General features: G+C 44.6%; 1 protein-coding gene across 1 annotated transcript; it reads left to right on the top strand.

Annotated features, from left to right (window-relative positions):
* The first annotated feature begins 1,353 nt into the window (after window positions 1–1,353).
* LOC144784683 (pituitary tumor-transforming gene 1 protein-interacting protein-like) lies at window positions 1,354–144,010 on the top strand. The gene is made up of 7 exons (XM_078663633.1): window positions 1,354–1,673; window positions 23,597–23,649; window positions 35,979–36,087; window positions 48,684–48,795; window positions 56,876–56,944; window positions 104,759–104,805; window positions 140,957–144,010. Exons 1-7 carry the CDS (start codon window positions 1,550–1,552, stop codon window positions 141,004–141,006), a joined length of 564 nt encoding a protein of 187 aa, XP_078519759.1. The 5' UTR covers window positions 1,354–1,549; the 3' UTR covers window positions 141,007–144,010.
* The last annotated feature ends 144,348 nt before the right edge of the window (window positions 144,011–288,358 follow it).

Genomic DNA, 288,358 nt, shown 5'->3' on the forward strand with positions numbered 1-288,358 from the left:
TGTAGAATCTTTATACATGTGTGCAGCAGGACCTAAGAGCAAAACGTTTATCACGAGAGTGCCATGAACTAGCCATATATTTTTTTTTAAAGAAAAAACACTCAACTTTGCATCAGTGGCCATGAACACTCTATTCCTGGCTGTAACAGCAGAGAAGGAAGGGTTTTAAACGAATGCTTTATTCTCCAAAATGTGCGATTTCGACTCATCCTCTCTGTTCCTCTTTCTGGACAGGGCTGCTATTTTGCCCTTACAATTTTGAAGATGAGGGTAAAGCTCCATTGAGAACGTTAAATGAAACCCTTTAGAACATATTTACTTTACTTTGTAGTGAGTTTGAAAAATATGCAGAAGCTGCTAATACTGGGCAGGAACCCACGCAGCAGCTTTATCAGCCTTCAACAGCTAATCACTGTATACATGTTACATTTAGAGCCTGAACTGTGCCAACCACGAATCCTATGCCGTGCGCTTTCAGATCACCATCAGGTGATCATACTTTCCGAGGCGAGATTATTTTTCAACACTGAGGGTAAAAATATAGGGCTCGATACGGACCCGTCTCGGCAGCTGGTTTTTAAAACTGCGAGTGGGGAACACAAGACCCGGCCCACTTAAAGCCCTGCCAACCTCGCTTTTCCCTTCCTGCTGTACTGCTCCACTCGCTCTGCACCTCTAGGCCCACATGCAGCATTGTGACATTTTGCACTTCCTAATTTGCGAAAAATAAGGAATCGCAAATTAAGAAGTGCAAAATGCTATGCATCATTATTTTCGGTATTCATTTGTGATTCGGTAAAAATCGCAATTTTTACCGAATCCCAAATGAATACCGAATTCTTAAGTTAATTTTCGCAATTCCCATTGATTCCTATGGGCCAAAAGGCCCATAGGAGTCAATGGGAATTGCGAGTGGCACTTTGAAAATTTCATGGGTGCAGAGGGGGGTCCAAAGGACCCCCCCATGCACCCCTGAAATGTATTTTTCGCATCATGTTTCACACACACATGTCCTAAGGACATGTGTGTGTGAAACATGAATGTTGAAAAAAAACCATTTTAAGCATTTTAAACACTTTTTCCAAATTTACCGAGTGGTTCAACCACTCGGTAAATTTGGCACCCTAATTGCAAATTTACAGTTTTAAATTTAATGATGCATTGCTTTTAAGAAATCGCACATCTGCGACTTCTTAAAAGCACCCGCAATTTTAGAACTCGCAAACATGTTACGAATTCTAAAATTGCTTCATGCATCCCAAAAAGCACTTTTGCATTCGCAAACGGCCGATTTTAAGGAATCGCACCGTTTGCGACTACAAAAATGCTTGCTGCATGTGGGCCCTAGTTCCTTCTTTCTAATTCCTTAGCCCCGCCTCCTCGCCTGCCTGTCATCTCTGCTAGGCTGCTGCTTTCCTCTGCGCCTGACACAAGACAGGAAGCAGTACTGTTCTGTCGCTACCGCTTCCGGGGGGAATTTGTTGTCCTTAGCTGCCCGTCTTTACAGGCAGGGGGATCCAGCCCAGTGCGAGTGCTGCCTGCCTCGGAGATGCGGGGACTCTCCGGCCCACGGGCTCTGCTGCTGCCCCGCAGCCCAGGCCTCCTTCTGCTTCTCTGCTACCATCTATGCTTGGGCTCTGGCAGCACCACTACAAGACCGCCCGCATCACAGCGTAAGGACAGGGGTGGGCAGGGCACCGGGTAAACAAAGGGATGGGCACAGCTGTAGTGCTTTGGAGTAGGGCGTGTGGGTTGTTCAGGCACTTGTTTTATTCCCGCACACTGCCAGTGTTACAGCGGCATTAATTGTGGTGCGTGTACGACTTTAGAAAGTGGCATGCGGACAGTAAACTGTTCCCGGCTGCCAGTGGCTTCATCACTGTATAATTTATGTACTGCTTCACCCTTCTGTCGAAGCCACGAAGCGCTTCTTTGCATGGCTGACAGCAAGTATGCAGTTAACTTCCTGTGACTGTAGCTGTGGATAGCATTGATGAGCTAGCTCGCTGTTTTGAGTTCTGTACAAAGCCTCTAATCTAAACCGCGTAATTCAGTGACTTTCGATGGGGTTTTGGCGACTTCTGCTACTTTAGCAGGCAATCAGTCGCTAACAATACTGTGGGTCTGTGCTCTTAAATCCAAGAGGTCCATCCAGCATACTTTCTTGAATACGAGATTAAACGCATCGTCAGGGTTAGTAAACACTCACTGTAATTACAATAAAAACATTCTTCCCTTACATCAGACGTTTCCATATTCTTAAACTCCCCACAACTACTGGGTTTGTCCTGAGATGCCCAGGCTACAGAGCCGTGTATAACACTCTATCACGTGACGTTCTGTGCCCTTTATTAGTTGTTAGACTGATATTGACATGACATTTGACATACTACCTCAATAATGGAATGATTAATGAAACTCAAAGGTTACTGTTTAGCAAGGAATACCAAGCCTGCTTCACAGTCCTTCTAAATTGTCAGCAAGCATCCCCTTGCCCAAGTTATACAAACATAGTATAAAAGAAAACCCTCCAGGTACTTTGTATACCCCCCTTGTCCCTTAACTTCACAGCGTGGCGGACACCTCCCCTTTATTTAATATTCATTCATACGCAACCACATAGCATAATACATTTCATTCTCCTCTTTAACAGGTGCTGCATATATATATATCTATATCTATATCCGGAAACTCCGTGTATTCGTCAAAGCAGCCAGCTGGTATCGCCTGCCCCAAACAACACAGACACGGACCTGGACTCCAGTGCAAATTTATTTGATAATTAAATGCGTGCTAGTGCCATAACATTTCGGCTCGAAAAGATATATATATTTTTTTATGCTAAACTACAAATTTTTCTGGATGCAAAAGGTCTATCTGGACATTCATCACGTATTTTTGCTTCCTTGCCTCTTCCGGTCTTGTTGGAAATAGTGTGAATTAGATATTTGGAAAGGCCAAGACGTTCTGTACATTCCCTATTATTGCTTTAGTATTCTAAGCGGTGTATCTTTTCAGGTAATTTAATCTGCTTGATTGACCAATGGCTGGGTAGATCTTTGTCCATAGATTATGTATACATTTCTTATCAGAGGGTGTCAAGCATTTATGAATAATATAAATACTCTCCGATGCACTTCACGAATATGTAAATAAATCATCAACTCATATAGTACAATCCAACTAATGCTACTTGAGATATAATGTAGTGTTTCATTTGACGTGTTACTGAGTCTTCAGAACATAATATTCTGAGAACATCTTGCAAAGTCTAATAAACAGCAACCTAAGGTAAAATATAGTGTCTTCAGGGTGCAATACTTCTAAAATATATTTGTTAAGATAGACAATTTTTTTTTAATCCTCTGGGAGCACCAACCCAATAATTTACTGAACCCCAATATCTTGATAACCCCAAAATAATCTCTAGTGATTGACCTCCAGCACCCTTGATCTAGCATTAAGGCACACTCCCCCTCTACAACATTGGGTCCAAAAGTAGATGAGTAAAATCACAATAGTGTCTGGGACCTCTCTAGAACTGAGTTCTAGAACCATGGGAAGTTAAACAAGTTTTATTACAAAAATGTAAAATAGGCAATATGAAGTAAATAAATGGATGCCATGAATGCACAGTTACAGAAATAAAAAGTAAGTTTCAAAAACAAAATGCCAACAGCATTTCTAGAAGTGAAGGTTTACAGAGTTGTGAAAAAATGTATGCCTTGCCCCATGGACATAGTTTCATGAGGAAAGGTAAAGTCGCCCCAAACGGGGAGAGTTCTGTGAGTAAAAATTATTAATTGCCCCTATCCGCATAAAGCCAGGTGTTTTAAACAGTTTTCCTACATAAACATTGAGGAAAAACTGCAAATTCACCTTAGCATGGTTATCAACAGTACATCTTAGACAAACCAGAAAATGTACTATCACAATAAAATCTATAGTACTAGGCTACTTTTAGGAATAATCAAGAATCTTCCGCGACCTCCCACAGCTACAGACATTCAAGAGATGCAAAACATAAATATAACTTTCTCCAAATGTTATGTTATGTTATTTTTTTGTCTTTTATAGCGCACGGCTACTCCATAGAGTGCCCCGGCGCTTTTATTAAAACCAATCACAGAGTAACACAACACATTGGAGCAAAGTGAAACTGGAAACAGAAACGGACTACTGGGCAAAAAGCCAGGTTTTAAGGCCCTTCCTAAAAATCAGCAAGTTAGAGGTGCTGCGAAGTGCCAAAGGCAACCTATTCCACATCTGTGATGCCAACAGCCCGAAAGAGAGGCCCCCAATGCGGGCCCTCTTTACTCGAGGGACCACCGCAAGGAACAGAGATTCAGACCTCAAGGTTCGGGTCGGATGGTAAAAGGCAAGCCTCATTTGGAGATATTTTGCCCCCGAAGCATGGAGAGCCTTATGGGCCAGGGTCAAGGCCTTGAACACTATCCGTTTCCGGACAGGCAGTCAATGGAGCGACTGCAGGAGTCCCGAAACTCTGGCACGCCTATATAGGCCAAAAATGGCCCGCGCTGCCGCGTTCTGGACCACCTGGAGCCGTTGCAGAAGATAGTCCGGCAGGCCAAGATACAGGACGTTGGAATAGTCCAATCTTGAGCCAATTAAGGTCTGCACCGTCAACTTCCTATGATCTACTGATAACAAAGGAAGAAACTTGCGCAGCATCCTAAGCAGGCCAAAACAAGTTTCCGTAAGACCAAGGATTTGAGATCTTAACGCCAGGCCATTATCCATCTTAATTCCCAGATTCTTAGCTAACTGGGACGAGTGTGCTGGAGGAAACATATTAACCGGCCACCATTCCTGCCAATCTGGATCGTGAGGGCAGCCGAAGAAAAGTACCTCAGATTTATCTGAGTTGCATTTGAGGCTGTTCAGCTGGAACCATTTGAAAACCGCCCCAAGCGGATACTCTCTCCATCAAACTCTTCTCCTTTCCTGCACGTAAAGAGGAGCTGGGTATCGTCGGCATAGGATACGATCTGGGCCCCATAAGACTCCACCAATGCCGCGAGAGGGGTCATAAAGATGTTAAAGAGCGTCGGGCTCAACACAGAACCCTGCGGAACTCCGACTCCCAAAGGCGGCATCACGGCGGAGCTGGGTGAGGCCCAGACCGTTTGTCGGCAGCCGGCCAGAAATGATCTAAACCAGCTAAGCACCGTCCCCCTCAGACCGATCTCATGAAGTCTGATGAGGAGACCCTCATGGGGGACGGTATCAAAGGCCGCAGACAAGTCCAGCATGACGAGCATGACTTTGCCCCCCGAATCCCGCGCCTCTTTAATGGCCTCAGACACCTCCAAAAGCGCCGTCTCGGTGCTTAAATTGGGGCGGAAGCCAGATTGGGTAGAGTGCAGCAAATTTTGAGATTCCAGGAAATTGGAGAGTACGATATGAACATGCTTCTCCAGGATCTTAGCCAGCGCCGGGAGGAGAGAGATTGGCCTATAATTGGCCAAGACCTCCGTGTCAAGACCAGGCTTCTTAAGAAGGGGAATGACCATCGCCTGTTTCCAAGCCTGCGGGACCACCCCCCGACTCAAGGAGAGATTCAAGAGCGGATTCGCCAGCGGGTTTATAGCATCGGCCACTTTCGCAAGGAATTTGGCCGGACATGGGTCAAGAGGCGACCCAGACTTAAGATTAGCCATAAGTGCCAGCGACGAAGGAATTGAAATAGGTGGAAAATCCGCCAAGACTGAGCCCGAAAGGGGCCACGGACCTGACCCGTCTTCGAGGCTCCAAGGAACTTCAACTACCCTCAGAGGGAAAGAGTCCTGAATCAGTTTGATCTTGGTGGTAAAAAAATTAGCGAGAGCCGAGACCCATTAGTCAGAAGGAGCAGCCTGAGTTGAATTAATTTGCGCGGCTGTGAATTCCCTCACAATTGTAAAGATCTCCTTGCAGGAATTAGAGGCCGCCTCTATCCTTCTTGCAAAGTAACCTTTTTTCTCCAGGAGGATGTCCCGATGATAGGCCTTAACCGCAGTCCTATATACAAGCCTGGCCGCTGGATCGTACTGAGAGCGCCAAGCCCTTTCAGCCACCTTGCACTGCCTACGGGAAACCAACAGTGCTTCAGTGAACCAGGGGGCAGAAACCCGTTTCGGTGTTAATCGGGGGGCCGTCACGGGGGCCAGATCGTTCAGCCTATCCGTAAGCCACGCCTGCAGGGCCTCTAAATCCCTCTCCAGGTCTCCCGAGAAAGGTCAGGGATGATCGCGAGATGCCTGGACCAGCATCGCTGGAGTCACCCGATGAAAGGCCCTGGGGGCTCGCCCCGGCTGTCTAGGAGCGGTACTAGATGGCTTATTAGTACCTAGTACATGAAATTTCGCCAGGCTATGGTCAGACCAAAGCACCGGCAGAAGTGGCATGACCTCAATGGGGGACGTGGAGAAAACCTGATCTAAGGTATGACCCCTTACATGCGTTGGTCCAAAAAGGTAAGGGGCCAAGCCTAGGGGAGCCATAATCTCCATCAGCTTGATCGTATCAGGGTCCAATCCCTCATCCATATGGAAATTAAAATATCCAGCCAGGATGCAATGCTTCGCTCTCAGAGCCAGCGCCGAAATGGCCGACTGAAGCTCATCGAAGAAAGAGCCTGCCGGTCCAGGGGGCCTATAAACTAAAAGCCCTTTGAGGGATTGGTGCGGCGACAGAACTATAGAGAAAGCAAGGGCTTCAGATCCTGAAATGGTATCCATGGGAATGATGGTGCAAGTGGCAAGCTTATTCACCACAAGTGTCACACCCCCACCCCTCCCGTCCAGTCTATCTTGTCTGAAGATATTATAATCGGGGTGAATTGCTATAGCTATATCGGGATTAGACGAATCCTCAAACCAGGTCTCTGTCAACATCAGACATAGCGGCTTTTCAGCGGTCAGCAGATTGTAGATCTACTGCGCATGCCTGCGTGCAGATCTAGTATTTAGAAGCAGACAGAGATGTTTCACACTGTCCAACTCCCTACTAGGCAAAGTGACCGGGGCATAGTGTGGTACCCAGTCACAGCCAGGGCAACGTCTCTTACCCTTATATCGACCCGGGAAGACTTTATAGCAGCCACAGGGTATTTTACGCAGAGCCCAAAGCTCAGATGACGTATAGATAACCCTAATAACAGTAGGAAAAAATGATCCCGGTGACAGAGCCCCACCCGCTGCTCCGCTCGCCTCCGGGACGCTGACGGGCGCAGACGGGCTGGACTCTGGCGTGACTCCGGCGGTGATCCGGCGTTCCCGCTGCGCGTAACCTACTACGAAACAACAAATGAAACCTACTACATTAATGTGCTAGCTAACTGGTATTGGTTCTTCCAGCGGCAGTGTTCTTCAAAAAATGTTACATCTGGTACACAATGAAAAGTTTTATTCACAATACAGGCTCTGTAAAGAAACAGTCAATCACATCACGCTGCACTGTGCTCCACAGAACTGTGGAGAGAGAAGGCTCACAAGGGGACACTGATTAGGAGTGAGGAATAAGCAGGAGCAAGATGGACAAACCACTAGAAACTAGATCCATTTTAGTAAAATGTTGTCTTTTCAAAAATGTGGCACAGCTAAGTTACTTTATAATCACACTTCTAAACGTTTCTATTAATTTGTTTAAACGCAGCATCACAAATTCGTCGGTTACAACTGTTATTCATCATAAAATTATAAATTTGCACACTTTATTTGTTCTCAAAATTGCACATATTAAATACTCTTAACAACCCCACTGTCACAACTTTCTAATGCAAGGTTGAAGATCACAAAACTGAATTTAGTTATAAGAGGAAATAACCTTTAAAATACAGCACTGTGTGACTTACAGTGGTACATAAATACGTGATCTATATAATTACATTTCCATGTAAATTATTCTTCATTAGGCTTGCCACCTGTTTACTGAACACACGCAAAGAACACTACTGAGACATTCGCAAGATAGATCCAAATTTGCACAGCTGAACACCAATTGCACATAGAAACATGGGCGTGAAGACTTCAATTTCTGCCCATTACACCAACACCAAATTGTAATGAACTACTCGAGAAAAAGAGAAAGTAAATGAATCTTCCAATTGAATATATTCAAATCTGGCCTGTCAAAAGATGCAGAGATGCACAACTGGTTAATTTCACTAGGATTTAGGTAACCACAATGCGAACTTTCTTTAGGAGTGTTTAAGTATGGACGTTTAAAATGGTCATATCTGACCTTCATTAGGAACGCTTTTCCAAACAGTAAGATTTCTGGGGCACCGCAGTAGAGCAGTGAGGGATAGATTAGTGTGTCAGACGTAGGATGGTGCTTGCTTTTGGAGTATTTCTTTCATGGCATGCACAGTTCTAAGCGTTTTTTTCTAGAGTACACACAAAGCTTTCCACCTCTCCAATGGTGGAATGTTTTGGTGATGGTGGGGACCGCATAGTTCTGCATACTCTGCAATTTGTGATTGTTAAACTGTAACTTATCTTTTCGGAAGTGTGAGGGTGTACATGACCACAAAATCTTGTCCATTTATAAGCATTTTCATCTCCTGATGTTGTTAGCAAATACAAACAGTTATCTGGAGTGGCCATCCATGATTACTAGTATATATTGTCCACCTTTGAGTTCCGTAAAGTCTACATTAACATGTTTCCAGGGTGCTTTTAATTTTGGCACCATGATCATTGGAACCATGGGCTGGGCTGAGGCTGTGTTTTGGCATCTCGTGCACTTCCCCTCTAATTGCTTCACTATAAAGTCGTTTCTGGAAGCAGTATTTTCTGTCTTAGTAATGCCTTCATCTTCGCTTTCCCACAAGCTTGTGTGAGTCGCGTCTATGGCCAGTTTCAAGTAACTGTCCTTTGGTGTTTCTTGTGCCATTCTTTTTGTTTTGATTACCTTCAGAAATTTGTGTGTTGACGCAGTCAACAAGCTAATCAGTATCGCTTTAATCCATTTATCTTGTGAATTTTGTGGTCTGGATGTCTTGACAGATAATAAATATGCTGGGGTGGCGATCTGTTTCTGTGTGTGACTTGATAGTTGTGGTTTTGCAGCTGAAGCATCCACTGCTCTATTCATACCAGTAGTCTTGAGTTGGTTGGCTTGAAATTAAACTTGAGTGTCTTACGGTCTGTACCTGTTGTTACTCTTTGTCCAGTGAGGTAGAGTCCTATACTGCGAGCAAAACCTGAGACCCTGGATTTCTCCTTTTATAGCGTGAATTGCAGGTCCCTACCGCAGCACAAACTAGATATATTTAATCTTCTACTCGATAACCAACCCAGCGCCCTCTTTCTCACAGAAACATGGCTGCATGAGAGCGCTGGCCCTGACATAGCAACTGCCCTCCCCCCTGACTATGCTATAGTCAGGAGAGATAGAGAAGGTCACATTGGAGGAGGAATTGCTATCATTTTCAATCGAGAATTTACTTGCACACTAGAACCCGTCCACATCCCTGACTGTGAAGCAGCCTCGTTTAAAATCACCCTTAACCCTAATTTTACGGCCTCGGGCATCCTAATGTACAGGCCCCCCGGGTATGCCAACTCCTGGGCCGCTAATCTGGCGAACCACATCTCTCCCTTCCACCTCGCCTCTAAAAACTTCTCCCTCCTGGGAGACCTCAATCTGCACTTTGACGACCCCACAAATACGGCCTGCACAGATTTGCTCGATGATCTAGCAGCTCTGAATTTAACACTACTTAACTCTGGACCTACTCACAAGGCGGGGCATCTGCTAGATCCCATTTTCACAAATATTCCTGAACTCAGCTGGAGCGATACTATCCCAATCTGTTGGTCAGACCACCATCTTGTCCGCTTCTGTCTGCAATTACCAACACCTCCTAAAACAAATGCCGCCTGGCCTATATCCACAATAAGAAACTGGAAACTTCTTGACATTGGGAAACTAAACGACATTTTAGAAATGCATTCGCCAAGCAAAGGCACTGACATGGAAAGTATTGCTCGGGCCACACACTCCTGGATAGAAAACGCCGTTGAAAAATGTCTCCCCCTTTCTCGAGTAAAAAGTAATATTCATCGCCCCCCAGCTCCTTGGTTTAATGAGTCCCTGAAAACGATTAAATCAAAATGCAAAAACCTCGAGAGGAAATGGCGGAAAGACTACGCCTACGACAAAAAAGCCATATACCACAAAGCCAGAAACGAATATCATTCAGCTTGTATTAAAGCCTGAGCCCTTTTTGTAGCTAACACCATCAATACCGCGTCAAACAAAGCAAAAATGCTATTTAACACTGTAAAAGACCTTGCTGGGGAGAAAACGGTTGCACCAGCTTGCCCACTTAATAAAAAACAATGCCAAGATCTCGCTTCCTTTTTCAATGAGAAAATTGAAAACATCATCTCAGGTATCAGGAACAATTTCCCTACCCCAGACTCCGCTGATTCAGTCCCCTTCTAGTCGAATGACATCAACATCATTGAATCCTGGCCCTCCTTTACCCTGGAATCACTCATCTCCACCCTCAAAACTGTTAAATCGGGTTCCCCAAGGGACCCAGCTCCGGTCCATGCTCTTAAAAAAACTGGATGTTCCTTCCCTGACCATTATTGCAGAAACTATAAATTCCTCCCTCCAGCTCTCCACAGTGCCTGCAATGTGGAAACACGCTATGGTCAGTCCACTCCTAAAAAAACCCACTGCCGACCCGAAACTCCTTGAGAATTACCGACCCATCTCACTCCTCCCCATCTTTTCTAAACTACTGGAAAGACATATTCACTCTGCCCTCACCACCTTTACTGAAGCGAATTGCCTTCTCCACCCATCACAGTCGGGTTTCAGAGCTGGTTTCTCCACGGAAACAGCCCTGCTAGAAGTCACCGAAAACATCAGGAAACTCCTAGATGATGGTCAGACAGTCGCACTCATCCTATTAGACCTGAGTGCGGCGTTCGACACCATCTCCCATTCCACACTTCTGACCAGACTGGGGAAATATGGCATCAGGGGGGATGCGCTAAAATGGATCGAGTCTTTCTTGTCACAGAGAACTTTTCAAATTACATCCTCAGTAGCCTGCTCTGACACGGTTAGCGCCCCCCACGGAGTACCACAAGGCTCCATCCTGAGCCCTCTGCTCTTTAACCTCTATCTCCGGCCCTTGGCCGACATAGCGGATGAATCAGGGCTCACCCTCATGACATACGCTGATGACTCTCAAATCATCTTCTCCTTGTCAGAGTCTAACCCACTGTGCCCATCCCGTCTTAAACAAGGTCTCCACAACATCTTCAGCTGGATGTCCACAAACCAGCTAAAGCTGAACGGAAACAAGACGGAAATCCTCCTCCTGGGGAAAAATAAAGATCTTTGGAACACAACTCACTGGCCACCTGAGCTTGGTTCCATCCCCACACCCACAACCCAAGTAAGAAATCTGGGGGTTACCATTGACAACACCCTGTCCATGAAGCAACAGGCTAACAAAGTGGTTGGACTCTGTTTCACGATCCTGAAATGGTTAAAAAAGATCCTTTGGATGCTACCCCCAGACACGCAAAAGACCGTAGTCAATGCACTTATTACATCTCGTCTTGACAACGGCAATATCCTACACTTGGGTTCAAATAAAGCTGTCATAAACCGCTTACAACTGGTCCAGAACTCAGCGGCAAGACTACTTTGCAACATCCCAAAAACCTCCAGTGTGTCCAATCACCTGAAAGACCTACATTGGCTCAGGGTGGAGAGCCGCATACGGTTCAAGGCCATGAGCTATATGTTTAGGATCAAAGCCGGTACCGCCCCTAAATATGTACAAACCCTGGCAACCCCTTACATCCCGACAAGAGTACTACGTTCTCAACATACTGCAAATTGTTCCATCCCGAAGTTCAGGCTAGCGAGAATGGGAGGAAGATCTTTCGCTGTCCTAGGGCCCACACTCTGGAACAAACTCCCTATCCACATCCGCAAAGAAACCAGTTATGTCACTTTCAGGAAGCATTTAAAGACCTGGCTTTTCCAGAAATAATCCATCAGTCACAAATCCCACACAACCTTATTCGCTTCTTTCCTGTCATCGGCGCCGGGAAACCCTTGTTGGGTAGCTGCGAGCCATACAAATGTAAAAAATAAAATAAAATAAATGTCTACAGACTAACACTATTGCACCTTTTGTGTATTTTTGTTCCATCTGTGTTAGTGCTCACCTTGAATTTTCAAATGGTACACATTCTACTATTTCCTCTGTTTACATGAGAATTGATTCAGACCCCTCCAGATTTGCATCTTCCAGTAATTATCTTGTCTTATGTGGTATAAAATGTGCAAGTTGGTTATGCCCTATGCAAGTTAAGTTTAGATGCTCTTCTGTCCACTTCCAGGCTATCTTCATGTTTGTCAATTCTCCAAGTGAAATGTGTTATGGTGACAAAATCTTCACTGTGTCTACTAGAAAGTTCAGCAGCCTGAAAAAGCTACTCACCTCTCCAACTCTGTTTGGGTCAACTGCTTTGCGGCTGTTTTGTACTTTGCGTAGAGCACATGATAGTCCTTCAGGTGACAAAATGCAGTTGAAGAACTCTTCTTGAGTAATTGTTATTTGCTGAGTGTGAAATCTGTTTCCTATATTCACCTTAGTGCTGCTCTAAAACGCAATTGATATTCTGGAATTTCCATTGTCTATACTAAAATGTGGTTACTCACCTTTAGTACTCCTCAAAGTAAACCTGGGAGTTGACCATTGGTGTTTTGAAGAACTCCTGACACTAACAGCACACAGAAGATTAAATGTTTACATCAGCGTAGAGAGATTTAGCTTTGATAGTACTATTGCACCATTTACATCTGCCATGATGTTACCTTTGGGAGGAGAGTTGTGCTGGTCCCTTTAATGGGCCTTGTTAGATTTGCAACATCACAAAGAAAAATGATGGACAGTGTTGATACTTTTCAAACACTCACCCCAAGTTACAGATCTACGTTTAGTCCCTCGTTATTTTGCTCGCCACGTCAGCCCAGTTTGGACCTAGCCAAATGCAAATCAGTCTTGACCCTGCGCCCCATGGGAACAATCCATCCCGAACTGCCAGGCCAGATCCTCCCTGTACCGGAAACAAGCATCATGGGATTGGTTTTGGAGTATACCAGCTCATCAGCCAGGCTAGCTTGAATCCAGTGCTGTAACAAGCTAGGGACCCACGCCTGGGCATACCCTTAGCCACTAAGGGCGCATATAGCAACAACACAAAATAAAATGATGGCCGGAGTGTTGATACTTTTCAAACACTCATCCCAGTCACAGATCTGGTTTAATCCTTTGCTATTTTGCTCACTATGTCACCCCAGTTTGGACCCAGCCATATGCAAATCAGTCTTGACCCTGCTCCCCATGGGACCAGTCCAGCCCTAACTGCCGGGCCAGGTCTTCCCTGGACCAAAACAAGCATCCTTGGACTGGTTTCGGAGTATAACCCCTCATCAGCCAGGCTAGCTTGAATCCAGTGGTGCAGCAAGCAAGGGACCCATGTCTGGGAATACCTTTAGCTAGCCGGATGCTTGTTTCCGGTCCAGGGAGGACCTGGCCTGGCAGTTCGGGCTGGGCGGTTTCCATAAGGAGCAAGATCAAGACTTGTTTGCCTATTGCTTGGTCCAAACTGGGTTGTAGTGTGATCAAAAGAATGATGGAATAATCCCAGAGCTCTGGACTGGGCGTTAGTGGTTGAAAAGTTTCTGCACTCCATCCGTCGTCTTGTTGTATTTGCCTTGTTAGATATGCACATGTCAATAAAGATGCAGATTTCTTCAAGATATTTTGGTTCAGTTCCGATGACAATCTGTGAGATTTACAGTGTATTTGTCTTTTCTGTCTAGTTTTTCCAAACACTGTAGGTCACCTCCTACCTTTCTGACTAGATGTGGCATGGCAGTTGGCTGAATAGAGTTGTTTATGTAAATAGCAATCATCTGAAGTTTTGTTTTTTCTAGGTTTTCAAATAAACTTGTGGACTGTGTCATGACGTCTTCAAATCTGGTCTTTTGCTGTGTGGTAGCTTAGCATCACAGCAGCTCACTGCAGTGCCATGTAAATAGTTTGCTTGTTCCTTTATGCTTTCAGGTTGGGGCTGTAAAACTTCCCTTTAAAGGCAGTGCAATGCGGTTTACGTAGGTGCATAATCTTGGCACTTCTAGATCCAGTGTTGGTCTAGATATGAGGAAATGCATACAATGAGCATTCCATAGCAATCAATGAAACCTCTGTCACTAATGTTGTGAAAGGTTCGACATTCACCTGCTACATTGCAGCGTGATAAGGCGTCTGGCTAAGCCATGGAATTACTGAGGTGTTTTATCTAAAGAATTGTTGTAGTAATAATCACATCTTTATATAGAAGTTCATAGGCCGCATGAGGTTGCAATGCTGTTTCAAAATGCGGTATGGCAGAAACACTGAATGCACTACCTTGATGCTTAGCTGGTCAGGTCTCTTTTGTTATGCTATATTATGTTATGGGTATCAGTAGAGCGCATAACTCAGCCAGGAAGGTAACCTGGCACTGACTAGGTCACATGACTAGGTGTATTCAGAAGCTTCCCCAATTTCAAAGCTAGCAACAGGTATAAGAATGGGATCCACTCTTTGGATCACTTCTAGACCTGTGGAAGACTCGGAAGAAGGACTGGCCTTTTGCTGCAAGGAATTCCCTGCTGTATGCTGTAGGAAGACTGGTTCTGCTTCTTGAAGACAGGACCAGAATGAGTCCAAGGACTAGCTGACTGGCCTCCTGTTCTGAGCTACTGGGACATAATCTCCAGAAACCTGCCCTGCAGCTGCCCAACTGAACCTTCCTGTGCCCTGCTGCTGGCCTCTGTTTGAGTGAGTCCTAATCCCCAGGAGGTGACCCCGCCAGGTCCTAGACCAACCTTTTCTGTAGGGAGAGCTACTTCTGATCAATGAAAATCATCATGAGCTTCTCAAGGCTAAGCAACTTGTGCATTGTTACCAGACTCCCTCACACCCAGCTTAAATGACTTTGGGCCTAATGTCCATAGAGCCAGATGCTAAGGTTGGAACAAAATACTTTGACCAGTGGCACTATGACAGGGCTGCCATTTTGTCAGTGCGAACATGTGCTTTAGGGATGTATGAACATGTGTGCGTATGGATGGAATATATGTGTAAAGGTGACTGGGAGACTGTGTCATATGTTCTTGTGGCACAGGACATACCTTCCACCATATGTGGTACAATTACATGTATAACACAAATCAGAGACATTTAGAGTGCAGAAAAATGTTCTGCAAAAGTGAATGGAACATTTTCCTTCACTTTAAATTTCTCTAACTTAAAATAATGGCTGTATTTATCACTTACAAATATGGCACTGTATCGAGAAAATTAAACTTAAGAGTTTACATTGTTTGTATGGATTCCATAAAACTCCCCATTTAGATTTTCTCCCATTTCCAAGTGTCACATTTGCAAACACCAAGCTTCTTGTTCCTAGTGGCCTGTAGACATGGAGCCATATTTATATCTGAAAAATACATTTGTTTAAATGGGAAGAATTTTAAATGAATAAACATACTTCATAAAGTATTAAGGGCCTTTTTATGAGTTTGGCGTTGCGGAACTGGACCCACCCTACTCCCGCACCATCAACCCCACGTTTGCACTGCCCGCCAGATTAGTAGTTTTCTTCTGTTTGGTGGACTGCTCTTTGGTATTCCCAGGGCAGTGTCTATGAAATAGGCACTGCAATGGGAATGTCAAAGATAGTACCTGCACGGCAAGGACTGCTGTTGTCCATGCTGTGCATCCACATGGTGTGAGGCACTGGGGCCCTGTAGAGCCCCCTTTGTTTCCTCACCAACATACTTTACATGACGGTCTCACCGCCATGTAAAGTGTGGCTGTGAGGAAACTCGTAATATGCTTGGTGAGGCTGCAGCAGCCCTTCCAAGCATATTGCTGCCTCCAGACTGCGACGCCACCGCCAGGGATCTCTGATCCCTGGCGATTCGTAGTCCCAGGGCAGCCCGAACTCCCTGGTCGTGATAGGATTGTCGGAAGACTCGTAATAACCCCATAAGACATATTTGGCTTGCAAAAGGAGAGAGACATTAACACTTAGAGCCTTATTACGAGATGAATCACCCTTCTGTCGACCCGTGATCACCGCCCCTATAGGAGGACCACCAAGCCCGTAGCATGCCCGTCCGCTGGATTGCAAGTGTAATCAATGGTGGGCAGGTGATGCTGAGGTGGTCTCATGCCGCCGTGACTGCTTCTGCAGCATGTTCCTGCATGGTGTGGCATGGATGCCACACCTTGTAGTAATGGGGGTGCAATTATAGGGCGCACAATATGTGCCCGCACGCCCAGACCCAGATTTGCCTCTCTGCCATCCTTTTAACAGCGGGTTCACCACCATGAAAAGGCCAGTGAAAAGGCAACTCTTAATTTGCTCTGCGGTGATGGCAGTGGCACTGCCAGCATATTCATGCCAATTTCAGAATGCTAGTTCAGCGGGATCTTTGATCCCGGTAGAGTCGGAAGTCTTGACCGCCACACTCAGAATACCACCGTGAGTATGGTGGTCCTGAGGACCACCGTATTTGTAATAAGGCCTTTAATGTTTCATAGAAAAAGTTTTCTTCACTTAAAATGTCTTCCATTTGAAAAAATTAGTATTATTCAGTTATAAATATGGCACAGATTCTAGTGGCCACTGGTAGCAAAAACCCTGCTGCTTGTAAATTTGACACTTTGAAATGGGAGAAAATAAAAATCAAGTGTTATTCTTTAAGGTAACTTTTTTAATTTACATTTTCTCCCATTTAAAAGCATTCAGAAACATCATTTTATTCACATGCTCCAATATAGTCAACCAGGACTTTTATTTTAAAGTTAAATACTTCAGTTCTTCACCTCTGTGACCCAGCCTTGCCCATAAATCTAACCGAGCACTGCTCATTATCAGGCTCTATCCTCTGCAGCCTGAGGCTAGTGATGCAAAGTAAGCACTGGCTTCGTTTAATGTTAAAAGAAAAATGTGACCCTCTGCTTATTTAAAAATGAACTCAAGGCTGTGAGCTACTTTGAAGGTGTCTGGGAGCTACTGGGAGCTTGCGATTGAGTGGTTGAGACACCTGGACTACACCCTTAGCTGGCATCAAAATGTACTCCTCCTGGCTCAGCTGTGGGTTTCCTCCGAAATGCCCCCAGCGTGACGCAACTCAACACAGCATGATGCAGGACCTCGCATCCTAGAACCTTGCAGCTCCTGATCAGCCGCCTCATTGGAAACAACGCAGCATGACACCACTCATCGCAGGACCTTGTATCGCATCCCTTGCAGCTTCACATCGGAACAGACGCTGCATGCTGTAAATTGACACAAGACCTCACATTGCAGCCCACGCAGCTCATCATCAGAACTGACTCAATGCAATGTTTACATCAAGAACATAAGTTACAATTCTTAGTGGGACTGACCTGGTCCCTGTTTCCAGCCTACACTCCATCGTGGTCGACCTGAACTTGTGACTTTGTCCCAGTCTGGCACGACCAGATAATCACAGTTGATGCTTTGTGCTTTTTAGCACCATACTTACCGTAAAACTTTGAAACTGCATAGTTCTGCTGATTAGATTTTGTCGTTTTGGTGACAATTTATGACATTTTACTCTATTTTTCTAAATTGGTGTGGGATTTTTCTAGTGATGTGTTTTATTTTATTTCTGTTTGTGTTCCGCATACATACTTTACACATTGCCTCTAAATTAATCCTGTCTGCTTTTGTGTCAAGCTACTAGAGGGTTGAGCATAGGTTAATTTATTGACTTTTTGTGGTTCACCCTAAAAATTATGTTGGCTGTTGCTTGAGTAGGGTTTCCACCCCCCTCTCAACCAACAACCCAATTTCTCACAAGAGCCATGTCTTCAATTTCTTGCAAAATTCAAGACCGGAGTTTGCGGCTCTGATGTGCAGGAGTAGTTTATTCCAGAGTTTGGGAGCGAGGTAGGAGAAGGCCCAGCCACCACATCTGGTTCTGTGTATACGGGGGATGTGTGCTCGTAGGAGTCGGCTAGCGGGCGATGTCTGGTAGGTATGTGAAAGTTAATAAGATTGTTGAGGTGGGGTGGGCAATGTTGTGCAATGCTTTGTATGTGTGCGTGAGGAGTTTGAAATTTGCCTGTTTTTGGATTGGCACCCAGGTCTTTGAGGTGCAGTGTGATGTGAATGCTGGGGGAAGTTTGCAAGTCAGGCTGGTCTCGTAGCTGAGCTCGGTATGGTGTGGTGTCTCCTGGTCAGTTGCTCGCTGATTCCTACATAGTGTGTTGCCATAGTCCAACTTGCTGCTGATGAGCGCTTTAGTGGTAGTTCGGCAGGTGATGAAGGGAAGCCACTTGAAAATCCTTTTGAGCATCTTGAGTGTGAGCAAACAAAAGGCAGAGACTACATTCAATTGGTCTGTCATAGCGAGCTGATTGCCAACTATTGTTCCAAGATTCTTCACATGGGTGGTTGGGTTGGGTGTGGGACTGAGATCAGCAGCAGACCAGGTGGAGTCCCATAGCGAGGAGTCTCTACTGAAGATGATTACTTCTGACTTGTCTGTGTTGAGCTTAAGGCAGTTGAGAGAGGATAAGCTGGGTGTGAGCTGCGCAAGACATAGTGTTGATTCTATGTGTACAAATGATGCCGGCGAGTGCGGCACGTAGGCTTTGAACAGTGTGGGGCTGAGTGAGGATCCTTGTGGTACTCTGCTGATGGGGTTTTGCAGTAGCTGAAGTGAGAGGAGTGAGGCTGGCCGTTTGAGTGTGGCCTGTGAGGAAAGAGCAGATCCAGCAAAGCGCTGGTCCCTGAATGCTGGCATCTTGTATGCATTGAATGAGGATGGATGGACGATGCTATTGAAAGCGCAAATAGATCCAGAAAGAGAAGGGCAGCTTGTCTCCTCTGTCCTAGATCAATCAGATGTTGTCTGTGGTGGCAATGAGGGCGGTTTCAATGATGTGGTTGGGTCTAAAGTCAGATTGTGTTGCGTCAAGGAGGTTGCTGTCTTTGAGGTGGGAAGCTGGATGTTTGTTCATGATCCTCTCCATTTCCTTTGCAGGGAATGGTGTATTGGAGATGGGCCAGTAGTTTGCTAGTGTTTTAGGGTTCTCTGAGGGTTTCTTCAGGATAGTGAGAACTGTGGCATGTTTCCAGGCATCTGGGAGGTGGCAGTGTCAATAGTCATTCAGGATTGGGGATGAGGGCTGAGCTGATGGGGTCCAGTCTATTAGTTAAAACTTGATGAGGGCAAGGTTCATATGTTTCTTCAGAGTGTATGGTGCACATGGTCGTTAAGGTTTGTGGTTACTGTTCCAGTGTCAGAGATTGTCATGCCTGTCTGCTTCTCATTGTCTCCTCAACTTAACATACTGCTTAGTGTCTTTCTGCTTTTGCTGAGGTTTACTACGCTTCTCTAATTTCCTTTTTTGTTTCTTCTGCTTCTCTACTTTATTTTTTTCTGCATTGTTTCAGAATGTTCCTTCTTTTATTTTATTTTTGACTTGTCATGGTTTTTCCTATAATTTCTTCTCTTTTAGTTTCTTTCATTTTTTTGCCGCTGATACTCTTGCAAATATGTAAATTTACAGATAACTGACAGTGATCTCCCTCTTCATAGTCCTGTATCTTGGAGGTCTTGTCAATATGGTACTGTTCCATTGTTCTGCTATTAGCTGGTACTGTTACTGCAGTATCTCTATTCAGTGAGAATTCTGCGATTTCAGATTTAGGTAATTACTCATTGCTACATGGCCTGCTACTTTTTTATATATTTACATTTGACTAAAGTTAATGGGTCTCAGCAGTCACCTATCCCCCCCCCCCATCTTTCCACTGGCAATGAAGACATTATGAGTTTGTTAGACCTGGCATCTTTGGCGTGGTTTCCCCCTATCCTTTTGCCTCTACCTCCTGTATTTTTGATGCTGTGCTGGATTTTGTTTTTGCTGGTTTAGATGCTTTGGGCACTTTGCCACTGCTGTTCAGTGTCAAAGTGCAAGTGCTCCCTGTGTAAATTGTTATTATGATTGGTTATCCATGATTGGCATATTTGTGTCACCAAGAAGTCCCTAGTAAAGTGCACTGCGTGTGCCAGGGCTGGTGATAACAAATGCTACTAGTGGGCCTGCAGCACTGATTGTGCCACCCACATGAGTAACCCTAAAAGGGTGTCTCAGGCCTGCCACCGCAGTGCCTGTGTGCAGTCTGCAAACTGCCATGTCCTCCTGGTCAGTGTCCCCACTGGCCAGGCCTGACCCATCCCTTTCTGTAAACATCGGTCACCCCTATAGAAGGCCCAAGGTACCCCCTTGGGCAGGGTGCAGTGTATGTGAAAGGTAGAGCATGCACTTGTGCAGGTGACATGCTCTGGTAGTGAATTACAGCCATTTTCATTTTTCACTATTGTAAGGCTGTCTTGCGCCATAGGCTATCATGGGGAATGCTGGCTACAGTGGCTACCAGCATATCTTCCCATAGGAGCAAGATAGGACATACAAGTTTGGTATCCCTGAACTCAGAATTTAATAACACATCTTTTAGGAAAGGTTGTTTTTAAATCCTGTGTTTGAGAACAGCGCTTTTAGAAAGTCGCTGCTCTCTTGTCTGACCTTCCTGTGTGCCTTGGCCTGCTTGTGAATTGGCTGTCTGGTTTGAGAGTGACAGAGGCTGGGAGCCCCCAGGAGGCTGGCTGAGTCAGCCCTAGGCTGAATTACTTCATCTGCATCTTGAGTGGTGGGAGGGGATAGCACCTGGACCCGAATAGGGCTGTGCCTGCCTTCCACAATGCTGGCTCCAACCTCCTGCTGGGTGGCTGACGACCCTGCCCCTCTCCCTGAAAGGAAAGGAGAGGCCAGGAAAACACAGTGCTCAAGGAACACCCAGAACTTGTTCAGACTGGGCTCAGAGCCCTCCTGCATAAAGGGATCAAAGACTTTTAGGGGTAAAAGTACAGGGCCCCTGACTACAGAAAATTAGATCATCCTGGAATCAAGAAGGAACCTCTGCCAAAGAGAAAGCTGAAACTGAAGAAGGAAGACTGACCTGCTGTTGCTCTGCTGGACTGACCTGTTGTTGCTTTGCTGCCAAGGAGAGGGGAAGGACTTTGCTTTTGGGGCTGTGTCCCCTTGCTTGAAGGAATCTCCAAGGGCTTGAGAAGAGCTGGCTCCCTGTTATGAAGTCCCAGGAATAAAGGACCCCCCCCAGCTTCTCTGAATTCTGCTGAGAGAGTTCTGTCCTTCCTAGAGTGCCTGGGCCAGTTGTGGTGCCTCTGGAAGTTGTACCTGTGTTGGGAAGCTGGAAACCAAGCTTTTAAAGACTTTCTGCAAGTTTTGTCGCATCGCTCGTTTGCGGAGCCCATCCCCGTCAGTGCGAGGAAATTCCTGCCGCTACGAAGGCCGAGATCGTCCCAGCGCCTATTGCCGCTGCCAGAGTCGTCGCATCCTTTGTTTGCGGGACGCACCAGTCCGGTGCGGGAAGATTACCATTGTTGCGAGTATCGTCGCAGAGCCTGTCGTCGCTGGGTGAGATCGTCGCACCGCTTGCTTGCGGACCACATCACGTCGCTGCGAGTGTCGTCGCAGAAGCCATCGCATTGAGGAACTGCGAGAGGAAGATCACCCCTGATCCGTGCATCATTGCCCCGGAGATCGTCGCAACTCCAAAGATCATCGCATCGTGCCTTTGCAAGCTTCTTCACTACGGAACCTCCGCCCCGGAATCCATACAAGGTATCGCATCCCTCCCCATACAGACCGGAGCCACCACATCACGCCCGCTACAACCAGCGGGGCTGTCACATCGCCTCCCCAGGGTCTCAGGAGTGACACATCGCTTGTTTTCCACCGCACCAGTTTCGGTTTTGGAAATTTGTCTCATTTAAAGGTACTGTTGTCTAAATGTGACGCAACTGTGAACTTTTCACGCAACTGTGGATTTTTCTACCGCAACTTTAAGAACTCTTTTGCAACCATAATCTTGAACTGTGTATGTTAGATTTTTGTCGTTTTGGTCTTGTGTAGAATAGATTAAATACCTTTATTTTTCTAAACTGTTGTGGAGTCAGTTTGTGGTGCTTTCACTGTGTTACTGTGAGTGTTGGTACAAATACTTTACACATTGCCTTTGATAAGCCTTGACTGCTCGTGCCAAGCTACCAAGGGGGTGAGCAGGGGTTATCTCAGAGGGTTTCCTCCTTACCCTGACTAGAAGCAAAGGTCCCTATTTGGACAGTGGTACCTACCTCTGCCAACTAGAGACCCCCAGTTCTAACAGAGTTGTAAACTAAATTGCTACTAGCATGTTCTCTTTGTTAGAATGCGTTTGGGTGTTTTACACTCGCAAAACCTGCAATTTTGAACACTACTGCCATTGTGAGTGCAAAGAACTTCAGCACGTCTGTGTCCCTGGTTCATGATAACACACCCAACACACACATTCTGCAAGGTCTCCTGAGTGCAATAGAACTGTTTAATAGAAATTTGGATTATCCACCCAGTCCCACAACTCTGTTTAGGAAATATCCACGTAAACAATGCAGATCCACTTCTAAAGACAAATTATAGCAATATTCAATTGTAAGAATAATTTTTCACAAAAAGAAAACAGCCTATCCCAGCGCTTCATGGCCTTCTGTGGACCTCCAGTAAATCACTACTGGATTCCAGGGATCCTCACCAAGCAAATTCTATGATGCAAATTGCAAAACAATACCAACAAATCGATTTTTTTTACATAATGTTTTTACACATTCTGAAATATTATATTTCATTCACTGACAAAACAAATACAAATTGTTAACGAAAAGGACGGAGCTTTTTCAAAATATGTTTTTATTTGTAAAAGACAAAACAATACTATTACCATTTCCAATCCCTCTACATTTACAGAACGTTTTAAAACTTTCAGTTTTCCTTTATGTATACGTCCTTAATTGAACCTGATATTAAAATTCTTAAATAGTTGCCTCCCGACTGAGTAGGCATCATGGAACCCCAGGGGTGTGCCCTGTTGGTTTAGCTTCAATTATCTCCTATGTTATTAACTTACAATTCCCAGAAATGATAAGCATTAAACTGCTGTAAACAGTGCTTATAGTATCCACATTAAGCCTTTATATCCTGTCTCTGCTTTGGTGATTACCTTTCACTGTGAAATGAACTCCAGTGGTTCTATTACTGTCCCTGACATTAAGATAGTTTAAAAGGGGAAGTCTACATTTCTGTGGTTCTGAGTGGAAAACCTTCCTTCCTCTCTGTCGTCAAACATGACAAATGTATAATGGGGAACTCAGTGGGGTCAAGGCATGTTCAACCCACAGAGGTCTCTCTGGTGCGTTGCCCTGTACATTTATTCTTTCTGCTGCGTTTACGTTGGTTGTGCCATTCGTTACGTGCTGCTCACATTGGCTAAAAAGTCCTTTTGTATCCCATCACCCCTGTCCTATTTTCATTTAAAAAATGGTGATGAATGTAAATGTACATCTGACAAATTGGTCCAACATATTTCAGTTCTGTTTTTTTTGTTTTATCTTTTAGCGTGTTCCCAATTCTCTGGAACATCCTGTGAACAGTGTCTAAAAAATGTCACAGTAAGTTGTGTTTTTTTTCTACCTGAATTCTTTGGTTTTTTTCTGCATTTGTACTTAATAGTGTCTGAATTACAACTTACTTTTATCTATTGGGCATGTATATGTGAATACATGTTTGTTATTGGCATTTTCTCCCTGTAAAGTGAATTCAATAGTTAGATGGCACTAATGAATCAGTCGGCAGCCCATTATTACAATTACTTTTCTCTGTATAATGCCATATATAGAAAAGGCTAGGCTGTGTACTAACCATTTGAAGGCTTTAGGTAAGCAAGACAGTGGACATTTGTGTGCCGCTGTATTCGCTGGCGGTCATATGACTCCCTATTTCCGCAATTGAGGCTACATATATATAAAAACATTTTTACTGGAAAGGTTGTGCATTTCTTTCTCTCATCTGCCTAGTTCTGTAAATCCAAGATCCTTTTTGAGCTCGGGTAGATGATCCTCCTAATCTTTTTAGGTTATGTTTCTGCTCATTCTGGTGCTAGGCCTGACCTTCCTGCTCCTGTAACTGATGGGTACTTTACATGGTTCTAGGTTTCCCTGCATTAGCTTTGAGAAGAGTGATGAGTCTCTGCTGCCCACAACTGGGCCTCTTGCCATAGATTAGGTTGGATTCGCAAATAATTTTCTTTTCCAAGTGACCCCTCTGCTAAGAGTGCAAACTGTTGCCATCTTGCAGCATCTCACCCATTACACCTTCCTCAACTGGACACACACTGAGTGCTCCGAGTGCCTCCCTTTTATGTTTCATGCTGATTCTTGAAAGCACATAGAAATCTCAGGCCAGATAGATGTAATCCCTCCAGCACTGTCTTTTAGATCATGTTGAATCTCACTCTTAGCATTGTCTCATACTAAGCGTTCTGCACATGCATTTTATAGGGGCCCCCAGCTAACCTCCAGCTTGTACGTAGAAGTCAGCCATGCAGACTCTCCTAGTTTATAAAATTCGAGCTTGTCAAACTCTGGAGGTTTGGATACACAGCACTAAATGGCGTAAGACACTGTTAGCTTTTCTTGCTGAGTCCGCTATGGTTGCATAGTTTGATGGTGTTTGTAAGCCTTCTGTACACATCTACATTATAAAGTCATCTGCTAAATTAAGCTTTGATAGTCAGCAAATGGAGTCAAAAATGATTTTCCAAATTTTGCATCACTAGATGACAGAGTACCTTCAACAATCCACCTCAATTTCAAACTCTGTTTTTGTACAGACTATCTCCGTATAAATTGATTCTCCGGTTTGCAGGGTCTACCTACTACCACATTTTATGTCTTTGCAAATGTTTGAGAAGGCAAAGAACAAATGATTTCCACTCTTGAATGTGGAGTTTATCTTAATCTATCCAGCCTCTGATGAAATTCTTTTAACGACTTTTTGCCACTAGTTTCATTTGTCCCTGAAACATGCTTCCTCACTAAAGTTTTCTAGCATTTTTCATTGAGCTTAATGCAAAATGTAACTTGAAGTGCTTTTCACTGTTTACGATAGAGCTTGCATTTTTGGCTACCGAGTTTGCATGACCTACATACAGCTTTGTACCTTAAAACTTGTTGAAATGTACACAAAGAGTGCTCTGGGGTTCATGGCCTGTGGTGTTGGTTTTCTTAAATATTTTTTGCACCAACTGCCGGTTAGACTAGTACATCGGCATCAGTAAATCCACTAGTAACACTGCCGCTTCAGACATTCTCAGGTACCATGACTTGTCTCTTGGCTGTGGTACAAAGTGGCCCTATTTGTTGCCCTGGTCCCCCGGTGTTGGCCTGTCTGGTTTTGCTGGCGTTGGACTCTGTGCACCTTACCTCTACTAAAACAAGTGTTATTCATTGGAATTCCCTGTATGACATTGTTAACATCCCTATAAGGCCATTTTAAATAGTGCCCGAAGTGTGCCAAAGGAATGAAAAGGCCAATGTCATGTGTGGGCATCAGTGTGTATTTATAGCATATGCATATTATACAGAATATATTTCTGCAAGGACTCCCAATGTGATGTGGCTGGGCTACAATTGAAATGCTTTGCAGTGACACATGATAGGGAAAATGCCTTTGCTGTGTAGGAAAACTCAATTTTGTATATATTCAGAAGTACCCCCTAAAGAGTGCCTTGTAGTTTAAAAGTAAGGCACACTGGATGTTTCGGTTACTTTGCACTCACAGTTAAAAAAAAAAAAGCCTAATGCTATTTCATTAATCATGTTAATGGGGTTAAAATGTTATTTGCCTATTGCTGCTTAGGAAACAGTTAGGACATGGTTCAAAGTCTCTTCCTTCTTGGTTTATAACGCCTAATTTAATAGTGAAATGAGTTTTAGATGACTTGAACAGAAAAGTAACTATTAAAATGTACATTTGGCCTGCTGAGCATAACTGGCTTAAAACTAGTTCTGCAGCTTTATCACACTCCAGAACTGGATTACATATCCTTGGCTGGTAGGATTGTGGGTCCAATTAGTATTCATTGTTGACTACTTATTGATAATTCGCTATATCAAAATGGATGGGAACAGCTTGCAGAACAAAGGACAGTTTTAGCACTACCTCTTTCATCTTGAAAATGTCAAGGGTGATTCAACTATTCATTGCCACCAAAACCATCCTTGATAGACAGGCTCCATGCACTGCAAGAGGGGACACCAGGTTATTTTTTTTGGAATGTATATGTTTGCCTTTTTCCAATTACATTACAAAAACACTTCAAATAGTCAGAGCAACTCATGTCCTTGTTCATTACATGTAGAGCGTAGTTCGACAATACTGTCACACAATCAATCAACATTATCTAAATAATGCATGTCAATGTGATCCCTTGTTCCCCCCTCTCCCTCCCCACATCCCCTCTCTCCCTCAATTCACTGTGAGTCAGTGAGTGCAAGTCTGTAGTAAGTCAACCAAGGTTTCCATTTTTTCCTGATTTTTTTCGGGCACCCCCTTGCTTTATATGTTGTTTTTTCCCCCAGCATATACATGTCCATACTCCTCTGCCATTCTTCTAGCGTAGGATTAGATACAGAACCCCACGCTCTTGCCAAGTCCCTTTTGGCCACTACTAGTCCCAGCTGGAGCAATGTTAAATTCGCCTTGGGGAGATCAATGTCCGTAGGTATGCCCAACAAAATAAACAGAGGATCTGGGGGTATTGAGTCTTGCAATATATGCTCCAGCTCCTTCAACAGTTTTACCCAATATACTTGCACTTGTGGGCACCCCCAAACAGTGTGGAAGAAGGTGCCTTCCATGTTTTTACATTTCAGGCAATTGGGAGATTCCGCTCTTCCAATCCTAAGGAGTCGGGCTCTGTCATAGTACATTCCGTGTAGTTACTTGAATTGAATCAATCGAAGTCTGGACCTAATAGCTACTTCCCTAGGATGCATCAGAGCCATTTCCCAGTCCAAGTTATCTATGTCCCCCAGATCGGCCTCCCAGTGTGACCTCAATTTCTGCAATGGGTCCGGTGTATTATTCATGATTGTTCTATAGGTCCAGGACACTGCCTTTTCCACAATGTTTCCATCAAAAGCCTACCCTCCAGTGGGGAATATTCCGGGAGGCCCTCCATATAAACACGCTGCACCCTCCATGCAGAGTTATCAAAAAAAGGGGGTGGTCGATTACAAAACAGTTATACATTCCATTATTCAATTATAAAGGTACACACACCAGTTAAGTATCACTTGAACTGAATTTAATTCAGCTTTCTGCAGTCTCACACATATTATATTTCATATTCATACAATATATGGCAATTACGTACAGTTCTTTAATCAGTGCTCGGTGATTGTCAGAGAAGAAGGGAGGTTTTAGTAGGATAGGGTGTGATTGGAAAAGAATAAGGGACAAAGAAAAGGAATTGTGTCCTGTAAACAATTCTGTCTTATGCAGATAACATTTCTAGTCCATGACAGATCAAAGTTGTTCCCTGGAGACACACTATGCACGGGGGCCCAGTATGGCAAATTTCAATAAGGCGTGTATGTGTTGATGGTGTTGTCGACGTTTCGACCCCCAATGTAAGGGCGGGTAAATCCTCAGTTTGGGGTCTTCTTCAGGACGTTTAAAAACAGTGACATGGAGCACATGTACAGGCGTTTGGGTGGCGTCCCTTCTGAATTGAGACTTGCGCCTGTCGGGTTATTTAGGTTCTTCAGTTTATAAAGACCAAAGTCAATGATGGGCGTCCCAGATGACGGGGTGTTAGAATTTGAACAACCATCCGATTGTATCATTAGAGTGGACTGGCAAGCGTCCTAGATCCACCGGGCGATTCAATCAAGTCTTACACCATCTGTGTTACCGCTGACTTGTGTCCAGAGTAACTCTGGACACAAGTCAGCGGTAACACAGATGGTGTAAGACTTCTACACCCTTGATTGAACCTAAATAACCCGACAGGCGCAAGTCTCAATTCAGAAGGGACGCCACCCAAACGCCTGTACATGTGCTCCATGTCACTGTTTTTAAACGTCCTGAAGAAGACCCCAAACTGAGGATTTACCCGCCCTTACATTGGGGGTCGAAACGTCGACAACACCATCACGCCTTATTGAAATTTGCCATACTGGGCCCCCGTGCATAGTGTGTCTCCAGGGAACAACTTTGATCTGTCATGGACTAGAAATGTTATCTGCATAAGACAGAATTGTTTACAGGACACAATTCCTTTTCTTTGTCCCTTATTCTTTTCCAATCACACCCTATCCTACTAAAACCTCCCTTCTTCTCTGACAATCACCGAGCACTGATTAAAGAACTGTACGTAATTGCCATATATTGTATGAATATGAAATATAATATGTGTGAGACTGCAGAAAGCTGAATTAAATTCAGTTCAAGTGATACTTAACTGGTGTGTGTACCTTTATAATTGAATAATGGAATGTATAACTGTTTTGTAATCGACCACCCCCTTTTTTTGATAACTCTGTACTGACCCAGGTCGATGAGGTAAGGGTTTACCCCATTATTACCTACCGCACCCTCCATGCATGCCTCAGTTGTAAATATTTAAAATGATGCGTCCTGTTCATGTCATACTCAGTCTGGAGGCGCGAAAACATCACCAGCTTCTTACGATATAGTATATCTTTAAGCTGGGGAATGCCCACAGAGTCCTATTTCTGGAAACCTGTCAGCTTGGCAAATTCCGTGAGTTGTGTTCCCACCCACAGCGGAGTTTCCTTGGTCACCCGGCTGTCCCATTTCCTCTGCCTCTCCACTTTCTTCTAAACCATTATTACAGCCTGTGTAGCTGGCAACAATCTTGCGACCCCTTTACCTCCATAAAGATAGTGCATAAATTGTTTTTCGAAACATTGTGTGTGATCAAGCGCGTATGTAGGATAGTCCCTCTCCCCGAATGCCCAGTCGTTGATACCTATCAAGTAGGCAGCCCAGTAATAGGAGCGAAGGTCCGGCAGGGAAATGCCACCACTGTATTGGTTGCATTATAGCTTCCCCAGTGCTACCCTAGGGGGTTTCACTCCCCAAATAAACTTTCTTAGGATATCATCAGTCTTACTAAACACCTCTTCTGGGACTGGATGGTAAGTATTTAGCAGCACGTATAAACATTTTGGTAGGGTTATCATTTTAAAGAGTTCCGCTCTTCCAAGCAGCGTCAGGGGTAATGAGGCCCATCGCTCCGCGTCTAAGCGAAATTCTCCTAATAACTTGTACAGGTTTCGCTCCAATGCCAGCGGCTTGTCCAGTGTGACATGAAGACCCAAGTATTTTATCCCTGTGGGTGCAACCTGGAGTTGGCTGGGATACAGTACGGTGTCTGCCATATTCCTCGCAGCTCGTCATAATGTTAGGGAGTGTCTTGCCTGGGTTTGTGACATATGGAAGTATATAATCGGCATACAATGAAATACTCTCATCGAGATTGTCTGTATCATTCACTCGGAAACCCGGAGGGGACACCAGTTTTGACCTTATCAAATGGAAGGAGATCTTATTTGAATTGGGGAGTGACGTAGGAGCTGATGAAGGTCTGCATCTTGGCATCTGGGTTTTGCTATCCTTAAACAGGGATTTTTCAATAATTTCACAGTGAGGCAAAGAGGAAGTGCTCCAAAAGGAGGTGGGTGATTGCAAGAACATACTTAGGAGTGGGTAATAGAATTTCTTCAGTCACTAGATAGTGTACAAGATAAATCTGGCACCTTCACCACCTCTTCCTCAGAACATTTCTGGACCTGAGAAAACTCTTATCTGAAGAAGGCCCTACTGAAATAAGACTTTAGACTGTTGCTAGAAGAAGAGAACTCACACAAGGACTCCTGCCTCCTGCTGGATCCCAGTACTGACCAGGAAGAATTTCACTAGAACTCTAAAATGGGTGGGACCGGGACAAGGTGCTGAGGCTTACCGAGGAAGAATGCACGGAAGGAGGGCACAAAATCCATGTTTGTCCCGCTCTGAGCTTTTTTTTGCACTGATCTGGTTTAGCAGGTCCCCATGTCTAAGGTATCCAGTCTCTTGGAGCTGCCTAGCTGCAGTCCTCTATAGCAATATTACCTCCCAAAAAGTTACTTAGTCCATAGGTAAAACTTTGAACCAGGGCGAGGCGGCAAATCTGTCCGACTGGCAAAACACTCTCGGCAGCTACAAAATCCAAGTGTGTCCTACTCAGCACATTTGGCGCCATTACAAACCACTTCAGGGGGAGCTTAGCATCTAAGCATCTAAGGTCGAGGGACCCTAGCCGCCACAGGTTTGGTCTTTGCCACACTGGAAGATTTGGCCTTCTATTTTAGAGACCAGGTCAGATGTTATTCTTTGGTTGAAAAGCCCACTCAGTGTACCCGAGCTCTGCTTTTTTGTGTTCGGCCTGAAATCACTCCTAAGTCCCGGCAAACTGTGAACATTGAATTCTGATTGGTGCTTTACTGTCTCTTGTAGGTTTATAACCTAAAACGTTAAACATTCAAATCTCCAGTTTCCCTTAACCTATCTTGGTGTCTTTTTGCTGATCTTAATTTTCTCTGATTTTTCAAAGCTGGGGTAGTGATTTTATAGTGTTTTTTCTATTAAAATTGTTGGTACTTCTTTCATTTACTGTCACTTCTCTCGTTGTTTGCCTGCTGCTCGTGGCCTAACTACCAGATGCTAAGAAGAGATGCTTTCAGAACTGTGGTTTGCCCTAACCAGAGTGGGTTTATTCAGTTGGTAGGTGTAGCCTAGTACCAAATGAATAATCCCATTTCTGACAGATCTCTTCAAACACTGCCTTTTGCACACCATTCCCCCCTACGCTGATCGCCCCAGTCTTCTTCCTTGGTTCCACCTCTTTTCACTTTGTTCCTACAATCCTACAATTCGTGCATCTTGTACTACATATGCCCTACCCCATCCTTTATGCTTCTGACACCCTTTGCTCCTAATATTTTACTTTTTTCTTTTTGTTCCATTTGCCTTTTTCAGTCCTGTGCTTCACCTTTGTATTGCAGTTCCTGCCCATACATCTGTACCTCATGCTACTGGGATTATCCTTCCTTGTGCACCATGATTTTATTTTTATGTTCTGGGTGAATAGTCTGCAACCATAAAATAAACCTGTTGACCAACTTATGTTAGTACTATGCATTTTAAAATAGAGCTACATTCTGTGTTCTATGAATAGTTAGTGGATGAATTGGAGCACCAGGTTTCTGTGGTTAGATTTCCTCCCGACTTGGGGGCCGATTAGGACGGCGGACGGACTTTGTCCGTTCGCCATCCTGTCGTGGCAAGGGACCGTCCGCCATAATGGCTGAGGTCCCGTGCGTCGGATTAGGATGCACCCGCCACAGTGGCAATGCTAAAAATGCATGTTGTGCGTTTCAAAGCACAACATGACAGGCACTGCGCGGTGCCTGCCATGTTGTACTTTGAAACGCAGGGGGGTACCATATGTACCCCCCATGTGCACCCCCCACCTCCCCTTCAACCTGGGGGCCCGCAACAGGCCCCCAAAGCAAATACCATATGACTTTCCGTGAGGGCATTGCCGCCACTGAAAGGCATTCCCCAAAGCCCATCCTAATGTGGCTGGCGGTGTCTGATAGACACCGCCACCATATTAGACCTTTTCCGCCACGGTCGCAAGGCGACTGCGGCGGAAAAGCGTTGAATCCCCAGCCATCCTAATGTGGCGGGGGTCATTTCAGTGAGGATGGCGGACGAATTGCCCCCGCCAGGCCGGCGGTGGCTACTGCCAGCCCGGCGGGGGCAATCCGTCCGCCATCCTAATCGGCTCCTACGTTTGGTTATTCTGTGTTTGATTGCTTGCAGGTAAATTTGTTTTTAGGGAGTCCTATGTAAACATTGTGGCAATGCTCTTGCTTCGGCATATTATGTTAACTTTCTAATCGAGTTGGAGCAACTGAAATATTTGATTTGGTTGGTGGAGTTAAAGGTGGCAATGTTAATTTGAGTCTGTAAAAAGAGGATTAGTTGAACAGTAGTCTTAGAATGCTGACATCAATTACCAGGCTTAATTCACGACATAGAATATTGGGTAAAGAGGTGAAAGAAATTTGTGGAGCCAGCATTTGTGACTCGTTCGGACACTAAAAGATCTCCTACTTCTGTGCCATTATGTCTATTCTGAAACCACCCCAGTACATCACATTTTAGCCTGGTTTTCTTTTGATTATGTTGCCTACATCGATTACATAATTATTAGCTGGGGACAGCGCTGTTCCCTTAGAATTGACATATTTGGATGCAAGTCTCCTTGGGTTGCTTCACCCTTTTCAGACGATCACTTGAGAAATTTATCTTATTACTTGAAGTTTCTACGTTGAAAGGCATATTCGTACTCACTTTACCGTAGGATTCATGAGGCTCTATAAGTTTCAGTGGTTTGTCTCGAACTCCTCTATTTATGGGAAATGGAAACATTTACTGTTAAGTAATATTAAATGTTATTCATAAATGCCACTGATTTGGATGACATGTTTCTAATAAACCCCCTAAGCAAGAAGACTTGCTGTTGTTCGGGAGTGCATAATGGAGCCCTGTATCAACCAGATATTTGAAGGTAGGCCTAACTTTGTAAACTTGATGTTAGTATTCAACAGTATTCAAACCACATGTACTGTTCTATTTCTAACTAGGTGAGGTTTTGTCTAGGGTCTCCAAGTCACCGGAGCTAAATTTCAATGCTGAATTAATGTATGTTTCTTAGGTTGTGACACCCTTCCTTGCTGTGTTCTCTGTTGGTAATGAACAACTTTACCCAGGATAATCTATAGACGGACAGAAGTCTTTGGGCATTCGGTCTCGGTGTTAAGAAAAGTCATCCTGTTGGGATTTATTTTGTTTGCATTTTTATCTGTAACCTGATCATTGTGGTAGCACACTCTAGGCCAATGTTGGTTTACTGACACTCAGTTTAGCATTCCAGAGGGAAGTTCTGAGCATCAATACATCAATCAATCATTCAGGGAATTGTGCGCTACTCACCCATGAGTGTCTCAAGGCGCTAAGGGTGGGTCCGTAGATCTGTTTAACCAGAGAGCCAGGCCATGAGGGTCTTCCTGAAGGTGTTCATGGCGAGGGCGCGTCTGATGTCTGCCGGTAGCTCGTTCCAAGTCTTGGCTACAATGTGAGAGCAGGATCTTCAGCCTGCTCTGGCTCTGTGGATGCGCGGGGTTTCAGCCAGTGGTTGGAAGATCGGAGGTTTCTTTTGGGAACGTTGAAGTTGATTCTGTCACAGAGGTATTTGGGTCCGTTGTTGTGTAGGCATTTGTAGGCTTGAGTGAGGATTTTTGAAAGTGACTCTTTTCTCCATGGGGAGCCAGTGGAGACTTCGTAGGTGTTGGCTGATGTGTTTGTGTCGGGGGGATGCTGAGGACGAGTCTGGCGGCAGTGATCTGTATTGTCAGGAGTTTGCAGAGTAGGGACTTGTTTATGCCGGCGTAGAGTGCGTTTCCATAGTCCAGTCTGCTGGTGATGAGTGCATGGGTGACTGTCTTCCTTGACTCGGGGGGGGGGGGGGATCCACTTGGAGGTCTTGTGGAAGATGCGGAGGGTGTTGAAGCAGCTGGCAGTGACGGCATTGACCTTTCGGTTCATGGCGAGTGATGAGTCGAGTATGATGCCGAGGTTCTTGCCGTGGTCTGAGGGGTAGGTGAGCTTCCGAGGGCGGTCGGCCACCAGGTGCTGTCCCATGCAGGAGGGCTTGTACCAAGGACGAGGACATCTGTCTTCTCAGCGTTGAGCTTCAGGCAACTGTTGGTCATCCAGACTGCGACATCTTGCATTCCTTTCTGGAAGTTGAGTTTGGCAGTGGTGGGGTCTTTGGTGAGGGAGAGGATGAGCTGGGTGTCGTTGGCGTAGGATACAATGTTGAGGCCGTGTTGTCGGACGATGGCTGCGAGGGGAGCCATGTAGATGTTGGAGAGGGTGGGGCTCGGTGATGAACCCTGTGATACTCTGCAGGTGATTTTTGTGGGGTCGGAGAGGAAGAGTGGGAGTCTGATCCTTTGGCTTCTTCCGGTGAGGAATGATCGGATTGAGTCCAGGGCTTTTCCTTGTATGCCTGCGTCGTGTTCTCTGGCGACTAGTGTGCTGTGGGAGACGGTGTCATAGGCCGCTGAGTTGGATGAGGGCTGCGGAGAAGCCTTGGTCCAGGAGGGTGCCAATGTCGTCTGTGGCGGCGAGTAGGGCGGTCTCTGTGGTGTGGTTGCTTCGGAATCTGGATTGGGACGGGTCGAGGACGTCGTTCTCTTCAGTGAATCTTGTCAGTTTCCTGTTGATTATTTTCTCTGCGAGATGGGCCGATAGTTCTTGAGGTCTGTGGTGTCAGCTGTGGGCTTCTTGAGCGGCGCTGGAGTTCTGGGCGCTTCCAGTCGTCTGGGAAGGTGCCAGTTTTGAAGGTGGTGGTGATGGTGCGTTGTAGTTCGGGTGCGATGGCAGCCGCGGCTCTGTGGTAGATGTGAGGGGAGCAGGGGTCGGTGGGGGCCCGAGTGGATCCTTTCCATGGTCGAGGCGGTGTGTTCGGCCAAGATCGGTGTCCAGTTGGAGATGGTGGGCTATCTGGTGTTTCTGGGGGGCGGGGGGCCATCTGTGGCGCCTGGTGGAGGGTCGATGAAGTTGTCGTAGAGGTTTTTTAACTTGAGGTGGAAATAGGTTCCAAGCTTGTCGCAGAGGTGTTGGGATAGGGTGATGTCTGTGGCTTCGCTGCATGGGTTGGTGAACTCTTGAATGACACTGAAAAGTTCCTTGGAGTTGGCCAGGATTTTGTTGTGGAAGAAGTTCCTCTTGGTGCCTCTGATATGGTTGTCGTCGTCTGTCATAGCGTCCTTGTAGGTAGTGTGGTTTTCGGTTGTCTTGGTGTTTCTCCTGTTTTTCTCCAGGCGTCTGCAGGTGCGTCTGTCTTCTTGGAGAGCAGTAGTGAACCAGGCGGCTTTCCAGGGGCGTTGTCTGTTGGGGTTGCGTAGAGGGGCGAGCTCGTCCGCACAGTTGGAGATCCAGGTGTGGAGTTCTATGGCTACGTCGTTTGCGTTGGATGCCCAGGTGTGGTTGTCTCGGGTGATGGTGGAGTTAAGTTGCTCGCCGGTAACCTTGCTCCAATTCCTTTATGGTGTGCGTGGGGCTGGTTTGGGTGCCTTGGGTTTGTTGATGGCGAAGTGTAAACAGTGGTGGTCGGTCCATGGCGGCTGCGTTGTGTGGCTGAATTGGACGCTGTTTCCTGCCGCGAAGATGGGGTCGAGGGTGTGTCCTGCTGTGTGGGTTGGTGTGTTGACGAGTTGTTTAAGTCCGATGATGGCGAGGTTGTCAAGAAGGATAGTGGAGTTGGGGTCGCTGAGGTTGTGGAGGTGGAAGTTCAGGTCTCCAATGAGTATGTAGTTTGTTGATGGCGATGGCATGGGCTTCGATGAAGTCGGTGGTGGCGAATGGTGTTCGAGAGCTGGGGGCTCTGTAGACTAGGGTTTCTCTGAGTGTGGTTTTGGGGGTGGTCTGGATCTGGAAGTGCAGGTGCTCGGCGGAGGGGAAGGTCTCGCTGGAGGTGGTGATGCAGAGGGTGCTCTTGTGGGCGGTGGTGAGGCCCCCTTCTGGGTGGTTGGGGTGGTCTTTCCTCTGGATCTTGTATCCGCCTGGGATGTCGGTGCTGATGTCAGGGCAGAGGATGCATTGGTCCAGGTCTCCGTGAAGAAGGCGCCAAAGAACATTAGTCATCCAGTGCAGCCTGGTAGTGTCTGAGAAGACTGTTTCTCCAGACATCCATTTAAAAGGGACTGAGCACTAATTCTGCAGAGTTTTAGGGGTCACATGAATTGATATGTTGTTCTTGAATGTGATATGTTTTACTTTGTCTTTTGTGCAGTGCCTTTGGTGTTATACAAATAAGACCTGTATGGACTATCCTTCTCGAAACATTCTTCCACCCTCATCTATGTGCTCCCTGTCAGATGCTCGCTGGTGTGTTTGCTGGTGTAAGTACCAAAACATATCATGATTTGCTTGAACGAAGTATTCCTCACACGTGTTGCCACTGAAATGCTGCTATAATACCAAAAACGTTGTTGTATCTTTATTGTAATGTATGCCTGATCTGCTTAATTGTTAAGAAAGGGGAACCACTTGTTAAAAAACTAGTATTTTGAATGTTACTCTTTATACATATAGGATTGTATCCGGTATGTGTCAATGACACATATCCACTTCAATCTCCACAGTATGTTAGTGACAGAAAAGTGGGGATTGTGTGCCTTGGGAAGGTGTATCTCTGATTCAGGACAATGGTTGTGACTTCATTGCAATAAATCTCACGTCCTGCTCCTGTGATGTGCTCAGTTAAACAATTTCCTTTCTAGTGGCCTGAAGAACTTGTTGATAATCCTAGCAATGGGCGAAAGTGAGGTTTCTGGGAGTTGGTTTATCTTCAAACTCTATTTTCAAGTTTTTAAGAAAATAGCTTTTTTTTATCACATTTGTAAAAGTGCTATTTCATTAAACATTGAGCAGCACATATCCCTCTAGGTTTAATTGAACAATATAAATATTAAAGTGTTTACGATTGTCGGAGATAAATGAATATCGATGAAGACCTGTATCCAGTACAAGAGTCATATATCGCCCATGATTAGACATTGTACAAGAGTGATCTACATTATACAACTCGTACTTTGTGTTGTGATTAAACCGGGCTAGTGAGTATAGTGATAGAAAATCATAAAAGTGATTATAAGTAAGCAGTTTTGTGCTCTATTTAAAGGGTAGATACAATCAATGAATAGAATTGTAATTAGAAAAAGTACAATTCATTTCTTAATGTCCCCTGGTAGAACAACTTCTTTATGCCCTTTAGTGTCTGGCATAACGACCCTGAAGGTATTTGTTTGGGCATCATTAAAACAGCACAATAACTCAGTTGAAGAGTGTGGGTAGATACTAAATTTGTATGTGGACAATCCTATTATGCCCAACAAGGTCCTAGATAGCGATTACACTTTCAAAATTCAACGATTGAACTGGGACAAGTACGCAATGCATGAATAATGTGGTGTAAATTATATTGGAGTTGGGCTTCAAGGAGACGAAATCCAATGCAACCTGGTCACAAATAGTGGGTGCGTTCTGCAAATATCAGGAATGCCGGCCCCACGTGTCCGGATACATGAGTACAAAAGCCTTAATCTCGGAAGCTGGCATAGAGCACAAGTCTCAAGAGTTTCCTCTGAAACACTACAATCATTTCTGACACTAGGAAGTTGGTGCACCAGGAGGCATCAAGAAAATTGTTGGACTTGTGCTAATTGCAATTCTATTCATTGATTGTATCTACCCTGTGAACGGACCACAATACTGCCTATTGACAATCACTTTTTATGATTTTCTATCGCCATACTCACTTGCACTGTGTGATCACTTCATTTCACAGAGAACCATTGTTGTTTAATGTAGATCACTCTTGTGATAAATAATGGACTTTTGTACTGGATACAGATCTTTGATGATATTCAATTATCTCTGATTGTATGTGTTAGACCTGACAGCCTTAAAGTGGTCTTCTCCCCCCAACCTCTTGCCTACTTCCTCCATTTTTCTAACCTCTTTGTTGCCGGCTTTAGGACTCTGTGCCCTTTACTACTGCTACCTAGTGCAAAAGTGCTTCTGCTCTCTCATCTAAACATGGTAATATTGGCTCATCCCCAACTGGATATTTAATTTACTTATAGGTCCCTAGTGAAGTGCATTACATGTCCATGTAAATTAAATGCCACTAGAGGGTCTGCATCATTCATTGTGCCACCCACTTAAGTAGCCCTCTAACTCTGGCCTGCCATTGCAGAGTCTGTTTGTGCAGTTTACACTGCCATGCCAACCTGGCAAGATACACCTCTTGCCAGGCCCAAACATTCCCTTCTTATACACATCACCCCTAAGGTAGGCCTTGAACAACCCACGAGGCTGAGTGCAGTGTATTTAAAAGGTAGGGTATGTACTTTTAAGATTTACATGCCCTGGTAGTGAAAAACTCTCACACTTGTTTTTTTTCTACTGCAAGGCCTGCCTCTACTATAGGATAACATTGGGATTACCTTATTACATACTTAAAGTGTAATTCCCAATTGTGAAGCGATCGACTTTTCAAGTTTGGTCTCTCTGGACCACAACTTATGGTGAAGCCGGATTTTAAATTGCAGTTCTTAAACGGCACTTTTAGGAAGTTGGCACTTTCTTACTCTTGCCTCCCGTCCAAGGCGTGGCGAGTTTGGTGTCGGCATTTCAGAATTAAGTATTGAGATCCCTCTTTTCCTTGCGCGCCATGCCTGGGTCGGTTGAGGTGTGACACCTAACTACAGCGGGTACCTCCATGAAATTCTTCACCTTTTGATGTTCTTTGGGATCTCTGGATGGTTTAGTATAACCTGTCAATTTAACTTTATCTTTACATTTTTTGTTGATCACCACCAGCAGCCACACTAAGCTGGTCTAATCTCCCCTGCAGTACTACCTAGCACAGAGTTGCTGTATTAAAGCATTGTTTTGCGAACCCTGGAGTTAGTTTTATATAACTCTTTGTTACCTTGCTCTGCGGCCCTCCACATCCTTGGCTTCTCATTTGGGTACTTGGAATATACCTCTTAGCTTGAAAACATCCCTGAGCTCCTTCCTCCTAGGGAGAGGGTTGTAGCCCGTATCATGACTAGGCATCACGATATGAGGAGGTTGCCCAATGATGAAGCATACTACCCTCGGGTGGGTGAGGGAAACCGTCCTGATTGACCAACACCATAGACCCAAAGGTGACAACAAAAAAGGAAGACAGTTGACTAATATTTCTGCACCTCACACCAGTTTCAAAATCTACAAAAGTCCTGCGCAACAAGCCTAGGCATCAACCGTCCAGTGATGCCTCTGTGGTCCAGATCCTTGTAAAGCAAATAGTGGGCGTGCGCAGAGTGACAAAGTCCAGAGAGCGTAAGTAAGATTTTCAAAAATCTTTATTGATCATTTCTTATGAAGTTTCAAGACATTAGATTCCAGCCAACGCGTTTCGTTCTCCCTAGGAGAACTTAATCAGGGCTCCTAAGGGCAGTCACCCTTACGAAGGGGAAAACGAGTTATTTATGAAATAACAATGTAGATATATAAAAATCCTGGACTGTAAGGAAGTTTGGACATGCCCACTATTCGCTTTACATAGACCCAAAGGTTCCTTTTTTGTTTTTCTAATTTTCTTACTTTAGCCATTAGGTGCCTGCTGCCTATTTACTGATATACATCTGGGGGGGGGGGGCTGCTGGCCTTTGTGTATTCCGCTTAGATAGTCACACTTAATGGGAGCTTGGGTGTGACTTAATGGGCCATCTGGGAGGATTGAAGGGAGTAGCTGGGCATAGACTCTTACTTGCACCTGAATAGACTGTGTCCTGTTCCCACATAAAGGGCTGCATACCCACTTAAATGAGCCTGGAACTAGGGCAGTAAGGGAGGGCCTTTGTGCACTTCAAAATCCATATCTCTGAAGTCTACTCTACTTCAGATGCACAACTGGGTATACATACTTGACCTCTGACACCACCACTTCAGTACACTGCTGGACCTGTGAAGACTCTACCAGGAAGAAGAACTGCGGTGCTGCGGAAGGATTGCCACTCTGCTGGACTCCTGCCTTGCTGTGCTGCCCTTCTGCCTGCTGTTCCCCTGCCCGGGTGAGAAGGATTGCATCTGCATCACTTGAACCCAGAGTGACCGCAGGGCTTGCTGGCTTGCCTCCTGATTGAAGTCTCAAGGGTACAAAAGACTCCCAACTCACCTGCATCTGTACCTGGATTCTGCCCTCTGTGAGTCTGCCCTGCCAAGTGATGCCACCCTAGTCCTGGACCTTGGAAGTGAGGCCTCAGGTGCGTGGGTTTGCTGAATAAGTATTCAGCAAACCCACACATCCTCATTGGAACCGACGCATCTTCGCTTTTGCAGGGATCAGAAGTGACACAACTTTGCCATTGTGCGAATCGGAACCATCACACCTTCACTGTTAGGTGGATCAAATCCGGTGCATCGCCTTCGGAAACCAGCGCACCACCCTCGGAATAAATGCAGCCTCTGCTGCAGGAGCAGAACCGGTGCCTCTCATTCGGAGCCAGCGCATCTCCCTGGTAACCAATGCATAGCTGCCTTTGAGTGAAGAAAATAACACATCTCCCTCTGCTGCAGGTTTGACATCGACGCATCGCTTCGGCTGCACTCGTCGACTCAACCAGGATCAAGGTACTTTTGCTCAGCGGGCCTAAGTGGGTCCCTGTATCTGACCCATGCTCCATTGCGGTCTGGCTGAACTTTTGACTTTGCATAGCGCGACTAGATGTCCAAAATAGGCACTTATTGCTTGTAGGCACTATTTTTCAGTTTATTCTTTAAAAATTCATATTTCATGTTTTACTTATTGGATTTTTGTGTGTTGGTATTGTTTTATTCATTAAATTAAGTACTTCTTTCCTAACCTGGGGTGGAATCATTTTGTGTGGTTTTCTTAGTTTTACTGTTTGAAGTGTTGCACAAATACTTTAAACATTACCTCTTAAGAGAAGCCTGACTGTTATGTTATGTTAAAAATGTTTATACCGCGCTCGGTCACCAAACGGTTTCATGGCGCTCATAATAAATACGGAGAGCAGGAACGGGTATTACTGACTGCTGTCTTCCAAGCTACCAGAGGGTGAGCACAGGTTAATTTAGGATTTGCCTGCCTCATACCCTGACTGATTGTGGTTCCTGCTTGGACAGAGTGCATACCTCTGCCAACCAGAAATCCAATTTCTAACAGTACGTATTGACAATTGTAAATACTTAAAATAATTATATTGTTAAATTAAACCTAGGGAGATATTTGTTGGTCAATAACTATTGTATGCCCTAATCCTTCTGGTATATGGGTAGAGAACCACTTAAAAAAGACTTGTCTTTTTCATCAGGTCAGAAAAGTGTACTCTCCATTAGGAATATAGTAGAATTATTTTGAAATGACTACTATAAAAGACAATGAATCACATTTGCAAGCATTCAAGATTTTCAGGTATAAACCTATGTTTCTTCCAAATTTATTTTGTAGATAGACACACAGAAAGTCACTCAAAGATATATCTAGATATTAAATAATATAAAACATGGGAAAACATTCTAGAGAGCTCGAAGAAGAAGCGAATTCTTTGTGCCCTTCGTGTACCGCCTCATTGGCTGACGTAGGGCTTGAATTAGAGTTTAGCAGAGGAGTTATTCCATTGCCAGGTAATGGATATCATTTACGCCCTTCTTACATGTGCATTGTATCCTGTGGCACTTGTAATAAGGCAGATGGGATATATGTCTCGTGAAAGAGTAGCCGTCTGCCAAGCTATAATCCAGGCCACTAGTCTGCTTCCGACATTGCCCATCCTAAAGTCATTCTGTGGAACACTGAGCAGTACCATCGTGGTTTACTCTTTTGAGCGCCACCAAAATCTTTTTGGATCATGTCCTGATGAAATCCCGTTTTAAAAGTATTGCAGAGCACTGAAGGATGTTGACACTTTCTAATTACAATGAAGCGATCTAAATAAATGGTGTTGTAATGAGCATCGAAGTGAGACATTTACCTATGGAACTTAAGAATGAATTGCTCTGTTTTGCTGCTTGGCAGTATCTACTATCGAGTTACGAGTTGGGATAAGTCAAAATGTCCTAGCTGTCATGAAAGAAAGTTACAGTTCTATTGTTGGCACAGAAACAGAGGATTGTGGTTCACTACTCCTTATCACTATTAGCCCACAGCACACTACAGTACCCATGGAGCCGTAGGGAAAAAACTACAAAATACATGGAGATGTAACCACAAATCATACATCATGATGTTCATGAAAACCCTGTGGCACTGTCACACAATCCTCTCTCTTAGTGGTGCTACATCTGGTGCATCATCCTTTCATCTTTGCGTGTACACACACCCAATAGGTCTGTTTGTTTTCTGTCATTGTGAACACAAAGGCATAAACTGACTTTTTACGTTTATGAAAATTTAAAGACCTAGAGTCTCTAGTTGCCATTGGTTTGCAGCCTGTCCAAGTAGGGAACCTCACTATAGTCCGGGTAAGGGGATTACATAGCCAAGATAACCCCAGCTAACCACCTTGGTAACTTTACTGCTTCACAGGGGAGGTGATATGGCGTTTGCGGCGAGTTGTCGATTGCTTGTGACAGTGTGGGGTTGATGATGTCACCCACTTAGGGTATTGACTCCACGATGATGGATTTGAGGTGTTGGCGTCGACAGGCGTCCGGGCTGTGGTATAGGTCTGGTGGTGTTCTAGTGCAGGCAGCAGCAGGGCGTCTGTACAAAGCACTGTATTCAGAGAGGTTGGGGTGCAGTGCAAGTCGGAGCAGTGCATTGTGCACTTCACGAATGGTGCCCTCGGCTCTGGTGCAGGTAGCGGTGCCACTGACCGCGTCAATGTTGATTTTCTTGTGTTGCAGCACCAACCACGTGCTTCCAAGGTGCCAGGAACTGGATTTGGCACCACTTGGCAATCGGAAGTCTTTGATGGCCCTGAGACTGCTTAACAAGAGGCAAGAACATGCAAGCCCTTGGAGAACCTGGAAGCAGAATGTAGAAATCAAAGTCCAGTACTTTCACTCCCAAGACAGAAGCAGCAAGCCAGCACAGGGATGCACCTGGCAAAGTGCAGTATCTCCTGATGGCAATCCATCTCTTCTTCATGACAGAATGTCCTCAGTCCAGAAGTGTTCTGATTTTGGTGTGTCAGCTGTCCAATATTAATACCCCTTTCTGCCTTTGAAGTAGGCAGACTTCAAAGTAAAGTCTTTGTCGTGCACAAGACACTACAAGGGGGTGGAGACAGCTCCCACCATTCTAGCTCAGGAAGGCCCATCAGCCTGGTGGTGGCAATCAGGATGGGCAGAGTGCACCTAAGCTCTGTTTTCGTGACTGTTTAGAGTAAATGCACAAGAGCCCAACTGTCACCCAACCCAGATGTTGATTCTAGAGAGAGGTAGAGGCATAGAAAGGTTAAGCAAGAAAATGCACACTTTTCAAACACGCAATTTAATTCCACCAAAAGATGTATTTTTAAATTATGAGTTCAGAGACCTCAAACTCCAATCTCTATCTGTTTCAATGAGAAATTACACTTAAATAGTATTTCAAGGGAATCTGCATGTTACCCTATGGAAGAGATAGTCCCTGCAATACTGAAAAATGAAATTCGCAGTATTTCACTATAAGACAGTTAAAGCACACCAATACATGTCCTACCGTTTAAATACACTGCACCCTGCTCATGGGGCTGCCTTTGGCCTACCTAAGGAGTGACTTTCATGCAGTAAAACTGAAGGTTTTGGCCTGTCAAGTGGGTGAACTTTCCAGGTCGAAATGGCAGATTAAAACTGCACTCACAGACACTGCAGTGACAGGTCTGAGACATGTTTGCAGGGCTACTCAGGTGGGTGGCACAATCAATGCTGCAGGCCCACTAGTAGCATTTAATTTTCAGGCCCTTTATTAGGGACTTGCTAAAAAATCAAATATGCCAATCATGGATTAACCAATCACCACTACAATTTACGCAGGAAGGACTTGCACGTTAGCACTGGTCAGCAGTAGTAACGTGCCCAGATTCCTAAAGCCAGCAAAAACAAAATGCAGCACGCAGTTAAAAAAAAAAAAACAGAAGTACAGAAGCAAAAAGACTGGGGAAATCACACCAAAGATACCAGGTCTAACAGGCATCACTTGCATATTTGCCTTTTAAAACATTATTCATGAAATAGTCAAGAATATTCATGTTATGTTATGTTATGTTATGTTATGCGTTTTTATTAGGCGCACAGATGCTCCAGCCAAGGAGTGTCCTGGCGCCCGACAAGGCAGCTGCACAACACAACGAAACAATAATCAGACAAAATTAAACTAAGGGAATAAAACAGTTTTCACCGCACGGCGAAAGGAAAGCAGATCCCCAAGGGCACGAATCGCCGGGGGAAGGGAGTTCCAGAGCACCGCTGCCCGAACTCTAAAGGAGCGCCCGCCAGCTCTGCTCCGCTTAAAGCGCGGGACCACAGCCAATTCTAGATCAGCAGATCTTAAAGCACGGGCTGGAATGTAGTGGGCCAAGAGTGTCAACAGAATCACAGCTGGGGACCCCTTCAGAATCTTATAGGCGACGCATAAGACCTTAAACTGGATCCGCTGGGCCACCGGGAGCCAGTGCAATGAGCGCAGAGTACTGGAAGTGGGGCAAGATCTAGGTAATCCTACTACCGATCTTGCAGCGGCGTTCTGGATCCGTTGCAGACGTCCAATCTCAGCCTGGTTCAGACCTACCAACAGGGAGCTCGCATAATCCAGCCTAGAGATGACGGTAGCTTGGATCATGAGCTGCCTAGTGGAGGCGTCAAAGAACTTGAGCACTGGACGTAGCCCGCGCAGGATACCAAAGCAGCAGGCCGCCGTACGCTTGGTATGGCAAGCGAACGAAAGGGACGGGTCCAACCAGACCCCGAGGTTTTTAAGCTCGGCAACTGGGATGGGAACCGGACCCAGATCCCCTGGCCACCATCTCTCCCCCCAGAGTTCCGGTTGTTTGCCAAAAATCATGACCTCGGTCTTGCTAGCGTTCAACTGGAGACAGTTGGACGTCATCCAGCCAGCGACCGCCCGCAGTCCTTGTTGGAATCTGGGGGCATCAACATCGGCATCCCCGCTGATCGTGACCGCTAGCTGGGTGTCATCGGCGTATGACACCATTGTCATACCCCATTGCCTGACAACCTCAGCTAGCGGCCTTACGTAGAGATTGAACAACGTAGGACTCAGCGAGGAGCCTTGAGGAACCCCCAGGTCCAAAGGATGGTATTTGGACTGGTATGGCGGGATGGTCACGCTAAAGGCCCGATTGGCTAGAAAAGACCGGAACCACTGGAGGGCGATGCCGGTGACACCGACTTCCTCTAAGCGACGCAGAAGGATCGGGTGCGATACGGTGTCAAAGGCGGCGCTCAGATCTAATAGCACCAGCGCCGCCGTTTGACCCGCATCGAGCACGGAGCGAAGATGCTCCACCATATACAGCAGAGCCGTCTCCGTGCTGTGACCAGCCCTGAATCCATTCTGCATCACATCGAGGATGTCAGCATGACGTAGGTGTTCCGAGAGGACCGTGTTGACATGCGCCTCAGTCACCTTAGCAGGCCATGGTAAGAGTGAGATTGGCCGATAACTCTCGGGCTTGCTGCCATCCAGATTAGGTTTCTTAAGGATAGGACGAACCACAGCTTGTTTCCACTTTAGTGGGACTACGCCGGAAGAGAGCGACGTGTTAATCAAAGAACATAGCGGCGAGGTGTTGTGTACCGCTAGGTCTTTAAACACCGCTGAGCAAAGCGGATCCACAGAGGACCCCGACTTCACTTGGTGAGCCAATTTGTCGAGGCTTTCAGGTGTTAACATGGGAAAAGAATGTAACCCCTCCGATGTTAGTGGCTTAAGAGGTGGATTAGCCGAGGGAGTCACCAACGGAAAGGCCCGATAAATGGCGTTGACCTTCTCCAGGAAGAAACCAGCTAGTTTTTCACAGTGCTCAACGGAGCTCTGGTGGCTCGTCGTTACCTTTTTGGCAGTGAGATCTTTCAGCACCTTAAAGATAGCCTTAGACGGGTTAGAACTCGTCCTGAATTGAGCGGCATAAAAGGCGGCGCGGGTTCTGCACACTGCCCGGTGATACAATTTCACCGTAGACAGGTACAAGATTTTCTTCCCGCTATTGCAGACTAATCATGCAGACTAATCAAAACTCAAATATGGTACAGATTGCACGCACTTAAGGTAATAATGGCTGGAAAATGAAACTCTTTCTGGCTGAATAATAGCTTGCTTTTGTGACTTTTGCGTAGAACTGTATCTGTCCTTCATGATAGCCAAGGAATATTACTTTCTATACAGGGATAGAAGCGAGTATTATGTTTGTTGACAGCTCACTTAAATCTAGAGAAGAAAAATCTGAGACTACTTTAAAACAAAACTTTTCAAAAGTGAATTCAGATGACCAGTCTGCGCCCCTAAAATCACCTCAAGGTTAGCTCTAACGAAGAAAGCTTTTTGAGTTATTGCTCCCCTATACAAATGAGTCCTAAGACAAAATTGTTCTTCCCCCAGCTTCACAAAAGACCGGGTCTCCAGTGGAGTTACTTGCATCTAATTTGAATGTATTTACTGTGACATCAAAGCGACAATAAGTACATCTTTCATTGATCCATTAAAAAAAACTGAAATGTACCTTTTAACTTTTGGGTTTTTTCTTGCGATACGTTTTTTTTTTTTTGATCCACGCTACGTTTTTCCTCATGCAACATATGACTTGTGCTTTGTATCGTTGTTGCATTTGCAAGTTAATAAGTGCTTATTAAGCCCTTATTCAGGGGTTGGTTTCTTGCATAATTGTCAGAGTTATAAAATTGCGCAATACCTCAAGAACTCTGTATTTGGGCAGTGAAAACCAGTCCAGGCAGCTATGTTGGATTGTATCACAGCAACGGATGCAGCTATATAGGGAACGGAACGGCCTCTCTCATACAAGACAATCTCCCAGTAGCCAAAAAAGATAATGTATTCTTCAAGCAGTAGTTGGCAGCATGTGCTACTGCTTCAACTCAGCCACCCTGTCACACCTTCAGATTCACAAGTCTAAGATAAGAGTCCAGCCATGGGTCACCACTAGGGTTTCATCATGTTGAGCCCATTCAGCATTTTAATCCTCAGACCTACATCTCCTTCTCGACCACTGGCGCTTTCAAGAATGTGTTGTATCTCTTTTGCCTTCCCCCTGGTTGTACAGTGATGTATTTTATTCAATTCATTTTCATTCCCCCCCAAAAAAAAGTGTTTCTATACTATCGCCCGTCCTGCCTCAGTTTGTTTATTTACATTTCTAAAGTCAAAGCACTGTGGGAGATTCAGGACTCTGATGCCTTCAAACAAAGTACATGTTTGGACCTGAAAAGGTACCACAAAGGTTCTTGAACAGCTGCCGAAACCTCTTCCTTGTCCTTGTAATAATGGAATCTGGCAAGGACATCTCTTGGCTTTTACGGTCCTAGCCATTCCTTGTCCAACCCTGAGGATACTATCCAGATTCACCTCCGCGTGCTCACCTTTCAACCGGGATTAGGAAAGCCCCACTGTAAATGCTTTGAGTACCAGGACAGTCTTCAATGGCTTCAAAGGAATACTGCATAATAGACTTTTCATTATGTGCTTGGCGAGTTGATGAATTCTGTTTTTCATACTTTTACATAGTCTTTTAGAATACTTTGCAAATAATATTATCTAAGTTTGTTCTAAAATAAATCTGAATCTGTGCGGTGTCTTCCCATTCCAGATCTTTTACTTTATCCCCATACACCAACTGTCTATAAATCTGGTTAACATTGTTCGTTTCTAGGTCTTCGAGCTGGAGCATGGCCCTATTTGTTGTCTTGAACACAAAAACAGTCTTGTAGCTAATGGATGTTTAAGTTTTTGAAAGAAAAATTTACTTGGTGAGACACCTGGAGGATGAATACGCCTCTCCACGTGCTTGAGGGACTACTGAGATACTACTGAGAGAGTTTGTTGTCCTGTCATCAGGGTCGCAGAATTTTCCCTAAAGAATTAGTAAGGGAAGTGGCCGACTGTTGTATGAGGAGCCAACCAGTTCCTATATCAGGAGTACGAATAAACAGTATTTTCGTTTGCTATTCATCATCTCTAAACCTTTTCTAAGTTTTGTTTTTCTTATCATTTCTTTATGGTCTTTGTCTCCAACAGGTTGTTAATTGCAGTACACGTTGTGCCAGACTCTCGATAATTATTTATCTAAGAAACATAATGGGCTGTTTCACCATAGGAGCATCTGCGGCATCTCATTGCCTATTTTAAATTCGTAATGGCTTCAACCGTGGCACAATCAAACCGGCGCTCCCACCCCCCCCCGAACCCACCCCATTACCAATGCCTTCTCCAGATGACAAAATCTGCTAAACCGCAGGTGCCACTTCCAGTTTTTCTAGAGCAGTCTTTGCACAATGTTTTGTGTGAAGCCTCTCGCGTTACAATACTCACCGTTGTATTCTGCTGTTTTATCAAGTGGATACTTCAGTGGTCCTCTTCCGCTTTGTGATTTACAACTTATCATTTGTGGACTCTCAGCAGAAACAGTGGCTATAAAAGGACACCTTGGGTGGGAAGAGGGTCCTGAGCAAGATGGAGTGATGTGTTATTCTAAAGGAAAATGTTGTTCTAATCCTCATTGAAGTCGAAACTTTTAAAAGGTATTGTGTGACTAGAGTGAGGAAGTAGAGTCTTGTATACTCAGTACAATAAAAGTAAATACATGTTTTTAAATTACCCTGCTGGGAATTTGCCTGCATGTTTTAAGGAATGAGCCACTTTGTAGCTGCATCCTACCAGGAACCTTCCTTGTATCTTATTTACAAAGTGAACGGTTGTGATCTGAAACCTATCTATTTGTTTTTCTTTTTCTTTACTTTTCAGTGAACTTCGAAGCATTTATCATCACCATTGCTGTATTAGCAGGATTGATACTCCTGTGCATAACTGTATGCTGCTGTTATTGCTGCGCGTGCTGCAAAAAGCGGTCCATGGGGTAAGAATTCATTTTGTTTCATTTGAAATGCGCACACCGCCATAGTCCTACTATTAACGTCAGAATGTAGGAAACTGTTCACAATTGGCTGCTCATAATTTTGTGAGCTGTGTTGCTGGAGATCAGCGCACAGCGACAAGCAGACTGGAAAATGAGAGAGTTGAGGACCACTTAGGAGCAACTCTCCTTACTCCCTCTACAAATTTCCACTCTTGTTAACTCTCTTAGTAGATACGCAGTAGAACAAAAGAAACACTTTGGGATTTACGGCCACCACCACGTGGTATTAGCCTTACAGTATGTTGCATCTTACAAATGGCAGGGCTCCATGAGACCTACGTTGTTAGTATGGTGTTAGCAGTTTTAAGAAGGGATGAAACAAGGGAACCCTGCTAGTATTATGTGATATCTTTGTTCGTGTAATTAGTAAATGAGAATTTCTTTCTGCTCTCGAGGCTCACTTTATTAATTGATATTTTATACTGCATTTGATAGTTTGTTAAACCTTTCTGTGGCATTTGGTCAATTCTCCAGAGGGTTGCTTAGGGAAAACATCTGAAGAGTATATATTCCATTAGGATTGCAAAGGGCAGTTGCTCTGCATGGACATCTAGATGTCAGTTAATATTTCAAAGAGAGTGGAACTAATTTTTCCCTCTGGGGGCTTCCTTGTCATGTCTGTCCTGGCAAGTCCCACGTTTGGCCATATTCGAATATGACCCCCTCCCCCCCTTTCCCTTTCACTGTTTGTGGACCTAGAGCTTTCTCTTTACATTGCCCAGTGCAGAAAAGTCATTTTCTCTACTTTTCTATTGCCTTCATTTGTACCACAATGCGGTGTGTAGAAACATAGGAGGGGTGCAAATAAGAAAGGGTGTGAATGCATTTGAATACAGTATTACACATGTGGGTTTATTCAAATATAGTAGTGAGAAACTTCAAAACAGGCTACTGAAAGGAGCGCACCCTGCTGCCCAACAGCAAAAACATTGCCAAAAGCCAATGGATCTCGTTTAAGACTAGACCTTTTGGCTTTGCCAGTGCTTGTTGACCCTAAGCCAGACCTCGGGAATTCTTTCTGCTCATTGAATACTGCCCAGCCGTGCATACATCCCAGTAAAGTAGTAGTCAGGAGGAGTTACCATGCCTAAGTTGTATACCATTGTCACAAGAACTATACAATGTTGAGCATTCAGACCAGAGCGCGTCATAGCGTCTGCAGTCGTGTCTCCACCTCTCACGCTTCACTGTGCAGCACCCCGGGCTGAGAGGACGCTGCCAGAATACAAATATTGTCTGTAAAGCACTGTGTCGCTCACTGGCGTTAAGTCCTCGTAATGACGACGCGTCGCGTCTAGCGACAGAGGCACAGTATTTACACTAGAAGTGACACTGCTTCTTTCTTCCCAAGCATAGGCAGCCTCCGGAAACCGCGAAATAATTTCAGAATTCATTCCACTACCACCCGATATGCTGTGAAGCGATACTAATGGCCGCTATATTAGTGCCAACCAACAGCATGATGTACGCCTGTCTGCATGTTACAAAACGGCTGAAAAAGGTTTGAGGATTTGAGTAAGGGTTGTTGTTATTATTATGTTTTTAGTAAAGAGGGAGCATGATCTGTTTTGCATTTAGCCGCGTAATGTCATTTTTGATTTGAACACTTTATTGAATACTTTATTTCAACGCCAGAACCCCTTTGTAGTGCAAAAGAACGAAGGGATAACGCTATCAGTATTATAGTAACCTAAGGAGGAAGATATATTTTTCAGAAAATAAGTTTTCAAATACCAGACAGTTCATATCCGTATGGCCACTAGATGGCACCAGTTATCCTATAAAAGACACCTGATAATCCAGCGCTGAAGATGATGCACCAGAACCACGATTGAGAGAGAACGAAATGCTTTTTTTTTTTTACGTTTCTCCCTTTTTTTTTAGCAGAATCAAAATTTGCAGTCTTGACAAGGCACATCTGCGAATTAATTTGAAGGATTTAAGCACGGTTACCCTTGAATATAATGAAGAAAAATCCGTTCATGATCTTTTATGATTGATGCGTTCGACCTTTCATGCGAGCATACATTTTAAAATATCTCTTAATTCTGGCAGACTATCAGTGATTTGAGATGAAACTCTGTTTACCAAGTGGTCCTCCTTCAATGCAATACAACTTTCAAAAAACAGTATTCCTTCAAAAGACGTGAAAATAAAACCCAACACTTCCATTCTTAACAATAACTTTTGATTGGTACTTATATCCGTAGATTCCTCACCTGAGTATTCCCAGGCAACAAATTAGATCTCAATAGCTGGGCAATTGGGAGAGGATTTGGCCTAACGGCTAGAGCGGTCGACCTAGGAGTTGGGGAACCGGGTTCGAATCTTCTCAGGGACGCTCAACACATCCTGTGATTCTGGACAACACAATCTCCTGCTGCCTGAAAAAATTAATGTGTCCGTCTATAGCTACTGGTGCTCATGTAAAGAGCTCTGATACATTCCGATCCAGTTCGCGTTATATAAAACTACGGGGAATAAAAAAAATGGTGCCATCGGCCTCCATCTCAACTTTGGCCCTTCCTTGTGCCCTGACCTCTCAGTTAAACAAATGTTCCCACCTTCGACGCTAATCTACCGGTCCACTCCTAGCTAATGTGGAACTTACTGAAGTCTTTTTTAACTCTTGACATTTCTTGGCAGTGTCCAAGGATGCCACCTCTGAAGATGGATTTCGTGCTTCTGCTGGAAGCAGGTGTCGGTCATGAATCTGCACAGCGTCCGCCCGCGGCCCATCAGCACCCGACATGGCTCCATGGCTTTGAAGACATGCTTCCTAATACACCCCAATGGCAATGCCACCAGGCAGCGGGAAGCCAGGCTTTACCTTGCTGAGCACCAACGGCTGGGTCCGCCCAATCCAAGTCACAAAGTTAGTCCAAGTACAGCTCGTCAAAGGTGAAACTGAAGGGCAAGTCTAAAAAGAAGCATAGGGAAAGTAAGCCAGGCTCTTCAGCGTCCAGACGCTCTAGATCTAGGGAGAAATCTCACAGACAGTGTTCCAGAGACCTGACCCCAGAGATATTTTAAAGCCTGGGCAACTCACTAGGGCCCCCGCTTTCCAAGCCCCCACAACCCCCGTCCCCCTCGGAAAAGTGGCCTTTCTCTACAGCTCACTTTTGTGTATTTTTGTATCTTAAACTTTTAACTACAGTTCAATATTGTTAGACAACATAGAGCTTGAATTAGCAAAAAATGGGTTATAAAACACAAAGTTGTTCCAAATAGAGGACTCCAAAATATTTCCCAAAATCATTAAGATGATACTGCTTGACACCGGCTTCACCTTACCCTTCAGATCCCATTACGAACCTGCATTTGATGCAGCTCGAGTTTCCCAGGACTCTGCAACATTTTAAGCCGTTTATAAGACCGCTAACGGTATTCACGATGATTCTAGCTCACTCCGTTATGCATTCTGGTCCCCTGGACCCAGCCAGGGAGTCCAGTCGTATTGTTGCCAGCTGGCCCTTCCCCAGCATCAATCGCCCCTGAAGGAAGACAGGCCGCCCCTCTTGGTGTGCAGGCTGTGTATCCTACCTGCTGCAGTCCTCGCAGGGGATTCCCTGCAACGCTAGTTCCAGATCCAGCTTCCCGAGATCTAGATCCTTCTTTAGCTATGGTTTGACCTATATCCTGCCATGCAATCACAGACAACCAATTGTGGAGGATATGTCTCCTTCAGCTCCTGTACCATGGCAGCTGCATCAAGAGGATGGAGGCTACTGTTTAGTCTGACTCTGATACAAAATATGTTCTTCCATCTGTCATGATAACAATAATGGTGAGGATGCCGATAAATTATACTTTCCCCCTCATTATTTTGATGCTGGTTTAGATCTCGATTTTTAGAATGCCAGTATCTTGGATACCACTTCAGCGTCCGTCCTTGATTCTTCTGGGGGCCCTCCGAACAAAGAAAGAGAATACTTTGCTGTAGTGGTCAAGAGCACGGTGAAAAGTGCAAGAACTGTCCGGCAGACCTTCTTACTCAAATTTTGCAACCTGGAATTTCAAACTCAGAACCTAAGTAATCCTTCAGTGAGATTCTAGTTGACAGCCATATACCAGACAGCCTTGAATGAACATGTCCTCTATAGCCTGCATGACAGGACGGAGACCTTTCTCCTCACCTGGGCGCCCTTTATACAGGATGGTGGGCATTGTGCTCCCGAAGATCAACTGCCCGATGACTAGAACCTCTGGGTTATCGCAGCCCCACAAACCTGATTTGTCCCCTGCAACCCCAGCTCTGCAGCTGTTGCCCTAAGACTACCTCTCCTCCCGCCCCTTGCTTTCTTCTCCTTGGCTCTTCTTGTCTCTCCCTCCACCCGTCCTCCTGCTCTCCCTATACTTCCTTAATTTTCCCTCCTTCTCTTACCTGACCTCCCTCCGCCACCCCTCCCTGTTCTCCTCTCTCCTCTCTTCCCACTCTTCTTTTCTCATCTCTTTCCCCCGTTTCCCTTCCCCCGGGCCCGCATGTTTACTCCTCTGCCCCCACCACAACCCACCACCCCTATGTCCTCGGCTGCCTGCCTGTTGACTGTAAATCCAGGCTGTGGTCTTGCCGTATTGCTGTGCCCCAACTGTCTTTTTATTGTGCCCATATGTGTAATGGTTCCAATGGGCTGTCACGTTTTTGTTATGTTTGAATCACCCTGTTTTTTACCTCATTTACTTTATTTCCGGGTAAAAATTGGAATAAGGAAATACAAAACAAAAAAAAGAGATTCTAGTTGACTCGATTATGTCGGCCTGGTCAAAACCACGTTTGTGCGAGCGATGGATTGCCCCATCATTAGACACCATAGACTGGCTGCTGGTGAACCTCAGTTTTTTGACGCAGCATCCCACTCCAGAGAACCGTCTGGCATGGGCTTCCACTTACCAGGTGAATTCTAACTCCTACCGGCAGCTAATTGGTTTTTTTTCTTTTCTTCTTAAGTGAGTACTGGTCTGTGTTCTTTAAATGCCATTTGCCTGTTGATTCTATACGGCCCTGCCCCTGGGTCAAGGTGCATGATGTTCTTCCTGTGCAACCTGCAGACCTTCATAACGTCTTTAAACAAATGTTCCAAGATGAACAAGGCGCAGCTCAACAGATTTTACATTACCGCCATGTCTAGCAACCTACACAGACTTTTTTGCTTCAAGTCTGTTTTATTGTAAAGAACAACACCCATGATAGGGTCTCAGAAACACAGCGTTAAGCCAACAACCCCAGGGCGGGGCCGGCCGCGACAGATAGCAGTAATCAAATCATAGGTGCCATACAGAATGAACTATCGAACACAGCGCCTTGCCTACAACCCCAGTGGGGCCGGCCGCGTGGCTTAATACAAGCTGTCATAACAACATGGTATGCATACAACCCAAATCTCGTGGCCCTTGGTGACGATGCATCTGAAGATTGATCTAATATACTTAAGACGGCCCAACAGGGCGCCAGGATCACAGAAAAGGTCCGAGAGCAGAATAGGAAGAAGAAAGAGGTAGGGGGAAAGCGTAGAAATGAGGAGAAAGAGAGATCTTTGTGAGGACTGGATAACCTCGCGCCGCGTGGGGGTCAGCCTGGGGGGGCAACCTAGATAGCTTCTATGGTGTACAAGTGGGCTAGGGGAGCAGTTTGTTGGGGACTATAGGGGCAACAGCATCATCAAAGAGGTGCAGGGTTCTCTACACAGACTTTTGATGGCACTAGAGGCTGAGGCAGTGTCAGGGGGCAATGATCGAAGATGTGTCAATTCTCTCCTTCTTCTTCTCCAGACAATCCTGCCAAACCTTCTTGAATGGGCATTAGGGGCCAGTAGGGGAGTAGAGGAGACATTGCCTACCCTATTGGCACTCCATCACTTTGGATCTATGGGTCCTCCTGATTGTTCAAGAGGTTTATGCCTTTCGTTTCTGGGCACTCCCTTCTCAATCCCACTGTGTTCACTCAAACATGGCTAGCCACTCCAATATCCTTTCCATGCAAATGTGTTAGTTGCTCACTAAGGAGGCTGTTGAGCTTGTACTTGAGTTGGGCGACGAATGGGTGATTACTTGCATTGGCTCTTTGTCCCCAAGAAGAACGGAGGCCTGAGAACAGTCTTAGACTGCAGTTTTGATCTTGTTCCTCAAGAAGTGGGAAACAAGTATTCCCCTAGTTCGACCACTGGCTGATGAAGGTAGGTTTGCCTCAGATAATCTTAAATCCTGTGCAGAGAATCTTGCTCTTGTTCCCCAACCAAGGGTTTTCCATTAGTGAGTCCAAATCTCACCCTCCACATTCACAGAGGCTGCCCTTTATCAGGGCTGTCTTGGACACTGTCACCTTGAAGTCTTTTGCATGTCTGCATTGAGTCTGGGACATTCAGGTTGTGGTCCCAATTTTTCAGGCAAGATCCAGTGTTCTAGCTTTCAGGCGTCTGGGGCTCTTGGATGAGTTAGTATTTTATATGTTGCTGGTACCTCACACTTGGTGAAACGTGCAGGCCCTTCAATGGAACTTGTTTCTGCACTGGGTCCAATACTGTTGGCCAAGAACAAATGTCTCTGATGGGGTGTCTCAGGACCTCAATGGTGACACTGATTTGTGGTTGACTGTTCTAAGTACTCTCTCAGGACTTAACAGTGGTGGCGGATGAATTGTCTCATTTTGGGTGGTCACCTGTAACAGATGGAGCTCAGAGGCTTCTGATGTATGGTGGAGCAGCGTCATCCCATAAATCTTCTGGATCTATATGCCACTGCAGAGCACATAACAGCCATGTGGTACTGTAACAAGCAGGAGGTGTGGGGTGACGTGATCTATGTGATCATTGAGGTTGTGGGGCTGGCTGGCATTTATCAGGATCTCCTCTACAGTTAATCATCCAGCAGGATTACTCAACTTCAGGGCAGAGAAATTCAGTAGGTGTTATCATCCCAACCATCAGTGTTTGTGCTGTCAGAGATGGCATAGGCCATCTGAGCACATGGGACCTGCTGTTAGTAGACCTTTTACCTTCTCCGAAAACACTTGGTGCCCAGTGTTTTCTTCTCTAATGTGTTCCTCTCAATGTTCTCTGGAAGATGTATTCTGCGTTTGGTGGGACTTTAGCCTCCTTTGCTCCTTTCTCCACAGCCTAGTTAAATCTGATAGCCTGGACTTAGCTTAACACCTTAGCTGCTATGGAACGTCCAGCTCCAGTGCTGGATGTTCCATTGCGCAGGTGCAGTTCGAATGTTCAACGGCCGACGGCAGCACTACGGAGGTAGTGGTGCCGTCGGCCGTTGATCGTGCGCAGCACCTAAGGTGTTAACGAGTCTGGTACTCTGAACGAAAGCCCTCCACTTTGGTTTCCTTTTCAGGAAGACCTGCTATTCCAACATCTGGGCAGAGTTTTACACTCAAACATCCAAAATCTACACCTCCATGCTTAGATGTTCAGAGGGACCAACTAAGAGGTCTAAATATTCAAATGGCAAGTTAGGTGTTCTTTGTGGGTTGAAGATTGCAAACATTTTTAAAAAGCTGCAGATTGGTCTAATGCAGTATTTTTTAGCAGGTTTTTTATTAAGTCTGTGGAGCATGTGGAGAAGTGGCACTGAATGGCTTTCAACATGCATAATGGTAGCCTACTGCTTTGACATAAAATGGCAATTCTCCAAGCTATTGTAACCGGAAAATCACAAATTCATTAAAGACAAGGACGCTAGCAATATACCTCCCTGATGCTCCCCTGGGGATGTATAATATATGTTTAATATTTTTAGTTTTGAAAGTAGAGGAAAGAGCGGTCTGAAGATGTATATTATCTAATTATGGTATATAAAATGAGGCAACAGCTGTTGGCTAGATTTTAAAGTTTGTGTATTTTATTTAATATTTATATCTTTCTATCTCCATATTGTTTAAATGCATTGTATGTTACCTCTGACATTGTACTATTGTGATAATAAAGCTAAACGAACTGCATTCACGAGCAGAATATGAAACTAATGTTCTTAAGAGGTGTTATAAATGACTATTTTGAATGTGAATTTTTTTCAGGAGGTTGAGTGCAGAGGAAGAGAGGCTGGCCAGTGAGAGAGAGGAGAGACGAGTGCAGGCTCTTAAAAGGTAAGGTTTGCGTCTCCAGCTTAGTGTAATTGCTGAAGCTGATGTTTTGTGAAGGGCATGAAGCACCAAATCATGATAAGCACATTTGTAGTAATGCTAGGTTAGCAAGGATAGAATTGTTCCTGGGACGGAAGCTCTGAAGTGCAAGACATTCTTTTTATAGAATTAGATGAGTGAACTTAACAACTGCATTATTTACTGGTTTGTTGTCGTCCAGGGACTTAAACCGATTCACTTAAAGCTACCACGATCCCTACTAAATTGCATCCTCCATTATAGCATTGAAAATGTTTAAACTTAAACTGATTTATTCATATTACCTACTGGCGATCACCAGTAGGTAGTTGTAGTTTGGACCTTGTTTCTATTTAAAAAGCCTTTTTTCTTTTGCCAATATCTTTGGCGCCGTTTAACGAATCTTCGCAAAATTTTCAAAACGAATGGCCCACTCACTAGCTGCTGTCTTGAAAATTTCGGGGTGATCCATCAAGCGGGGACCGAGAATAAGGGGGCGGTCCCAAAAGTTTTTCTCCATGCTAACTGTTGACGCAGCTACAGCCCAAACTGCTGAATGGAATTACAAATATGTCCTCGGAGGATCCGCGAACCCTCCTGATCTTGAGCCTGGGATCTGATTGGCTGCTTGCATTTCAAACCAGGAAGTGTTGGGTGCCATCTTGTGACTTGGCCACCACCACCCAGGGCCGACTACAGCAATGTCCCGTGGTGCCCACCCCCGGGACATTGCAGTTTGCTATGGCATGGAGAGAGGACTGCTCTCGCCATGCCAACGTAAAGTCTGCTTCACTTCATGGAAGCAAGAGCATGGAAAATGCTTCCATGAAGCGAAGTAGAATTGCTTTTGGACAGAGGGAGCTGCATGTTAGCAGACAAGGACAGCTGGTGCCATGAGGCTCCCTCAGCGGGACCCAACGATGTGGCCATACCCCAGGGGATGGGATCTCTGGGGCACTATCAGCCCGAGTAGGGGGGTTGAGCAAGTCCCACTACCTATTTTTTAAAAAAAAGTTACGTCCTGGGCCCAGGATTGGCCTCCGGAGTGGGGCCGCGTGGCCCTCTCCTTTAAACATATTTTTATTTCAAATAGAAATGGTAAAAAATGGTCTCTCCCCTTTCCTATACAAAAATAATGATGGAGAAGCACTCCCTTTATCTATATTAGACCAATTTTCCTGTTCTCTGGCGTGCTGATGAGGTTTGCACACTGTCCCTAATGTGCTTAAAATGAACTGACAATCCAAGTGTTCCCACTTGGCCTCTACGCACTTTTGCCTATACCATTTGGTTATTAGCATAAATGAAAACTATACACATCAATCACAATGAACAGAATTACAATTTCCACAATGTTCTTTGATTGTTGTCAGAAACAAACTTTCATTTTTAATTAGTCATACTTTAAATATAATAATCAATGAATTCAATAATTCAGTAACCATAAATTTCAAGCTTTCTTCATGAAGCTGCCCAATGCATTTTGGGCCTGCGGCCCTTCTCCAGGGGCTTGATCTGTAGCACAATGAATAAAAAAACAAAAAAAATACTAATTTACATAGAACAAGCGTTCAGGCGAAGCAGTCATTATTTACAATTTCTATATTGATGCTCATTGTATTTATGATCCAAAAAATGCTTGTGGGTTAGTATAAAGCAACCATTGCTTGTGCACTTAGATACTTCAGATCAATGCCGACACAACTAAATACCAAGTAGATTCAACGAACTCTAAGTGATCTGTGATCAACCAAATTATTAAAAAAATGGTGCATCCACTTGATGTGAACAATGCTTGGTCAAAAGTGCCCCTTAGTTAAACTGTGACAAAATAACAATGTCAACTCACTGTTTGTCTATTTCCATATACTTATTTCCATAATGGTCACGTAATCTAAATAAGCAAGTGAATAACCGAATGCTCATCTGCTTTTAATTGCAAAGCTTCATGTTTGCAAATATTCAAACAATTATCTTAAAATTAACCTTGAGTCCGTTCACATACTCATATTTTCTCAACCGGTATAAAAAGTTGTACCGGTTGAGAAAATATGAGTACGTGAACGGTCTCAAGGTTAGTTTTAAGATAATTGTTTGAATATTGGCAAACATGAAGCTTTGCAATTAAGAGCAGATGAGCATTCGGTTATTCACTTGTTTATTTAGATTACGTGACCATAACGAAAATAAGTATATGGACACAGACAAACAGTGAGTTGACATCGATATTATGTCACGGTTTAACTAAGGGACACTTTTGACCAAGCATTGTTCACATCAAGTGGATGCACCATTTTTTTATAATTTGCTTGATCACAGGTCACTTAGATTTCGTTGAATCTACTTGGTATTTAGTTGTGTCGGCATCAATCTGAAGTATCTAAGTGCTCAAGCAATGGTTGCTTTATACTAACCCACAAGCATTTTTTTGATCATAAATACAATGAGCATCGATATAGAAATTGTAAATAATGACTGCTTCGTCTGAACGCTTGTTCTATGTAAATGACAGTATGTTTTTTTGTTTTTTTATTCATTGTACTACAGATCAAGCCCCTGAAGAAGGGCCGCAGGCCCGAAATGCATTGGGCAGCTTCATCAAGAAAGCTTGAAATGTATTGTTACTGAATTATTGAATTCATTGCTTATTATTTTTAAAGTATGACTAATTAAAATGAAAGTTGGTTTCTGACAACAATCAAAGAACATTGTGGCCATTTTAATTCTATTCATTGTGATTGATGTGTATAGTTTTCATTTATGCTAATTACCAAATGGTATAGGCAAAAGTGCGTAGAGGCCAAGTGGGAACACTTGGATTGTCAGTTCTCTCCCCTTTCCTCTCTAAAAAAAGATAGGCATCGCCCCAGGGGTTGGGGTCCCCAGGACCGAAATGGGCCTCAGGAGGGGGGCCTCGCGGCACCTCTCCTTTTCTTTTCCTTTTTTAAATTTTTTTTTTTTTTAATGGATCAGGCTCTAGGTGATGGGGTCCCTAGGGCCCAAAAAGGATCAAGGAAGGGGGGGCCACACAGCCCCCTTCTTAAAATAGGGAAAAAAACAAAGCTGGCAACATGCCAATCCCAGCTCCCTTCTCTGCACTTCTCTGCAAATGTGCCTCCTGGCGCACTCTTCGCTGCTGAGGGTCCTAAGGGGCCAACTAGCCCACCTGTAACGTCCAGTAAGCCCCACACAGTGGGATTGATGAGAGGTGGTCGGAGGCCATGCCCCTTTTTCCACCACTCTGCAAATGCACCTCTTAGCTGACTGCTGGTGAGGGGATGAGGTCCCTTTACGCCCTCAGGGGCTCAGGACTAAAGTGGACTTCATGCCCCAAGCGGCAGTGTGCTAGGAGGTGCCTCTCAGCAAACCAGCTGTGTGGGGCTTGCTGGGGTTAACAGGAGTGTGTGAGAACAAAGGAGTTAGGTCCTGACGGGACTGAGGGAGGGGCTGGACCATTTAAACTATAGGAAACAGAGAAGATGCCCGGACCCTCGTATCTTAGTGTAGAATTTATCAGATGAAGACCAAGTGCAACTTTATGAAACCTGGTATGGTACTTTTATTTATACCTATTACTCTTGTTTTTTGAATTATTTTTGAAGAAATTTTATCTTTTGGCAGAAATAGATACACATTTACACAATATCTTACAAGTTTGACAAAAACAACCAAATCAAAACAATATCGCAGTAACACAGAACAATACACATTAAAAATGCATTTCATCCATATTTGCAAATGAATTCATATTATAGACAAACAAAGCGATGTGAAACCAAGAGCAGAACCAAAATACAAAATATTTCAATCAATCACTCAATGATATAACTGGCTCTTGTAGATGTGCCGACGCGTTTCAGGTTCGAATAGCAAGTTTTCGAACCCTCATCAGGGCTTTATTTGTCTGTGTGTTTCTGGCAGGACGTATTTTCATTCATAAACTTGGGGGACTATGCTTCAAGCTTTAATTCTCACTGTACACCGTCCGGTGCCTCGTGAAGGGAGGATATTGCAATCACTGGGACAAAAACCTTGTGTCTGTATCCGAATTCCAAAAACTATTTCCGATCTCTTAGTGGCACTCCGCTTTTGTGGGGTGACCTGAAACACCAACTGGATTCAGGTATTAATTTCGTGCAGCCCACAGGGTGTCCATGTATTTCTCTTAGCTCGTTGCACACTTAATGTGCACGCATTTGGAGTTCACTTGCTGTCTTCACCATCCGGCTCTCACTTGGACGCTTGGCGGAAAAAGGTGGCCATCTTGGTTATTATAAAGGTCACGAGTTCCTTGTCATGTGATAAATTCTACACTAAGATACGAGGGTCTGGGCATCTTCTCTGTTTCCTATAGGGGTTAACAGGAGGGCAAGTTGGCCCCCATGGGCCCTCAAGAGGCAAGGGGACTTCATTCAAGCTACATGCAGTCATTTCTCAACAAGATCACTAGCACACTCTATTGTTGATAAGGTAAGTTTAGACTGAACTGAGTCAAGAAATCAGTATAAAGGTTAGGTTTGCATGGTTCAGGTCCAGATAAAGACAATGGAAAGGGTGGAGACCTGGCTCTCTTATGCTACCTTTCCCTATCTAACAGAACCTGTTGAACAGTTGTGAAACAGAACTGATATTCTGGTATGTATGCCATGCAGTAAATGAAGCGTGGGACTCTCCATTCCCACCAAATTTGAAATCTGAAAGTACATATAAGGACCTCTATATCAGAAAATGCTCATTTATTGATAACAAAATGGTAACACCACCTTTCTAGAGTGTCACTTCCAACAAGGACGCACTCCGGTACTGTGGAAATCACACGATGCCTATTCAACTTGGTAAAATTATTTGAAAATACTGAGCTACTGCACGGGGTTTACTTTTGCTAATAGTAAAGAGAAAAATGTGACCAGATGGCTAATTGCAAGGAAAAATATGAAGTAGGACCTAAAATGCAAGGTTTTAAGTCCTTTATGAATGTGATGGTGGATTGAAGACAGCCTGGGAGCAAGACAAAAGGCATGCTGGAATTTGGGTTCCTAATTTGAAAAGGTCGATCTCTAGCTCCCAGCTGTTCGGCACAGTCAAAGTACCAAGGGACCAACACAGTGTACAGTTTGTCATTATTCAGAGTTCCACAACGGGGCCCGATTGGCAGACTTGTCGATGTGATGAGGCTATTGTTCATACTAAGTTGGGCACTGTGATACTAGGAGTAAAAAGAAGTGACCTGGTGTTGAGGGTTTTATCAAGAAGACTCAAATAAAAACAACGTTTATATATTATCAAACACATTCTGAAATGAAGATAGTGGTTGGTGATGGTGTATTATTTTTTCTTTGTTAAGTTTCAGGTACTAAGTCGAGTGCAAGTGACAGAGGATACTTGGGTGTCAGTTCAGACATCAGGCAAAATACATATTTACTTTTGTTTTTTTGAATTGATGAAGCTATTGCAGGGGCTTGCAGAATGCCACTGCACCTCGTGTTTTTTTCTTTTGTAGCATACAGTTGTATTATGTTTTATAAGGAACTACATGCAGTTCTGGGAAAGATACCCGGGCACTGACAGTACACATGATATCCAGGTCTACAGCCACGGTCCAGTGAACAGTACAGTAATTTAGTAGCATGGTCCACAGGGAAACATGACATCTCAGATAGGTATAAACAAACGGCCAATGCCCTCAGGTAGACCACTCTAACTTAGCAGCTGAGGGAGTCCCTCCCATCACTAGAACACCCCATTTCTAGTAACCTCCCCCTGGAGAGCCTGTCTTAAAGTGTGCAAAATGGAAAAAGGTATTTTGCCACTATGCCAGGGTATGTGGCATGTTGTTAAGTGCAGAGAGAAATACATAACTGCTCATGCATTGCATGGGGCCTGAGCGACAAGAGGTATTTGATCATCTTCCTGAATTGCCAAGTGAGGAAGCCTCAAACCTCAACAAATAGGAAATATTTATCAAGATGCTTAGTATTCATTACCTTCCAAAGGTGAGCATGAACCTTGAGCTGTACCATATTGGGAGGTGAATTAAGAGAGCTGTGAAACCAGTAGAAAGTTATGTAACTGATTTACACAAATTGTCACCCATCTGTAAATATCCGAACACTCTAGATAAGACACTAATTCATGCTAAGAGCTGCAGCATTGAAAACGTGAAGGACGAGTTGTGGTAAAAAGATGGCCCAGTTAAGTTGAGGTTCTAGCTGTTGCTAAGAAGATTGAGCAGTGCGTGGCTTTTGTTGCTGTGATGAGAAAGGACAGTTTCAAACTGTAAAGTGTACAAAGGAATGTTCAGAAGTGGGATTGACAAAGACAAAGCAAAATGTTAGTTTTTGGGGGAATGTTTTAGGTGTGAAACACAGTGCAGATTGCAAATAATAAAAGCTTCCCGGGGTGGAAGATAACTTGGAATAAATCCTAAAGGAAAGGGACACATGAGTGGCAATATGTGCAGGAGCAAGAATAGCCAGGAAAATATTAATGAAGTTGAGATTGAGATGAATGACCTTTCCCCGGAGTTGGAGTGTTGAGAATTCTGTGTGGAAGTTTGTTTGTTGTCAGAACAGACCATAAGTCTCTCAAGGTGGTGTTTTATGAATAAGGGAACTGATACTGTCAATCCAGGGGGTCAATTGCGGAGTAGAGTGTGTTCCAAGTGCCAAGAATACATTTGTGAACTATTTATCTAGACTGGTGTTGTGGGTGCAGAGGAGAGTTAACACCTTCCGTGCTCATAACGAGCTCAGCTCGTCATGTGGCACAGTGGCGCTGTGATCATGATGAGCTGAGCTCGTCATGACTGCTGCGGCGCTCCCACGCGGGGATAATTCTCCCGCTGTGCTGAGTATTCTATTAAAACGGGCGTGGTCATGACGAGCTCAGCTCGTCATGGAGCACAGCGCCACCATGACCGCGGTGCCGTGCGTGACCCCCCGCACTGCGCGGGAATTAGCCCCGCGGTGAAGGGGTTAAGATCTAGTGCAGGTAACAATAGTGAAGATGAACTGGATGGTTGTGGTGTGTGTGACATAGCTGATAGTGCTTTCAGTGACGAGGAATGGAATAGCAATTTAGTAGAAGATGTGTTCCCAAAAGATTTGAAGTGGTGTACCTAAAATGGATGGTGTGTGAGAATAGGATTTGACAAAGACTGTAGGAAGTATTGAATTGTGAAAGAGTAGTTATCTGTTAAGGAGGACTCGATTTTCAGAGGAAGTGGGCTGATTACCCCAGTGGGGGGGGGGACTCAACTATTAGAGCCAGCACATCAGGGACTGTTGCGCATATCCAAGACCAACCAAAGAAAGGCTGAGGGCATGTTATTTGTGGCTGGGGTGGACATACACGTAAAATGTGTGGTGAGGTGGTGATTGGATTGTCTAAAATTTGACAAAGTGCTTAAACCTTCTGTTCAACCCATGGTGTTGAGGGATCCCTCGAGTAAACCTTGGGCTGATGTCGCATTGGATACTTTAGATCCTGTTTATGATGAGGGAGTACTTGCTGTGTGTCCGTTCTTATGGACATTTACTCATGGTGGCCAGAAATTAAGACCCCTAATGCTATTGGGACTAAGCATGTGACAACATGTTTCAATAATCTCTTTAGCTGGGAAGACATTCCTAATACTCTGCTGACAGACAACGCTATTTAGCTTGTGTTAAGAGAAATGGAAGAACGTCTGAGACAGGGGAATATTAAGTATAAAAGGTGTGTTCTTTACCATCCCAAGACAAATGGAATGATCGAGAGGTTCAATAAGGTCTTGATATACCGTTCATGTGGTGAAGAGTAATAAGAGGTGTTGGAGGGAAGAGGAGTTAAGAATGTCAAACTGTATAGTCTGTCAGCGCATACCATGACAGGGAAACCCCCATCTGAACTATTTAGAGGGAAAAAACAACTCTCTTGGTTTCCTGCTTGGGTAAGTGGAGGAAGGATGAAGGGGGTGGAGACAAGTGGAGAAAGAGTGAGTTTAGGAAGTTGACAGAAAGAAAGGAGTGGTTTGACACCAGAAAAGGTACTAAAAGAACATCATTAAGTGTGAATCACATAGTCAAGATTCGAAGTCCAGAATTTTGTGGCCATTTGAATGGTTCCAAGTTTTCAAAACCTTCAAGGACGATTAAGTTGTTTACCTATACAATCAAGACTGGGGATTTTAGGATCTGAATTCTCAAGAGAGCGGTAGTAATGAGACTATGTGAAGAAGGGTACCATTTTGGTGCGGTGGCCTTTTGTCATACAGTAGTTGATGATGGAATTTATCAAGGAGAGGCTAATGCTTCTGAAGACAAACCAGTTATAACAGTTGCACCACAAGAGCATGCCCAAATTATGAGAAGAGGGAGCTTGGTGAGGACACAAATGTACCTTAAGGATTACAGGAAATAATCTTGAAGGTACTTTCTATGAGTTTGTTATATTACTCTCCTCACAATCTATGTAACACAATTTGTTATTGATTAGTAAGTCTTGTGTACTGTTCTTAGCTTTACTAATACTCGAAAAGGCAGCAGGATTGTAGTGGATTGCACTGTCTGGACTAGTCACAAAGGTAACAAAATATTTCCCACCTCAGATGGTCAGCTGCCACTTGACCACAAAATTAAACATTCATTCTAAGGGTATGAGGGGCAATATATATATATATATATATATATATATATACAAGGTAAATCATATAGTATGCACAAAAAGCGAAAAAAGAAGTCCACGTTGCTGTATATGGGGCCATAGGGTGAAAGAGGAATTAACCTCCGGTGGCGTCTCGTCCTGGCGGGAGGATGTCAATTACATCCTCCCGCCAGGAAGAGACTCCACCAGATACGGCCCGCACATGGAGTTTTTTACACAAATACGTATTGCCTCTAACACGGATCATCATAACTCAGACGGAGACTTGAAGCCTCTCACTAATTGGACTATTAGTGCTTCATTCAAAAGAGGTTAATACCTCTTTCACCCTATGTCCCGACGCGGATTTGAATAAGATGCGGACCTAACTAAACTCCGCATGCGAGATTACTGCATTTTTTAATCGCCCTGAAGAAGCCCATGTCTGGGCGAAACGCTTTGGCTGTCCACTTATGAAAACAAAGCGCATCTATAATAAAGACACCTTAACCCCTTCGCTGCGGGGGTTATTCCCCCGCTGTGCTGGGGGGAGGGGGGAGCGCACGGCGCTCCTGTGCTCATGACGAGCTCAGCTCATCACAGGTGCATTGGCTCCCGTGGAACGTTCAGCACAGCAGGGGAATTATCCCCGCACCTGAACGTTCCACAGGCCTTTGGTCGACCTATGATTTTTTTTGTTTAATTACTACTTAAATTAACACTATTTTATCTTCCCTATTATTCTTTCTAACTACACACAGGCAGGTGTGCATGCACAACAGCTTATTATGATAGGAATTTTGAACTGGAGTCTGGAACCATAATCCTATTTTTAGTGATAAACTCTCTTTTTAGCGATAAACTCTTCTGCAGTTAGAGAAGCTTATCAATTGAGTGCGAATGGTGCCACCTTGTGGCCATTTTTGGAAAATAAGCCTTTAATCAACCAGTCAGATTTGAACTATAATACGCTGTGTGCTTGGAGGTTATGCCCTTATAAAGTAAGCTCTAGAAAAGCAGTGCCAGTGCTAACTACACTGGCAAGAAAACGCTTGGTTCACATCCATGAAACCAGGACACTCCATGCTCTACATTCGGAAAAACACTATAGCAGGAAGCGAGGAGCAGTTTAGGCTAAAATGGAGTCGGGCAAAACAGATTGTAGTGCTGCCTTTATGACATTAAAGAAAACAAAACAGTGATGGGTGGTTCACTTATAATTTCCCTGAACCACAATCCACAGCATCGTTTTTCCCCAAAGGCAGGAAGCAGCCATATGTAAATATCGCTGCTCCTCCTCCCATAGGACTAGTCCTGCCAGCCAGTTGACCTCTCAATAGGAACATAAGCAACCCCAGCTTGGTGTCATCCTATTTGGACCTCAACAGTAGGTGCAGCTTGAGTCCTAGGGCAGAGTGAGTACAGGACCCACGTCTGGGTAGCTTCAGGCCAATAGCTCAGTGAGCATGTGACCCAAGTCAAGGCATATGGTGGCGCCTGAATGGATTCATGTGGTAATCTCAGCCACTGGTAGTAACTTTGGGCCGCAATCTAGTCCATCGTTTTTTTACCACCATGAGGCCTCAGGCTGAAACTTGCCATATGTAAATCTGATTTGGTTCAAAGCCAATGCTGGTATTTTGAGTCTGACTACCTGGACTGATGCATTAAAAAAATCCATCTGAAGATGCAACACCCAAACCTTGTGAGGTACACAAGTCCCTCTCGGAGGGGACAACACATGACCCTCATCCAGAGTTTATCTGCGGCTAGTGTGCCCCACCCAACCCTTGTGATGTACACGAGATGATGTGCATGAGCTCATTTTAAGACTACTCTTACCTACCTTCATGACATATATAGCACTCCATCTAAGACCACAATGCCCAGTTCTCATGATGCGTGATGTGCACAGCGCCCCACCCGTCCGTATAGCATTCCGCCGCACAGTTCGCGTCTACCTCAAACCGAGGCTTCAACAGCTCGCTGTAATGTAAGATCTCATCTCATGTTATAGTAAATGTTCTTATTTTTCAGCATTAAAAATGCAATGGGTCTCGCCTTTCATTAAGTTGAAGCCATTTGCTTTGCTATACAATACCATTAGCAAATCAAATGGCTTTGGCTTGGGGGCGAGACCTATTGCATTTTCAATGCTTGTCTTTCAAGCTACACAGCTTTGGGGATGCAGTGCAGTATAGTTTCCTAGACATTTGTCTATGCTTGCTTTTGTTAACTGTAAAATTTGGTACTATGTACAAGTGAACCATCTGTTTTGCAGAACACTAATTAATACACGTTTTAATAAGCTATATATTGCTTCATATGCCTTAAATAACAGTGCATTCAGAAAAGAAAATGTTGACTCCCTGTGGCTGCTGGTTGACAGATAAAATGTGGGACTAGAAAATACGACTCTCCCATTCCACCTTACATTGTTGATATCACTGCCGGCTACGTGCAGGGTCATCTTAATGTATGACTTTCCAGCTACAAAGAAAGCTATGGACCCATGAAACAAATTCCCAGAACTCAAAGTAATACATTGTGTTTACTGTCTTTTAAACTCTGGAGTCAAACTAACAAATGCTAATATATATCTTTTTGTCCTGTAATTTTGTTTTTGCTCTTTTCCTCGGTTGGTGATGGAAAGTAGGGAGGTTGTATACAGCAGTTAGGTTCTCTGGGCTGAGCCTTTTAAATTAAGAATATTTAAATTATGGTTTCCTATATGTATTCCCGTACCAATCTTACTCCTCGTTCTCTTGCCTTTTTGTTGTTTGCTAAGCACTAAATCTGGCTAGTTTGTGGCAATGCTCGTTCGAGCCCTCTCCCTCCCCAGCTCCCTCCCCACTCTCACTCACCACCTCCCCACCGTCCCTATTAGACCCACAGAACATACCACCTCCCTTACTTTAGCATCCCCCCTCTTTCCCCGCCCATTCTCAGCCCCCACTACTCTCCTGCCACCCCCATTGTCTTCAGCCTTCACTCTCTCTTCAATTCACCAGCACCGTCTCCCACCGACGTCTCTACCTATGCCTCCCACCCTCCCCCTATGTCACCCACACCCCGCGCCAACAAATTCTCCCACACAACGAATGCCATCCCACTTAATATCACCGCAGAACACCACAACAACGCTAGCATATCCCCCCCTCGGTACCCTGCTCGCTTTCCAGCCCTCTACTCAACCACTCGCCAACGGCTCTCATCACCAACCCCATCCCCAATCCACATCTGGACTTGACTTTACCCACCCTCCAACAAGTTAGAGAGGATCTCCTACAAGTCAAAAAAGATCTCCACGCAATCACTTCTCTTCTCACAGCCCAGTCAACCTCCCGTCCCACTACCCTACAAACCACGCACCCTCCCCACATACCTTCGCCTTCAACGATCCCCGCGTTGGCCGACTATCCCCGCTCGCAATAACTCCCACCGCCCCTGTCGTGTCCTCAACTCCCTGTCGGACCGCGACTTACGCTCCCTCCTTCGCTCTTATGGCCCAGGTCCGATAAAACACATATCGATCTCGCACATCCCCATACCCACAATTCTCACAAATCCCCTGAGGCTCCCAACCCAAAGCAACAGAGGTTCCGTCCCTAACAACCTCAGAAAAATTCCCCTCTCTCTAGAAGGTTCGACCACCCTTCTCATTCCCAAACTCAAATGCATCCTACTCAATTGCAGATCGGCCCAGAGACACTCCTCTGACATCGCTGATCTCGTCTCAACAATGGATCTGGACCTAGCCATTCTGACTGAAACGTGGCTAACTGAAGCCTCTACACCGATAATGGACATACTAGTCCCCCCCCCAATTATCACATCATTAGACTGGACAGGCCTGGCAAGACGGGCGGGGGAACTGCATGCATTTTCAGGAGCAACCTCTCCGTTACTAAAGCCACCTCCCCCTCCCTTTCTTCCTGTGAACTCCTCTGCCTCGATATCACCAGCGAGGGCAAACAAGTTTGTGCCTTACATCTCATCTATCACCCGCCTGGTGACAACCTCACATTCACTCAGCAACTCATGGACACGATCACATCCAATGCCGGTCGGCAGACCAACCAAGTCTACCTGGGTGACTTTAATCTCCACTGGAACGATCAGAAAGACGCAGTGGTGAATAGCCTCAAAACTTTCCTTAATGCGCCTGACCTCACCCAATTATGCGATAGACCAACACACGACAAAGGCTCGATACTCGATCTCATCATCGCCAAAGAGGACTTTATCCAACTGGAGGCGGTCCAACCCTGTGACTGGTCAGACCACCACATCATCACATTCTTTATCAACGAAAAAGTTAAACTTAACGCGGCTCAACCTACCAAATCCAAGACCTGGAAAAGGGACATGAAGAATCTTAACCCCAATTCCCTGCCTCCCCACATCGGCAGTCTCCTCCTTCCCCCTTCAGGTACCTCGGATGTTCAATCACTGACCGATCACTACCTTGACTCTATGAATTCAATAGTCAATGAAGCCGCCCCATTGCAACTGAAGAGAGTCTCCACCAAGATCTCTAACCCTTGGTATGACGGCAGACTTAATGATGACAGGCGTGCTATGCGAATGGCAGAGCGCACCTGGAGATCTGACCCCTCATCACTGCATCTCAAAACGCTTAAGAACAAGAGAAATGCCTACTTTAGGAAAATAAAGCGCGCAAAGTCTGGCTTCTTTAGCCGCCAGCTGGACCAAGCAAAAAACAGGCCAAAAAAGCTGTTCGAACTAATCAAAACTCAAACAAAGACACAACCCTTACAATCAAACAGCACAACAGTCGATACCCCACACTGTGAAGCCTTTTCTGCTTTCTTTAAGCTGAAGACGGACAACATAAGAAATGACCTCATCATGGATGTAAGCCGATTCCCCAGTCACACCAGAATGACTAACACTCAACCTAAAAATAATGCATCATGGTTGTCCTTCGACACATACTCGGAAGAAGCAATACGCAAACTGCTCGGCACCCTGAAGCCCTCTAATCACCTCATAGACCCCCTACCTGCTAATGCTGTAAAAGACTTCATCCCCCTGCTCCTCCCACTTTGGACCAAAATCATCAACAGCTCTCTTCAACAAGGTCTCATCCCAGACGCCCTCAAGGTGGGGCAAGTCACGCCTATACTCAAGAAACCTACAGCTGACCCGTCTGACCTGAACAACTACCGCCCTATCACCAATATCCCCACCCTGGCCAAATTGCTGGAAAAATGTGTCCAACTCCAACTAACAAAACACATTGACCAATTTAACCTCCTCAACCCTCATCAATCAGGCTTCCGAGCGAAACATAGCACGGAAACGGCTATGACGCACATAATTGATGACGCCCTCCAAATTCTAGATCGGAATGAGTCTTGCCTCCTCATCCTTCTTGACCTCTCTTCAGCATTTGACACAGTCAAACACGAGAACTTACTGGAGCTGCTAAGCACTAGAATGGGTCTATCGGGAACTGTTCTCAAATGGTTTACTTCCTTCCTTCATAACCGGTCTCAGAAGTTCAAGATCGACAATGTGCTATCTACACCTGTGCCAGCAGATCTAGGTGTCCCACAAGGATCTTCCCTCTCCCCCACACTGTTCAACCTCGTCATGGAACCGCTCGCCACCTTGCTCCAAGCATCCAATGTTCAATTCCATATGTATGCTGATGACACACAACTTTACCTAAAGCTACGATCCCCGGAAGATATCAAACTTTTGAACTCCACACTTAGTAGCACTCAATCTTGGTTGGCCGTTAATCACCTCAAACTAAATGCTCTGAAAACTGAGTTCCTACTCATCTCACCTCCGGCGAAAATTACCACCACCCAAACCTGGCTCAATAACCTAACAGCACTCAATGTCCAACCTACCATAGTGGATTCTGCGAAATCCCTAGGCATCACACTCGACACCAAGCTCAACATGCAACAGCACGTTAGCAAAGCAACAAAAGGAGCTAATTTCCAAATCAACACACTGAGGAAACTTAAACCCTTACTCCCAGCCAAGGACTTCAAAGCTGCTGTACAAGCGTTAGTCATCCCTCGCATAGACTATGGAATTGTGGCCCTCAGCGGACTCCCGCTATCCACAACAGCACCCTTAAGAGCCTCCCTGAACGCTGCCGCGAGACTCATTACTGGCTCAAGAAAACATTTGCATATATCCCCAGACTTAAAATCTCTAAACTGGTTGCCTTTTGAAGCCAGAATACAGCTAAAAATTGCCGTTATGACACACTCGGCCGTGCATCACAAGGCACCCAACTACCTCGCTCAAAAGTTGTCTATATCAGGAGGTTCGAGATCCAATAGAAGTACAAAAAATCTACTCCTGAAACCTCGTAGATTCCGGAAGGAAAAAACATACAAACGCTCATTCTCTGGAATGGCACCCAGGATCTGGAATGCACTCCCTCCTGAAACCAGGCTTATCTCCTCCACTGCATTCTTCAAGAAAGAGGTGAAAACCATCCTTATGGCCAAGTTCACCTGAACTTTATAGGTGTTGGATAAGAGACTCTGCATCGTTTGGTATTTTGACCTCCTGACAGATTCTTGGCACTATATATATTTATATATTTTTTTTGATTGTGACACTATTATGCTACTCTCCTACTACCGACCACTATATAATACACTTTAGTTTGCTGAATCACCCTCCTGATGCCCCCACCCCTTGCTCTCTCTATCCTTAGAAATTGGTATAAGCCATCCCTACATCCAAAGTTTACCTGAACTCTATTGTAACGGGATCAATGACTTTGCGCCGTCTTATATTACTTGTTACCTGATTGTATATTGGTATGTTTTCTGTACACTATTGTTTTCCTATTATGTTATTGACTATTATACTGCTCCCATTATTTCTGTTCAGTCTTGTTGCCCCTACCCCTGTCTTTGTGAAGCGCTCTGATATCTGTAAAGATCTTGTTCGCGCTATATAAAACTTTGAATAAATAATAAATAAATAAATAAATAAATAGGCCATGACGAGCTGAGCTCGTCATGAGCACCGGAGCGCCGTAACTCATGACGAGCTGAGCTCGTCATGAGCATGGGAGGGGTTAAGGCTACATACAGCAACGTGGACTTATTTTGTTTGCTTTTTGTGCATACTATATGAATTACCTTGTAGATATATTACCTCTCATACCCTTTGAATTAATGTTCTTAGTTTTAGCATTGATTCTTCTGTTTTTTTGTGCCTCATCTTGTCTTCAAATTATATTATTATTGTATTTCATTTTTTTTGTGTGTAAAAGATGAAGGTGTGTGGTAACCCATATGTTTGGTTCTGTGATGATGCATCCAGAATGTGAAATGTGTTGTCACTGAGGTGTGGATTCTAGGACTGGGGGAATTGGAATGGAAGGGTGGAGTAAATTAGGGAGCAGAGACGGGTTGGTGGATGAGGCGTATTCTAAATAAAACATGTGTTTGCCAATACAGTCTACAATTTCTCATTGCTCAGGGAAAATGCAACACCAAAACAGCATTGGTGATTTACTACCTATTAACTGGTTTGCCTGCTGTCCACAACTGATGGTTTGCAGGGGATCACAAGGTAGTTACAAAACAATATGCAAACCTTCATCTGCTACACACTTCTTACAGTTGCAAATGGTCTTGTTCGGGGCAATTCACCTTGTATACTGAGGTGCTGTCCTGGAGTGCTGTTTAGGTGCATGAGCGGTTGTGGTAATGATGATGTGGTATGTGATAGAAACTGCACAGAGGTATGAGTTGTGTGACACTCACACTGCTTCTGTGTATGTGACACAGCAGTATCTTTTTGTGTCCGATCTGATGGTAACCTTTGGGGTATAGGGAGGTTATTTGCGGAGGAAGAAAACCCTCCAACCTGACCAGGAAGGGAGTGCTATTTGTGGAAGGGTGAAATTGAATAAAATCAATCAGTGCAATCTATGGGGCCAATATTATTCGTTGGTAAATGGCAAAATGTTTAAAACAAATCAGTCAACCTCCAATGTAGGAATTTCAGTGACCTACAGAGCCAAAGTGAGGACATGAAGAAATAAGTGAACACGGGCAACATGTGGTTAGGGTTCATGAAGAATTTTACATTTGGACGGAGTAGCTCTCAATGAGAAATCAATACAGTGTTATGAGGCTGCAAGTTGTGTCAGAATAGGCTTCCACGGCTCTACATAACATTGTTTTTTGCTCATAGTGAAGTAGAAAACTAAAAGCAAAAATTTGTATGCTGCAGAAGTAAGACTGCAGGCAGGTTTTATTATTGTCCTAAATCATTCTTGGGTCAGTGTACTGTTCGCTGCAGAGTGCTGTCGCAAACCTCTGATTCCGCTGCTTCCAAGACCGCAGTTTCCAGGCAGAAACAAAAACTCCAGCCCTTGGACAGGAATACGCTACACCAGACAACGGACTAGTTGCGGCTTTGGATAAAGAAATTGGGTCAATTCAACTCTCTTAGAAAATCTACACAGCAGTGACCAATACAAACTAAGGGCACGCACCCTTCTTTAAGCATGGACATCAGGAATCGTCTTTTTCAGAGCTTATACATAGCCTAGTAGGTTCACACCACTCCTGCTGGTGCATTTGGTAATGCCTTAAGTATTTCAGTCATGAGCTTTTTCTCAATTGATATATATGTGGATTATACTTCTAAAAGTCTTGGCTCCAATTACTGATAGGCCTTATGAACCAGTTGCCATTAAGACCAGGAGAAAAAATGTGGATGACAATTGGGAAGCAAGTTGCAGATGCTCTTTTGGTCTCCTTTGAAAAGTTACTCAAATGTTGGGTTGGTGGCTACTGACATAGCATGCATGGATATAATTTTACTGCACACTTTTGATTTTTTAAAATATGCCTCAAACCAGCACGCCAACTGACCCGTCAAATGCCAGGACACACACATTAACAGTAGTTATGCCGGTGGAAATGGGTATGTAGTTTAAACAGTGCATAGAGGTTTTCAGGAAGACCAAAACAAATCTGGAGTACACAGATGAAGACGCCATTTCTAACATTCCCCCATCATAGGAGTATGCGTGGGATTCTACCCAATCTCCAACGATGAAGTATTGAAGACAGTGGAAATTGTTATTAGAACTAAGTGGCCCACTAGTTAGGTGCTCTCAGGGGAGTTAAGAAGCTTTGCGCAAATCAGTGTCCATGACAATTTATCCAGCCAGGCAGAAAAATCTATAAGTACCTTCTCCATTTTTATGGGGCTGCTAGGTGTGCGATATACTATGAAATTGCGATTCACCTATTAACATGACCAGAGAATCTGAATTTCATTAAAGACACGAAGGCTGACATTATGCATTATATTTAATGCAACTCACAAGCAGCCGCACTACATCACAAATGATAAAGTTCTAGAGTTTACATAACACAGGATAAAGGATGTAGCCAGGAAACAGTCTGCCTCTTTTAAAAGAATCGCAGCAGGAAAATTTCAGCAAATGGTGAGATCCAACTTGAACTTGAAAATGGAGAAGAATTCATAAGGGAAGGATCAAATGCAGGAGCCTTATCAGGAAACATGACCAGATCATTAAACGGGATTACCTGGAAAGGAGACAAAACCGGTTAAGGAACCATTTTAAGGAAATAAGGTCTAAGAGAAAAAACAAGCCTAGAGAGAAAAAATTCACAAAAGGCATTGATTAAAATAGTAAACTTATCAACTGATGTTAACAATAAAGCTAACAGTAATTTAGAAGATTGAAATATTTTGAAAGGGAGGAGAGGGAGGGATAATGTCAGCCTCCGTGTCTTTAATGAAATCCAGATTCTCTGGTCATGTTAATAGGAGAATCGCAATTTCATTACAAGATCGGAGGCTACATTATGCATGTTGGTAGCCCCGAAGGACAACATCAGACATATGCTCGATAGGCTTGCAATAATGACGAGCAAAGGTATTAGCATTTGACTAGTCTGCTGCTTTCAGGATATCGTCCAACTTACCACCAGACCAAAAGGACTTACTGGCCATAGCTCCTCTAATAGAATGTGCCTGAAATCTAGAAAGATCAATACCAGCTAGACTCATAGTTGACTTAACCCATCTAGCTATGGAGGAAGAAGCAACAGGTTTAAAAGGCTTAACAAAGGAAATCAGGAGTTGATTAACACTGCTAGGGCGAAGATCATTCATCCTAGAGTCATACTCTTTCATACAGGTTACCACACAAAGCTTAGGGAAAAGGTCAAAACGAGGGTAAAAGATAAAATCTGACATGGTTTTAGTCCTCCTAAGGATTTCAAACTTAACACCGAACATATCATAACACGTATTAGAAATATCTAAGCTTTTGATGCCAGAGACTCTTCTACAGGAGATTAGGCATGAGAGGGTAGCGAGTTTGAAGGAGAGAAATTTCCTGTTAAGGGAAGAGTTATCGGGCCAGGAAGAGAAAAGGTCTAGAATAGCTTTAACATCCCACACAGTTTGGTAATTAGATCTAGGGGGTCTCCTTAGCCTAATACTCTTGAGGACTCTACAAATGATAAAATTTTTACCTACCGATTTACCGTTGATGGGTGAATGACCAGCAGAGATTGCAGATTTAAAACAATTAATTGAACGATAGGAGAGACCTCTGTTCGACAAGAAAGTTCATAATATTGACAACAGGAGTCTCCACGGGATCCAGACTCCTTTCCAAGCACCAACAAACCCATTTTCTCCAAATGCTGTTGTACCTAATGTGTGTACCGGGGGCCCAGGATTCATCGAGAAGGGAGAGAGCTGTCTATGAAAGTCCAGACAGTTCGTTAGATTGCCTGACACTTTCCAGGCAAGAAGGTTCAAATTCCCCGAGAGGATAAGATGATGATCTTCCCCTTCTGCGTTTGAAACCAGGCCTCTGACTGCTGGGATCAGGAAGGGAATGTCTCATGCGAGTTCCAGGGCTGTCGGGAACCATGCTTGGGACGGCTAAAAGGGGGTTATTAAGAACAGAAAGCCTTCCTCCGTCCTGACCTTCTGAAGGACCCTCTGAATCATGGCAAAGGGAGGGAAGGCATAACCGAGGAAATGCTTTGGAAAGGTTGGAGAAATGCGTTCACAACAAGAGCGCCCGGGCCTGGCATCCAACTGAAGTAGTTGGTAATTCAAAGGTCAGTCTGCTGGCAAATAAGTCCACGTCTAGGGGACCCCAAAAATTGAAGAGGGTATTGAAAACGCTCACATTGAGCTTCCAGTCGGTGAAGTCTAGGAGGATTCTTGAATTCCAATCTGCAGACAAATTTGATTTCCCTGGAAGGTATTCTGCCTTGAGGGAGATTTTGTGTTCTAGGCAGAACATCCAAAGTTTCTTCGCTAGATTGGAGAGGTCTGCAGGTCTCGTTCCGCCGAGTCGATTGATATAAGCCACGGCAGAAATGTTGTCCATCTTCAGAACAACGGACCTCCCTTGAAGGGAATGTTTGAAGCTCATAAGCGCGTATAAACCGGCAGTGAGCTCCAGAAAGTTTATATGATAAGAGGATTCCGCCAGGGTCCAAACCCCGCCGGTGTTTTGGTCTAGCAATCGTACACCCCAGCCATGAAGGCTGGCGTCCGATTCTAGGATGAAATCCGGGGCTGATACGAAAATAGCCCTGCCATTCCAGGCATCTAGGTTCTCCAGCCACCAAAAGAGCTCCGCTCTGGTGTCCGGGTCCAGAGTCACAAGGTCTCCATACCAAAGACCTGAATTGAGGGCTTTCCTCTTTATTCTCTGAAGCGCGCGATAATTCAGAGGTCCAGGAAAAATGGCTTGGATGGAGGAGGAAAGAAGGCCAAGGATTCTGGATAGTTCTCGAAGGGTTAGAGATTCTTCTTTCAGCACTGATCTGATCTCCTTTCGGATCTTAGCGATCTTTTTTGCGGGGAGGAGGAGAAGACATTCCAAGGTGTCTACAGTGAAGCGAAGGAACTCTAGGGATTTGCAGGGAGAGAGAATGGACTTTTCTCTGTTTATAATGAAACCGAGTCTCTCTATCAGATTCATGGAAGTATTGAGATCTCTGAGGAGGTCTGAGTGGGTTTGAGACATGATAAGGATATCGTCTAGGTAGATGATGAAGCGGATGCCCCTTTCTCTCAGGATAGAAACGATGGTCTTCATAATCTTGGTGAAGCACCAAGGGGCAGAAGAAAGCCCGAAGGGTAGGGCTTGAAATTGGAATAGACGATCCTTCCAAGAAAATTGAAGGAAGGGTTGGTGATCTTTTGCCATGGGAATGGTAAAGTAGGCGTCGGTCAAGTCCAGTTTGACCAGCCAGTCTCCTTTGAGGAGGAGATCTCTGAGAAGGTGGATACCTTCCATTTTGAAGTGACGATAAACCAAAAATGTGTCAACTTCTCGGAGATTTATAACGGGTCTCCATCCCTTGTCCTTTTTTTGGACCAGAAAATGTGTGCTTATGAATCTCGCTAGAGACCAGGGAACTTCTACAATAGCGCCCTTTTGGAGCATAGAAAGGATTTCTTCTTCTACAATCTTCTGTTGTTCCTCTGAAAGAATAAAGGGTTTGGGTAACTGTGATTGGAAGGGGATCTCTACAAAATCTATTCTGAAGCCCAGAACGGTCTCCAGAACCCAGGGATCCTGGGTAAGGGATTCCCAAACATGATAAAAGTGCTTTACCCTGCCCCCTACCATTGGAGGAGGGGAAGAAGAAGGAAGAGGGAGACTTACTTGCAGGATTGGAGGTGTTGGGAGTACCACGTCCTCTCGAACCTCTGTTTCTCGGACCTCGTCCTCTCTGGGGGTAGAAAGGTTGTCTTGGTGGGTAGAAACCTCTACCTGTTCCTCTGAAGGTGGAGAAGGGTCGTTGGTAGCCTCGGCCGGAAGAGCGACCCCTTCTCCCGGCCTGACCAAAAAGGTTAGAATTAAAGACACGTTTGAGGTTGTTTTGGGCCCTGTCAAGGGCAGTAAAGGTTGATACATATTTGCCAATCGTTTTAATCATATCCTCCCCAAAAAGGAGTCCTTTAGGATTCTCTGAGGGTTCCTTCTCGGCTAAGTCTCCCAGTTTGGGGTTAATCTTGGTCAGAATAGATCTCCTCCTCTCAACATTGAGGCTGGAATTGGCGATACCAAGGAGCACAAGTGCTCTTTGGCTCCAACCACAAATGAGGTCGACATTCAAGGGAGTGGAGGAGAGGTGAGCTTGCTCAGCCAGGTCCAGAATTCTAATAAGTGGCCCGAGCACCTCTAAAAGACGATCTTGACAGCCCTTAAGGGCTCTCTCAAGACCTTTCCTAAGGTCTCTCCCGAGCTTGAACAAGAATTTGATACGGTCGGGGTCTAGGTTGGGAGTTTGGCACACCTTCTCTTCAATAGTAGGTCTGGGAGATTCGGATCTCATGGTGTTGCGAGTGTCTATATCAAGAAGGTTCCTTAGCCAGCGGGAGACAAAACGAGAAACATGCTCTTGGGGGAACCTCTTTGAACTATTAGGGCGAGAGATGTTAAGGGGGGAGAACAGCTCTTCTCCGATAGGGTTCAGAATCGTATTTTTAGAGAGTGGTTCAGGGTCAGGTTGGGAATTCAAGTCAGGGTCGACCTCATCTAGGTCGAAGACGAACTCGGCGTCAATATCCCTTGACACATTGTTCTCAGAAGATGTAGAGTCAAAGTCATCATCATTGTTGTTAGCACTACACCAAAGTGTGCGGCGAGGGGCACCGTTCAGATTTGTGCCGCCATGGGCACCGTTCAAGGAAGTGTCGCGAGGGACATCCGGGTCAAGTGAGGTGCAGTGGCCTCCCATGCAAAGTGAGGTGCTAGGACCTCCAGATCCAGGAGAGGCGCTAGGGCCTCCAGTAGTGCTTTTGTAAGGTATATCACAGTGCTTTGACTTTTTGGACCTTTTGCCGTTGATACGGTTAGGGGGTGGTTCTTCGACATCAAGCGGTCTTTTGGAGGACATAACCTCTTTCAGGGTTACCAGCATACAGGATTTATTCTCCTGATGTAAGAATTTTTTAAGAGATTGGCTTACTGGCGCTGGAGAGCTAGCAGTAGCATCATCCGATTCAAGGTCAGACATGGTGATGCTTAGTCCTGGAACAGAGAGGTTTTAAGGGAATTAATATTAATATAATAACAGAAAAGGGGTAAAAATAAAGATTAAGTAAGGAGAGAACTTAATGGAAAGTCTCTTATGAGAATGTTAAACAGGGTCTCTATGAGAGTGTTATTATTAGATTATTATTATAATTTTTTAAGGCTATCTGTTGTGGTAAAAGAGTATTTAAATTAGCGATCTCATTATGCCCCCCTTTTTTTTTTTTTGGTGTAAATAAACTGTTGAAATGATGGTAAATGAATGGGTTAGGCTAAAAAATGAGGGTAAATGGAAGCGGTTATGCAAGAGCCCTATTAAATTGCTTTATAATCAATTTAAGGCAATAAGCGGTAAAGGAAACTCCTCAGACAGCATCTGGGAAAGAGCAGAGTAACTGTCAGTAAGCCGCTCGAGCCAGACGTCGCGAAGTTAGAGAAATGAAATCAGGAGCAGGCGCACGCAACGTCTTTTTTGCTAAGGTCCCTTACTCATATTTGGCCGATCGCGTAGAGGAGGAACATCGGTGCGCGAGCGTTCGATGAGGCGAAGCAAGTTGGGGAGGGCTGAGACTTAAACGATGAGAATATCCCCGGCGCTCGGGCCAGGAGGAGAGCGGGCGACAAGGTAGGAGAGCATGGAAGATATCGAGGCCAAATCACCAGAGAGTTTCCTTTCCTCAGGCCAGCCCTTAGTCAAGAACTGCTTAACTTGGTTCAAAACAACGTCATTTTCCATAGCTTCTGACCAATCTTTCTCGGAAAAGACCAAAGGACCTTCTTGACTTGACATTACATTAACATCTGCAAACGAATATGCTACATCACAATCAACACTTTTGCCCACAGTTACACTTGCTGGAAAACGTGACATACAATCTGCATGAACATTCAAACGTCCTGGAATATACACAACCTCACAACGATATTCTTGTAGTTTAGATGCTAACCTTGCTAAACGAGCAGTAAGAACTCTTCCACCTCCTGCAGACAACATAGTGATCAAAGGTTTGTGATCAGTTCTCAAAGAGAATTTTGTCCCCCACAAAAATTGTCTAAAGTGTTGAGATGCCCAAGTACAAGCAAGTAATTCTCTCCCAATAGTTGAGTAATTCTTTTCACCGTCACGTAGAGCTCGAGAAGCATACGACACAACAAACTCACCAGATTTATCCTTTTGCATCAATACAGCACCTAAACCAATATTGCTCGCATCAACATAAATAATGCACTTCTTACCCACTGAATATGGCTTCAAAAATGGAGCCTCAACAATTTTACGTTTCAAAATTTCAAAAGATTCCTGTTGTTCTTTGCCCCACTCAAATTTTGCATTTTTTTTTAGTAGGATCCTCAAAGGATGCATAATGTCTGAGTAATTTTTACAAATTTACCATAAAATTCAGTCAAACCTAAAAAGGAAAGTAATTGTTCTTTTGAATTAGGTGGAGATACATTGACAATACTTTGAACATGGTTAACCTTAGGTTTGATACCTTTTTTTGAAATTTCGTGTCCTAGGTACTCAACCTTGTCTTGTCTAAACTTACATTTGGTAAATTTCAAAGTAAGACCCTTAGACCTAACTTTCTCCAACACGGAAACTAAGTTCTCATCATGTTCAATGCAGTCTTTTCCAAAAATCAAAATGTCATCCTGGAAAGCTATAGCCCCTTTGCATTCCGTCAATAACTCTTTCATAAGACGCTGGAAAACAGAGGCTGCACTCGCTAAACCAAAAGGCATGCGCAAATATTGAAACATACCTTCTGGAGTGACAAATGCAGTTAATTTCCTGGAATCTTCATGTAATTCCACTTGGTGGTAGGCACTAGCCAAATCAATGGAAGAAAAAACAGTGGCACCAGATAACGCAGCAATTAACTTGTGTATGTTTGGTAAAGGATGTTTATCTATCCATATTTCTTTGTTAAGACTGCGAAGATCCGCACATAAGCGAAGTTCGCCTGAGCTCTTAAGTGATATCACAATGGGCGAAACCCAAGGGGAGGATTCGATTGGCTCAATTATGTTCCTTTTGACTAAGTCATCTAACATTTCCTTTAATTTAGGCCTATAAGCTAAAGGGACATTTCTTACTCTATGCCTAACAGGAACAGCGTTATCATTTAAAATGATTTTGTGCTTAAAATCAATGTATTTTCCTAACTTGTCGTTAAAAATTTCGGGAAATCTTTCAAGTACAGTCTTAGTAAAACTAACATTGCTAGATGCGTCTAAGGTTAAGTTCACCATAGAATCAGTTATACATTTTTCAAAACGGGGCTCATCAACATAAACTGGGGGATTAGCGTTAGGATCCAAATTGATTCCTAAACCACCTTGATGAGGCCAACCAAGAATAGATACACCCTTAGTAGCAACATAGACTTTTGCCTTGATGTTCCAGTTCTTAAAAAATAGTTTTGCCCAAAAAAAACCCTCTAGGGCAATTTTTTGTCCCGTGTACCCACCAGGATATATGTCTGGACTCAATAATTCTCTTTGGTACCACAATCGTTCAAAAATGTTCTTACTAATAATGGTGTACCACGCACAAGAATCAACAAAAATTTCAACAGGTTTATCATCCATAAGGATTGTGCAAGAAGGAAAATTCTTTTGAACACACTCATCAACGGAAAGTGTACAGTTCAAGCTATTAAGAACTTCCTCTTCTTCAGGAGATATGTAGTTGATTTTTTGACCTGACCTGCAAACATTACCAAAATGCCCTTTTTTCTTGCATTTTACGCAGATTTTGTCCCAAGCAGGACAACCTTTGTAATTGCCCACATGGTTGGGACTTCCACATCTATAGCAAAGTATTGTACCCCTCTTAACAAAACTTCTATTTTCATTGGCATTTCTTATATAATCCTTTTTGAAATTAGTTATACTATTGGAAACACTCGTGGGTTGGTTTTTAACAATAGCCACTTCTACATCAGGAACATGTGTTTTCTGATTTTTCCCTCTAATTTCAGACACAAATATTTCAGAATGTTCTATACCTTTTGCTATATTCACTACTGCAGCTAATGTAGTCTCAGTCCCTAACCAAAGTATTTCTTGGATCTTTTTGCTTTTAGTCTTCATCATAATTTGGTCCCTAAGAACTTGCTCGTATGATATAGTTTCAAAAGAACAAGTACAAGCAAGTGAACGTAGTGCTGCAACGTAATCTTCGATTGTTTCGTCAGGTTTCTGTTCACGTGAATAAAATTTGAACCTTTCCATCACAGTATTTATCCTTCTACCAAAACGAATCTTCATTTGCTTAGAAGCTTTATCAAAAACATCCATGTCACCAGCATCCTCCAAAGGTGGTAAATTATCAAATTCTTTGATCCCAGCGCCCCCGAGACAATGTCTCAAAAGAGCAAGTTTTCTTTTTGCAGAACAACCATCTTTTTCTAAAACTTCTACATATGCAATAAACATGGGGTACCAAAGGTCCCATTCTATAGAAGGATCACCTGCAACTTGAAGAAAATGAGGAGGTGCAGCAATATTAGACATTCTGTAAAAAAAAATTATATTAGAACAGTATAAATGAGTAAATAAAGATAGAAGTAAAAAAAATTATATTAATAGTGTTGGTGTGCAAATCACCGTAGTTGTGGATTTGCTGAAATTGAATTTTCTCCTCTTTTTTTTTTTTTTTTTTAAAAAGAGAAATCACCGTGGGAATTTGCAGCGAGAAGTTTTAAGTGAAAATAAGAAAGTTAAGTGTCCAGAAATTAACTTTTTCAATTCCTTGATAAATTCCGGATAGACACGAAGTTTTGGCTTCAAACTTCACAAAGATGGCCGCCGTGAGCGTCTTGTTGTGCGCGATGACATGCGCGATGACGCGGGTATCCCAGAATGCAGTATGAGCAGACCAAGAAGTAAACGAACTCCGGGAGGCTCGAGGTGAGTTCCTTCAAGTATTTACTTTGAAAGTAAACAACCCAGGGGAAAGCGCATACGAGAAATAGATTAAAAGAGTGTAGTGAAGAACTCCAACAAGATTTAATCGTAGATATATATTTATTCACGTGAAATATAGGAAATAAACAGGTGAGAGCCAGGGAAGCGATGTCTTCCTCTCAACCGCTCAGCATACACTCCCCGTGTTCCACATGGAACCCCAAACACAGTACATTCTATATTCTATTCACGAGGTATTAAAGAAACTTACAACATAACACATCCCCCCCCTATACAATGAAAGGAAATGAAATAAAAATATAAAGGAAAAGGGGTAGCAAAATAAAAAGAATAAAGTGACAGGAAAAAAAAACAACAATTACACTGTAAAGTCCTTAAGCCAACCGGGCAAAACTCTTGTTCTTTTATCAGGTAAAACATCGACCTTACCCTGAGTACCACGTGAGTCCCAAACGTGTAGTGGCACTAGCATTAGTCTGAACATTAGAACTACAACCCTCGCCCACTCCCCCTTCAATACACAAAGGTGGGCTGGATTGTTTGGGCTCAAAAGAAGCAGAAGCAGAATCATTACCAAGTTGAGACTGAAGATGACTATTCTCAAAATGATCTTCTACCCAATCAAAACTATTGACATTAGGATTGGAAAACACCTCTACATAATTCTGATCAGGGTTCATTGCAATATTCTTAAGATTCCACACCCTTCCATCATCTAATCTTACAGAATTCCTTAAAGTTTCAGCAACTTTACATGGCGGTTCAAAACGACTCACACCCTTAGGCACTTTAAAGGGTTTCTTGACTCTTACCCAATCTCCAACCTTGACCGAAACCTCTTTAGTGTTATGATGACAGTCATAAAACTCCTTGCTCTTGTCATGACTAGACAGTAATATATCTTTGACATCTACTGGAGACCAACAAGCTATTTTCCCATCAAAAAGCCATCCAGGGTTAAATTTACACCTTGCCGTTCTGCCTCTCATCATGGTGAACGGGGACATGCCAGTGCTGTTTTGCACAGTAACCCTATATGACCAAACTGCCTTCTGAACTTGCACTTTCCAATCCAGTTTATTATGCACAGAGGCTTGAATGACGCCCTTGATTACTCTGTTGAACCTTTCAACAGTGCCGTTCCCACTAGGGTTGTACAGTGCAGTTGTCTTATGTTTAATACCACATTTGTCAAAATACTCCTTAGCCTGCTTGGATGTAAATTGGACACCATTGTCAGATAGGACACAAACAGGCAGACCCTCCACTATGAATATTTTATCTAAAAATTTAAGTACCGTCTGAGTGTCGATTTTCTCTACAAATTTGACAACTGGCCACTTGGAGAAAAGGTCAATGGCAACTAACCCATATTCTTTAGAGTCCCCAATGGGTCCAATAATATCAATGGCAACAGTGTCCCAAGGAAAATCAGGAATTAAACCGTCACTCATTTTAGGCTTAAATGTCCTAAGGGTTTTGTCAGCGGACATGCAAACCACACATTTCCTTACAAATTCCTCTATTTCGCTGTCAACACCTGGCCACCAAAACATCCCTTTAACAATCGATTTGGTTCTCATAATTCCAAAATGCCCCTCATGACAAAGTTGTAAAATCTTTCTTCTCAATGACACAGATGGAATGATTCTATCACCCCTAAAGAGTATATCATTTTCAGAGGACAACTCCGTGCGGATTTGCCAAAAGGCATCCAACCCAGGAATACTCTTCTTCTTGGGCCAACCCTTGCAAATGTATTCTAATACACTTTTCAAAATAATATCCTTTTCCTGTTCAGCTAACCATTCGGTCTTACTTACGGCAGGCTCACCACAATCATGCACCAATGCCACACAATATTCACTCCAAGGATCATCCTCACATTCCTCAAGAGGAAGTGGAAGTCTAGATAAGCAATCAGCAACACGGTTATCCCTCCCAGGTAGGTAAACCATTTTATAAATGTACTCCTTCATCCGCATAGATAGTCTTGCTAATCTTGCTGACGCACCAGAAATGCCCTCGCATGACAATATACGGATCAATGGTTTATGATCAGTACGAATGGTCACAGGCTTGCCCCAAACGAAAGCTCGAAAATGTTCCAATGCCCATGCACACGCAAGGGCTTCTCTCTCAATGATGGGGTACCTACTCTCAGCAGGGGAAAGAGCCCTAGATGCGAACAAAATTATCTTCTCTTTACCATCCTTATCATGTTGTGACAACACGGCACCCAGGCCCTTGTCACTTGCGTCAGTTGTCAGTAGGCAGTCAATATTGGGGTCAAAGCTGGCCAGTGCATTCACACCTTGCAATTCACTCTTGATCAACCTAAACTCTTCTTCACATAACTCACTCCACACAAATTTAGTGTTTTTCTTCAAAAGTGCACGCATGTTATAAACTTTTGCAGCAAAATTTTTTATAAATTTGGCACAATACTCGGCCATGCCAAGAAATGCTCTCACTTCATCTTTTGAAATAGGTGCCGGAAATTTTACTATATTCTCTACCAACGTGGGTTTGGGTTCGACACCTTCTTCACTTATAACGTGTCCCAAATATGAGACACTTCTCTGGCTGAATTTGCACTTGGATAACTCCACAGTCAGGCCTGCTGACTGTAGGGTTTCCAAAACCTGTTTCAATTTGGAGTCATGGCTCTCCTTGTCTTTGGCCGCAACTAGGATATCATCTTGGAAAAATGATATATTTTCCATGTCTCCAAAAAGTTTATGCATCTGCCGCTGAAAAACAGCAGCGGCTGAGGCCAACCCAAAAGGCATACGCCTGAATTGGTAACAACCAAAAGGCGTTATGAATGCCGTAAGGTTCTTTGAGTTGGGATCTAACATAACCTGGTGGTAAGCGGCAGAGAGATCAACCGTCGAGAACCATGTAGCACCCTTAAGGGAAGATACCATTTCATTTATTCTGGGAAGGGGAAATTTTTCAACCACGATATTGTTGTTCAAGTGGCGCAAATCAATGCACAAACGGATTTTTCCGTTGGGTTTCCGGGCCACCACAATCGGAGAAATCCATTCAGACGTTTCAATTTCCTCTATAATGCCTTTGGTAAGCAGTCCCTGAATCTCCTTCTTAACTTCCTCCCTTATCAGTATAGGTATGGGTCTCACCTTGTGAACCTTAGGTTGTGCATCAGCTTTTAGAATGATCTTATGTTCAAATCCCTTTGGAACACCCAGCTCTTTGCTAAACACTTTAGGAAAACTCTCAGACAGTGTTTCCCCCATCTTGCTGCAATCATCCAAAATCAGTACTTTGTCCTTGGAATTAGGGTCTAAAATGATGTGCAATTTTTTCTGGTCGAACCACCCTAACACCGATGGTCCTACCTTTGCTACATATAACTTCGCTCTAGTGGACCTGCCTTTAAACAAAAAGGTAAGCCACCTAAAACCAATCATTTCAATTCTGTTACCTGTATAACTGATTGGGCAAACATCAGATGGATTCAATTGCTCACCAATCTTATTTACAAATTTCTTTCTCCAAATCTCTTCATTTACAATTGTGTATGGGGAACTGGAGTCCGCATATACACTTACAACCACCCACCAAGAGATATTTCACAAATTGGTTTTCCTTTTAGAGAATCCTCGGAAATGTTAATTACATAGTTTCCACGAACACTCTTTACGCAACATTCATCTTCAGTTTCTACCTCATCCATACTCTCAACATCATCTTCATACATATACTTCACATTACTGCGTCTGCGACACATCTTACTAAAGTGACCTAAAAGTCCACAAATACCACACTTTTTCTTTAACGCTGGACAGAGTCTACTAAATGCTAGATGTTCTTTGCTGTCACATCTATAGCATCTCCTCTCCTCTATGTTTTTATTTTGAACCCTTGTAGGTTGACTAGTCCATCTTCCTTGTTGTTGCTGTTGGCGAAAACTCCTATTAGGCACCTGAATCTTACAAACAGTTCCCGAAGTCTTGGACAATTCTTTCTCAGTTTCTTTCACGACTGTGGCGCACCTCCCTGACATTTCAGATTTCCTCATGATGGCTACCACATCATCAAGAGGTGCGTCTCCGTTAACCCAAAGGCGATCTTGTAGGGCAGAGTTGTTGTTATGCATCACTAGTTGATCACGTATTAGGTCATCATGTAAATTGTCAAATTTACAGTCAGTGGCAAGTTTTTTAAGGTCGTCCATCCACTCATCTACAGTTTCCTCTTTAGTTTGCTTCCTTTGGAAGAATTTGTGCCTTATGACCCCAATACACACTTTGGGTGCAAAGTACTTATCCATATTTTTGATCGCATTTTCAAATTCATCAAGATTGGAATCGTCAGACTTGCTCATCCTCGAGAATGTTTTTAATCCTATGGGTCCTAAAGAATGTAATAAAAGTCTCTTTTTTTGTTCAGGTTTCATTTTCTTTGTTTCATCAACAGCCTCTAAATGATTAACAAAATATTCTTTCCATTCTACCCATTTTATACTGGGTTGAGCACCTTTAACCCAAAATGGTTCAGGAGGACTAATCGAAAAATTTTGTTGCGCCATGCCTCTGTCCTTATCAACAGTACTCACAGTGCAGTCACCTTCTTCCATGCACTGTGAAGTACCTGTGAATATATCAACTTAATTAAAAAAAACAACAACCTTCTCCCGACTTCTCACCTGTTATAGTGTCACAATTAATAATGTATTGTCTACTTCACCTTAATGTCTTGACCGGATTGTATATTCTTTGAAGTGTTGTTACTGCCTTCTATGTGCTGTGAAATTTCGTATGTTCTTGGAGTCTTTATTCACAAAGTCGATATTCTTCGTAATCAGTTTTTAAAATGTAAACATTGGTTTACAAAATGGCCGCCACGTTGGGGTCACGCTGTGTGACCTGCGTCCGACGTCAGTTTCTGAGGACGCGCAATTGCTAGCAGTCGCGTTGCCAAGTGACGCGCGTAGTTTCTCTCGAGGCAGTCGGCGCATGCACTGGAATGGTGAACACGGTTCAAATAATGCAGGTACCTGATGACTTTAACGGTTATTTTGTTAGTGGCGTTAAGTACAGATGACCACAGATGTAACTTAAAGTAAAACACAGTCGGCAAAAGCGGTGGCAATTTCAAACAACACGTAGGCATGTAACTCACAGATTTAGTTCACTCCGGTCCTTTTCTTTTAAACGATAAGATTTCCTTCAGATTTTCTTGAATAAGAATTATTCTTTTGTAGAAATCTTCATGTGAACTCCAGTTTCCCTCGTCGCCAATTTGTAGTGAAGAACTCCAACAAGATTTAATCGTAGATATATATTTATTCACGTGAAATATAGGAAATAAACAGGTGAGAGCCAGGGAAGCGATGTCTTCCTCTCAACCGCTCAGCATACACTCCCCGTGTTCCACATGGAACCCCAAACACAGTACATTCTATATTCTATTCACGAGGTATTAAAGAAACTTACAACATAACAAAGAGAAGGTGCCAAAACAATGAAAATTAAAAACCGCTCGATGAGTGCGGTCGAAAGATGATGATGTCGTGCAGGCGCAGGGTTTAATAAGGATCCAAAGAAATTTAAAAGGAAAATAAACTTGCGTTCGAAGAACAATATCAAACAGGTTCTTTTGATAAGGTTCAAAATTGTATATCAGGAGCTTCTCACAGCTGAAGAAGAAAAGTTTTCCTTTAGTTGGCAAAATGTAAATTTTGCTTAATTTGGAAGAAAAACAAGTGAACGCTGTCTTCTTCAAATCCACTTCTCCCAAACGTCGCCAGTAATTATGTAGTAACTCCAACCACACTGGATGTAGGTTCCAAGTAGATTTATTCATAAGAAGTACAGCTTAACAACCACAGGAAGCAGGAGAAGTCCTCACAGCATAAGCTATACAGTAACAGTGGTAAAATCAAGTGAAAACATTCTAGACAATTCTAAATGACATAAATTGGTTCCAAATGACATCAAGTCATGGAATACCACAGAGAGCATGGAAGATATCGAGGCAAAGCCATCGGGGGGGAGAGAAGGGTGAGACAACCATGAATTGGAAGTCGAGGTAGAGGGGGTGGGAGGGGAGAAGCCAGCGCCACCACGAGAGAGCAGGTAAAACGGAAAGATATTAATGAGGATTACATATAGTGATCGATTACTAAAATACTATATGATAAAACTATTACATATAGGCATTTTCCATTAATAAAATGTTACATGTTAAAAGACAAACAAAGGTAAATAAGCGAGAAGTAAAAGGCAGTGACTTATCTGCTTGCGAGCCGCTTTTAAAAGAGGCAGACTGTTTCCTGGCTACATCCTTTATCCTGTGTTATGTAAACTCTAGAACTTTATCCTTTGTGATGTAGTGCGGCTGCTTGTGAGTTGCATTAAAAGATAATGCATAATGTAGCCTCCGGTCTTGTAATGAAATCCAAATGGAGTAATACTGAAAACGTAAGTAATTGTGGATTTGACCCTTTGCCTTTATATAGGTGTGGTTTAAAGTATTTCAGGGACCAAATAACTGCAACACACTATCTCGCTGTAGGACTCTCCTTTGTCCTGTAGGGAATATTCTGACAAAAGGCACAGATTTCTTCTACTCATCCTCATCACCCTGTTATAAAGGTGCTACGAGGCTGTGTCCAGATGCATATGCACGCACTGTGAATTATTTGCTGTAATCTGATGCGTCCAGCACACAGGCTGTACTTATGGCCTTCCAATATTAGTTGGGCTAGAACGGGCCCAGATCACCACTCTGGGTATATCTTTGTTGATAGTTCAGTCCAATGTGCCACAATATTCTCACATATTGATAACACATTTTTAAGGTAGGTCTTCTCATGTAGAAAAACTATGTTTATGTAAGTTGTGATTTTTAATTCTGGGAATTTAACGATTAGCTAATGTGCGTGTTTGCTCAAGTTTTCTTAGCGAATGTACTTTTACATGTTTTGTTTAAACTTGTTTTTACTGTGCTTTTATGATTATTTCACAAATAGTCGAATAAAGCTTGATTTGATTTGATAACGTTTCTTCAGTAAGCAGTAATGCATGCAAAGACCCTCATTTGGGTCTGAGGTCTGTCAGGGTCCTAGTCGACAGTTCTGGGAGAACCCTGTATCGACTCACTACCATGTTAGTCCAAAAATACATCATGTGCCTGCCACCTGCCATGTGTGGCACTCACTGTCCAAAGTACATAACACCAAACTGAAAGTGCCCCTGGGATGGTAAAGGCTGACCTCCCCTTGCCATCATTTGTTAGGGTAGTCTGTAGAAAAAATTTAGTTACTCAGGATATGTAAAATGTTTAACCTATCGACAACTCGTCAGTTTAAGGAAGAGTGCATCTATCTTGGTGGCGTATTAAAATCCTCTGTAATCCAGTCACTGTCTCGGTTCTCTGGTACTCCCTTGGAACTTGCTTGGAACCGGCATGGGCTTGACCGAGGACTCCATGACTATCCAGTGTCATGGCTACCTTGTCTTTAATGCTGTTCGTTATTTTATGTTACTCATTAGATCCTGTTTAAACAGGAATTCTGTAACCCGAGATAAGGCGATGGACTTACAGGTTAGCGAGCTAAGAATCAAAGAGATCATTGGAGAACTGCTTCAATACTTGGGGGCGCTTTTTCTGCTATTCAGCAGCCAGTTTTGTGGCCAGGTCTCTCTCCCACTTAGCTATCCATCTCACGTCTATGCAGCAGGTTAATGTGGGACTAGCCTGCTTCCTCTTCTTGTTAGCTATCATTATGAAGTTCATTGAAGTGAGGCTGTAATCGGTTAACATGGAGGACCATGCAGCTTTGAAAAAGGGGGTTCTAATCATCAAAGTAGCTCACCTCCCTGAATCTGTCCAGCCCTTCAAGCTGTCAAGGAATCATGGTCGCACTCAGCCAAAACCTCTGTGTTGCCTCCGTGACCTCGCTCTTTAATTCCGCACTATTAAAGTGGAAGTTATTTGCAAAGTGAATAAGCACACAAAACACAAGCTGCTCACATTGTAATTGACTACTTGCAGAGCACTGGCCTCGGGATAAAGAAGGCTTGCCTTGACGGACACGCTGTGTTTCCAACCTTGTGGCCAAACATTGGACTCTTCTTTGTGTCTCCTTTAGGGCTCTGTCTGCCCACGCGCATGTTTGGAAAGCGGAAACTTGGCTGTTGCGTCACTGTGCCATTTTCTGTGTTTGATTTAGACTGCACAGCTCCAGGAGACCCGCTGGGGTAACAGCACGTTTGGCAAATGCATAGACGTATTAAGGCCTCAACGTGGCCTCTCACCATCGATTTATCTACGTGTTGGATTTTTTTCTCTCAAATACTGTTTTTTCCCCCAGTGTATTTATTTATATTGTACTCTCCACTTTGTCACTGACCCAGGTGCCACCAGTACGGATTTTGTCTTCTGCGTTTATTCACCATTATGTTACATTTGGCTAAGAAAATACAAAGTAATTTCTCTTGCCGTGTTCTGTTCTGCGCAATGATAATGCCTGATCCCGTATGCTGAGGACAATGGCTCTTTTTTAAATTCTTGTCCAAATCTCTTCAGCTGCTCCTGAGTTGGTCTTTGGGAGGCTGTTCTCATGAGGTAGGGGCCTGTTTGCCGGAGTTAATGAATCGTTCACATAAGACTGAAGCTCTGCAATGTGGCAAGAGTAAGGCGTGGTTCTATATTTCCTCAAAAAGTAGTACACCAATTGTTATTTACTGTTTACTCCCTCGTGGCTGACGCAGAGTACTTTGTTTAGGGTTTTAGGTTTAGCTTGAGACCAGAATGGGAAGCCTCTGGCGTAGTGTATCTTTGTCAGTCTAATTCTTAAAGAACGCTATGAGTCATAAGGGCTTTCCTACCCCTTCTGCAGCTATGGAGGAAACAAACATCACTTCTGCTATCTTGAGAAAGAGTCTACATCTATCAGCATATGTTGCCCATTTGGTGATGAGCAAAAGACTACACAAGCCCTTTGCCATGGCTGCAATTCCACTCTGAATTGAAGATGGGATTCACCCTGTCAGGTGGGCCTGTCCACTGTCGGAATAAACGGGATTGTATGGCTTAATCTGCCATTTACTCAATTCCTTGGAACCATATGTTTCTGATGAGTTACTTCTTTGTTTTTACTATTCCCTGGTGCCTGTTGTGGGGCAGCCGTACCCGGAGGCACAGTAGTTATGATTGAATGACTATCTTGTCGTTTCTCAGTAATGATCCTCCCATCATTTTTTACCTGTTTATTTTCCCATTTGTAGACCTGTGCCAGGGGTATGAATAAATCTAACTGAGAGAACTGAAAACAAATTCAGCTTTTGGTTCCCCGGTTAAACCAAAAGTGAACCACAAACCAGTAAATGGAAGTCAACAAAGTAAACTTGAAAGTTCATTTTTCATTTGAACCTTCTAATTATTAACGCTTGTGAATAGATGCAGATTCTGGTCGACTGAATGTATGAATTACATTATGGAATCCGATATTACTGAAACCGCCATTTTAAAGGTGAAAGTGACATCATTCATAAAGGTAAAATCGCCTCCTGCTTGGTTTATGAGTATGCTTCCTACGACTGGCATAAGCAACGGTAAGTTTTTCTCATGAGATCAAGCCTTGCAGCAAGATCATACAAGCTCTGATATCCACTTGCAATGAGGTGGCTTCGCTGGTGTTAAAGTAGGCAAGAATTGATGAACATCATACATGGATAAAACCATCAAAGTTAAGATTGGCTTTCACACTTGATAAAATATTAGAAAAGAATGCCCTTATATTACGCAGTGAATCATTTTGTTGCCTTTTCCCTTGGGACATGTACGAATTATCCTAAATTAAATCCAGGAAGTATTATGGGTCAGATATATGACTGTTTTTTGCAGTCGCAAGCGGGAAATCGGCCCATTTGCACCGCAAAAAAGGGTGTTGGCATGTACAAATGCTATTTTGCAAGTCGGTGAATCGCAAAATAGTGTTTGCGAGTCGCTATATGGAAGGGGCATGCCAAGGGCGTCCCTTCCTAATAGCGAGTCAGAATGGTATGTACCATTGTTTTGTGACTGCATTTGCGGTCACAAAACACTCACAGGTTACCACCTATTATAAGTACGTGGTAAGCCACTTGCAAATGGGAAGGAGTCCCTAGGGGACCCCTTCCTCTTTGTGAATGGATCCGAAAATATTTTTTAAGAGCAGGCAGCAGTCCCACGGACCACTGCCTACTCTTCCAACTCTTAAAAAATGAAGCAGAAAGGTTTCATGTTTCTTTTTTAAATGCAGTTCGTTTTCCTTTAAAGAAAACGGGCTGCATTTAGAAACACAAAAAAAACCTACTTTATTGAAAAAGCAGTTACCGACATGGTGGTCTGCTGACCCTAGCAGGCCACCATCCATGCAAGTGCTGGCCGTTCCCAATGGGTCCCAAATTGCGACCTGCCTCATGAATATTGATGAGGCAGGATATTTGCGACCCCGTTAGGAATCGCAAACAGTGTCTGAGACACTGTTGTACATTCCATTTTACGAGTTGGTCTCTGTTGTACATTCCATATAATGAAATGGTCGTACATCTGGCACTATATGCTTTACATCAAGATTTTTTGGTTTTCGATTGCAGAAATCTAACGACTTATGAAGGTGAAATGCCGCAATTGTTGTTTTTATCTAATGGATGCTGGATCAAGGAAGTGCTCTGGACTGAAGTGCATGTTTGTGCCCACTTCTTACCCTTCTGCAGCACATTCAGATGACAGAGAGCCCAAGGACGTTTGCCCGCACCCCCCTTCCGTAAGGGTGCTTTCTCGTACACCCTCTTCGCAACTGCATAATGCAAATGAGGTGTTCCTCAGTCTTCCAGGAGGTTTAGGCACCATTTCATGTGTGAAAACTTTTGAACAGTGACGTCAATATAGGTGTGGCTGAACAGCAGAGTACTTGTGAAGCGTGGAAACTGCGCAGCACTTGCTCCATGGGAGAGTAAGTGTCCCAGAAACACCCTAGGGCTCCCCGCAGAGGAGTTGCAGGCACAGTCCGTGTCATTCCAACCTCCAAAGGCAGACTGGCCCCACAGCTCAGTAAGCATCAGTTGGAGGAACTTATGTGGTTTTCAGTACTGCGCTTCATCTAGCACTTTGCGGTGGGGGTGGGGGGAGTGGGATGGTGGCTATAATCTAGAGAACAGCGCCTTGCACAATGGCACACTCAGAGGTGTGTGCAAAAGTCGAAAGCGGGGACCGTGTTCTCGACCTGCAGTCTGGCACCTGCTGTGTTTTTCCTCATTATTCCAAGGTAACTGGGTTTCCTAATTTATTTGCGTGCCCTTGTCATTTTTTCGTCAAACTCTCTCCTCATACAGTGCATGAGCGGTCGACTTGTAGATATTTTGTACAATGCCGATGCCTGTCTGTCATAGAAAACACAGTAGCTCTAAGAAAAGGAATTTGTCTCATGCCTTATGTCATAGTGGGAAGTCAGATGTGAATGCATGACTAAGTCATTCACACAGCATGAAAGAACCATACACCAGATTTTGTAGAAATTGAGGAAAGCGGCTGCCTGGCTGAGAAAAACAGATGTTCTTGAACAGAAGTAGCATTTGTTCTCTGGGAAAACAATTTCACTGGACAATATAGCATTGCAGCTAAGTAAAAGAAGTGTACGGGAATTTCCCGATTTCTGTACATTCCATGTCGGTGAAACAATTGTATCCCCATTAAATGCTAGTACGTGAGGTATATAACAAATACTCATTAGCAAACCATACGGATATTGCTATGCATACTACTGTCCATTGCTACGAGAGCTTTAGGTCAGAAGCAGGGAAAGGCGAGCAGGTTATTATCAAGCACGTTTCAGCCCATCAATACAATTTATAGGACATCCTTCATATATGATTTGTCTTTGCACCTAGTTTAACTTCCCTTCGTAGGTTTGGACTAGAGATGGAATGAGCTGTCTAGGGATTCTCATGTGTTCCAAAAATATTTAGTACACAAATATTATATTTGCAGCTCTCTTCATCCATCGGTACCTTCAGGTGTCCTTCATGTTTTACTTCTGCCCACCAGAGTACACAGTATGGGGATGTGGGACGGTTCACTTCGTCCACTGACTGTCCTGCACTGTGGGTACCGGCATTTTTCCTGATCACATGCACGCCTGTCTAAAAAGGAGACTTAAGAGACCGAACTAGTGTGACTGGGATTTCTGGGCGATTAACTTATTTTTGTATTTTCGCCATTTTCTGCATAGTGCATATTTTAAAAAAACAAAAAAAACACAGTAAATCCCTAACATATTTGCTAGCTTCAGATGCCTACAAATTGCCATTAAATGCCTGAATATTGGGAAGGTGTAAAAGGGTTCTAATGAAATATTCCATAGGTCTCTCTAATTTCAGAGTGCTGCTTAGTTTGCACAAAAGCTGCAGGTAACATCATTGTGCAAGCAGCTAGGCCTGTGTCTACTGGTGCCCTTAAACGATACCTCTATCATTGGTTACTGTGCGAAAGACACCCTCTCCATCATTTCCTTGCTGGTTCACGTGTTTGTATGCAAGGTACAAAAGATCCTATATCTCTGTTACTCTCTGAATTAGAGAGTAGGGATTTGGATCATGGGAACATTGTGTGCCAGGCGTTATCACAGAAAAGATGTTGCAGTGTGCTCTTAATTCTTTACGCTGTCCTTATCAGAAAAGGCAGAATGAGTGCCAAGGTTGTTTATTATGGAACCTTTTCCAGTATTGGCCACTTAGACTTTATTGTCCCTCCTAGTTAGCCTCACTGCTTGTGTTCGAGAGACCAGATTTGCTTGGGAGACGAGACCGTGTATAATGGACAGAATAGATAATAGGGGTATACTGGCACTCTGGGATGAAGAGTGGTGAATTACAGCGCGAAGAGCAGGATTGAGCACCCAAAACTGTAGGGGTTGAGTTGGTCAAAACATTATGATAGTCTCTTTGACATGAGATTCGCCACCAATTCTTATTGTGGCACAGGAATGTAAATGCACTTGAATGAAGCCAGAGGAGTAGAATGAGTGCAATAAGACAATGGTTCTTTTTCTTTCGAATCACCACATTGACTGCTGGCAGACATGTTGCTGCTCTCCCGCAGGGCACCTTCTGCAAGGTCAACATGTTTCAGCTATTAAGATTCATCTAAAAAGGTTGTATGGCTTTCTTCAGGATTGAAGTTAAAGATACTGTGTTAGGCGAATCTTAATGACTGAAACGTAGCGACCTTAGATGCTGGAGTACATCTCATACTCTAAGGACATCATTTTATGCTTTTAACCTTGCCAAGGGTACCCTGAATAACAAGTCTTAAAAACGAATAGGGAAAACTTAAAGGCAATTTTTGTTCAAGATCCCGCTGTACACCCTAGTCAACAGCGTAGAGCCCAACCAATCATATTAGATCAGTGGTTCTTTGACCTTTTGTCCGATGACCCCTAGGGGTCCATGAGGCCTACTCAAGTGGTCCACAACAGTTTTACAAAATGAAATAATAATTAAATTAATCGGTTAACATTCATAAAGTGTATACAAATAAGGAAACAACAATAATAATTAGAATGTTTCTATATGTGAATCATGCAAAATATTTTAATATATGATCATATATATGGTGTATTCTAGTTTTTGTATTTTTGTGTAGTGTTTTGAGGTCCAAATTATAGAAATTGTTTAGATCTGGTGTCCCTGGCTTCCAATAATGACTCAGTAGGGGTCCTCGGATTCCAGTAATGATTCAGTGATGGTCCACAGAAGTCAAAAGGTTAAGAACCTTTGCATTAGATGGTTTGGATGAGGACCTAAGGATGAAGCATGCCCCAAGTAAAACTGGTCGGTGAGGGTCCTTTTTAACAACCAACTAGGTATTCACCTCCCAAAATGGATCTAAAAGGGGGACTAGAGAGGTTAAGTCATAAGAGACATGAGCGCTTTTACAAGATATTCAACCTTTAAACTATTCCTCAGTGATCCCTTTCTGATCAACAACTATATCTGTGATTTTGTTGAAACCTGATTAAAACACGCATTTGCAATGCAATAGGTCTCGCATTTACGAGAGTTTGACCTATTGGCATTGGAAATGACAATGCTTTTTATTTATGTGTTGTTTTTAAACAGATAAATAAAAAGCATTATCATTTACAATGCCAAAAGCTTAAAGTTTTGCAAATGCAATACCTATTGCATTGCAAATGCCTGCTATAATTGTTTTTTAAAAGTGTTAGGAGAGAGCGTATCCTGCCTGCAAGAGCAGGCAGGACAAAGCTATTTGAGAAAATAGTGCTCGGAGACTGTGATTAAAGTGCACTGAGTAACCACACACGTAACATGGGGTGTTACCATGGGAGGATACAAAATGAGAAAAGGCGGTACTAAGGAGGGACTACTAAGCTTTTTGACCAATGAACAGCCACAGTTTACAGTGGACAATGACACAAGGCAATGAAAAAATACGGACGGAGAGTGGGCGGGGCTTCAAGTCCCTACCTCAATATAGCATGCCTTGCAGAGTAGCGCATGCGCCGCCCAGGGTCGACCTAAAAAATAAAACAATACAGGTACAAAAAATAAGACTGGTTCCACAGTCATCCAGTACAATGAAGAATATCCTAAAAATTGCCTGAAATCCCTTCAAAGTATAAAAAGGGGATTGTTGACAAAAAAAAGTAACAACAGAGTTTTTGCGAATTCACAGCACTGGAAATGGTGCCATCTTTTTAGGTACGTTGTAGACTACATTCTCTATTTAAGGAGTCATTTCGATGTCGGGTGAACTGCCACCAAGACATCGGTGACGGTCAGTCCTACATCCTTGGAATCTGTCCGACTGCCAGATTACAATACTGATGGTCGGAGTGCTGAGGATGGGGGGGTAGGACCGCCGCCTCCGACAGCATCCAAGATCCCGTCGGGGCGGCGTTGGGATTCCTAACCCTACAATGGGGATTAGGGTATTCCTTTCAGACTGCCTTTTCTTGGCAGTCCCACTGCCATGAAAAGGCAGCCGGACAAGGATTTTGGGGGCTGTAAGAAGGGCCCTGTACCCCATGGGCCACTGCCCACATGGTGCATGGATGTAGTGCTCCTCCACACATCCATGTACCGTGTGGCAGGCACCACATGGTGCAAGGATGTTCACAAACTGCCTTTTCCACTATGGCTTGTGCTGCTGCCCTTTTTCTGGGCTGCAGCATATGCCGAAGTAGGAAAAGGCAGTTTTTGACCGCCTACACAGTGGTCTAATCATTATACGGTGGGTGGGACCGCCGACTCCTGGTCGGCTAGTCTCATGCCCGCTGCGATGGCAGTCAGTCGTCTGACCGCCCACTTGCCATCATAATTAGGCCCTCAGAGTTTGAAGGACAGGGTACTGAGTTCAAAACATGGCAGAGTACTCTGTTCGGCAAACCAAAAGTTCACCACCCTATTTAGAGTCCATGGGAATTTCCCACATCAGTGCGCCCACTGGCTCTGCTGTCAAACGTACTCGGAGTAAGAACATCAGACTGCCTGCCCTATTTAGAGCGGAGAGACGGATGTTTTTGTCTGTCCAACAAAACCAAGAAAATCCTGTCTATACCAGACCAAAAAAAATAAAAATTACCCCTGCACCTTGGTATAAAATTGCCAGAGTTTGTGGATAATATACTTTCAGAGTGTTGGGAAAATTGTTTTATTCCATTTTATTAACAAACTCCACATTTGGTAGTTTGTGTTTGAAAATAAATAAGTGTGTTGAACTGCTGCCTTAAAGGGGGTGGTGATGCACCAACCTTTCAGTACCTTCAGAGCAACCCACAATGACGGCTGTTCAACTGAAGGCATAAAGATCTCATCTGTGCTCTGAATATGGCAGGCTTCATTTGGCCGGGGTGGAAGTCGCAATGTGTTCTGCACCCTGGCTGGCCGTCTATGCCGTAGACTGGCCCTAATTGTGAATTGAAAAGTTATTGTCAGAGTTAGAATGTTAAATCCACATGTAAAGCGTTCTTCTTTTTTAAAAGGATTTTTTTTATAAGAGAGAAAACAAAGGCACAAGGAATCCTTCAATGCTAGAAGTTTCATTCACCGATATCCATGTACTGTATGAAAGAAGACCTTAACGTGCATGCATTTGTTTCTCATAAAATCTTTTCAATTTCCCATAGTTTTCCGAAGTTTTATTGCCCATTTCAAAGCATACATTTGATCCAAAAGCAATTTTACGTTCTAGATGAAGTACATTATTTTTAACATTATAATGTTTAATAATATACCCATTGTTTAGAAAATTCTTACAATATGTTTCTTTTTATTTACATTCACAATATATGATGTACAAAATTATCAATCAGTAGGTTAATTCAATTTTTCTTTATTAATTGCACATGATTTCTACTGTAAAACCACCACTTGTACTTGTTGCCATCGCTTTGAAGTTTGGAGTTTCAAAAAAAAAAGTGGCTGGAACCCATCATATAATTAACTCTCAATTAGTCTAGAAACATTCAGCAATACCAGTGGGCTGGTAATCATTTTCAGTGAAATTAAAAAGATGTTAACATGTGGATTTGGGCGAATATATTCTGTACTGAACTGAATCATCTGACTATTGGGATAAATCAGCTCCACCTAAATGTTTCAGTGATTCTTGAAGGAAGCCTGCATGGTAGCTGTCTTTACCGAACATCGTCTCTTTGTTTAGTGACGCTTTTGAAGAAATATTGACCATATGAATATCATATTGTTTTTTTTTTACTGATGTATGCTCTTGATGGAACATGTTATCTTTATATGGCTAACATAGTTGCGTAAAAGTAGAGAAGCCTTATAAGGTCTGCAGATAATGCAACATCCTGTTTTTTAAACACTATTTAAAACTAGTGACCATAAAAGAGTGAAGAAATGTGCGTCAGAATATGCATATTGTACTTAAAATGAATGTAGTACATAAATTGTTGGATAAGTTCAATAAAAGACTATAGCAACATGCGGAAGCCTGTAGTGGAAGGCCCAGTGCATGTTAGAGCTCTATGGCTCTCCTAAACATTAATCAGGTTGAACTTTTTGCTTGTTTTGTAATTAAAAGTATCACCCCTGAAAACGTAATCTAAGGACAGTATTGTACATATTGCTTGAATACACAAACTAATGTTTTGGCCATTTATTTTACACAGACATAATGTAAAAAAAATGGGGCTGGGTATACTTCATGCAAAAACAAGGCATATGAAGTCTTGACATGTGTACTCCACGAATTCTCCTTACACACCGCTCCCCCGAGTATGCTAAATGATTCACATTGAGGCATCCTGGTGAAAGAGTGCATTAATACCGTTTAAGCATTCTGTAGCTATCGTTGGAAGTATTCAATGGTAAAACACACAAGCATTACTTAATGATAAAGTTTTGCATGCAACAAAAAATCTGAACAGTATTGGGTGTATGTTTTGTTGTATATCAAAAGCCAATCCCTGGACATCAAGCCCTATTCATTGCCCAGAGGGCAGTTAGAAAGAACAAAGATTGATTGATGTATGGTATATTGAAATCCCAAAATGAACTGGCTACAGAACCTGTCACAATTTCAAACCAAGCGAAGTTCTTCAATGTTAATATCAAGGTTGGAAGTCCAAAGGAAAGTAAACTATACAGATTGGTAGGTGTTTTGAAATTGTGCCTCCTGAAGAAACTATTTTCGGAAGCAAGATGTATTTAAAGCAGCAAAGCGTATGTGAAATGTATTTAAAGAATCTAGGACAATGAGGCGGGTAAGGTAAATAGAAAAAATGCCTTGCCAGAACGGACAGAAAGCAGCATAAATAAAAGCTGCATCACTCTGTGTCGACCAACACTGGAGGGCTTTCTCACCAACCCTCATACTGTGGCGGGAATGGCGTTTTTCCAATGATGTGAATAGAGAATCCAGATTTAATTATAGATGCGAAGGCTAACGTTGTGCATTAATATTTTAATTGCCACTCCTGCAGCACCTTTAAAGAACTTACAAACAATAAAAACACTATCTAGAATTACAATTCCTTAGTCCATGAATATTCTCCTCATAGAACGCTCTACCTCTTTTACATGTGATAAAACTCTTCAACTTTATTTTTCTGAATCTTCTCTGTGAAACTGCCCAGCTCCTTTTCTTCTTTCTTCTTTTCTCGCCAAACATCTAAGAACAATAAACAAGTAAACATCTCTATTTACATATACATAACTATGTTATACCTGTGAATATTCAAGTACGTTATGAAAATTTCTTATTTTGAACAAACATACGTTTTCTTCCCACCTTTCCCCTTTTTTATTACTACAAAGGAAGTGGTGGTGGGATAATGTTTGCCTCCCTGTCTTTAATGACATTTTGATTCTCTATTCATATCATGAATCGCCATTTCATTACAAGACTGGAGGCTACCATAATGCAAGTTGAAAACCCTTTAACACCACATTTTCCACAAAGGTCAAAAGAGAAACTGATCAATGTTTGTCCTGCTACACGGGTGGTGAAAGTGTCCAGTTATGCAATGCTGGTGAAGAATGTGAATGGTGGAACAAGAGGAGTGTTGCCTTGATTAAAAAAGATGGACTGTCAGCAGGAGGGGAATAGTGCTTTCGCAAGAGTACCTACTTGAAGCACAATTATTTCTGGGGATTGGTGGATTGGAAATGAGTGTGGAATTGACAATTCGGATGAAGAACAGGTTCCTAGATCGGCGCTACATCGTTGTGAGAGTGAAGATGGAGATGGTGTGGTCCTGGCAGGTAGGGAGTTCACTAAAACTGCTCATGATGAGAGTGCGGATGCAAATATTCATGTTGTTCTTAAACTGGTTCACGTTTCCTCAAGGAGGGTGCGCATTAGATCTACAAGCTGTGCCAAGCACTTGCAGGTCTATGTTCTGAACTAATGCTTAGATGATATTATATTGCTAAAGTTCTCAAATTCACCTGCAGTACTATGTTCTGAACTAATATATTGTCATGGTGTCAAATTTTGCTGTGCTATTTCACTACTGTTGTTGTATATAACCACAAGACTTTTACTGTGCTATTTCACAGTACTTGTTGCTATATAAATACAGGACCTTTACATTGTCCTCTGCTATTTAGTTCAATCGTTAACAATCCTATTTTGTTTAGTTTGAGATTTCATATGTGGTATACTATTTGGATTTTTGTTTTCTCAGTTTGTTGTTCCTTATAGTTAAGGGAGAAGATGTGTGTTGTGTTCTGCTGTGGAATATTCATCCAGGGTTCCGGTTGAGTGTTCCAGATCTCAACTTTTGCTGTGATCTTAGGCAGTCAACATGGGTTACCGTGTGCTGTTCATGTACTTCGTCAAATAAACTATTCTGCAAGGTTATGGACTCCTGACCATGTTTGTGGACATAACAATAACCCCTATCAATTGGCCCTTCTTCCTGTAACTCTCTATTCACTCTACCTAGAAGCTTACATATACACAGGATGATAGTGCTCAATAGTGAATTGTATCAGCCATTAATGGATTATATTAGCTTGTATTAGCTGCTACTGCTCTTTATTTTTTTCCACTGTTTACATTAGCACCTTTTTTGTACCACCTACCGAGGAATAGTCGCTTAGAAAACCTTTCCAGGAATCACTCTTCCAATTGAGTTTTGCATCATATGCTGTTGAATTTGGTGTCCCTCAATAAGTTATTTGAGAACCATCAGAATGAAAGTTGCATTGTACAGAAAATGGAATCCTGGACTTGATAGTCGACATGATCTCATAAGTGCCAATATACAGGGCTGTCGCAAAGGGGAAACAACTGGTGGTGTTTGCCCGAGGCCCTGTCTTTTCAGGTCACTGCATTACTACTGGTAAATCTAGCAGGCTACACCTGCTTTTGTGGTATATTCTAGGCCTGGGCAGAATTCTCTGCCAAGTGACCTAAAAACTCCACTGTGCTATGCGGAGGCATGCCGTCGGTGGAGTTTGTTAGGTAGCGTGCGTTGAATTTTTAGCGCCGGGTGTTTGTTCCACTATGAAAAATCAATGCGAATGGCACGATGTGCAGTGCAAAGAGGGCACTGCTTCTTTCTGCCGCTCTAGTAGATTTTGTACTTGAGCGGCAGTTTCCTCAATGCAAATGGATTTTTCTCAGCGCGATTGGTCATGACCATCCGTGACTGCCTGCGTTGAGAAATCTCTGTGAGAAGTGGTCTTGCGTCCGATTTTCCTCGCTTGTGCTCACCAACTTAACATTGGTGAGCGTGCGCGAGCAATAAACTCAGATCTGAGTTTTTCGCAACTCCACGTGCTCTACGGAGTGCGGAAAGCTCTGCGAACGGAGCAGAGTTTACGGCCCACGCATAGTATATTCTCGATAAGGTAGGTATCTTTAGCTACTACAAGATGTTAAAATTAACCCAAAGATGGGCCATATGCAGTGCTTAATTTGTAAAAGAATGTGTACCTGTGCCCAAAGCTCTGCTCCAAAGCCCACAGCTGATGCTGTTAAATGTCAGTCTTCTAAATACCAAGGTTGCTTAGTCTTCAATTCCACCTCGTGCCTCTTTAATACATTACCAAACACAATGCCCCTTTAACTCACTCTTGCAGATTCTTGTTTCTCTTTTTGTGGCGGCTTTTCCGTCTTTATTTTCCTCCTCCTTTCCCCTTTGTGTGTTTTTCTCTTTCTTGCTCTCGAGAAATGTCCGATCAGGAAAAATAAGTGCCAGTTCTCAAAATGGGTGCCGGAGGTCCCCACCGACAAACATAAGCTCAAATTAAGCACTGGACGTAACCTTTATGACCTGAGCTTCACAAAAGCTTCCAACAAGCTTGACATTATATACTAAATATTTTGCGTTGGAACCTGTAATGTATTTAGAAGTAAGTTTCTATACAGGAAATACGTTAGACCTTTTTAGGTCCATGTCTTGCCTGTTTAACTTAGGAATGATTCACTAGTGAGGATTGACAGAAGGATTGATATTTGTGGCAGAAACCCCGAAGTATTGGCAAAATAATGATTTTTGAAACGTTAACCCAAACGGTATTCATTGTTACAATTTATGCTTGTGAGTGCATTATTGATGGGATAATTGTAGGCACATTTCATGCGCTGAAATGTCGATGAATGTTTTTGAAGGTATTTGATGCACTAGTAAAATGTATTTATATTTTGTATAGGAAAAGTGAGAGGAAAGTAAAGGCTGATGACATCCGCAAAAAATATGGTAAGTTGAACTCCAATTTCACTTAGTGCATTTTGTAATGCATTGTAATATCTGATACATCCGAAAATGTGTCAAATCAAGTACACGTATTGAAGGAGACTGTCTTATTAGCAGAATTTCAAGGTTTTAGATGAGAGAGCGTTGAGACTGAAAGAAACCATTTGTGATAGAGAGACTCAGAGACTCGTGTGAGAGAATGTGAAAGCGGGGAAGGAAATGGCAACATCAAATGAGGCAGTTGACCCAAACATAAATCCATACCTAAAAGTAAGAAACAAGCTGTGCACAGGACCACTTTCCACCAGACAAACCCAACCACCCCATGCTAAAATAAACATTAAATAGTGATTAATGCAAACGCATTTTTATCTCAATAAACATATTGCATGATACTTAAACGAACGACAATTATTGATTGAAAACTGCTCTCCTAAATCTGAATGTATTACTTTTTGGGGTATTCATTTATGTCACCAATAGACAACATGGGGCTATGCTTAAGACACAAATGGGTTAATGTTTTGCTAGAATCACTTGGCACATATTAAGTATATCACATTAAGACTTGACCTTTTGTGTGTTTTGACGCATGCCCAAGTATATAGTATTTTTCACCTGTGATCACTAACACCACAGCAGACAGTGTACTTCAATTACAGTTAACAAAATACCTTTGCTTTAACAAAATACCTTTGCTTTTAGCTTCTCTATATATTTAGGGCTCGTTTATGGGCAGCTTTAGCTGCCTGTTGGCAAGCAGACCTATTGTACCCAATATAGACTTAGAGTGGGTTATGTTCCACCCTTGCTCATAATTCGACCGCTTTCTTGTCTGCTCTTCCAGTCTCCAGATTCATTAGCTTTACTCGCTGTTCCTGTCTTTGTCCCACTCAAAGAGCAATTCGGTCTTACCATGTTTTGATTGGATGTCATGAAAGAATCCCCTTTTGACATTGGGCCTTGCATTTCTGTAAGAACTCTCAATCCTCTTTATTAAAAACGAGTTCCTCCAGACCCCACATACTGTGGCCAGCAAACTGCATTGGCAAAGCGAGATTGATTAGCTATAGCAGTGCTTATTTTCCTTTGAATTGTCATTTGAATTACATTGTACCAGCGATGGAAAAGATCGTGGGCTATCTTGGCCAGAGCGAAACGTGTTGGCTGAACATTCTTGCACTCCTACATGTAACGTTATTAAATATATGCATTGGAAATAGGAATAAAGTACAAAATCATTTTAATAAGAACATAAAAGAAAAGAATGTTGAAATATTTAAACACTTTTAGAGGAGAGTGGTGATTTCTGTCATGTTGTACAGCAGAGAGCTAGGGTTATTTCCAGAAGAGTCCAAGGACCTACTGTCACATGAGTTTCTTTACAGTAAGCTTTGGGCAGTTCACTTTTTATGGACAATAATCCGTAATGTGCCCATATAATTTGATGTTGTATTTATTTTCAGTGTTCCACAAATATTTTTTATTATTGGATTATCATGTTGATGGCACTCTTTGAACCTTTTGATTTCCTTGTCATTTGTGTTGCATTGTTACCTAAAGTACTTTAAAGGCTCCTGAGTCTACCTAACTAGGCTGAACGATGAAAAGGAGTTTAGCCTAGTCCTGGGAGAACCAGGGGCCAACTTAAACCTCCCTTCACTGCAGTTCCTGTGAATGTTCCACATCTTACATCCATGGCCGTGCCCTTGGCTGCTATCTGTTGAACGGTTACAGCAACAGCTATGAAACAAAGGCTTTGGTGCCCCGATGGGATTCACCCCCTTGGTCTCCAAGAGACCTCTGTGTGTTTTGTAATTAGTATGCATACAGGTTGTTTACCCTGCCCTAGGAGTCTAATAGAGCATTATCCAGGGGGTCCTTGTTAATCACAATGTTTTGTAATTAGGACATTCTGTTCTCATGGGGCAGGATGTTCTCATGGCTGTAACGTCCGCCATAGCGGGCTATAATAGCCATTAAATATCCACTTCCTTGTTAAAGGCCCTTGCCTTCGGCTCTGGTCGTTGATGCTGGAGCGGGCTGTTAATGGCAAGCAAAGCCCGCTGCAGCAGCCTATAAAGATGTAATAATGATTTAGCTAACATGGCAGATGTCCTACTCATAATACATTTTCATTTCTCAGTTCTCACTCAAGCTCTTTTATCACAAGAAAAGATGACTAAGATATTTAATGTAAATATATAGTTATGAAAGAGATAACTCTTTCAAAGCATTATGTTCGCATAATCATAGCCAGAATTAGGACATGGTTTGCTCTATTAAAAATAATATTGTCTGTGTAGATACATGTGTTCTCTGAACACCTTTATTGTCGAGTGGATTAAATCTCTGTGCAGCTTACTTGGTGCAATTAACCCCGTCGCAGTTGGGGTAATCTCCACGCTGTGCTAGGGGGTGGGAGGGGTGCCCACAGGGCCCCGGTGCTCATGACGAGCTTGTCATGAGGCACGGTGCTCGTGTGCTCATGACGAGCTCAGATCGTCATGACCACACCCGTTTCTGTGGACCGTTCAGCACAGCAGGGGAATTATCCCCGCGTGTGAGCGTTCCATGGCTCATGACGAGCTCGTCATGAGCACCTAAGCACCGTGCCTCATGACGAGCTGAGCTCGTCATGAGCACTTAAGGTGTTAAAAACATCCAAATGACGGCTCCATGTGAAACTACAATGTTTACCCTATCGTAAATTATATATTTATTTGAAATATTTTACAAGACCTCCTCTGAATATCCTAATTATTATAAGTTTTATATAATAACATTTTTGCTTTTACCTGTCAAAGCCGAATTCCTGTTATAGTGGTGTACATTGAAAAACAACCACTGTCAGAGTAAAATATTTAATACTGAAAGAAAAAAACAGGAACATTATATTACAGAATTGACTGCCAGACGCATGGCTAGAAGTGGCTTGTTTCCAAATAGTAAAAAAAATGAGTGGCAGGATGACAAGCACTTAGTTAACCCCGACTGAGATTAGGCAGATCCTGCCTCAGATGTCAAGCGGATGATGCTTTGAAGGGGGTGCACTTTCCCTCCTTAACCACTTCATTTAAATGGTAATGACTCACCTGTAACGCATCGCAACTGCCGCTCTTCCTTCCCGTCGTCCTTAGGGAGGCCTGGAGGTAGTAGCGCATTGGTAGCTGGAGATACACATTCTTCATAGACGCACACCTTCCATCAGTATTTCATGCAAACGTATGACCGTGCAGTGCTTTTTGATGGCGGAAAATAAATGATGGTGTGTACACGAGAGACTATAATTTGCTTTTACCAGAGCACACAGGTACGTATGAAATGCATGTGCGTTATTTTCAGAAAGCATTTACTTGTTAGAATTTAAAACCTGAAAACCCATTAATATTAATCAATTATCGAATTTTTGTTCAGCGGCTCTTTTACACTGCTCCTGACCTCCCACGTGGTGTAATACAAAACAAATCTTAGATCATCATTAATGACCTCGCTATTCGCTAATGATAGTAACAGTGACTTCAAATGTGTTTGAGACATAAACACAAGACACATGGGATAGCCTGGGTCTATTCCCTAGACACAGCCTAAGCAGGGCATTTGCTGTAGCAATGCCACAGTAGAGCATACAGTTACATGTTCTGCGGTAACCTATATCTGATGCCTTTGACCATGCTTGCTATTGTACTTACTACAGGGGCATAGTGCATTCAAGATATAGAAACCTAGGGCACACCTTTCTGCATTGCGCACAGTGAATGGGCTTCTGCTGCACCCTGTGGCCACTCGATAAAGGGACATAGGACATTCACAAAGTCCTGTATGTACATCGCACAGACTATGCCTTTGAATGCCACACACGTGTGCATTGTTCATATGGTCAGGGGATTGCTTTGTGAATGGCTTTATTGGTTAGGCTGTATGGCTTTGATCAGTGACTTGAACCTTTTATGATTTAGTAGCTAAGCAAAACTGCCAAAGTGGTTTCTAGGTTTTGAATTTAATAAAAAAAACTCCTTCAGTTAAACTTCAAAATGATTTTCCAACTACCCAAATACCAATACATTCTTTTATCATCCTTTTTTCAAACGAGGAAGCTGTTCACCTAATCAAACAAAGCACTCGCAGCACAGTGACTCGTTTTTCTGTTTTCAAGCCAAGCTTCTCATTGGTCCATCGAGAGTAATTTAGCCATAGCCTGTTTGAAAATGTCCCCACATAAGGTGAACATTGTAGAGCAGCTTTTTTACTGGGGGCAGGTGATAAGTGAAACAAAAGTTCACAGAAAACCCTTTTTGAGAAGGGCTTTGTGGTTCACACTGAGCTCTTGCTCCCATCATCTGTTTTGCAGAATCCACAGTGACTGGTCCAATTCTAACATGTTCCACAATTCTTTCTGTTTCTCGACATCTGTTCACTCTTTAGACCTCACGCCTTCCTTCTTGCCATTGTTAGTAAAGGTCATAAATTCCTCTGATACAGCATCAGAACAGATTCCAGCCTGCCTAATATTTAAATATTTGCATTTTTCGTTTATTTAGCAATTTGGCTTGCCAGCATCATCTGACTCCTCCCTGTCTTAGCTTTCTGAAGCTTTTTTTTGTTGCTTTACCTGTTTCTAGCCCTACTTCTTCAGTTTCTTACTGTAGCAGCTCCTGGCTATTGTATTGCCCTTCCTGGGTGTTTTTTTAATGCATTTCACTACTGGATGCAAAATCCCTCTGACTCCTAGGCTTAAGTTCTTCTTTCCAGTGATTGAGGACCCATTTGGACAACGATGACCAGTTTTAGATACTGATACCCTGGAACCCTGATGTCCATCTTCTGCAGAACAACAGTACATTTATTTGTTACTGCCTGTTGGAAATGCGCTTCAATGGTAATTGCATCTTCAGTTCAAAACAATACCATCACCACAGTGGGACTACTCAGTCATTACTCCCTTTGCTACTGCATCTTCCACGATCAGAGGCTAGCAGATAGAGAGGTCCTTAGACCCTAGTTTTTCCTATGCTGATGTAAGCGGGTTCCCATCCACTGTGAGCGATGACTAAGAATTTGCCAACAGCACCAGGTCGGGATGGCACGCCCATGGCCGAAGCCCCAATTCAGGTCCCATTGACCGCGAAGGCTTGCATCCTTGCAAGCTTTGTCCTATGTCCAAACGTTTGGAGCACAGAACTGAGGCAGAAGCCTGGATCATGGGACTGGCTGGCCTGGACCCTGGTCTCACTGAGCGGATTGTGGTGGAGCGTAAACTGTGACCAGCACACCATGACATTATCCACCTTTAAAGTAACAGTGTCTGAATGGCACATTGTGGCTACAACCTGATTCTCCCAGACCACTGCTGTAGATGCACAGGCCAACACTGCAGTTGGAATGGACTAGTGGTTCTGAACTTGCTATCTTTGGATGGTGCTTGAGTGAAGAGACCGCTCATTGAACCTAGACCTTTGGTCTGGCGAAATGTGGGGATCTTGGGTCCGGCAAATGGTGAGCTTGGTGGTCCCCATGGCACCTTGTGTTGGTCTAGGGGCCTGCCTCCTCCCTGGGTCAACTTTGAATCCCAGGTGTGGGGGAACACACAATGTGGCTGGGGCCAGAGGGATTAACTACACTTTCCCAGTGATTGGGTCCCCTCTGTTTTGCACTCTCGACTGCTCATGCTGCAAGAGAGCAGGTCGGGAAATAGAATCCCGTGAGAACTGTGGCTTGGGTGGCCCAGGCTGCTGGCTGAGAGTCTGACTTGGTCTCCATCAGGAACATGATGATTGGACACACCCGTGTTTGGATGAGGTTCCGCCATCTGGCTGCAGCAAACCCTTTGGTATACAGGATAGTGGGTCCAAGTATGGGACTCAGCTGGGATTTGCCCCTGCTTGCTCAGGTGTAGTGCATTAGAGTTGGTGCTTCCGATTGACTATTTCCTGCTAAGTGGCAGACAGTAAACTGCCCGAAGTTCCCCAGCTGGATAAGTTCTTTATTTTCTCTTCCAAGAGCAGATTATCTGCAGACTCTACAGAAAGACCAGGGAGCTGAAGATTGACGTGCCGCTCATAATGCAGGACCATAGTAATGTGATCAACAGAGTTACTGAGGCTGAAGGTCAAATATCAGGTTTTAAGGATAGTGTCAAGATGTTGCGGACATCTGTAGCCCACCAGCAGTAACATCCCAATCACTTGAAGTCCAAGTAGAAGATGCAGAGGGCCATGCAAACTTCATTACTTCTACTTTATGGGCTTTCCAGATGAAGAGGGCTCACAACTGGAATGATTTATCAAACAGTTGCTGAGAGATATCATTCCATCTCCCTCTTTCTTTGTTGAGCGGGCTCACCTCCAGGTATAGTCAAGGGGTGTCTATGTACTAGACACCCCTTGACTACTCTTATCAGCACCACCTCAGCACTGAAACACCCTTTGAACCTGAAGCCTTCGTCATCGAAGCCCCGCTTAGCGCAGCCGACCCATGCGCTGGCATCAAAATCTTCGGCACCAAAACTGGAATCTTCAGTCGGCTCCATGGAACCTTTCTTCCAGAAACTGCAGGATGAGCTTGCCGCCTGCCAGTGACACATTATGATCCATCCTCACACAGGACAGCCACCTGCATCCCCTATACAGGCATCCATGAGGCAGCTCAGCTTCAAGGAGGCTCTTAAGCTTCCACCACCGCCCAAGCATCAAGAGTGGCACGACAAGTCTACCAGCCATCTTCCAGAGCCTCAGCCACTTTTCCCCTACCTCCTGCCCGCCTCTTACCTCACCGTTCTTACCTTCCTGCTGACCCCCTTCCTTACATGCTACAGGGGACATCACACTTTGACTCTGGGGATCACGGCACAGGGAACCTATATGACTTGCCACGTAGGGCAACCTCTGGGATTCTTATGATGTGGACACACTAGGGGACACAGACCTTGATCTCTACCCCTACCCCTGACCGTTCCTCCCCACCAGATGATACTACCTCTTACAATGACGTCCCTGGTAAGACTGCCTCATTACATAAGGTGAAAATACGTAGGGATGCCATGGAAGAGGATTTCCTGCTGGAAACGTTATCCTCCTCACAATGTTTCATGCTGTACCTCCCAATTATAAAAAAGGCATGCTTAAACCGACCTCAAGCATCTTTAGGGAGCCGATTAAAGTTTGTTTTGTCACCCTTAGGGTAGACAGAAAATACAAGGCCTTCCCTTCTGAGCCACTCTACATCCAGGGTCAACTCCCTCCGGACTCCTTGGTGGTGCATATGACTCGCCACTGAGCCAATGTGCAGGGTACTGGTGACATGCCAGCATCAGACAAGGAAAGTAAATATATCGATGCAGCTGGAAAGCCCGTCTCAATTGGCCAGCCACTGGTGCATCGTCAACTCCATCAGCCTGCTTTCCCAGTTCAACCAGGCCCAGTGGGACAAAATGGGGGAGCTACTCCAACATCTCCCAGAGGAATACTACAAAAAAGGACATTAGCTAGTCTCAGAAGGGAAGCTCATTTCAAACACCACACTCGGGTGCACCCTTGATGCTGCCAACACAGACACTCCCTGAATCAATTCCAGCCTGCTCATACGCAGACACACTTGGCTCCATGTCTCTCTCTTCAAGCCAGACGCCCAACAGCATCTCTTCAATTTGCCATTTGATGGGGAACACCTGTTCAGTCCCCTAGGTTGATGAGATGCTGGAAAAGATAAAAAATGATACTGAGACTGCGAAGACCATGGACGTCTCTGCCCTCGTGGGTCCTTTCGCAGGTCAGCCTGCTGTTGTGGCTCCAGGCCATCTCCCCAGAAGCCTCCACTTCCTTCCGGGGTGTGCCTGCTCAGCTGCCCTGCAAAAGAGCTACTTCCAAGGGGCATACCAGGGCAACAGCTCCAGGGGTAGGAGGCTTTCCCAAAGGAACCGCCCCTGCCAAGCAGAGACTTGTCCTTCCTCCCCCGATCACACAACACCTGTTGGGGTCGACTTCAGAGATTCTTCCCCTCGTGGCAACACATCACCTCTGACCAGTACTAGATATTATTCAACACAGTTACTTTTTGGAGCTTTTTACTCCTCCCAACATGCCACCTCGCAGAGACACACTCTACGCAGAACACCAACGCCTGCTTGGGGAAGCTGTTCAAGCATTCTTAGAGCCTGTGCCACAACACCTACAGGGCACAGGTGTGTATTTCCTCTACTTCCCCATTCCTATGAAGGATGGGTCCCTGGCACATATCCTGGACCTCAAGCTCTTCCCTTAACTAATACATCTTGTCAGAACATTTCTACATGGTCATTCTTCATGATGTCATTCCACTGCTACAGCGAGGTGACTATATGCTGCACTCAGTCTCAAAGGTGCCTTCTTCCACATTCTGATTGATTTAATGCACCGTTGCTTCCTCCGGTTTGTGGTAAGTGGCAAACACCATCAGTTTAAGGTGCTGATATTCAGGGTCATCACTACACCTCATGTATGTAAAAAATAACTTGCAGGAGTAATTTCCTGTGATGACAGGACGTCCATGTATTTCCTTACCTGGCCAATTGGCTGATAAGAGAGTCACGCACACATCTCTGCCACAAGAAACCTCTTACACAACTTGAGTTTTACCATCAGCGTCACCAAGTCCTACCTCCAGCCCCTTCAGATCCAACCCTTTCTAGGGGCAGTCCTCAATTTGAAGTGGGCAAGGCCTACTAGCCCTGCAAGGGTCCAGTCCTTCCATGCGTCGGTCCCTCTTTTTCAACCAGATCACCGGGTCACAGTCCAGACAGTATTGTGCATCCTCGGCATTATGGCCTCATGCATCACCATCATCTCCCCGTCTGATTACACATGCCTGCCCTACAAGAATGCTTAACGCATAAATGGTCTCAAGCGGAGGATCATTGAGACGACCTCCTGTTGATCAGCCGCCACACCTATTTCTCTCTACAGTGGTGGAACACCAACAATGTCTTGCAGGGGTAGCCTTTTCTTGACCCAGTTCCGCAGGTTACCATTATAACAGATCCATCTCTCATGGGGCGGGATGGGGTGCCCATTTACAGGACCTGACTGTTCAAGGACAGGGGGAGCTAAGTCACCGCTGTCTCCACATCAACTATCTAGAGCTGTTAGCTGTTTTTACAGTTCGGAAGCCCTTCCTTGCCCTCATTGTGGGCAAGGTAGTCCTCATCCGGACAGACAATAAGACAGCCATATACTACCTATAGAAGCAGTGTGGCACTCTCTCTTCCCTGCTGTCGCAGCTAGCCCAGGTCATTTGGCTTTCCATCACAGGATCCATCTGCCGATGGAGTACCTTCTGGGAGTGGACAGCGACTTTGTAGACCACCTTAGCAGCAACAAGTTTACAGGTGAGAACTCCACACACAAGTCTTCCTCCCCTGCTCCCAGTGATGGGGATTTCCAGATGTGGACCTCTTTGCCATGGCAGAAAACGTGAAACCCCCAAACTTCACCTCCAAATTCCCACACCCACAATCGATGGGCAATGCACTATGGATGAACCGGTCAGGGATATTTGCCTATGGTTTTCCGTTTCTACCTGTCCTTCTATTTGTAGTTCGGAGGCTTCGGCAAAGCTCTCTCACCCTCATCATGGTAGCTCCCACCTGGGCCAGGCAACTTTGGTTCAACACTCTCATCGAGCTCTCAGTGGTTTAGCAAGAGGGGCTCTCCAGCAGGTCAGGCACCGACCCCAGGAACCTCAACCTAGCAATCTGGCTCCTGAAGTTTGCGTTTGGTTATCTCAACCTACCTCCTGAATGCATGAGCATTTCGAAGGAAGCACACAGGCCTACTATACAGACCTGTGGACTAGCCTTCAACTCCATCCGGATCCACTTAGCTGCTGTTGCTGCTTATCTCCAAATAGGCAACACATCTCCCTCTTCAGGATTCCTGTTATCAAAGATTTTATGCAGGGTCTCAAAAGGGTTACCCTGGCGTGAAATTTCAATTTCGTCCTTACAAGACTAACAGGTCCTTCATTAGAGCCCCTCCACTCGAGCCCCTCCACTCATGCTCCCTTCAATTCTTATCCTGGTTTCTTTTTACTATCACCAGACTAAGGCGTGTCAGTGAGCTTCAAGCTTTACCGTTGGAAGAACCTTTCTTTCAGGTTCACATGGACAGGGTTGTCCTTCGCACCAACCCTAAATTCCTTCCTAAGGTGGTCTCTCCATTCCACCTTTATCAGTCTATAGAACTTGCATGACGGGCCCTCCATACCTTAGTTGTCAAGGAAACCCTAACAAACAATGTTGAGAGGCTAAGACCCTTCCGAAAAACTCAACAGCTCTTTGTTGCCCTTTCCAAACCTCATAAAGGGGGGGCTCTATAAAAATCAGGCATAGCCAGATGGATAAACAAATGTATCCAAACATGTTATGCACCCACCCTCTTCCCCAGACGGGTAATCAAATGTATCCAAACATGTTATGCAAAAGCCAAGGGGGCTTTGCCTACTTCTCCAAGAGCCCACTATACAAAAAAGTGGTCTCTATGGCCTCCCTGGGTAATATTCCCATAGTTGACATCTTCAAAGCAGCTACTTGGTCTACACTGCACACTTTCACAAAATACTGTTGTGTGGATGTACTAGCACGCTAACAAGCCAATGTGGGCCAGGCTGTACGCCGCACACTTCTTCAGGCTACTGCAACATTCATAGGCTAGCTACCACTTATGGGAGGACTGGTTTACAGTTTATGCACAGTATGTTTATCTACAGCCACACATGCATTCAATGGAAAATGTTACTTGCACCGTAAGTATCCGTTTATGGCATGTAGTGCTGTAGATTCACAAGCTCCCACCCTCCTCCCTGGAATCCTCTGGCTGTTGCAGTTATAATCACTCATTATTTCTCTTGCATGGTCATCTCTTCTCTCTCTACTGTATCGTTTTGCTCTATCTCCATCCTCACCTGCCGTGCCGTGCGGCAGACAAACTAACAATAGAGCAGATGACCATGTGCATTACCAACAAGAGGTGGAATCACATTACCTCGTGCCTTGAGAAGACTTCTTTGAAGAAAAACAACTTTGAACACATCTGGGCCCAATACTAGATGGCAGGAGTATGCGCAGCATGCAAATCTACATCACTTCATGCTACAAATAAACGCTTAGAGGGTAAGTACAATTTTCCTTCCAAACTCAATCAATCAATCCACTTTTGAGACACTTTGCTAACCAACATGGCTACAAAGATGCTAAATGTGGACAATGGACAGTGGTCCAGTTTCACCAACCTCTCCTTACTGCAGGAAATAGTTGACGATAAGCTAAAAGTAGGCCAAGTCTCTCAATTACTAAAATTAATGGATACATAAACAACTGTCCAATATCTGAAATTCCATTTTTTGCCAAACCTTAGAAAGCTCTGTCAGCATTCAATTTGTTAAGACAACAACTTGCTGAACCAGTACTAGTCTGGGCTCAGAGGTGGTATGCACTGAGGGAGCCATCTTGTAAATCACTGATGACCCCCCCCCCCCCCCAACTTAAGGACAATGAAGACTCCTGCCTTCCAATACTTCTGGACCGCTAAGTGACTTTTGATACAGTCACCCATGAGATTGATGAAAAGATTGCATGTGCTTCAACTGAATTGTCAAGAATTGGTTTATATTTTACATAACAAACCACTCACAGTTGATTAATGTGGACCATGCCCTGTCACACTGAATAGCTGTATTTAAGGAGAGCCACACAAGTCACACCACGCAGGAATCATCTGAGTGCATGAAATTCAGAAATGTTTGGCTTTAGAAGGGTTCCCTGGTTGCCAGCTGATCCCAGGCTCGAATATTTTAAGCATTGAGCATCTCAAGTGAGGAGGAATTGGGATTTGAACCAATTTTGTTTAGAACATATGTCAAAACTAAGCCCAAAGCAGTCCAAATTCCTCTCTGTTGCCATGGGAATGAGGCTGCTGTGGGTCCCAGGCAAAACGTCTGTTGGGGATTGAGAGTTGGGGGGCACGCCCCGATGCTCTTGGATGAGGCCTTCTTTTTATACCTTAGTGAAGTGACCAAATAATGCTTCCAAATCAAGGCGGGAGCCGTTTATTCCCAGGTTACCCAGTGCAAAACCTTTTAGCCTGATTTGAAGGGAAAGGCTATGTACTTTATATCTTGTATCAAAAAATCCAAGAGCGAGGCAATTGTACTCTTGGAGGCTAAACTCTTGGAGCTTGCTCAAAAGTACAGACACTCACAAAACCCAGACTCCTTATCTATCCTTTAACGACCCAGATCACTCTTAAACAGCACTTGACTGATGAAGCAAAACATAGCTAGTTTGTGGCTCAGTGCCACATATGATTGCAGTGATGGTTGTATTGTAGTGAGGCCCAACCCACCATGCCTGGTTGCTTCAGTCGGATTTAGGGTTGCTCATTCTGGACCACTTCAGTATAGGTGAAACTTTTGCATCCAACTACTGCACTTCTATTATCAGTCTCCCACTCTAAACACTGCAGTGCTAGCGGCCTTTTTTAAGGGCACCCCTTAACCTCCCTAAAAATGTAGGTTTTTGAATGATTAGACCTGGCACTGACTACAGAGAAATTGTTTGAGGACGTTTCACAGCTCATCTTTGGCAAGACTCTGGGCCACAACAGCTTCACTGTTGAGATTTTTGAACACCTTTGCCTCCTGCATCTTTTCTTTATTGTTTTTCAAGGCGCCTCAGGATCTGATCCTCCATCTAGCCTGAGGGATCAAACTCTTAGAAGCCTGCACAACAATGTGCATTATTCAAGCCCATTGTTTTTTATTTAATGCGGAAGCCATGGTCATTGGGAAGATCCTAGCTTACTCATATATAATCATAGGAGCTTGTGGATCAAAGTGGGGTTATGAAAGGCAGATCCACACATCAAATCAGATGCCTCCACCGCTTATCTGGTCCACTGACGCTGCCTAATATCGACTTCAAGAATCCCAGAGCCTGCCGGGATTGGAAAGGCAGGCTCTGGGATTACTCAATGAGTCCTTAGACCTGAGCTACTTACCAACTAACTTGAAGGAAGCAAGGGTCACCCCCTATTAAAAAAACCAGGGGCGGATACAACAGCCTTAAAAAACTTCAGGCCCATCTCACAGCTCCCCTTTCTAGCAAAAATGTTGGAACAACATGTCCTGAAAACACTTGCAAAATATTTAGATGACAACCAATTGCTTCACACTAGACAGGCGGGCTTCAGAGCACACCATAGTACAGAGCTGGTGATGGTGTCCGTCCTGGACGAGCTTAGAGTTAGGGCCGATAACATTGACATCTGATTTTATTAGATCTGTCAGCAGCATTCGACACGGTAAGCCATAACATTCTGCTGAACCGTTTGTCGAATCTGGGCATAAAGGAGCAAGCACTTCAATGGCTAAGATCCTTCTTGACTGATCGCACTCAGAGAGTTTAAATGGGTGAGCAGTTGTCGACCTTGGGCTCCCTGACCTGTGGAGTCCCCCAGGGTTCTGCATTGTCTCCACTCCTCTTTAATATCTACTTGCAGCCCTTGGTGGAGGCTCTCACACGCAGAGACTGCCAGGTCTTTAACTATGCAGATGACACCCAACTCCTGGTCTGGCTTGACAACACCAGCCAGTTTCAAGAGTCAGTAAAATATCTACTTTGGTTTACTGTTAACTGGATGGCAGCCAATTCCTTGAAAGTCAACCCGGATAAAACCGAGGTGCTTATTATTCCAGCTCATAATAGCCCTTGGTTTGATCTTTTTTGGCCCTCAAAATTAGGGGTGGTCCCAACCCCAGTGCCAGTAGTAAAAAGCCTGGGACTGAAAATTGACTCGTATTTGTCTAGTTCCTGTCAGGTTTCCTCAGTTGTGGGCATCTGCACGGGCTTACTTAGGCAACTGCGGAAACTTGTTCCTCTCCTCTCTACTTCTGTATTAGAATCAATTGTTTCTGCCACTGTCATCTCTTAACTGGATTATGGGAATGCCCTCTATTTGGGCATTCCCCAGAAGTTCTTGAGGAGATTGCACGTTGTACAAAATGATGCAGCCAGGCTCATTTTTAGACTCCCTAGGAGAACGCGAGCCACTCCATTACTTCATAAATTGCACAGGCTGCCCATTGAACAGCGTGTGCAATTTAAGAGTCTTTGTATAGCCCACAAAGCCATTTATGGGGATGCACCGAAATATATAAACGTTCGAGTGAAAAAGTACGTTCCCGGCCGGGCTCTACGTTCCTCCGAAGCCTGTAGGCTAGCCTCTTCCAGGTACAATCTTAAAACCAAAGGGGGCAGAGCGTTCTCGGTTCTCCTTCAACAGATCATGAACGATCTACCGGAGAATCTGCGAAAGGAATCGGTTCTGCTTTCCTTTAGAAAGCTTTTAAAGACCTACCTGTTTAGAGAGACATTGACATCGGTCTAAGCTCCGCCTCCGCAGTCACTAGACCTTCCTACGCTAACGACCTGTTCTTTCTCTAGAAGCGCTTTGAGACCAGTGGTGATTTGCGCTATATAAAAATAAAATAACATAACATTTGAGTTAGTGGAGTGGAACTACCTCTTTAGTGTTCTAATCCAGAAGGGGTTTATTCCCCAATTTAACTGTTCTCTATCCAAAACCGATGGCTCAGATATGGAAAAACGGGATGCTCTTCCCGTTTTTCCCTGTAAGCGGCACTAGGCAGGGTTGCCTTCTCTCTCTTTTCTTTGGCCATTAAACCATTGGCCCGATCCCTTAGGGAGATAGCGACATCCATGTAGTTGCACTGGGGCGAGGAGATAAAGAACCCTGGTTTGCTATATGCAAATGATCTACTCTTTTATCTAAGCAATCCTTTATCTCCTTGCCCCAAAGTAATGGAATTTCTGAACCTCTTTTGCACGGTTTTGGGCATGCTTGTCAACTAGAGGAAATGTATTCTATATACAGGTCGAGGAAATGTGGATGAGATTCTATGGGACCAGACAGTAAAGCTGAAGCTGGGTGGGTTCACTTACCTGGGGGTGCACATTGCGAACTCAGTCACCTTACCCTGGACAGGGAATATCCCCTCAGTGGATAAGCTGCAGAAAGACCTTATAGACAATAGTGAACATGGTTTCTTTACCACAATTACTGTTGCCCCTCTAAAACTATGCAAATCAGTTTCCTCCGTCGTTCTTTCACTCAGCGTCCTGTTCTGGAGCTTTCTGTGAAGGAAGGTACAACCAGGGTCTCCATAGCCAAGTGTTGCAAGTCCCCATAGGATATCGGATTGGGGATTCAGACATTTTCTCTTACTGCCAGGCCTTCCATCTTATGATGGTTAACAATTGCATTTTTTGCCCCATTTATGACCCCTCATATCTTCTAGAGAGACTGCCAATGGGTGATACAACACAATCACATTGCTTCTGTGGGAGAAATCTGCTTCGAACCGTGCAACCAGCCACTAAATTAGATTTAGATTTGGAAGGATTCTCTCTCAAGTGATTCAGTGGTAGGGCCAATTAGCAATGTACACTCCACTGAGATTGTGGATGCATATTTCCCCTATAATCTCTTTCCGTTTTTATGGGGGGAGACCTTATTTGCATTCTTTTTATTTTTATTTTTTATTAAACAAGACAGCAGGAGGACATTGGTACATTAGTTCTTCACCATTAGACATTAGACAAGATTTCCATACAGTACACAAGAGACAAGCCAAGAGTATACATTACTAAAAAAAAAAAATAGAAATTCAAAAGAAAAAAAACAGTAACGTACGACTTAATACACCAATCTAAAAGTGCTAGTGCTAGTGCAAAACAGTGCAAAGAAAGCAGGCAAGCAATTAATCCAATACATCAATACATCAAGATTCCTGTTATGTTTTATACAACCAACAAGACAAATTAACAAAGCAAGGATATCTTTACCCTTCTTTAAAATGCTAATGCAAAGACATAGAGGGTTGATATTTTGATATTTTTACCCTTCTTTAAAGTGCTGACATAAGAGGTTAACCAATATAAAAACCACTAATAAAAAAGATTAATAAACAACAACGAAATTGCTATGTAATTCGTCAAATATAAATGCAGTAAAGTGCAAAAAGTTGTTAGTTTGAAACTGCAAAGTACTTTAGCAATACTAAAGTGCTAGTGCAAAATTGTGCAAAATTGGCTATATACAAGGAAAGCTGGGAGGACTAAGATAAAACAATCAAATTTCTATTATAGTTCCTATAGCCCTACTAAATTAAAATACATAAACATCAAATATAGCAGAGATATGATTCTAAAGTGCCAGTGCAGTACCATACATTGGTAATACGAGATGGTTCATGAAATGCTGGTATAATAAAACACAAAACCCGCCAATTGAATCAGCAAAAATTATTATTACAATTATTACAATTATTAAAGTGCTGCAGCAGTAAAGTGCAGTGCAGTGCAAAGTAGCAGAGTAAAGTGCAAAAAAAATACAATAATAGCTAGAGTAAAACAGTAGTAAAATATCAATTTCCTTTTATAGATTCCAACTTCTCCAAATATTTCCAATTCCTCTCAAATCTTGTAATCGCACCCACCCTGCCTGCATAAGCTCTCTCGAAATTATATGTTCTTTTCATTTTATTGACCCATTTTAATTTACATGGGATTACCTCATATTTCCAGTTTTGTAAAACCATAGACCGTGCTACAATAGTGGAAATAAAAATAAATGCTTCTTCTGAGTTATTAAACCTATTCCTGTCTTTACAAATACCAAAAAGAGCCACTTCTGCTTCGGGTAATAATATTTTCCCGGTTGCCATTTCCATGTCGGTAAAAATCCCCTTCCAAAAAGATTCTAGTTTTCGACAGGAGAAAAAAATGTGATGCCAACCGCCCTGACCACTGGTTTTACATCTAAAGCATTTATTCTCATATTCAGGGAATATTCTCTGCAAAGCCTCCGGGGTATAATACACCATCCAGCGGGAGAGAAAGGACATTCGTTTATAATTAGCTGCCCGGAGTGCTTTATTTCCTAGCTGACATATGACTTCCCAGTCTTTATCTGACAGAACGCACTGTGTCTTGTGGCTTATTTTATCTAGATGATTAAAAATTACCTGAGAAGGTCCTGAAGGGGCTAGCCTTTTATACCAGAATCCTATACCCTTATGTTTTTCCCCGTATAAGGCGGATAACAAGGCGTTAGGTGAAGTGTCAGAACCCCCTATCTCTTTTCTTATCAAATAAACCAGTTGTAAGTAATCAAAAAACATAAGCCGCCTAGGATATGCTCTATCTATAACCGTTTGCCAGCTAATTACCTTGTGTTGAGTAAACAAGTGTCTTATTTCACAAAATCCGGCTGCTTCCCATTGTAGCAGGTGATTCAGAGATATCTTAAGTCCCATTTTGCCACATTCTAGTAATTTCAAATAACTAGAACCATCTGAGCCACATTTTTTGTATAAAAGCCGTGATCTTGAGGAGTACACAAGCAATGTCTTATATCTTGTTTTCTTGGGCAGCTTTGCAGTTTTTAAAAAGAAAGAAATTTGAGAGCCTGCTTCCTCTAGCATTTTATCTAAAAAGAAATTGTCTCTTGACTGTCTGGTTCTTAATAGTCCTGCCACTATATCGAAAAGGGCTGCTTCATAGTATGTTTTAAAATGGGGGAAAGCCAGCCCGCCTTGGTTGACGGAAAGTTGTACAACCGAGAGCTTGACTCTTGGAGCCTTTTTATTCCAAATAAATCTTCTCATCATAGATTCAAGTTCATTGAAGAAAACCATATTAACTTTAATCGGAATATTACTAAATAAAAATAAAACCAAAGGGAGTATGTTCATCTTTATCAATGCGACTCTACCAATCAAAGTCAGGGGCAATAAGTCCCATTGATCCAGCATGCTCTTTATTTTGTTTTTCATCTTAATATAATTCAGTCGAAAAAGTTCTTGACACTCTATAGTCACGTAAATCCCTAGATATCTTATTGGATCCCGTTTTTCGGCTTGAGACTGAAGATGTGGTGGTAGAAAATTTAGATTAGAATTTAAAATAAGAACTTCAGTTTTTTTCTCATTGATCTTGTACCCCCCAATCTTCTCGTATTCCTTAAGCTCTTTCATGAGATGTAAAATATTTTCTTTTTCGGGGGCTAAATACAGAACGATATCGTCGGCGAACAATTTTAACTTTGACATTCCGACAATAGGGGGTATTATTGCTTCATTGTTCTTTATTTTTATAACCAAAGGCTCAATAAAAAAGGTAAAAAGCAGGGGAGATAAAGGGCAACCTTGCCTAGTTCCGCGATTTATTTTAATATTCCCTGCTTGTCTGGAGTTGACTATAACCTGAGCTGATGCCCCTTCATAAATGTTCTGTAACATACTAATAATCGAGGCCGGAAATCCAAAATAATCCAAGGAAAAAAATAATGCTGATAAATTAACTAAATCGAATGCTTTTTCTGCATCAATCATTAAGATGCATGCAGAAGTTGAATTGGTGTTAAAAAAATCTAAGGCTTGTATCAAATATTCTGTGTTCGCTGCCATAAATCTGCCGGCTATAAAACCAGTCTGGTCTTGATGTATTACTTCCTGTGCTGCAGACACAAATCTTTGGGCCCAGATTTTCATAAAAACCTTGTAGTCCGAATTCAATAGACTAATTGGTCTATAAGAATTTACCTCTTCTGGATTCTTGTCTTTCTTGGCAAAACTGATAATTGTAGATTCTTTAAACTCAGAGGGAACCTTACCACCTCTTCTGATATAGTTAAATACATTTTTCAAGGGATCCTCCAGTTCCTTTTAAAAATACCTTATAAAATTCAATTGGGAACCCGTCGACACCTGATGCTTTTGCTCCTGCTGTTGCTTTTATACTATCTTAAATTTCCAGTGTGCTAATTTCGCAGCTTAATTGATTTCTCCTAGAATCGGAAATTTTGGGAATATTCAAATTATCAAAATATTCCTTGATCATTATTCCCTCCACCTGGATATCTGTGGAGTAGATTCTCTCGTAATGATCAAGGAACACTTTCGCAATTCCCTCACTCCTAGTTTCTGTTCCACCCAGAGGATCTAAAATTTTTAAAATGATGGAAGATTCTTGTCTTTTTCTAATAGAATTAGCCAGAAGTTTCCCCATCAATTGACTATCTTCATAAAGCCTTTGTTGAAAGGCCTTCGAGCTATTCATCTCTTCGAGAGTGAAGAAATCCCTGAGCAATACTTTCGCTTGTTCCCATTTATTAGGTAATCGATTAAGTTTTAACGCATACTCTTTCTCGGCGGCACACTGAAGAACAGCAATTTGTTCCTTACGAACATTTGCCTTATTTGCATTCCACAGTTGAAAGATGTATGTTCCCCAGGGTGCTTTCTCTGATTTTCGGATTAATTAATTTATTTATTTTTATTTTTAGATTTGCAAAAAAACATTGCTCGCCAAAAACACAGTTTTTTCATTGTCTGGGCTGCGTCATGCTAATACAATATGAGGTAGGCTAAGTAATTGGCAGAATTTAGCCTCCTTGAGACTGAGCTCACTATGAGAGTTTTAGAGGAAATGAAATGGGCCCATATCTAAAAATCTTTAATAACCAACACACCATACTGTTGCACCTTACTGTGTGAGACTTGAGTGATGTAGGAGGCGTGTCGGAGGAAGATTGACCGGACACTCTTATGACACCACACTGTTGCGAATCTTCCTGATTCAATTGAAATATTTAGATAGAATGCATTACACAAGTGATTAACCGTTTTAAATGGTAAAGCATACTTCCCTGACATGCCTTCTGTGCCTAAACAGTCAGGATACATTCTTCATACTGTTTGGGCATGCCTGTCCATCGAATAATTCTGGAAGGAAATCTTGAAGTCGATGAGAAAGGTTCAGGGTTGACCAGTTCTGTGCAAAGCAAAATGGACCCTTTTACACATATTTGAAGATATTGATGGCAATCTTCATACAAAACTGTTGCTACACTTGTGATTGGTTATTGCCAAGAGGAACACAGCACAACACTGGAGAGATGTCAACTCACCTCCTCAGAGAGAATGGGTTGCGGGCATGAACAGATGGATGCTGCGCGAAACACCTAAATACAAGCCCAGTAGATGTTCTCATAAGCTTAAGATATGGGATTTCTCGAAAAAACAGGTTCAGTTAGACTGGTGCCTTTTTTGGTCTGACCATAAGGAGTTTGTTATCGAAATATTACTTCTCACTTTAGAATTCTGATTTTTAACAAAGTCTGTCATTGTCATCTGCTGTTAAAACTTCGATTTATGCAAGTAACTTGATAGTTCTAGTAGACTCCCAATGTATCCTATGTGCTTATGTTTGTAATTGCATCATTCAATGACAGTAAACATAGTTATTAAAAAAAAATCCCCAAACTGTCCTATTTTCCAAAGTGCCATCTAATGACCAGGAATTAGTGGGCTGCGCTAGTTCCAAAAAGTGTAACCATAGACTCTGAAAGATCCATCATATACCCGTAAGGTACAGATACTAAACCTAACATATGATTCATGTGCAAAACCAGAGATGGGGGCTTTACTAGGTAACTTGCAAAGTTGTCTGGCCGCAGAATTCTGGACCACTTGCAGCTTTCGAACCACCTCCTTATTGGCTCCTAAAATACAGGACGTTGCCATAGTCCAGTCTGGGCACCATTAAGGCTTTGATAACTGTTCTATGCGTGCACTTAGGCAGCATCCAAAGTATTTTTTGAGCCATCTTAGGATTGTGAAACAGGTTGAGGCAACCATAACCACTTGCTACCTCATAGAAAGTTGGTCATCTATGATTATGCTGAGATTTCAGACTGTTTGTGATGGTTTAAGATCGCCCATTTGAGACGGCCAATGTTGGGGACCCCAAAGATCTTTATTTCTTCCAAGGATAAGAACTTCGGTTTTCCCCCCCGTTTCATTTCAGCCTGTTGGTATGCAACCAGCTAGCTATCTTTTGCAGCCCTACCTGGAGAGATGACACATTCGATGTCTCCTTGGTAGACAGGGAGAAGATTAGCTGGGTATCATCTGCATATGAGAATATGGTCAACCCGCCTTCCTCAGCAATTGTGGCCAGGGGGCTGACATAGATGTTGAAGAGTAAAAGGCTTAGGATAGATTCCTGTGGCACTTCATGCGGGAAGCATGGGCCTTGGAACTAGCGGATGGAGAGAAAACCTGAAAGGTCCTGTCGGCCAGAAAACTCGACAGCCATTTGCGAGCTGATCCACCAATACCCCTAGAGTGTAAAGCGTGTAAAAGTGCAGTGTGGAACACGGTATTGAATGCAGCACTCAAGTCAAGCAGTATAAGTGCCATCGTTTCTCTCATGTCCAGACGTTTGCGAAGAGATTCTGTGATGCCTAAGAGCGTGGATTTTGTAGAGAAGCCTGCTTCAAATCCTGATTGTGATGTGTGAACGATTTTTTGGGAGTCCACAAACTGCATCAGCTGCTGATTGATATATCTTTCCAATATTTTAGAAAAGGCTGGGAGTAATGCAATCGGGCAAAAATTAGAAGGTTCAGCCGGATCAGCATTGGCTTTTTTTAGCAAATTTAGGACCATGGCATGTTTCCCAGCTGTTGATACTGTTGCTTCACGTAGTGACGCATTAAGCAGTTCCAAAATAACATTAAGTAGAGGTAATTCCAGTTTTTGAAGAATGGAAATGGGTCCTTGGGAGAGCCAGATTTAAGACTAGTAAGGATGCAGCCAGTTTTCCAACGTCTTACTGGAGGTTGCAATAGTGGCCTGTGTCGTAGGAGCAATGGTGCAGCCTGATGTAGATGCATTGATCTTTAATTGCAACTCCGCATTAGTTGGCGTGGAATTAAAGTCAGTATAGATTTTATCTATTTTATCAATGAAGAACTCAACCAGATGTTCAAATTGCGCTACATTTAGCTCAGGTGACGAGGGTTGGCAAGATGTGCCTGACAACTCTTTTGCTATTTTAAATGGGACTTTAGGATTGTTATGAGCCAATGTAAAGATGTTTTTTGTGTGCTCAACACGAGCAGCTTTACACAGGACATGATGAGCTTTTTTTGCCAGTTTATACGTTTGTTTGGATTCTGGCGCATAGTCCTTCCTCCTCCGTCTCTCCAAGGCTTTACATTGTTTTTTTTTTATTTTTTATTTTTCGGAGAACCAAGGGGCAGGGGAACGATGATTTTTCAATTTTTTTATTAGACGTAGGAAGACATGCATCGATAAAAGTTCTTAACCAGGTATGAATAGTGTCAGCATCCGCTATATTGGTTGAAGGGATAGCCGGAATATTGTTTAAGAGTTGTTGATTAAGTCGATCAACATCGAGATTCTTCCAGTTTCTGAACCCCTTTTTGAAAGAAGAGGTAGAGTGATTTTTACACTGCATCTCCATTTTTACCCTCAATCAGACCAGAAAATGATCTGACCAGAGTATAGGGAGGGCTGCCTGGCATGAAACATTAGCTAACTTGGAGAGAATGGGGTCTAGTAGATGTCCTAACTTATGAGTCGGACCTGAGTTATGGAGTAGAACATTCATGGCTTCCAGATCAGCAATCAAAGTGGAGCTGATACTACATGTCGAGTCATCAAAATGGATGTTTAAGTCTCCCAAGATAGTGAGGTTAGTAGCTTCCACCAGCAGAGGGGCAATAAGTTCAGGGAGCATCGAAGCCCATGAACCTGCTGGACCTGGAGGTCTATAAATCAGGATCCCAGAGAAGGTCAATTGGGATCTACAGCGGGAGTTTAAAAGAGCTGGCTTCACAGGCTTTAAAGGGGCAGTCCTCCCATTTGCAAGTGTAAGAATATTTAAATCTAAGTGCAATTCCCCCTTCAATTTTATCTATCTGATCCTTTCTAAGGATTGTGGAGTTGGGAGGTAGGGCGATTGCAACATCGGGTCCCGAGCTCTCATTCTGCCATGTTTCCGTAAGGAAAATGGCATCAGGTTGTGTGTCAAGTAAGAGGTCATGAATATCTTCCTTATGCTTGGGAAGCGACCTACAATTTATGCTAAAAAAAGTGAATTCCTTTAGTAGAGCAACCTTATTTATGACAGCAGAAGCCATCAAAGAGTACAGGTTCATAGGGGTAATACTAGTGTCAATATGATTCCTACTGGGTGGTGTAGTAAGTGAAAAACCACAACAGCAACAGTTAGAAGCAAGACTTCCACGTTTTAGGGACTTGCAGTTAAATTTATGCTTTGGACGCAGGTCAAATAGTAGTTTTCGAGAGTAAGTCCTTATTATTTTGGGAAAAGAGGCAGGGGTTATGGCCCCTGGTCCCGGCCGGCCGCGGACGGGCGCAGACGTGTTTGCCTTTGGCGTGCCGCCGGCGTGTCCGTTTTGCGAAGCGTCTGCCATTTGAATTTATACTAATTAACCAGCAGATCATCAACCAGCGGATCCCCGCCTCCTCGCACCTCTAACCCGGAAAGGCTGTAACCGCGGCTCCCTCCACAACAACCGGGAAATCCTGTGGTGGACCAGGGAGTATGCGGTGAGAAAGCGGGTGTCAAAGGTGAACAGGTAGGCGCTAAGATGCAGACAATACGATTTGTGTAGTTTAAAAATGTCGCAAGTGAAAATTAAAATTCCTAAAAGAGACGTTATTCAGGATTCTTAGTTGCATATAATAGTTACGCTTACGTTTATTAAAAGGTTCATTTTATCAATATGTAGCTCTGCTAAGATCCAATAAAGGAGTACTTTTTTTTGTTAAATTATTGTGAAATGTGTTCCCTTTGAGCATTCCTGGTAGCCAGGACCAGGATACCTCTTTGCTATTCCTATTAGGGATGGACTTTTGCAGGGTCTTAACTATTCCACCTTCAGAGTTGACCGCAACTATTACTGAGTGTGCAGCATTCTGAAGATTCAGTAGGTGTTCATGTGATGTATTAAAACCTGTATTACATACCTCAGTGGCATTAGTTGCCCCGGGGCATCGATCGGAAATTTGGATTGAACTGACAACCCATCAAAACTTTATTTGTGAAAAATGTTGCAATTACCCTAGATTATTGAAGGAACTGAGCTTGACCAGAATTTGGCTTTTGCTTTAGACAGATTGCACTCATCAGTGAATAGAACAAACTTAATTTCAACCGAATACCAAGATTGTAGGATGTGGATGTGAGGTTTGATGGTTGTGGCAAGTACAAATCCTGGATAGAGCTGGTGTTTATGCTATCATTTCCTTCGTGTACCAATGTATCCCTTTAACCTTTAATGTTGTGAATTTCTGCTGCAAAGTAGATTGAGCCATTTTGCTGAAACAGGATTAGTCTGAATATTGTGGAATTGAGTAGACACAGAAAAAATCACTAGAATCAGTATTATTTCCAATGGTAGAGCATTCTTCCTTATTTGTGTTTCCTTTCTGATTGCTATTTTTCAAATCTAATTGACATTTTCTCTCTTTTTTTTATCAGATTCTGTTTAAAGGGGCTGTGCTTTACATTTAAACTGTCTCTTAAAAATCAGAAAACACAAAGTAGGAACATCAGCTTGAATAGAATGAGAAGCATTTGATATTACATGCTCTTCTAAAAATAGTTTACACAGAGAGTATATTTTCTCTGTATCGTTTTCTCTCGGAGTTGTATGCTTCCCCAGAATTGCTTTCGCAGTTTGAATGACCATGTACCTTTTATTTAGATTTTTGACAGTTACTGACACAGTACTCTGCTTGTGTGCTAAATTATTTAGAATCTAACAGCTTTACTATTAGATTTATAGGGCCAGTAATATCGTGGATAAAACGTCCGATGTGTGGTCAGGTTTAAGAGCCTTTTCCCAGAAATTTTAGAATAGAATCTAGAATTATTTAAAATGCTTGCAAGGCTTCTGGTAATTGAACATAATCTCCATGCGTACTTAGGAAAGTCTGGTGTATTCAACGTTTTTTTCTGTGTGGAAGAAACCTTCACTCTAGGTACTTTGGAAAGTCCAAATATTTATTTTACCTATTTTATTAGGTGTTGAAGGAACTGGACAGTCTACTTCTATATCAGGCATGGTAAAGTCCATGTAGATCATACTCAGATATGTCTTACCGGATTTATTGGCATGGACTTAAAATCTTCCAACCAATGATACCAAATTGCTTCCTGTTACAGAGGCTGTTGGCAATTCAGTAGTGGTACCAGTGCTGCATACTCTCATGGTATGAGACTGGTTCCTTTCCACATACTTTATCAACATTTTTAGGGAATATGATCCTGTTTCCTTCACTTAATTTAGGGAATAACATAGGGAATGGAGCTAGACCCACAAACACACCAACATGCAGGCATTTGCTCCACCTCCCCTTTTTGCCATGAGAAATTGTTTTAAAAAATATATATATTAGTCAAACTCTGTTGTTTTTTTTATCTCTCATATTGAGTTTTGAAGGCTTGATAGCACTTAAGACAGTGCCTGTAAAGGAGAATGGTAAGTTTGAAGACAGTTGAGCTACATAGAGAGCACAAATAGTGAGTGCAAGAGAATGATATATTTGACCCAAAGCTTAAGGTTTTAGATTATATGGTTTTCCTAATACCATGTGCTGCAGCAGTTGCCGTTGATAGGAGAGTGCTGTGAAAATTGAATTGGCAGCACCCGTATATATATTTTAGTCAAATCTGAAAAGGCTAGGGGTGATGTTAAATTCTCACTATCTTTTTTCAAAATGCATACACATTTCTTTCTGCAATCACCCTTCATTTTGTGAATTGTGCCTGTGAGTTGTTTCCTCATGAAATTAGGTACACAATGCCCAGCATGGGAGAGGGAAATCCCCTGGAAATTGTGAAGTGAAACATCTTTGTTCGAATGGGCCTATTTAGCATCACCCCCATCAATAAAAGTGATCCTTCCATGCAAAGTGGAAGCACGCACCTGATGGCTCAAGGGAGACTTCTTTTGAACTTTAGTGGTCCTAAATCGCAGGGCCAAGGTTAGAGGGAAGAGGTAAGGTAGAAAGGTGTTCTCCATATTGGAGCTCACCATCTTCATATTAGTGTTTTTTGCGCTCTGGGCTTCTTGAGTGTTTTGTAAAAAGCTACAGTGTATTTGAAATTGTGAAACCTTTTTCAGAAACACTTTCCAGGTTTTCCCACTCAATAACTTCAAACTTGATAATGATATTTTTTATTTTACAAAGGTAAACACATCAGTAGGACCAAGAACCAATTTCTGTCCCAGCTGCAGTCACATTCTGATGGTCCTCTGAAGGGGCGTAGGTCTCATTCAACCGCAATAAAGCCCTGTGTTTTTTCCATTTCCCATAGAACTACATTAATTGGTCTTTTTCCAGTACATTCCTATGAGGTTTTTTTTATCTTCAGAAACTTGTGATCTCTTGCGATCTATAACTCATTATTATTGTTTGGTTGGTTATTGCACCTACTCAACATATATTTTCTGAACATGCCTTACTGCTTGTACCAGGCTACCAAGGAAAAGGGCTCAATGCAGAAGCCATTGCTATGGTCTCCTAGGAACTAAATCACTGCTCACATCAAGATGGTACCCTTGCTCTCCTACTCCAGACTGGCACTTTCCAAATTTCTAAATATTGAAAAAGTTGTGTGCCCCATTTGGACTTGCTCCTAAACTGCTGCTGTGTGCACCAAGCAAAGTAAGTCTAAACGTGCTAAATCCCTCCAGTATTACCAGGGTGCATTTAGCAACAATATGTGTTTACAAAGAAAATCTCCGTCAAGTTTTTTTAATGTATTTTAATACTCCTACTTGTGGCATCTCGCACATGTACTAGATGTGCAAAGTGCGATCTTTAAAGAATTACGGTTTCACCACACCTTACACAATGGCATTTTATGCATGATGCATATGGAAATCTTCGTCAATCACTAGTACATGGACATTTTGCACAGCTGGGCAGTTGCAAGTGCTACAATCTTATAATAATAAATGTGGCCTTCGAGAATTGACTCAGAGAATTGGCGTTTTATTTCCTTGCCTGAAAACCTTCTATCCTCTACCCTTAAAACTCAGTCAGTCTGACCCAGTTCTAGCTAAATACCTCCACCCTCAAATGCAGTTGTGACTTTCATTCTCTTGAAATGCGCTGAGTGACTCTACGACTCATTCCTACTTCTCTCTCCCTCCTCCTCTCCAATATTGTACTCCATTTGTGTCTCCTGTGGCGTCAGGGGACTAGTGAAGTATAGACGTGGAGTCCCTCTCTTTCCATAAATTCCGATTATTCAGGATCGCCACATCTTGTTGCTGTCAATATGAGCAACAGCCAGGCGGACAGCACTCTGTCGCTCAAATTTTCTGCTTAGTCTGAAGAGTGCAGCCTGGCCCACGGCATAATCCTGTCTCTGCTCACCCAAGCAGGGTTCCTCATATTGCTTGAGACCAGGCCTGAGGTAGCTTCCTGGGTTCCTTTGGGGTGCCTTATTAACATAGTTACTGTGATGCTTCAGGTCTAACCCACTGTGCTCTCATAAACTTCATCCACTGTATGCATCCAGGAGGAACTTTCTACCCAACTGGAGACATGATTGGTGTCTCAACAAACCCCTTCCTTCCGGATCTATGTGCGGACATCTGGCCTTCTCCAGCGACCTGGTATTGCACCCCTACAATTCCCCATTTGATGCATACCTGCCTGTACAAGGACAGACGCTTGCGTCAGGTCATTTCTAAGCTGGGTGGCGGAGAGCAGTGTGCATGTATGTGCTACAAACAGCTGATTTTCTGCTCTTTGTCTGCCCTTAGCGGCACAGAAAGGCCCCCCTTTTTGACAGATGAATTTTGGAGTGTGGTTCAATTAGATCTGGTGACAGTACTTCGGCATGCAGAGGGAAGACTCAGTTGTTAATGAGTGCCTGGAAGTCTGTTGGTTGCTTAATAGTGACCGTGCTTATTAGATGGCATCATTTTCAGAGTTATTTTAAGGTGGAAGACCAAGGCAGAGATAACAAATTGCAAGATTACTTTTTTTCAGGCTTGTTTTTTAGTGTCTGATGACAGGCAGTTTTAGCTGTCTGTTGGTAATTGCGAATGTCACTGATCATCCTTGAGCACTGGCATATCACATATGGTAACATGTTTCCACACTCACACATTCATATTAGGGCATTGTTGTATCATAAAGTAATGCGTATAATTTAACTTGCATGCATTACAGGCACCACCATGGTACACAATGTGTATTACAGACACTCAATAACAATGCAAGCCAGACACTTTGCATTTACTAACGCTTTTTAGCCATGCTCCAGATCTTGCCAATTTGTGGCCCGAGTAATTACCAGTGGTTGAGATTAATTCAAGCATCCCACCCATCACTATTTTGTTTACTTCAGTGCAACGGGTTTGCTCAGACTTGGGTCCTGTGCTCACATTGCTAGGGGAACCAAGATGCACCTGACTGATGTAGCCCAACAGGGGTGAAACTGGTTTTGGATTGCTTGTGTTCCATTTTAGCGAAGACCTGGCTTGACAGTTCAGGCTGGACTGTTCTGATTGATACAGAATAAAGGTTGATTCGCATTTGGCTGGTTTTGATATGAGGTGGCATAGTGGGGGGAAATGTTTTTGAACTGGGACGCAGACTGAGTAATTACCAATGGGTGAGATGAATTCAAAATTTGCAAACGTTCGTGACAAGAATTTTCAATTCTATTAAGGACTAGGAGGCGAGGATTATGCTTTCTCATTTCTTTAATGAAATGCTCAGCAGCCAATAAAAAACAACCAAAACTTTCCCATGAACACTAGGGAATGACCATAGAGACTATAGTATAAAAGGTCCTAACATTAGTCCTTCTTCCTCTTTCTTTGTGGAAACAGTTCCAGTTCAAAATAAAATCCCATGTATATCAACAATAACAACTCCAAACACGCCGCAGAAATCCAAAGGATCTTGAAGTAGGCAGCAGAAGAACCTTGGGTCCATAAACCAGGAGAAGATTGAAACTGTGGAGGAGGATGGTCAACATCACTTCGGATCTGAACCTGAAAGAGACACATAGCCGTAACATCCAAATAATGCAAGAGAGTCAAATGCAATCCAGGGGGGGGGGGAAACAAGGATTAAGAGATTTGCAATGTCATTTAAACAGAGTACAGTACAACACAATGCAAATAAAGTACTATGGGTGGGATAATCCTCGCCTCCTAGTCCGTAATAGAATTGAAAATTCTTGTCACGAATGTTTGCAAATTTTGAATTCTATGTCAGGACAGGAGGCTCCGATTATGCTTTTTCAAAGCTGATCCACCACCACAGAAGCAACATTAGCAATAGGTTTGTAATAAAACGTTTTGAAAACTGAATCAGAAGACCAATCTGCGGCCTTCATAATATCAAACAGCGTGACACCCAAGGAAAAAGCTTTAGAGGCCATTGCCCCTCGTGCAGAATGCGCACCAAACACAGACACATCAATGCCCGCCTCGGACATAAGCCACCGTACCCAGTGCGCCAGAGTAGCTGGAGTGACAGGGCGAAATGGTTTCTGTAAGGCAATTAACAGTTGACCCTGCATGTCCGAACGGAAAGAAGCAGTACTTACCTCATAATCCTTAAGGCACTGCACAACACAAAGGTTGGGATGAGCGGGGAAAAGAAGAATACGTAATGGAAGTAGTATTAGACTTAGTTCGCCTAGAAAGGCGAAAAGTAACACCCTCAGGAGTAAAACTGCGACCCGCAAGATCTAAAGCGCGGACATCTGACACACGTTTGCAAGATACCAGGCATAACAACATTGTCAATTTAGCAGACAACTGCTTACAGGATAACAAGAGATTGGAAGGCCAAGCCTCCAAGAACCTTAGAACAATGGAAACATCCCATAAAGAGACATACTTAGGAGTGGGAGGTTTCGCAAGACGAATCCCTTTAAGCAATTTGGAAATGAATGGGTGCTCACCCGCAGGCTTGCCATCAATGTGGATGTGGCCAGCTGAAATAGCGGAACGGAAGCTATTTACCGTCCTATAAGCGAGGCCGGAGGTGGCCAGTGAAGCCAAAAAATTAAGGATCAAACTGATATCCGCTGAAATGGGATCAACTTCCCGTTGAGCACACCAATCACACCACCGCTTCCAAGCACCTTGATATCGTTTGTGAGTATTGGGAGACCAGGCCTCACTAATGAATTTGGAAGCGTCGCTAGAAATGCCCGGGATCGTCCAGCGATCCCCGAGATTCGCCACGCCAGCAGCTGAAGAGAGCTGGATAGAATCAGAGGATGTGGACCTCCGAGGGGATCCAGTAAAAGATTCCACCTCTGGGGAAGGAGGAAAGGAGGCTCGCAACACATTTCCAGTAGAACCGGGAACCACGCCTGAGCCCTCCAGAGAGGAGCAATCAGAATCAGATCCGCTCGAAACCGTTTGGTGTAAGCTAGAACTCTGGGGAGCATCATGAATGGGGGAAACGCATAGCACAGAGTCGAGGGTCACTGCTGAAGAAAAGCATCCGTGGCCAGGGCTAGTGGATCCGGTCTCCAACTGTAAAACTGTGGTAGTTGCGCGTTGAGGCGAGAGGCAAACAGATCCAAGTGACACTGGCCCCACCGCCGAAGAATGGCACGGAACACTCGAGGGTGAAGCCTCCAGTCGCTGAAATCCCGAAGGTGCCTGGAGTGCCAATCCGCAACTTGATTGTTGCGACCCGGGAGATACTCCGCAATAACAGTGATCTTCCGCATGAGGCAAAAATGCCAAAAATCCTTGGCTATCTCCGCCAACACTTTGGACCGAGTCCCGCCCAGCTTGTTGACATAGCGGACTGCGGACACGTTGTCCATGCGGAGAAGAATACAGCAACTCGCCTGAAGGGGGGAGAAACACTTGATCGCAAACGAGCCTGCTAGGAGCTCTAGACAGTTTATGTGGAGAGACAATTCCTGAGGGGACCAACGACCCCCCGTCGAGACAGACCCGCAACGGGCTCCCCAACCCCATCGACTGGCATCGGATTCTATCACCAGTTCCGGCGACGCACCGAACAGGGCTCGACCATTCCAGGCCTCCATGTGGTCTAGCCACCATTGCATCTCCCACCTCACCTCTTCTGTAAGAGGGATCTGGTCCGAATATCTGAGGCCTTTCCGGAGATGCTGGATCTTCAGTCGTTGCATCGCTCTGTAATGCAGAGGGCCTGGAAAGATCGCCTGAATGGAGGACGCTAACAGACCTACTACACGTTCCAACGATCTCAATGACACAGTCTGTCTGTAAATAACAGATGTCAATTCCCTCTTGATGTAACGGATCTTCTGACCGGGCATGAGAAGTTGACAAGCAACCGAGTCTATCTGGAAACCCAGAAAATCTATAGTTTGCGCTGGAGTCAAAACAGATTTCGGAATGTTGATTAGAAAACCGAAAGACTGTAAAAGTTCGATGGACCACTCCAGATGTTGCAGAAGTCTGAGTGGACAATCCGCCATAAGGAGAATATCGTCCAGATCAATAATCAATCTGACCCCCCGAGATCGCAGATGTTCCACAACCGGTCTCAGCAGTTTCGTGAAGCACCATGGTGCCGACGAAAGGCCGAACGGGAGAACCTGATATTCGTACCAAACCCCCTGCCACTGAAACTGGAGAAACCGACGATGGGGTCTGTAGATTGGTATCGACAGATACACGTCTTTGAGATCCAGACGGACCATCCAGTCCCCTTCGCGTAGGAGATCCCGCAATAGATGGATGCCCTCCATCTTGAAGTGCCGATAGACTACCCCTCCGTTGAAGTCTTTCAGGTTGAGAACCAGGCGAGATCCGCCCCCTTTCTTCTCGACCAGAAAGACTGAGCTGGCAAACCCTGCCGGATGACGGTCGGTTCGAAGAATCGCCCCCTTCTGGAGAAGAGCGTCGATTTCCTCGGAGAGACAAGTTTGATCCCGAAGGGAAAACTTTAAACAAGGAGGAGGATGGTTTGATGCATAGGGTGATAGAACTCTATCTTGAATCCCTGTACTGTTTCTAGCACCCATGCATCGCTGGAGATCATGCGCCAATTGTCAAGAAAACATTGTATTCGACCCCCCAATATCACATCGCATGCATGAATTAGGCTCACCTGCAGAGTTGGAATCCTGGAAGTGACCTTGCTGTCCACCTGATCGACCCTTGCCATACTGTCCCTTCCCCTTGCGGGAGGGATAAAAGTTGGCCCTGGTGGAGTATCCGGTGTCGGAGGCTCCTCCACGCTGAGAGGTGTTACCTCGCTGGGACTGGTTGGCAGAACCGCAGCCGAACGAGCGTCCCCGATGTCGTCCGGCCTTTGCAAAAACCGGACGCATAGCCCAGCGCAAGGATGCCTGCGCCTTGTCAATTCCACTGAAGGTGGAGACAAACTTTGTGAGTTATTTTAAGAAAGGTTGCCCAAACAAGAGACCTTGAGCATCAGGACCAGACTCCGAAGTTGCCAGCTCGGACAGCTTAGGATCCAATTTCAGAAGAATCGACCTGCTCCGTTCTGCTGACATAGCACAATTGGCGTTCCCCAATTGGCAGATCGCTCTTTGGGCCCATTCAATCAGCTCGTCCGGGTCTACAAGGGCTGAGGCCTCCTTTGCCTGAAAACCCAGATCCAAAATCTTGGTAAGAGGCCCAAGCATGTCCAGCAACTTGTCTTGACAAGACCGCCAAGACCGGTCAAGGCCCTTCTTCGGGTCCTTTGCATATTTCTTTAAGTACGTGACCATCATCGGGTCAACCTCTGGTGTTTCAGCTAAATGGTCAGCGAGGTCAGGTCTCGGGCATTCGGAACGGAGCCTAGCACGAACCGAAGCCTCAAAGGGTTGTCGAATACGCGCCTGAATATAGGCGGCAACAGCAGGTGAAGGGAACCAGGAGGATGAATTCGGATGTAATATATCCGCTGGTTCAAAATTGAGTACTGAAGGACGTTCCGGAGCGTCCACAAAATGTTCTTTACAGACACGCTTTTTTGGCGGGGGTGAAGTATGGTCCGAAGATGCAGAGGAATGAGCATTGTCGGAATCAGTATCCTGAGGTGCAGAAGCTCTGGATGGCGCAGCCGCCAAGGTCTTAGCCAGTCTCTGGAAGTCAGATTTATGAGGATTAACTGGTGACTTCGTGGATTTTTTTGTTGCAGGCAGCCAACCTTGTTGCTGCGCATACATATTTAAGTGACGCTTTAGGGGATTAATTGCACGTACCAGTGCTTTATTAACTGACAGTTGGACTCCTTTATCCAACTCTTCCACCAAGTTATGCTCCAAAGAGCCGTCATCCTCGTCCCCATAGTAGTAGTCATCATCTGCGTCAAAGTATTCTGCCATTCTACACAAATGTAGCAAGTAGAGCCCACAAGATGACTTACAATATATATATATAGTGTCAAAACACAAGAGAAGGGGGAGTGCGAGAACCCCACAGCAGGCTTTAAAACAGAGCAGGAACAAACCTGACCCCAACTGAGTTCAAACGTGGAGGGAGCAAAAAGCCTGCACAGTCCAACACTCTAGGCAGAGCCTATGCTATAAAGTTGCAACCGAAGCCTTCACTAGACTCCAGTGTCACACGGGGTTAACAATTGACGCAGACTGTGGGCATGGGCGTGTAAACGACCTCGTCACTCAACCAGCGCTGAGGAGAAAAATCCCCCAAAGCCGGAAATGAAGCAGCGCGCATGCGCGACCGCTGTCTGCCTCCAATTACCGTCTCGAGAGCGCTCGCGCTCTCCGTGTGAGTCGGAAACCCCTGCCCCCGCTCCACAAAGGTCAAGAGGCAGCAAGCAAGCGCCCTGACAAAGCGGAGGTGAACACACGCTCCGGGAAGAGAAAACACACCGAACGAACGGCAGACGAGAGCACACAACAACGAGACGGAGTCGGAAGAGCTCCAATGAAGCGCGAACGCAGTGTGCTACAGCAATACGCTAATGAGCAGAAACAAGCAATAAGAAATGCACAGTAAGCGTTCAACAAACAGTAAGCACAAATAGATAAAGCACTTAACTGGCTGTGGAGCAGCAAAGAAAGAGGAAGAAGGACTAATGTTAGGACCTTTTATACTATAGTCTCTATGGTCATTCCCTAGTGTTCATGGGAAATGTAGTTTTGGTTGTTTTTTATTGGCTGCTGAGCATTTCATTAAAGAAATGAGAAAGCATAATCGGAGCCTCCTGTCCTGACATAGAATTCAAGCATTGCACCAATCAATTTTCGATTTACTTCAGTCAGGCAATGTATGAGCCTACTTATTTGCTTAAAATGTTCAAATATGACCGTATATGTATATATCTACAAACAGACACATGTATGTACATTCAACACACACTTCACGATTACCAGTAGTAGGTAGCCTCACCAGTTTTATCTGTGTGCACTAGTGTGCTGCCTTAAATATAAAATCTAGAGACGCCCCTTGCCATCCGAGGTAAGAAAGGTGAATTTTGGTAATTAACGGGATTCATCATGCATGCATGCATACATACCTACATTATACTTGGTACACAATTATGAAAAATACTTAACTCATGCGTAAGTAAGCAAGGTTTACATGTGCTTAAAGCATGCATCGCTTTTGAGCTTGTGTTGCAATATTGAGTGTCTTTTATTTATTATGGGTTCACTGTTAAGTCAGGTTACATTGAAAGTGCGCCTGCCTTGACAAATTAAATTAAGAACCAAAATTCAGCCCTAAATAATCCATGCCAAAACAAGATTAAAACTGCCTCGTAAGAACAGCCATACAAGTAGCAGCAAAACGAGACTAAAGTGCACATAGCTGTAAAGTGAAGCTTCTTAGTTGTGCTCTCAAAAATGTTGGCAGGAACAGCTGCAGCGGTGGGGCCGAGTTGGGGGGGGGGGGTCGAGTTTTGGAGATTTCAGAAGTTGAGGGAAAAATTAACTATTTAATTTTCCCTCGTGGTCGTCTGTCGAACTGCCCCCCCCTCCCCCACCCCAAAAAAAATCCCGGCCTCACCGCTCTTACCTGCACAGGTCGCTCCTGGGCAGGAGTATGCCTGGAATTCCAATGTAAATTAACTATAAAGTAATATTACAAAATGTCCTATCCCTGATACAACTACAGTAAAATACAGTACCATCCTACAAAGATATACAACCAGATTCATCAATGTCCCGTTTTGCGAGTCTTTAATAGCGATTATTAAGGAATCGCTATTAAAGACTCGCAAAACGGGATTCATGTAGAAATCGCAAATACAATTGCGATTCCTACAGCTTCCTTATTTGCGATTAGCAAATTGCTAATCGCAAATAAGGAATAACTAAAGGCCCATAGGAATGAATGGGGAGTCATTCCTTATTTGCGATTAGCTATTTGCTAATCGCAAATAAGGATGCGATTTCAAGGGTGCCAGGGGTGTCCACAGGACACCCTGTAGCACCCCTGAAATGTAAATGTAGACTGATGTTGCGCACACACATGTCCAAAGGACATGTGTGTGTGTAACATGCAACTTAGAAAAATGCACTAAAGTGCATTTTTCTAAGTTTTCGCTATTTACACGAAGTTACACTTCGCGGTAAATAGCGGCCCCATATTGCGAATTCGCAATTTTTAAAAGGTTCATGAATAGCATTTAAGGAATCTCTAATTGAGATTCCTTAAATGCGATTCTAAGCAATTTTGCGCTTTCTGTATTAGCGATTTTTGCATTTGGGATGATGAATCCCAAATGCAAAAATAGCGCTCGCAAAGGGCCGGATTCTCAGAATCTGGCCCTTTGCGAGCCGATTTTACAATGATGAATCTAGCTGATAGTGTTTGCAGTTTGTACAGCACTGACAGGTGACTTCAGGAAAACCAACACAAGCCAGCAATGTACAAGAGTACCATACTTTGAGCATATTCTCTATGCCATGATGTGTGAAGTAGGAATGTGTGTCAATTTTCAAAACACTTCTCATGTTGTAATTATATGTTTTCCTCCCCTCTACAGGGGGCACTGCCTCCAACATGCATATGTCCCAAACTAAGTAGTATATCAGAGGAATATTATATGTTTAAAAGGTGACAGTCACAATGCCATACTCTGCTAAATCTCCGCATTGAAAGTAAAAGTCAAACTAAGCTTTGTGATTTTGTTGGGGCCACTTTTTGTGTGGGCTCTACTTCTGGTGGTTTTTGCAACAGTGCTGCGAGAACGAGGCTTTTGACTCATTTGTTTCTCTTCTTTACAGGACTTCTTCCGGACTCTGAACATCCATACAGCAGATTCGAGAACGACTGAAAGTGCAGCGGGCCTGCTCAAACTTGTGCAAAGAGCTTATTTTGGGGGAAAATTAGCATTCTGATTTCTCCTTCTTTCTCTACTTTATTGTAGCTCAGCACTGGGATACCACAAAAAAAAATCCAAGGAGGGTTCACATCCTGTTCTGCTTCTGAATCAGTGGCCTTTACATGTGTTTTGTCGATTAGAAATATTCTAGTACTTAATTAAACTGTAAATGTAAAAACATAGAACATTTAAAAACCCTTAGTAAATAATATTATCCTTAAAGCTGATGTGCTGATTTCGGATAAATCTCAGTCACTTTCTTATTATCGATGTCTAATAAAATGACATATGGTGGGCTACTCTGTGGTGCGACTTAGTTCGCTTTCCTCACTGTAATGATGGCGGTCGTGCTCGACCTAAAGATGCTGTTTTGGGCTGCACTTATTTTTAACATGTTTTTGTGCACTATATATATATGGAACCACAGACCATGTGTCCTCCTAATAAGCATGACGTAGTGATGTATACCGATTATATAAAAAAAGTTTTTTTTTTCGCAGTAGTAAATTTGGGTGGTCCAGTGCAGTTTTGTGTGATGACCCATAGTGAAGCTGTAGAAATGAATGCATCCTCTTAAATTGGTAAAGAAGTAATTTATGTGGTAGCAGTGAAAACAACTGCTATGAAATAAAGGAACAAGCATCATTTTGCACTCTAAAGAAACAAACTTCTGCACACTAATGTTGCATGAGTTTTATTTGGGGCATCTGTTTTTATGTTTAATCTATCTTCTGCCTCTTGTTTTTTGGAGGCTGGTTCATTGGCAGCGATAGGAAGTCACATCTGGAAGGAAGACCTGCCAGTTTGGTATTTGGGAATTAAAGGTGTATTGGAGGAGAATGGATAGCTCTGCATGTGATGAAAGAAGCATGCTTGTTAGTGTGTATTTATTATTTGTTATGTTTCATTCCGCTGGTTATTTCCTGGTTGCTGAAATGTAGTAGAACTCGACTCTGCCTCCATTTGCTAAGAGTCCAGGGAGCACTAAGATGTCTTTGTTTTATCGAGTTTTTGAATGTAGGCTCTTTCCCAAGATTGTTCATTTCACAGAGCTTTAGAGTTTTAAAATACTTGCGTTTTTCCTAATAGGGCATTTTAAACATATCCATGCTGACTGGTTAGCTGATACTGAAAGCACGCCGAGGTCTGAAATGTCTGTTTGAATGACAGAATCACAGCAGTAATCAGATTCAGCACCGCCTCCGCAGTATCATTTCACACAATGTACATCGTGCTACACCCTTCCCCATCCTTTCACAGCCCATACACATTAGGTTGCACCTTTCACGAACCGTGGTAATGCTTGATATGTCGATGCTTAGACATTAGCTAATGTATTCTCTTGCAACGAAATCCTTAATTAATTTATCACTTGTTTAAGAGACATCTCACTAATTGTCACATATCACAACACCCCGCTCTTAAAATATCTCTCAAGTGAAAGCCAAGAACGGTTACTGAGGTTCACTTGACCTCTGTGGAACAGGTTTTGTGATCTGACACATAAATGTATTTCTCCTTTACTTCCCATGTTCTAAAGACCCCAAATGTGTCCAGTCCGCTTATGATGCCAGTATTGTACAAGTAGCGTTTTTAAAGACCAAGCTGTGTGGGACCATTTGTTCCAGAATTTGTAATGTCCTTCATTACCATGTTGGTGCTTTGAGCATTATGTGCAGTTTGCAGTGCCCTCCTGTCTGTTGTTCTAGAGAATTAGGATAGTGCACATATGGGCCCTAAATGTACACATTACATTTTCACAGGCCCTTTTAAAATGTTTCATACTGTGGCACTTTTTGACTTCTCTTCACTATCACACCACCCCACAAATTATAAAAATTCTATTTGCACAAATATGTAGTTCAATGAAAATTATTCTAATTCCGATCGTCCCAGAGAAAACCAGTAGTGAAGTTGGGTCCTGTTGGATTAAACATTCAATATTTCAATAAAATGCTATACAAAACAGCAAGGTTAGGTAATATATTACAGAGTCGTGCTAGTTTTTAAAAGGCTCACATTTGTGCTCTACTAATGTAGGATTTAGCAACTGGACTTTCTATGCAAATATAGTTGTTCTTGAGTGCAGCTTTAAGTACTTTAATCATTATTTCTTTAGCTAGATCCAAATTATAAAATTTTCCCTACAAAAGATGCACAGTTCTAACAGCTAAACGTTCTTTGACTTGTATTTGTAGTTACAAATTCTTAGATCATTGTGGCCGGCAGCCAAGCAGAAACATGCTCATTTGCAAAACAAAACCTCGTTTAATGGGGTTCCGTGTTATCAGAAGAAATCAGTGTTATCAGGAAAAAAAGAAAATATTTGAAGATTTCCCAGGAACATATAATATGCACATATCTAGAATGACAAGTCTCGTTGATGTTCATCCATTTACTGCTGAGACCGTTTTTCAACACAATTAATGACCACTAGGTTAATGGAAAATGTAGTCCTATTTCATAAAATATATGCATAGTTGTTTCATTATGCCAGCTACTCGATTTAAAGTCACTATAAAATATGTCCTTTTAGTTAATATGTCAATTCTACTATTGTTTCATGTTTTCTAGCCACAATTTCAACAGCTAATACCACTGCATTGTAAAGAACTTCTGTATTTTCGGGGTTGTAAAGAAAGAGTCTGTGTCATCCCTATAGTGAGAAATACATCTGGTGCAGATGCACACCCTTCAGTACTGTTGTCAACATTTCATCTGGTCCAACAAATCACAAACGTACTTATGTCTTATCTTTTTACTTCATGCTGTATATGTGAAACAATGTGCTGTATGATATTGCTTTGTTACTTATGGTGAATACAGACATTCCTAATGTTTTTCTGCAGCATCCACTTCTGTCAGTAGGTTGTCATTCGTCACGAACCATGCATTATGTGTAAGCGAAACCTGCTGTCCCAATGACATGGTATGTCAAATAAATGAAATAAATGGGGCTATGTTTTTTTAGTGCTTTTCTACTCGCCAGTTTTCATACTTTGATTGATATCTCGGCTTTAGCCATTGAAAGTGTTGCTTGTTACACTGGGCCCACTTTAGTCTCTCCGGCTGGCTGTAGGCTGTCGCACGTGCGCTATTTCCTTATGAAACACTGTGAGAAAAGTTGTCTCTTGTGCATAAAATGCAAAAGTACTGGACAGCCAGCTGCGCACACTAAGGGAATATTGCATCTCTACACCTCTTGCCGTCTGTTGGTTGTATTGACTTATAGTTTTGCGATTGGAACTAGGCCACACATTTATGTGTTTTTAATAATCCACAATTTCTTGATCTACCTTATGTTGTAAATACTCGGTGGTTGCACAGCAACCACATGTTCAATGAAAATTATGACCTCAAATTCGAAGTTCAATGGCTAATCTGTAAGCAAATGTCAAGGGCATGGCAAGTGATGGAAGGAATGCAGTGTATCTGCAAGCGAAGGAAGGACAGGTTAGGAAGGAAAGTTAACTGTTAAGTTTGTTGTTTTACTCAACAAACACATTGCACACTGGACCCATAAAGCATCTGGGATGCTTCCCCCTTAATTTACATGTGCATTTTATTCGGCAACACACTGCCCCGTTAAGTATACATATTTTCCCTACCTTCGAGACATTTTAAAAATTACTAATTTCTGGTCACATTTGAACTATGTTAAGAAAATAGTTTTTTAATCCTCTAGCCCTTCCCACCCCGCTCTTCGTGCTATATCATAAAAGATCAGGGAACCAAGTCAGAAGTTTACTCGTTTTTAGGTCAGAGTTGACAGGATATATGTTGGTCGCCAGTAGATAGTTATAGTTAGGACCTAGTTTCAATAGGAAAAGTATTGACTTGCCTATAACTCGCGTTTTTTATTGTATTTTAATTTTTTGTTTTATATAGCGCGAAATTGATCCGAATCGGGTATCGGAGCGCTTTACATAGCACCAGTTGCATTACATGAGGACACATTCATTTTTTGTTAGGCACGGGGAGATTAAGTGATTTGGCCAGAATCACAGGATGTTCAGCATCATTGCTGAGACTCGAACCCAGTTCCCCAGATTCAAGGTGGACCACCCTAGCCATTAGGCCAACTCCTCTCCCGTTGAATGACCAATCTTAATGAAATTTTCCATAAAACAAATGTCAAAGTAGGTTCTGTGTGTCATGGAAAGTTTGGGGGTGATTAATGCTGTGGGGACTGAGAAATAGGGGCGCAAGAAAAGATTGCGTTTGTAATCTTAATTCCCATAGAAACGCGTTGTTGAACCTACAGCCCAAACCGCTGTAAAAGATTGATTATTTTGAGTCTAATATGATTAAACGTTGTGGAAAAGTAAATTTTGCCATGTCATATGTGCCTACGTGTTCCCCATCTTATGTTATATGTGCATGATCGATATGCATGTATTCCCCTCTGATCGATTAAAAGACGCAATTACAGTTGTGTCCATCTCTAGTATGCCAGTTTCTAGTTTTCGTGAATATAACGAATATCAGGCCTATGTAAAGCTACGTTGCCACGTTTTACAGTGTGCACGTTAATTCATTGAATTATCCCCGTTTCTAGGCCTCAAAAGGGCTCGGACTCAGATTCAGCTCCTGTTTCCTGAACCCTCTCCGAGGAGCGATACAGCCCCCACCTGTATCCCTGACCCTTAGCCTACTTCTTGCCACGCAGTGCCCGGCTCGGCCTGGCTCTGCCTCCCAGTCTGCCAAGAGTATGTTATGTTTCTAGTTATCAGTCCAGCCCTCCTTCTCTGCATTCCTAAGCTACTGAATCGCATCAATAGTTTCCGTCATGGTCTAGCCTTTATGTCTCCATGTAAGAGAAATACTGTATTAATATTCAATAGAATATTCCTCGCACACTCACTACATATAGAATAATGTATGCACCAGTCTTAATGTCTATTAGCCTTTGCCCTGATAACTTTTGGATTCTATCAACATGTACTCTAAACAACAGATACTAGATATGCCTGGGTACATGTCGCTCTGACACTCCAGACTTTCGTCTCCTCTTCAAGCGCAGAAGTCATAGCCCCCAGTTCTCCCTGGTAACACGTCATTGCCCATTTGCGCGCACCACTAGGTTAGAGGTCCCAGCTGCTCAGGTAGCCCCCTCCATGTTTCCGCCCCTTTTATGACATATTCTGTTACGTTTACATCACATGTCTATGTATACGCCCTGTACACGCCTTCTTGTTACATCATGTTGCCCTTATCTTTCGCGACTGCTACAAACTCCGCCTACTGCTACGCCTACTGTATTGAATGCAATGTATTTGTTTAACTATAAATATTGTGCACTGTTATTAAAAGTTACCCCCCTTATGCTCCCAGATCCTGCCCCCGGCAGCTGCCATCCCATTCAGGCTGTCCTGTTCCTGTCCTTTTATGCCTGATTAAAGCCTGTCAACTCCAGCTACCTCGAATCTTGACTCTTATTTATTGAGCTACCTGTTTATTGATTATAGTAAAAAATAGATCCGGTAATAATTTATTTATTTACCACATAATGGCGCCCGAATAGGGACTTTCCCTTTCCCCACGCGCCGGAGAAGCCACGCAGGCCCCCTGATCCTCTGCAGCCGTGACGGAACCATACCGGCCACGTGCAGATATTTCTGCTTCAAGTATCCCTCAGGCCCACGGAGGAGACGGAGGTTGCGGTCCAGCATCCAGACGAGGCGGTGGAGGAACGCGGCGAGTCCCGACCAGAGCCCAAGCCGAGAGTCCAAGGTCCGAGGTATCCGGAGGCCCACCTGTAATGTAACTGAAGTCCGAAGTTCGTCCGTCCGTCGTCGTAGCAGTCCAGTCCAGTCCGAGGCCTTCCGTTCTTGCTGCCCGGTGAGTACCGTTGCTGGGGTAGTATCTAGACAGGGTCAATTAATTTGTCTCTGGTCCCTGGGTTTGGGTACACAGATCCAACACGAAGTGTCCACCTAGGTGGATGCGGGTCCTGACGTGTCTCTTTATGGGACCGGTAAGTTTCGTACTGTTTTAGCAGTGCATCTAGTCATTCCAGTAAGTTCTGTTCTGTTCTCGAGAAATTCATGTGTTTCTGTTGTCAGTATTCCAGGTAGTATTCTGTCCGAACTGTTATTTTAAATGTTATTTCATGTGTTTTCAATGTTGTGGTATGAGTGATTTGTTTTCAAGTTATTATTGTGTTTATCGTGTATTGTATTTGTGTCCAGATTCCAGTCTAAGTCATGCCTCTGTTCTCGAAGTTACGTCAGTTAAAAACCAGAAAAGGTCTGCTCGAGGAAGCATTTCCTGTCCCGCCGAGGGACAGTCCAGGTCATTTTATGTATCATAAGCATGGCATAAGTGCCATATTATATCTAGACTTATGGGTCGAGTATACTAAAGATCTAGAAGAGAAATATAGATGGCCTGTATCAGGTACATGGGATGCCGAGTGCATCATGCGAGTAGAAGAAGCATTATGGAAAAAGAAATCCAGACAGTCCCAGAAAGATGCCATCGAGTTATGGCGCAAAGAATCTCATAAAAGAACCGAAAAAGAAATCAGAAAGTCAGAATTAAGTAGGGAATCCTCAGAAAGAGCCCAAGAAAGGGAATTAATCGAAGTAGGTGAACGAGTAAAAGCCGAACAGTCAGACAGACAGAGAAATGCCCTCATTAAGGGTATGTATCCTCTTCTTGCCGAGGGCTTGCCAAAAGCAACCCCGGAAGCACCATGTAATTTTCCGCCGCCATTAGTTCCGATTAAGCTACGTCACAAACCGACCGCAGCTGATATTTTTCTCTCGTCCTATTTGGACGACACAGTCCCAGAATATGCAAATCCTGTTCCGCCAGCTCCTGTAAATAATGTAATTCCTGTTCCTCCAGCCACCGGGGCACCTGTTACAGCACCCCCGGTCCAGCCTACAGTACAAGTTCCCGCTACATCGGTCACTCTGCCAGCCCGAAGAGTATCAGTCGACGATTCTAGTTTAGGAGCCGCGGGGGGAGGTCCTCCTGGTACCCCGCCGCCACACAAACGTGTAACGTTAGTCGAGTTACATGAACGTGCGTTACAGCGTACGCCCAAATATCAGTCCATTGCAGATATCAGACGAGCTCTCACCGAATGCCGTTATGATCCAGTCCCAGGCGATGATAATATGGTTATATATTCATTGCGTGTAAGACGGGTGACCGAGTATTTGGACACCCTACCGAATATGAAAGAAGATCTAGACAGAATATATCGTTTCATCCGTACAGGAGACGATCCAGAAAGTATTGGCGAAATCATGTCTCTAAGGAAAGCTGAGACCCAGCTCATGCTATTAAAATTTCTAATCAATTGTTTAGTAAGGGAACAAGATTGTCCGACTAAAGATCCGATCGAAATGAGAATTCTGACAAAGTGGAGTGATCATATAGCCGAGGGAAGACACAAGACACTCAGTAGTATAGAGAGTATGTACAAGAAAATTCGTAAGGAAATAATAAGGTTACACGAGAAACGCAAAGCAGCACAAGTAAGCGAGAAAGAAGACAACACTGATACTGAAGAGGTAGAAGACGAGAATACCGCCAGAATAGCGTATGTAGGTAAATCTAGACTTCTAGACCGACATTCACGCCTAGAACACAAGAAAGTTTTTCACCTTCCAGCACTAGAACAAGAGAATCTAGAACAAGTATTTCAAGCTACCGATCACATTCTGAAATCACGTATCGGTTATAGTGAACTTAGTACCATGCATGAACAAGAACTAGCCCGATCAGCAGTCCGATGGACTACTGATTCTACCACTTTTCCAGATGAAATAGTGGCACAAATGTTTCTGAAACTGCCCCCAGCCGAGCAGCGACTGGTGGGTATGTATATGATCCAGCACCTCATCACACTGTATGAGGGTCAGCATTCTGATCCAGGTCCGTTACATGATGTTCTGAACGAGTTACTCCAATATAGATGGAGAGGTCTAGGTACCGATTTAATCAGTGTCATTCTAGAACAGCGCCACAAATATAGAACGTTCCTGAATCCGCATTTTGTTCATGTCTCACCTCCAGAAAGTAAACCGTTTTACATAGATAGACAGCATCCGTTACGAGAAGTACACCCAGTTAGGACAGCGGGTGGTGAAATGCAACGAGTATTTGTTTACACCCCTATTACGAAGATGGAACTCTTAGAGATGAAGAAATTAATTCCCTGTCACGACAAAGATCCAGCAGGGTTCCACCGAGAATTAAAAGACATGCTCCGTATGGGAGAATACACGTATCCAGATATCATTAAAATGCTAAAGGTCCTGTTGCCCGCAGGGGTATATGAAAAACTCAAGGAAAAAGAATGGGAGGTGGGAGAGAAAAAGATTGATTGGACAGCTCTAGAAGCTGAAGATAATATACGAGTACCAGGTACCGGTCTTGGGGACAAATGTAAAGAATTGCCCGAGTTATTGATACAAGTTTTGCCAAGGTTACTAGCCACGAAAAAGGAAGATTGGGATGCAATCTCAGCATGCAAACAGAAACAGGATGAAGACACTAGTGATTATTATTCTAGATTTGAGAAATGTTTTATTATTAACAGTGGTTTGAAGACAAGTAGCGAGTCGTACCCTCATCTTTTTGTTTCTAAACTAGTCGAGAATTCAAGCCCACAAGTTAAAAATCGAGTTTTGAAAGTCGAAAGTAGTTGGCAAGCTAATACTCCGTCACAAATGCTTCAAATGCTCCAGTATCACCAGAATAGAATCAGGGAAGAGCAAGAACACGAAAGGAGACGTATGAAAGACACGAAAATGAAAGTACTAGTTGCACAATCTGTTCCACAAGACAGTCAGAAGAGGGGTCCGAATCAAGCCAGTCATCCTGCAGCTCCCGTTAAAGGGACATGCAATTATTGTAAACAGCCAGGTCATTTTATAAACGAGTGTGCAGTTCTGAAACACAACATAGCTACTGGTAAGACTAAAGAAAGACCACGTCCGCCTAGACAAGAACAAGTTTCACAGACTTCTCAGCCACCACAGAATGCACCACAGACAGTTCCAGCACCGCAGCCTGTCGCTGCAACACAGCATGTTACACAGCAGATGTACCAGTATGCCCAGACAGAGTATCCAGAGTATCAACAGTATTCATGAAACAGCCTAGAGAGGGAGGTAGGCTTGCCTCTCATCGAGATACCTGTAGATCAAGAGGGTCCCTATGTGCACAGTCAAGTTTTAGGGAAAGACAGAAAGTTTTTGATTGATACAGGGGCAAGTAGGACTACTATCAGTCATGACGAGGTTCCAGGGGCTCCGCTCTCAGGCTCTAGAAATGTTTCCCTTGGATTTTCAGGAAAGCCTATTGTTAACGAGATTTCAAAGCCAGTTACTCTAGAAGTTGGTCCATTGTCCCGAACTACTGACTTGTTACTTACGAAGTCATGTCCAGAAAATTTGTTAGGCATTAAAACATTGAAAGAATTAGGTGCAGTAATTTGCTGCTCTCCAGAAGGAATACGATTGTTTTTGCGTGACTTTAAAGGTCACTATGTATTACGCGATTTTGATCCAAGATTATCCAATGTACCGCAGCATTTATGGGCGCAAGGTCCAACTGATGTAGGTTTTATGCAAATCACACCCCATCGTGTGACTCTCAAGCAAGGTATAGTCTTGCCACGAATCAGACAGTACAGATTGCCACCTGAGGCTGTAGCAGCCTTATCCAAAATTATTGACGAGCTTATTGCTCAAGGAGTGGTTGTAGAAACTGACTCCAATGTATGTAATTCTCCTATCATTCCAGTCATGAAACGTACTGATCCAAGTGCACCTCCAGTATATCGATTAGTGATTGACCTTCGAGAACTTAATAAATGTATCATACCCCAGTATCCAGTAGTCCCGGATATTTCATCCCTATTGACAGCCATTGATTCTGAAGCTACATTTTTCACTGTCATCGACCTCAAGAATGCATTTTTCAGTGTCCCCATTCATCCAGACAGCCAGTACCTTTTCGGTTTTTGTTTAAATGGAAGGAGCTATAAATTCACATGAGCTCCTCAAGGTTTCACAGAAAGTCCTAGTATTTACAGTCAAGCACTTAAAAGACAACTAGACAATATCCACATGCCAACTGACACTGCCCTGCTCCAGTATGTCGATGATCTACTGATCACAGCCCGTTCTGAACGTGACTGCGAACGAGTGTCACTTACAGTTCTGTATTTTCTGGCCGAGATGGGGCACAAGGTGTCCCCTTCAAAGCTCCAGTTCTGTGTCCAGCAAGTGATCTACTTAGGCCACTTACTGTCCAAGTGGGGTAGGCAGTTGACACCAGACCGTATCCAGTTGATAGCGAGTCTTCCACAGCCCAAGACACAGAAGGAGGTACGTGCTTTTATTGGCCTCACTTCTTACTGCAGACAATGGATTCCTCAGTATGCATTTCTAGCCAAGCCACTGATACAGTTAACGACACAGGAGGCAGCCGTATCGACTGTCCTCCCTTGGACATCTGAACATACACTTAGTTTTAATGAATTAAAGAAAGCCTTATGTCAAGCACCTGTTCTAGCTACACCGAACTACAGTAAGCCTTTTACACTTTTTGTCACAGAACGTGATGGTACTGCATTATCTGTTCTCACACAAGATCAAGCAGGACAGTACAAGCCCTGTGCTTATTTTTCGAGCACATTAGATCCAGTAGCCCAGGCTTTGCCTGCGTGCCTCAAGTCAGTTGCAGCCACAGCTCTAGCTATCAGACAAAGTGATTCCATAGTGTTAGGACATTCCCTGACAGTACAAGTTCCACACTCCGTGGAAGTTCTTTTAAACCGAACACAGACTCAGCATTTGACAATTGCACGTTTAACAGGTTACGAATTGACACTGTTCCAGCCACACATAGAAATCAGACGCTGCAACATTCTAAATCCTGCTACACTGTTACCGTCAGTTACTTCAAATCCTGCCACACATGACTGTGTGGAAGTCATTAATACTATGACTAAGCCAAGACAAGATCTGACAGACATTGCATTACCTAACCCCGACCTGACACTTTATGTGGATGGTTCATGTATGAGAACTAGTACAGGAGAACTAGTAGCCGCGTACGCAGTGACTACTGACACTGAAGTTATTGAAACACACCGTATTGACATCCTGTCTGCTCAAGCAGCAGAGCTAGTTGCTCTGACCCAAGCCTGCATACGTGCCAAGAACCTGAAAGTAAACATATATACAGATTCACGTTACGCATTCGGAGTTGTACACGACTTCGGAGTACTCTGGCAGGAGAGAGGTTTCATGACTTCTCATGGAACCAAGATTCAGCATGGTCTCCTCATTCAAGCTCTGTTAGTTGCAATACATTTACCGACAGCTATCGCTATCATGAAGTGCAAGGCACATACGAAAGTTACTGACATCATTTCCCAAGGTAACGATCTAGCAGATCGAACAGCCAAGCTTACAGCTCAGACACCAGACATTCCAGTTAACAAGACACAGACATCCACTCCAGAACAGACTACCTGTATGACAGTTAAGGACCCTACACAAGATGTCATAGACATACAGTTACATGCTACTCCTGAAGAAATCAAGAAATGGTCCGAACAAGGAGGGGTCCAGACAGATCAGGGATGGGTGACGAAGGGAAAAGCCACATGGTTTCTCCCCGACTCCATGGTTCAAGTCATTATCAATACCGCACATAGTCCAGCACACCTAGGAGAAAAAGCCATGTTAGACAGTATACAGAACCTCTGGTTCAACAAGCATTTACGAGCTGCAGCCAAGCAGAAAGTCCGTACCTGTATGATATGTTGCCAGTTCAATCCAGGTAAAAGTGTCCCGGTGGAACAAGGTGGATTCCAACCTCCTGACCACCCTTTTGAAGTCCTCCAGATGGATTATATTCAGATGGAGCGATGTCGAGGTTTCAAGTATGTCCTTGTAGTTGTATGCGCTTTGTCCAGGTGGACAGAAGCATATCCAGTTCCAGATTACACAGCAGCGACCACTGCCAAGCAGTTGGTTCGTGAATTTTTTCCCTGTTATGGACTCCCTAGGGTCGTGTATTCTGATAACGGCCAGCCATTCTCATCCGAGTTAATGAAACATGTTTCCCTTCTGTTAGGGTACCAGTGGAAGTTCCATTGTGTGCGCCATCCTGAAGCAGCCGGTCTCGTAGAGAGACATAACCAGACCCTGAAAATCCGTATTGCCAAGACATGTAAAGAGAAAGGTGTAGACTGGCTAGTTGCCCTGCCAGTTGCTTTATTCTTTATGCGAATGGTCGCACATTCTAGATCAGGTCTGTCCCCTTATGAGGTCGTATTCGGCCGCCCCCAAACATGTGGGGTACACCTAGACCCCGCAGTATAACAGATGTTTCCAGTAATATGTTGACAGATTACCTAGCTTCCTTGATGTCTGCCCTACACTCTTGTCGTTCCCAGGTTGCTGCCGCATTTCCAGACAATACTGAAGTGAAACCGCACGAGGTCATTCCAGGGGACCTCGTTCTCGTAAGGAACTTTGATCGTTCAAGTCCGCTGGAGCCTCGTTGGAAAGAGCCACGACTTGTCCTCCTGACCACCCGTACGGCCGTGAAGTTGGAAGGCCGCAAGGGGTGGGTCCATCTGTCCCATGTAAAGAAATTCCATGGAGTCCGGAAAAAGACATTTTTAAAGGACACTTCTAAAGACTGTTCCATTTCTAAAGACTGCCTGAAACCAGATATTGATCTAAATCCTGAACTGAAAGTTCCTCTGTTAGAGAAAACTCCGCAAGAGGAGTATAAGTTGAAGCTCCGGTCTAGTAAAATAAGTCAGCCAGTTTAATTGTCTAAGTCCCTCTCGGGTGAAACGGTTAGACAGGTATCTGACATGTATGAGATAGACCCCCATAGTGAGAGAGTTAGTCAAAACTCTATACGATGTATCGTCATTCTAAGTTTCCTATTGTTTCTAAGTTTGATGGTTACCTGCACAAGTTATGCATTACATTTATGTTTTCCAATTTCGCATATAAATAAGTTTGCGAATGCTACAGTAGAGCACACATTTAGTGATCTGCCTCCTCACGAGCTATCCTATCGTCTTGCTATGCGTAATAATACATTCTTCCGAATGTTACACTATTCACACCAGACCAGCAATGCCACTAATTGTTGGGTGTGTGGTCGACTCCCCCCTTTCCAGACACCGAAGGGAGTTCTGCCACTCTTTCCTTATCCGTTTTCACATAATGGTTCGTGTGGAGCATGGTCCATGTTAACGTCATCTTCAAATGATATGTCCCTTCTGAATAGAACATGTTTTCCAGACAAGCAAGGTCTCCCCCATAGAACAGGGTTAGATCTAGAAAATGAAGTATATAATTTAGGTAATTATTCTTCGAATTTTATGGTATTGAATGTTCAGTCTGATACTACTCCAGACTTACCTGCTATTTCAGTACTACCAGTCAAAGGCGAATTATGTGTCAGAAAGAATGGTTCCGCACATGTAGGACATAGTGATTGTACTACTACTGTCGAGTATAGTGACAGTGGGAAATCTATTTTCAAAGCCTCACGTCATTCTTATTTTGTTTGTGGTCAGACCGCATATGTTCGTCTGCACCTCGATTGGGATGGAACATGTTACATTGCCTTCCTACTGCCACCAGTTTTTCTAGCCCCATCTGATTATCATAGAAACACACATCTAGTACAGGTCAGACATAGAAGGGAGATTGAGTCCCCGATTGTCGATCAAACTGAAACTACTCTAGAACAATATCAAGACTTTAATAAAGGTTTCTTCTTCTTTATAGGCCCTGTCCAGAATAGTAAGTTAATCCGTAGGTTAACCAGAACCCTTGAAGCAGTAGTGAATGAGACTACTTCTGCTCTAGGTAACTTAACCGAAGAGCAATCTGCTATGAGATTTGTCGTGCTCCAAAATCGTCTCGTTCTTGACGTCATACTGGCCGATAGAGGAGGAGCATGTAGAGTCATCGGATCTAGTTGCTGCATTTTCATTCCTAATAACGCGCCGTCTGTTTATTCAGCTATAACCAGACTTCATAAAATTGCCCATCAGTTACACCAGAATCCAGGCACCTGGACATGGTCCGGTTGGCTCTGGAGTATTATATCTGCCTGGGGATGGAAAGTATTGTCATTTCTAGGTATTGCAGTAATGATCCTATTCAGTTGCTGCCTCTGTATACAATGTGGCCCTGCGATTTGCGGCATTTGTGCTACCTCTTGTATTCCTAGTCCTAAGTCCCGTTCCAAGACAATTCGAGACGAGCAAATGATGCTATATGAAATGATAGATGGTATCATGAATATAGATGTTTCCTGATGGAAACGTAGGGCACAAGGAGGGAATGTGGAAAAGTAAATTTTGCCATGTCATATGTGCCTACGTGTTCCCCATCTTATGTTATATGTGCATGATCGATATGCATGTATTCCCCTCTGATCGATTAAAAGACGCAATTACAGTTGTGTCCATCTCTAGTATGCCAGTTTCTAGTTTTCGTGAATATAACGAATATCAGGCCTATGTAAAGCTACGTTGCCACGTTTTACAGTGTGCACGTTAATTCATTGAATTATCCCCGTTTCTAGGCCTCAAAAGGGCCCGGACTCAGATTCAGCTCCTGTTTCCTGAACCCTCTCCGAGGAGCGATACAGCCCCCACCTGTATCCCTGACCCTTAGCCTACTTCTTGCCACGCAGTGCCCGGCTCGGCCTGGCTCTGCCTCCCAGTCTGCCAAGAGTATGTTATGTTTCTAGTTATCAGTCCAGCCCTCCTTCTCTGCATTCCTAAGCTACTGAATCGCATCAATAGTTTCCATCATGGTCTAGCCTTTATGTCTCCATGTAAGAGAAATACTGTATTAATATTCAATAGAATATTCCTCGCACACTCACTACATATAGAATAATGTATGCACCAGTCTTAATGTCTATTAGCCTTTGCCCTGATAACTTTTGGATTCTATCAACATGTACTCTAAACAACAGATACTAGATATGCCTGGGTACATGTCGCTCTGACACTCCAGACTTTCGTCTCCTCTTCAAGCGCAGAAGTCATAGCCCCCAGTTCTCCCTGGTAACACGTCATTGCCCATTTGCGCGCACCACTAGGTTAGAGGTCCCAGCTGCTCAGGTAGCCCCCTCCATGTTTCCGCCCCTTTTATGACATATTCTGTTACGTTTACATCACATGTCTATGTATACGCCCTGTACACGCCTTCTTGTTACATCATGTTGCCCTTATCTTTCGCGACTGCTACAAACTCCGCCTACTGCTACGCCTACTGTATTGAATGCAATGTATTTGTTTAACTATAAATATTGTGCACTGTTATTAAAAGTTACCCCCCTTATGCTCCCAGATCCTGCCCCCGGCAGCTGCCATCCCATTCCCATGCAGGCTGTCCTGTTCCTGTCCTTTTATGCCTGATTAAAGCCTGTCAACTCCAGCTACCTCGAATCTTGACTCTTATTTATTGAGCTACCTGTTTATTGATTATAGTAAAAAATAGATCCGGTAATAATTTATTTATTTACCACAACGTGACTAAAGACTATTCATGAAACTTTGAAATAATAAAACTCTTAAAATCTTTAGTAACTCTCATTATTGACTGACCTTAGAGATTGTGATTAATATTAATGTGATGACTTGCTCCTGATTCTCATCATCATTGGACTCCTAGACATGGTCCCCATTGGAATGCATTGTAGTGAAAGCCTGTTTTTCAGAGTCTCAAAAGAGGCACATATAAAGGGTGATATCAGATTGTAGTCACAATTTCAACAGGGCCACTGCAATTATGCAATTCCGCAGCTGTAGCACTTTCCACATAATTATGAATTTGCTACATTTGCCACATAATCCTTCATCTACTGCATAATCAGCAGATTTTAACAAGAATGTTTTTTTCTAGCTCAAACAGTGCCTTTTGGACCTATCTGAGGCCTTTGACTCGGTGAGCCACCTGGTTCTGATCCATTGTTTAAGGGAGATTGGGATCGTAGGATTGGCCCTTAAGCTTCTAGTATCTTTCCTTAGTAATCAAACCAAGTCAGTTACCTTTGGTTACTTGGTTTCTAGCTCCTTTTCCTTACCATGTGAGGTCCCACAAGGGTCTTCTTTAAGCCCCACTTTGTTTATTATCTATGTGGCTCCTTTGGCGGCATTGAATGAATCTTTTGGTTTTAACACAACATTGTATGCGGAGGATAGGCAAAACGTGGTCTCTATTCACTGTAATGTAGATGAGGTAGCCAATAGATAAAAAAACTGTATGACCACTATTGCCAGCTGGATGGACGGTCAATGTCTCAAACAGAACTCTGATAAAACGTAGGTGCTTCTTTTTGGATCAGATGTGTCCTTTTGGAATTCTACTACGTGGCCAACCACATTGGGCCCCCCACAATCCCCAGTCACCAAAGCGAAAAAACTGGGAGTTATTTTTGATCCCAAATTAACCTTCAAAGATCAGATAAATCAACTAATCTCTTCCTGTTTCTACCTTTTGAAAACATTGGAAAAACGTCCTGCCATTTATCTCTACTGAGCTCCAGACTGCAGTGGTGGTTACGCTGGTGCTTTCTGGGACTGATTACTGTAACGCTATTTACCTGAGCATAAAACAAGGCCTTTTAAAAAAAACTTCAGCGGATGCAGTCCATCTTCTGAAAAACTATAGGCAATTTGAATCAGCTACCAAAGGGTCAAAGAACTACACTGGTTGCCTATTAAAAGCAGGGCTGCTTTTAAGGCACTCTGCTTTGCACACAAAGCCCTACATGGTATTGGCCCTGACTAGTTTAAGGATAAAAAACTATGTCTTATTCTCACATGATCTTTGCGATCCACCTCGGACAGAAACATGCAAGTAGCTACGATTCGAAAAGCTTTTAGGGGTGGTAGAGAAACCTTATTCATTTCACAGCTTTGCTGTTGAATCAAATGCTGCTGCACTTTAGGTCTCAGTACAACTTAAGGTGTTTTAGAAACAATTAAAAACCTGCCTCTTCACTTCCAGTTAACTACTCTTTTGCTGCTTTGGTCCCTTCTGAGCCCTGGAGTACTGCTGTTAGCGCCAAGATGCCTTCGGGCATTCTTCACTCCCTACAAATATTAATCTAATCTACACACATGTATATTCAATTAAATAAATTAAAGGTTAACATTAAGTTTTAGCTACGTATGCTAATAAGTCCTTGGCCTACGTTAAAAAACCCTAGAAAGTTTACCTAGCTGGCTGTAATTTGCTTCCCGCCGTGCACTCCTTAATATGACCTCACATTACATCGCTCATTACATGCTAAATGGCATCAATGATGACCTCTCAAAGGATCCGCTGTGACTTCGACTGGTATTTTATTAGGAGTAGCAACGTTAATAATTCAACATATTTTGCAAGGGTGGGTGAGTTGTATTGCTTATGAGAGTCACAGAGAGGCTACTGGAATGGAGAGATTCCTAAGCAATAAAGTTTGGTTTCTGTAATTAGCCCATGAGATAGACAAGATAGCATAGTCGTGTTATTGTTTCAATGCACAAAAGTGGGATAGTGTTTTTATCTGGACAACTATGGTAACACTGGGTGGTAGAAATTTTGTGCATCCATGTATACTCCCGAACTTTCTGTCCAAAAAATGACAGTAGAATGTGTATTCTTAGCCAACGTCTGAGGTTTGTGAGGACATATAGGTAAGAAAACATCATGGCATCGTCACACGTCACACCACCTTGTACTACCCTGGATGTGTAGTTTTCAGAAATGTCTGGGTTTGGAAGGATTCTTGTCAGCAGGAGGCTGACCTCTCCCCCTCCTTGAACCCTTGTTCCTACGGATTTGAGGCTAGCCGGACCTCAGCGGGAGCGCGAGGGTTAACTTCTTTGGACTTCCCTTTTACACAGGCAGAGGACTGCCCTGAGAAACACGAGAACCAATCCCTGATCAGGACGGGACACAGAAGACCGGCCCACTGGCAAGGAAGGGCGGAAGAGGAAGACTCCGAGGAGACGGAGACGGAGCAAGGCGAGGAGCAGAGAACGGAGCCCGGAGAACCGGAGGAAGGAACACCTTGCGCCCTGCCAAGACGCGAACCACAAGGACGAAGGACCAAAGACCGCTGCAACGAGAACGGAGTCAACGAGACGGCCGAAACCGACAACTGGTCCTAAGAGTGATGGTTGGCCCCGGAGGACACCTGCTTGCCACCGTGACTCAGGAGAGTTACGGCCCCCGCGGTACGTGGTCCGGGAGAAGGGAGAAAGCAGGGTGTTGAAGGGGAGGTGTTGGGACCCGAGAACCAATGCATCTGGAATGTTTTATCCTCTGTCCATGAGGAGGAATAAGGGAGCAGGGACATCCCGGTTATTTCCAATGATGCTTTAATTTCGTAATACCTGTGGAGGGAAGTCGTATCACGATACACGTGACTATTATGTTGATATAAAAGGGGGGAGGAGAAGAGGGGCTGTGGAACTACGCTCGTACCTGTGCCTTTTCTTTGCTAGTTTTCCTTCCTGCTAAAGTTCCTTGATCTCCCTTCTTTGCGACCTGAGACCCTTTTGAGACAGGGAGAGCACTCTTGCCTCTTTAGGAAAGGCTGTTTCTTTTGCTGACAAGCACAAATCTCTCGTATTTCCCTCATTCTCACGGTCTGACAGGTCAAGGGTTTCTTTTTCCTCTGTTGGCTCGCATATAGCCTCTAGCAGACCGTACGACTTACCGCCCACTTTCTTCTTTTTGTTTCCTTATGGTACTTCGGGACACCCCATACTTCCCAAGAAAGAAAAGCCAGGAACACCACGCCGAAATCACCGAAGACCAGGACTGGCCGTGGACTTGTTCAAATTCACTTTGTTTGATTCAATAAAAACGTTATCAATATTGATCCCCGCATAAGACCTCCTAGACTCTTTTTCCGACCATCCCTCCCACAGGTGGTGTCAGAAGTGGGATTGGAGGAAATGGAGGCAGCGGTACAAAAGATGGCGGAGGGCCAGGACAAACTTGGACAAATAATGGAGAAGTGTCTGGCAGTAGCAGAGGAGGATAGAGAGAAGTTACACAAAACCCTCTAAGAACAAAGTCACAACCAGGAAACCGTTATAGGGAAACTGGCAGACACATTGAGTCAGCCGAGGGATCATACCGGACTTCCTTCAGTAGTTCTCCAAAAATACGTTGAGGGAGAAGACCCTGATTTCTTCTTTGCCATTTTGAAAGGATGGCTAGAGTGGCAGGATGGGGCCAGGATAAATGGGGTCAATATCTAGGCCATTACTTTCAGGGGACTTACAATCTGCCTATCAGGTTGCTAACCCTCAAGGCCTCAACCCCTATGAGGAGGTGAAACGAACCATTCTGGAACGTGTAGGAATAGACGAAGAGGCCTATAGGACACGGTTGCGCCAGATCATAGAGGGGCCTCAAGAGACACCCCGAGCCCTAGCCTACCGTGTAAGGGACTTGGCGGATAAATGGTTGAACCAATCACAGCAACCAAGGAAGAGATCATGGAAAAACTCTATATGGAACAGTTATTGAATTCTCTGTTTCCTCACGTACACAAGTGGGTACGCTAGCATACTGGGCTAACCCTAGAGAGAGCCATTGACATAGCCAGCGCCTACACCAGGGCCCAGGAACCACAGAGAGAACGGGAGGAACACCCCTGGAAGCGACCAGGCGGTACGTCGGTACGACCGGCTAAGTCCACAACATCCCAAAAACCTGGAACCATAACAGTAACACCGGGACCCTTCCCAATGCCCGTTCGTGTACAGCCCCCTCCTGGTCTCCAGTGTTACAATTGGGGAGGCTATGGTCATATTGCCCGGGCCTACCCTCAGAAGGAAGAAAACATGGAAATCGGGTTAGCCCGGAACTTCGATTGTAACCCTGATGGGGCCTACATACCCTATCACCAGGACGTTATGGTCAATGGAGCGAAACGACAAGCACTAGTGGACACCGGGTGTTTGCAAAGTGTCATACGTCCTCAGGAGATTCCGGGAGGTGTGCCCAATCCAACTGGGTATGTCAACATCCAGTGTATCCATGGGGACAACCGAAGATACCCTACCACTGATGTGCACATACAACATGACCCCTCACTGACCGCCCTGCCATTGAGAGTAGGGCTCATTCCCAGGTTACAGGAACCATTAGTACTAGGGAATGACTACCCCCACATGTCTAACCTGGTAAAGGACACATGGACTGAGGGAGAGGAGTGGAGAAAGACTGCCCCTTTCTTTCAGGGTTCCACCCCGACCTCACCCAACAAGAAGACCCCGAAGAGCGGAAAACAGAAGAAAAGAGAAAAAAAGAATTGGACCACAAATGCTCTCACCCACAGTGGCAAGCCACCAATATGGCAATACGATAAAGGTTTTTACGTGGCCCAGCAAGACGATCCCACTCTACGTGAGGCATGGAACACGGCAAAAGAAAAAGTGGATCCTGATTGTGTAGGTCCCCAGTTCATAATCCAGAAAAGGTTACTTATCGCCAAGGTGGGCGAGGCTTACCCATCCAGCTATTGGTACCCCGACAGTACAGAGACAAGGTCTTATACTTGGCCCATAGTCCCCTTCTAGAAGGACGTTTTGGAGAGGAAAAGACCGAAAAAGGCATCCTAGAAAACTTCTTTTGGCCAGGCATCTACCAACAGGTCAGGAAGTACTATAGGGAGTGTGCCATTTGTCAGAAGAATAGCAGGGTGATCCCTAGAAGAGTCCCCTTAAGACCCTTGCCTATTATACAAGAACCATTCTCCAGGGTAGGAATGGACATTATAGGCCCCTTACTGCCTTCCCGAAGCGGGTGTAGGTTTGTCCTAGTGTTGGTTGACTATGCAACCCGTTTCCCAGAGGCTGTCCCTCTAACCCAGCCCAACGCAGTGCAAATCGCAAAAGCCATGATCAACATTTTTACTAGAGTAGGGTTTCCCAAAGAAATCATAACTGACCAAGGGACTCTTTGTTTCTCGTCTTATGAAACAGGTGTGTTTAATACTAAACATCAAACAGATTCGCACCGCAGCTTACCACCCACAGACGGACGGGCTGGTGGAGCGGTACAACGCTACACTTAAAGCCACTCTAAAGAAATTGCTAGACCTTGAAACCCGCAAGTGGGAAGACATGCTCCCTTTGGCTCTCTTCGCCATCCGGTGCAAGGTACAGAGAAGTACCGCATATTCCCCTTTTGAGCTGCTCTATGGAAGATCACCCCGCACATTACTAGACATGCTCAAATAGGAGTGGGAGGAGTAACCAGAAGGGATGAAAACCTTGCCTGAGTATGTGCTGAATCTAAAAACCCATTTGGGGCAGATCCGTAACATAGTGACCACCCATCTGGAACAGGCCAAACACGCTCAGAAGGCACAATATGACAGGCGAGCGAAAGACTGTACCCTAGAAATAGACTACATGGTGTTATTAATGATGCCTACCTCGGATCACAAGCTTTTAGGGCAGTGGCAAGGGCCCTTCCGGGTAGTTGACAAGGTCACCCCAGTAACATACCGAGTAGAAATGGATCCCCTTAAAAAGAACAACACTCAAATCTTCCATATTAACATCTTAAAGAAATGGGAAGGGAACGATCCGAGAACAGTGGGACTCACCCAGATATCCGGTCCTTTGTATCAGCAGAGCATTGATGCTGTTCTCCCGGAAGCACAGAGACGGGACCTAGAGCAGCACCTACTCCCTCTCAAAGAGGTATTTTCCCAAGAACCAGGGAGAACTAACATTATCGAACATACCATCGTTAACCCACCAGGGAAACGAGTGAAATTGCGTCCCTATCGCCTCCCTGAAGCACGAAGGCAGGCCGTAGAGCAGGAAATACAGAACATGTAACATATGGGCATTATCGAATCCTCCGGGAGTGAGTGGAATTCACCCATCGTACTGGTACCCAAGCCAGATGGCTCAATCAGATTTTGCATAGACTTCAGGGAGGTAAATAAGATATCCCAGTTCGATTCTTATCCTCTCCCAAGAGTGGATGAGATGGTGGAACGGCTAGTCACTGACTGTTATATCAGTACCCTGGACCTGTGTAAAGGCTACTGTCAGGTGCCCTTACGACCACAAGAACGACACAAGACCGCCTTCTCAACCCCTAGTGGCCTGTATCAGTTCACAGTGTTGCCCTTTGGGCTTCACGGGGTTCCGGCCTCTTTTCAGCGGCTTATGAATCAAGTACTTCGACCCTGTGCGGCCTTTGCGGCCGCTTACTTAGACGACAACGTTATACATAGTGCCACCTGGAAAGAGCACCTAACACACCTGACACAGGTCATACAAGCACTAAAAGATACTGGCCTCACCATTAACCCCTCCAAAAGCAGGTTGGCAGCGCGTTCTGTCAAGTATCTAGGGTACTTACTAGGGGAAGGGTACATCAAACCCCAAGAAGAAAAGATAACAGCCATCACGTCCATCCCTTTTCCTCAGACAAAAAAGGAGTTGAGGGCCTTTCTTGGGGTATTAGGGTATTACAGGAGGTTTATTCCGAATTTTTCCCAAGTTGCATCCCCCTTGACCGACCTACTACAGAAAGAAAAGAAAACAGTGAGCATGTTGAAGCATCCCACTCCTTCATTGCTTCACCCTTTCAAACGCTCAAGAGCGCCCTAACAACTCACCCCATCCTCCTCAGCCCCAACTACTCCCAGCCTTTTGTATTACAAACCGACTCTTCAGATGCCGGCCTGGGAGCAGTGTTGTCCCAAATAGACCCCAATGGACATGAGAAACCTGTCCTTTATATCAGCAGGAAGTTGTTCCCCCGTGAAAAACGTTATGCTGTTATCGAAAACTAAGCCTTGGCCATCAAATGGGCAATAGAATCCCTTAAATACTACCTTGAGGGAAGAGAGTTCACTTTGTATACTGACCATGCTCCCCTAGAATGGATGTCCAGGAACAAAGGACATAACGATCGGATATTGAGATGGTTCCTTTCCCTTCAGCTCTATAGGTTTACCACTCTGCATCGAAAGGGAAAGGATCAGGCCAATGCGGATTACCTGTCCAGATACCCTAACTTTCTTGCCAGCAAGAAAAAAGAATCAAGAGGGTAAGGGGATGTGAGCAGGAGGCTGACCTCTCCCCGACCTTGGCCCCTTTTTCCTACGGATTCGAGGATAGCAGGACCTCAGCGGGAGCGCGAGGGTTAACTTCTTTGGACTTCCCTTTTACACAGGCAGAGGACCGCCCTGAGAAACACGAAAACCAATCCCTGATCAGGACCGGACACAGAAGACCGGCCCACTGGCAAGGAAGGGCGGAAGAGGAAGACGCCGAGGAGACGGAGACGGAGCAAGGCGAGGAGCAGAGAACGGAGCCCGGAGAATCGGAGGAAGGAACACCTTGTGCCCTGCCAAGACGCGAACCACAAGGATGAAGGACCGAAGACCGCTGCAACGAGGACGGAGGCAACGAGACGGCCGAAACCGACAACTGGTCCGAAGAGTGGTGGTTGGCCCCGGAGGACGCCTGCTTGCCGCCGTGACTCAGGAGAGTTACGGCCCCCCCGGTACGTGGTCCGGGAGAAGGGAGAAAGGAGGGCGTTGAAGGGGAGGTGTTGGGACCCGAGAACCAATGCATCTGGAATGTTTTATCCTCTGTCCATGGGGAGGGATAAGGGAGCAGGGACATCCCAGTTATTTCCAATGGTGCTTTAATTTCGTAATACCTGTGGAGGGAAGTCGTATCACGATACACATGACTATTATGTTGATATAAAGCGGGAGGAGAAAAGGGGCTGTGGAACTACGCTCGTACCAGTGCCTTTTCTTTGCTAGTTTTCCTTCCTGCTAAAGTTCCTAGATCTCCCTTCTTTGTGACCTGAGACCCTTTTGAGACAGGGAGAGCACTGTTGCCTCTTTAGGAAAGGCTGTTTCTTTTGCTGACAAGCACAAATCTCTCGTATTTTCCACATTCTCACGGTTTGACGGGTGAAGGGTTTCTTTTTCCTCTGTTGGCTCGCATATAGCCTCTAACAGACAGTACGACTTACCGCTCACTTTCTTGTTTTTGTTTCCTTATGGTACTTCGGGACACCCTATACTTCCCAAGAAAGAAAAGCCAGGAACACCACACCGAAATCACTGAAGACCAGGACTGGCCGTGGACTTGTACAAATTCACTTTGTTTGATTCAATAAAAACGTTATCAATATTGATCCCCGCATAGGACCTCCTAGACTTTTTTTCCGACCATCCCTCCCACAATTCTCTAGTTGGCAGCTGAGCTAAGGCCCAAATTCTGCAGCTACCCACATTGTAAAAAAAAAAAAAAGCATTGAATATGCTGTGTAGAATGTGATATCTACAGGTCATATTTTGGGGTGTTTTGTGAGGCGGGTGCAAGCTCAGCCATAAAAGTGGAGTATTATTTTTATTGGGAGACATGTCGTAAAAAACAGTAGTAGAACATGTGTTATAACCAGTTGGATTTTCTCTGCATTTTTCTCCTGACACTCGGTTCCCAACCGTGAATATTTTTTCCTGCATTTTCGCTAGACTCCCTGTTCCCAACTATGAATAGTACACCAGTCTAACTGTCAGATTGTCCAGGGCACATTTAAGCTCTAAGAAAGGTAGGTGAAGAAGGCCTGGACCGGCTAACGCGCGCTTTGGAATATTGCTTGCAATAGCAAACAGACTGTCGGTGTAGCATCTGTGGAACCTGTAAGAGAACATATATCTAAAAATAAACATTGAACTGCCCTAAAAAAATAGTGTCAAGTCAAATATACATTTATTTGATTTCGTAAAAAAAATCATAAAAGGGGGGAAAACCACCATTAGTAAGGAATACATGAAATGCATATTTAAAAACGTATAAAATATAAAGAAGCACGAGGAAGTCGGTCAGCAAGCAAGTGGCGGTGATTTAAGTCAAAAGATTAAAACGTTCAGGCAATACAATAAAGAAGTATCGGGGCTGATTGTTCTAAAACTACTTGGGTAGGTAGGCAGTTTAATTTTTGTCCAGTTCTTTTGCCGTGATTTTGAAGAAGTTTATGGCACTGCAAGACAGTTGGATTGATGGACCTCTGAGACATTGGATAACTGCTGCTCTGCAAGTTCTTATTTGTTCCTTCCTAAAGGCTTCCCGAAGGACCGTTTTTCTGGTTTCTGCTATGAAGGGGCAGATACATAATAGATGCAGTAAAGACTCGTCCCCTGCTCCGCATAAGTGGCATTCCTTTGATTGCCAGGAATGTTTCCATTTCGGAGTCAGGTCCTTTGATGGGAATGACCCTAGCCTCACTACCGTGGTGAGGAAAGTGATCTAACAAATAAGGTTGAGGTTGCAGCCTCTGGTATGCTTGTGTCACTGCCCAGGCGTGAGATGTTTTTGCAAAGGAAGATTTGTCTATTAGTAAGGTAGACCGTTTGATTACTTTGTTGACAACAGATTTGAAGCCAGAGTAGGTAGGGACAGTGAGCCAGGTCTCCTCTAGCTGCAGTGCCGAGCGGGAGTTCTTCAAAGATCGAGTTGGTTAGCCTGGCTTGGTTTTCAATTCTACCCAACAGTAATGTGCAAGAATATTTTCGTCTGCGTCCCTCATACTCCAATAGTACTTGACTAGTGCACCTTGTCTGTCAGGAATCTGATTTCTTAGTCCGTATTCTAGTCGAATGTGGACTAGTTGAATATGTCGGGGATTGAAAACAGGTTCTTGAAGAAAATTGATTGTGCTAGATTTAGAACTGTTAGTGTCTTTGACTTTCAAGATTTCTGAACCATATGAGATGGAGGGAAGGAATTTTGCTACTATAACTTTTAATACATGTCCGGTGGAGCAGCCTGTGAGCTTGTTTTGAAAGATTTTGAAAGCGAACAGCAGTTGTTTGGTATTCATGCAACCTTGGTCCAGATGTGTTTTGAATTTGAGGTTACGGTCTATTTAAAAGACAAGCTATTTTTACGAGTCCACCTGGGTCAGGAGTTGCTTGTCCAATGTCCAGATGAATTTGCGATCTTTCCCTGCTTTATAATGTTTGGCAAAGTGCATCACCTTCGTTGTTTGGTGGTCGATGAAAAAATAAAGTGAAAGGTGAGTTAAAGTTGACAAATATATTCACAGTGGCTACACAGCAACACCTGAAAAGACAAGTAGCTCAAAAGGCCATCACTCTTATTTCTCACCACCAGCATACTCAACCTTAACTTCCACCCTTGTTATACTCACAATATAATAAAAAAAAATCTTATTTATTCACTGCTATTCTCACAAAATGTCACCACATAATAATATTACTATTCATGTACAATAAACAATACTTACCTGCATTCACAGGTTTATCACTAACCCTCTTCCTCTATTGGGAGACAAACTGAAACACGAAGTTTGACTTGCACCGAAAATGCTTCTACCATCAAATTTAATACTGATAATTCACATGTCAATTTACATCTTTCACACGATAACTACTGAAATGACCAAATAGAAATATTGTGCTTCAAACATTTAAAAAGTAATCTTCATAATTAGCAACACTACAAATTTGCAATTAATATTTAAGTTCATATTCTAAACACTAGATCATATATATGGGAGCTGAGATTAGGTGAATGTTATTTTTGAAAGAGAAGAGTAAGAACGTGCTTCACATCTTAATTTGTTGACTTTTTAGGTTTGTCGTGCAGCCAGCCACAGCTAGCTGCACCACAAACCAGTATCCAGTTATCCAGTATTGGGGTATCTTTCATAGATTCACATGCCTGAATTATTCCCTGTCGTCGTAGTGGCAGTCCCATGGTATATATAACAAATTAGTAAATAGCTTTTACAAAAGGACCAAACTTAAAACACAACCAATCAGAAGCCGCCACCCTCTAGAACCTTCCCAAGAGAGGTTGAATCCCTCAGATTTTCACCGCACGTCGTGTGTAAGGGAGTCTCCCTGAGCCCTGCACAGTTTCTACAACTTTTCCAGATACGTTTATTCCTTAAACCTTTGATAAGAATGTTTGACAAAAAAGGATTGTTTAGAGCTTGCAAATCCTGTGGAAAGAAAAGGGTGCATGTGGATGATACCCACAAAGATTGCATTTATTGTCTCTATCCCAGCCATGAGACAAGGCAATGTAAAATATGCCACACTTTCTCTACAAAAACCTTAAGAGATAGAGAAGGAAGACTTCTGTTGTGGCTAAAAAAGAGGCAGAGTTCTACTTCGGATGTTGAGAGCGAAACGTCCTCCAAATCTCATTATGGAGGCCCAGGTTGCCTGAGAGTCACATTGAGGAGAGAAAGAAGCATTCCAAAGGCTCTCATCTGACTAGAGAATCAGGAGAAACAGCATAAGGTCTCCTCAGAGATTGGGTCCCCTCATTCTTCATGGACATCAAAAGGAAAACAGGACTCTTCTAGTCATTCTAAAGGAAAAATCAGCCACAAATCTTCATCAGCGTCAAATTGACCAATTACGCCTATTACTTCCTCAGCGACTACGACAGTGACTCTATTGTAGTTGAGACTGTCAACAGCGTTGACTACATCTACCGCGAGTGTCCTGGGTTCCATTCCGTCAACTGTGCCTCTATCGTCGACGATGACACCATCGACGAAGACACCACAGATGAAGAGTTCATAGTTGACGAGACAGTCGGCTAAAATCTTGTCGTCGGCAAAGACACCAATGAGACTCCCTCGTTGATGGCCCCTCCATCGTCGATGACCACTTCATCGTCGACGACAGCTGCATCGTCGACGACAGTTCCACCGTCTACGGCTATACTGCTGTCGACGAAGTTTTCATCGACGACCATTCTACCGTATACGACCGCTTCGTCGATGAAAATGTCAATTTGGTCTGAAGGTCCTTCAACTCCATATCTGCAATCTACGCAGCTGGAATTTAGGACGCCAAAGATTTCACCATTACCTCCCAGTCATCTTTTGGATGTAGAGGATTCTGAGGAGGATGAAGGCCAGTTTGGAACTGCACATAGCCCTTCTGAGCTCATTGTCAAATATCAAGATGACTATGACGGTGCGGGTCAATATTATCAACACTACCCAGTCTCTCCTGTACAGTATCACCAATACTGATACTTTGAACACCACAGACAACAGCGTGCTCAGTTTCCACCGACACTTGTAGTGGACCTGCAAAATATGTTGATGGATTATAAAAGGAGGTTTCCTCCTCAAGAGGACAGTGTCACAGTGCCCCCGCCTCCACCTATAGCTCCTCCAACACCGCTACCACAGCCTCCTGCCACACCCAGGTTAACACCACAACCCGTGATTACTTTGCCTCCCAGAGACGATCCTACCACCTCTGAGGAAGAGCCGGAGGAGGGAGAGATCCATGATCCTCCTTCGCCCACTGACCTATGGGACGATTATGTAGAACTAACACCATCCACCTGACTTCATCATCCTTCGGGCTCACCTCCAGAGGATATTGGAGGTTTACACAATATTATGGACAGAGCCACTACCAGATTCCACTTGCTCACAATTGTACAGCAATCCGAGTGTTTTCTGTACGATTGTAAACAGGAATCTAGGAAGACAGTCATGTGAATACCAATAATTGATCACATTTGGCAAGAGGGTGTCAAAATGAGAGAATGCCAGCTTCTGTGGTTTCCGTACTTCTGGGACTCGATAAAAAATATAGGGCCCAGAAGACTTTCCTGTGTGTCTCAAGAGTGATCCAAAACCTGACTCTGTTATTTCGCAGGCAGCCCAGAGGCGTTCAAAGAATCCTTCTACTCCCATCACATCTCCACCGGATAAGGATGGTTGACGTCTCGACTCCATCGGAAAACATTTTTCCTCAATGGCAGCAATCTCTGTAAGAGCTTCTAACGCTCTAGCCATATGGGACGATAGAATAGACAAATGTGGTCTGATATGGGGACAATGAAAGACCATCTTTCAGATGAAAACATAGACAAATTCAATAAGATACTGGCGGAGGGCGAAAGAGCAGCATCAGAAATAATAGACATTGTTAGAGCAGGATGGAATCTCCGTGAGCTCTTGTCACTCGACTACCCACGCCGGAAGCATTACGCTCGGCCAGCTGCCCTGCGCAGACCTGCCAGATGCCAGAGCGAGAGCGTGAAGGATGCAGAGGCTGATTTCGGCACGGTGAGGCTGGAAAGTTACTGGGGTGCCAAAAACGGCAAAGACAGTTAGTACTCTTTCTCGAGCGGACACACAAGCCGAACTCGACAAGCCAAAGCATTGTGTTGGGGTCGCTTCTTTTCTTAGCCGCTACTATTTCCAGCCCACAGACTCGTTGGACTCTGTTGTACTTTGCGGCTGCAATTATTTTTCAAGCCAGTCTCTTCTTTATTATTCCCTTGGCCGCGGGCAGAGGACATCTACGCATACCATTTCACAGCAGACGGTGCATCATGAACTCCAGAACTGCGCGGAGAGGCCCTAAAACAAAGACTCCGGTTGCTGTGAATGAAACAAAAACCTCCAGGGACTCAGTGATAGCGGCGGATAGAACGGCCGTACCAGGAGGAGCACTGGGAGGATCTGCCACCCTCAAACCAAAGGTTAGTGCTGCTCTGAAACAATTGGGGAAACCAATAGCTAAACCAGGGGTGGGGGCGATTAAAGATGCTAAAAATCCAGCTGCGGCTTGCCCCCCCCCCCCCCCCCCCCCCCGGCAAAAATCTTTCTGGGGATAAAAAAGACTCACCACAACCCCGCACTTAACCCCACGTTACATCCCAAAGCTCTAGCTGTCTCACAACAAGAGAGGAATGCAGAGAAAGAAAGCCTTGGAGGGGGGCCCACACTCGATGCAGAAGAGAATGTTCTAAATATATCTGAGCACCCCCCTTTGCCCATCAAGGACGCAGAAATTTTCCTCCCAGTCTCTCTGGTGGACCAGCCCTTCAGCAATCTCTCTCCACATTATGCACCTGACATTGCCAGCAAACAACCCTGCCTTGAGATTGCTTCTCTCACTAATAACCCACAGTCAGACGAGATTGATAAGGTCATCCAGAACTTGATGACACCTTCCATCCCTCAGAACCCCTGGACACCCGAGGCCGGAATAGAGCACTTCTACTCTGTTTCAGACTGCACCATTTCGTCCACTAGTGATGAAGTGTCGGATGGCGCCAGCGAAGGTGATAGTGAAGTTTCACACAAAGAAATCAGCACTGTTCAGCGCACAAAGAAGCCCAGTAATATGAGCAAGCGGCGCAGTCAGTTAAAGTCGTACCCACCTGATGAGGATGATCATAATTCTACTCAGTGGGGGAGCTCAAAGAACCTTCCGGCTGACTCCTCTGAACCCTCTCTAGGGTCCATTCTAGCCTCAATTAAGGAATTTCATGAGGAAGTTCGGGCTGATAACCGAACAGCCAAAAATACCGCAAAAAAATTACAAGGTGGACTAAGACGCCTGAAGAAAACCTGCTCCGACATCAGCGACCGTATTACCATGGTAGAGGCACGAACAGAACATCTAGAGTCAGAAAGCCTTGCTACCAAGCAAAGGGGGGAGTCAATTCAATTCAATTCAAGATAGCTTTATTCGGTGTTTTGGCAAAAAACCATAAAAGCATGACATACAAATACAAAACAATGAATAACTAAACAATTTTTCTCGTGTATAAAATTTCTTACAGTAAAACATATCATCGGGATAAAATGGATAAAATTCATTAAATTGCGTATATAAAAGTTCTAAAATTCATTTGCAAGACTCTTGGAGTTCATACAGTCTGCTACTGTATACGTATTATCCGGTGTTTATAAGGAACATTATAATACGAGTTTTCAGTTTTGTGTTTATCCAAGGAGTCCTATACATTTCCCATGGACCCCCTGCATTTTACGGTAAACGCCAGGAATTTTATCGCTGTCACTATGGTAGCTTCATCTTGCAGCATATATAATCTAAGCAGTGCGGTTTTACAAGTTCTTACACCCCATGACTTTAGCAGTGGTAACAGGTATCTTTTTCTCCCCCATTGATAATACTTACAGAAGAATATACAATGTAAATTTGACTGTCTGGATAAGTCGTCACACGGACAGTTTTCCATGATTGTAGACCAATCGTTTGTAATGGGGAAAGATACAAGCCTATAGAACGACTCCGTCCTCATTCGGGTCAGGAGCATTCTATGGTAACACGAGTAAGTTGGTGCTAAATAAGCATGAATACCTGGACCATGTAAGATGTTACGATGAGCTACTATGGTGGATTTGTGCCCATCTAAGTACCATCTTCGTTCCGCCAGTAAGTCCAAACATGCCATTTTTAGAGATTTTTTTGATATTTGTGAGCATGTTGTGGGGTTTGAATAGAGATCTGGTTTACCAATAGAAAGAAAAAACTTTTTCACATAAGCTAGCCATGGTTGTTTGGTGGACGCAGAATAAGTTAAACAGTCATTAATTACTTCCCTATTGAACCCTGTATCCTCGCATGTCCAAATCTTGAACCACAACATTACTGGTGCTATTTTTATCAGGTCTATAATATGGACTCTGTCCAGTTCATTGTGGCACACAGTAATAGACGTGGAGCGAGGAACTGAGAGTAAATATCTAAGGAAAGCATTTTCCACTGTTTGGATCTGCGTACTATCTGCAATGCCCCATACGCCCGCCCCATATACGGCGGTAGACACGCATTTAGCAGCATATATCTTCAGTAATATGTTCACAGGTTTCCTGCCCAGTCTTTTAGCAAAGTGTTTAAGAGCGCCTATTGTACGGGCAAAGGCTAAGTTCCTCGAGGTTATTGCTGGTGACCATGTTCCCTTATTATTAAATGTAATTCCTAGATAGGAAAAGGTTTTGGTCATCGCTGTCTTACTGCTATTAACGAAGGTTTTGCAGTCTGGTATGTTTTTCCTCAAGGAGCATGACATTGTAAATGTTTTTCCCTCGTTTATTTTTAAGCCTCTCGTGGACATAAAAGATGAGAAACCTGTTATGGCTTTCTGAAGGCCTATCTGTGTACGGGCCATAATCACAGCGTCATCAGCATACAGTAATAAAGATACTGGGGTACCATTTATTTTAGGATAATCAACTTTAAGATCATTTAAAACGTCTGCTATCTCATTAATGTATAAATTAAAAAGGAATGGCGCAAGGATGCAGCCCTGACGAACACCCTTTGCTATGGGGAATTTTTTTGTTCGCTCACCATTTTTGCCGTATCTGACCGCTGCCCCCGCATCTCTATATAGTTCCTGTATGAAATGTAGAATATTTTTATCTATTCCCAGCTTATCCAGAGTATTCCACAGCACATCATGATCAAGGCAGTCAAAAGCCGAGGATAAGTCGACGAAAGTAAGGAAGAGATTCCCTTGTTTCTTGCTAATATACTTATTTATTATTAAGTTCAAGTTTAAACCCTGCTCTACAGTGCCAACTCCAGTTTTGAAGCCATACTGTAATTTGGAAAGAATCCCTTTATTTTTAGACCAAGTTTGTAGTTTAGTTAACAATATTCTACCTGCCACTTTCATTAGTGTATCCAGCAGGGAGATAGGGCGGTAGCATTTTGGGTCCTGTCTGTTCCCCTTTTTAAATATTGGAATAATTATGGCTTCATGCCATGAGTCAGGAAATCCCATTATGCTATACGCATTTAGTACATTTGCTAATAATGGAGCCCACAGTTCTACATTGCCTTTAAATAAGTCAATAGGGACTCCATCTGGGCCAGGAGCTTTTAAATTTGCACTCTGTGAGATTGCTAATTCAACCTCAGGAGGGGTAAAAACTATATTTAGAGGGAAACTATCTTGCGTCGCCAATTGCGAGTTCTTCCTATTATAGAAGTTATGTTCTGGGGTCATGTTTATTGCCTCTTTTTTATATAACGAGGTAAAATGATCAACCCAGGCATCTTCCATTATGGCTATCTCCATTGAGTCTGCCTTATTGTCTGTGGAGAAAAAAGGGGCATTAATCTCCTTCCAAAAAGAGATATTATCCCTTATGGAACTTGCCTTTACTAGGGCTTCCCAGGCCTGATTTTTAAGTTCATCCTGTCGTTCGCGTAGCGTCTGCTTATAAGCACGTCTTGCTTGCTTAATCGCACTGTTATCCTTAGGAAGTGTCTTTAAAGCCTGTAAGAGATCTTTGTGGGCTTTAGAGCAGGCGGAATTAAACCAGCCATGTTCTCTCTTTGCTATACCTCTCTTTAATTTTTTTGTTAGTTTATCATTTATAGTGGCAGTTATGCTACCATACGCCGCTATAATTTGCTGGGGGGTAGTATTAGATTCTAGGCATGCCATGAATTGCTTCATTTCTTTCTGCACTAGATCTTTTAGGAAAGTTATAGCATTGATTTTTCCCCACTTTATTGCATACCCATTCTTTCTTGCCAGTGACACCGAATGGCCATGAAGGATTCTCGGTATGCTTAACTCGGGACTCTCGTGTTTCTCAATAGAAATTGTAGTGCTGATCGGGAAGTGATCGCTTAGTGCCAGATCTTCCGTGTTGAAAGCCCCCAGGCAACCCTGATTCTTATTGGTCACTAGGATATAATCAATTGTAGTTCCTGACCCCCGACCAAAGAATGTTGTCTGGAAGGCTACATAAGGCTCACAAAGTTCGTTAGCGAACCCCATGTCCCAATCATGCATTAGTTGGTTAAGCATATTCCCAATAATGGAATGTTCGAAATGTGTGGTGGGGTCTCCTCTTAAGTTATAAATTCCGCAATTTTTTGTTGCACTATAGGGGCATAGGTGGCAATTATAATCGCCTACTACCAGAATACAGTCTGTGTTCTGGTCACCCATCAAGAGCATTGCATTAAGCTCCGCTATTAGGGCTTTGGGCTCTACTTTAGGGACGTTTATGTATATATTCACCACAAAGAGGGACCACCCCTTTGCTTTGACTATGAGTCCTTGCAAGGATCTAGCCACCTCTACTTTGGATCCATCGGGGCATATGTAGTCAGTTTTATATTACACAAATTGGAGGTAAAGATGCATAGGCCCCCCGACCCTCTGCCTCGGTTACCCTGTATCGCCGGGATGTAGTGGGTGCTAAAGCCCTCAATATGGGTTTCCTCTTGATCCCAACATTCCTGTAAGCATACTATATCCTGTTTTGCCATGAATGATAGGAACGGGTGGGCCCTTGCTTTATTGCTCAGCCCTGCAATATTCCAGGAGGTAATTTTCAAATTTAATTTGTGTCGGCTGGGTTCTGTTGCCACTATCTGGGGGGTTGGGCTCTCCACGCCCTCTAAGTTAAGTCCTTGCTCCCTGAGTGTTTGGGTGGAGGTCTGTGGGGTTATGGGGGTACGAAGTGTGTTCCGAAATGGAGGATCAGGTGTATGCCCTGCTGGTGGACTATTAGCAGTAACAGACTGCTCTACACTATTGCAGGTTTCCACATGAGTACTTAGATTTCTAATTTTGGGGTTTGTTGTCATTGTTGGTCAATCGACCATATCCAAGCAATCATACCTATTCCTCGTGGGGACCCCCCTCCAGTAATCAGGGTGTGGGTTCTCTCTTCTCAGTGGCCATGGATGATTGTCCCACCCTCCATTCCAGTGGTTTTTACTGTTCCTGTTCCTGCTTCTGTTTCCATTATAATGCCCCACCTGTGTCCAAGTCCAGTCCTGTGCTTCCTCCCAACTATTTAGGTCACCATAATTAGGGATATTTAGTGGGGGATAAAAAAAGGAAAGACGTTGTACATCAACGCCCCCCCTTTTTTCTAAAGCTGGCCATGAGGAGATATAATCAGCTGTATCTGGGTCCTCACAATTTAGTACGATACAATCGCCCTTTAGAGTTTTTTTTGTTTCGCCAATCCAGAACACTCTCCTCATGGATACAATTCTACCATGATTGTATGGGTGAAGAGGTCTGTTTTGGCTTAGCCACTGTAGTACCTTGTTACGGAGGGACCAGGGAGGTTCATCCGCACCATCAGCCAGCTCTGTGACCCCTGTAAGTATGACAGTATACGGGGTCGCCTCAGGCGGTAGATGTATCGGACGTCTATACCTTGGAGCCCTCCTCTCATTAACTTGTGACAGAGATGGTTGGGTTTTTTGGGATGTCGGTAGGGTATCCTTTTGTTTTACTGTTTGGCTAATAGACTCCGCTGGAGCTGGAGTTTTTTGGGAGTTCTCGGTGGGGCCTTTCCGTTTTCCCGTCCCTTCTGTTATCACGGGATTTGGGGTGGTTTGTATGTTTTGCCTGTCAATTTTTTGAGTTTCTGGGTTACGAACTCTTTCAGGCGGATGAGGCTTGGGCTGAATGCCTGGTGGGGGCGGGCGTTGCGCCTGCGTGTTTGTGTCATTTACAATCCCGGGGCCCTTAGCAAGCGTACCCAGTGTGCTTTGCTTAAATGCTGGGACATTTAATTTGGCTAGTTGTTTCTCTATGATCATAATGCTCTTCTCTAGGGGTTGCAGATGATGCTTTAGCAATCGCCCCATGCTATTTGTAATAAAGTCGTGTAATGTTATGCATGCAGAGCATGGTTTCTGTATGTCAACTCCCATTATTTGTGTCCCTGACAGCTCTCTAGGGCAGGGGTCATGGGGTGTCGCTGGGCAAACAGCACCGTTATTAATAGAAGTTAGTTGGCCTGGCAAGATGGTGTCAGTGGTGGGTTTAAGGGAGGTCTTGGTGTTTTGCAGGACCAATACTGCCTCATCTAAGGTCTTATCCGTATTTGTGTTTGACCTCTTTGCTATGGCACCCTCCCATTTACCCATGGTATCGAGGTCTACAATATCTACGCTATCCTGTTCGTTTTGGGAAAATTGTAGGTCTGGTGTAGTTTCCAAGTCCTCACAGGAGTTAGACCCCAAAGAGAGTTGGGTAGCGGATAAATCGACGCTATTTGGGACTGTATGAATTAGTACATTCGTGTTGTCCACTTGCTTCAGCAAGGGGGCAATTGGACCCTTTTGAGGAGATTGTGCAGACGCCAGAGGCCCCATGGACGACCTTCTTGCAACCTCCAATTCATGGGATACCCTTCGTTGTAATATCTGTATACTGTTGTCAATGACCTCATGAGTCTTGGTGATAAATAGGTCTAGTGGGCCGGTGATGTCAGTTAGGCTGGAGGTCTTTTTACTTCTAGTCCGTTTGTTCATTGTACAATAGGATCAAGTGCTACAAAGCTTCTAATGAATATGGGGCTAATACAAGGGGGATATTCACGATGAATCAAAAGCAAAAATGGTGTATTACTATAAATGAAAATACCGTGGCCCAGTCCAGTCCTGCACAGTCTGTAACGGGCTGAAACGGGCCCGCCCTTGGCCCGGGCTTCGCCCGGCGTCCCGCTCGCGTCCCGCGAGACGGGGGTGGCCTCAGATTTAAGCGCCGCCTGGCGCGTGAATGACGCGGACTGCGTCTCCAGGAATGCTGGGTAGTGTAGTTTATGACCACACACCGCGCTCCGCTTGGCGGCCGGACCCGGTGATGTTACTGGGGTCTGGCGGCGGGAGGCGGGCGGTCAAGGCAGGCAAGGGTTCCAAGTAGAGAAACGAGGAGTGCTCTCTCCTCAAGGGCTTCCAGCGAAAAACAAGTTGTGGCGAGTTCCCCCCCTCGACCGGGGTGGCCTCAGATTTAAGCGCCGCCTGGCGCGTGAATGACGCGGACTGCGTCTCCAGGAATGCTGGGTAGTGTAGTTTATGACCACACACCGCGCTCCGCTTGGCGGCCGGACCCGGTGATGTTACTGGGGTCTGGCGGCGGGAGGCGGGCGGTCAAGGCAGGCAAGGGTTCCAAGTAGAGAAACGAGGAGTGCTCTCTCCTCAAGGGCTTCCAGCGAAAAACAAGTTGTGGCGAGTCCCAAGGGGGGAGTCCAACACAGGCTGCATGATCGATCTAATGACTAACCCTGGGCGTAGTTCGCGTAGTAGCGCTACGCGAAGTGCACTTCGCACTACGCAAACTTCACGTAGCACTACGCGAACTGCGTAGTAGCATGTTCGCACTGTGCAAGATGCATTTTCAATGATTGCACAGTGCGAACAAGCATCCGGCACTGTGCAATCATTGAAAACGGCATCTTGCACAGTGCGAGCTGTAGTTTTCTGCTGCTCGAGTAGATTTTTACTCGAGCGGCAGCTTTCTCAACGCGAACTGGTAGTTTCTCATCACGAGCGGTTGCAAGCATGCACGACCACTCGCAATGAGAAACCTGACCTCCCCGCATTGAGAGTTTTGCCAGGATGTCATTTTGCTTGCTCGCGGTCGCGAACATGACGTTGAGGACCGCGAACAAGCAAAAAATGACTGCTGAACTACGCTACGCTGCGCTACGCGTGTTCGCACTGTGCTACGTGCAGCCTGTGTAGTGCGAAGTTGCGCAAACTTCGTGAACTACGCGAGCGTAGCGTAGTGTTTCTCCCAGGGTTACTAATGACAAAGATGGAGGACCAGGAAAATCGCCAGCGTCGAAACAACTTGCGCTTACTGGGTATTCCTGAAGGGAAGGAGGGGGAAGACCCAAGGCGCTTCATTGTCAAGCTGCTCCTGGAGTCCTTCCCTGATGAGACCGGCTGGGACTGGGACCATGAGGTGCAGAGGGCTTATCGCTTTCCCTTTCATCTAAAGCGACAACACAATTCTGGAGGGCACCCAAGAGTTTTTCTGGTATATTTTGGTTACTTTCTTCTTAGGGAAGTGATCTACGACAAAGCCCGCTTCAACTCTAAGAAAGGTGCCAATAGAATAACTTTCTTCGCTAAGCCAGACTTCTGCCATCAGACAGTGGAGCGCAGATGGCGCCTCAGACAAATAATCTTATATTTTCAACAGCAAGGAGCGGATGTGTACCTCATGAATCCTGCCAGGCTCAAAGTCATCCACTATTGAACCACCAAAAGTTTCTTATCCGAAATAAAAGCCGGGGAATATCTGACCGTGCTGAAGTCCAAAGGCAGCAATAAATGAACTAAGTCATGATTGACAATACTAGTTCTTCACATGCTGCTTTGCTCTTCTATCTCCTTTACCGCCTTCTCTTCCCTCTAGATCTCTATCCTGAGATCTAGAGGGATACCCCCAGTCGCGGACGCGACTGGGGGTATGAGAGGTGACTGTACTTCCTAAACGCTAGCTGTTGACACTCCACACTCGCAAAGCTGCTTAATAGCAATAGCAATTCTTAACTCACATTTGTAAGCTGAATCAATAGCTTTTTAAAACCTTTCTCTTTACTTTGCGCCGTCTGTTTTCCTTTAATTTGTGCTACTGCCGATATCATCATTGCCTGCTGCCAGCCCACACAGAGCCCCGCCCCGGCATCTCCCTGTTCCACCGTGGGTTAATTATCCCGATTAAAGTGGAGGGATAGCCTGTTCCGGGTAGGCGGTGGCCGAGTGGTGTTGCTGGGACATAAATTGAGACAGAAGGCGGAGCGCGCAGCGGACGCGACTGGGGGTATGAGAGGTGACTGTACTTCCTAAACGCTAGCTGTTGACACTCCACACTCGCAAAGCTGCTTAATAGCAATAGCAATTCTTAACTCACATTTGTAAGCTGAATCAATAGCTTTTTAAAACCTTTCTCTTTACTTTACGCCGTCTGTTTTCCTTTAATTTGTGCTACTGCCGATATCATCATTGCCTGCTGCCAGCCCACACAGAGCCCCGCCCCGGCATCTCCCTGTTCCACCGTGGGTTAATTATCCCGATTAAAGTGGAGGGATAGCCTGTTCCGGGTAGGCGGTGGCCGAGTGGTGTTGCTGGGACATAAATTGAGACAGAAGGCGGAGCGCGCAGCGGACGCGACTGGGGGTATGAGAGGTGACTGTACTTCCTAAACGCTAGCTGTTGACACTCCACACTCGCAAAGCTGCTTAATAGCAATAGCAATTCTTAACTCACATTTGTAAGCTGAATCAATAGCTTTTTAAAACCTTTCTCTTTACTTTGCGCCGTCTGTTTTCCTTTAATTTGTGCTACTGCCGATTTCATCATTGCCTGTGCCAGCCCACACAGAGCCCCGCCCCGGAATCTCCCTGTTCCACCACGGGTTAATTATCCCGATTGAAGTGGAGGGATAGCCTGTTCCGGGTAGGCGGTGGCCGAGTGGTGTTGCTGGGACTTAAATTGAGACAGAAGGCGGAGCGCGCAGCGGACGCGACTGGGGGTATGAGAGGTGACTGTACTTCCTAAACGCTAGCTGTTGACACTCCACACTCGCAAAGCTGCTTAATAGCAATAGCAATTCTTAACTCACATTTGTAAGCTGAATCAATAGCTTTTAAAAACCTTTCTCTTTACTTTGCGCCGTCTGTTTTCCTTTAATTTGTGCTACTGCCGATATCATCATTGCCTGCTACCAGCCCACACAGAGCCCCGCCCCGGCATCTCCCTGTACCACCGCGGGTTAATTATCCCGATTGAAGTGGAGGGATAGCCTGTTCCGGGTAGGCGGTGGCCGAGTGGTGTTGCTGGGACATAAATTGAGACAGAAGGCGGAGCGCGCAGCGGGCGCGACTGGGGGTATAAGAGGTGACTGTACTTCCTAACCGCTAGCTGTTGACACTCCACACTCGCAAAGCTTCTTAATAGCAATAGCAATTCTTAACTCACATTTGTAAGCTGAATCAATAGCTTTTTAAAACCTTTCTCTTTACTTTCCGCCGTCTGTTTTCCTTTAATTTGTGCTACTGCCGATATCATCATTGCCTGCTGCCAGCCCACACAGAGCCCCGCCCCGGCATCTCCCTGTTCCACCGCGGGTTAATTATCCCGATTGAAGTGGAGGGATAGCCTGTTCCGGGTAGGCGGTGGCCGAGTGGTGTTGCTGGGACATAAATTGAGACAGAAGGCGGAGCGCGCAGCGGACGCGCGCAGCGGTGCGCCTGAGTTGCGCCAGAGTTAAGCCCGTCTGCGCCCGTCCGCGCCAGACCAGCGCCAGCCGCCAGCCTTCACTCTCTTTATTTCAAGACACCTCGCATCACGGCAATTATTAGGTATTCCCGATCTGAGCTGCTTTCTTTTAATATTCCACATTCCTTTACTAACGAACCGCCCAACAGCCTATACTTACGCCATCGCCTAAACACCTCACCTGTATGTATGGCAACGTACGCTCTCTGCCAAAACACGCTCTAGAAGTATGGGCATTAATCGACCAAGAAAAACCAGATCTCTTCTTCATGACTGAGACATGGCTTCAAGATACATCCCTTCCAGATCTCGCGACAGCTCTACCTGGGGGGTACAGTATTATCAGACTAGACAGGACTGCGAAGAGGGGGGAGGAACAGCAATAGTATTCAAATCCTTTTTAAAAATCTCTATTATTGATACACAAATCTCCGAACGATGAGAATTTCTTATCTTCTCCCTTAATTTAAACAGCAAGGAATCTTGGAAAGGTGCGCTTGTCTATAGACCACCTGAAATAAAAACTCACTTTGCGACCCAGCTACTGGAGATCCTGGCTCCGCATGTTCTAGCCTGTAATAACTTTTTGCTAATAGGCGACTTCAACTACCATATTGAATTACAGCAAGACACGCACACCTTAGAACTTATGGACAGCTTAAATGCAATGGGCATGACGCTACTGAAAACTGGTCCCACACACAACGCTGGCCACACTTTAGATTTCCTTTGCACCAATTCGCAAGGTATTCAGATTGCTGAACTCTGTCCAGTTTTATGGTCGGACCACATGGTAATAAAGTTCAACATTAGTATGAAGATGATTAAAGATGTCCACGTAAAGGAGGTGAAACTAAGCAGGCCCTGGAATAAAATCAACCCTGATTCTTTCGCCAGCGCTTTTTCACCTTCCCCTGTGTCCTCTAATTCAGAACAAGACAAGGCAGCACTAGATCTAGATAAAGCGATCACTAAGGCATTAGATCTTATTGCCCCAAAACAGCAAACTAAACATCCAAATTCGAGGTCCCCCTGGTTTACACCTGAGTTCAAACTTGTCAAGCAGGCCACTAGGTGTGCCGAGCGTAAATGGCGAAAATCCAAGGACGCCATGGATAAACAACAATACAAATCGACACATAAGGAATACATGTGTCAGATTGCCGCTGCAAAGAAAAATTACTTAGGAACGAGAATCAAACAAGCTGGCTACTCTCAAAAAGAACTGTATTCCATAGTAAAGGAATTCTCAAATCCTGCCTCCTGCCAGCCCCCCATTATTGAGTCCTAGGAATGGGCCGATAAACTCTCCACCTACTTTAAGGATAAAATAGAGGGTATTCATAAAGCCTTCCCTGAAGAAACTGAACAACTTACCAGGACGGACAATGAAATAAATACACTGGCTCCGGAACTAACACCTATGTCGAGGTCCCTTTCAGAATTCAATTTCTTTACTAAGGAGGAAGTTAGCGACAAATTAAAGAAAGTTAAATCAGGCTCCCCAAGTGATCCAGCATCTGCCCAGATTCTTGTAAAAATAGCCCCTGCCATGCTAACTGAAATTAAAGCAATTTTTAATCTGTCGATAGCCCAGGCCACCTTTCCTATGTCATGGAAAAGTGCAATCGTCAGACCTATTTTAAAAAAGAATAATGCTGATCCTAAGCAACCTATTAACTATCGCCCCATTTCCCTTCTTCCACTCTATGGCAAAGTAATGGAGTCCCTAATAAACAAACAACTAACTCAATACCTAGAAGACAACACCCTATTGGACACCTCCCAATCTGGCTTTAGATCTTGCCACAGTACAGAGACCGCCCTTCTGGAGGTAGTTGATAACATCCGGCTAGCCTTGGACGCTAAACAATCTGCCATCCTGATCCTATTAGACCTGTCGACGGCCTTCGACACCATCTCCCATAGCGTCCTGTTAAGACGACTGGCGGAGATTGGTGTCGGAGGTCGTGCGCACAGTTGGATTCAGAGCTATCTATCAGGGAGACGGTCACAGGTCAAGATTGGCTCTTTCTCCTCCCCCTATGTGGATAATGATAAAGGTGTCCCACAGGGCTCTATATTGAGCCCTACATTATTTAATGTATATCTATCCCCACTGGCGAAGGTGATCAAATCATATGGCTTTGATACAGTATCCTATGCCTTGACACCCAGATTCTGGTAACTTTAGGCCCCAATCCAGCTGATGCCAAATTAAGATTCCAACAGTGCATGATGGCCATCCAAGAATGGATGACAAATAATTATTTAATGTTAAATGCAGAAAAGTCGGAAATCATGCTGTTTGGCATGGCAAACAAAGTCTGGACAGAGGAATGGTGGCCTCCTTCTTTAGGCTTATGCCCAACCCCAAATAACTCAGTCAGAAATCTGGGAGTCACCATTGACGACAAATTGTCCTTGGCCCCACACATAAATAAGGTTGTCCACTCCAGTATAGGACTAATGAGAAGCCTTAGGAAGATATTCAAGTGGCTCCCACTTGCCTCCCGTAAACCTCTCATTCAGGGTCTCATAATCAGCCGCCTTGATTATGGTAACGCGCTACTGGCTGATGTAAATGATAGCGCTCTGACCAAACTCCAAACTCTACAAAACTCAGCTGCTAGGCTGACACTTGATCTTGCCCCGCGCACCCCCTCAGCTCCATGCCTGAAAGCCCTTCACTGGCTTCCAATAAGAAAGCAAATCTCATTCAAAATATGTTGTTTGGTACATAAATCCATCAATGCTCTAGGACCCAAATACCTGCAGAGAAAACTCCAAGGCTACTGCCCAGGGAGAACCTTGCGTTCATCCAACAAACACTATTTAAAGGTCCCCAAGGTCAGGACAGTCAGAAATGGGGACAGAAGCTTTTCCAAAATAGGCCCCTCCACCTGGAACACCCTTCCTCTATCTCTTAGAACGGACCCAAATCACAAAACCTTTCGTAAAAACCTTAAAACTTGGCTTTTTAACAGAAATTAAATTCCACGCCAGTCCTCCATAGCCCAGCCCATTCGCGAGCGCTCTGAGACCGAACGGTGAGTTATGCGCTATACAAAAATAAAAATACATACATACATATCCTTCTCTTTGCTGCATTATCTAGCCTACACATAGGAAATTGCGGGAAGTGGTCTCTTTTTTTTTTCTCTCTTTACTACTGGCTATTTAGAGCAAGAATCTAAACTGGGCCTCTGCTTTATTTTTGTTTCCTTATTCCGGCGTGGCTGACGGCTGGTGCTCATGCAGATTTCCATCATTCAGGGTTTACCTGATTGCTCGAAAAGGGGGGAGGGGAGGGGGGGGCACAATCCTCTTTTTTTTTATTGGGAAAATGGGCTCAGAAACTTGTTGCAATGTTTCCCTTAAATCAGTATTTATACATGCTAACTGAATGTACTCCTTTTTTCTTTTTTTCTTTCTTTTTGGCACGGAAGGTCACTACAACCCTTTTTTATGGCTTACTCTGACACCTTAAGAATTGTTTGTGTGAACATTTGTGGACTTAATGATCGCTCCAAACGACAAAAAGTATCTCAGGGTCTTAGATCTTTGAGGGGCGACATCTATTGCTTGCAGGAGACACACATTGAAGGCTCACAAAAACAACTGCTGGATTCTTTAGGGTTTAAAGCCCTGGGAGCAACTACCCAAAGCTCTAAAACCAGAGGGGTGGGCATCCTGGCAGAAAAAAGACTCCCTCTTAACACTCCTAGGGTCAAAGCAGATCCTCTAGGTAGATGGGTTATAACCGAATGCCTTCTTCCTGGTAGTCCTCCCTTTACATTATGCTCAATCTACGGCAGCAATACCGATGATCCTGGAGTCATCAACTTTGTTTCAGGGGAATTAGCCCACTGGCCCACTCCCATAATTCTTTGTGGCGATCTCAACTTACATATGCCCAGTAACTGGGCAACTGATAATAGCTGGAGGTATACTGGCAGAAAGCTACTGGTTTTTCAGGCCCTGATTAATTTGGTTGAGACACATGGCTTGAAAGATGAGTGGGCTTGCTTAAATCCTTCACTCCCCTGTTACACCTTTTTCTCCGCACCTCACCGCACCCTTGTCAGGTTAGACTACTTTTTTATCTCTTCCACTCTCATTAGTAACAGTATTATTGAGATGGCCCGCGCTTTTTGTCTGACCACAACCCTGTCATCCTTAACATCAAGGGGCTGGGAAATCCGAGAACGCTTTCCTCCTGGAGTTTTGAGAAAGCTTTAATCCAGGATCCAGCATATCAAACACACATGCGGGGCTGGATACAGGACTTCCTAGACATTAACCTGGGGTCAACCTCTCTGGCAATGGTTTGGGACACGCTAAAAGCAGGCATCCGGGGCGAGACGCTTGGCTTTTCAGCGAGCAGAAATAAGAAGGAGAGACTTGTGATAAACAATCTCCAGGAGAAGCTTAAGGAGGTTGAAACTAAGTTAATCAAAGCCATTCAAACAGGACTAAACACTGAGAATATCCAAGAGGAGGTTGTCCTGGCTAGATCTAGAATAGGAGCGATCTTCTCTGAAAAAGCCGCTGCAAAATGGGCAAGCACACGGCAAGAAAACTATGAGTGCAGTGACCGCATAGGGCACTACTTGGCAGGCAGGACACGACAGCAGGTCTCGTATAAGAAATACACACAAACTCCAACCAGGAGAAGAGACCAAAGACTTTGATCTGATAAGAAAGGGTTTCCAGGATTACTACGCCAAACTATATACCGAGGAGAATAAAGACCCGGCGGATGCACTTAAAAATGACATCATTAGATATCTTAGTGGGATCAATCTACAAACACTCTCCACTGACTCCAGCGAGGCTTTAGATCTAACCCCTACCTGGGAAAAGATACAGGAATCCCTTAATTCTCTCCCTGACGGGAAAGCCGCTGGGGTGGACTGCATCCCCATAGAATTTTATAGGACCTTTGCACATGAACTCCAAAAAATATTAACAGAATTATTGACTTCTATCTTCAGCGGGGCTGCACCTCCATCATCCTGGTCGAATGCCAGGATAGCAATCTTCCCTAAAAAAGATAAATCCCCGCTGGACATGAGCTCACACAGGCCAATAACACTCATTAATTGTGACCCCAAGATTTTCTCTAAAATACTGGCAAACCGAATTTCCTCGGTAGTGGAATCCCTTGCATCAGAATGGCAGCATGGGTTTATCCTGAAAAAGGGCACCACAGAGCACGTCAGGAGAGCCATCACTCTATTTGACGCCGCACAGGCTGCAGGAGACCCCATGTCTTTAATATTATTGGACGCCGAAAAGGCCTTTGACCGGGTCTCCTGGAGATATCTGTGGGCGGTCATGAAGAGGATGGGTTTTGGGTCCAAACTGATAAGAGCTGTAAAAACACTCTATCTAAAACCCTCCGCTTGTGTCTCGATAAATGGACAATTAACTGGGCAATTCGAGATCTCCCGCGGCACTAGGCAGGGGTGTCCTTGCTCCCCTCTACTATTTGCCCTATATCTGGACCCCTTTATTAAACAGATCGAAAACAACCAGCACATCTCACCAGTTAATTTCTAAGGCTACACCACCAAAATCCTAGCTTACGTGGATGACTTGGCTATTACCGTACCAGATCCCCTAAACTCCATAGCGGGCTTGGAAAGGGAGGCAATCAAATTCGGAAAAATATCTGGCTATGCTCTTAATAAAAACAAGACTCAGATAATAATAAACAACCAAATCTCCTGGGTCGATCATAGAGTTGTTCCTAAAGCCAAATATTTAGGAGTTTATATATCCTCCAATCTGGACGAAGTTGTTCCCAACAATTTATTACCTCTCGCCACACAAACCAGAAAAGCACTGAAACAAATAAACAACCTGCACCTCACATTAGTTGGCAGATGTAATGTCATAAAAATGACCTTTTTCCCCAAACTTTTATATTTTTTTCGCACAATCCCTCTAGAATTTAACAAAGCCAGCCTTATGAAATTTCAACAAATATATACACAATTTATCTGGGCGTACTCACAACCCAGGAGGGCACTCAGACAACTATGCCTGCCAAAAGATCGGGGAGGTTGGGCCTTTCCTAACATCACTCTGTATTACTGGGCCGCTGTCATGCAATATAGCTTCGACCTAATCAAAGAATTACCTGATACCTATTCAAAGAATTACCTGATACCTATTCTACAGTACTGCCCTCACCCTTTCAAATGCTAGTTGGTGAGAACACTTGGGGATGTCTCCTACGAGAAACTACCTTTGGATATTTCAAACGGGATAGATTTAAGACTTTGCTTAGCTCATTTAAGGTCTTCCGAAGCATCCGCAGAAGTTTTGGTATAGGCAGGTATAATCACTATTCTATTTAAATAACACTAACCTCCCTGACATCTTTGGAAAGGCCTACTTCTCTGACTGGTATAGGGCAGGTATTAGAAAGTTCGGTGACTTAATCACCAGCGAAGGAGTTATCCCCTTTTCTGACCTCTTAGCCAAATTCAGCCTTAAAAAAGAGGATGCTTTTAAATATCTGTCTGTCCACGATTTTCTCTCTAGAAAGGTCGGGGGTGCCTCAGGATTCACGGAGGTGGAATTCCTTAATGTTTTGCGGAAACCACTGACTCCTCGAATTGTCCTTCTATATACAGTTATAAATAGTCAGACGCCGGATGATCTACAAGCTATCGGAGACAAATGGCACGGCAAACTTGACACATCTGGAAACGTGTTCTTTAATTCACTCAATTTGTCACAAAACATCTTACTCTCAGCAAAACTACAAGCTCAGCACTTTAAAACAATCTTTTTCTTGTATATCACTCCCAACAAAATTGCAAAATGGCGGACCGGGCTAAGCACTCTCTGTCCCAGATGCGCCAAATTTGGGGCAGACTCTGTGCATATATTTGCTTCTTGCTCAAAGCTCACACCCACTCTGAACCGAATACAGGGGTTTTTAAGAGAAGTTTCCTCTCAGCCGATAACCTTGAACCCCACCATTATCATGCTTGGAACGCAAGCAGAAACACCACACTTGAAAAGGGAGGGCTTAATGTTCATAGCAATGGTCGTCTGGAGAATCTGTGTTGCTACAGCTTGGCTAGACCCAGAGCCTCCCTCTTATTCTCAATGGCTTGCTAGGTACATACCATCTTGAAAAAGCAGTTTACTCTAAAAAGGGACGCAGGGGCCGGAAGAAGGGCTTGGAGGTGTGGGGCAAACTTACTGATTGGCTTACTCCGTCAGAATAGAATGTGTATTGTTGCTTTTGTTCACTCAATGCCTGCTGATTGAGCAGGGTCCATTTCCCTGTAATTGCCATATATAGGAATGTACATTCACTCTGTTATTTCATATATTTTTTTTCTCACTTCTTTGACTTCTTTTACTTATTCCTCATTTATGCCCTTTTTTCCAACTTCACAATGTATTTCTTTAACTGTGGGAGGGTGGAAGGTTGGGGGGCTCATCTTTGGATTTATGAGGTGAATTTTCATCTGTCCGAATTTTGCAATTTGAAAAGAAAAAAAAAATAGACAATGGAATGGACATTGCCACTACCAGCTTCCAGCAGCTAGTGGGTGCGGCCGTCCTCAGGCGCCAATGATAGCTACATGGCCTATGATGGCGATTGCCTCTTTGGTGCACACATTGATGAGGCTCTTACCACAATTAAAAAGGATAAGAATACAGCCAAAGCACTAGGTACACTTCAATACCGTAAGGTGCCCTTTCAGGGAGCTCGAGGCCGTGGTTTTTAAGGCTACAGGGGAAATTACCAACATGCCCAGACTTATCAGTCCTACCAGCCTCAATATAGACAAGGATATCAGCAACAGTCTTACCGCCAACCTACTACGGCTGGTTTATCTAGACACGGGTCTAGACGAAAGACAGGGGCACAGGCCCGAGACGCCAATCGCAAGCAGTGATATCAACAGCGTATCAGTTTCATCTCCCTAACCTGTCCGAAAATATCAAAGCATTCTCAACAGTGGCGCAACATCACATCCGACAAGTGGGTCCTAGATCTAATCTCTTATGGCCACACTTTGGAGTTTACCCAAATACCTCCCAATACCCCCACCCCAGGGTATGGCACCCCCCTTGCCTTCACTTACTCAAAAAGGAAGTGTTAGATTTGGGGGTCTCTGGTTGGCACAGGTAAGTACTTGTGACAAGCAGCGACTCTCTCCTCTAGTCAGGGCAAGGGACTTACTCCTAAATAAACCCCTGCTCACTCTCTAGGTAGTGTGGCGCGAGCAGACAAGGCTAAACTTCGGGGCGTTGGTAGCGAAGCATTTATGACCATATACAGTAATTTAGTATAGCACCACAAATGGACACCAGTCTATGATTTATAAAAATAAGTATGCTTTATGCAAGTATATATCTATGCAGACTTAATACAAGACCATAATAATATGTTTCAAATGCACTCAATACTGTTGTTGGGAAAAGAGTTCTCTTTGTAAATATGCTTAACTTCAGGTTGGCACAGTTCGTACTTCCTAGGGTGACTTTGATGGTGAAAGTGTAAAAAGAGCCTTTAACAACAAAACGGACTCTCTGGTCCGAGGTGCGCACCTTTTAGTGCGATGCGTGCACAGTACCTTTGTAACTTTGCTGCGGACAATGCGGGGACAAGTGAAGACGTTCGTCTGCAGCTTCTCTGGTTGAAGATCCGGCTGTGGGCAGGCGCCGCAATGTGGGGAGTCAGAGCGGGACCTCCGGAGGCGCTGCGGAGGGGTCGCGTTGTGGCAGAGTCTGTAGCGGAGGCGTACCTTCGTGGCGAAGCTGATTTCCCCCCAGAGGCGGCAATACAACACTTAGCGACCCGTAAGAGACGTACTGGGCGGCTCTCCTTGTGCGGCGCGGCCTCGGGGAGTGAGACACGGTGCGGTGTGGTACTCTTCAGGCGTACGCACCGTTCCTCGCTGGGCAAATGCAATTCACGGGTCGTGACGGCTGGTGGCAGTGGCCAAGTCAAGTCAAGTCAAGTCAAAATTTGTATAGCACGCTACTCACCCAGAGGGTCTCAAGGCGCTTAAGGGAGAGGAGTTCGCTACTGATCAAACAGCCAGGTTTTGAGTTGCTTTCTGAAGGAGAGGTGGTTCTGTGTAAGACGGAGGTGGGTGGGGAGGGAGTTCCTGGTCTTGGCCGCCAAGTAGGAGAAGGATGCAGTAGCGGTGCAGCTCCGGCCGTGAAGGGGAGAGCGAGTCAGGTGCGGGCGGCCCCGGGGTGACACGGTGTGGGCTATGGCTGCGAGCAGCGGAGGCACACGGGGTCGGGCGGCAACAGCACGGACTTGAAGCACTTCAGGGCCAAATGAAGATTTACGAGGCACACTCAGCGACGGCGTTCAGCGGGGAACGAGCATAGGCAGCCCAGCAGCTCGTCTTTGAAGGGGGGAAAGAGCCCAATGGTCCTGGGGCTCGGTTCAGGGGGCACGCTCTCTTCCAAGCCCTTGGAGATCGTTTTTGAAGCACAAGTCTTTTTAGAAAAATAGCAAGTCTTTGGAAAGTAACAAGTCTTTGTAGGTTTCCTCCTCTCCTTTGGCAGCAAGGCAGCCACTGCAGGCCAATCCCCCAGGATAGGGACAGTCTTCCTCCTTCAGCTACTGGTTCCTTCTCCTCAGGCAGAGGTTTCTTCTTGGTTCAAAAGCAGGATCTGGTTTCTTAGGAGCAGGGCTCCTACTATTATACACAAAATCCTTTGTTCTTGCATGCCAGGGTGGCCTTTGCCTAATCCAGTTCAGTCCCTGAGCACTTTGTTTTGCAGACTCTGGCTTCTCCTCTCAGTGAGCAGGGCAGGGACATCAGACGCTCCGCAGGAGGTGGAGCCAGCATTGTGGTGACAAGTATAGTCCAGGAGTACTCTGTTGACAGTCTTCCCCTCTCTCTTCACAAGGTGCAGGGCAGAGACATCAGCCGCTCCCCAGGGGGCGGAGCCAGCATTGAGGTGGCAGAGCACAGCCCTATTCAGAGTCAAGGGGCACTCCCCCCCCCCCCCACCCTTCCTGGTGTAATCTCTCTATTCACCACCTGTCAGCCCCAGCCTGTCTCCTGGGATTCCCCAGCCCTGTCACACACAGAAACCAGACAGCAGATACACATCAGAGCAGAGGCGGGCTGAAATGGTTAGGCAGGCAAATAATAACTTTCTAAAAGTAGTATTTGCAAACACAGAATATTAAAATAAACTTTACTAAAAGATGTATTTTATTATTCTGAGTTCAGGCATACTCAACTTGACTTTCTACCATATTCCCTGAGCCTGCTGGGATTATAGTGTGTAATAATTCCAGCAGCCCATTCTGGCCTAAGAGAACAGGTAGCCTTACAATAGTGAAAAACGAAAATGGCTGTAATTCACTATTAGGACATGCCACACACATCAGGGCTTGTCCTACCTTAGGCTTACAATGCACCCTGCCCTTGGGCCTACCTTAGGGGTGACTCACTTGAAGTAAAGGGAAGGTTTAGGGGCTGGCAAGTGTGTGCACTTGAGTACCAGACTGCACGCAGGTTCTGCAGTGGCAGACCTTAGACACATTTTAAAAGGCTGCTTCTGTGGGTGGCACAACCAGTGCTGCAGGCCCACTAGCAGCATTTGTATTCACAAGCCCTGGCACTCCTGGTGCACTTTACTGTGGTCTGACAGTAAACTAAATAAACAATCATGGAAATCAATCACATATACACTTTTCATAGAGAGCACTTGCACTGTGGCACTGATTGGCAGTGGCACAGTGCCCTGAGCAGCTAACACCAGCAAACATACGAGGCACATCAGCACAAAGTGGAAGGGAGACTCACGCCAAGGTGCCAGGTCTAACAGGAAGCAAAGATCATCCTTCAGAAAGGGGCAATAGAAAAGGTCCCTTTTCCTCAGAGGAGCAAGGGTTTCTACTCCCGCTTTATTCTTATTCGCAAAAAATCAGGGGAGTGGAGGCCTATCTTAAACCTCAGGAAACAAAACAAATTCAGAAAAAGTCGAACATTCAGGCTGGTAACGCTATTAGACATCCAAAGACACCTCAACAGAGGCAATTTCATGACTTCATTGGATCTAGAAGACTCGTATTTTCATGTCCCAATACATCCAAAGCACAGAAAATTCCTACGGTTCACAGTGGCTGGTACCCACTATCAATTCCGAGTCCTTCCACTTGGCCTCAAATAGGCCCCACAAACGTTCACAAAGTTTCTGGCTCCGGTGGCAGCAGCTCTACGGAATAAAGGTCATCAGGTATTCCCATACCTAGACGATTGGCTGCTGAAGGCCCCATCAGCTCGTCTAGTAAAAGCTGCAACAGACGATTCTTCAACCCTGTTCCAGAATCAAGGGCTCTCAATAAATTATCTAAAATCATCTGTCCACCCAAGTCGGATAATTACATTTCTGGGAGCCAGTTCGAACACCATTCAAAACAAAGCCTTGATCTCTCAGGAAACTTCAAGCATTGGCACTCAAACTTTCCAGAAAAAGTGTGTTTCTGTGAGAGTGTTCCAGTCTCTGCTGTGAATGCTCTCTTAAGCAATCGATTTAGTGCCACTAGCTCGCTTACATATGAGGCCACTCTGAGGCCACTCCAAGAGGAATTACAATGCCAATGGATTCAAACAACCGGATCGTTCGAGGACGTGGTAAATGTTACACCACATATGAAGGAGGCTTTCCAATGGTGGGCGTAATAAACATATCTATCCCAAGGCCTATCTTTTCTCCCGCTTACTCCAGACTACATAGTAACAGATGCCTCTATGGAAGGCTGGGGAGGGCACTTGCAAGACTTGCAAGTTCAAGGGAAGTGGTCAACTGCTCAACGTCAAATGCACATAAACCGGTTGAAATTGAAAGACATTTTCTCTCCCTTCAGGCTTTCCTGCCTCGAATCCATGGATCATCGGTGTTGATCCCAGAACGTCCAAATCGCCTCCACCCAACTTGACCCCCGCTCCCCCCCCAGATCTCGTCCGCCCATCACTAAACCTGAGACCGAGAAGCGAGCGAACAGACCGAGAAGAATTAAACCCTCCCTTTCCCCTCAGGAAGCGACCACACTCGCCTCATCCTATGACCACCCCGCGAACCCCGAACACATCACCTCACAGCCTTCACAAAGAGGGACCCCACAAGCCTTAACACAGGACCCCACGTTGATCTCCTCACCCAAGACCTTGATTCAAGTAATTACAGGAGTGGGCAGGGAACATCCCTCCCCTAGAATCCCTAGACCCCTGGCACACCTAACCTCCCTAACCAGAGCCCAACCCAGCAAGTCGAGTTCTGAAGAAGAGCCCCTCATGAAATGCATGCTCATCAACAGCAGATCTGCCTTCAAACATGCAACAGAATTAGCAGAAGCTATCCTCTCTCACGACCTTAATGAAGCTTTCACCACGGAAACCTGGCTCAACACCTTGTCCGACCCCATCTTGGACATGCTGGTGCCGCTCGGATTTTCAATAACCCACAAAGACCGACCTAAGCAGAGAGGTGGAGGCTTAGCTATCATTCGTAAAAGTATCTTCTCTATCACGGAAAGCGCACCGTGCCAGTACAGCTCCTTCAAATGCCTCTCAATCCACATTAAATCATGCGTGAACAGATCAATACTCTGCCATCTCTTGTACCACCCTCCAGGCAATTCCAAGGAATTCGGACAGCAGCTCTGTGACCTAATCACCCACTGCACACTCAACAACGCCAACAGCATAATTGTGTGCGATCTCAACATAAGATGGAATGAAACAAATAACTCGCTCATTCAATCCCTCAACAGTCTTCTGCTAGAAAATTATCTGATACAACACTGCTCAGAAGAAACGCACCACCGAGGAGCGAAACCGGACGCAATCATTGCGAACAAAAACACTATCACTATTGACAATATCATTCCAGTAGACTGGTCAGACCATCACATTATTCTTTTCCATATCAACCAACCGGCCCTAACTCAACCAATAAAACAAGCTCCTCCCAAATAGGTTAGGAATACTGCTCAAGTCCCATGGAACAACCTTGAAGAAGAACTATGCACGCTCCTCCTGAACACGACGAAGCACCTCTCAACCACAGATCTCACCTCTCTCTACCATTCCAACATGACGGCCACCTTAGACCGCCTGGCGCCCTTGAAACTAAAACAGAAACACCCACTCTAGATCTTGGTTCACCTCTGACATCAATGATGAAAGACGTCATCTCAGATCCCTAGAAAGAATATGGAGGAGCTTTACCACTGTCCACCCTGCCCCTCCCCCGCACCGCCTTCCCTGCCCCACCGAACTCCCTCCACGAGCCGCGGCTGCTAATCACACTTGTGCTGGAAAATCTGAGGTATTTAGCCTCTCTTGGGAATGTTCTAGAGGGTGCCGGCTTCTGATTGGTTGTGTTTGGAGTTTGGTCCTTTTTGTAAAAGGAGGCTAATAGGCTATGGAATGCAGGCTTACCTCCATATTAGCCTATGGTTTTTACTATTTACAACTTTGTTATATGTACCGTGGGACTCCCACTACGACAACGGTGAAGGATTAAGGCATGTGAATCTATGAAAGATACCAATACTCAATACCTGCAGTTACAGGTCAATAACGTATTTCTTTTTCGAACTAATGTAAGAAAACAGCTTGCTACCTACAGATTGAGCATTACTTTGACTATAGAAAGAAAATATCACTAGCAATACAATGCCTCATCAATGTAATTTTTTATTACTTCGAGATTTAAACCTGTGTCTTTGTTTTGGGTAAATACTTTCCTTTAAAACTACTGCTATACATGAAAAAACAGGCTGAAATATACCAGATATATTATCCTGCTATCCTTTGCCAGCCATAACTCGCACGTCAATGCAGTGCAATGGAATGCAATGCTTATGACCTCACCCTTGATGTGAGAGATGCAACTTCACCTCTGTTATGAATACGCTTGACACCAAAGGTGTGGGTAGACAAAAACGTTATTCCGTATTAAAGGAGCCCACGCCCATGAAAAACCAACAGAGAGTCTACAGACACTAACAACGTACCCAACTACAAATACACAATATTACAGAGAACCGTCCTGGAATGAGTTCCCATCAGTACACCATCGAGACCGCCCTTCATCATCTGGGATCTCTTTCGACACTAGTGCCTGCTGCTGTTAAAGGTGAAAAAACCTGCACTGGCCTGATGACAAGCCATGTATCAGGAAAAACCACAGCAGTCGTGTTAGATGTGAGGAAGGTGTGTCTAGTGGAGTACTGAATAGCAGTGCAGTGAAAAGGTGTGGGTGAAAAAGAAAGAATAAGAAATGGAGTTCTAAAATTAGGTAGTGTTCAGGGACAACAAATTTAATAACCACCGTCACACTCCTAAATCAATAAAAACAGTGCAAATAAATGGCGTAACAAATAACCACTTAGAAGTTATAAAAGGTCGACATGTTTCTGCAGTCTGAACGAGTCTCGAGATCTCGTGCTGCTTCCTCAGGACCAGAAAATGCTACTGCTAGATAAAAATAAATAAATGAACCATATCACCTGAATAGTGTAGGTGACTGTGTAACCATCTTCCCATCCTAAATATAAGAAGAAAACGTGTAAGTATGCAAAAAGTAAATATGCAAAAAATAAGTAAAAGGGTACTGTGTGAGGTATATACATGGCATGCAATTTACGCATGCACAGACATATAGAACCAGTCACAAAAACTTGTTGACCGGCTCAAGGGCTGTATAAAATAGTCCCCACTCTACCAATAGAGTATCTTAAGGAAGGTTCACTCACCCACTCGATGGGAAGGAAAAGCACCACCTCACCTGGCGCGAGCTCAGGTAGATGGATGCACCGCACTATAAGACAGATAACATAGATAATCATTGTTGTAAATAACACCTGTTGGTACTCCCGGGCACACTGGCTCAAGCGTATGCCACATCTAGCACCAAACAACGCAACCCAAGCAGTCAACAATCTGGCCAGTTACCATTCAGTGTTAACACTAGTTTTATCCCAGGAGCTGTAAAAATCCACAGCCTCCCCTCCATATTCAAGCATATTTTTAAGTTATGCACAGGTCGCTCGTGATAGCACTCATCTCCACTGCTGCACCTCACAACACAAGCCATAATCCCCATAGGTCTAAGGGCAGAGATGCTTAAATACACAGGCATATGTAGAGGCTACAGACGCTCGTTACTGTTCACAACCATCTATGTGAACCCTCTATGAGATGACACTCCCAGGTACACTCACTCACGTTGCGCACGCAGTTCGCCCACTTCCCTTGCTCCCATGACACATACCAGCCAGTAAAGCGACTGAGGGCAGGATCGCTCACCTGTCCGTCGGTACACCGGTCGTCCCTCCGAGCTCTATCTGTGGGAGGAACCGACTCGGTGTACCGGGAAGTCTAAAAGTAAACAAACTGCTTCCGCGTAAGGCTGGGGGCGTGTCAAGGCGTCCGCGATGACATCACCCGCAGCGTGGTGCGCGCTATGCCTGCATGGGAATTGTAGTTCCACACGCATTTCGGAGGCATAATTCCAAGTTCGAATCCCGGCCGGGATCCCTATTACACCAAAGTGTGACCGTGTTGCTAAATTGAAATTACTGGCTGGTATGTGTCATGGGAGCAAGGGAAGTGGGCGAACTGGGTGCGCAACGAGAGTGAGTGTACCTGGGAGCGTCATCTCATAGAGGGTTCACATAGATGGTTGTGAACAGTAACGAGCGTCTGTAGCCTCTACATATGCCTGTGTATTTAAGCATCTCTGCCCTTAGACCTATGGGGATTATGGCTTGTGTTGTGAGGTGCAGCAGTGGAGATGAGTGCTATCACGAGCGACCTGTGCATAACTTAAAAATATGCTTGAATATGGAGGGGAGGCTGTGGATTTTTACAGCTCCTGGGATAAAACTAGTGTTAACACTGAATGGTAACTGGCCAGATTGTTGACTGCTTGGGTTGCGTTGTTTGGTGCTAGATGTGGCATACGCTTGAGCCAGTGTGCCCGGGAGTACCAACAGGTGTTATTTACAACAATGATTATCTATGTTATCTGTCTTATAGTGCGGTGCATCCATCTACCTGAGCTCGCGCCAGGTGAGGTGGTGCTTTTCCTTCCCATCGAGTGGGTGAGTGAACCTTCCTTAAGATACTCTATTGGTAGAGTGGGGACTATTTTATACAGCCCTTGAGCCGGTCAACAAGTTTTTGTGACTGGTTCTATATGTCTGTGCATGCGTAAATTGCATGCCATGTATATACCTCACACAGTACCCTTTTACTTATTTTTTGCATATTTACTTTTTGCATACTTACACGTTTTCTTCTTATATTTAGGATGGGAAGATGGTTACACAGTCACCTACACTATTCAGGTGATATGGTTCATTTATTTATTTTTATCTAGCAGTAGCATTTTCTGGTCCTGAGGAAGCAGCACGAGATCTCGAGACTCGTTCAGACTGCAGAAACATGTCGACCTTTTATAACTTCTAAGTGGTTATTTGTTACGCCATTTATTTGCACTGTTTTTATTGATTTAGGAGTGTGACGGTGGTTATTAAATTTGTTGTCCCTGAACACTACCTAATTTTAGAACTCCATTTCTTATTCTTTCTTTTTCACCCACACCTTTTCACTGCACTGCTATTCAGTACTCCACTAGACACGCCTTCCTCACATCTAACACGACTGCTGTGGTTTTTCCTGGTACATGGCTTGTCATCAGGCCAGTGCAGGTTTTTTCACCTTTAACAGCAGCAGGCACTAGTGTCGAAAGAGATCCCAGATGATGAAGGGCGGTCTCGATGGTGTACTGATGGGAACTCATTCCAGGACGGTTCTCTGTAATATTGTGTATTTGTAGTTGGGTACGTTGTTAGTGTCTGTAGACTCTCTGTTGGTTTTTGTTGGTGTCAATTCCGTTCAGGGGATCCAACTTCAGAGTCTTTAAACAACCCCTGGGACCTCCTTTTGTGTATAGTAGCCCACGCCCATGAACCATTCTCCTCTGACTTAGTAATCCAACAGCCTGAAACTGCTTTGGTTGGAACCCACAGATAGAAGGGCTGGAACATGGAATGTATAACAAATACATTATGAGGAAGGACAAGTACATTGAAACAAACATGGGACTTAGTTCCAAAACACTACATCATCTTTCCCCTTTTACAAATGAACGAAATTAAATGTTGTTAATAATGCACACAGGAGAAAGCACATTGAAACCTTAATGCTTGCTCATCAGTGCAAATAAAAAATCCTTGAACTTTGAAGGCGTAGATACATTATGAGACACTCTTGAATTTGGTACACATGATGCAAGGTATGTTTTTTATCTGAGAAAGTCTGATCACCTACTATACCATCAGTACCAGAGTCATTCAATGAACAAGAAGTATTTTCCTGTACATGAGAACTGCTGTTATCTCTAGGTTCAATCTCCTGTGACTCAGATGAAAATGCGTCTGAAACAGTTGGCTTCGAAACCATACCACCCCGGAACCCAACTCGTATTTGAAAAAATCACCATCTAAAATTAATTATTTTTATTGCTGGTTGGAGGATAGTTTGACCAAACATCTTTGGTTTCACCATCCTTTTCTATGAGACAAAACAGAACCATTTGACACTTTTCGACTACTTGCACTGACGTAGTATTATTTTTATTATAATAAATCTTTATTCGGTTTATGCATAAGAAACTATAAAAGTGCACACTAAAAAGTACAGTTAATATATTACAATTTAAAATGTAACATTTGAAAACAGAATCACATATCTTTGTACCGACTCCTGATGACTGGACATAATAATTTGGGTGTAGCAGCACTGTATAAACCTAGAAACAGAAACCTACTTTGTGGTCTGCCCTGTTAATGGATATGTTTACATGGTACTACTCTTGCGTGTTCCAAGCAGTTATTTAATAGAGTAACCATAAGAGTAAAAGAGAGATACAACATTCAAAGCAATTCAACATTTTTAATATTACGATAATATCTTTCACGAAACCAATTGTTAAAAATTCTATTTGTAAAAATGAATAATATACTTAAATCCTTACTAAATAATAATCCCTACCGGCGATAGCAGCATCACAGGTTTTAAATAAAGTGCATTGTTCAGTGTGATTGGACTGCCGCACAGAGAAAGCGAATTACAGCAACAGGTTTCATCATCTGAGAATCATTCTGATGCAAGAAAAGCTTGAGCGCTATCCCTCAGCTTTCTCACTCTCATTAATGGAACCAAGAAGCTTTTAGTGTATAACACGTAAAAATTACAGAAAAAGAGGAAGTGAATCATTAGACTGAGTAGCACCGTTACTACATAGGCATGTAATCCTATCCAAGTTGGTCTGATACCCTATTGGAAAGTAAAGATATTATTTTACTGTGTTTGCCCTGAACCTAAATATTAGAGAGCGCTCCCAGGTCCTCCTTGGTTTCCATATGTAACTGCCTGATGTAACCTCTGTATTCATGAAGAGATATTGTCCAATCGTTTCTTCCTAGACTCCTCCAAAGCCCTATCATGCGATTGTGCTAATAACCTTGATGAAACTTGTCTTTTATTAATGGATGCACATGTGGTATCAAAAAAAGCATATGATAGGTCAGCCTCATCAAATGAGCTTTTAACGTAAGCCAACCATGGGATTGACATACCTTTGTCACAATTCAAGCAGTTACTTATTATGGCCCTTGATAGTGGGGCGCCCTTATTGTGCCAAAAGAAAGGCACAGCAAGAGTGGTATCATTCGTATATGGTCACTCAAATAAGTGAGCCCAAGTTCACTATGGCAAATACAATTTGATGAGGATCCTGGTGTAGCCAGAAGTCTCATATAAAAATTATTTTCCTCCCTCTGTAATGGTGTACAATCAGTATAACCCCAAACGCCCGCCTCATAAAAAGCTATGGGGGAGCATTGCACGCTGTAGATTTTGAGTTCCGAACCCATAGGCCTGCATCTAGCTGGGCGCGGGAGGCTGACGTGACCCCAAAGATCTAGCCAATTTTGCCCTGCTTTGCTGGACATGTGCAACCCAGGATCCTGCCGTACTAAAAGTTACCCTCTAGTACGAGAAAGTTTGTGTGCTTTCTAAAACATTTTCACCAACTGTTATTCTTAGATCCGCACATCTTTGGTCCTGCATGCCATTATGTAACATTTACCAGAATTGGTTAAGCCATCCTAGTTTGACATGAACTCCACAAAAGTGTCAACTAACGTTCTTAATGCCTTTGGTGTGCAAGCCATTAATGCTGCATCATCTGCATACAGAAGTGCTGGAGTGGTATGCCATTTACCTTTGGAACGGCTAAGGTACTGGCTACCAATTGAGTACTCAAATTGTTAATATAAAGAAATAAACATCCAAACCCACCCTGGATACTACTACTTGGATGTTTCCCTCCTTTACTTCAAGATCCTCTGTTCTATCTTTGAGTAACAAATTTACCCAAATATATTGCCCCTCCGGATGGTCTCCCTGACTTTGTTGGTCTCCCTGACTTTGTTGGTCTCCCTGACTTAGTTGGTGCTGCAGGGCGGGAAAAAACATGCACAACCTTCAAAAACAATAGAAGTAGTGTCCCATGTTTCCTGAAAAAACGATCTTTGATCGGATCCCAGCAATATTCCAACTTAAAATTGATAGTGGAAGTGAGTTACTGGAAGCAGGGGGAGTTATTAACCTCCTCTGGCTTGGTCAATTTAAAGACAATGTTAAAAAATCCTGAGCCGGCTCTGCCTTTGGCGACGAAGCAGCAGAAGCTTTTGAATTCTTTCCCTGGGGTTACAGACCAGACGTCCAACTTGGTGGCCCCTGGCTCAGTCTTTCAATCTACCTCGTTACAGTCAGCCTGTGGTGAGTATCTATTCCTACTTACTAAGCCCCACAGAGAGTCTGGATGAGAATCACAAGGGTGGGTACAGGTATCATTTGAGAAGATCTGTAAAAATAACCCAGTGGGAGTGTGACAATGGCTGATTTTGAAATTGGCCTTCAGGATTTATGACCCAGCAGATGCTCCACAGTAGCTGGCCATCGAAAGTTCATTACAATACCCTCACCAGAGATGTTTTTTGGTTTAGTCAAAACCCAGCATATTCATTTGGCCATTAACATTTCTTTTCCATTCAACAGCTTAAAGTTACGGTTGGCCGTAAGCTAATGTAACACCGTGTTCCAAGCTTGCTTCCATGACCCTGTTTGGCCGTCCTTCAGCAGGGGCACCCCATGACCAGAAAATAAGGCAAAGCCTCTAGGGGGGAGATGCAGAGTAGTGATGGAAGAGTTTCCTTCCTGCATTTTTGAAATATAAAAAAATGCACTGGGTCGCTGGTGGTTTGGTGTCATGCTCTTATTCCCCGTGAGACCATCGCTCTCCTTGCTTGTAGCACCCGTACCGACCTTAGTTCCCCTTGCACCGTCACATTTCTGTTTTGTATGTTATGTCTTTTGTGTTAAATCCTGCCATGGGGATTTTGCTGCGTCTCTAGGGTCTCTGGGTTTACAGGGAGCCTTACCTCTATCTGGTTTGGTACCCGAGATGGTTAGAAGTGAGTGGTTGGGTGCTAGATAAACTGAGCATGCTGGGGGTAGTGTTACTGGGGGCTGTATTAATGTTGCCAGACTTATTTAAATGTTTTTCCAATGATTCGACAATTGTGCTTACATTGGGTGTGGCGGGTTGTATAGGTCTTTAATGGCCCACTCCAGAGTTCTCTCTGGTGCATCCCCCCTGTCTCCCCCCCCCTCCCCCCCCCCAGTCAAGCCTAGGTTCTGTTTCAACACTTGAGCGAGTACACGTAGTATAGGTTAGACCGCTTCCATGACCAAAAGAAAAAGCCTGTGCTCAGCTCAGTAAGGGCGATTTCAGTGCTTACCACCCCTAATGCCCTCTGCAACATGGTACCAATACTAATGGGTTTGTGCGACGCTACTGCCATGCTTGTGCCTTTCTCTTTCCCATCGTGGTAGATGCCAAACAGAGAATAAAATGAAAGTGTGGCACTCGCCCTTAGCTGCTTTGCCTGGGTTGGAAGATGTAGGAAAGTAAAGAGGGTGGCCCAGCCTCGGCTGGTGCGGACAGGCGCAGGTGGGCCCGCTCTTGACCCGGGTAAGCGCTGAGGGGCGGCCCCTAGCACCAGGAGCCCCAGGAAACAAAAATAAGCATCTCTGGGTGTGAGGGAAGTGCCGTGGGTGGCGGCCTGCTGCAAATAGGTTCGAGGGCTGTAGTCCTCCTGCCCCCCCCCCCTGACACAAACAATGGGCGTCCTGTGCAGCGGTAGCCCCAGGCACAGAAACAGGTGCCGCTGGGAGTGAGAGAAGTGTTGTGGGCAGCAGCCTGGCAAAAGTAGGTTTGGGGGCTGTAGTCCTCCTTCCCCGCGCTGACACAAACAGCTGGATGCAGTATAAACTGACTCACCCTTCTTAACCTTGGTTGGCGATGGTCTGCACATAAGCAAATAGCTCCTGTTTATTGCAAACAATTACTATGGTACTAACTCATTCTGGCGAAGAGGTACTGGCAATAATATTGCCGTATGATAGTTTGTCGAAAAGCTTTTTGGGATCTTTCTTAACACTTAATGATGTCAGTCTAACTCTGACCAACCGCTACAGCATTTTTTTTTATCTAATCAAATGTTCAAACTAATTTATGGCATCAATGTTTATAGCAAATACTTAGGGAAATCTTTCCACATTTCTGTTTATATTCTTGTTTGTATCATATTCAAACAATGAGATTAATTCATCATTTACCAATGACAGGAGTGTCAGATCCTGGAAGAATCATTAAGCCTAGTTTAGTCATATTTTGCAATCGATCACATATATTTTGGTTACTGTTTCTCTCCCAAGCCATTTAAAGCTATCCATAAAATACCCCAACATATCTATGTCTTGGTCCTCTTAAGCCTTGGGGAGAATATCCGTTGCATAAAGTGGCTTAGTCTCAGCCGAAATTTGATTATATGAAACATGAGAGATAATTGTGATCAGGGCATCAGAATAATCTGCCATCATATTTAAATCCACTTTGCCTATTCTGACATCACAGAAAGAATGTTTTACTTTGTTTTTAATATAAGTATCCATAACGACGGTGAGCACCAATTTTGATAAATCATGAACACATTCATCAGTTGCACTGCTCACTTTTATAATAGTTTTACTACTTCTTCACATACTCTGAAAGTGACCAATTTTATGACTCTGTTTGCAGTGTTCTCCATTCACTGGATAAGAGGGTTATTGCTCACGTGTGTCTTCGAATCCCATTTAAAACACACTGGAATATGTTTTCCCTGAAAGCTTTTAGTTGGCTGGTCCTTTAAAGATAGTGCATTTATGGATACTGAAGCTTGCGCAGAATTAATAGAGACAACAGAACACTCATTTGTTATACGTTTGCTTGACACTATACAGCACTCAATGTTTTTTGTGATATTGATCAGTTCAAGACAAAGTTGTTTCCCTAGTGTTCAATAAACAAACAAGAACTGTTTTTGAATGACAACGGTAAACACATTGGTCTCTAATGTACATATCCAGGGATGTTCCAAAGTTGCAAGCTGAATGTCCTAGAGCTGATATCTACTCCTCAACAGTTTCTTCTTGATTCTGGTTTTGTTTGAAAATATTTAATCTTTCCAATGAAACACTTGGATGCTCTGTAAACTTGTTAGAATGCCTGGTGACAGATTTAATATACTCATTCAAATGACTAAAATCACCTGTTGAAGGATCAACCTCAAGCAAACATTTGTTGACCTTTGTGCCCCCAGATGACTTAAAAGTAGAACTGCCTTTTAATTGGTTCATATTTCTCTGCATCTGTTGCCACCAAATAATTCTCAAACGACCAAAACCATGTTTTCCAAATCACAGGCGGCCTCCGTGGTTATGAGAGAAATGGATCGATTTCGACTGGGTGTTGAGAGGAATTCATGTCTTTGCTTTAAGACCTCAAAGGATATAATATGGTGAACCAGTCTCACAGTAGTTTCTTCAATTCCAACCCCCTACCCCCGGAAATGGTACATTCCTATATCACAATAACTTGAGTAGGCTCATTCAGGGAAACCAGAAGTCTCCCAATCTAGTAACTTTCTGATTGCTTGTTTTTGTGGAAAGCTTAAAACATATTTAAATTCAGCGTATACCAACCATTTTCATAGAGATTACTGAGAAACCTTTCCAATTCCAGATGGCCGCTGAAAGCAACGTGTTAATGCCACTTTGTCATGTGATGTCACTTGACAACCAATTCTCCAATCAAAACGCAAGGATATAGTAGCCTCTGCTGTAATTTTTCCTAAATGTCATGTGATGCTTTGTTTCTGCATGTGGTGCTGCTGTTGGCTAGCGCACCTCACAGAACATCCGACGCACCGCTGTGCCAAAGCTGCATCTGTTGTGTGCCGCAAACAGTATATAACAGGGAGACAGTGCCTCCAAGCAATCCTTGAAGCTTCTCCAGCAAATCAGCAGTGCAGCAATGCACAACAGAAGGAGTTGCCCAGGTGAGAAACTCAATTGTCCCGCACAGCGGGAACCAAAGAAAATAGTCGGCAGCCTGGAAAGTTGAACCCTGATGAAAAAGGTACTATGCTAACAGTGGGCTCTTGCTCCCTGTCTTCCAGCTCATTGCCAAATGTCATGAAGACGTGTGCCACCAAAGTTGTGGGTAGAAGAAAAACTATTTTTTCCAAAGTAAAGGAGCCCATGTCCAGTAAATCCTCCAAATTTGACTTCCAACTTCAACTGCCTAAAACTGAATTACCCACAGATAGAAGGTTTTGAACATGGAATGTATAACAAATTATATCTCACTAGCTCTATGCGTCCCTTGTAGTTGTTGCACAGCAACCAAACCAATAGGGTCTGTTCGGCCTTTCGATTAAAAACACGCGTATTGGACACGCGTGTATTCGCAACCAACATTGTGTATATATAAGCACGCGCTAATGTTGCAAAGTCAACCAACTCCTCCCCCCACCCACTTCCTGGTCTGCCATCCTGACACCAACTGTCCATCCTAATATATGTAGACTATTGTCTCTATGCGTCCCTTGTAGTTGTTGCGCAGCAACCAAATCGATAGGGTCTGTTCGGCCTTTCGATTAAAAACACGCGCGTATTCCAATCCAAAGTTGTGTATATATAAACACGCACTAATGTTGCAAAGTGAACCAACTCCTCCCCCCTCCCTCCACCCACTTCCCGGTTTGCCATCCTGACACCAACTGTCCATCCTAATATATGTAGACTATTGTCTCTATGCGTCCTTTCTTAATGTTGCAAAGTGAATCAACTCCACCCTCCCTCCACCCACTTCCCGGTTTGCCATCCTGACACCAACTGTCCATCTTAATATATGTAGACTATTGTCTCTATACGTCCTTTCTTAATGTTGCAAAGTGAACCAACTCATCCCCCCTCCCTCCACCCACTTCCCGGTCTCCCATCCTGACACTAACTGTCCATCCTAATATATGTAGACTATTGTCTCTATGCGTCCCTTGTAGTTTTTGCGCAGCAACTAAATCAATAGGGTCCGTTCGGCCTTTCGATCAAAAACATGCGCGTATTGGACACACTCGTATTCTAATCCCACATTGTGTATATATAAACACGCGCTTAATCGAATCCAATGTTGTGTCAAAATTTCAAATCAATCGGTGAAGAACTTTTGGAGATTTAAGATTTTGACCAAAGGAACATTGACGTTTTTATGTGTCTGTTCGGGCTTTCGATTAAAAACACGCGCGTATTAAACACGCGCGTATTCAACATGCGCGTATTTGAATCCAACGTTGTGTCAAAATTTCAAAGCAATCGGTGAAGAACTTTCGAAGATTTGCAATTTTGAACAAACGAACATTTACATTTTTATTTATATAGATTTCATGACCAGTAGGTGCAATTGCATTGACACAAACATGGCACTTAGGGCCTGATTTAAAACCTTGCGGATGGCCTGTGGGTCCACCCTGGCAACAGAGGAAATTACTCCATTACTCTGATGAAAGGATCGCCTGCCAGATTTATAAATGGCTGCCAGGTAGGTGGTTATTTATAAAAGCATTGTCAGAAACCGCCGTGATGGGGGTTCCTGTCAGTGCATTTTACTCTCTGCTACGGGGCTGCATCAGCAGAATGCAGCCCTGTAGCACAGCGTATTGCATTTTTCATTTTAAAAAGAACCAGAATCAGTTTTTTTAAAAAACATGTAATGCTCCACTCATCATGGGAGTCTTCTCCAATGGCGGGGAGGGCGGCGGCATTATAATAATTTTACTGCCCATCCAAATAGGGTGGGTATCTAGCCATTTCTCTGGTGAATATACTCCCTAGGGCCGTTGGAGGGTATTAATCATGGCAGACTCAAAGTGATCTCCCCCTTGATTAACCCTAAGGTCCGCCAGCATGTAAATGCTGTGGCCGGACCACTGTATTGGTGGGGAGGGAACCCCGTCACGATTGCGACTGAGTGCCATCTGCGCCATTATATAAATGAGGCCCTTAGTTCAAAACAGTACAAGCTGTTAAAAATAATTTTGCAGATGAAAATACCTATGAAAATACCTATCACATTTCCATTAACACTATGAATGAGATGACTATGAATGTAGTATTATTTATTGGTTTCAGTATGTATTACTTTTTAATGTAGTGCTTTTGGGTGTCATTATGCATTGGGATATATATATACACATATATAACCACTGTGCAAACAAGATTACAGCGCTGGAAGGGATTTGGTGCAGATGATTTCTGACACCAATCGCTCTGGGGACTGGAGCTTTTGACCGGGAAAGTTTTTTATTCAGCACCAGCTGGCATATGAACTGCCGTGACTGTACTCCATTTGGTTTTTATTTTAAATACTATGCATGGGACAGCTGACATGAGCAAAATAACAACTTTTGCCAGAAGTATGGGAAATGTCCGTTACACCAGCATTTATTTTGATGTCCCTGATGCATTCTGGAACGTATATGCACTATGGTCATGTGATCAGTAATACACCTATAAAAAATGCAAGCACGTATGCACTGTGTTTTCAGCTTCCCAATCCGTCATCAAGGCAGTCGCCGAAACTAGTTGGATGTTTGGGAGCAGGTGTGCTGCATTGTCCTGGAATAAAGCGTCTTGTCTCCAGTGATGGGCCTCTGTTTGTTCTCTCATGTGGCAAGAAATTACGTGCCTCTCCGTGCCCGCCAGAGGCCGCCCTGAAGGGTTGGAGGTTCCTTCTTCGGAGGTTTTGTTGTGGATATAAATATATATATGTATATATATATATATATATATATATATATATATATATATATATATATATATATATATATATATATATATATATATATTACCTACTGGCGATAGCCAGTAGGTATATATAGTTAGGATTTTTTTCCTATGGGATTTTTGAAAATTCTATGTCGAATAACTTTGGCGTTTGAGGACAGAATTGGCTGAAATTTTCTGGAAAATGGAACATTTTGTTTCTGAGCAGCCCCTGAAAATTTGGGGGGTTTCGTCAAGGGGGGGCCGAGAAAAAAGGGGGGTCCCAAAACGTGTTTTTCCCATGCAATTTTCCATAGGGCGGTTGGCCTCACTTTTAGCCTGAATGGCTGAATGGATTTACACCAAACTTGGCAAAATTGTAGGGACTGGTAGCCCGATGTGCCTTTGCTATGTCTCAAGATATAGGCTCCAGTGGTTTTTACGAAAATTAACTTTGAAAAATATATATTGGGCTACATTGGGCTATATATATGTTGGAGCCCAAATGTAGCCCAATGTAGCCCAATGTAGCCCAATGTAGCCCAAAGATGGTCACCAGAGACAAAAAAAACAAATGTAGCCCAAATATCAGCCAGATGTAGCCCAACTATAGCCCAATGACAGAATGTCCCAGAGTGTTCTAAAGAACAACTAGAGTGCTAACAGTCCTACTTATTACAAAGGTATGGCACACCTGAAGCCATCTTGATTGGAATAAAGTGGTAACTCTTAAAACATTTAATTTAAAAAGGAACAAAATGAGGGGGTTCATTTTGCCATAGAAAGTATGATTAGCGAATATATGACGAAATCCCGCATACCATCAGTCCGCAAAAAAAATCCCGCATGTACTATTAAGCCGCAAATTAAAATAACGAAAACTTTTAGAACGAATATGCCTTTAGCATACACTAAACAACTAAACTACCCTAAACCCTAAAACACTACCCCCAGCATGACCCTACACTACACAAACAGTACAACACTACCCTAAACCCTAAAACACTACCCCCAGCATGACCCTACACTACACAAACACTACAACACTACCCTAAACCCTAAAACACTACCCCCAGCATGACCCTACACTACGCAAACACTACAACACTACCCAAAACCCTAAAACACTACACCCCAGCATGACCCTACACTACGCAAACACTACAACACTACCCTAAACCCTAAAACACTACCCCCAGCATGACCCTACACTACACAAACACTACAACACAACCCTAAACCCTAAAACACTACCCCCAGCATGACCCTACACTACGCAAACACTACAACACAACCCTAAACCCTAAAACACTACCCCCAGCATGACCCTACACTACGCAAACACTACAACACTACCCAAAACCCTAAAACACTACACCCCAGCATGACCCTACACTACGCAAACACTACAACACTACCCTAAACCCTAAAACACTACCCCCAGCATGACCCTACACTACGCAAACACTACAACACTACTCAAAACCCTTAAACACTACACCCCAGCATGACCCTACACTACGCAAACACTACAACACTACCCTAAACCCTAAAACACTACCCCCAGCATGACCCTACACTACGCAAACACTACAACACTACCCTAAACCCTAAAACACTACCCCCAGCATGACCCTACACTACGCAAACACTACAACACTACCCTAAACCCTAAAACACTACCCCCAGCATGACCCTAAACTACGCAAACACTACAACACTACCCAAAACCCTAAAACACTACCCCCAGCATGACCCTACACTACGCAAACACTATAACACTACCCTAAACCCTAAAACACTACCCCCAGCATGACCCTACACTACGCAAACACTACAACACTACCCTAAACCCTAAAACACTACCCCCAGCATGACCCTAAACTACGCAAACACTACAACACTACCCAAAACCCTAAAACACTACCCCCAGCATGACCCTACACTACGCAAACACTACAACACTACCCAAAACCCTAAAACACTACCCCCCAGCATGACCCTACACTACGCAAACACTACAACACTACCCAAAACCCTAAAACACTACCCCCAGCATGACCCTACACTACGCAAACACTACAACACTACCCAAAACCCTAAAACACTACCCCCAGCATGACCCTACACTACGCAAACACTACAACACTACCCAAAACCCTAAAACACTACACCCCAGCATGACCCTACACTACGCAAACACTACAACACTACCCAAAACCCTAAAACACTACACCCCAGCATGACCCTACACTACGCAAACACTACAACACTACCCAAAACCCTAAAACACTACCCCCAGCATGACCCTACACTACGCAAACACTACAACACTACCCAAAACCCTAAAACACTACCCCCAGCATGACCCTACACTACGCAAACACTACAACACTACCCTAAACCCTAAAATACTACACCACAGCATGACCCTACACTACGCAAACACTACAACACTACCCAAAACCCTAAAACACTACCCCCAGCATGACCCTACACTACGCAAACACTACAACACTATCCTAAACCCTAAAACACTACGCCCAGCATGACCCTACACTACGCAAACACTACAACACTACCCTAAACCCTAAAACACGAGCCCCAGCATGACCCTACACTACGCAAACACTACAACACAACCCTAAACCCTAAAACACTACCCCCAGCATGACCCTACACTACGCAAACACTACAACACTACCCTAAACCCTAAAACACTACCCCCAGCATGACCCTACACTACGCAAACACTACAACACAATCCTAAACCCTAAAACACTACCCCCAGCATGACCCTACACTAAACAACCACCACAACTCTACACTACACTAACACAACACTACACTACACAACACTACACTACACTACACAATCACTAACCCACGAAAAAATTAACACAAACCCACTTACCTCTCTCGTCATCGTGGTTTTCACAACGCAAATGCATTTACCATACATGCCTTTAAAACGTAATTCTTTGTAAAGGCATGCGCGATAAATGCACATGCGTTTTGAAAAAATGCGGGATAATGGTATGCGAGGTCAATGACCTTGCGGGATAATGGTATGCGGACTGAAAGTCTGCGGGATAAAAAATGCGGGAAAATGGCTGCAAACCATGATTAGCAGCAGACTTCCCTGGTGAGCACTAGCTTTACTACAGTGATCTAATGAGCAACTAGAGTGCTAACATTCAGAATTTATGGCAAATGTGTGACACATCTGAATGCCTTCTTGATAGAACCAAAGTAAACAAGCATTGAAAATGCAATAGATCTCGCCCTCGTTTAAGTTAAAGCCATTCTGTTTGTAATGAGGTGGCTTTTTAGCTTTGCTTTTATTAGTGTTTTTAAAACTTTCATGTAAATAACATGCATATGTATGCATATATGTATATGTATGCATGCATTTATATTTATATAGATATGCAGATTATATATGTTTATATATGTATATTACCTACTGGCGATAGCCAGTGGGTATATATAGTTAGGATTTTTTCTCTATGGGATTTCTGAAAATTCTATGTCTAATAACTTTGGCGTTTGTGGACGGAATTGGCTGAAATTTTCAGGAAAATGGCACATTTTGTTTCTGAGCAGCCCCTGAAAAATTGGGGGGGTTTCGTCAAGGGGGGGCCGAGAAAAAAGGGGGGTCCCAAAACACGTTTTTCCCATTCATTTTTCCATAGGGCGGTTGGACTCACTTTTAGCTCGAACGGCTGAATAGATTTACATGAAACTTGGCAAAATTGTAGATATGGTTTGCCCGATGTGCCTTTGCTATGTCTCAATATATGTGCTCCAGTGGATTTTGAGAAATGAACGTTAAAAAAAATATATATATCTGTGACAGCGCTCCGGTTAGCGCCCCGGTTCGCGTACCTGACGCGTAACGGAACTTCGCGAAGCGAAGCTGATTGGCTCTCCGGTGTCTGTCAACATTCTAAACAGTCCGGAGCGGCCGCCATCTTGTCTCTCGGTACGATCGAGAGACAAGATGTGGTGAAAAACGAAGGGGGAAATGAAGGAAAGGGGGCAAGGTAGACCACTCCTGACCCCCTAGGATTGATGAGGGGGATATTCAAAATTTTTTTGCGATTTTACGCCGTAGAGGCGCATCCCGGTACGCGAACCGGGCAGCTCACCGGGCAGCTAACCGGGCAGCTAACCGGCAGCGTAGCTGTCAACATTGTAAACAGTCCGGAGCTGCCGCCATCTTGTCTCTCAGTAGGTTCGAGAGACAAGATGTGGTGAAAAAAGAAGGGGAAATGAAGGAAAGGGGGCAAGGTAAACCCCTCCTGACCCCCTAGGATTGATGAGGGGGATATTAAAGTCCCCGCGATTTTTCGCGGTAGAGGCGCTTTCCGGTACGCGAACCGGGCAGCTAACCGGCAGCGTAACGGGAGTCCGCCATCTTGTGTTTTTGGAGCGTCCGGTTCGCGTACCGGGTAGCGTCCCGGTAAGCGTAACAAGGGGAAAACCAAGAGAAACAGTAAAAAAAAAATTAAGGGAATAGATTTCCAGCAAACTTGGCAAAATTGTAGGGACTGTTTGATGTGCCTTTGCAAGGCCTCAAGATATGTGCACGTGTGGATTTTGTCTAATTAGGGTTAAAAAAAATATATATATCTGTAAGCGTGCTCCGGCACGCTTACGTTACGGGTTTTGTTTGCGCTGCAGAGCCGATACGTCACGGTTATGCGACGCTGTTGAAAATTAGTACGTTTTGGTGAACATTATCTGCGCCATCTTGCCTCTTCCCCTGATGCCACACTTTTGTCGTGCGCGCCCGCCATTTTGTTAGATGCCCCGATCAGAACAAACCCTTTTGCATGCCGCTGGCCCCTGACATAGCCTTTCGCCTTCACTAAGCCTGCACGCTGACCACCCCCTGCTTGCACCTGCCTTGAGTCATAAACCCCTCTTCGGCGCTGCTCTGCCCCAGGCCCTCATCCTGTTCCCAGCGCGACACCACCCTGCTTCCCTTTCATGATCTCCGGCCCTTAGATGCAAACCCCCTTTTTCCCCGTGTGCCCGTTTTGTCTTCCCCGTTCCCAGGCCGACACCCAGCTCTGCCGATACCATCCCTTGCCCCTCCCCGTACAATAGAAAGCTTCCCCCATCAAAGGATCCCCGGGTTGATCAAAGCCCCCACTCCATGAGATCCGATCAAACCCCCACATTCCGTGAATCGGCGGAATATCCAGCTGCGTGATACTCATCACCTGTTGTGACTAGGGTGGGGACTTCGACTGTAAATGTGTGTGGGAACGGGCTCAAAGGGAGTTCCGGGAATGTCTTTTTCATACATCAAAGCTTTAAACATGAATGTGTAATGTACAATAAAGTCATAAACTTGTGTATAAGAGGCCAGGCCTCAGGGATGCAGTTAGAGCACCTCAGAACGATACCTTCTGTCCGTTTCGTTGTGTTCTCCTCCGGAGATAATAAAAACCCTTGTTTCCTGCTTTCCAGTCTCCAGCGCCTGCCTCTTCATTTGATTAAATAACTAGAGGGTCACAGAGGCAATACCGCCGGGCAAATATCGATTGTCCCCGACCCGCCTCAGGTTTTTACAATTGGCGTCCCAAGCGTGGGGCCCATCAGCGACTCGTGGATCCAGTGGGAGAGGTCCCGACGACAGAGTGAACGACTGCAACGATCGGGAGAGCTCTTGCCCAATAGACCCTCGTCTGGCAGCCGATCATCCGAACTTCACTAGTTCCGAACAGACCTCTCTCGAGTGATCTACGGTCCTGACTGGGGACCATCAGGAGTGCCGTGAGAAATACGAGAAAAAGAGGACGATCGGGCGCTGGATTCGGAAGACAGGAAACTGTCCATATGGTCCGGGTAAGGTCGTAATAATTGCTTGATTGCTTGATTGTTTAAAAAAACTAGTATTGCTCTTTTTATTTTATTTGGAGATTCACTGTCTACAAACGGAGAAACAACGGGCTCTCTCTTTGCAAACAGTGGAGGATAGGTAGGGCAGCAGCCGTGCTTATTTTTTCTCCCCCACTCAATAATTACTTGAAACTGAACTGTTGTTCGCAAACTATTGTTTCCTGGAGATTCCCTGTCTGCAAACAGGGAAGAGACCACCCTTTTTGCAGATAGTGAAAAGGGTAGGTAACGCAGATCTTTGCGGACCTACTCATTCTCCCCATTGTTATTTATTGGTCTTTTGTTATTTTGATCCATGAGGTATTCACTGCCTGCAAACAACGTAGAATAGAAATATTCTGTCCGGTCTTTGCACCTAGTGATAAGATAGGCAGTGCTGACTTTTTAGTCCCTCGTTACGAGCCGTCATGTCTGTCTTCTCCCCACTGATTAATAGCCTGTTTAACCCGGACCGTGTATTAGAGGTGGACCATATAGCTCCACTAGAAGGCACCCCTAATAAGGACATGTTCATAAACTATGGATTAGTCACCATAGCCTATAATAAATTGTGGCACAGGTATACCGAAGATAGTCAAGACAAACAGTGGCCACTGGCAGGATCCTTTGACCTTGATAAAATAGAAACGTTAGAAATAGCCCTTCGAAATAATAAGACAACGCCAATTATGCTCGACAGTCTCGGTATGTGGCGCAGAGAGGCTATGCAACGACAGAGAAAAGACGAGGACAAACCAAATAGAGAAATATACCGACAGGACAACCCCAGGACATCGCTACCCACAGCTTATCCCCCGACACTATGCAAAAGACGACCAGACTTAGGACAAAACCAATGCGCTTTTTGTAGGTATGTCGGACACTGGAAAGCCCAATGCCCGACTCTACTGAGCGTGAGTAAAGGCAAAGGGCCGACAGGAACGACAGACCGGCAGTACAAGAAAAAGCGCGAGACAAAGAAGAACCCGACTTACATAGACAGACCAGACAGAACCACCACGTTTGATTATGCCCGATGGCACAGATTTCGCCAGGACAATTTCAGCGGCATGCTCAAGTTCTCCTAGGTCGGGCAACGTCAAGACGGGAACCCAGCCTTGTTTCAAATTCACTGACGGAAAGAGATAATTATGACCAATAACTGTTTTATATTCGTCTTGGGTCTTTGTATGTCGTACTTGTACTGTCCCCCCGTCTGAGTTTGTGTGTATGTAATGTACAAATCTGCGTCATCCCTCTACACGTGTTTCCGTGTTACTCAACCTCTGTTAGCAGAAACGTAGCATAAAAACAACCTGAAAAGAAAGAAATGGTAAAACAAAATCCGTAGACCATTAATGAACTTGAACTTTTAATTCAACACAACAAACAAGGAATAATAACGGTAAACTGTAGAAAATGAAAGTCAATCAGAACATCCCCCCCCATTCTGGAACCTTCCAAAGTAGGGCAGGGTTACGGCTACGCCCAACCAACGGCAACCCATATAAGGCGGGCCCGGCCGCCAACTCTTGGTCAGGAAATCTTAACGTATGGGGGAGCCGGAGGAGAGGCAGGAGCCAGCAGCCGGGGCAGTTGTAGGTAGTCCCGCCACATGTCTCTTCAGCCAGCCGCAACGGGCCTGGATAGACTTAAGTAGTCCCGCCACATGTCCAGAGGAGAACGAGGCACCTTTTTTCCTTTTCTCTTCCGTAACAGCCGCAGCAGCTCTGGACGGCGGGATGTCCTGCACGTACCTCCACAACAATTTGTCCAAGTTGGGCTGGGAGGGAGAGGCGACGCGGACGAGCCTCTCCCACCTCCACCGATAGGAGGTTTCCCAGCCCCCGGCCCGACGCCGAACACCCCCAGTCAGGCGATGGTGCCAATACTTCCACAGCACCGAACACACCATGGTGGCACCCCAGTACTTGCGCAGCACCGAACGTGCAATGGTGGCCATACTCCCACAGCACCGAGCACAGGTCTTGGGGAACACAGGATGTGGAGAAACCTTCATGCGGGGCGATGAAAAGGAGCGGCCTGGAGTGCACCGGGAGAAGGAGACGATGCGAACCAGTCTCCCTCGCCCCCCAGGTGGGGGCATCACAGCTGCACCCCAGCCGAACGTCCCGCTTTCACAAAACAGAGACCTCTTCCTTTCACTCCGAAGGATCTCTCCCACTCTTGCAAACTCGACGAGAGTGGCCCCTGTAGGGCCTCAAAATGGCGTCTGGGTCCGCTGGAAGGCGGGCCCCGGCCACTAGAGTAACTTTGACCAGCAACATAACTCGAACATTTGCCCCCTGGAGCACGAGCCCCCATCTCCGACAGCATCTCCACAGCCTTGAAGATCCTACAAAGGTCCCCGGCGGAACCTTCGGCCTTTGCAGGCTTCCGGTAAGGGACGGCTGCCTTGATCGCCAACGAAACAAACATGACATTGCCACTCCTTCTGTTAGCATGAATTCTAGAACTGCCGAAAAGGACTCTGGTCCAAACTGCCAGTAATGGGAAACATTTCCCCCTGATGCTGCTTCCGGACTGAGCCGGCCCCGCCCAAAATGGCGCTGGTATCAATCGGAACTTACGAACACCTCGTGGTGTTCCTTCGCACTAATATAAACTTGATGTTCTGAGATTTTATATGATCCTTTGTACACTTGGCTAGAAAAGACAAGGAGAACTCACTCGACGAACAGTATGAAAGGATCCCCGTTACAAATGTTGATTACAAATGTACAAATGTATTATATTTTTTTATAACTGATGTAAACCTCATTTACGATGTACACGTACGGTATGCATATAGGAAATCTGATTACAACCATTATGATTATGCTTCTAAATTATGAAAATAAATGCCCCCGAACCCCCAGCCAATTAATAGACGTTTTAGTCTCTTACAAATGAATGAGTAAAACTTTCCGATGTTTTTATTGCTGCAAACAACACCCCCCACTGTACGCACTTTAGCCATTGCCACGACCGGCCAAATACGACCGCACCCTCATAGTCCAAATGCTGAAATAATTTTGCAAAATAAAGTTTTTGAAACTATGAACGGGTATTGCATGCTTTATTTTAAAAATGTGGGATCGGTGGGAAAGTTCTTTTCTGTGCACCCTACTCTGCTCTCTCTTTAAGGTTAAAAGAAGATGGTTGCCCAGCCCTGGAGGACGGATCGGATCGACAACACGACACTCCGCCTTCAAAAGTACGCGACTGACTCATGAACTCTCGCGTAGAGGAAGACCTTGACTTCCAAGGATGGGTAAAACGAACGGTGTAAATGAAGGAATGTAAAGGGAGGGTGAAATGAAATAATGTAAATGTTATAAAGTACAACGTTCCAAAGTACCAGGGAACGGAGCTGACCCAAGAACCGAAGAACCTTAGAACGCCACAGCGTTGAAGGAGGTTTAAGGATCCCGATAGTGAGATACATCCTTTGACTAGATACCTCGCACTAAGCACCTCTGGTTTCCTTTTTACGTTTCCCCGCCCACGACCTATATGGACATACTACCCCCCCCGACTCCAGAAACCATATCCCCGGGGGCCCTGCCCCGAGGAGGAAAGACGAGTAAGAGGTAAGTAAAGGACTTATGAATCCATGTATTTGAATGTGCGCGAACGCTGTCTCCCCCACCCCCCCCCCTTTTTTCCTCCCTCTGCAGGTTACATCAGAAATTACAGCCGAGGTGTGGCGAAGATCCGAAGCCTTGCCATGTCTAATACACGAAGCGGACTAGCGCCGCAAGGTGGTGTCTAAGCACGCCTGCAAACTACTCACGTATCGAACAAACCCGAAAAATTAGCACAACCTGATAAAAAGTGATCACCCTTAAACCAGACTGGACGAATGAACCCATGTCACGTATGATGCGAAACTATGAGGGAATGTGTGTGTGTGACTGAGGCGTCGACCCAACTGGTCGAAGGACCGAGAATGCGAGAAGTGCGACAACATGGTACCTCCTTTCTTCTTTCCTTTTTCTCAAAGCACGTCCCCTCTACCCTGTCTAATGCTCAAACTGCATGATTACAAGATCCTAACGCAGACCCGTGAATGCCCTTTACTGCGTAATGCACTAAATAGCCTTTCTTGAATACACTGCCACCCTCTCTGTTGCACGTGTACTATTTAGCCTGCCGTTACGCTCTCTCTCTCTCTCTCTCTCTCTCTCTCTCTCTCTCTCTCTCTCTCTCTCCCTCTATTTTTTTTACTCCCACCCTTCCGAGTGATTAGCCCCGAAATTGGCAGATTGCCACCCCTAGCACACCACCTAATTGGCTTCAAATACCGTCAGTATTTGCACAAAAACTTGTCTTTAATACAATCACCCTGAGGCCGCGTCATTACCTCTCCTTTTCCGCTAGAAGTCAATAAACCGAGGTTGGGCCGTAAGGGAAAGGACAGGTAAGACGACAGAGGTTCCCTAATCTGGCCCGAAATAAGGGAACTACAGGTCAACGGCTCCTATGGTATAAAACAAGGACCGCAGAATACGCGACCCCCCCCTCCCCGAAATATCGCAATACCCAAAACCGGAAAAATGATCACCCCTGTTACCTCCCCTGTATCAGCCGCCCAAAAACTGGAATTATGAAACTACCCCTCATTTCCGGTTGTGAGAGATGGGTCGATTTATGCCCTTACCACAAGTTTCCTATGTCCCTGGTTGTTTCCCATAAAACCCCTGTCCTTCCTAATTAAGTAATCGGGCTGTAAAAGGTTACGTGGGATCCAGAATGATGTTTTACAAGGTTAACAGACTAGTCCAAGGAAAAGAAATCATCAAAATGAACGCCGTAGTAGTTGAAAAGCAGGATGCATCAATAGAAAGGAAATGTTTAGCCATGTTCGTCTCCCGGCAAAATACCTGCGTAGTAAATAATTGTAAAGGAAAGTCATAGTAAATCCAACAAGCCCGTCTCCGGTCATTCATATGCCAGTTGTGAACACCAATATAACGGGCATTTTCATTCTTTGCCTGGAGCTGGGAGAGAAATAGACTTTTTGATTATATTCATCTGCAAATTCTCTAAAAAACTGTCTTTTCAAACTTGTTTAAGGGTACTGCTGTTGGAGGAGAGAAGGACCGGATGTGGGAGCACGAGGCCTGACTGCAGACTGAGGAACACCTGCGACATTAGCCAAGGCGAGACCACGACAGAAAAGAGCTGCAGGACGAGGCACTGTTTTCGACAACATGAGAAGAAAGGGTCGACCTGATGCCCCTGCTCGATGTCCAGTGTCTGTCGACAAGTCCCCGCTCTCTGAATTCGGTCACACGCTCGCCTATTGGAAGTCTCTCGTTCCCCTAGTTTGTTCCTAATTTGGCCTTGCTCCATCCCCCTTTTCCTCTGACCTACCCTATGGACTGTTTTGAACGCTCTTCTTCCATCTGAACTTTCTGACAATCACCTCAAAGGACACAGGGCGAAAGGGACCTTTCCGACCAGGAACGCGAGGAAAGGGTCGTGCCCTGCAACGCAGAACTTAGAACCGAGCTGGACTCGTAGCTCCACCGCCGGTGCTCAACAGCGCCAACGAAAGGCAGCAGAGAACATTTGACATCCCCAATCGCCGTTTCTGCTAGACCTCGTTTCTCTCCCAGCCGCCCTTGTATTGATCATGCTCCAATCCGAACCTGATATATATGTAATCACCTGCCAGTATGAAAGGTACTTGCTGCTCACGCTACAGAATCGTTTTTGTATTGCATTTCTATGACTTTCCTGCTAGACAAATTGATCAAAGTTTATCAAATAGGCTCGCCTCCTAAAAACTAGAAATGTTAAAATGTATTGTTTACGACTCTTTTCATCTAGGGTCCCTACCGTTTTCTTTCTCATGCCCACCACAATAGATCCGAATAGAAAATGAACCAGCAAGATGTCTTGAATATGTTAAAGGGAGGACTGTTGAAAATTAGTACGTTTTGGTGAACATTATCTGCGCCATCTTGCCTCTTCCCCTGATGCCACACTTTTGTCGTGCGCGCCCGCCATTTTGTTAGATGCCCCGATCAGAACAAACCCTTTTGCATGCCGCTGGCCCCTGACATAGCCTTTCGCCTTCACTAAGCCTGCACGCTGACCACCCCCTGCTTGCACCTGCCTTGAGTCATAAACCCCTCTTCGGCGCTGCTCTGCCCCAGGCCCTCATCCTGTTCCCAGCGCGACACCACCCTGCTTCCCTTTCATGATCTCCGGCCCTTAGATGCAAACCCCCTTTTTCCCCGTGTGCCCGTTTTGTCTTCCCCGTTCCCAGGCCGACACCCAGCTCTGCCGATACCATCCCTTGCCCCTCCCCGTACAATAGAAAGCTTCCCCCATCAAAGGATCCCCGGGTTGATCAAAGCCCCCACTCCATGAGATCCGATCAAACCCCCACATTCCGTGAATCGGCGGAATATCCAGCTGCGTGATACTCATCACCTGTTGTGACTAGGGTGGGGACTTCGACTGTAAATGTGTGTGGGAACGGGCTCAAAGGGAGTTCCGGGAATGTCTTTTTCATACATCAAAGCTTTAAACATGAATGTGTAATGTACAATAAAGTCATAAACTTGTGTATAAGAGGCCAGGCCTCAGGGATGCAGTTAGAGCACCTCAGAACGATACCTTCTGTCCGTTTCGTTGTGTTCTCCTCCGGAGATAATAAAAACCCTTGTTTCCTGCTTTCCAGTCTCCAGCGCCTGCCTCTTCATTTGATTAAATAACTAGAGGGTCACAGAGGCAATACCGCCGGGCAAATATCGATTGTCCCCGACCCGCCTCAGGTTTTTACAACGCGTCATGAGGCGTCTCGCGTGGCTACGTGATACGTCACGTAATAAAGAATATATTTTACAGCTATAGATATTAGCTTTTAAAAAACCAATGAAATTCACTGAAAAAACCATAGGTTATAGACCATATATAGTTAGGAATTTGCATTTACAAAACCTTGAAAATTCACTGAAAAAACCATAGGTTAGAGACCATATATAGTTAGCTGGACATTTTATTGACATAAAACCAATGAAATTCCATATATAGTTAGTTGCACTAACTATATATCGCGCACCCGCAATCCACTGCTGATGATGTCACATATTACATCATTCATGACATGGTCAGTGACATCACTGATGACATCACTGATGACATCTCAAATGACATCTCAAATGACATCACTGATGACATCATGACACACCAATACCAGTTACTACATACGCACTCACTGATTCCTACGTCTACACACACATTCACTCATTCACCCATACAATCACTCATACATACAGTCACTCATTATTACAACACTATCATATGCACTCATACACCTATGCAGACACTCACACACTGCCACTCATCCATGGAGTTACTCACACACCTAGTCAGTCCTGTAAAGAATCAATCACACTTCCATTTCCTCATCTATACAGTTAAACACAGAACACCATACTTCAGTGACATCACTGATGACATCACTGATGACATCTCAAATGACATCACTGATGACATCTCAAATGACATCACTGATGACATCATGACACACCAATACCAGTTACTACATACGCACTCACTAATTCCTACGTCTACACACACATTCACTCATTCACCCATACAATCACTCATACATACAGTCACTCATTATTACAACACTATCATATGCACTCATACACCTAGTCAGTCCTGTGAAGAATCAATCACACTTCGATTTCCTCATCTATACAGTTAAACACAGAACACCATACTTTTCACACATATACTAACACATACTTACTCTCTTATACAATCACTGATACAAGTACACATTGATATGCACAGTCACACACCTCCCAGCCAGCCACACACACACTCAGTCTTCCATACATCCACTCATTCTTCAATATGTAAAACATATTTAAACTTTACAAAAACACACAGACACTAGATGATGTCATCAGTGATGTCATTTGAGATGTCATCAGTGATGTCATCAGTGATGTCATTTGAGATGTCATCAGTGATGTCATCAGTGATGTCACTGACCATGTCATGAATGATGTAATATGTGACATCATCAGCAGTGGATTGCGGGTGCGCGATATATAGTTAGTGCAACTAACTATATATGGAATTTCATTGGTTTTATGTCAATAAAATGTCCAGCTAACTATATATGGTCTCTAACCTATGGTTTTTTCAGTGAATTTTCAAGGTTTTGAAAATGCAAATTCCTAACTATATATGGTCTATAACCTATGGTTTTTTCAGTGAATATATATATATGTATATATATATATATATATATATATATATATATATGTATATATGTATATATAGTGAAGCCATAAGCATTGCATTCGGTTTGCAAGTTATGGTTTGCATGGCTTTTGTTCAAGTTATGGATTGCAGGAACTAACCATAACTCCGAAATTCAGAGGTTATTTCGTTTTTTTCTATGTAACCATGACTTTAATTTAACTTTGATTTTAAAGTGAATTTCAGAGGTTTTTATAAACATACGGTAAGGTGGTGTAACCAACCCCACCATAACTTCACTTTATCTGTTGTTTTCTAAATTATATAATACACCCAACTTGTTAGAATTGTTTTTCCTTCAACACCGTGCACACCCTTTGCCTATGCACAGTGGTGCTGGCTGCTTGAATTGATATTTGGCCCGGTCCTGTGTCTAAACTGCAGCAGGTGACCAACCAACTGCAGGCTGCCGACCCCCACTGCCTTTGGATGTGTGGAGTAGGGATTGGTCAATGGCCAGACTCTATCTCCAACCTGCTCTGGGTGACTAATCCCTACTGCACACAGCCACCACAGGCAGCCATGGGTGAAAAGAGACAAGCCCCTTGGCTGACTTTTTCCCCCCAAAAGAAGCATTTTATTGTTTGTGTTTTTATTTTGGGGGGGGGGGGGTATTTTGTTTTTTATGTGTTTATTATTTTTAATCATAACGGTTGTGGCAAATGACCAATCATAGACTTTTTTATATACCAATAGAATTGTTTGTAATATTCTTCCATCTCTTCATTCCTAATCTTTGTGTTTTTTTGATCTCTACACCACATGTTGATCATGCATTTCATGCAGTAGAGTGGAACATTTTGATTCATATCGTTTTCTTGCTCTTTTTTGTTATGCTGGAACTCTTGTCAGAGTTTCAAACCCCTCCCCCTCGGTCCTCGCCCCCCCCCCCCTTCAGCATTCTGTCTCACCTTTTGTTACCTCAAGTACTCCTTTTCATGGTTCGACTTGAGGTGTCTTCTAAGAATAAAATTGCTGAAAGAGTAGAGACTTTTCTGCTCCCTGCTTAGTTTCTGGTCACAACACTTGCAGGTGACCCTCCTGGCATTAAACATCTTCTCATCTGGGGATGACACACAAATTCCCAAATGATAGACTCCTTTGTGGTGTTCCCCGGTACCATCATATCCCTAGTGCAGAAAACACCGACAGACAGACAGACAGACAGACACAGACAGACAGACAGACAGACAGAGACAGAGACAGAGTCAGACAGACAGACCGAGACAGAGAGACAGACAGACAGACAGACAGACAGGCAGAGAGACAGACAGACAGACAGACAGACAGAGAGACAGACAGACAGACAGACAGACAGACAGACAGACAGACAGACAGACACACACACACACACACACACACACCACACCACACCACACCACACACCCCACACCCACTGTTTGGTAAGCATGATTTAGCCAATACATTTAGAATTTTTAGGATTGATGAGTGTATGTCTAGAAATACATAAGATGTATTTTTATCTGTAAGACTGTGACCGCTAATGCGTTATGATGACTCCTCTCTGTAATAGACATGAGTGTATAAGGTTAAACAGTTATGTCTTTGATCTTAAAAGTATTTTCATCTGTTTATTGTACTGATGATGTCATTTTCCTTTACATATCGGTTTGTGCAGATTTGACAGCCTAGATAAGCCATTAAATATATTGTGTACCTGACAGATATCCTCGAAGACTGTATCACATACTTAAGGAAGGTTACACAAATTGAAATTATTTTGAAGAAACGGTTTGTTGGAATACTAGTGATTTTGTCATTCTAAAAATGTGGAATGACAAATGTGGAAACAGTATACTACTTTTCACTAGGCCCGGGCGGTAAATTCTGTACCGCTCGTGGAATTTGGGTAATTTTGCGTTCCGCATAGAACGCAAAATAGCCCAAAATTCTGCGTTCCGCGACTTGGCGGAATTTATTTGCTTGTTCACGTTCTCAAAATGCGTGTTCGCAAGATATTTCCCCCGGGTACGCAAACAGCGATTGCGAACAGTAAAAAAGCATCGCGGACAAGGAATTCTGCGTGTTAGCGGAATTTCTGAGTGTTCGCTGACATTTTTTACTGTTTCGCGGAGATTTGCTTAATGCGATTACGCAAATTATGCCCACCGCTACTTTTCACCCAGTCACTCGTGCTTGCTTGTTTTGCTCTCAGAGAGATACACAGAAGACACAGTTGAGCATGTTTACAATAAGAATTTATTGTACCGTTGTTCTTCACATGTGAAATAAGTGTGCTGCTACAACTGTAACACAGTAGCAGAGATATAGAACCAGCAGTACAGTGAATAAAAAGGAATAGTATTGTTCTACCATTTTACAAAAGTCATGAACACATACATGAATGTGAAATGCATTTATAACATAGTGTGTACTCCTAAAATGCCTGTCTAGATGTACCTAAGTGTACCTAGCATGTGAGTAGGTGCATAAGAGCCTAAGCCTAAGAGCCTGAATAGTGAGAGTGTGGGACTTGAGCTGGACACCCTGCAAGGGATTGTCAGACAACTGTCAGCTAGAGCGATGGCATGCCGGAGGTGCAGCGTCTCTGGTCAGTGTGTCGGCCTTGAAGTCTCGGTTCTCTCCTGCCTTCTGATAGCAAGAGGTGCTGTATTTCTACAGTGTATGTGCGTGTGTTCCCCATTGTTCAGTATGAGGATGACGTTTGGCATTAAACCTTGTGCATCGATGGGAGAGGTAAAGTGTACCGCCTGGAGAGTGTACTCATAAATAATTCATATGTGCTAAGGATGACGTCTTGGCAATATCGATTGGCAAAAACCCACCCTCTGCATGGAACTAGGTGGAAGGGTTCGTTTATAAAAGGCTACAGTCCTTATAAGGCGTTATGTCCATACAAGGCAGTAAGTCCTTATTTGGAGTTAGGTCCTTGTAAGGCTCGTTCATATGAAATGATGGGGATATGATGCAATTTTTGGCACCTCGTATCCATAAAGCGTGGATGGGTGGCCGCTCTTTTAGGTATCTAGCCAGCAAACAATGGAATGAACTTCCTACCGAACTCCGGATGGAACCTTCAGAATCTCGGTTTCGGCTCAAACTTAAGACTTACCTATTTCCCAAAGAAAAAATCTGAGGTCCGACCTCTGCCCCCCCTCTCTGCTTCCTTCATTGTTAGTCTGTTTTTAGAGGTTCTGGTGGACTGCATCCTCAGCGCGGGGACACACTGTTCTTTAGTGTAACCAGGCGCTTTATAAATGTTTTTATTATTATTATTATTATTATTTAGGGAAAGTGTACCCTGTTCCCTGGACCTATATCAGGGTACCGATATGAAATATAACAACAAGTCTACTCTACAACTTGTTTATTATGAACATCCCCCCTAACAGGAACATGAGACCAGGTCACTCCTGAGAGGTCCTTTTTATAAAGGAAATCCTTTTTTTTTTTCATTTTAAGACCCTCAAAATGTGCTGATAGTTCACTGTTTATTGGGACTGCAGATCACATCTTAAATGGCACTAATGGGCCACATTCCCGGTTTGAAACTGTGGAATGTGAAATGGGCACACCATCGTTCTTCGTTCATTATAGTATGTAGTCTGAATTTGGGCATCAGGGAACACCGGTGCCATTTTGGGTTTTTCAGGGCTATGAAAAGGACTAGGAAAGGGGACCCAATGAGGTTTCTTAATCTGAGTTCTTGGTGCCAGTACCACGGATTTAGGGGGAAGGGGAGCAGTCCCTTTCTGATTCTGCCAAGTTTGTGGTGTATATATAGACCCTACTACATGAACATGTTTTAAAAAAAACTAAATTCGACTTCTAGAGTAATTGGGGTATAACCTCCACGCCAAGGAGGGATAGGGTTTGCTCACACTAATCCCCGTCATGCCTGACCTCTAGTAATGGCGGCCACGAGAGAACATTTTCTTTTGTGGCCAGTCAATCAGCATTTTTTGTTTTCCGCAAACTCATCATTTTGTTTGCAGACAAAAAGTGTTTGAATCTTCCATGTGCAATCAGATTTAATTATTATTTAAATGTGGGTCTGCAAAGTGTTCTCTGGCAGACTAACAGTCCATATCTTTCTAACTTTTTTAACCTTTGAAGCTCACCTGACACATTTTTGTAAAACAAATTTCTCCAACGCTACTGAACAGATTTGCACCAAACCAAGCAAATACATTTCTTTGGGAAAATGGTACTTTCATAGAATGTTTTGTATACTTCCATTCAGCTGTTACTTGTGTAGTGGAGAGCAATAATCCATATGGGATTTAAAATGGGAGTAGTCACTTAGACCTGCACAAAACTGGTCTTGCAAAAGACAAATATGGTGAACTTTTTCTGTGTGGAAAGTTTAGTGCAGATTAGAATGGCGCCAGGGTTATTAACAACACAAAAACAGCTTTTCAGTGAATCTGTGCGGATAATTTTGTAACTAAAATCCCTAAAACCCTAATTGGCCACTAAGTGAAAATATATTTTGTGCCAGCGTCTACAAATGGACATTTTGAAACCTTTTTGGCACTAGGAAGGGTAACATGTGCGTGTCTGTTTATTCAGGTAATGAAAATCAAATTGCAAGTAATTTCATGGTCACGAAAAACGTTACGTTGAATATATTTTCAAACTGTCAGCAAACTATGTTTCCTTCCATTATTTTTGTATGAAACAGTTTGAGTAAATTATGCAAATGCAGAAGTCATCCCCGCCGTATTTGCATAATTCAAGCCTGCAAAGATGCACGGAAAATGTCATCCTTCAGTACCTCGTGTCTTTATGATGCAACCTGTTTTTTAACCATGAAGCCTCATCATTCTTGACAAACGAACACTGGATGAGATGAGATGAGATGGAGATTGAACAGTCTGAAAAGAGAAGTGTTTTAGAGGAGGAAATGGATCTTTCTACATTTTGAGATGTGCGGATTGGGAAAGCACAACATAATTTATATTTGATATTGCAATCCAAATAAAACGTAAAGTAGTCGTTAATAAAATAATACGATAGGTTTGTTTTGAAATCACATTTGCAAAATGGTATATAACTTTACTGACCAACTTTTAAGGATTTCGAAAATGACAATGTGTGGAATGAAACAAAACAATGCAGCTCAATTAAGTATGTGTCACTCTATGATGGATTTACCCTTTGTTACTAAGGGCATTAATGGTTTATTCAGTCAGCAAGGTAGTTGTTTTCATGCTCCTAGAGAACCCAAGTTGATACGTTGAACAGTGATAAGTTATAAAGAACATCGTAATATACAAACGGGGATCTATTACGAAGATAGTTCCAAATTGGTAAAAACAAGAGGCCAGGGTAGGCAAAGGAGCCTCAATGCTGTCAAGAGATTCACAAAAAAGTTGGGTGGAATCACATTGGATGTAACTAAAAATATTTACGTAGCTAAAATAAAATCAGCCGTAAAATATGGAGCAGGTGTTTGGAGGATGGTCAATGCTGGCCCGTTACAGCAAATGGAAGACTCCTTTTTTTTAAATTGTGTGTCTTTACCTCATCTTGAACTGGGGCTTCCTTTCTTGAGTGACACCATAAGGTTGGCCCCAGTCCTCTTGTGGCTATCAATATGGCAGAGAACTATGGTCGACTTGACACAAACCATTATAAGAGAATGCTGTAATTTAGATCACTACAAAAGGATTGGGTGGCTAAATCATGTAGAAACTGTACTGAAAGATCTAGGGATGTTAAAACGTTTTCAGGACCCTGATTCCTGTAAAGAGGTTAAGAAGAAATGGTTAATAGATGTATACGCCCAAAGAGCAGAACACGCCTGTAGCGAAAAAGAAAACGGGATCCATCAATCTACCATTGCATATGACCTGGTCCCACTAATACCAGGAGAAGGTTTTCATTATCTAGCTCATATCAGTATTGCGCAGCACAGATTTATATTATTGCGCTTCAGATTGAACATGATCCTGTTACTCCTGGGATACCACCAAAATAAATATATATTAGCAGATCTTGCCCCCTGCCCTTGTAATAATCATGCCGTGTTGTCAGATCTGCATATCCTATTTTTTTGTAAAAGTTTTCAGAGGAAAGGAAAATATTGATACTTCCAATTCTGAGGTACCTTAAATTTAGGCAATGTCGGGTCGCTATGTATTTTCTAAAAGCCTTACTGGACCCATTTGTAAGATTCTGTGTCGCTTCTTATTTATGGGCCTGTTTTAGGAAGAGGAGAAAGGTGGGCACACACTTTAGTAGTATTCTGTAATTTTAATTATGAATTGTTCTTCCTTTATATAAATGATTTTTAAAGTCGTATTTGGATCACAGCAAACTTGTTTAATACTCGTTTTAACCAATGTATATTTATTGACTTGTAAATTTTATATGTATCTTTGTGCTTTTATGGTCTGTTCACAAAGATCGAATAAAGCTGTGTGACTGACTGACAAACAGACCATGGATGAGATGGAGATTGAACAGTCTGAAAAGCGAAGTGTTTTAGAGGAGGAAATGGATCTTTCTACATTTTGAGATGTGCAGATTGGGAAAGCACAACATAATTTATATTTGATAATGCAATCCAAATAAAATGTAAACTAGTTGTTAACAAAATAATATGATGGGTGTGTATTGAAATCACATTTGCAAAATGTTCTATAACTTTACTGACCATCCTTTAAGCATTTGGAAAATGAACATTTTGTGGAAATGAAACAAAACAACCCAGCTCAATAAAGTATGTGTCGCTCTATGATGGATTTACCCTTTGTTACTGAGGGCATTCATGGTTTATTCAGTCAGCAAGGTAGTTGTTTTCATGATCCTATAGAACCCAAGAAAAACAGTGATACGTTATAAAGTACATCGTAATATACAAACGGGGGCCTATTTACAAAGATATTTTGGAGTACACAAAGTAGTATTCCTGTTGCATACTTATTGATGGAACATTCATATACTATTAGTGCAGCGGTTATTTTGTAAAAAAAAAAGCAAATTCCAAGGAACCCTTATTTCTCGGAAAGCTGCGTGGCCTCGCACCATCCCACTACCACTGCTAAGTCTACAAAATGCTAGTTGCAGTGCTTACTGCTAATCATGTGTTACATTTTCCACAATTTCAAGCCACCTCAAGGTGGAGGAGTGTATTAGATACTCTACTTCAATATGTTGTTTATAAGGTAGACAACACCACCATGTGGTGAACTGCTATAATAACGTGCCGGTGTACATAAATAAGTGCCAGTGCCGAGAAACAGCAAACATGACCACAAATTAAGGACTGCACTAGTACAAATAGAATGGACTGTGGTATCTTTGCGCGATTACTTATAGGAGTTGGATGATTCGGGCTGGTTCTGAAAGGCATGCAAGAGTAGGTAAAAGAGTACTCCCTTAGTAATACTTCACATGCTTTTAAATGTTTTTGTGAATCAGCCCCATGGATCTTCGGGTCATACAAAGATGTATATCTAGTGCTTTCATTAGTAACGTATCACATCATGTTAATATAGAAATACAGTTTGGGCCCTCAGTTCACATCATGGAGATTGAATTTGGTCAGATGGATGTAGACAGAAAGTGTAGTGCTGAAGCAGTACAGCAGATGGAGGAGATGGCAAGACTCGCAAGATGCCGGAGTGATACTTAGGCTATCAGGTTTTTTAATTTCAACCGATTTTCACCGGAAAACACTTACTGGATGAAAATCAGTCCTTTTAGGTTGAAACCAAAAAGCACCAGTATCTGCCACTAGAGGGCACCAAGTGTCCATGCGGAGCCGCAGCAGCTGCAGGATGGGGGGCAGGCACAGGGAGAGGAAAAAGGAAACTTTGAGCCCCCTCCTTTCATCCACTGGTGGCATGAAGCTAGGGGGTAGGTCAAGGCTTTCCTCAGGAAGGACCTCAAGACCTGGCTCTTCGACTGACCCGGAGCTGCACCCCCCCTCACCAGCGCCTTGAGACCCTCACAGGTGAGTAGAGCGCTTTGTGAACCACTGATTGATTGATTGATTGTGCTCATAAGAGAAGGACCTCCGCTGCTGCCTCCTTCCTGTTACTGCTGCCACCCAACGAGGAACCTGAACGGAGACAGGACATGAGGAAAGCACCCTCTGTGGGTCTAGATGCCTACGGGACCAGTTGGGAGGTGATTCTCAGAGGGGCCTGCGGAGATGTGCCTAAGAGCCAGTGCTACTGACCTTAGACCTGGGGAACCGGGCTCAGTTCCCGGCGTGGACTCAACATCCTGATATTCTGTGCAAATAGCTTAACCTCACTGTGCCTGAAAAACATGAATGTAACCTTGTGTAAAAGTAAATGGCGCTCTTTGTACAACTGCAAAGAATACAGTGTGCATGTATTTTTTATATCTAGACATTGAGCTGCGTTCAGCACGGTGTTCAGCTTCCGCAGCCCTGTTAAGATCCCAAAGCCTGACGGGACTAATTGGTCCTAGTAGGCAATTCTCAGAGGGCCTGTCATTCAATTGATGGGGGAGCACTGTGTCCAGCTCCCTTATCCCTGTGAGAGGCACAATGCCTGCTGGAACCAATGTGTCCTAGCAGCAAAATGACAGAGGCACTGGGGCAGCCAGCAGCGCAGGCCAGTTATTGAGGGGGGTCGGGTGACCAGATTTTCAGACAAAAACCGGGTAGAGCACAGACATAGAAATAGAACTAAATGTCCTATCAAGTCTCAGGCCAGCTTACATAGACAATATATATATATGTATATATATTTATATATTCACCTTCTCTCCCCATTCTGTTTAGAGGTCCAAGGTCCAGCTGTTGGTGCGCCCAGCCTTGACGTACGGGCTCTGAAGCCCTGTTTCACACCTTATTAAATACTGCTGCGCTTCTTGAGTGAGGCAGGAGAGTTCAAACAAGTGAACTTTCCTGAAAGGGCCATTTGAAATGTGAGCCTGCACAACACTGTGATTAAGGTTCACCCGACCCTTCCTTAAAAACCGGGACATTTTTGTGTTTTAACAGAAAGTGTTGGGATGCCCGGACAGTCCTTCAAAAACCGGAACTGTCTGGCAAATCTTGGACATCTGGTCACTCTAATCAAGGGCACAGGCGCCCAGCTACCCCACGTCCATGAGTGGCACGATGCTTGTTGGGGTCAATGGGTCCTAGCAGACAAAAGATAGAGTGGTTGAGGTGGCCAGCAATGCCTGCCAGGGATGGAGTCTCAAGAGGCATGTCATGGAGTGGGTGGATGGAGTACTGTGTTCACTTCCCCCACCACCACAGTGCCTGCTGGGACATATGGGTCCCGGCAGACCAGTCATTCAGGGGTTGGGAGAGCATTGTGACAAGCTCCCTTCCTCCCCTTCAGTTGACAATCTTTGCAGGTGCGAGCAGGGAAATTGCAGCGGGGCAGTGCTGAGGATGGAAGTCCATGCAGACCAATCATTAAGGTGGTGGTTTCTAGCTCCCCCACTGCGTTAAGATCACAATGCCAGCTGGAATCAATTGTTCCTGGCAGGCAATTCTCAGAGGGGCTGGTGGGACAGGAGGAGGCAGAGCCTAAGGGCCAAAGATGTTGAACGTGGACTTTGGAAAACAAGTTTGGGTCCTGGCATTGGTTTCAACATCCTGTGATTCTGGGCAAATTACTAAATTTGTTTCAGCAATGCTTGCAGGGTATGAGGTCCCTGTAGGCAAGTTAGTGACAGAGGGGCTGGGGGGCATCAGTGCCTGCTGAGGATAGGGTCTAGGCAGGCCAGTAATTCCTGAGTTGGGCAAGCACTGTGACAAGCCCCCTCTCTCCCATTCATTTGTCAGTCTTTAACGGGACCAACTGGACTCGGCAGAGCAAGTGTGGCGGGGTTGAGGGGGCGTGGGTGCATCAGTTCTGCTGGTGACAGGATCCCAATAAGCAAGATACTGAAGGGGCGTGGGGGAGCACTGTGTCCTGCTCCCCTCCTCTATGGGGGCATGATGCCTGCTGAGACGAAGGGGTCCCAGCAGACAAATGTATGAGGGGGCTGATGCAACAGCAGTGCCTCCCAGGGATGAAGCTCCCAGCAGGCCAGTCATTCAGGGGGTGGGGGTGGGTGGTGGGGAACTGTGCTTAGCCTTCTCATCCCTGTTCACTTGGCAGTCCTTGCTGGGACCAACTGGTTCCAGCCACAAAATGGCAGTGGGGCTGTGTCCCTGACTGCCAGGGGTGGGTTCCTGGTAGGCCAGCCATTCAGGTGCTGGGTGAGCACTATGCTTAGCTCCCCCACCCCCACGAGGGGCACACTGCCTGCCAGGTCCACTGGGTCTCAGCAGACAAATGACTTGGGGGCTGGGGTGACCTCCAGCTCCTGCCAGGGATGGGGTCTCAGCAGGCCAATCATCAAGGGGATGGAGCGCACTGTGTCCAGCTCCCCCACCCCCGTGGGTGGCACGATGGCTGCTGGGAACAATAGGTCCTGGCAGACAAAAGACCGATAGGCGAGGGCGGTCAGCAGTGCTTGATCGAGCTCCGTATGGAACCATCGGAGATGAGGTTTCGACAGAAACTAAAAACCTACCTCTTCCCGAAATAGGATGAGGCTCTCTGTCTGCCCCTACACGTTACCTGACTCTTGAGGAGCTGGCTTAGTCTTTTTTGTCTTCACAGCGCGGGGACACACTGTCTCCTAGTGTAACCAGGCGCTCTATAAATGTTATTATTATTATTATTTTTCTGGGGATGGGTCCCGCCAGGCCTGTCATTGAGTGGGTGGGGAGCTCTGTGACCAGCTCACTCGCCCCCTTAAGGGGCACAATATCTGCTGGGGCAAATGGGTAACCAGCAGGCACATGACTGAGGGGCTGGGGCAGCCAGCAGTGCCTACGGGGAGAAGTGGGGTCCCGGCAGGCCAGTCATTCAGGGCATGTGGGGCACTGGGCCAAGCTCCCTCACCCCCGTTCACTTGGTAGTCTTTACCGGAACAAAGTAGTTCAAGCAGAGAAATTGCAGTGGCCGAGGAGTAATTAAAAATAGACTTTAAAACAAGTCCTCCTGGGACCTTTATTCATGTCAGTTTAACTGCAAAATCACTGCTCGATTTTTGAACAGTGAATGTAAAAAAGTTAAGGTAATCTATGTCAGAAATGCACTTCGTGTTTATATTTCACATTTTTGGTTTACTTAATCTTTCATTCCAGAAGAGTGTTTGCCATTTACACGATCTTGTGTCTTTGTTTTTTTTCTTAGAGCTTATTGCTCTTGTAATATGAACTGACTGGCTTCCAGCGGTTTATGACAGGCAATGATTCAGAATTTTGGAGTTGAGGCTGACGCTAGTGCATGTTTCTGGTAGTGCCTGTCAGGGGGTCAGAGAGGATTTCAAAATACTGGTCATCCAATCCTGGGCCTCTAAGCAGAAAAACAGAGCATTGGTCACAAATTCCAGTTGCACTTGTGATTCTGTGAAAATGTGTGTGAAGGAGGTACAGAGTTGTCGGAATATTGACAAAGCAAAAATAAGAATGCAGTGTTTGTGTGTGTGTGTCTGAGGGGGTGGGAAGAGAAGGGCATGAGAGGAAATGCATTCAGGAGCTAGTAAAGAGGGTGCTGAGGAGTAAAGAGATGAGGTGTAAGATGCTCTTATGGACGAGATGTGGTGTGAAAAAGTGCATTAATGTCTAACGTAAAGTAAACGTAATGGGGGTGATCAATTCACTCTGAAGACCACTAACCCTTCCAGAGACCACCATATTGTTTAATTCAGTCTCATATTTTCAAAACGAAAATATTTAAATATTAATTATTTACAAAAAAGTAATTGTTGTTAGTAATTTGTATTACACAGCTAATAAATGCAGACAAAGCCAATGCCAATAGTCCTGACTGGTTTTAGGTGTATGTCAGTTGTTGTGTTTTAAACTATATGCAATAACCAAATGCTGATAGATGCTCCAAAATACTGGTCGTGTGACACACTATGGTAATCACAAAAATTTAGTTTGCTTGTTTAAACCACACCCATAATTGCATAGGCCATGCCCAGTTTAGAGACACCCACTCACCCACCACTTTTTTCATAAACCTTAAAGTCCTGGTTGGAGGTAAGAACATTCTGTCCTATTCATTAGGCAACATTTGCCTTTCAAAGAGGCACATGTTTGTCAGTTACAACTTCAAAGAAATAGGTCAGAGGCAAATCACGTAGACATAATAATCTCACCAGACCCATATCAGGACAAAAGATAATGCTTAATAAAACAGTATTTTGCCCTTGCGTTTTCATTTAAAATGGAAAAGTAGTTTGCCATGTACACACTTGTGAAGATTTTAATTTGTACCTGAGAGCATTGCTCATGATTCGTCCACATGCATGTCCACACAACAGAACCTGCAGTGGAAATGTGCCAAAGCAGAAGTACTACAAAGACCAAAATAATATGCCAGCGATAGGTTTTGAGAGGACCATATGTGCTAGATATCATTGCTTATGACTGACCGACATGTCCACAGCACTATGAAAATTAAGTTGAGTTTTGTGCTATCCAAGAAATATTTGCTTGTTGGAGGTATATCCTTGTGATGTAGCAATGCTTATTCTAGGTTGTAGTGGTACTCAATTTTTTTCAGCTTGCAGCACAGTTAGGCGTAGTCTAATGGGGAGGTGCCAAAGTTGAAGTACTATACAGGCCTGAAAAATTTGCTGGAGTTATGTATTCTGAAGAATTAATGTGTGCTAGATGGCATTTCCCATGAGTGACTCACATGTCCACCCCACTGCAAAAATGAATTGTGCTTTCGTGCTTTCATCCCTGTCTATCCAAGAAATATTTCCTGGTTAAAGGTAAGCCCCTTTGATGCAGCAGTGCTTAATATAGGCTCCAGTGGTACTCATTCTTTCTACTCCCCTTGCAGCGTTTGCATTTAAATTTATCTTCATACTTGCAATTCAATATTGGCACTGTTCAATTATGTACAGCTCAAACAGCTCCCAATATGTAGTTTTTTTATCTCTGCAGGCAAAGCTGCACAATGCACTGCAGAGTAAAAATTATAGACGACTATTTAAGAGTATATACAGATTTTGCAGTGGAGGAGATGGATGGAAATGATGTGCTAGCCTGCAAGATTTGCAGTGACCATACTATAGTAACCGGAAAGGCAGCAAGTCGAATGGCAGAACATCTAGCATCCAAGACTCATTTGAAGAGTAAAGAGCCTCTTAGATTTGAGGGTGCACTGTGGCAGATGTCCCTCCAAGAAACAATGACCCGTTTTAAAAGGAAACTTGATGAGGAAAAATATGTTGCTCATGAGGTCACTTATGCTTTAGTGCAGTGTGGCACCGGCTTGAGTCAGGCTGATGGTCCCATTGGGGATCTGTTACTTAAACATGCATCAGCTGACAAGACGCTCCCAAGGTCCACACACATGCATGAAAAATACCCACGTGATGTATTTTAGATGGACATGGAATATATATTACGGTGCTTGCAACAATATGGTCCTACTGGCACTTATTTAGAGAAAAGAAATACGATATTCATTTATGTATTTAATTAATGGCAAGGGAGAGACACAGAACAGACCACACATAAGGCTATTTGTAACAGTACAATTAATTATTATATTATATTTATATTTTAAAGTAACATACATTTCTTTTAAAAGGTTTCTTCAACACGGTTGCTCCAAAGAGAGTGGGTAAGGAAGATGTTGAAGAAGTGCTCATGTGTAAAGTGATCAATAGAGAAAAAACTGAATATATTTTTATAGTTTTTACCACTGGCTCACAAAAACGGAATCAGCCAAGGTGAGGAAGCTTGGGCGTACAAAAAAAACAAATAATTTGCCCAGTGGCAAATGTCCATATTTCAGAGAAAGTGGCAGCCGAATCCTAACACATCATTCTGCGGGACATATACATTCAATCCAGGCTAGAAACAAAAGTGTTGACATTTCGACCTGACTGCTGAATAGGGTGGATTGAGCCCTTGCATGCGGGTCTTCATCAGGACGGTAGAGTAAAAAGGTAGGCCAACCTAAAACAAGACAACCAAATTAGTAAGGGATGGGTATTGTGGTGGGCGAGGACAGAGCCTGCCACGTGGACTCTCGGCTGCCAAAAGATGACACAGGGACACCAGGTTAGTATGCTGCCGGAAAGACCCCGAGCGGTCTTCCGCGTGTTTATTTATACCCCGGAGCGAGCCCGCCCCGGGGGTGTGGGGATGCGTGTGTTGATGGCAACAAAGTATAGAGGAGCCCGGGTGGCTCTCTACATCCCTCCTTCAATTTATTCTGCTCCTTCTGGCACTGGTGCCATCAGGGTGAGGTCCATGCAAAGTCTCTCAGTCTCTGGCTCGGACCTGGATTGGGTCGCAGGTTGTATCACTGACTTCGGACAGCCGGGGATGCCGCAACCCCAGCCGGGGTTGCCTCCACACTCTCGACACTCGAAGCAGGGCACGGTCGGCTGGTGCTGATTCTGGTGTTTTGACTTGCTGCCCCGAATGAGCTTCCTCCGTCTTGTCCAGCCAGTGGTGAGCTTGAGAATGACTCTCCAAAGTCCTGACCATAATCCTCCGCATTCTCCTGGTCGTCAACTATTGCTGGGGGGTCGGCCGGCCCTCCCGCTTTCTTGAAACATGACACGTTGTGGGTCACCACCTGACTGCCTCGCCGGACGGTGACCATGGTCCCTTGAACCTTGTCTACTGTCCACACCTGGGTGTCGATCTCGGACCACCACCGTGTCTCCTTCCTGTAGCATTGGCTGTTGGGCATGCCGTGCTTCGCTCGCTTTCTGATTGGTGGTTCGTCTCCGAGCTTGGATAGCCTCTCCGTCTCTTGCCTCAGGGGTCCATATGCGGTCGGTCGGGATGCTGTCCCGAGGCGCTCTCTTGAACAAAACATGCACGTGGCACATTTGGTGGTGCTATGTGGTGTCTGACGATAGGCACCCAGGAACTGGTCCAGGGCTGCTTCTGGGTCCTCCCTGCCGTCCACGGCGATCCTCAGAGCTCTGTTGAGTGTCCTCATTAGTCTTTCTACTTCCCCATTCGCTTGGGGCCAAAGCGGAGTGATTTTCCGGTGTGTGATCCGGAGGTTCTCAAGGTAGCTTTGAAATTCTCTTCCTTGGAAGGGTGGCCCATTGTCGGACTTAATCTCCTCTGGAAGCCCCATCCATGGTGGCAAAGATGCGGTTCAGGGCCTTCTTGACTTGGGGGAAAGCAATTGAGGGTATCACTTCCACCACCCGGAATTTGGAAAATGAATCAACTAGAACGAGCGTGTGCCGGCCGTCCGGGAAGCTCCCAAAGTCGATACTCAGGTGTGTCCATGGTGTCTGGGGGGCCTCCTCCGGTATTACCGGTCCCAGTGCAGGGTCCCCGCCGGTGATGGTGCAGGCGTGACAGGAGCGTACCATCTCATCCACCATGATGTCCATGGCTGGGAACCAGACCTTGCTTCTCAGACGGGCCTTGGTTTTAACCATCCCTTGATGACCGGTGTGTGCTATCGCCAACATCTGACACTGAAGACTCTCCGGCACTACGATCAGGTGTCCTCTGAGGATGACCCCTTCATCACCCACACTCAGCTCGCTCCTGACTTGCCATAGTTGCTGCCGCGAATGGCTAACTTCCGATCGAAGGCTCTGGGCCCCATCCAGAAAGTGAGCCCAGCGATTCCCTTCTAGAGCGTGCCTGACACGGGATAGTGTTTTGTCCTTGGCTGTGGCCTCCCCTATTTCCTTCAGCGTCATCGTGTCAGGGCACGCGGCTTGCGAGACCATGTGAACGAATTCTTCAACTCCCGGCCCGTCGTCTAGGGGGTGGGCCGGCTTTGTCACATCCGGGTGCCGGGACAGGTAGTCGGCGGAGTTGTGCGCCCCCAGTCTGAACAGGATCTTGAAGTTGTACCCTTGTAACTGGACGGCCCAGCGTTCTATCCGTGGGGGTGCTAGTCTGGATGATCCCGTAAACAGAGGCAGCAGAGGTTTGTGGTCCGTCACCACGCTGAACTCTTGACCACACAAGTAGAGGTGGAAGTGTTGGCACGCCCACTTTATTGCCAGTGCCTCGCGTTCAATCTGGGCGTATCGGGTTTCGGTGTCGGTCAGGGCCTTGCTCGCATAGGCGACTGGCTTCCATTCCTCTGTGCCGTATTCCTATAGGAGTACCGCCCCGAGACCCACCGGGCTGGCATCCACGATTAGTTCTGTTTTATGGCGCAGTTGGAAGTATGCCATCACTGTTTTGTCAAGAAGGCTTGCTTTAATGTCTTGGAACGCCTTGTTGGCTGCCGCAGTCCACTCCCACTTGTGGTCTTGCCGAGTGAGTGCCCTCAGGGGTTCCGCCAGAGCCACCAGGTTGGGGATGAAACGGCCGCAATAAGTGGCCATGCCTAGGAAACTCCACACCTCAGTGGGAGTCCGCGGAGTGCTCGCTGTCCGGATTGCTTCCGGATTGCTTCCGCTTTCTTGGGGTCAACTTTCAGCCCATCTCGGGTGAACGTATACCCAAAAAAGTCAATGGATTCTTGGTAGAACGAACATTTAGATCGATGCAGGGTCAATTCATTTTCCACTAGCCTTTGTAACGTCGCTCTCAAATGGGCATGATGCTCCTCGAGGGTGTTAGAGTAGACGAGGATATCGTCACTGAGATTGATCACCCCGCTCAGTCCTGACAATACTTCGCGTATGGCGTTTTGGAACACCTCCGCCGCTGAGGACACGCCAAAACTCAGCCGCCGGTACCTTCGTAGCCCCACGTGGGTCGAGAATGTGGTTATATAGCGGCTCTCCGGCTCCAGTTCGAGTTGATGGTACCCCGAGTTGAGGTCCAGCTTCGAGAACCATTTTGCCCCGTTTAGGTCGGCGACGATGTCGTCCATGGTTGGGGTAATGTGCCTCTCTCTTTTTACGGCTGCGTTGGGAAGTCTCATGTCAACGCACAGCCTGATTGCCCCTGGTTGTTTCGGTTTGGGTGCCACGACCAGTGGGGATACCCAGGGGGTCGGACCTGACACCTTTTCTATTACCCCGAGATCTTCTAGCTTTTTAAGTTCTTCCTCTACTTGTGGCCGGAGGTTGAACGGCACTCGCCGGTGCCGGAGAGCTACGGGGCGCACTGAGGTGTCTATGTGTAGACTAAATTTCTTTCCTTTTAGTTTCCCCAAGCCTTTAAATAGTGCGGGGAACTCCTGCAGCAGATTGTCCGCATGTGACTGGTGTACTTGATCTGCAAAAAATACGAGCCCCAGGTCCTCCGCCGAGTGGCAGCTTAGAAGATTGCCCTTCTTCCCTTCTGTGATGTGAAAGCGAGCTTCCGTCGAGTATTCTCCATTCACGACGGTGGTGCTGATCACTCCACGCAGTGGTAACGGGTCTGTGCCTCCATAAGTGTAGATACGTGCGCTGGAAGGTGCAAGAGTGGGCTTAGGTGACATTTGTTCGTATTGCTCTGAGTCCATAACATTGACGGACGCCCCCGTGTCTATGAGGGCTCTCACTTCTGTGGCCTCAATGGAGACGGAGCACATGGGCGGCGGTCTCCTCTTCGTGGATACTCTGCTGACGTATGAGATGACGTACACCTCTTCATCGTCGTCGTCCTCTAACCATGGCCGCCTTTCCTGGGCTTGACTGTCGGGGGGCGGCAGTTCTTGTTCCAGTGACAATTGTCGGACGCGCTGCGACAGTTGTCTGGGTCCATAAGCTGCGCGGACTGGGGCCTCCTTTGGATTGCATCAACCCTTTCTTCCTTGATCGGTGTTGTCTTGGCCGCCACAGGCGAGGCCATCGGTGAGCGCAAGGCAATCTCCATTTCCTCCGCCCGCGCGTCAGACAGTTCGTGCGAGCGGGCCAGAAACAGGATTTCGTCTAGCGATATTCCAGGTTGTCGAAGAATGAGTTTTCTCAGTAGTTTAGATCGACACCCCACTATGATTTGATCTCTAATCTCCTCTCTTGGGTTGAGGAAAGGGCAGGTGCTGGCCAGCCGGTGCAGTCTTGCATAGTACATGTCTACAGATTCGGACTCTGTTTACCACGCCCTTTTAAACTTGAACTTCTCAAAGTAATTGTTGAGTTGGGGGTCGAAATGGGTGTTAAGCGCGGTGACCGCTGCATCGTAGTCGTCGTCCGGCCCAGTGTTGGGGAGCGTTTCAAAGAGGTCATAGATTTCTGGACCTCCGTACAGGATGAGGAGGGACCTCGTGACCGTCCCGTCTGTCTCTCGAGTGCCTTTGAAGTATAGGTTGAGCCTCCCGAGCCAGGCCTTCCACCTCGGCGCCGCCGTCGCGTGGTCAGCCGATTCGCTGAACAGGGGGAGGGGCGCTACGCCCGTGTGCGTGTGGCTGGGCGGTTGGGGGGCCAGCGCCGCAGCTTGATTCTGGGCTCCTCCTGCAGGGCCCGGCGGCTGTGGTGCGACCCTTGCGCCCTGGTTCTGGCCACCGCCTGTCTGGCCTGACCCTGTCACAGGGTTCGACATGTCTCAGCCCTTCCTGGTGCTTTTCCGAGGTCCACCGGAGTGATGGGCCGGCTGTGTATGGCCTCCTTTCTCCCACGTGGTTGTGGGTGCGCTTATCTTGACGCCGCTGTCCACCGACACGGTCTACCTCTAGGCTCTAGATGCAGCGGGGCAGCTCTGACCACTCTTCTGCACCGCGCCGCGGTGTGTGTGGGCTACAGTGCTTGATGGCAGGGTGGGGCAGGGTAGCTGCCGACTGATTGCCACTTTCACTCGCCCCAGTTATGCTGCCACGTTGATCAGGGAGGTTCCTTTGGCCTGGTACCCCTGTCCAGCCTCTTGGGCTTGCCAGTGCTTGTTTCTAGGCATAGTGAATGGGCCTTTTCCCTCTTCTGCAGGGCCTCGCCGCTCCTCGCGCTTGCCAGAGCGTGGTTTGGGCCTCTCCCCTGTCTTTGCGGGGCCTGTCCTGTATGTCGCTCTACTTCGCCCCTCCCCCTCGGGGCATCAGGCGTGCGTTGCTTGAACGGAGAGTTCTAGCGCCACAGGAGGCGCACGCAGGGCCGGGCAGGCCGCGGGATGTTGCGCAGGCGGGGGGGGGCAGAAGGATGACGACTCACCCTCGATGTTGCGCTCGGCGAGTCCCGCCAGCCGAAAGCGCTCCCAGGGAGGAGACGCGTGGGCGGGCCTCAAGCCAGAGCGCGTGCAGGGGATTCAGTGCAGCCAGACACCGGAGCAATGCGGGTGGGCTCCGCGGCTTCCTCCACCAGGCACCGACAGCGTGCCGTCACTCCGTGGGCAGGAGACAAGCGGGCACGCGTGTGTCCAGACCGGCCTCGTCGCCAATGTGGTGGGCCAGGACAGGGTCTGCCACGTGGACTCTCGGCTGCCAAAAGATGACACAGTGACACCAGGTTAGTATGCTGCCGGAAAGACCCCGAGCGGTCTTCCGCCTGTTTATTTATACCCCGCAGCGAGCCCGCCCCGGGGGTGTGGGGATGCGTGTGTTGATGGCAACAAAGTATAGAGGAGCCCGGGTGGCTCTCTACAGGTATCACTGCGAAAGTGTGGTCTCTAAAAATACCAAAAAATGCAATCCAAACCACTAACCTATGGTGGTGCAGTGCACCTTAGGTGTTTAACTCAGATACACCCTGCTGTATTGGCCAAGGCTCAGGATACAGTGAAATCTCCAAAACGTTCTGGGATCAAAAATACATCAAGCGATATAATGTCGCTGGATATAGTCCTAATTATCAAAAACAGAATTACTCGGCGCCTGGAAAACTTCTTACCTCACTGTGGAGGATGATCTTTGTTACTCAGCTTGTACAACGAAATTGCAATAAAGTAGACAAACCAATTTGGACCAGCCTCATTTCCCACTGAAAGGAAACAATAGCGGTGAAGCCATATGCTCACGATTCAATCGTTACTGGGAACAAAGTGTAAAAGTCCATCTTTGTTTCCTGACTGCCAGATAAAAAAGCATGAAACACAAACGAAAAAAACCTCTGGCTGAGCTATCATGCTCTAGTTCTTACCTCTATGGGTCGTCTGACCCCAACGAACAACTTGGACGACTGAACATGCTTGAATACGTGGTTTGTCAGAGGTTATGAGCTTCTGCGCGTACGTCAGGCATGCACGTCTGCTCTGCCATAACTCATCCATGGGCGTCCGCAGCAATGTTTCCAGGGGGGGCAAAATTTTTACTTCATCACCATCCTCCGACATGATTGAGCACAAGTATTAAATACATTTAAAAAAAATCTAATAAAACAAAGAGCTTAAATAAACAAAGAAACCCATAGGGGGAAGAGAAAAATCTTGTGAGGCGCCACAGCAGACGACCTGGCAACTGCAATAAAACAGAGGGAAAAACTAAAAATGGCCGCAAAAAAACAAAAAAAGTCTAAATCAGGTTGATGTGGTTCTAGAGCATGGGTACTCACAAACTTTCTCTCTGGGCCAAATTTGCAGAGTGGTTTGCGGCCAAAGGGGAGCATCGGTGGGAACAGGGTCAAGTGGGGGAGGAGGATGGGGCTAGAGCAACAAAAAAAACTGTGACCATGAGGTTGAACACATGCCCCTGCAGTGGACGCCTTCGTCCACTGAGCCACCAGACCCGGCATACACACATCTTTCTTTCTCTCTCTCTCTCTCTCTCTCTGTCTCTCTGCCTCCCTCCCTCTCTCTCTGTCTCCCTCCCTCCCTCTCTCTCTGTCTCCCGCCCTCTATCTATCTCTGTCTCCCTCCCTCTCTCTCTCCCTTTCTCCCTCCCTCTCTCTCTGTCTCCCTCTGTCTCACTCACTCTGTCTGTCTTTCTGTCTCCCTCTCTCTGTCTCCCTCCCTCTCCTTCTCTCTGTCTCCCTCCCTCTCTCTCTCTGTCTCCTTCCCTCTCTCTCTCTCACTCTCTCTCTCTCTGTCTCCCTCTCCGTCTCCCTCTCTGTCTGTCTGTCTTAGTCTCTGCCTCTATCTGTCTGTCCCTGTCTCTGCCTCTATCTGTCTGTCTGTCCCTGTCTCTATCTGTCCCTGTCTGTCCCTGTTTCCTTCCCTCTGTCTGCCTCTCGGTCTCTCTGCCTGTCTTAGTCTCTGCCTCTATCTGTCTGTCCCTGTCTCTGCCTCTATCTGGCTGTCTCAGCCTGTCTCTATCTGTCCCTGTCTGTCCCTGTTTCCCTCACTCTGTCTCCCTCTCCGTCTCTCTGTCTGTCTCTGTCTGTCTGCTCCTGTACCTGTCTCTGCCTCCATCTGTCTCTGTCTGTCTCTATCTCTGTCTGACTTGTCTCCCTCCCTCCCTCTCTCTCTCTCTGTCTCCCTCCCTCTCTCTCTCTCCCTCCCTCTGTCTCACTCACTCTGTCCGTCTCCCTCTCTCTCTCTCCCTCTCCCTGTCTCCCCCTCTCTGTCTCCCTCCCTCTCTCTCCCTCTCCCTCCGTCTCCGTCCCTCTGTCTCTGTCCGTCTGTCTCCGTCCCTCTGTCTCCCTCCCTCTGCCTCCCTCCTTCTGTCTCCCTCACTCTCTGTCTCACTCTCTCTCTGTCTCCCTCTCTCTCTGTCTCCCTAAACCTCCCTCTGTCTCCCTCCCCCATCTGTCTCCCTCTCTCTGTGTCTCTCTCTGCCTCCCTCTGTCTCCCTCCCTCTGTATCCCCCTCTCTTCCTCTCTCTGTCTCCCTCTCTGTCTCCCTCCCTCTCTGTCTCCCTCTCTTTCCCTCTATCTCTATCTCCCTCACTATGTCTGTCTCTGTCTCCCTCCCTCTGTCTCCCTCTATCTGTCTCCCTATGTGCCTGTCTCCCTCCCTCTGTCGCCCCCTCCATCTGTCTGTCGCCCTCTGTCTCCCTCCCTCTGTCTCCCTCCCTCTTGCTCTCTCCCTCTGTCGCCCTCTTTCTCCCGCCCTATCTGTCTCCCTCTCTCACTGTCTCCCGCCCTATCGGTCTCCCTCTCTCTCTCTGTCTCTATCTCTATCTCTCTCACTCAGTCTCCCTCCCTCTGTCTCCCTCCCTCTGTCACCCTCTGTCTGTCACCCTCTGTCACCTCACCCCAGCTTCCCAGGCACATACACAGCCTCACCCCAGTACTTCACAGGTCTTTAAAAGACTTTAATGAGGCTTTGTTGTGAATCACCCGGCCCCCATAGAGCAGAGTGTCTGGCCGCGCTGCTGCGACGGTGTTTGTGGACACTCTTTAATTAAACATTTTAAAAAACCACAGGTAGGATGTCTGCAAGGCATGTTAAAGGCAGACGGCCCATTGTCATTCTTTATGTGATGGTCAGCAGCAGACAGAATGACAATGGGCCTGTCCACAGTCTGCTCGAGGTCGGGGAGGAGCTGCTGCAGCCCCTAGAGTTCAAAGAGAAGTGCGAGAGGCCCCAAGTGAGAGAACATTTACACTCCCGGGGCTTCTCGCAGCGGAACAGCACAGCCTGCTGTAATTGTGAAAATTAAGGGGACCAAAGGCGTCCGTAAAAGGAATGTTGACGGCCTCCTTGTGCGCTGCCTGAGTGATAATACCACATCGTCACTGGGCCAGCACCGGACGGACCGGCGATTCAGGGGGGGCAAGCACCAATACCCCCCATCCCACCCCCGAGGATGCCCATTAACTCATCCTAAGGATGCCTTACTGTCCCATGGCCCCAGTTTGTGCGAGTGAAGGGACGAAAGGCGCACAAATAAAAGATACCTCTGAAAATATGATCACGTCAATAAAACTTTGGAGTGAAAAAAGGGTTTGAGCCGTGTAAGATGGACAGAGAAGGTGCTCGTTCAGAGAATGCATTAAAAAATATATATGCATATACATTTTTCATTACGATACGTAATCTAAAGTGAACAGTATTTCATGTTAATACAAATAACCCACAGATGGAGTTTGGAGAAGTTGGAATGGTCAGAGATACATAGAATAGCCGAAGCTGTAGCTCATTCAAGTCACATGATACATTTATAGGTATGTCATGTGATCAAGGCTTCGGCCGAAACGTTATGGCGACAGCTGAATAAACGAAAAGGCATCCTGATTCTTTGGTCTGTGTCTGCTTCCTGGTGCGTTGTCGTGAGAGGACGTGCGTGCGAGGGAAACGGAGGTTGACCACATTTATAGGTATATGCACATTTATTTTACAGTGTACATGACATAGATGGAACACAAATACATACATACTTTTCAATGACCAACCATTTAATTTGCACATCCTGCTGACAGTTTGAAATGGTTGGTCATTGAAAAGGTCACAGTGATGAGTTAGGATTCGACTACCACTTTCTCTGAAATATGGACATTTACCTTTGTGCAAGGATTGTTTTTTCTTTTTTCGGACAGGCTTCCTCACCTTGGTTGATTCCGTTTTCAGAAGCCCTTGGTGAAAACTGTAAACATATATTCTGTGAATTATTTCTATTTTTGTTTCTCTCCTGAACACTTTACCACATGCACACGTCTTCAAACACTTTCTAATGCACTCTCTATAAAGCAAACATGTTGAAGAAACCCTTTTTTTTAACTTCTTTTTGTTGCAGAAAAACATCTACACATTGCCTTAGTCCACATCACCATTACAACAATAATTATCAATTTTCTTTTCATAACACGCAATATAATCAAGCGTGCCCCACATTGTACTGTATCTATATCGTACACCCCATTGTGTGAGTATTTTAATCCTCATCTTCATCAGAAATTGAAATCTACTCTAGGCAACTGGAGCTGGGAATAGGAGTCCCCAAAATTCATTCCATTTGTTCCATACCTTTCCCCACTTCTGGGGACAGCCTCTGTTTACATAGATTGTCTTTTTGTCCACTATACACCAATCTACCTCTTTTTCCCAGTCTTTCAGGGCTAGTATGGCCTCTGATCCCCCATATTGTGCTAGATTTCTTTTAGCAATCATAAATCCCAATGTTACTGCTATCTGTTCCCCCCTCTCCAGGTCCGACGCATCCCATATATTAAGTAGGCACAATTTGGCCAAAAGTTGCACTTTTTTTCCTTACACTATATTCAATTTTTGGAGTATTCCCTCCCAATAGTATTTTCGGACAGTTCCATATTATGTGGTTAGGCATAACAAAGACACCCAAATAACGGAATCCTTTCCTCGCAACCTGTGCCTCACAGTCTTGGGGCAGAGGTGGGGTTGGTCCATATAGCACAATGCTCACTGATTTATACCAATTGATCGTAAATCCGGAATATCTCCTAAACGTGGCAAAGGTATTTAGAATTCCGGCAATGGAAGACCGGGGTGATGCCACGTAAAGAAGGATATCATCCGCATAGTGATATTTTATCCTCCCAGTCTGCTGTGCAGCGGAGGCCTTGGATCAGTGGGTCCCCTCGTATCCAGGCTGCCAATGGCTCCAGGACCAGTGCGAACATTAGGGGTGCGAGGGAAAAATCCCCTGCCTAGTTCCCCGATAAAGCGGAAATGCCTTTGATAGTATCTCGTTCACCACCACCTGCGCCAGGGGCGCTGTATAGAGAAGTCTGACTCAGGCTAGAAAACGGGGACCCAGACCACGTTGTTGAAGCACTGCCATTAAGTATGGCCACTCAATGGTATCAAAAGCCTTGCGGTCATCAAGCGAGAGAACCACCGCATTCTCCTGGATCCTATTTATACGCCCTAACACCCGATGCAGCCGGCGCAGACTGAGGGCTGTATTTCTTCCTGGCATGAACCCAGATTGTCAGGGTGTACTAGTTGGGCAATGATCGGAATAGGCCTGAGAGCTAATAGTTTGGCCAGATTGTTTGCCTCAGCGTTAAGTAAGGACATGGGTCGGTATGACCCACATTGATCTGGTGGCTTCCCTTCCTTGTGTATTATTGCGATTGAGGCAAGTCTTTGGTGTCTAGGTAAAACACCCTTTACCACACTCTCTTTGTACATTTCCAGCAGATGGGGTGAAGTGTATTTGGTCCTAGGTTAATATAGTTTAATCGGTAGTCCATTGGGACCCAATGCCTCCCCCGACGCAAGCGCCGCAATGGCCTGCGCTACTTCCTCTGAAGTCAAATCCTCATCAAGGCATTTTTTATCTGCAATTGTGAGTACTGGCATGGGTCTCTCTCTAAGGAGATCTAGGGCATCTTGTGTGGTACTTGTTGTCTTGGAAGTGTAGATATGTTCTAATTGGGCAGCAAATGTCTCTGCTATTACCTGGGGATCAGTGCAGTTTTCACCAGTCGATGGTTGAATAGAAGCAACCCAGCGGCTTGCTTTTTCCTGCTTCTCTAGCCAAGCGAGCAATCTACCTGCCTTATCCCACTGTTCATAAATTCGGTGTTGCTGAGGGGCCCCTAACAGTGTGCCATCCCTCAAGCCATTACCAAGCCGACTCTGGTGTGTCAAAGTACCATGCTTTGCCTTCAACTTCAATACATAACTTTGCTGGAAAGAGCATAGAGTATTTTACACATTTTTCCCTTAATTATTGTCTTACGGATTGGAAGCTGCGTCTCTGGCTCTGCACCTTCAGGGTAAAGTCCGGAAAGAAGGTTATTTGTGCATTTTCGTAAAGCACCGGCAGGGCTATCCGAGCTGTCTGCAGTATTACATCTCGATATCTGAAGTTGAAGAGTCTAGCCAGGATAGGTCTAGGTGGTGCGCCCACTCTGCTTTTACCTCCTGGCACTCTGTGGGCTTGCTCAACTGGATTGTTTTTCAATAAGCCATGTGGCTGCAGATGTTTGAGCATTAGTTCCTCCACAAAATAGGTCTGCGTTTGGCCCTTCTGCTCCCTCCGGGACCCCTACTATGCGCATGTTATTATGTTGTGTCCTGCCCTCATAATCATCTAGTCTTGCTTCCAGATTCGCTGTGGCCACCTGTAGGTCCCCAACCTGGTCTTTGAGCATTTTAAAGTCTTGCTGCAGGGCCACCGTGGTGTCTTTAACTTCCTTAACTCTGTCTCCCATGTTCTGGAAGTCTGCCCGAATGAGGGATATTTCTGTTGTGATGGTGTCCACAGTCTCTCTAGGGTTGTCTGCACTCCTTGAATTGCTGCCATTATATCACTAAGCAACACTGCATTACCGGTTGGCATATGAGATGGTACACCGGATGTCTGATTCTTGGGGGCTACTGCTATGTTTGTTTCTTTGGGAGGGCATATTTGTCCAGTTTTGTTTGGTGAGTTACTTTTATATTTTTGCTGCGGGACATTTCTACTGGGTCTGTTTTTAAATTAGTGCCAAGGGTTAAGGTCACCAGATTCCTAACTACTACATGTCACCAGGCTTAGCTGTACCTGGGCGGCCTGTCAGGTTTTTCCTGGTGTATTGATGCCTCCTGAATGTTGTGAGTACCACCGCTGTCGTGTTGCTGGGTTTTCAGTCACTGTTGCTGTCCCAGAGTTGTGATTTTGCTTGTGTTACTTATGGAGCAGTCGGGGCTAGTGTCTCGTTGGCCACTCTGGTTTTTATTCCTTTCACACATTCTGTTTCACATTCTCCCCCTCCGGGCAGCACCTATGAGTTAAACCAATGTGAGGGAGAGGAACGCTCCGAGTCCCCACCACCAGACAGCCGCAGGGCAGCGCCGGCCCTCAGATCTCACCCTGGCTGTTGTCTTCTGACGATGCAATGCACGCCCGTCACTCTGCTCGGACATCCGCATATGTCTCCTATATTCACTCACCTGTGTTGAAGTCTCCGGTGTCGCTGCAACGCGGCTGCGCCCTCCTCTACCAAGCCCTCGCTATCTCGCCGGTTCTAATTTAGATTAGTGTCACCACCGCCGCAGCCAGGCTGCATTGTGTTTCTTTCAGACGGCCGATGTTGCCGGTTTCGGGAAAAAGCTCCTCAGGTGCCCTGCTTTGCTAACCAGCCTCCAATCACCCGGGGCCTCGGATTCGGATTATGTTATGGATTTTGGCGGGGAAAGGTGCCGGGTCTCGGAGCCGCTTTAAAAAAGCGGCCACATTTTCTCTGGCAGTTAGCCACGCCCGAAGAAATCCTTTTAAAGAAATGTATGTTAGTTCAAAATATAAAAAAAACATACAAATTCATTTTACTGGTCCAAATGGCCTTATGTGTGGTCAGTTCTATGTGTCTCTCTCATGCCATTACTATAATACGTAAATGAATACCGTATTTCTTTTCTCTAAATAAGTGCCAGTGGGGCCATTTTGTTTCATGTACCATAAGTTACCCAGGTCCTGGGGCTCCTTGGGTTGTACCATTAGTTTATAATGGAATATATTACACCATTACTCCTTGGTGATGTAAAGATTCCTATCACTGTGAATTAAACTCCAGAGATGCTCGGAAATCCACCAATTGAGGTACTTACCTTTTGCGATGCAGAAATTGGGTGGATCCACCAGACTATAATGGCTGATATATTTGTTTTAAAACCTGCACTGCAGTGTCAGTTCCAGCATTGCTCCAGAATGTGCTTGACAAGTTTGATAAGAACTGGAGTAATGTTGTGTGCATCTGTGGCTATATGAGAATACTGTGTGATGATCGATCACAGGGGAGGGCAGAGTTCAAGGCCTTTCTAGTCAGGAACTCATGTTAATTGCTTAAGTTTTTTAAAAGCTGCTTTGAAATCTTCAAAACTAAAGAAGGAAACAGTTTAATTTGTTGTACATAGCGCGCACTCTTTAGACATGCATGTGAGCTCAAAAGGAAATATTTCTCCTTCTGCAACTTCTATGACATAAGAGGAAAAGTGACTACAACAATGTCCTTCAGCAGATGTTTTCTGTTCTGGAGGCAGTGAATGCAAATCTCCCCAAGTGGCGATCTTTCACAGACTTTCTCCTGAGTTCTGATGTGACCGAAGAAATGGGCAGAGCTTAAAACACATATTGAAAGTTAAGTTTAAAAATGTACAGTTTACTGCACCCTTCCCATTTTACAAGGGAACATGACTGCAGACGTTGACTTTATAAAAAAAGTTGGAATCAGAAAGCACTTACATCTACCAAGTGTACAATATAATTGGTGTAGACAAAAGCTCTTACTTGAGAAAAAGCAGGGGGATACTTTCAATGACTTTGGTGCAGCAACATGCTCACTGGTGGAGTGTTTGCCACTTGGCTGGCAAAGCACTGTAAAATATAATTTCCATACATTTAATGCAACAATGCATGATAAATGGCAAACGATGTGTCACAATATTCCCTTGAGAATGTCATTTGACCCCTTTTGCAAAGCGGAACTTGCATCAGATTTTGAAACATATTGGTTCATTTGCAAATGTTTCGATGACACTGATTGAATACATAGCCAGTTCTAAGCATATGTTGAGGAGCCAGTACCTGACAATAGCCAGCTTCAGGTACACGATTATTGGCTTGGAGAGTGATAGCCGTGGCCTGAGTTTGCAGTTTGTGCTTCGAGTATCCTTGTACTGTCAGTCTTCAGCAGTAACATTGAAAGGCCTTTCTCATATATCAGGGGGGTCATGTGGGGGAAAAGGGTAAAGATGAGTTGTGATTCCCTTAAAAAGTATTGCATTGAGTACTACAACAAATGTGACTTGCAGGACTATAGTACATTTTTTAGATAAACATTGGAGCAGACTAAACCAACCCATCAACAAGCCATCACTGAATTCCTTCTCAAAGTTTATTCATCCTTAATGAGTAATGCAAACTGTACGTGTCGTGTAGTAGTGGTGTGATAAGCTTGCATTGCAGTAAAGCTTTTCTGTTAAAACTGGAAAACATGGTCTTTGCACTATTTGAAAATGTATAAACACTAGTAAACACTGATTTTGTCAATGTTTTAAAACACTGGAAAATAACCACTGTAATCCAAAACAATAAACATTGAAAAGAGGGTAGCCTAGTAATACTGTTTTTGTAATTGAAACAAAATTCCAAATATAAGTTAAAATGAGTACCTGCTTTGGTATTCATCTTGTTATGATTGTTGTGGGGCACAAGCCTAAAAAATGCTGCATCCCTGCTTTGGTAATGGTGCAGTGCACCTTCTCAGCCTGAAGTTGATGTACGTTGATTCATTTCAGGGGTGGGATGGGATGTGGGCATGGGAAAGTTACACTGTGGTTTCTTCTCCTTGGGGACAATGAGACAATGCTAAGGAAGTCAGCAAAGTTTTTATGGCAAGGGCCTCCAAGTGAGACAAGGCTAGTTTGGTTGCAGAAATGTTCTTGAGCGATCCCCTTTTTGTTATCTGTAGAGTGGAGGGGAAACTGGCCAAATTGTGGTTGAACTGCAAACTGTTGTATTCTGAAAATGACACTGGAAATTGTGTTTGCACCAAGGCTAGCATTGTGTAATGTATTATGTTTATTTTTCATTGGTGCTGAAAATCAATAACTATAGCTTTAAAAAATCATAATATGTGGTCCCATTAAAATTCAGGTTTTTTGTGACATTTATTTGCCAACTTTACCGTCTCCCTTTGGTGAGAATTGCTTAATCTGCTGCAATCAGGTAATTGCAATATAAAGACCAGGTTAGATGTGATACAGTGATCATTGGCACATTATTTAAACCTCTAAAATAAACAAAGATAAGATATCCAATATCACTAACTACAAAACAAACCTCACTCTTATCACTGTCCCTACATGATGCATAGACCACTGCAATGGTTTCTCAGTGACCCCACTCAAAATATCCATTCAGAAAATCCCTGTTTCCCAAAATCACAGTGCATGATCAAACCTACGTTTGTATTAAAGAGGCCACACCCAGCCCAGCTCAAATCACAGTCTTGGTCTCATCTCAGAAAAATATCACTTTTTAGCTCAGGTTAGGAGCCACTTAATTCTTTATTCTTGCAACATTTTACAATTAATGAAAATGCGGAAAACATGGATTTGTATTACAAATGTCAAAAGTGTGATTTTATCTAGAAATATTGGTAACCTTGCTCTCTATATATTGGAGCCGAACCATTTTATCCAGGTAGAATGCGCTTTATCGAGTAACTTTTAAGTACGTTTCTTTATTTTCCCAGAGCACTGACAAGGTGCATCAACTGCTTCCATTTTCTATCAGAAGACAACAGTGCTTTTAGTTCATTGGTTCCTGATGTGGGAAAGCCATCAGGATGGCAGGTGAACCTGACTTAAAGGTCCCTTTTCATTGGCAGACACCCTTCCCTTTGTGGTTAGCAAACAGTTGTAAGTGGAATAATAATCCACATTTTGTAAAGCGCACAACCACCCGTAAGGGTCTCTAGGCGCTGGGGGCCATCGGGAAGATTAAGCAAGCTATTGCCCAGAGTCACATGGTGCTGGGCTAATCTGCTGCCGGAGCCGGGGATCGAACCGTGATCCCCAGATTCCGGAGTCAGTCGCCCTGGCCGCGGCGCCACACCTCTTCCACTGGAATGGACAGGAAGTTGACATCTTAGCCAGACAAGGACATGTCCTAGCTTTTATTCCAGGCAAAGAGGTCAAAACCTTAACACTGTAGGCAGTTTATTTGAATCAAGAATCCCAGGGACAGTGCGGCACAATTCTTCCTGGGGAGATAGAAGAATAGAAGAAGGGTGACAGGTGTGAGATGTACAATAGCGGTATAGATGTGCTTGGATGTAGAATTAAAGTGCCTATGGAGGCAAACTTGACTAAGCCCTGATTTACTTCTTGGAGGTACTTCTTGGCAACAGCAACAGAGTATCTTCCTGCCAAGAATGTGGCCCGCCCACTGAATTTAGATGCGGGCGGACCTTTGGTTTAATCATGTTGGAGACTACTCTATCTCTGCTATGATTAAACCCCTCCGACAGCCCCACGGAGTAAGGTCCATCAGAGGCAGATCTCTAACTCTATCCACCTAAATTAGATGGGCAGAATTAAAGGTTAGTTTCACTGTCCATCACTGTCAGGAAATCCCTGGTGATAAGGGGCAGTGGAAATTGCTAAATACTCCCCTCACCATGGGAGGGAGCTTCCATGGCGAGGGGAGTATTTTCTTTATAATTTTCAAATTTTCTGATTGAAAATAAAAAAGAAAATAGTTTGGTGTAGGGCTCCAACATGTTGATGAAGCTCTGCACAAAACTGTAAACAGCAGTAACAGGAACCGCTGTTACCATGGTTCCTGCCAATGCATTAGAAATGACAGCCTGCCTGGCAGTCATTTCTAAATTAGGAGAGAAGCACCTCCAGCTAGGTGATGGAGTAGTTTACTCCGGCCCCATGGAGGAGAAACCTGCCTATATCTAAATTAGGCTCTAAGAATCTCATCCACCATTTTAGAAAGCCAAGTAATAATGCTTCCTGTAATTGTCTTCCATGTGGTCCTGAAGAGAGTGTTGAGAAGCCTGTACCACACTGAAATTCATAGTTAGGCAATCCAAGAAAAATACCTAAAGGTTTGAGGAGGAATTGGAAATGGTAATTTGAATCTTTGGACTTCCAGGTGGCTGGAACAAGGTGCCAAGACTACCTGAAAGAGACACAATCTTGATGGTCACTTTTTCCAGGTTTGCCACACTTGGGGCATTTGAATGCTACTGAGGCTGCTGAAGACCTCCAAGTAGAACATATCCATTGCACATACACAACCACATAGAGTGCTGTTCAGCAACAGCGGTTGCCCCAGATGGCTGTGAAATTCATATATCACTGTTTCTGTTAACAGTACATCTCCTGCTTTTCGCTGATACATTGCAGATTTGGAAAACAGGCAGCTGAGGTTAGAATGTCATTGAATGCCATTTCTGTGCCAATAATGATCAAGTGGGCTGAAGTCCTAAACAAATTAAAACTTCCAACACCCTTGAGATGCTTTGTTGCATATTGGGTTCAAATTCAAAACCTGAGTCCAATTGTATCTCCTGTCAACAAATTCTACCTGTTTCTGAAAGAATGACTTGCAATACTTTTTTCAGCTTGCGACATGACCATAAAGTATGAAACCAGTTCTGTAAGTCACCTAATACACATATAGTTTGAAGTAGTTTGGACCAGAATGATTGACTCTCATCAGTTGGTAGTAAAGGTTTGGGGGAGTCTTCCAATATTCATGTGGGGAAGTTATATACAAACAATCTAGAGTCTGAGCTATCACAGATAGCGGTGCCCACTTCCATTAATAATGATAGCCCTAGATTTAGTCCCGTTTTAATGGCTGTGGTGAGCGATCAGATTCCTAAATGTGCTGGGGATAACAATGGCAGCCCAGGAGATGTAGGGTTATGCTGTACCAGTAGTACTGTGTTTGAGGGTAATACTACTGGAAACATTCCAATGCAAGGAATAAGTATTGTAACTATTCCCCCAGATAGTATATCTACACAAGATACATTGTTGAATTTAGCCCCACACAGTCCCAAACGAAATATACCTGTAAGATTAATATCATGGAATGTAGCAGGGTTAGCGAGAAATCTACGGGACTTGGTCTGGTGTACTTACATCGAGGATTATGATGTTATTCTCCTCCAGGAGACTTGGGCCTTAGATATCCCGCATAGGCTTGGGTATAAAACTTTTTACTGTGACGCAATTCCGTCAGTAAGAGGGAGAGCGTCGGGGGGGATGGTGATCTGGGTAAAATGTAAATGTAGTTGAGCTTATATAGCGCACAGCTACCCGCAGTGGGTTTCCTGGCGCTTGCTTAGGGAACCCTTCCTGGTATTCCCCTGTGAGATAGCAGGGTATCCACAAGGTGAAAGTCAGGCATCCCGCCGCGAGGGGCCGTTGTGGAGATTAAGCAAGCTATTGCCCAGAGTCGCAGAGTGTGAACCCGTGAGTCGAGGAGGCACCGGGGCGAGAATTATCGAGTCCGTGGAATTTTAAGCCCAAGACCCGCCGAGGCGGGGAATTGAACCCTGGTCCAGGACCGATCTCAGCTTCCGGGTCTGCTGCCTCTAACCCCTGAGCCACACTTCTCCACATTATGGGTAAGAGCTAATCTAGAAATAGAAGTTACTCAACTGCCCATTCCTTCCCCAGATTTATTGGGAATAAAGATGGTGACAAGAAAAAAGGAATCTGTATATCTAATAAATATATACAATAGACCACATCCACATAACAAGGAATCAAAGGTAGTAGAGCTACTGGATTCCTTTTTAGATACACTAGGACCAAATGCACTAGTGGTAGTAGGGGAGGACTTCAACTGTAAATATGAACCAGTGTTGGGCCTCGATAACTTACTTGATGAACAGGATATAGCAAATGATATCCCGATTTTGGATTCCACTGGGTTAGTTAAATACACTGTAGCAGCAACTCAAATTTTACAGTTGACCGTGGGGCATGACTTAAGGGCATGTAATGGCCGCTTACAGTCTGATAGACCAGCAGCCCCAACCTTTTCTAAAGGTAATTGCAAGTCACATATAGATTTTATATTGGTCTCTCTGAGTCTATGGTACCTAATTATTGTCTTTAAAATAGATATCAGGACAGAGAGTGACCATTTTCCACTCCAACTATGGTTAAACCCCCAACCCTTCAAATCTAAATCAGCTGAAGAGGTCGCATTGAATGACTCTTTTGGGGAACTGCAAGTATCAAATAATAGACGCGCCCTGAGATGGCCTTACATCCTGGCTAAAGACTCTACGATGCTAAATATTTATAATACTTTTTCTGATACCATTGCATCTTGCCAGAAGCCTTTATTAGGCACTCAGGGTGTGTTAGACTTACATTATCAACTGGTAGATGCTTAACTCCCTTTTTGAGTAAAATTTGTAAAAGGGATAAGAACCCAAATGATAGTCATTTAGAACTAGTTAATCCTTGGTACAATAAAGAATGTCGTCTAGCGAAGTCCCACTTGATTCAGGCTGTTAAAACTAAAAAATCCCAGTGCATAAGAGAAAGTAGGTATGCATATAACAAAACTCTGACTCAGGCAAAAAAAGCGTGGGATGATGCATTATGGGATGATCTACTAACTGCAGCTAAATTGAGAGATCAGAGTACCTTTTGGAGCATAATATCGAAGGGGAATAGAAAGGGTAGATCACCAAAGGACATTTACTTAGACGAAAAAACATGGTGTGACCATTTTACTAAGCTCTATTCATATGGCGAAGAAGGGTTGCCCATACAAGTTCAAGAGAGCAACCTAGCATCAAGTATTGTCCCTTTACGTTTTAGTATAGAGGAGACTATGCAGGCATTACAGGCAATTAAAGCAGGTAAAGCCCCAGGACCTGATAAGATCCCCGGCGATCTATTAAAGCATGATGTGGAAGTATGGGGGCCTTATATTAATTTTTTATGTAACTCCATAGTGGCTGGTACACCGATTTCCGATAGTTAGAAAGGGGCAGAAATTGTAACAATTTTTAAAAAAGGGGATCGTTATGACCCGGGCAATTATCGCCCAATTAGTTTAATTGATCTTTTACAGAAGGTTTTTGCCAGACACATTTTAAATAGACTTTTAGAATGGATAGAGGAGACTCAGACATTGACAAAATATCAAGCAGGGTTTAGGTAAAAAATCAGCAGATCAAGTATTCAGATTCACGTGCCTCTGTTGGAAATATGTTAACATAAGAAAGGGGAGCCTGTATGTGGCGTTTATAGACTTAAGAGCCGCTTTCGACCTCGTCCCACGTAATCTTCTGTGGGGCACATCAAAAAATATGGGGGTCCCTGGTGAGTTACTTCAAGAACTTATTAAACTACACACAGGGAACTATGCCAAAGTCAGATGGGGGATGGGAGGTGAAGTATCAAAGCCCATCCCTGTGAGTCGTGGCGTACGCCAAGGCTGTGTGCTGGCGCCTACGCTCTTCTCACTATATGTTAATGACATACCTGCATATTTGAGAGACTGTGTTCATGACTCCCCGAAGCTGGGAGATGAGGCAATTACGGCACTTCTTTTTGCCGACTACACAATCCTCATCTCTCAGAGTCCGATGGGCCTCCAAAATCTTGTGAATAAATTCTATGGATACTGTGTCGAGAAGGGGTTAGAAATAAATTTGTCTAAAACGAAATATATGTCCATAAACCCGCAAAAGTCCTTCAGGAAGAATTTGGCCTAAAATGATCAAAAACTGGAGTACGTTGAGAGTTTTAATTACCTAGGTATTATGTTGGACAGTGCCCTTTCATGAAAGGAGCATCTGGTAAAAAGCAGATTGTCTTTTAAACAAAATTCGATGCCCATACTAAAAGTACACGGCGCAAGTCACTCCAAAGCAGTCACGCCGGCAATTGAAGTAGTTAAGGCAAAGGCCCAATCAGCGGCACTTTATGGTGCTGAGGTTTGGGGTCATTGCTGCAAAAGCAACTTAGAATGGGAAGAGAATCACTTCATACGCAGGTTGTTAAAAATTCCAACTAGAACTCCTCTAGTTCCAGTGTTTCTGGATATTGATCTCAAACGGACAGATTATCAAGCTATCTTAAGGCCATTGTTGTATTGGGTAAGGCTCTGGATTACTCCGGAGCTGAGTAATTATAAAAGTGGTCTGCTAGAAGTTATTCAGATTGATGAGCACAAGAAAATTGCATGGTTAAAACATATTTCTTTTTGGTGTACTAGGCTAGGGTTATCCCATTATTGGGAAGAGCCCCAAAATATGACACCCCCATGTAAAAAACTCCTAAAGTCCTCTTTTTGGTCATATGTGAATGGTGAGCTACTCCATAGTTCATCAATTGGCACACTAACCCAGAAATTCCTGAATGTAAAGAACAATGCTGGATTTGAACCTTTTATGGACGAGATAGGACCACCACTAGCAAAAACGCTATATTTGCAATTTAGATATGGGGTGCTCTAGACGAATGCAAATACTTGTGGGTGGGGGGGTAAAAATTATAGTGGTTTTTGTATTCTCTGCTCTCAAAAGGCAAAAGAAGATGACGTCCATCTAATGTTTTTTTGTCCGGTCTATAAGTCACCTAGAGACCGTTGGATCAGACCCCTCTGTAAAAACATGGGGGTTAGATCCTATAAAGAAGCAGAGCGTATAATTAAGTCTAATACCGCTCAACTGATAGTGGTTTGCATAAGTAGGTTTCTATTCAATGTGTATGTAATTAGAAAACGGCTTGGTTACAAGCTGTAATGTAATATTGAGGACCGTAGTTTCCTCTACTCTACACAAGTTAGCATAGATAGCACTGTTTTATATTTTAAATGTGGTTTTAAAGGTTTTAAATCTGGCTTTTAGTACATGAATAATATTTGTTTTATTTAAATTATGAAATGAGATCATGATTTTAATATGGTATTGTAAAATCTTGTTATGAATTAATTGTTGACTGTCCCCCTTTTCATTCATTGTAATCTGATTTTGTGACTAACTGCTGATATAGTGCATTGTATATAATTGTTTGTAAATGTTTTTCTTTTTTTGTACTTCCTGCTTTTATGGCTATATTAGCCGAAATAAAGTTGATACAACAACAAAAACATATAAATGTATATGCAAACAAGTGTTTAGGCACACAGGAGCGTAATACAATTGCTGAAAAAAATTGACTCTCCTCATTCAATTTAGAGTTTATGGGCAATTTATGGTTTGTCTTATTATTTTGCACCCGATCAGAATCAATAATTTTCTCCAGGATATCTTCTGAATATCTTGCCCACATTTTCACATAGTTAGCCTAATTTAATAGGCACAGCTTTTTGTTCCCTTTAGCTATATGACCTTGCTGGGGGGCTCATATAATGTGGTCTTAAATATAGAAAAAGTGATCCTGTTGCTCATGTTTGTCAAGAAGCTCTTTAAATGCTTGGCATCCTGTTCAGGGTTACTGCTCTCCCCTCGTGCAGCTCTGTCCTTAAGGCACTGCCCCAGTGCCTTCTGGTCTCCAGGTACGTGTTCGAGGACCTCCTCCAACTGCAGGCTCCTGCCTGCGCCTCATCCCTGGTGGTACAGTGGGAGAGCCTTGCTCTTCTGCTGGTCCGCTCTGCCAGCCTTTTTGTCTCTGTTTTTTAATCCTTTTTTTCTGTCTGTGTCTTTTTGTCTGTGTGTGCCATTTTTCTGTCTTCTGTTTTCACTGTTTTGTTTTCACTGTTGCCTTTTTTCTCTCCCTTTCCTGCCACTGCTGCCCCCACGGCCCCTACCCCCCCTGCATGTTCCCGCTCCCACCGCCCAGCTGCTTTCCTTCCCCAACCCCTACTTAAATGCGACTGCTGCGCCACAGGGAGAGCAAGACCTGTGACCTCCTGGTCATGTAATCACTCTACTTTTGCGCAGCTCCATACTTAAGGCACTGCCCCAGTGCCTTCTGGTTTCCAAGTGGGTGTTCAAGGCCCTCCTCCACCCACAGGCTCCTGCTACACCTCATCCCTGGTGGTCCAATGGCTGAGCCTTGCTCTTCTGGTAGTCCTCTCTGCCAGCCTTTCTGTCTACTTATTTTCCTTTTTGTCTGTCTGTGCCTTTTTGTCTGTTTGTTCTTTTTGTGCCGTTTTTCGGTCTTCTGTTTTCACTGTTTTGTTTAAGTTTTAACTGTTGCCTATTTTCGGTCCCTTTCCCACCACTGCTGCACCCACGGCCCCTCCATCCCCTCCAGGGTTCCTGTTCCTGCCTCCCTGCTGCTCTCCCTGCCCTTGACCCCTACTTAATGGCGGCTGCTGCGCGACAGGGTGAGCAAGACCTCTGACCTCCTGGTCATGTAACCACTCTCCTTTTGCGCAGCTCCATCATTAAGGCACTTCCCCCAGTGCCTTCTGGTCTCCCAGTAGGTGTTCAAGGCCCTCCTCCGCCCGCAGGCTCCTGCCTGCACCTCATCCCTGGTGGTCCAGTGGGTGAGCCTTGCTCTTCTGCTGTTCCGCTCTGCCAGCCTTTCTGTGTTTTTCTGTCTACTTATTTTCCTTTTTGTCTGTCTGTGCCTTTTTGTCTGGTTGTTGCTTTTTGTCTGTCTGTGCTGTTTTTCTGTCTTTTGTTTTTACTGTTTTGTTTTTGTTTTAACTTTCGCCTTTTTTTTGGTCCTTTTACCGCCACTGCTGCACCCCCGGCCCCTCCATCATCACCAGGGTCCCAGTTCCCACCTCCCCGCTGCTCTCCCTCCCCTCGACCCCTACTTAATGGCGGCTGCGCCAAAGGCAGGCCCGTCTGCGCCCATCCACGACCTGACTGTGACCAGCGCCAGGGACCCTGGACCTCTGACCACCCCCGACGCTACGACACAGCAACCCTCCATGCACTCAAACCTGGATGCCAAACAACTGCCAGCTCTCAACGCGGAGCATCACCCACGGCCCTTTATCCTGCCAACACTGCTGACGCACATGCACTCACCTCCAGACCCTGACAGCTACCACCAACCCACCAACCCACCAGACGCCAGCGCACCAAAACCCGTGAGCTGCATCGTCCTTAACCCACGCTCCATGCACAGACACGCAGTAGAAATCTGGGACCTCCTCAACACCCTCTCGCCCGATGTCACCTTCCTCACCGAGACCTGGACCAATACCAGCTCTGCACCCAACAGCGCAACCGCCGACCCCAACGGGTACAAGATCCAGAGGAAAGACTGCCTCAACCATCCTGGAGGAGGCCTTGCCATCATCCACAAAAGCTCCCTCCGACCGACAAACTCCATCTCTAATGACTCCTTGTCCCCCATTGAACACATCCACTTCCAGATCCAGGTCAAACCCAGAACGACTCTACGTGGAACTCCCACCTACAGACCTCCGGACCTTGCACCCCTTTCACTAACACCTTCGACCAACCACTTCCTGCCCACGCCCTTGCCTCCATGGGTGATGTATTGCTCGGAGACCTGAATTTCCACCTGGACAACCTCAGCGACCCCCAACTCCACCGACCTCCTGGACAACCTCGCCAACATCGGACTGAAGCAACTTGTCACCACCCCCACCCACAAGGCGGGACACACCCTTGGCTCCATCTTTGCCGCAGGAAACAACATTTGCTCTCCAATGATTGACTTCACTCCACAGACGTGAGAGTGGGGGCTCTAGGTTACGCTCATAAAAGCCATCTTTGTCCTTCGGGACAAAAATTCCCTGGTAACAGAATCCTTCCGTGACAACCCGTGTTGGGCATTCCCTAGGGAGACATGGCCCTGCTCCAGGGAAGACATAGATCAATAATTTATCCCAGATTATAGTGTAGCCTGAGTATTAGTGATACAATAAGAATATTTGCAGTATCCTTTCCAGTGTGATATGGGGGTCAGACATATATAACAGGATATCATCGGCATAGAGGGATATCCTATTTTTCATTCAGCAAACCACCTCAAACCCCTTGTTAATGGATCCCCCTTAGCCAAAATGCCAGTGGTTCCAGTATTAGGACAAAGAATCAAGAAGCAACCTTCCTGCGTGCCCCGTCCCAAGATGAAAATTGTCGACATTCCTCCATTCACCATAACATGGACTTAGCGGGTCTAGAGGTCAGGCAATGAACGCACGGGCGGGCATGAGACACACGGTACTGGAGAGGCTCTGGCAGGTGGAGGGATGACTGGCTATACTGGAAAGCGAGGCTGCGGGCACAAACTTACCCTTCACGCCGCTGCAAGAGGCGCATATACAACATGCTGAACTCCTGGAGGAACTACGTATACTGGACTATAGGGAATACACATGCAGACAGCACTCACATGCAGAGAAATCGGGGCCTTTACTGGCTCGGATGCTGAAAGATACACCTACACATATGCCCATATTGGAGGTCATTAATCAGGAGGGGACGCCAGTCACGACCCAATTGGACATTAATACTGCATTTAGGGATTACTATGGGTCACTGTACGGCCCACACCGACAGCTGCCGAGGGAGGCCTTTGAGGAGTTTATGGCGGAACTCGAGTTGCCGCAGCTAGAGGACAGTCAAAGGAAGGACTTGGTGCGCCTTATCACGGTTGCGGAGATACGACAGGCCATACGCGCACTTCCACGGAACAAGACCCCCGGGACGGACTGGCTCCCGGCTGAGTTCTATGGGGCATACATAGACCTAGTTGCACCACGCATACACGTGGTTTACCAGGAAGCGCTGAGGTCCCAGGGACTACCGCACTCGTCCCTACAAGCGCTGATTGTCTCACTCCCGAAGCCGGGCAGGGATGGCTTGCAACTAGCTAATTATAGGCCCTTGTCCTTACTGAACACAGATCACAAAATCCTTAACAAGGTCCTTGCGACGCAGTTGGCTCAGTACATCCCAAAACTCATACACTCAGATCAATGCGGTTTCGTGCCTGGCAGGAGTATAGCAATGAACCTGAGGAGGCTCAGTCAGCTCATGCTTCCCGAGCAAACGCCGGAGGGTACAGAGGGTTGTATCTCATTGGACCTGAAGCAAGCGTTCGATTCCCTCAGATGGGATTTTATGTTTGCAACGTTTGCTAAATTTGGGATACCGGCTGAATTTACCGCCTGGGTACTGTTATATAGCTCCTATATATCCTTATATCGTGTTAAGTTAGCATAGGTACATTTGAGATTTAAACGCCATTTTTCCTTACTTGCAACTTCTGCACACGACCCTTAATTGTTGACTTAGCTTTCAACCTAGTGGTTTGCCGTGGTGTATGTGAGAATAATATGTTATTGCTCTGATATCAGCTTTGTTTAATAGAACATGTCTGCACGGAGAGTGCTGAAGTTTCAGGAGCAACACGATATGGAATTGTTATGAGGTCTGATCTCCACGCCTTCATAGTCATAACACAAGTGCAGCCTTTGCCAACTTGGGCTTGAGGCGGGATTGATATTGCTTTGCACGAGAATTGTTAACACACTTGATGCGGTGCACATGCAGAGAGAGCTGGTGTATGCTGATGTGATTCCTTCATGCTAGGACACTAAGGTATGGGCCCGCCCTAAAACAACCCAAAGAGACCTTCTTAGCTAATAATATAGTATATGTGTTAGGGAGGGTGAGATATAAGTGTTGTTAACTCTTATTCATTACAGCATGGTAACATGCTGTCACCATTCGCCTTTTATGCCTTAGTAACTATGCTGGTAATTTTGCTACTGATAATAAGTATACTTGTATTATCTAAGATACTGCGCCTGAGAAGACGGCATTAGTAAATAAACATTTCAAATGCACATGTGTCTTCTTTACTCCATGTTCTGGTTTGTAATGATAATATAACGAAAGAGTGTTCATGAGATCCACGTACCCTGAGGTACTGTAAGTTCATGTTCTGGTTTGTCTAAACATTGGGAGTTTGATATGTCCAATGAGACACTGTAGCTAGCTCGGTAAGGGGTGAGTTGGTTGCTAAGGTAAGTTTTGGGACACCCTAATTTGCCGAGGTTCCACTCCTCTGTGCACAGTTCTGTGTGAGAACAGAAACCCTGCGACATGGCGCCCAACGGTTTCGGTGGTCTTATCTCATGACACTCGAGTAGTTTATCGTTCATACCTTAACCCCTTCACCTCCGTTTCCGGAAAGCGGGGTGTCGGTGAAACCTACCTATTTTTTGAAATAGGTGTTATTCAAGCTTGATTCTTTCTTAAACGGTTTCTTTGAATTACTACCCAGTTGTGCTACAAAGTATTCTTTGTGTTTTCTAGTTTCCAGTGTTGTCATGGCGGCAGTGGCCATTGCGCAGCATAGTCGCGTGGCGGTGCGCAACCATCTTCAGACGTACCAAGTACCGGTAGATGGGATGGCTGTGATTTTCGTGGTGTGTGCAGATCCGGCGTTCCCTTATGAGTTGTTTTACTCTTGGGTTACGTTTCCGGCTGTGGACGCCAATTCTGGTTTGTTCCACTCCTACACCGCCTCGGCTGTCCCAGCTGAGTATACACCGTACAGGGCATTGGAAATACCTATTGATCATTGGCAGCATCGAGTTTGGTTTGATGGCGCCCTCCCCCACTCTTTGTCCGCTGCGAGGTTAGGTCCACTCTCAATTCCAGGTACAAATTGGCCTGCGTTGGGTGGCTTTACCCCGCACCCGAATCACGGCGCTTGTACCCTGCAGGAAATTCGTAGGCTGCATGTTGTTTCCATTTCCGTGATTCGTGCATTAGTGCAATACATCGGTCGCCACCTGCCTGGTGGTCCCCAGGGGGGTGCGGCCGTTCCCGTGGATCGAGGCGGAATGCGTCTCAATCCAGTGATGGTTAATTCGGTTTTTGGTGCTCGTCCGGTTGACAACGATGACTTCCCATTCTGGCTAGCTGAGAAGTTTGATCAACTGGAGGCGGTGTTTCCGAATTCTACTCCTGCTGATAAACATAGAATGTTAACGATTACTCTACCGAAGGATTTAACTCCTGAACTTGTTGACTGTGAAAGCTGGGGAAAAACATTTGCGGCAGTTTATACAAGGTGCTTCGGCACCCCGTCTATGACTGCCCTGCCTGACATCATTAGACGTGTTCAGAATGATCACGGTCCAGAGGCAGCGGTTGAATTGGGTATGCGCCTGTGTGGTTCTTTTGAGATTGTATGTGATCTCATTCTCTCCAATGTTAAAGGAGATGCGGTTAACTTTCAGGTGTCGAATGCTTTGGCTGCTCTGCCCGATGCCGACAAACCCCGCCAGTTAGCAAAGATTGTGGTGGCCGCTTATAAGACAATTGGCCGCACAAGTAGAGGTCTGAAATATTTCCCAGTAAAGGAGAAAAAACAACCTCAGGGACAATCTGCAGTGACAGATGTCCAGCCCAAGTCCAAAAAACAAAATTGGCCTAAGAAACAGACACAGGGGAAGCAGAATACACAGACTCAGGATTCTTTTCCTGCAGTACAAGCACCTGCGCCAACAGAAAAAGTTTATGATTTGCGCGATCGCGCGATGATTAAATCACCTGATCGATTTCAGGGTTCTGATCAACGCTCTCCTCGTTCCTTTCAGGAAACATCGGTCACGAAGACCACTGGAGGAGGGGGTGGACGTGGACGTGGTGGCCAACAAGGACGTGGTCAGTCCCGCCAGACGGACGGCGCAGTGAAGCAGGAGGATTCTACGCCTAAGCGTCCGCAGTTTGCGAAAAAGAAAGTCGCAGCCTTAACAGAGCATAGATATGCCACAGATAGTGAGAACGCGGCTTCGGAATCTGACGTGGGCTCTGACCTTGCTGGACAGCGCGGCGGAGATTACCATAGTCAGAGAGGCGCTCCGTCCACTACTGAAGGTGACAGCGACTGAAGTGTTTGTTGTCATAGAAACAGCCGATACGAGGTTAGCTCCCCCTGAAAGACTTTTTGAAATTGTCCTGTTAATTGAAGGTGACATACAGCGTACTGTCAGAGGGGTATTTTGGGAGAACCTTTCGTCTACGTACGACATTTTGCTTTCTGAGGCTGACTGGCCCCCACCTTTTGTGCTCGCAGCGCCGCGAGGGGAGGAGGTAATCCTTCCCAGTTTCGCGCACACTGTCTCGACTGAGCATGCGCAGCATTTTGCAGAAGAGTGGGCTCGGGCTCTTGCACCGGCTCTCTACCGCAACCAATGTGGTTGGGACAAATTGTCCCCTTGCCACGAAATTCCTTTGCGGTCTGAGCCGCAGCCTCAGCCTCAATATCCCATACGACGTGAAGCTAAAGCAGCCGTCGCGGACATCCTTGAACAATTGGAATATCAGGGAGTTATTGAAACGTGTGTGTCACCAATGAATAATCCCCTTTTTACTGTGACCAAACCTGACGGATCATATCGTTTGGTATTGGATTACCGGCATTTGAACTCGCATTGCCGTAACTGTGCAGTACAGAATACTCACGGCTCTGCGTTAGTGGATAGTCTAGTGCGTAAGCGTTTCAAGACAACGCTTGACATTTCCAATGGTTTTTATGCCCACAGACTGGATGGCTTTAGCTCCCAATGGACAAGTTTTACGTCCGCTGGTGTGCAAAAATGCTTCCGGCGACTCCCTATGGGCTACAAAAATAGTCCTGGAGTGTTCACCTCCAGAATAGTAACTCTATTGGAGGGTATCGATCCCGATGCATGTTCTTATGTGGATGACATTTATCTCACAGACGACGAAATTTGGATGCATCTGTGTCGAGTGAATTCCATCATTTGTACCTTTGCAGATATGGGTTACAAATTTAATTTTGCAAAATCGCACATTGCAGAACACACGGTGTTGTTCCTCGGCTATGAGCTGAACAATGAAGGTAGAGGTTTGGCTCCTCACTTCTTGGAGAAATGCGCACAATTGCGCGCTCCTACAACACTGAAAAAATTACAGTCTTTGCTGGGCTTTTTGAATTTCGGCAGAACTTACATTCCGGAATATGCCCAGCGTATCAAGCCTTTGTATGCTTTGATACAACCAACTTTCTCAAAATCATGCTGGCTGCCTGAGCATTCAGCCATTTTGCAATCCTTGCAGGCTGATCTGCTCGCTTCTAAATATTTACTGACTCGTGATAACCACACCAACCTGGTAATAAGAATAATTCCTGGGACGGTGGGTTTCACATACCTCACTTTTAATGAAGGTGACACAGTACCTATTGCTTACAAGTCACACTTGTACACTTCGGCTGAGTTGCGGTTTCCCACAGTGGAAAAGGTTTTAACTGCTGTACAGATGGCAATTCTTAAGGAACGAGCACTGTCTCAGGGGAAACGCATGCTAGTGGTAACACCCTGTCCTCACTTGGAGGCAGTCACGAAAGCCAGTGTACCAAATTCAAAAGCTTTGCACCCTCGGTGGATTCAGTGGGCTGCGTCATTGTCATCCACGGATGTCATGTTTATTTTTGACGCCTCCTTCCGGTCGCAAGAGTACTTGCAGTATGAATTCGTTCATCCTGCTCCTCTGGCTATGCGACCTTTGGAGGACTTCCATTGCATCATTTACACTGATGGGTCGGCGCAGGTTGCGCATGGCTCTAAACATGCCTACGTTTCCGCATGCGCCATTGTGGTCGGTGCTATGTTGAATGATGAGTTCATTTCCAGGGAAGTGCACACGATGCCCCTGGGCTATTGCACCGCACAATTGGCAGAGCTTCGTGCTCTATTACTAGCGTTAGAGTACGCAGATCCAAGTGTTACTACTCTAATTGTAAGTGATTCTTACTACTGTGTCCAGTCTTACAATGAAAACTTGTTCTTTTGGATTCAAAATGATTTTCATGATTCGAAGGGTAGCACAATAAAACATAAAATGATCTGGGTTCGAGTGGCAGAGCTTAAGGCTAAGTTGCCACTCGTTTTTGTTATTCATACTCTCGGTCATCAGCGCGTAGGAGTTCACGCTGTTGGCAACTCGCTTGCTGATGAAGCAGCGAAATCAGCAGTATCTACATACTTAGTTGCAGCGGTTACTAGGTCTAAAACAAAGATTGATAGCGACATCTTGGCAGCGATTGCTGCCTCTGAGAAGGGAAGTAAACATCCTGCGGGATTCCCTTCGAAGTATAAATACCACTTAAGTCCCGAAAAGGTTCCTTTTGTGACAATTCCTGATGTTGGGGAACGGCTGATTCCCAACTCGGATCGCAGAGCAGACTTGATTACAGCGGCTCATGAAGGTGTGGCGTCTGCACATGCGGGCGTCTCAGCCACTGTAACGCAACTACAACAACGTTTCTGGTGGCGGGGACTGTACAAACAGACGCGTGATTATGTCCTTCTTTGTGACATATGCCAGCAGATTAAACCTTCAACTGCTACGCGTCCGCCACAGACTCAGTTGTACATTTCTAATACACCACTAGGCTGTGTTTATTTAGATCACTGCGGTCCTTTTTCATCTGATACTGCGTATAAGTACATCTTAGTAGCAGTTGACTCATGCACACGCTTTGTGTGGGTATGGCCACATCGCAGCGCTGATTCACGGACTGTCATTAGAGATTTGCGTATCTTTATAGGGATTTTTGCCTGTGGTACCTTCCATTCGGATCAGGGTCCGGCTTTCGCCTCTAAGGCGTATAAGGATGCCATGACTTCAATGGGGGTCCAAGTCAAGTTTTCGTCACCCTACAGACCTGAGGGTAATAGTGTAGTAGAACGAATGAACCGTGATTTAAAGCAATCTTTGACAGCCCGAGTTATAGGCACTGGCAGAAACTGGCTGGCTCATCTCTATGGCGTGCAGCGTGCTCTTAATAATCTCCCTAGAAGGTCTCTGGGTGGGCGGACCCCATACGAAATGCTCTTTGGCATCAAAATGTACGTCCCTGACCTTGACGGTCTAGACTCAGTGGTTCGCGCCACTTCCTTTGACGCAGATGAACATTGCAATGTTTTACAGAATCTACAAAAGACCAGAGACAGTCTTGCAAAGGAACATTTGCCCTCCACATCGGATGATGCGTTGCAGATCCCGGTAGTTGGCTGGCTACCCCAGGTTGGAGAACTGGTTCGAGAGAAGATCGCCAACAAGAAAGAGTTTGGTCCCTCCTATCGAGCTCCAGTCCCAGTGCTTGGAGTGAAGGGCACAAGAACAGTCATATTACCACCACTTCCAGGTCGTAAGGAAAACAGGTTTATTTCTATTGACAATGTCAAGATACACAGAGTGGCCGATTCTTCTTAGCATGACACCAGCTGTTTCCTGTCCTTCCATTGTGAGAAATTCAATTATGCCCACTGCTTCTAATATTGAACCTGAAGTGGCCATCGAATTACCTGCTGTTTCCAGTCCTTTATTAAATAATTTACCGGGAACTAACATTGATGACACAGACTATGCCTATCCCGCTGCTTTGTCCATACCTGACCTGCAAACACGTTTAGCCACAGATTCCAGATTTTCTTTTGACTCTGTTTCTCTTACCTCAAAGGAACCCTCTCGAGTTGCAGTTTATGCAAGCCTGTTTAAAAATCATTTTTTAATACCACCTTGGACTTACATTTGGCTAGTCCTGGCTTCGATTTACATTTTTATGTCAGTTGGTTTAGTGTTTTATTTTTTTCGAATCGTCAATGGACATTATGTCGAGGAAAGAACATGCATTACTCATTTGAATGGAACTTTGGCCCCACTTTCCTCTTCACATTCTACACACAGATTAAAAAGAGACTTGACTTTGGTTAACATCACAGCATGGCCTGTTCTGGATGGAATCGCGTGGGATGCAGTTCGGTTTCAAATTCATGGCCCAACGGAAGTCGTTAATGTTCCTAATGTACTTAGAGTGAATATGGGGGATGTGGTGAAACAAAACATTCGTTCTGATGATTGGGATGTTAATGCTGTGGAAAGTTTGTTTTCTGATTTGAAATACTACGCTGCTTTTGATGCTGAGGATTTATATTTAGAATCTGCTAATTATGGTGAATTGTTCTGTTACCAACATTATGGCAATCACTTCTTACACAAGACATCTTCCCGAAGGGATGCTGTTAATTTTACTCAGTGGGAACATTGCCCAGCACCTACACAAGGGAGTTCAGAAACGTTTCTTAAAAAGTATACTTATTTCACTGACTTTAATCAGTCCAATCCCGAGTCCTTTTATTTTAAATTTCGCAAACAGCCACTGTCCAAGGTTAGACTTACAAATACAAAATTGTTGTATTCGAAGGCCTTCCTAGATCAATTAGTTACTGGGGGGTATGAGTTATGGAAGGAAACCATAGACCTTAAATCGGTTTGGGGTTCAAGGGCCTGGCAGGTACGAGGCACTGAGGCTTTGCACCGTGCATGTCTCATCCCGAATCATATGTTGTTTTTAAATGAAACCATTTCCCAGACCACATGCTTTGGATTGGCGACATCTAAACGGTTAAACACCCCGTCTTTCCCAGAGTTGGAGGAATATGAGGATTGGAGTAATTTTACTCAATTGTCCATTAAAGATATACAGGCTCTGCTTCTTAATTCCTCCTTTAATATTTCCAGTATGAATCCTAAGGGTTGGCTGCTTTGGCACCGTAGTGCTGATTCTTGCCAAAAAAGATTTTTGAATATAACTGACGGTTTTAAGACTGTTAGATCTGATCCCCGGTTTGATTTGAGTCATACTGTCACCTCTTACTCTGTGGGCAAGTTGTGTCAAGCTTGGCTGAAACATTCAACTTTACCTGCGGTTAAGTATCACCTTTCCAAACTGAATGCAGACGTGGATTTGAATGATTTCATTAGAGGCCCAGCTAGTGGCAGGTCGAAAAGGTGGTTATATGGGGTTTACAATGAAATTTGGAAACTGTCACAGATTGAGGCTGCTACACGCCTTAGGGCTATTAATCAGGCAAATCTTGAGAAAGTGCTTGCAGTTGTTGACAATAGCATTAACGTGCTTTCCTCTAGAATTTACACATTGGATAATATTGTGTCGTCTGTTGTTGATATTGTGCATGATGAAGTGTCAGTATTATACCATGGTCAAAATCAATTACGGTCAATCATGCAGTTTGCATGGACACTTCTGACTCTGAAAATGGGTAAAGTTCCCTGGGGATACATGAACGTTTCCTCTTTATTTGCACCATTTAATTTGACTGACAAACAACGCTTGCTTTCAATGCGTGATGCTTCCTTTTCTATGTTACATATTGAAAGGTTGGAATCTTTACCTTTTTCTGTGGCAGAAGCCACTGCTGCTACGTGGCTTATCCACGGTTTAATAACACTGCCTTTTGCTTTATATAAGTTTTCAAATTGTATGAAATATGTGCCAATAGGTCGTTTTGAACCCTTAGGTAGCGGTTTTCTTCATGAGGTCTGGTCGCTCCCATACACATACAGATGTTTCAAGGATGAACAGGAGGTTTATCTAACAGGGGAGGAGTGTACTGAGACGCCAGATCATTCTTTAATGTGCAGACACATACAGTTACACGGTTCATGTAACAAGGACCGACCGACTATGGCTTGCGTTTTACAGGGCACGCCAGTTCCGGCTATCATCCCCACGTTTAAATTGTTAGAAAATGGTAGTTATTTGATGCTCAATAATGAAAACTGTTGTGGGTTAATTAAAGGTATAGCTTTCATAGTAACAGTAAGTGAGCGAGTTATTTGCTGCAGAAATGTTCTTTATCCTCCCACACGTGAACATAGGGAGTCTTCCATTTGGCCACAGATACCGACCTTGGGAGCAGAATTCAGCGGCATGGCTAGAATAAGAGCTCTTTTGTCCCAGAAAGAGGTGGCCTTGAGCTCGGCCCGTGAAACTTTCGTGCTTCACATTGCTAACACCCGTACGGAGGTTCAGGCTCTTTTAAATACTGATTTGCCTTTGCATTTCGGAGCCATGGTTCGTTCTATCTTTAACGCATCCTCCACAACGGGCCTAGCACATTTTTTTAAAGTTGTTAGCAGTGGTCTCGTGACTTCCTTTGAGAAGATTTTTGGAGTCATCCCTGCCTTCTTCCATTCTATTTTTTCATCCTTATTTGGAGGGTTCCCGTTTTTTCTTGCATTAGCGGCTGGCGCTTTGGTGGTTTTCTGCCTTTTTAAATATGGATGCCCTTCCTGTGCAAGACCACGCTCAACTGCTACTGACGCGGTTTCGCAACCGCATGCTTGATTATTATGGCACACTGCCGTTGGCGACTCTAAGCACGGCGTTTGGATTATCTTTTCGGTTCTCCTATTTCACCTGTGTCCAGCCTGTATTTCGTTGCCTGACCTGTGATTTCCTTTGGGCCATTGATTTGTGTCTCTGCGGACCGATTTCTTCTGACGTCGATTTTAATCAGCTGATGAGTCCTATCATTGCTCACGAGTTGGTTTGTTCTGACGAGAGGATTATGGCCTTGGCGGTGGCGCATGGACTAATGGGTCCCTGGGATGTATTGTCGGCAGCGCAGAATTTCTTGGAACGAAGTTTTCTTGAAAACCCACCGAGCTGTCCTCTGATGGTTATAGAGGATCCGGTGCTGGGAGATCACGTATGTTCCTTTCATCTTTTAAATTGGATGGCTGAACTGTTTTCGGATGAGGACAGTGACTTCCTCCTGGAGGCTGTTGCAGCTTACTTTTCATATACAGTCTTATCATAAACACTGCCTCGAATTGACATGCTGATTAATAGCTTTCCTTGATTTTATTGACTTTTGGTCAAGACATTTTATTTTTTACTTGCCTATTGGCTTGAGCCACGTTATACTTTTGGGCTATTTTTTAGCATTAGTTTTTATAATTGAATTTTTATTCATGCTCGTTTATTGTTGGATTCTGCTCTCTTGTGATGGCACTTCTGTTGTCTTATTTAGTCCGTTCTCGGATCATGGGGGGGTGTTATATAGCTCCTATATATCCTTATATCGTGTTAAGTTAGCATAGGTACATTTGAGATTTAAACGCCATTTTTCCTTTCTTGCAACTTCTGCACACGACCCTTAATTGTTGACTTAGCTTTCAACCTAGTGGTTTGCCGTGGTGTATGTGAGAATAATATGTTATTGCTCTGATATCAGCTTTGTTTAATAGAACATGTCTGCACGGAGAGTGCTGAAGTTTCAGGAGCAACACGATATGGAATTGTTATGAGGTCTGATCTCCACGCCTTCATAGTCATAACACAAGTGCAGCCTTTGCCAACTTGGGCTTGAGGCGGGATTGATATTGCTTTGCACGAGAATTGTTAACACACTTGATGCGGTGCACATGCAGAGAGAGCTGGTGTATGCTGATGTGATTCCTTCATGCTAGGACACTAAGGTATGGGCCCGCCCTAAAACAACCCAAAGAGACCTTCTTAGCTAATAATATAGTATATGTGTTAGGGAGGGTGAGATATAAGTGTTGTTAACTCTTATTCATTACAGCATGGTAACATGCTGTCACCATTCGCCTTTTATGCCTTAGTAACTATGCTGGTAATTTTGCTACTGATAATAAGTATACTTGTATTATCTAAGATACTGCGCCTGAGAAGACGGCATTAGTAAATAAACATTTCAAATGCACATGTGTCTTCTTTACTCCATGTTCTGGTTTGTAATGATAATATAACGAAAGAGTGTTCATGAGATCCACGTACCCTGGGATACTGTAAGTTCATGTTCTGGTTTGTCTAAACATTGGGAGTTTGATATGTCCAATGAGACACTGTAGCTAGCTCGGTAAGGGGTGAGTTGGTTGCTAAGGTAAGTTTTGGGACACCCTAATTTGCCGAGGTTCCACTCCTCTGTGCACAGTTCTGTGTGAGAACAGAAACCCTGCGACAGTACAGCTGCTATACACCCGCCCAACAGCTCGGGTGCGCATGAATCGGTGCATATCGGCGCAACTGTACATAGCGAAGGGCACTAGGCAGGGGTGCCCATTGTCCCCCTTATTGTTTATCCTGGCCCTAGAGCCGCTATTATGCAAACTCCGGACTTCGGTGCAACACAGGGGTATTCGGAGAGGCGGGTCGACCCACGAAGTGTCGGCATATGCGGACGACATTATCCTTTATTTGCGCGACCTGAGGGGAGTACTTGATCCTATCCCTGGGATCTTTGAGGACTTCCGGGCTTTGTCGGGCCTCACAATTAGCGAGTCTAAGTCGTACGGATTCTGTTTCAGCGCCTCCGAGGCGACCGCCCACTTATCCTTCCCTCCCCACACTTTTGTGATGGCGGAGACAACCTTCCGATACCTGGGGATACAGGTATATAAAGGTGCGAAAGACAATATTGACGGTAACCTGGGTAGAGCCGTATCAGCGCTGAAATCGCAGGTGCAATTCTGGACCGCTTTGCCTTTGTCGGTGGCAGGCCGGGTGGCCATCTCTAAGATGGTAGTGCTTCCCCGTCTTATTTACTACTTTACGAACCTACCCTTCCTGGCCCCTGCGGCCCTGTTTAAGTCACTGAACACTATGCTCACGGAACTAGTATGGGGGTCGGGGCGGCGCCGAATTAGTCTGGCTAAACTACAGCTTCCTACTCCGGAGGACGGTATCGGGGTCCCGGACCTGCTGGCATATAGCTACGCATGTCAACTGCAGTGGCTGGCCTACTGGTTGGCGGGCCGCAACCTGCACGAAATAGGCATGTCGGAGACAGACAGAGCGAAGGGGGTTATCCATACCCTGCTACTACCGAGGGTTGAGATCCCTAGGACGGCACCGCCCCTGCTTAGACTAGCGATTACCTGCTGGAGAAGGGCGGTGAGATACACGTCTCCTGCTACTTCTTATGCTCCATCGATTCCGCTATTGGTACTTCCATTGGGAATGAACCCGCTATCGAGTCGGCACTCACTGCGTGGCACAACGCGGGAGTGACGCAAGTGGGAGATCTGTTTGCAGAGGGCCGTGTAATGTCCTCTGAGGATTTTCGCGACTCGCACCGTACCCCGGGAGAGCTCTTTCTAATGCACGCCAGGGTGAGACGCTACATCACACTAACATGGGCACCGGAAGGTGAAGAGCCTCACACGAACCCACTGCTCACTATGCAGTACCTAATGGGGTCGGGCAGTCACCTGACAAAATGGATAACGAAAAGTATACGGACGGGGAGGGCGACCTCGTTGCAGCACTTGCGAGACGCTTGGGAGGGGGATGTGGGGCAGGCAGTCAGAGACAAGGAATGGGAGCGTATCCTTAAATGCCCTAAGAAAGTGTCAAGGAACCCGAAGTTCAAATTCATACAGCTGATGGTCCTGCACAGGGCGTACCTCACACCCTACCGTTTACACGCAATGTTCCCAAACACGGCTGACACTTGCCCCCGATGTGGCGCAGAGGATGCGCGACTACTGCATATGTTGTGGGACTGCCCAAAGTTGGGGTACTACTGGAAGACGATACATGATGCTTTAATTAGGGTGGCTCCTGCCAGACCGTACTCATCTCTGGAGTATAGCTTACTGGGGCTGGGGCAAACTGAACGGAAAAAAAGTGTGGCCACACGATTTGCTGACTTAGCTCTCCTGCTTGCTAAACGTACCATAACAATGAGGTGGAAGTCGGCTAGGCCGCCTGATCCGAAGGTATGGAGGGCAGAAGTGGTGCGATGGGGGAAGGCAGAGGGTATGGCACTGCAGCGTGAGGAGCGTAGGGGCCTCAGGAAGACTCCATTGTCGCTGGATTGGAGTGCTATGGTAGGGACCTTTGAGGCTTGTGTGGGGGACGATACATCTATTTCATCATCTGTAGTTGGTTGAGGGGAGGGCTGCTATGTTTGTAGTGTGTAAAGCCTCCCATATGTTTCATGTCGCCAACTGCACAGATGCCCAAGCACAGATACAGGTGCACAGAATAGAATACAAAACATGTATGGTACATATTGTAGAAAGACCTGTGGAGGTTTGTGACGGTATATTGCTTGTGAATTGGATCGCAAGGTTGGACCGAGTACCAAGAATTAACATAATGCAAGAGTGTAGGTGCAAAGGGAGGGTACAGTAGGGTGGGGGGAGTTGAGAGGGACTAGTTGGGGATGTAATGTAACAAACAAAAACTGAAAATGGTTATTATGTGCCTATTGATGACGGATGTGGATTACATATTATCGAAACAGCTATGCATATTTGAATGTACGCTTTTGTTCACATTTATACTGCTAATAAAAAGTTTTTTTTTAAAAATGGACTTAGCGGGTCTATCCATATAGACAAGTCAAACCCAAGCAAGAAACCCTGATCCGAATCCAAATTTTTCTAGAAATGCATACATGAAGGGTCATTCCACTGTGTCAAAGGCCATTTGTGTATTTAATTGACATCACAACACCTCCTCACAGATGATATCAGCATGGCCCAAGACCCCATGCAGTTGCGACCTGGCATAAAGCCCAACTGGTCCGGGTGGACCAGTTTCTGAATCACTTGTATCAAGCGGGTACCCAACAGTTTTGCTAAAATCTTAACTTCTGCCTTCAAATGCAAGATCGGCCTATAGGAGGCACATGCATTAGGTGGTTTACCCTCCTTACAAATGACCACGATGTTAGCTAATCTCTGCTCTGCTAGAAATTTGAAGGCCTCCTGACTTTCCTGAAACATTCACAAGAGGTAGGGGGCATTTTTAGCAGCAGTAAGCTGCTAGAGTTTAACAGGTAGGCTGTTGGGGTCCCCAGCCTTTACCACATTCAATGCTCAAATAGCTTGTTTGACCTCACTTTCTGTGAGTTCTTGGTCGAGAAGGTCTAGCTCGGTATTTGGAAGTCTGAAAACATTTCTAGCTCCTCATCAATCGTTTTTTTCTGATGTCGGGGTACATAAATGTGTGTTGTTGACGTAAAATGCCTCGACTACGCCCTGTCTGTCCCCAACGTGCATTCCTTTCTGGTCCATTATCGCAAATACCCATTGAGGCGCTATCTCCCTTCTATCCAGCCATTACAACAGTTCACCTGCCTTATCACTGACCTCATAAAAATGATGCTGCATTGCACGGTAATTGGCTCTGGGCGCCTCAGTTGTGATATCTCTATACTCTTTTGATTTAATTATCAGATGATGCTATACCGTATCATGGCTAGTGGACATCAGCTGGGCTTTGAGATCTTGGATTTCCCGTTTCAGAGTCTCCAACCAGGCCCTCTTTTCTTGTTTGTTACCCACTATGAAGGCGATCCACTGCCCGCTAATTACCATTTTATATGCCTCCCACAACACCCGTGCTGAGTCCAACATGCCTTTCTTTTTGGTAAAGTAATGGTTGCTGGTATCCTGAAGGCCTGTACAAGGGAGCACCAGCCTCGGAAACTAGACTACCCCCACGTGCATTCAAGGGTCTGCTGACAGCATATGCATGCATCCACAGGTGGGGGAGCACCAGCAAGAAACAATGTTCAAGAACGCCTCCCAGCTGGGGCGTTGCCAATGCTTGATGGCTGAGTCTCATGGACTACCACTCAGGGATGGGTAGGCATCCTAGTATCTTAGCTGACAAGCACGAGAGCCGGATACCTCACCTCCACCTCCCTGCCTCGGTCAAAGGCACTTGACAGGTCTCTATTGGCTCCAGGGGTCCCCGAAGACTTGTTCCGGGCCACACTCAAAATTGTCGACAGCCGCCGTTAATCTTCCATGGCCAGACGAGTTGGGTCTGCGAGCGCTCACCTGCCGCTCCTCCTCTGTCGGGCCCCACCTTCCACAGGGAGCCACAGCCTCAACAATGTTGTTGCCGCCTCTAGGCACAACAGCTGCTTCCACCTAGGCCCATCCAGTCCCACTCAGCTTCTCCTCACATCTGCAAGCCTCTACAGCACAGGGCCATGGAAGGCCGGGGCTTCACACCGGTCTGTAGGCCCCGTTCATCGCCAAAGTTTCTGCCGATTTATTGGCCCCCATAGACATCACTGGGCTCCATTCAGCTGTAGCAAGACTGTCCCATCAATTTTCTGGAAGGCTTGTGGATATCTATGAGGGATAGCAGGGGGATTATGCTCTGGGCTATAGGAGCTGCTTTTAGGAAGCGTCCATCTCGCCCAGCAGCTTGCCACACTCCCCCAGTTTTGCAATATTCTTAAGTTTATGAAGCAGGGAAGACCTTGGGAAAAAAATAAGCATTGAGCGAGTGTGATCATTTCAATTATATTAATGTGTCCTACTCATAATATCACAAAAAATCGGTAATGAGAAACTACATGGAAGTAGAACAATTGGCTAATCATTAAAAGCATTGAGAATGAAAATTACAGCTTTGTTACTCTTTGTTTACCCGGTATTTAATATTATTAATACAGAGGAATTGGAAAAAATCTACATGCAAAACATCAATCAACTTTTAAACTTCCTACATCTACTTCAGATTGCATATTAAAATTGGAACTTAACATAAAATCCCTGTACATAACTCACATTCCTGCGACAATAAATGAATTCGCAATTATGCAGTAGCAGATCCATCGACTTTAATACACCTAATTTTCACAGAACTAAAAATAAACTAATGCAAAACATTTGGAATTAAACATCTATAGATAAGGTAATTAAAGAATTCAAGCTACCATTAACAGCAATTCTGGCTAAAATGAGCTGGGCTAAGTGGGAAGGCCTACTAGGAAAAACCTTCCTCGAAAGCATCAAGAAAAAATCCCTCTACACATAGATTTGATTTGGTGTATGAATCCTATTTGTCAGTAAATCAAGAATACCTTGAGGCAAACAAATCTACACAGTGCATAAAAATGAAATACTTAAGACTCAGGGGTGTATACATAAGAACGTGTGCTAAACATCACCAAAAAAAGCAAAAAACCTTTACACATCGCAGCCTATCGCGGGAAAATAACCCCGTGTCAACGTGGAATTCACAATAAGGCGGTAGCATGCGATAGTCTGCCAAAACCGCAGCCAATGTTCGCGATATAACCACCTCGACGGCGATAAAAACACAAACTGCAACGCGAAAAAACATGCAACGGGCCAAAGCACGATGAGGAGATCAGCGATAAGCAGTGCCAGGCCTGCAACACACAAATGGCAGGTGGGAAAAATCACTACAAAAGTAGAAAAATCACCCAAACACAAACTGACCAACACCCAAGCACCATGGACGCAGCTGGAGCAGGCACAGAGGACAAGTGCAACCCCACAAGCACCCCGGACGACCTGCCTGGGACCTCGGGGACAGGGAAGGGCAAGGATAAGAAGAAGAGGAAGACGAAGTTCAGTCCGCAGGAAAACAGGATCCTGATTACGGAGGTGATGGAACACCATCATCAGCTGCTCATCACCTCCAATGTGTCATTGGGATCCAAAAATGGGATATGGCGGAACATCGTGGACAAGGTGAATGCCATTGGAGAACACAGGAGGTCAATGGACGAGGCCAAGAGACTATGGATAGACATCAAGCCAAAGACCAAGGAGAAAATCACAGCCAACCAGAAGGCAGCAATGTAGACTGGAGGTGGGAGCCCAGCGCCACAGCTTTTGCTGGATGACATGGAGGAGCTGGTGTCGACAGTCATCAGTGTGGAGACTGTGGCCGGAGTCGGGGGAACAGACACTGCTCGACAGGACACAACACAACCACAACAAGGTGAGTACCACCAGGTACTGGTGGGCGGGTGGAGAGGGCCACAATGGCACACATGCACAATCAAGCAGTGCAAACCCACAATGACTCTGGGTCATTACTGGTGGGCGGGTGGAGAGGGCCACAATGGCACACATGCACAATCAAGCAGTGCAAACCCACAATGACTCTGGGCCCCTGATCTACACACTGTCACAATGTACAATGCCATGCTGTCTGAATGTCAACATTTACCATGCGGCTACATACATGTGGACACACCATAATACACGATCTCCCCTTCACATTCCGGGGCACCGTCAACACCCCCTGCAGAGCAGTCCCAGCCACTCGTCACTGATGACGAGGAGGACAATGCCAGCATCGACACCCAAGCCCTCCAACACATCATGGACATCATCCACAACTCACCTCCAGGATCAGGGCAACCCAGCTGCATTGAGGAGACCCCACCCACTACCCAAAGCACCCAGCAGGAGGCACCCACAGCCCCAGCACTTTCCCAAGACCCCCAAGAACAAACCATGGCCTTCCAATGCCGTGTGCTGGAGGGCCAGAGGGAGACGGCTGAGCAGGTGCAGGTGGGGTTCGGCCTCATGGTTACCAAACTGGACGCCATCCATGGGTGTCTAGGTCCCATCAGGGACCAGCTCCAGTCCCTAACGGACACCCAAGGTCCGCTCCATGGTCTCCAATGAGCCCTGACTGACATCGCTGGAGTCATGACGCGGAGACAAGAACACCTGACTGCTCAGACTGGCTCCAGCGATTCCAGCCGTGAGCTGGCACACATGCGGAGGCTCATGGAGGACATGGTGCGGATGGAGGTGGAAAAGATGACAGCCACCGCTGCACATCAGTGAAATGTAGCTGGGATCTACAATGCCTTGCAGATCCTCATCATGGCATTGCTGCCACTATGCATGGCGCTGAATGAATGCTGCATCCCCCACACCATCCACATCTCTGCCCCCTTGTGTGTCAGTGCCTCACAGTGCGGCAGGTGTATCCACTCCAGCACCTGATGTGCCACTGCCACACAGTGCAGCCGATAATCCTCCTCAGGCCCCTGATGTTTCAGTGGCAATCAGTGCCGCAGCCGGTACTGCAACACCCACAGGTGGGGCAGAGCACACATACGGGGACGAGGACGTGGATGGGATTGTTGTCAGAAGGACACCGCATTCGTTTCCGCCACCTGTCCTGTTTCTGCTTGGTGCCGCACATGGCCTCATTACCTCCCACTGACCCCCGATACACTCTGCTGCACTCACCTTGTACCGCAACATGGACTGCCATATCCTTTTTGATGAATTATGACAAGGCGACCAGACTGCAGACTTTACCCTTCCTCTTCCGCAGTACCGGTCATGCCCGGGTGGACTCTGGCTGGCACTCCACTGGCCCATATTGTGTGGTGGGCTTGGTATGGCCCTGTACCGCTCCAGCTGCTAAACTCCACTGGATGTGCAATAAACATCCAGTGGCTCTCTGCTGTGTCATGTCTTTCATCATTCATATATGAATGTGTGGATGGAAGTAGGGACAGTGATTTGACTTACGTTAATGATGCTCATGTAGTGGGATACCAGTCACTGTGTACAACATTGTCTATTGTGTCCTGTGTGCCGTGGACACTTCAACAGGGACACACGCATTAGTCACTTCCTTGTTTGGACATGGATTGAACCACGCCCAGAGCCCCCGAGTCAATGATGCAAGCTCTGCGCTGGTCCGGCGTACACCAGGCCAGACCACTCCGCTTACGCTCTGAGGGGGGCCCACATAGCTACCTGTCGCAGGCGTTCTCACTGGTGGTGTGCACGTCACTGGTCTAGTTGTCAGCATGTCACAGCCACTCCCTGAGGGCAGGTCTGCACACACACCACACCCACCCAGCACAGGCATCACAGGCCATGTGACCCAGCAAATATAAGGGGTCGACAACGTCACATTCCCCTCTACCAGTGGTGACTGGATGATGGACGCTCCACGGTGCTCAATCATAAAGGGCCCATGATTTGCTGCGCACAGGGTTAGCGGCACTTAAGGCCTTGCGGCGACACTGGCCAACCACCATGTGGCGCTGACTGGCATTGCACAGGGTTAGTGGCCCCCAAGGCCTTGGAGCCGACACAGGCCTACAACCACGTGGCGCTAACTGGTGTTGCACAGGTTAGTGGCACACGTAATTGCTGAGCCGGTGTGCAGCCTGCGATGATGATGTGTGCCCTGATGTGGTCTCCACCATTGATGACTCAAGACTCAGCATCATGTGTGGGACTTGCTGTGCCGCGGGGCGGGCCCGCATGATGTGGACCATGCCATAGTGGCATGACCGGGACCTGGAGCTCGCACGGGCACGTGGTGTGCCTACTGATGGACACACCGGTGGCAGCAGGTGAGCAGTGGGGCCTGTGTGCGCAAGGGAGGCGGGGTCTCTCTCTCTCCCTTCATTTCCTTCTCTCTCACTCCCTCTCCCTTCCCTCTCTCTCTCACTCCCTCTCCCTTCCCCCTCTCACACTCCCTCTTTCTCTCTCTCTCTCTCTCTCCCTCCCTCTCCCTCTCCCTTCCCTCTCTCTCTCACTCCCTCTCCCTTCCCTCTCTCTCTCTCTCACTCCCTCTCCCTTCCCTCTCTCTCTCTCTCACTCTCTCTCCCTTCCGCTCTCTCTCTCTCTCTCATTCTCTATCTCACCCTTCTTTTCCATCCCTCTCTTTCTCTCTCTGGCTCACTTTCCTTCTCTTTTTCTCTGTGTCTCGCTCCTTTGATGTGCGCATGACGCACATCCTGATGTTGTGCTTTCTTTTCCAGGCTATGTCGTCGAGATTGTCCCTGGCGGATCCAACAGCATTGCTGTTTTGTTTTGTGTTTCAATAAAGTTATTGGTTGTTACTTCATTGCTGTGTGACTGTTTCTCGTCCTTCTGGCCACACATGTGTGTATTTATTTTGGCACTGTGCGTCATCATGCGTTTGTTGCTGCTTTTGTGTCGTGCACAGTATGTGTATGTCCGGAGGGTGGGGCTTGGGGTGGTTGTGGTGGGTGTTGTGGTCTCATGGGCATCCGCTTTGCATGATCATTGTCTCCATGAAATCTGTGGGTCTTCAAGTGTGGCTCTTGACTGGTCTTCCTTTTCTGCTGCAGGTAGTTGTCCTGCTTTACACCAGAAAAAGGCAGGTGTTAATTCCCTGCTGCTACCTTGGATTATCGCCTGTTTTTGTTTCGCGTCGCAGATCTGGCAGTTCGTTGTGAAAGTGGTGTTGTATTTTTTTCGTGTGTTTTTGCACATTAACGCCTACCCTGCATCTCATTAGGGTTAGTTGGTGGTGTCCACTGTGGAGATACATTTTGGGGCAGTTATCGCAGGAATACTGGGGATGGCTGCAGTTTGCACCTGCTTGCGAATGGGGTGTTAAATCTAGCTCCACATTTGGTGCGTTACGGTAGGGATAATTTGGAGTTGTGTCCTTGTGAATATCCCCCTCAGTCTAGTTTAAATACCAATATTTGAATTTGAGGGAATATGGATGCTGAAACTCAAAAGGGATGAGCGTTTGTTGTCTTTATGTTTATGGAGTAGAAACGCTTAGTTATATAGTTTGAATTTGTACAAAACTGTTAACATTAAGGAAACTTTATTTACAGGCATTTTTTTTTAAAGAAATGGACATGAGAACAATAAGAAAGACCATTAGCTACGGTTTTACTACAAAATCTTATATTTGTAAACGTTGTCCATTGCAAGCTGGAAAAAGGCGATTAGAATATTCTAAAACTTTTAAAGGTATATAACAATTGAGTTTGTTTTAACAAATTTGCATGATTGTTTAGATGTAACATGTTTTTTTAATCTGCGTGATTAATTCAATAAATAATGTATTTAATACCACTACTACTCATGATATTGGAAGTTACCCCCAGTGCTGGGAATCCTGCTTAATATTTATCAATAATTTAGAGAAACTAGATTCAAAAGTCTCCAATCTTCAAATTCACCCTATGTCCTAGGTATCTAATCAGTAAAGTGTGTATTTTATTTCTGGAGCGATAATATTACCCTTGGCATGGTTCATTATTATTTCAACCATAAGTTCATGTAAACAACACTTGAGGATCATTGAAAACTCATTAATTATTTGAACAGAATCGAAAAATTATATGGATGAAGATATAAAAAGAGTGCAATATCAGCCAAATATAGCAGGATCTTAGTTGGAAAGGGGTCTCGGTTTATATACACTTAAACTTAAGTAAGCACGCTTGAGTTGCCAGTTTTTAAAACTTTAGGGTCTTATTTACAAGAAAGTAACGCAACGCAGTGCCACAAGCCATTTGGCAGCGCCGCGCTGTTACTTTCAAAGCAAAAGGATGCATCATATTTACAACAATATGCTGTATCCCTGGTGCACAATTGGATGCCATGTGCCAACGCAGGCACCATCGTTGCTGGATGATTGTTTTTGTGTAGGAAGGAACACAAACAAAAACAATCAAGAGAGGTATTTTCCCCTTTCTATGTGTGCTGCACAATGCAGCATGCATAGAAAGAGGAAGAATTTAGGAAAAGGTAAAGTATTTCTCCTTGTTGCGCCTCCTGGGGGAGTCGTAGGATTCTGACGCATTCCCAGGTTGCCTTGTAAATATGGAGCACCAAATTGCACTGCCGGTGCTTCAAAACAAATGATGCACCGGTGGTGCAAGGGACTTGTAAATATGCCCCTTAGTGTATTTGTAATATGGTCATAGGTGAGAACTTTATATATGATATTAACCCTGAACTAAACTATTAAGTCATCCATTTCATCTTGTGTTTAAGTAACAGTCAAGGGGCCATGTTTGTTACATGTTCTTTGTATCTTACTGTGCTACCATTACAAAGGTAAGAGTTCAGGTAAGATTTTACGCATTCAGGGGAATATAAATGATAATATCATGCAGTGCAGCACAGCAAGTCATACTTGCTGCACTGCTCTGTATGATATGGAACGGGCAGGTATGTGCAAGTATTTTACACTAAGCCGTGCATTCCTATCTTTTCACTGCACTGGCGAACTATGTGCTGCCTAGCGCCAACACTGGCACCTTGCACCCTGATGCAAGGGTGCCTGTGTTGCAAGTAGGATTGTTTTTGTGCAGGAAGGGACACCTTACTGTACAAAAATATTCCTGAGAAGGAAGTAAGTAATGAGGAGAAAAGAGGATATTTCTCCTCATTACACCTCACTAGGGGAGGTGTAGCATTTTGGTACAATCTCAGGTTTACCAGATATGGTAAATCAGGAAATGCAACAAAACCCATTAGTGGCTCCACCCATCGAATGCCTCCTTAGGGCTGAGTAACGTAACGCAGTGATTTGCGATGCGTTTTGTTACTTTAGATTTATCAAGTCATGCAAGGCCAAGCAAGGTGCCTTGTGAGGCTTGATAAATGTAACTTAGGTATTGTGTTGCCCTTCATAAATATGCCCCTTAATTTGGATCTTTCTGTTGAAATTTTAACTTGAGGGAGCTGTACTCCACCATGGTAAATCTGAAACCTTCACGTGTTCAACCCACCCAGTGCTTAATTTGAGCCGGTGGGGGCCACACAGATTTATTTTCCACGCATCAGATATTTACCAAATGCAAGAGAGGGAAAACACTCAGATCGGTAAGACGGAGGAGAGAAAGATGACGAAACTGTAACAAAGGGAGAAAGCAGTAACCTGAAATAATGAGATAAATAGGCAGGGAATGTCTGGTAGTGGATTAGAGTCATGAGATGGATTTAAGACTTCCAGCCTTGGTATTTGTCAAGCCGACATTTAATTGCACCATCCAGAGGCTTCCGAGCAGAGCTTTGGGCTCCGGTACTCTTTCTATCACAAATTAAGCACTGATCCCACCTAACTGTTCATCACATTCTACATAAATCTTGAGAGATATGCACCGAAGAGGCGGATTTGGTCAGGTTCGGATCTCTTCATCTTTTAGGCTCCATCACTGGAACTCCATACTCCTGGACACCCATGCCTGCTTTAAAAATAAATATAAATAGTCTTATCTTGAGTGGAGAGGAAAATACTGAACACACTTATCATAAGAAAAGAATGTTGTTGCATTTAGCATGAAACTATAATACATAGAAGGTCTATTTGTTGTTTTTAGCATATTATCTACAGCAAATTGCTGTTTTTACAAAATCTCCAAACATCAACCCTTTTGATCATCTCTATAACAGCTGGATGTCATGCTGTGTACCACTCTGCCCGTATGTAGGGCACTTCTGTTAGATTGCTTGTCAGATAAATAAAGAAAGAAATACACAATATCTACATCTTTAGCCGGCATTTAAAAATTTAATTACAGATGAGATATCAATTCCCTTTTGTTACTCTAGGATCTTCCAGTTACATGCTTACATCATCTAATCCAAGTCTAAGAATGATCTTCTGCAGGGAAAAGCTAGCCACTTCTAAGCGTTATTTCCTGAGGGTTATCTTCTTCGAGACTTTAAATGTTTCAATCATATCTCCATATTTCATAGTGCTCTTTTCCTTTAGTGTATCATTTTGATAAGAATTGTCCAGGCTACATTCAGAGGGATCTGATCCTTGCCAGATCTCCCTATTTACAGGCTAGATTCAGGCTGGGTTTGGTAAGGTCTTCAAAATATGAATTTTGGTTAAGACGAATCACCATTTTGTTGACAAATTTGTAAAAGATTCCAATGCATATCAACTGGGTATATCATGAAAAAGATGTGACGTGCGAAACCCTGTGCATAATTTTATGAGGGAATCCAGTATATAAGCAACGAAGGACTACATTACATTTCATATCATATATCAAATATGTCCTTTTCTGCACCCAAAGTAATAACAAAATAACAAAATTGAACACTTCATCCAAGTACATTTCTCAAACCATAAATGTGGCACACACATACAATACCATGAATACAAAGCAAAGCTCATATGTATTTAGCTTTTAATATTAATTAATTAATTATAAACAGGTTGGAGTAAAGAGATTATTATGTGTATACATATATATGAAGACAAAAGTGTCAGCTGACTACTTTGAAAAGGACTCAGACATGGTTGAAATGTTAGGTGTTCTCACTTTAGCCTTTCTGAAGATGTTTTTTTAATGATAAAAATAGAGAATCATCAATTTGTACATTGTGTGGGATTGTTTGAGGATTTGTGACTACCAGTCCATCAGCTACGTTACTGCCTCATTTGATGCCAATGAATGAGTAGTGAAATACTGGAGAGCTTTTCTGCTCTCTGTAACATTTACATTGACTCGTTTTGTGTTACATTTAGACTGCTCATCTTCAGACTTACACTAAGGCACATTACTGGTTTTTTGTTCTACTGTTTTCACCCCTGGATTTCTCGAATCCAACATAATAACAGACCCCATATTCAGGAGTGTTCCTTTTGTTCAAATGCCTAAAATATTGAAAACACATTAAAATTGCTAGAGCAGCGAGTGACATTTACACATTACAAGGCCATGCCTTCCTGAGTGGAGTGAGATGTGTTTTTTAAATACATTGACGATGATGATGATATTGTGCTGTCTATCTTTCACATAATGTAATGCGCATAACAATCTTGACCTTTTGCAGAGCTGTTCCGTGTCCTGTCAAAGCGCTAATTTTTCCTTCCCTAAGGAACTCACCACTTTTTAGCTTACAAGAGCCTCTACCCGTAAGCTTCTTGATTGTTTGATACAGAAATATTGAACAAAAGAAAGTTGCACCTGTTAGCTCATTTTCTGAAAAGGACTAGCCAGCTGAGTGTCCGCCGCACCTGAATAGTTCCCCGGACTGTACCTCAAAAGGTGAACACATTCAGAGTGTTGGTGGTGTTGTAGGGTGCTCCTTATAAAGGAGCTGCTCTCCATCTAAATTGTGGAACTAACCAGAGTTCCTTTCTTCCTTTTTGGCATGTATATGCACACACTCTCTCTCTTCCTTTTGCTCTCTCTCTCTCTGTGTCACCCCTGTGTAGGTATAGTTAGGAACAAGTTTCCATAGGAAATTGATTTTTTCTTTTGCTAATAACTTTGGCACTGTTTGATGAATCATCATGAAACTTTCCAATAAAAAGATGAATCCACATCAGCTCTTTTCTAGAAAGGGGTCTTACGTCAAGCCGTGACCTTGAAAAAGGGGGGTCCCAAAACATGTACTCCCCATGAATTTCCCATCAGAACTTTAGCCAATGATAAAACCAAAATGGCTAGATCTTTAACCAGAAAGCGTATTTTTTGTGATTTGGCGAAACTCCGTTCAGCCATTTGCTTAAAAAATTATAGATATCTAGCACTGAGGTACTACCAAGGGAACACCGAGGGAAGAAATGACAAATGATTTCGATGATTGTCTCGTTCTGAGTCACTGGGACGAGTCCAGCAACACCTAGCTCTGTGAGTGGCTGGCCACAACATGATGAGCACTGTTGTGCCTGCCATTATAGGACTGAGGTACTCGGTGTCCTGAAAATTAAAATAGAAGACTATATAAGTTGGCAGGGTTGAGATAACCCTAGCACTTGTCGGGGGTTGTCCCAGATGAACCCCCAGGAGTCAAAGTGCAAAAAATATTTTTTAAGCATCGCTTCAGACTCACAAAATCCTTGGGGTACTCTGCATGTCTCCTGCAAACATTTGCAGGAGTACCACAAGATTACAGCGAGATTACTGTGTTACCAAAACTCCCCCTCAAAAAAAGTTGGGTGAGTGTTCATGCAGTGTTGCACGACTGTGGGGTTTGGCCTGCAATGGGGGGTTGGCCACAGTACCTGGCCCTACGCCAAACCACACGTTACACACGGCTAAAAAACATGCATGGCAGGGGTTGGCCACTTACGCTGGGTGCCAAAGGCCATTGGCGGCAGGGTTGGGATAGTTAGACATAGTAATAGAATCTTACTTCACGTTAAAAAAGCTGTCTAATTCACTGTGAAAAAAACAAAGGTAAAAGTGACGTTATAATTAACTGTTGCATGTATTCATGAGTCCACCATCATGCATAGAGCACCCGCCTTTGAGTTTGGAAACCTAGGTGGAATTGGAGTGAAACGTGAGTGTTGAGGCTGCCAGAACCACCAAAGTTGAAGAGAAAGGAGGCACATATCCCAATTACAAGCAATTCAGGTCGGAGATTATTGAATGAGAGCAGTACGGTCATTGAGCCAATGGCTGCAGGGTATGCCGAGTTATTTTCCATATGTTTACCTCATTTTCTACTCTAGAAGAACCTCTTCCTGGCACACAACCTTTGCTCACCTTCTCAATGTTCGAGCAACAAAGAACATTCCACACTGCACTAAGCTATCAATAGCACCCTCCCTAACCCTGCGAGTTGACCTCACCATCACTCTTTACAAAAGCGGCATCATCTTGATCCAAGCCTCAACCAATAACATGAGTAAATTTGCAGACCTTTTTACCCTCCTCAGAAACCATGTGCACGACAATGGCAGGATAACTAACTCCCCCCCCCCGATGAGCCTTCGACCAACCCATCCAGAGTGTCTAACCACTCACTAACCCCTCTAAGATCCTCCAATACAGACCACCCCAACCACTCCAGCATATCTCCTTGCCTCGCCACCAGGATCACTCCTAGACCTTTGTTTTCCTCCCTACTAGCCCCCCAAGTCGACCTTGGCCCCAGAAGACCTACGATACAGGTAGTGCTTGCCCACCCTGCCCTGTTGCTAACCCACAAAGGGGTTCCTTCATAGTTCACCCTAATCCCTCTACCACTTCTCCCGGCCTTGCCAGCAGCAACGCCTTGAGACCCTTAGCTCCGCCCCACTAGCTCCCCATTGTTACTGTGAGAAAGATATGTTTCCAATGACCTACTACACAGGTCGAACTAGCCCTCCCACCGTTTCACCTATACATGCCGATAGAACTGCTCCTGAACCACTGCCCCCCTGCCCTCTAGCACCTCCATCTCACATGGACATTGAATCTCTGCAGTCCAGAGCTGCCAAACTAACCCAGAGCATTCATATTTCCATCCTGGATCTTATGAACTTCCTTCACCTCGCTGAACTCTCATTCGCCAATCTTAAGCCGCTGCCAAATTCCACCCCCCCAATTATCACAGAGTTCCCTAAACAGCCTCTTCCATTATCCTTAAGACATCTTTGCCCCCGCAAGCAGCCACATTACTTCTCCACCCCCCTCAACCAGGGCTCTGCTCCGCCCACCCTCTCCCCTTCTCCCCCTCACCCGAGCCGACGCAACGCCTCGACCGTATAGAAGCGCAGATCGCTACCCTGA

Source organism: Lissotriton helveticus, chromosome 10 (genome assembly GCF_964261635.1).
Source record: "Lissotriton helveticus chromosome 10, aLisHel1.1, whole genome shotgun sequence".
In the NCBI taxonomy this organism is placed as follows: Eukaryota; Metazoa; Chordata; class Amphibia; order Caudata; family Salamandridae; genus Lissotriton; species Lissotriton helveticus.

What these genes read in the sequence shown, in the direction of transcription:
- LOC144784683 (XM_078663633.1), top strand. Translation starts at nt 1,550, where the DNA reads ATGCGGGGACTCTCCGGCCCACGGGCTCTGCTGCTGCCCCGCAGCCCA. An exon ending in AAGACCGCCCGCATCACAGC is followed by an intron (nt 1,674 to 23,596) that starts GTAAGGACAGGG and finishes TTTATCTTTTAG; the next exon opens with CGTGTTCCCAATTCTCTGGA. An exon ending in TGACATCCGCAAAAAATATG is followed by an intron (nt 104,806 to 140,956) that starts GTAAGTTGAACT and finishes TCTTCTTTACAG; the next exon opens with GACTTCTTCCGGACTCTGAA.